Source organism: Amphiura filiformis, chromosome 6, assembly GCF_039555335.1.
Source record: "Amphiura filiformis chromosome 6, Afil_fr2py, whole genome shotgun sequence".
Lineage (NCBI taxonomy): Eukaryota > Metazoa > Echinodermata > Ophiuroidea > Amphilepidida > Amphiuridae > Amphiura > Amphiura filiformis.
The window spans coordinates 68253314-68480855 of NC_092633.1; the positions used below are offsets into that span (position 1 = coordinate 68253314).

Genomic DNA, 227542 nt, shown 5'->3' on the forward strand with positions numbered 1-227542 from the left:
ACCTCTAAAGCAGAAAATTCTTGGCTTTACTCTAGGGTAACGCACAATGCGCTAACCGATTGAGCAATTTGGCCCACTACGTCCATCGTGGATTTTTTTCATAACTAAATACGGCGTACCGTCTCCTCAGCAGTTAGTGTGGTTCGCTTTTTTCACAGAATGTGTATGATGCGAAACCAAAGTAGCTGTTGAGGAGACTGATGATTCGCAATTAATTCCCTACCCAGAAATCCGAAGTTATTTTTATTATTTACAAACTGGTAGCCTGTAAAAACCGCTGTATTTCATGATTTCTCCGGAAATACATCGACTTGGAGCGTCAAATTTCAGGATAGTAATGAGAAAAATAGTATCTATCATGTGATACCAAAACCTCATCAACAATGAAAAAATCGGGGGGATAATGCTGTCGATCGGGTTACGGACCTTTAATACTGTGACCAAAGTTATCCAAATGAGGGGTAACTTTGGTCGAGCTATTTTTTTAACCCCTAGGGCACCCTTAATTGTTTTTTTAATCTTTTTCAACTTCAATGTGTAGAGGGGAACTCTGATGTCTTAAATAACAGTTAATTAGAAATACATTTGGTTTTGTAAGTGACACAAAGTTACCTTTTTACATTTTATGGTATAATATTTAATTGTTTCCAATTTGAGGTAGGGCCCGCGCCCGTGAAAATTGATGAGGGTCGGTAGATTTCAAACACAAGGCACGCATATATCCCTTGAAGACTTTGACTTATCAAGCATAGGCATACAAGCTATCTACTGAAGATAACATATTATGATGGTGTCCTTACTGAAGATATAACATGTGATTTAATTCTGTCTATACCAATGATATAACATAATATGATGCTATTTACTTAAAATAATATAACATGTAGTTCAATTATGCTATCTACTAAAGCACAATAATATGATGCCATTTTAGCATAATGATAGCATGATGCTGTATAGGCTACTAAAGATATTATAACATTATATGATGCTATCTTCTGAAGATAGATGCTATCTACTGAAGAGAGCATTATGATGCTATAGCATATAATATGATGTTATTTACTGAAGATAACAAACACGTCATTCAAGTGTGCTTTCTATCTACTAAAGATAGCATAATATGATGCTATCTACTGAAAATAGCATAATGTGATATTATCTATTGAAGATATATTATAATATATTCTAATGAAGATATATGTTATCTACTGAAGATGACAAAATTATGATGTTAAAATTAAATGAATCAAAACGAAATATTTAGACAAATAGGTAAAAAACTAATTAATTTTTTCAAACAAATTATGAAGCTCTTACATGTTTTAACATCAAAGTGTTCTTCTTTTTCCGTTCAGACACAAACAATTAGAATATGAAAAAAAAAAAAAAAAAAAAAAAAAAACCAATTAGAATATCATAATCATAATAATATGTTTCCGTCTCAAGTATAACCGGCTATAATCATACCGCACAACGCGACAGCGTTCTCAATATAATTATGCTATTAATTGCGAGGGCGCAATTCCGTCCAGAATGTTACCCCGAACAGACGATACATGATGGCCTTACAGTGATGGCCTATACGTCATTTTCGGCGGCAACAACAGTCAATATCGAAAGCAAAAGACAAAATGACGGCAACAAAATGACTGTTCGTACGTTGAACGAGTTGAACACAATATTCCCCATGCATTTCCGCGGTCATCTTTGGCTCTCAAGTTTTTCGCAGCCATGCAAAACGGTTGTTATAGGCCTATATCCATACGCAGCAGTGGCGTAGCGTTAGGGCACGGCGCGGGGATACATGCCCCCAGTCGATTGCAAAATTTAGAAAATCCCATCATGAGGAAAATGGTCAAAAAAACGGCTTGTGCCCCCCCCTCCAATCAGACCCGGTGCCCCCAATCATGGTCGGTGCCCCAGTATGATGATCGACGCTACGCCACTGTACTGATACGCAGCGATTAGCTGATGGAGGAGGATGTGTCCCCCAGAAATTGGACAGGACAAAGTTTTGGTGCACTTTAGGGACCGTTCACAAACACTTGTTGGGGGGCTGATGCAAAAAGGGGCCCTGAAAATTTTTGACCCTCCTAAGGGGGCCCTGAAAAAAATGACCACAAATTTTCCTGGGAAAATTGAGTTTATAAAATATGCTTTTCTATGGGGTTGACCCATAATTTCAAATGTCAAAAAAAAGGGGGGGCCTGAAATTGTTTAGGTCTGTAAAGGGGGTCCGAAAAATGTTCGCGATCAGGCCCCCTAACAAGTGTTTGTGAACGGTCCCTTACGCTCTCATATTATTGCTGGAGAAAAAAAAGCACGGGTGTCCAAAGAAAGACAACTTTCAAACGAACAAATGAATAAATGAATATTTGGAATATTAATGAAAGAAAGAAAAACATAATTATTTGTTTAATATTTAAGACATTTTCTGTATGTAATACCGCGACTGCAACGAAAATAAAAACAGATTCAAGGAAATTCCTGATATATTGTAAAATAAAATATATTAATAAAATAAATGGCGGTTAAAATAGGCCTATATGTTGATAATATAGAACAATGTTTAAGCCATACAAGACACAAATCTAAGCAAACCAAAAATACGTTGCTCTTCCCGTTATTCCCCAACGTCCTTTCTTTCTCAAAATATTTTTTTTTTAACTTTTAAAAACAAAATTTTGAAGTAAAGAAGGGAAAAGAGTAGCAAAGTACACAAGCAAGAAAAATTTTTTAAGAGAGAGTAGCATGAAAAACCTCGGCAAATAAAGATACAAAACCAAGAAAAAGAAAAGAAAAACAGATAAAGGAAAGAAATATAGCAGGAACATGCAAGCAGAAAGTTAAAATGATATAGTTCGAAGAAAGAAACAAAGCATATATAGGCCTACAGAATAAAGACAACCGAAAGTGAGAAAAAAGTTCAGACATAAGAGGAAATGAAAAAAAAATAATGAAAGAGGTATAATTATAAGGAAAGGAAAAGATATGAAATGAAGCGAAGTTTGCATTGTTCAAAATGGTATCGTATAAAGATGTATAGTCCACTTTCTGCACTATTGTTTATATTTTCTATTGAAGTTTAGGCCTGTAAAAATTAGACAAGATAAGAAATGGTACAAAACCATAGGCTACTTTAGGAGAAAAAGGTCACTGCATGTTAGCAAACGTAAAATCTAAATTTGATTTTATGAAATTCGCGATATAATACAATTTTTATGTCAAATTATTAAAAATTATATTTTTATATTTATCAGTCCTCGAAGTAAACTTTATAAATCTAATAATCTGCACTTAAAGTGTATTATGTAGCTTTCCCAAAAAGACCATAATTTTTCAGGTCTTTTAGGTCAAAAAATGTAAATTGGTTTGAGTTATTTAGAAGGGTAATGTAAATTCATTTAATTGACTTGTCATTATTTTGTAATTACCTACAGCTCCATGAAAGTACAGACCAGATTCACTAATGTCATCAAGTTTATGGTATTATCTTTAAATAATGTTAATCATTAATCATAGGAGAGCACGGTGGCCGAGCGGAACAGGGTAGGACTCAGACGATGGTGGACTACATTATTCAATGTGGCAACAGCCAAAAGCGTAAACGAAACAGACAATATGACGGCAACACTGCCTGCACGATGGACGCAATTATTTTTTCCCGGAGCCAAGATCCGTTCTTAGCTCTATTGGCCGGGTGGCCCCATTACAGAAAAGAAATGCACAAAATATATTTCCCAGTGCAATATAGGGCCTACATTTTCACATGAAAATAAATAATTTTAAATTCAAAGAAAAAAGAAGAAGATAAATTTTTAATCATCGCCGGGGATGAGAATCGATCTCGGGACCCTCTGCGTGGGCGGCGAGATCCGTAACCACTACACCACGTAAACTCATTGATACACGTAGGGGAAATTTTCAGTATATATCGTAACATATCGTGCGTTATTCATACAAAAAAATCAAAAAACAGTATTTACAATGAGGTTCACTGGCGAACCTCAACGGATTTAGACTGATAAAATAGTGCTTAATAACATACGTACAGTTTTGGAATAATTTGAGACATTTTTGTGTTTACGTGTAAAACCAATGACAACGTCAAAATTGAGCCAATCTTGGCCGGCCCCCCCTGGGTAGGACTAATAATCGGAAGGTTGCGGGTTCGAGCCCCGGCGACGCCATCGTGTTGTGCCCTTGAGTAAGGCACTTTATCTCGATTACTCCTCTCCACCCAGGTGTGAAATGGGGAGCTGTTATGAATACTGTCCATTGAGCGCCGCCCAAAGGTATGAGCATGCCTTGGGCATTGTATGGCAGCTGACATATTCTAATGACGGCGGAATAAATGTAAAGCGCTTTGGTACATCAAATTAGTAATTTTGCTTGTCAAAACCAGTAAGTTTTTACTTACTAATATTTCGTCCATCTCGTCGGAGGACTTCATCAGATGTGAGCATCTGATCCACTTTCCCGGGAAACTGGCTTCCGGTTTTGAGTAGTCTTACTTCCAGTCTTCAAAAGTGGGTCAAATACGTGACTTAGGAAATAAGTGCCCTCCTCTCTGTTCATGGTCTTTGTCCCCCTCTTTCTGATCTCCATCGCTTCTCGTACTTCTCTAGACTTTCTGACATGTTCCTTGCCAAGTATCTTGGAATCCTCCCAATTGACGACATGATTTGCCCTTGCGACATGGTCGGATATATCTATATAAATAAGGGCACTTATTTCCTAAGTCACGTATTTGACCCACTTTTGAAGACTGGAAGTAAGACTACTCAAAACCGGAAGCCAGTTTCCCGGGAAAGTGGATCAGATGCTCACATCTGATGAAGTCCTCCGACGAGATGGACGAAATATTAGTAAGTAAAAACTTACTGGTTTTGACAAGCAAAATTACTAATTTGATTTGATGAACAAACCTGATGAATCTATTCACTGGAGCTTTGGTACATGTTCACATGTGAAAGGCGCTGTATAAATACCAACATTATTAATCACAAAAACGAATACAAACTCTTCAAAAATGTATAAAATGCACACGAAATTAATTCCTGAAAAATGTAATAAATAATAAAAATGTTTGGATTAACTATAAGAACGGTAAGTTTCCATTTAATTGACCTATCATTTTTTGACAACTCGATGAAAGTACAGAGCTGGTTTTCTGATATCAAGTTAAACGGTTGTGTTTATGTTTAAAAAATGTTAATTATGAAAATTAAAAACGCACACAAAACTCTGTATTAACATGAACTGCACACGTGTCCCTATCATCTCTTAAAATGTCGCACAGTGATGGCGTAACTTGAAATTCTCAAATGTGATAAGATTTCTGCAACTTAAGTGAGGCATGTAGATAGTAAATAAAAAAAAACCCAATTTATTTACTAATTATATTTTGTTTACTGATTCTGGACTCCTCTCTACTAATATGGCGCAAATAAATAAATCATAATGGTCATAGAGGGTTTCCTTTAGCATTTAGCATGTTGAAGAAAGCCGCGCTTTTAACACCAATTCACACTATTTTAGCCATAAGTATTCTAAATTTTGATCATTAATGGGTTTAAAGAAGAGGTCCAGATCAACTGCACCGAATTTGTTGACGAACTTGTCCCGATATTGAGCCAGAGGGATTATCAAGATACCCCCATTACCAGGTCTGCTGCATATCATTACCCCATTGTCCCTAGTGGCATATCAGGGGTGAGCAGTGATAAGAATGTTCCTGGTGGTCATAATTTTTGGCCTGTTTTACTGGGACAATTGCGCACGAAGCGCGCAAAACTTTTCCATTTTACACTATTTTAGCCCAAAACAAAGGTGAGTGTGCTTATTTGCAACTTAACACTATGTTTGCTCTAAAATTACGATGTTTAATGCCGGGGTTTAATGGTCTAAAAAGAACATTCTGTCCGGTAGATGGACTGGCTAGTGCAGTAAAGCCGTCTGGGTCCACTGCACCAACGCCTGTTGCGGATTTTCTCGTTCAGAGGCTTTCCCCCATCAGTGATCGAAAAAGTGGACAGAAAGGGCGCTGCCAGAGGCGTTGTTGTGAGGCAATTATTTGCTTGATTTCCCCCCAATGAATGTTTGACTGATTACAACAAAATACCCTTGTTGCATATAGGATTTTCCGACTCGATCAGTCTTACTTTGTGGAAGAACCTTTTTTTAATTTCATGGTCATTTTTCGGGCTGAAACTAGTATAGAAATATTTTAAACACTGCACGGATTTTTATTCTCACTGCACGAACGTGCCCGGAGGCACGTTAAAATAGCGCCAAAAACTTCCCCTTCAGAATAATGATAGTGCAGTTCGTATGTATGCGGACGATACACATGAAGCATTTATCCTATAACCAGCAGGTCGGTCAAGTTTGACAAATTTTGCTTGAATTTTCTATTGTATCAGGTCTAAGCGTAATTCAATAAAAAAAAATTGGAGCCATTTGGATTGCATCTTGTAAAACAAATCAACGATGGGTATCGTCTATACATAACGGAACCACCATGGGCGGGAAGCTGGTCTTATGGTTTCCTGTTCTAATTGTTCCATAAACAAGTTCAGAATACTATCTTGTGTTAAAAAACATAAACATCTTCATAATTTTTACGTGTTTTAGTGTTCTAAATTAACACCCCTATACCTTCACTGTACAAACTTTAGCCATTAAAGTGTTTATTAAGTGTTGCTTTGCTGATTTTGCAGTGTAGGCGGCGGAAGCGGGGGAGGGGGATGTCCCTCCTAAAAATCTTAAAGTCATATTCTAACATTTGCTGACGAGGACGTACTCAATATGTTTCAAATTCTGTTTTGTACACGATTGTAATGTACTTTATAACATATATACCCTGCAAAAATCAAGGTGCTGTAGTTTTGTCAAAATCCGAGATTTTGAACAACCCGTCTGAACAAGACGGTTTATTATAATGGAAATATTATAGCGCTTACGCGATGTTCATGACACACAGGGCAGGGTACGTGCCCTGGGCCCCACAGGGGGGGCGAATTAACCAATATTTCAGCATCGATTCTGTGCCCCTTCCAAGCGATGAAAGTAAAAATTTTCGCACATTTCAGCACAATAGCCATTTGAAAGATCAATTTAAGACCGAAATTCATCTTCATTATAACCTAGTAATATCATTAGTAGCATTTGTTCATATTTTCTCGTGCTCCGCGCGCAATTATTTCAAGAATGGGTGGGGGGGCATTATATATCCTTGACCCCAAGTGCCACAACCTCTAGCTACACCTCTGCAAATACCAAATTCACCTTTATTATGGGCTCAAATGATGTCCCAGTAAAATCGGCACAAAAAATCCCCCCCCCCCGTAAATTTGACCCCCTTCTCGATTTGAAGAGGTATACAGATGGATGTTGATTGCTACTTGTACTTACTGGTTGAGTCTTTTTGTCTTCAGGTCTTGTATATAGGTATATCACTAAGAAGTTTCTGACACTTTTGATGGCATTCGTCACTATTCCGAATTACCACAATAATCTACCTTATCAGCTGGTGAGATTTGGATGGATGGATATTTCTGAAGCATCACTCTCCTCTTTAGAAAAGTTAAGAGTCTGAAGGGCCTACATGTAGGGCGACTTACAAGGTCGACTACTTTAGCTCTCAGTTCGTCAGCCTCACCAGGTGCAAATTTGCGACATGCAGATTCGGTAGATATGTCATGTAAACCATGTTGCGGGTGTCAAGGCAAAAATAAGACCCTTCCCTGATGGCCCTATCAATAATATCAGGTAGGCCTACTATCATCCGCTATTATCTATCCTTATCAACTGATGAGATTTCCGAATGGTTCAATAGTCTATTCGAGCAGTTCCTGACCCATTAGAAATTTTAATTTGTAATTGTTGCTATTATTTTTCTCATTAATAAAAGTTAAAACCACCGATTAGGAACACAGAGAAAATGCTAAACTTTTAACATAAACCATTAATTCGCCGTATATCAAAACGTAGTCAAACTATTACTAATTTGGTTAACATCAGGGCCGTCGCTAGAGGGGGGGTATGGGTGTGACCCCCCCTACACACTTTTGTCGGCAAAATGTGACTGCTGTCGGCAAAACCATGTGACTGTCGGCAAATGTAGTCAAAGATATGTGTGATTGTCCCCCCCCCCCCTCTTTTTTAGATTTCTGAGCACCGGCCTGGCTAAAAAATTTTTGGGTCAACAATTTACAACAAATTTCCGTCGGCAAACCATACTGTACACCCCCCGAATCATATTGGTCTAGCGACGCCCCTGGTTAACATTACACATAATGCTTACAAAATGAAGTGACCAATATATTACCAAGAGAACAATATGTTTAACAGATGCGGCCTACCGTAAGTCCACTGTGCGTAAGTCAGAACCAAACCTATTGTCATATATATATATATATAACTATTATCGGTAGACCACTCAAGTTCCCTTAATGCACTTTTTTGACAATTCCCCAAATTGGTATTAAAGAGACTAAATTGTTGGCGCTTTGATCGCGGAGTGCTTACGAAGGGTGGAAACATTTTGGCATGATTTATACGCAAATTTGAAAATCATCCAACGTTAATATTGTGATGTGCCCTGAGTAATTTAATTTAATTATTTATATTTGTTTACAACATAAAGCTATGCCATGAGAAATAATAGAAAGGGGAAACTAAGAGCTTGTGTGTTTTGACATGTTTTGGGGAACCCCTTTGTTTTCAGTAGACAAACTCAATCAGAGTTATTAATAATCTTGGAAAATCCCCAACATATTGAAAGGTTTCTATACAAAAACGATTCTCTTATAAACGCGCACAGTTTCCACCTTGATACACCTGAGCACACATTTTCGTCCAAGAGCTCTCATGCAAGCAGTGAATTGTCTCCGCACAGTCTTTGATTACACTACACGGTTGAGTGTAAAGGTAAAGGTAAAGGAGACGATCCTGTATAAACAGTGATCGGAGTGCCCATCTCTCTTTCATTGGCGATTGGGCCAGACTCCTCCAAGTAATGTTGCTATAGGGGGATCGCTACACCTCCTCTACAGCGAGTCTGTTACCTTCCCAGCATTTAAGAATGCTGGTACCCATTTAAACACCTGGGTAGAGAGGAGTAATCGAGATAAAGTGCCTTACTCAAGGGCACAACACGATGGCGTCGCCGGGGCTCGAACCCGCAACCTTCCGATTACGAGTCAGTGCCCGTTCCGCTAGGCCACCGTGCTCACGGTTGAGTGCATAGAAAGCTAACACTTCCCCCTAAAAACACTTCAACAGATAACGCAATTCAATGTTATAGCAAGGCGAATGTGGAAAATCTGTTGAAAACTACCTATCCAAGAACATTTTTTGACCAAAACGTAGGTTTTAAAAGTCAAAACCTCAAGTGTTCCTTACAATATTTTTCAAATTTTATGTCATTAAATGAAAAGGCACACTTATATTGTCCATATACTAGCGTCACTAGAATGAGCATTGGCCAATTACCTTTAAATTGCAAATCGTGTGCAAAAAGTTACTATTTTCGCCGATTTGGTCATACGGTTGTAAATTCAATGAACTTTGCTAAAGAGCGCTTACAAAATTGATATGTAGGCCTATTCCAGAAAGTTCAGTGTAGGCCTATTGCACCATTAGCAGGAAGTGAATGACAGAATGGTCTGTTAAGGGATCTAAAATGAGCGTTTATTGCGTTTCGACAGTATTTTTGTGGGACATGAGAGCACCTCAGACCTATCGAATTGCATTCTGAATACGAAGCATGTCTTTCTGATATCAAATAATTTTCATTTTTGAAAATCACAATATAATACAAATTTTATGACAAATTATAAAAATTTGATATTTTTCAAATTTTGATATATAACAGCCCTCGAAGTAAATTATATAAATCTAATGATATATTCTTAAAGTGTATATATAGCAGGGAGGAAAAGCCGACGGTCAATTGAAAATTTTGACCTTTCATATTGAAGATATAGATTTTTTCCCAAAAGACCTAATTTTTTTGGTGTTTTGGGAAAAAATCCATATCTTCAATACGAAAGGTCAAAATTTTCAATTGATCGTCGGCATTTCATCCCACCTACATACACGTTAAGTATAAATCATCAGATTTATAAAGTTTACTTTGAGTACTGTTAAATATCAAAAATATCCATTTTAATGATTTGCCATAAAATGTGTATTAAATTGCGAATTTCAAAAACCAAAATTATTTGATATCAGAATGACATTCTTCGTATTCAGAATGCAATTCGATATGTCTGATGTGCTCTAATGTCCCAAAATAAATACTGTCCAAATGTTCATACCCCAGCCCTTAATATATCATGAATTTTTTAAGGAGTATAAAGATGTGAAAGCTTTAGTTTGCTCTGGGCAGAATATCATGAGAGTTTGTAAACTTTCTACGTGTTGGTAATCGTCCCGGGGGTAATCGTTGTACTTCAAAAAGAGGTACATTTGAATCAGTTTACATACCGGTAGCCAAATAAATGTGCTATTTTACAGCAACGAAGGAGATTTTGAGTACACCAATGTGCACCTCCTCATCAAAGGATTAAAGTTCTTCTGTCGACTTCCTGGAGTCTGGTTTTTAAAACAACACATCTATCAATAAAGTGGAGCAGTGCAGAAAGAAGCATGTTTCATGGAGCAAGAGAGTGATCATGGTGATTGGTGAAAGAAACACTATTTTTGGAGAACCGCGCAAGGAGTTCAGTGTTTGGAGAACGGAAAAAAGGAGTTAAGTGTTTGGAGATCTGCGCAAGGAATTAAGTGTTTGGAGAAAGCAGCACCATTTCTGTGTGTACAATGGACTTCGCTGATTTTCGCAGGACAGAACATTGCAAGAACTCTATGATCACCAAGAAGAGTTAAAGCCATAATGTACGATCTTATAATATGAAATTGGTTAATTTTTTTCAAACCTGATTTTTTGGCATATTTGTAATGTTTACACATGTCCCAATTTGCACCTAAATGGAATCAGCCAAATTTGTTGTCTTTATAGGTCAACAGAGCAAAGTTCGACGTATTATCATAATTAAAAAAATTATGATAATATGTCCTCCCATAGAAATGCATGTTAAATGGCCAAAATAACCAGTAGGGTTTCTTTCACTTTACCTTGTTATTTCAACTTAAAATGGACAGCAACCCTTCCCGGCAGTTATTACTAATATTATTTCAACATTTTGAATATAGAATAACAAAATTAAAATTGGACGGAAATCGTACAACAAGGCTTTAAGTACTGATTAGTTAAAACTGTGATAATTGTGTGATTATATTGTATGTGCAATTGTTGTTATTATGTACCAATCATATTACTTTCAATTAAAGACTTAGATTTTGTTAACTTAGTCAAACAGTGTATTGTTGTTGTGTATTCGTGTGACTTTGGGTAAAAGGTGATTTTGACCTTGAGTTTTTAAGACTCGTAATAATAATTGCCAATTTAACATACCGAGAGTTAGGAGCCAGAAAGCCTGACAGAAAGGATCCTTTGTGAGTTCAAACCTGGATATGTGCTTCCAAACATGAAGAGGACGTATACATAGTATACCGAATTATTCTTTTCGGGTCCGATTCAGTGTTTTCTACCTGAACATGCAAACATGCGAGTTAAAGTATTGCTCTTATAAAGCGGTTTGGAAGCAAACATTGTGTATCACCAGCCATGTTTTTCTTCATACCGCCTATAGACTAAACATATTTCAGGCCTATATTTTCACATGAGATATGAGCAAACTTAAGCCTTCACCATATACCAAAATCTGCATTTTAATAGGGTGACATGCATACGAGGGGATGAGGCTGTCAATCTGGTCACATACCTTTGAGATCATTCTTAGTCTGAAAAGAATTGTTTTACAACATCATATCAGTGACAACAACCTTTTCCAGTTTATAAAAAAAGAAAGAAATAGGTGACACTGACATAATTTGCACTGACATAAATAGGCCTACAATCTGATAATAGACAGGAATTGACAAATAGACCTATGCACTTATTGGAGGACGATAATGCGACCTCTGTTTTACAACAGGAAATCAATGTATTGATGACAAAACTAAATTGATCATTCCATGAACTGTAGAGTTGAATGACAGATCAGTTAATACAATAATATTAAACGGATAAAATGATGCTGCATTTTGTGCGGTCTTACTGGTCTGAGATTTGATCAGGGCCGGATTTACCTGGGGCTGGGCCAGGCAAAATTAGGAAGCCCCCAAACTCCCCGTGAGGAAGGCATGTGGACTCAAGTGGCCATTTTTTACGACATGGCATAACTGGGCATTAACAGCACAGTAGAGACAAAAAAAATCATTTAGAAGCTGCTGATGAGGAAGCCTCCAGAAAACGATTAACCTCCCTGAAGCTGGCCCTCGATCTAATGGCTGGAATTTGGGCAGGTAGAAAATTCCATAATTGGGCTGTAGATGGTAGAAATGATCTTTCATGGCTGCCAAGGTTTGATCTTGGGACTTCCACTGCTAGGTCATGGGATCTCACAGACCGTCGCAACCTGGGGTCATGGACATGGATGTCTGGCATCAGCTGGCATAATAACTCAGGGGCCTCCTTGTAGAACATACGATGGAAGAGGGTGGCTGCTCCAACTGCCCTGCGGTGGCTCAATGGCTGAATACGATGGTCTTCATATTCATTTGTTGGCAGACCAATGACACGCTTATAGCTCTATTTTAGATGGAGTCAAGCTGAGCTAGTGAGGTGGGAGTTGCACCAGTCCAAGCACTGGTGGTATATTCCATTTTTGATCGTATCATGGCCTTGTAGATGATGGCTCTCTGTGCAGGTATAAAATATAGGGCGAAGCTCTACTGAGGAGTCCCAGTCGCTGACCGGCTGTCTTAGACATTTTGGTGACTACTTGGTTCCAGGACAAGTTGTTATTCAATGTAAGACCTAGAAGGTCCACGCTGTCAGCTACTTCAAGAGTTACACCGAAAAAGTGAAGTGGTGGATGGTTGCCATCAGCATCTCTCCGGTTGGAGATAGTGGTGGTTTTACATTTAATTGGCTAAATCCCGATTGAGAGATGCTGTAACAGGAAGTCTATCCTCTCTGGATTTGATGAAGGACATAATGGTAGCATCATCTGCGTACAAGATGGACTGATTTACGTATAAGATGGACGGAAGCATAATAAATGGAGACGATGATATTTTGATCCTATCGGGGGACATTTCAATTTCAGACTATTTTGGCCCCAAAATGATGGTGAATTTTGTTATATATGAAGAGCCAGTACGCGAGAACCGGGCATAATATTGCAATTTTACCCAAAACATTCTGTTTCGTGCTAAAAAAGGAAGATGAACAGAGCAATTTTGGAGCTCATGGGCCAATGGTAAATCCGGATTTGGCGCAAAATTGTTTTTGTTTTGTTTTGTTTATGTCTTTTTTTTGGGGGGGAGGGGAGATGAACACCGCGAGTTTTGTTTGATTAGGCATTTTAGCACTTGACTTGCCTTGCTGAGTGCTGACTGCTGTAGTAAGCATGGTAAGGCCGATGCCGCCTATAACTATATAGTTGCTCGGATTGCTCCGCCTTCTGCTCGAACTACAACGGAGCTCTCCGTTAGATCTGTGTTGAAGGTCTGAAGCCAGAAGATCTCCATGCCCGTGTTGATACGTTTTATGCCACGACGAGGCGATGAACTCCCGAGCTTGTAGCAGTGTTTAGCTGCATGATGCAGTCATGTCTACAGTAGAATTCATCTCGACCTTTGCAGGACTTAAACTCCATTAAAAGCTATTAAACCAAGATAACACTCATTGAAGCAGCTCAACTGATTAAATCAGATCTTCTCTGGTTGTGCACAAGTGTCTGTTTTCAATGTGCGACATCGCAATAAAGCTGGTATTATACGGGGTATTATAGCTTCAGTTGGGTAACCGATTATAAAGGAAACGAAAGGAAACAATGGTATGTGTACCTTTGTTCACGAAATGAGACAAAGACCTGCTTTTTGTTAACCATCATTCTTCAAAATGAGCAACATAATGATTGTTGACTTAACACGGTTTGGAAATAATTTCTTCATATTTTTGGTGTTATCTGTCGTTTACATATCCTTCCTAAAACACAAAAGTGCGACCCTCTCCAAACATCTAAATTAGCTAAAAATTTAGGACATGTTACAAAACTATATTTTCTAGAACCTATTTAGAATAGTTTAAATGTATAGCTTTTACCGTTTTTTGAAGCATCCTTCAGAAGTGAGCGGTCCGAGACTAATATTTTCGGTCAAATCTCCATTCAATTAGCACGGGGAGTTGGCTAGCTATGCCTTGCCCTCACTCATATTTTACAAAAGTGCGACCATTTCTGAACATCTAACCTAGCTGTAATTTTAGGTCATGTTAGAGAAATATATTTGCTAGAAGTTTTGGAGAATAAATAAAATATTGGCTGGTTATTTTTCACACAGTGATGTTAACTAGGCAAGTGTCCATTCTTCCAACATGCATCATTTGTAGAGGTCACGCGTCAATGGTGAGAGCAATGTGTATTGTGTATAGGAAAACGGACAGTAACTGCAGTATGGTGCATGAACTTGGCGATCCGATTCGCTTGTTGATCACCAATCACAACACAACGGTTAGGCCTAGATCTACTTGTTCAGGTGATCTATAAAACCGATATATTTATAAGGTATCGTCCATGCAAAAACAAAAATAAATTATAGTCAACATTTACTTAATTACTTAATCATCCCTGACCACAAATCGCACATCTTTCATTGGGTTTTAGGCAATGATATCAACGGATGTAGCCTTGCTGTGATAGGCCTAATATAGTATAGATGAATTTCCTGCATGACACTATAGGCTATCCCTTGGTTTCACTCTTGTTTCGAATAGTACTTCCTTACGAATTTATACGTTATATCTCTTGATGGTTACGTAGGCCTATTCAGTGATAGGACCACCATTTTGATTGCACACACGGATAATTTCTATTTCTATTTCTAGGTGGAAGGTGGACGTCTTTCTTCGGCCGGGATCCGACTGTTGGAGAAATCACTATAAAGGCAACATCCCAAGACAGTGGAATAGATTTTCCGTGGAAACATACTAAGGGTTAATTAAACATCATGGGGTACAAAGAATTGGAGGATGAGGATTTAACGTTTATGGAGAAAGTGCAGAATAATTGGAATGGATTTCGCAAATTTATGTGGAACCCGGAAGACAGGACTGTAATGGGCCGTGGTAAAAAAAGCTGGGGTATGCATTACGTTTCTTGTGTATTATTAACAACATCGTGGAATATGAGATTATTTTACTAATTTTTTGCGATATTTTGAAGGGGTTTGTGAAAATTTGGTCACGAATCACTTTTAGAAAACTGAAATGAATAGTAGGTCACAAGTTCTCCGTTTTCGGAGACCGGCGAAAAAATTTCATAGAAATAAAATTAGGATCTTTTTAAAAGGCAAAAAGACACCTGACTAATAATCTAAACACCCCCTAAAACCCAAATATCTCTTAAAGTTTTACAAATACCCTATGATAAACCTGAAATGCTCCTCGGGGTTTATTCGCCAAATCCCCATAGTGCTCGACAGTTAGTAAGGGGTTTCTTTCATTGTAGCTCATTATTTCGGCTTAAAATGACTAGAAAATTTTCTTGACAGTAGACCCTCCCCCAAAAAAGTATAAACATTGTGCCTTGACTGTAAAAAAACTCCCAAAATATCGCATATCGCATAGCTCAGTTTCTAAAATGTGTCTGAGACAGACTTTCTATTTTTGCCTAACTGTAAGTTATTTCGTACTTTTTGGCAAAGAATAACAAAATTAAAATTGACCGAAATCATATATTATACCAGTCTGGAATCATTAGATATAGTGACAGTTATTATACACCCCGCTTTGTCAAAAATAAGGTTCGCGTTGTCGAGGTTCGCTACGCCGAAAATAAAGTTCGCATGTCGCATATGAGAAAAGGTTCGCTATAAAAAAAATACGTATAGAATATGAAATAAGGTTCGCTGTGACGAATCCAACCGCAAACCTAACCTTACACTAGGTTTTCTAAACACAACTATAGTCCTAACCGTAACCCCAAACCTAGCCCTAACCACAACCCAGCCTGTAGGCATACTTACCCCTAAAGCCTACCTGTTTCATAGGCCTATTCGCTAGAATCTTTTCACATACCGGTAGCAAAAAGCAAACCTTATTTTCGACATAGCGAATTACCTTTTTGACATATCAAACCTTGGACATAGCGGACAGGCACGTTAGTTATATGGCTTGAATTCATGGACGTTGAACGTTTGTGCTTGAACTTCATATTTCAGGTCCCCACAATCACGGAAATCCGCCATTGGCAACAACTTGGATCATTTCTACATCATAGTAAACAATGCGGTTTGCACCATGACTTTGCCGGTCGCTAAAGGGAAACATGAACAATAAAAATGAGTTTTGAAACACGAATCTGGAACATTTTTCACAAGTTTTGAAACGCTTTTAAGCAAGTAGGCCTAAGTTAGTTATATAGGGGGAAATCCCAGTTGTTTAAAGGCACATTTACTAATTTTGTGGGATGGTCCACTAATATTGAATGTTGACATTTTGATTTCATGATGTGGAACAATCAATGAATAACACACATAAAAGCTGACAACAGCATTAAAACAGCAACGTAGTTCCGCCGTAAAATGATCAGGTTTCTCCTTATCATGTGCAGCAACTTTCACTTTGCTACAACGGAAATGCCTTTACCATGTTTACTTTTATCTCTATAGTCACGTCACCGGGCCCTGTTGCCATATCAGGGTTTAAGAGCATTTTGAACTTGTTTAACATGTTTAAAGGAGTATTTCGTGATCTTAGCATCCTCTTTTTATGACATTTTCCAGTACATATTCACGAAAAAAGCCTATTCGCAAAATTTCAGTTGATTCCGATTTTGCGTTCGCGAGTTATGCATGATTATGTGTATTACACTGCTCCATAGACAATGCGTTGTAATTTCGTTCTGGTGCACCAGAACGAAATTCAAATTTCACGATATCTTTGCAAAACGAATTAATCTGCAAGAAATATTTTGTACATAAACATTATGTAGCCAGAGGTTTCCAGTGATATAAAAATCTCAACTTTTTTTGAGAAAAGTGGGGGGATGAGGCTGTGGATCACGAAATGCCCCTTTAAGCGACACAAAAGTCACGGTGTATTGGCATTTTTATTAACCCAATAATTTTGTATTTAAAACAAGATGACAAGCCTATCGCACGGGATTTTAAGGATTACAACAGATGTCAATTGCAACTACCGCGCTAGATTTTCCCGGGGTAACAGACCATCCCTGTTTAAAAAAAAAAGAAACCATGATAAGAAACGATGAAATTTGATTTGATTTGATTTGATTTGATTTGTTCGGGTTTTGACAACCCTGGATAACCCAAGAAAGCATCTATTGAAGCTTATTTCCATTGGGGTCCATTTGAACACCGGGACGGCTTGGGAACAGTCAGGGGTTAACACCCTACTCTTTTCGAAACTGGCTGCGAGATACATGTACAGGTATGACTCTCTGCACACAGGACCGACGGCTTAACGTCCCTCCGAAGGACGGAGTACTTTCATGATTCATTTACCCAATTCTAAATGAACCATGGGGAGAGCGGAAGTCTGAATTTAATCTACAGATGTTGCCAATTAATTTCAGACTTTTTTTTCCAAGTCAATATCCCAGCAAATCGCCACCGCCGGGAATCGAACCCGGGACCTCATTCACTAAAGGCAAGTACTGGTTCCTTGATCGACAAAGCAGCTTTTTGGATCAATGCCCTATCAAATCATGAGGCTCTTTACCTGGATCGTAATAGCGTCATCTCTTCAAAAGCGTTTTTAGAAGACATAAAGGCATTTTTATTAATTTCGTATTTCAAGCAATAATTCCCGCTGTATATAGAGCTACTTTACTTGCATTCAATTTAATAAACAGTAATAATATCAAAATCAAAACCAAGCAAGTTGTGTTTTTATATCCAAGCTGGGCATACTTTTAAGCAAAACAATTGCGAAGTACATCTAGCAAGACCGAAATTAGAAGATTTTGCAAAATCAAGCCAAATAAGAGGCCCCACCGTAGCGGGCGCCCCAAAAACCTTGTTTTTGCCCAAAATCTATATAAATAAAAGGAAGTCGCTAAATCTTGTGCGCGAATAGACTCAGAGATGATTTCACTTTCAGCTCTGATTTATTCGTACATTGATCGGGTACATATTGCCATTAAACCATCTGAGGTTCATTTTTGCAAAAATTGATGGTAACTAAGAGAATAACATTAAAAACTGTCGTGTTGCTATGCAAAATCGCATGCAGTGGCATTGTGGGTAATAAGGACAGTGTGAACCGCGTAATAATATTTCCATTAAAAAACCATACGCAGAGCAACATTGCCCTGTTTTCTGCCAACTGCGAGGTGGCCAAGAAATGATTCAGGCTATCTAGATGCACAACATCGCGCACTTTAAGAATGATCTTACGAGCTTTTCGCCCCCACGCAGAGCTACGCACCCCATTTTCCGCCACTGCACCGAAGTTGGCAGCCAAGAGATTAAGGCTACGTCGCGTGAATTTTATTATTTATTCTAGGCCTATAATGAATCGTCGTTTAGTTTTACAGCCACATTCATACGGGAGATTGAGGAATATACGGGGAACGCATTGCACTTTATTTGGTTGAAAATGGTCAAGACCAAGAATTGGCCTCAAAATCAGTGAAAATATGGTTAAAACCGGCGAGGGGTTTTTCCCGGGATTTTTTGTTGTCAAAACTCAGTGGTAGCGCGTACCGTAACTAACTGGCAGCAGGGGGTTGGCGTTAGTACGTCGGCGTAGGGCCTACTGAGCAATGTGACGCGCACGTACGGGGTGCATAATATGCACAGACCAACTTTCCGTGCCAGAGAAATAGAAAAGAAAAGAAAGGAAGACAAAACTGAAAAGGTAGGCCTATGGATGGGTCGGGTTGTGGATTATATGCCGCTGGATTCGGTTAAGAGATTACCCGCCAAGATGATAAAAATCGTGAGGATACGAGAGGAAAGAAGGAAGCTAAAAATGAAAGAATAAATAAATAAATAAATAAATAAATAAATAAATAAATAAATAAATAAATAAATAAATAAATAAATAAATAAATAAATAAATAAATAAATAAATAAATAAATAAATAAATAAATAAATAACGTAAAAAAACACTAAAATAATGAGAACAGAATTAAATAGATAAAATTCAAACGGGAAATCACAAGCTAAGCAGGAAATATTAAAAATTATATAGATGGGAACAAAATGTAGAAAAAAAGCCAAAACTAAAAGGAGAAATGTAAGAAATGGTAGATTTATAAAAATAATGCAGGGGAACGGGGCTCAATAAATGAATAACATGGAAACGGAAATCACGAGCTAAGCAGCATGGGAACAAAATAGACCTATGCAAAAGAAACTGAAGAGAAAGAAAGGAGCAAAATGAATAGAAAAAAAAGAAGAAGACAAAAAAGGTAGGCCTACGGGTAGGCCTATTATACAGGTTATGATTACCAGTAACTAAATGAAACGGGAGCAAACTAAAGAGGTAAAGAAAGAAACTAATCAGGAAAATTAAGGGAAAAAAGAAGTTAAAATTAGAAACTAATCACGAAAAATAAGACAAATAATAAACAACTGAAGGAAACGGGAAATCACAAGCTAAGCAGCTGATAAAAATGAAGCTATAAAGGGAAACGTATAAGAAATGATAGATTTAGAAAATAATGGGAATGGGGTTAGGCCTAGATAGATAAATAACATGGAAACGGAAAATCACAAGCTAAATAGCATTTTGTTTTAATGGAAACAAACTAGGCCCGTGCAGAATAAACTGAAAAGAAAATGGAAATGCAAGAAGGGACAGGTTTAGAAAATAAAATTTACCTTTCAATGATTCTACCTTTTCAGTAATTCCTCCTGTTTTAGTGATCGCTCCCATTTACTCATCTAGCGGGGACCCGCGCGAAGCGCGGGTATCCCGCTAGTAACACATATTTGACTGCATATTATAAATAAACTAAAACCTTTCCAGTCCGACAAAGATGGTTATATAAGCCGGAAGTTTGTGGTCTACTACTCTTCTAAAAAGCAACACTCTCCATACTTTAATTCCCGAGAAAATCTAAAATATACAATACCTCATTTCCCTTAAAAACGACCCATTTTCAGCCAGTGACTAGACTGTAGACCATTGATATTATGCTAATGCTGTCACGTAATCAAGTGCTTGATATAATTTGTTGTTGTTTGAAAGACAAAGGTACATGATCATAATATAGAGAAATGCCATCAAAATAATCCATGGGTTTGTACAAGTCAACTCTCGATCTCGTTAATTACTGACCCCCCCCTCGTATATGGGTTTTAATAGAAGTCGTGTGTATTTTATAATGCTTGTGATAAAGTCTACGTGACTTTTTTCCATTTGTTTATCTTACAGCAAAAATCGGTCTATTTTACTTTGTATTATATTCACTTTTGGCTGGATTCTGGGCCGTAATGCTTACTATTTTCTTACAAACTGTCAGCTACGACAGCCCAAAATGGACAGCGTACGTCAGCACACCAGGTAAGTATATAGGCCAGTCAAATTAAGGAAAATCAGGGCTTACCCCACCACTAATTGCAACAAAAACATTTAATCACCATTCATTTCAGAAAAGTATATAACATATCAAAAGTCCCCAAAAGTCCAAGTAAGAAATGTATAGTTTTATATACTTTGGACAGACACTTCAGAAATAATGATGCTCGAAAAGGTCCATGTTCTCTCCATGGCCTTAATAGTGGAACAATAAATCCAGAATTGCCGCTTATGCAGGAGTGAAATTACAAAATTGGTTAAATCTTGTTAAAAAGCATACCAACGTGTTGCTCTCATCATAAGGATTAAAAAAAGTAAAGTTTGACCTGTCTCCGACATACAGTTCTTGAGTTATAGGCAAAAAGGTCAAAGGTCAAATTTGAGGTCCACATGCGTCTACAATTATTGAAAAATGCTCCAATTTTCATTCAACTGGTCTCAAAATTATTCCTTTGGCAAGAATAAATCAAATTGAGAAAAGTTGCACTGCACTGTTTTGGATGTTTTGTAACTTTTGTTACATAACATCAAAACAATAGTTCATGGTCAACAGGGCTCAATGGATTTTGATCTTTTCTGTCATGTTACTAAGGTAACAAACCACTTGTATGGCAAACTATATTCCTTTTTTAAATGTTTTTACAAGCGGAACAATATGAGACCATTTTGATTAAAATCAGAATTTTTTTCAATTTTTGTCCCCTGTGAATCCAAATTTTGACATTGACCTTTTCCTCTATACTCAAGAACTGCATATACATCGCAGATACGTCAAACTATACCTATTCTGAATCCTTATGACGAGAGGAATACGTTGATACATTTGGCCAACTTTGAAATTTCACCCTTTGCATAAGCAGCCATTTTGGATTTATGCAAATTAGGCACTTTTGATATGTTTTTGTGTGAGCTTTTACACGACACTTTGGAGAGAACTGCATGCACATTATTTCCCAGGGTTGAAATCACCCTTTTAGTAGGACTGTGGGGTGGTTGGGGGTGCATGGGCCGGGGGTATTACATGGGACATACTCTTTCAAATACTGAATCTCAGTTCATTATTTCATCGAATGTAATATGATTTAACTGAATTGTTTTCCCCGGATAGCACTGCATTCAATAATAATTCCTAATGATCAATTGAGACTAACATGGCAACCATCAGATGAAGACAGCGTCAAGAGGATAACCAAGCCCCTCAATAAACTATACGAAGGTTAGTAACGGATGAAAATTGTTATACTAAAAAAATATTTTTCTTTAAAGAACCTTTTTTTCTGTTCTAGTTCTTTGTAAAACCGAAGTTCTATAGCCAAGAAAAAGGTTCTTTGTAGAACCTTAAGCTTGCAGAACCTTTAAGGAACCATGAAGAAAGAACCCTCAAAGGGTTCTAAGTATAGAACAGAAAAAAAGTTCTTTATCCAAGAAAATCATTTTTAAGTACCAAACAGGGAACACTACTTTTTACTTTTCTTAACTTTGTGATGAGTCCTGAATTAATTAATTAGAACGCCCCTATGTCTATTTAAATCTTTATGGTTCTTTATGGACCTTTTTAAGGTTCTTGATAGAACCTTATCACTGCTCATGGACGGTTCTACACACAGGACAATAAAAGGTTCTAAGTTGCACCTGTTTTTCTAAGAGTACCAGGACAAAATTGCCGAAAATTTGTAATGGGTCACAGTTGTTTTATAATTGTTAGCCCATTTTAGCATTAAAGTTGCCATTTTCGTTGCTGGGACCTTAAGTTCTTGCAATATCAATATGGTTTAGTTACTAACGAAAAGATGTGAATTTCAGTTCCCCCTCGCCACTTTCGGCAAACAATATAGAGCCTGTCAGCGGAATTTATAATACTTAACTTGTAGGCCTAATATTCTGTTTTTTTTCTTCTTCTTCTTTTTTCTTGTTGTTGTAAATGCATAGATTTAGAAAAAATTGATGACACCGACTTGGTGGACTGCACAAATCTACCAGTAGGGTCGATAGACGATGGCCAACGCTTCTGTAAATTCAGCGTAGAAATGCTAGGCGAGTGTAACAACCCACCTTATTTCGGATGGGACACATTAAAACCGTGTATATTCATCAGACTCAACAGGGTAAGTAACAACCTACCCCCAATAAGGAATCACACTCAGACTCCCCCATAATGGCCTGCCACCCTGAAACAATAATGGTCAAACAACATTGTGAGCCGCACTTCCGCTCCCTTTAAAAATCCTGGGTTCGCGCTTGCAAGCTATATAAATACCTGGTTTCGTCAACGGTATTATTTCGAGATTTATTTTTTTCCGATACATCTGTCTAAGTGTGGCTGACTGTCTAAGTGTGCCTGACTGGTCTCATCACCATGCATTATATATTTCGGCAAGACGACGAAAACCTCACCAGACAAACTAATTTATTTTTTAATGCTTCCTTTTATCCAGGTTTTTGGATGGACGCCAGAAAATTACGAAACTCTAGAAGACGTCCCAGACCGAATAAAAAACGTGTATATGGACAACAATATAGCGGTGAATTGCTTTCCAAGGGTAAGTACTAATAGAGAGACTGCGATTTCCAAACGTATACGTATCGTACGCCCATCCGTACATCTATACAAAATCCCGTCACATGAGAGTGATTGTGAATAGATGCACGGGCGTATGATATGTACGTTTGGAAATCGCAACCCTCCTCTCTAGTCGGCGCGTGTGCAGGAGCGATGGTGGTGGTGGTGGTGCATTGTGTAGTGGTGATGATATTTGCAAATGGTGGAAGTGGAATTACATACGTTATCTTGAGTAGATATCCTAGCATTGAAGTGTTTCTTAATTTTATTCATACTGTCTTCAGCATATCATTGTGTCACATTTAAAAGCATGGAATTATAGCCAGCAATCCAAGTTTCTTTGTTTTATATTTTCAGAGGGAAAGCGACTCGGCCAATTCGAATGTGAATTTTACTATGCCTTTTCCTAATGCTGGTATTCCGTTTGGGTTTTTCCCATATGTGTTGGGTGCCTATCAAATGGACCAAAGAGACAGGTATGATGTAGTCGATTTTAAGTGAAATACCATAATATCATAAACAACGAAGACTGCTGGTTTAATTGAATAGGCCTATACAGTAAATTGATATCTCGACGACAGTTTGTAAAACAGTGCTTAGATCTTGATTTGAAATATTATGCAAACATACTGTAGACTAAGTGGAATCTCGACATCTCATCACTCCGTTTGCAAGATTTAAAAGATACTGCATTTAACCTTATTGACGACCGAATTAAAAAGACTAAAGGACCAAATGTCGCACTGCGCAGGTTAGCAACCAATCACGCCGCGCCTTTGCCTTGACGTCAGACCCAAACTAGTCTTTTTTAATTCGCTTTTCTAACATCATTTTTGATGAAAGATGTCGAGTAAAATGGGAAACATTGAATGCCGATCTGCCTTCATTGTGATTACCATGCCTTTGGGACGATAACCTACAACCTACTTATATTAATTATTTATCTAATTTTGAATCTCTCTTTAGGTTATTTCAACCAGTAGTAGCCGTGCAGATAAGTTTGAATCGAATCGAAGAAATCAATATTGAATGCCAGGCTTACACTGGGAATATCACACCTCGACAGGGACTCTTTGATACCGACCAAGAATCAAGAACCAGATTCTACCTCGATCCCAGAGAATAATTATAAAAATTATCTAAATAAATTATTTCAAACAATAAGTCTAACAGAATTAAAACATCAAATCAACAAAAGGGCAGAAGATAAGAATTTGGAAAGGCAGATGATCAAGTCAGAATTAAATTATTGGTTTTTTTTCGGCACTAGGTCAGCAATGTAGTTTTTAGGCCAATAAAGCTGTCCATTTAGGGTCTCAGATTACGTCACAGGAAGCTAGAACTATCTAAAACATAAGATATGTATAAATGTTGATACTGATGATACTCAGATGATGTATTGGTTAATGTAAGATAAAGCCATTGATTCTGATCTTAATTTATTTTGCTCATTTACCATGATTTATTTTGTTAAAACTATTAGCAAGTCGATCCATGTGGAAACACACTCGGATCCTGAATGTTATGTGTTCGTGCAAAGTTGTAGGATGATATAGCATGAAAGAGTCATGAAAGTGCTGGTCATAATGGTGTAGATTATAAAGATAACAATCATGGTAATGTAAGAGAGAAGCTTGTACTCTCGCCAAATCAAATCAGATCAACAGGCTTACGTATGTATAGAAATAGTTTTGATTTATATACGCTCAAAAAAATAAGTTCGCACAAAACCTGCAGAAGCTAGCCTATAGTAGCCTGGATCTTCAAATGCTAGCATCAGTGTTCGAAATAAGCACTTGTCATCTTGTCCAAAAATCACTGGGGACAACCATATTGAGCTATGTACTTATCCCCTGGACAACCACTATATTTTACCTCTAAAATATGACACATTATGGGGATAACCAAAATGTTTTGAGGACAAGCAGAATTTATGCTTTAGTTATCCTCGGGACAACCTCTATATTTTCCCTTTTCGGACACTGGCTAGCATTATGTCATATTCGTTTTCTAATGTAAATACAGATTGTTAGGATCCGGGCCTCAATGAACCCGGATCATATTTACCAGAGGCGTGTACCTTAACCATTCACTGGACGGAGGCCACCTCGTGCATCCTGTTAGTATATATGTATAATTTCATGTGAATTCAGCTGAAGACCGGTTATACGTTAAAGTTATAATTAACATTGCACAAAAATACACATGAATATGATCAACCGCTTTATAGATAAGAATATCATAACATTAGGGTTATGGTTATAGAAAAGTGTCAGGGTTGTTGTTACGTTAGTGTATAGATTTAGGGTTTAATGTTATAGTATTGGTGCAGGGCCGGCCGGCTGCAGAGAGACATATTTAATATTTGAACATGATCGGCCCAAATCAGCATTTCAAGTAGGGTATGCTTATGCTGAGTAGGTCACATCAGTACTATTACAGATAATAACTTTATACTAAATTATATAATTGTAGAATATAATGAATTCAATCATTATTTTATCTTATTGCACTTTTTATGTAATGTAATCACATGGCAAGTACATGAATACAAATAAAACAAATAAAGTAATAGGCCCTATATACCATTCTATTTATCTTGGGTTTTATTTTTATTTTCACGTCTTTGGTTGTCTTTGGCTCAATAACATACGGTAATGCAAATATAAATTGACTGTGCCTTTTCAGTATAGATAGCATCATTCACATATTAACCCAGTGTATGGGAACAGGTATATAAGATTTCAACGTTGTATCAATGTTTATTCAACGTCGATTCAACGTCATATTATGCTATCTTCAGTAGATAGCACCATTTTATGCTATCTTCAGTAGATAGCATCATATTATGCTATCTTCAGTAGATAGCACCATTTTATGCTATCTTCAGTAGATAGCATCATATTATGCTATCTTCAGTAGATAGCATCATATTATGCTATCTTCAGTAGATAGCATCATATTATGCTATCTTCAGTAGATAACATCATATTATGCTATCTTCAGTAGATAGCATCATTGAATTTCGTATTATGCTATCGTCAGTAGATAGCACCATATCATAATTATTATGCTATCTACTGAGGAGAGTATCATATACCTCCAGTAAGTAGCATAATTGAATCACATTAAGTTATCTTTGGTATTATTCATATTACCGTATGATGTCTAAGGTATGCTTTATGGCATCAAACATGTCTTATGCCTTTTCAGTAGATATAATCTCTTCAGTAAATAACATCATATTATGCTGTATTCAACAGCCTACAATTGAATCACATAGCATGCTATCGTCAGTGTAGCATCATATTATGCTATATTCAGTAGATAGCATTATATTATGATATATTCATTACATATCATATTATGCTATCTTCAGTAGATAGCATAATATGCTTAGACTGACCCTCAGTCTCGGTTCGGTTTCATCTCTAAAAAATGTGACAATTAATAATTACATAATGCCCTATGAAAAATACCAAAGTCCTGTACCCCCTTAGTTTTCTCCAAATACTCAGTGCCAAAAACCATTCCTCTTCCTCCACAATTCGACGCCACTGATTACACACACAGCCGAACCATGCAGCAATATAGAAAGTCCAGTGATTGGGTTGATTTTTAATATCGGATAGTCTACATTACCAGTCGTAATCCATAGACCCGAGGAGGGTCTATATTATGCTGTATTTAGTAGACAGTTTCATATTATGCTATCTTCAGTAGATAGCATCATATTACGCTATCTTCAGTAGATAGCATCATATTATGCTATCTTCTGTATATAGCATCATATTATGTTATATTCAGTAGATAGCATTATATTATGCTATATTCAGTAGATAGTATCATATTATGCTATCTTCAGTAGATAGCATAATATTATGCTATATTCAGTAGATAGCATCATACTATGCTATCTTCAGTAAATAGCATCATATTACGCGTTCCATTGTTTAGAACAATAGAAACCGGCTCCAACCGGACGGAACCGCCATGAACCGGCGGTCGGTCGCCGGCTGAGTTTTGATTTCAGCCCAGAGATATCACTTTTCAGGTTTTAGCCTGAATTCAGGTTTTTTAGAGTTCAAATTCTCACGTTTTTATTTCATTTTAGCCCGTTTTGGGGCTTTTTGGCCTGCATGCGAGTGCGTTTTCAGATTTTCCTGACCATTTTCAGGTTATTTGATTGAAACTGAGTGGCATCTCTGTTTCAGCCCTATGTTATATTCAATACCATAATGTTGTCTTTAGCAGCCTACATATAGCATCATCTAATCACATCTTCAGAAGATAGCGTCATATTATGATACCTTCGGTAGATCGCATCATTATAACGACACATCGATGTGCTTACTGTCAACTCCAGTGTTAGTTTGTGTTTACGTGTAATACAGTGTTGACGGTATCATTATAAGGTTATCATCAAAGCACTATCTGGATAAAACTCTTGCCATCGATGATGGTGACATGCAGGTGGTGACAGTTAATGACACTTTCACTTCCAGATGCTATAGTTAAAGCAACTTTGTTAGTTTTATTCATAATGGTAGATAATAGAAGAGCCCCTCGAAGTTTCTTCTGAATATATCGACATTACAATAGCCACTGTAAGAAACATATTCTAGAAAACGAAGTAAAATAAAGGCAATAAAAATAAGGAAACAATTACCAAACAAATTATTGGAAAAGTACTGTCTCCGCCCTCGCATCTCATTTGTAACTGGTTAGTTGTGGCACTTGATGATTTCATGAAATTGTTTTATGTTACATACATGTAGTATCTTGGGAACACGTTGTACAACCCAACTCAAATCAGGTCTGCCTACTGATTGATAGAGTCCTATAGGGACCCTACTGATTGATATAGCAGGGCGACCTCTGTCAGTGTAATTAAAAATGATATAGATGGCGCTATTCTCTATCTAAGGCTGAACTGTTGTAGTGGATACTGCTGCAGAAGCATAAGAACTTGTAGAAAGAAAGAACTTGAGAAAGAAAGAAAAAAAGAAAGAAAAAAAAAAGAAAGAAAGAAAGAAAGAAAGAAAGAAAGAAAGAAAGAAAAAGAGAAAGAAAGAAAGAAAGAAAAAAAAAAAAAGAAGGGGGAAAAGTGGGAGAAAACGAATGAAAGAAAGAAAGAAAGAATGAATGTAAGAAAGGAATAAAGGAAGGAAAGAAAGAAAGAAAGATAGAAAGAAAGAGAAGTAAAGAAAGAAAGAAGGAAAGAAGGGAGGATCAATAGGTGAAAAGCGAGAATTTGCTTAGATATGGGGGTTTGCTTTTGACAATTATTTTATATTTTATTCTCACATATTGGTTGACTCAAGTATTGTCACTTGGGATAAGGAGCTATATACCATTAAAAGCTATAGTTCATATGATTCATTCATTAGGTATTTGGGTATTTCCGAAAAATCACGGTTTTTGGTAAATTAATGGACTGAGAAGTACAATAATAGGTTATGTACGAAAAAACAAATTTTTGACCTGAGGCTCTATCCATTGAATGCGCCCCAAAATGCACAGTAACTTACCAAAGAAAATAATCCATGCAAGTCATAGTTTACTCGCACCAACGCACTCACTCACTCTAAGACTCTTGACTTTGGCTGGCTGGAATATGCGTGGTTGTTGCATCAAATGCTTGTGCACGAAGGCGTAGCGTTATTGTCAGTAAATACCATGGCAAAATAACAAATCAAAATATACCCACCATTTATTGAACAAATGCACTCTATGATTTGAAAGCCATTTAAATTTCAGGTTTAACACTACTCAGTAAACAAGGAAGTCTGTACAGAATTTGGAATACACCGTTACCTGCCGTTGCCTGCGATAGTTTAGCAGCACACGTTTTTTTCTTGGATATATCTATTTTGGATTCGTTTTAATAAAATCTTCATGTTATTGGTATCAAAACGACAAAATATGGTAAGTTTGTTTCTTTTTTTCAGTTTCGTCGTTTGCCTGTAAAACTTTATAGTTGTTCATATATTTGAGGGTTTCATGGAGAGCTATGTGGTTTTGGATTTGGAAGCATGAGCTCAAAAATACGGTACCTGTCATCTGCATAATATTTGGATGTCTGTTAGTGAAATACCTGGGCATAGTAAACCCTTAAAGCCATAATGTACGATCTTATAACACGAATTTGGTTCTTTTTTTTTCAAACTTGATTTGTCGGCATTTGAATAAAGAATAAAAAATTTGATGGAAATCGTACATTATGGCATGGCTTTAAGGTTGCTCTTTGTGGGAGGGAGAGTATCGAGTTTGGCGTGGTAATACAGCGAAGGAGGAGGAGAGGCAATCTGTGGCAGATCGAAAAGGAAGGATTGTCCGGTTTGGGGTTAGACTATGTTTCACATTCATGAAAGCTCTGTAACACTAAAGGTGAACCCATTGGTAAACCTGTTGAGATGCAATTTGAGCTTATTTTTGAAATGCGATTATGCGACAATATTATAGGCCTATACAGTATCAAAAGTTCAAGCATCAAACAGCGATCATAATAATCATGATAATGTAATCGTATATCATATACATTTTAAACGTTTCATTGAAAAGGGGGAGGGGTTCTTGACTTCTTATGGCATTAATTCCAAATTGAAAGAGATCTTTTTCGTAATGTTCAGTTGAAATGTGATAAAAAAAAAGTCATGCTATACCGGGCTTTATATGACAGATGGGCCACAGCTAGCACTCATTCCCAATTACCATGATATTTTAGTAGACATTCTGTATGGTAAAATTGACCCGGAACAAACCTGCACACATAACACTCTTTTCATCGTTGACTGATTTTAGTCGACAAGATCGGTAAACGCAATTTGCGATAGGTGCCCGTCAGCGTCATTTTGCTCGTGGGAAACATAACATGATTCATGGCAATATCATCTGGTAAAGTGCATTTATCAGAAAAAAAGTCATCGCAAAAGTGTGGAAGTAAAAGTACCCTGAACATGCATGGATTTTTAGCAAAATGTTGGCAAACATTAATATTAACGAGCTAGTCATTTTAGTTGATAACTTTATTGATTATTGTTGAAAACAATAAGATACAAAGAAAATATAAATTGATATAGCCTCATTATATGCCTATTATGAAAACCATATATGTCCGATTTGCTTTAACCAAGCTCCGTGGAATAGTCTCATTATTGCACCTTGATCATCAGGCATCACCTTAACACTTAAAATTCATATGAGATAGGTAAACCAATTTGACCTACTTTTATATCGTTAAATAAAAACGCTGATATTTCAAATGAATTGCCGAAGTGCAAAGCCAATTCCCCCAACATCGGCAAGTGACAAACAGACATATGCCCCCATGAAATGTCATGTATAATGTGCATAGGTATTTAAGGCATGGGTATGAATACAAAACGCTGTTAAAAGTGTAATCTGGCATAGAATGAAGAGAATGGAAACCAAAATTGGTCCTGCTTAAGGGCACGTGCTAAGATATCGTAAAATGGTGGCGTGGCAGTTGGAGAATAAAGATGTGTTTTGCATGGAATTTCATCTTCAGATCTGATGGTGTGATACCCATCTGTTAGCATGTTTACAGATTTGCTATTTTGAAATGAAATTAAAATTAGTCTGTAGTTTTGTAGTGTATACATGTTTGAGTCAGACTCTTCTGTCATGTCTGTGATGCTTATTTCGGTTGATTTTCCCGAATCACGACAGCACTCATATCTGCACCTATCCTGCATCAGTTCCCGGGCATCAGTTCCAGTGAGCCCATCTCTAATACGGTCTACATCACAGTGGTCTATGTACCAGGGGTTTCTTGCTCATGCAAGATTGGTGACATGCGACAGATTCGCCATTACTCCTGAAGCATTAATGTCCCGTGAAGCGTGTCCTTCCTCATACTCTGCTCCTGTTCTCTGAGAGTATTGGATCGGGGTTTCCATAGAGATCTTTGTTGTAAACTTTAATGTGCTTTTTCCAGTGGATTTGTGCATTAATTTAGTAACAGCCATGCATCTCTCTTTAGATAGTTTGGGAGTCATGTTGCAAGTTTTACACAGACTCCACTGTTGCACTGAGGACAATCCGTTTCTCTGGTATCTATAGACATGTTGGAGCATACGTGGTTGTCATCAATTTAATATATCAAGTCACCATAGATTTTGATATGATTTGATATTTCAATCTGTTAGTTAGATTGACTTTTCATTCTTTGGAAAGTATAGAACATAGGCTTGATTTGGGCTCTTCCAGTGCATGATGTACATCGCATTTAATTAACTGTTGTTATTGTTTCTGCAGCCTCAAGTACTACTGTAGTAGAATCAAACGAATGATTTGGGTTAATTTTAAATAATATAGGCCTATTTTTTCGTTTTATTTATCTGTTTATTATGTATTCCGATCTTACTGAACTACATTATTCGCATTCTGTTCTGATAAATGTTTTTGAATAATGATTGCGTGGGATCTCACAAACATATTGAAGAATAATAAGACATCTGTAGACCGGCTGTAAATTGTATTTGGCCAACTTGGGCTTAATGACACGTGTAAAATATGGTCAAAAGTATTGAGAGAAGGGGCGATAAGTTGAACGAAAATAGGAGTTCATCATTCGCTGCATCCTTCGTGAGTGAAATTTATATTCTAGAGAAGAGGCATCACATACAAACATAAATGATATCCATGACTGAACATGAATTAATTGTAATTGTGATTAATTTATGTACACACATGGTTTCTATTATACAATTCAGCTCAGGTTCAGAAGGATAGGCCCCTCATACATGTATATATCAGTGACAGTGTACATGTAGGGCGTAGGGCCTATACTTGTTGGCTTAGGAAGATTGTCAACATTGGGGAGTCAGGAAATTTGGCAAAATATAGGTCACAAACACCCATTTTACCCTCTTTTTTATCACAATTTTTTAACTTCACCTAGGATTATAAGGGGGGGGGGGCTGAAAGGTATTCCAGCAACCGCACCAAAATTATTGAGGGGCTGGGCCCCCCCCCCCCCCAGCCCCCGGTTCCTAAGCATATGGTACAGTATGCTTCTATACACCGTTTTCAGAGGAACTTTTCACTGGAGATTAAGACCTCGCCCAATGATCCAACAATATTTGTTTGACAGGACCTACCTACATCATCACCGATTTTAAGAGTGATTTAAGATTTAATCTGAAATATATGGCACAAAAACGGGGGCTGTATCAGGCCGGGAAATCGAACCCACGCGAATGAAGGCAGGTCTATATATCTTAATTTCCCATGATGCGACATAATATACGACGTCTAAAGTTTTACAAATTGCAGTCTGAGAGAAGTTAAAAGCCTGAAAATGATTATTAACTTGAGATCTTTCGTGAACTTAGTAAATGGGATACCAGAACCTCTCTCTCCCAATATACCGTCACTGATGCTGATGGTAAGGTAATCCTGAATGCGGTATCTGGAGAAATCAAGAATTCGACGGTTGAGAGCCAGAAAGACGTAACTCACAAGGAATCCTTTGTGAGTTAAGGCTTTCTGGCTCTCAACCCTTGAATTTTATGGGAACTATGACCTGATTGTTGAGGCACATTTTTTCTATAGTTCAAGTTGAACAATACGGAGTCAATACAGATAATGCAACCTATTAAAGAGATGTGTTGAAAAGTTTGTAACCCCAAATGTGCAATATGTGTTTGATAAAGTACCGATAGAATTTGTAAACTGAACCCGGCCTTACCTGGGGCGGTATGGAAATGGTATCAGTACAGTGTTAACAATTGAAACACTAAGATTTATATAATAGCGAAATCAACAATCATATGGCACGAGGGAAATAGCAGGAAAAAAAACCCAGTACGCATTTTTTGCAACTCAATTTATTAGAGGATAGTAAACAGTTCATATAAACAAATTAAAACCAAAATATGCCTAACGTAGCTCGTTAACAATGCCATGTTGAAAGATAAAACTTGCTGATGCCTTTTCCTTCTTCTCTGGAATATGCATGGGTCATGGGGCACAGAATAGACCTGACCATATTATGTTATGATGACCAAACTGATATACTACCAAGATTTTATTTTTCTGTCAAGAGACTAATTTCAAAAATTGTGGTCAATAAATTTGAAGTTCAAGGCCAAGTATATATCTTGGATGACAATAGTTACGATTATCTGCTGTTGATGCAGACAGCACTCCCGGCAAGACCTAATAATCTAATCGCCTTCACAACATGAAGTTTGAACAATCTTCCAGTATTATATTTCAATTTTTTTCTGAACCATGAAATGGTATCAGCCTAATACCGTAAATACTCGATAGTTTGCATAGCCTATGTGCTTACTATCGAGCACTTTTCAAACATCCATCCATCCACAAAGGTGTAAAGGGTTTTGAGCAAATCATCGATACATATAGTTATATACGAACAAGTAAACCTGCAAATGTCCATTATTGGTAAAACGCAGGACTTTGGTACAATTTCATGTTTTCAAAAGCGCTAGTAAGCACATTATGCTAACTATCGAGTTTTCGCCAGCCCATTCGCAGCCCATTCGGGGCTGGTACCTGTTTCAGGTTTGGGGTCAGTTTACTCAAGAGATTATATTTTAGTGGTATTGGAATGATTTTTTTTTTACTTTTTGTGGTTAAATTTTTTTAAATATTTTAATTCGATTTGTTAGGAAAAGTAAGTATGTTTTGCCGTTTCAACGAACGAAAACGAGTGAGTATTACCAAAGTTATGTTTGAACTAATTAATTATGACTTTAAAAGTTTAAAGGCCTAAATGTAACAATAATAGTTAATATATATAGCATCATATGGTCAGCAGAAGAAAATCTGACATCACCTATGATGTCATATCAGTGTCCTTGACCGGGGGTCCTTACTCCTTGACCACTGAACAGCGTGATATCATGTTGATAACAGATCTATAGAATCAAAATCTTCATCATATCCCCGGATCATATCACAGATTCTCAACAATCTGTGATCATATGGACCATATTGATGTGAAAGTAGTTATCTATCATATCCTGTGTCGTTTTATGGATAAAAATGACTCAAAATGTTATTGATGAAATGGTTGCTATCATAAACATCAGTTTTGTCTTTTCAACAGGAAAAATCCGATGCAAAATAAAGTTTTTAGGGCCTAGCTATAATATGGGCATAATTTATGCATATAGTATTGAACAATGTACCCCATTTGACATGCACTTATAGTTAAATAAATTGTCTTACTTTATTAATTTAATAACTTCTTTATTATAAATAAAATGACACATAACTATTTGATTCATAAAATTACATTCAACAAAATGATTGAAGAGAAAACACACAAGGCACTAGGCAGACTGTTATAGAATGGAGTATGTAAGATGCCATGTCCATAGCTTCGCAGGAGTTTCCGACTAGCAATCAACATGATCAGCACATTCAGAAAAACACAGTTTAAGAGTGAAGATTGTAGTGAGTAACCAGTCCTTTATAAATGTGCTGGCCACTATCTATTATAATATAGTAGGCTTAAACTATACATTGCGAATTAATTAAGTTATTTTAAAATAAAATGTACATGTAAGTTAACTCAAACCGGCAGTGTATATATCGAACGCAGTGAAATCGGACATTCCTAAGCGAAGATATTGAGTTCGTAAGTTCTGGTATTACAAAATTGGAAATTGAGATATCGTGGGTAAAAAGCTGAAAAGACAAAAAAACCCAACGACAACAACAACAACAACAACAACAAAACAAAGAGACCAGAACAATTTGGAGTACATGTAATGAATTAAAAGAGTTGACATGAGATTAGAAATTAATGTTTTCTGCTGTTTCAGTGTGCATGTTCTCATCGTTGATGGTTTGGTGGACTGTCATGTAGATGTAAGCGTGATCCTAAAAATGCCTTTCACATTGACCAAAACTAATTACAAGACCTCTTCTACATTGAGGCTGGCTTTCCCTTTTAAAGGGAATTTTTATTACGTCAAAGATCTCATGCTTATCGTCAAAGATCTCAGAACAAAGGCTTTTTCAACTCAATAGCTCCCATTCAATCACTTTTGCTACACAAAAGTGCCCAATCTGTTTTAGGACTACCTTATCAATTGACCATATCTTCGTTTGTAGACCACCGATTTTACTGAAACAAACTATATGTAATAGCTACACTGTTAAAAAATGTCCGTAATGAAGAAATTACTTTATTTAATACAACCAATAAGTGACATGTTTGCCTATAATACTATTTTCTAAATTGTTATAAAATTTGTTGTTACAACCTGTACATTTAGGCAGATTCGCCATGCATATCTTGTGTTTTAGCCCATGCATTACAGTCCAAGAGTGCGAGGCCAACGTTTTGTAGTTTATTCGCTTGAAGCCACATTAGAAATAGGAATTTTTAAATCCCAGATACTGTTAAAGTTAAAAATTTGGTTTGGAATTGATAAGATAGCGAACTTTTTAAATTGCCTTCAGGAAACGAAGGAAATACTGGCTTTACTGTTGGAATGCATCCACGCATAAATATGATGCATATGAAGAAGCGACTTTCAACGATTCCTGTCTCATTCGTCTGGTAGGTCAAAATTACACCACATGTGTGTATCAGTTAAAACATCTCCCAGAAACGGCATGGTATCGAAACGTTGGCCAAATTTGATTATGACAACAGAAAACAAGAAATTCTTTTGAAATTTAATATCAGTAATTCAGTATAGATATGCTGCGGTAAAACCACATCTCGTGTTTAGGGTAAATGGAATCAAATATTATTTGAATTTATAATGTTTGTATAAGCGGTTTGAATCTGACACAAAATACTTGAGTTTCACAGGGTGTATTGACCATTATTGTTGTTGGAAAGAAAAGGGAAATAATCAAGACTGTTAAATCGACCTTTATTCAGCAAAGAAAACTTGCATAGCAATAAATATGATAACGAAGGCACAAAACAGGAAGTACAATCACAGCTAAAATCCAGGACAAGCCTCTGGACAACGTTATCGCGGTGTCCTATTAATTAAATGCACTGAAAGCAAAACAAATTAACGACAGAAAGAAATATAAAGAGGATGAGCATTGATTGCGTTTTCTTTCTCACACTGGTCTATGTTACAAATGAGGCCTATTTTGTTTCATACTGCCCAAGATAGCTCAAGATTTATCCGAGTTTAACGTTTAAATTTGAGCATGGACCATACAGGGTGTATCAAAATAAAGTTAGTATATACTATAGCCCCCCGGGATAGCCCAACAAGACGAAATCCAGAGGTGTAAGATCAGGACTCAGGAGATCTTAGAGGCCATTTCACTCTGCAACATTAGAGAATGAATTTGGAGAAAACCTTCTGATAATTACAAACACTCGCTGAGCAGCAAGACCTTCCCTCTAAGCTTTTAATCCGATAAGCTGATTATCTATTTATTTTCATGAATTGGAAGACATTCTTTGATGTATTACTGAGCTCAATCATCTGAAATTACTGGAGCGTGAGCCACCCAGGCTAGTGGCTCAGCATAGTATTTTATTAACAGAAGGTTTTCTCCAAATTCATTTCCTAATGAAGGCGTTCGGTCGGTCGATTGCTGTATCTCTTTCTTCTTCTATCTTTGTCTTTTTCATTATACTTTCATTAATTATTATTATTATTCTTTTTCTTGTTATTCCTTTTCATTTCTAATTGCTGTTGTTCTTCTTCTTTATTATCCTCTTCCTCGTAATTATTCTTCTTGTAATCGAATCTTACATTACTCTAGATAACAAAGATTTTATTAAAATGTTTCGTCTTAAAATCTAAACCATACAACTAAAACTAATATTTAGAAGCATAGATGCTCTAAATCGATTTATAAAAAGTGAAATTATTTTTTCATTGGAAATTATAGAAGAGGGATACGGAAGCATATTAGTGCCAAAAAAATTATAAATATTATATTATATATTTTTTTGGCACTAATATGCTTCCGTAGAGGGATAGGACTATTTCAGAATATTTTAAGCTATTTTAGCTTGATTTCTTTTTATAATAATTGTGAAAATTATAAAAATGTGATAAAGAAATTAACCAACTATTGAAGTTTACATTGTCATTAATAAATCTATATACACGTGCAACATTAATACACTCAAATCATGTAGACCATTTTTATATACAGGGTGTATCAAAATAATATACAATTATGAGGTATTTGGTCAAAATGCTTTAGTTGATAGCTGAATCATCATCTTGTCCTCCCACATCTGTAAATCTATGGCGTATGAGTGGCCATGTTTGTGAGCCTTAATTGTAAAAATGCAGTTAAGCAAAGTCAATTAAAATAACATGAAAATCACAGTTTCACTACTTCCTTTGGGAAGAGGAGAAAAAGACTTTAAAGAGCAGCTGGTGGAGGAGAAAGAGGAAAGGGATGTGAAAGAAGAGGAGGAGAAGAGAAAGCCTCTACACCTCTCGTTCTACATCTGTATCATGTTGTGTTATATTTCCAAGTGTCATATTGCTTTTAATTTTATTTCAACTTGAACTAATGCATGGGAAATTTTTATGATATTTTTAATAGTTTTTAATATTTTCATTTGATATGAGTATCTTTGGTAATTTAATAGTATCATCTCTCTACTTCCCAAATGCAGTGGGCCTACGGGCACAGGTGGCATTTCACCAATCTTTAACAATTTAAAATATTACTGGCACTTTGACACATTTTTTAAAACTAAATTAACAAACAGTGCAGCTAGAAATCGTACAAAATAAATAAACTCCAATCTTGTGTTTTAAAGAAGTTGCATTCTTGGCGTTGAGTGGTGGATTCAGCTTGTACACTTAACCCCTCTTTCGCTCATCTGAAAGTTAGATTTTTTAGATGTTATCAGGGTACGTGTCTTTTAACTAAAAAATTAGAATTCAAAGTAGCGTATAAGTAATCCAGTCTAGAAGATTTAATCCAATAAATGTATCGAATTGATCGAATATATTACTGCAGGGGACGAGGTTAACCGTGATTTGGGGTTATGCGGCTATTGACATAAGCAAAGCGGTCGTTTAGAAGGGATAATTTCAATTTAAAAAGAATGATTATAGTTTAAAATGATTGCAGGGAAATTTGGCTTTGAACTACGGGAGACAAAAGTTAAAATTTTATACACAATTATGCCTAATTGGCTGATAACGTAATTAAGTGGTCCATTGCGGGAGGACTCGTTCAAAACTTGCAGTTAATATATGGCTCCTTTAGTTTCCAAAGTTTTCTCTCGCCTGAACAGTCCCTATTTCTTTTTTTTTTTTCTTTTTTTTTTGTTGGTATTTTGGGGAAAAATCATTTCTTCCAGCTACATACACATTTAGTACATATCATTAGATTCATACAATTTACTTCGAGGACTGTTAAATTTCAAAAACATCAATTTTTAATCATTTGCCCTAAAATGTGTATTATATCGTGAATTTAAAAAAATCAAAATCATTTGATATTAGAAGGACATTCCTTGTTTTCAAAATGCAATTCGATATGACTGATGTGCTCTCAGGTCCCACAAAAATATACTGAAAACGTCGCTATCCGAGCCCTTTTAAACGAAGTGAGAAATTTTTTTTTATTGTAGGACCTACTATCAAAATTGACATTGTCTTGATTTAATTCACAAAGTGCAACTGCATAGAATTATGTTGTTATTAAAAACACACGTACTGAAAGTACAAGCAATACATTGTTATTTCTTATGCTTTGACATTTTACATAACAAGAAAATTACCATGATTACGGAGCGAAGAGTTCCCTTTTTTGCTAGCATGCATCTGTTTGAAAAACGAACGGAAAATATCCACGAATATCATTTCACAAATGATAACTTGTGACAAGTGATTCTATCATCACTGGCATGTAAAAGAAACTCACTGTAATCTCATACGCATCAGTTTGGAAAACGCTCAGCAATGAATATCTTTTGTGAAATATTTTAGCACATGTCTATGTCCGGAATTAAATCTAAGAAGAGTCAATTTTTATTTTTGTAACATCCATGACATGTGCATAATGTGAGACTTTTTATTGGGTATAGTTGATTTTCCAGCGATATTTATAGACGAATCCAATTTCACGCATTCCTACACCTCAATGGCACTTGGTAGCCATAGCTGGGTCCCCGTCGGCTTCATCTCACCTAAAATGTGAAATGATGCGGGATCATGCGGCCTTGGAGGGGATTTCAAACTGCATTATATCACCCGTGTTACACGTAGACACCAGAATAATGACAGTTAGCTACAGTTTACAGCACAATAGAATCTAACATCGATTTTTAAGCGGCTTTAATTAATCCACCCAATTGGGCAATCACAACACCAGTTTGGGCTGCGGGGACCCAGTAATGGCCGACCAAATCCTGACCATGACTTGGCTCGTTGGATTCGTACTAGTATACTTCTTGGCCCTACAACTTGTAGGGCTAGGGGCTAATATTCTTAGCCCACCCAAACCCTAACGCATTCTTACAATTAAACTATTATAAAGCCTCAACATCGCATCGTCATCATCACCGTCATCATCGTCACCATCATCATTGTCATAATCATAATCATCATCATCATCATCGTCAGCAGCAGCAGCAGAATTTCAAGCAAAATACATGAAATAAGTTATCTATTACCATCATCATCATCATCATCATCATCATCATCATCATCATCATCATCATCATCATCACCATCATCATCATCGTCGTCGTCGTCGTCATCATGTTGATGATTATCATCATCATCATCATTGTCGTAAATTTTCTATCATAAACTCATCATGTAAAATATCAGCCAACTTCATTTGAATATCATTTTACCCAATTGTGCCAAGCTGTTATTATAATGTAAACATTGACAAACCTATTAGTTTCATTATCCAGATACTATTTTGATTTTAAGTAATATAAATGACAAATTGTGTGCATAAGGCTAGCTTCAGACTCCGTATTGTACGTACAATATTGTATGTACAATACTTTTCGTGACGTCAAAAAGTATTACACGTGCAATAAATATACGTGCCACGACTAGTTGAATCAGATTAAATCCCCCGCGCTATAACCCTGACGGTTCATTGTTTGCTAAATCCAAGCGAGGACACCAGAAAATCTATGCAAGATAAATTTCTACTGCTGCTGATGAAAAATCCTAGAGTGCGTTTTGAGGTTTTTTCTGCACTTTACCATTAGGCCTAATAAATTCATAAAAGATAAAAATCAAATAAAGATTTAGGGCGAATGCTTTTACTCACTGCTCATCTGATCCACTTTCCCAGGAAACTAAATACCGATGCTGCTTGACTTTCCAGACATAATTATGAGTAAACATCAAATTTAATGTTTACAAAACAATCAAATATATATACATTCGTTTGCATTTTGTACATAAATATTAATATTAATAATGTACAAACATTAAAAAAGGGGGCCTAAGAGTATGTCTATCTTTAATCATATACTAATTCCGCCATGCCCAAACATATTTTATATATATGAAATCGTGTAATGGCACCCAAATTCCAATAAAAATAAAAACAAATTTGTTATCAAATACACTAGGCCTATACATTGTATTACAGGAATTTAATAGATGGTGCATTTTAATAAATAAATAGATTAACACGGGTAATGGGCAATAAATATTGGGCAATACCGGATTTACCACAGAGCCAGTGGACAAAGAAATTAATTACAATTAAAACAAATTAAATGAGAAAATGAAAGCAAGGACATTTGGTGTTCAAAGTATTGTTTTAGAATGCGAAGGAGTCCTAAATGTTATCCTGGCCCAGGACACTGATTAATGTAAATTCGACCCATAGTTATTTTATCTACTTTTGCCAGCATTCAACCTGTTTTAAATGTGATTTGTGCCTATTTTTAATACAATTCCGAAATCTGACGTATCAATGTTGTATCGTCCACAAACTATGATCCGAGACTATTTCATTTGACACGGTTGTATGGATTTCAAAAGATCGGTCCTATAATAGATATCGATTAGAGAATTACAGCAAGAGGCTTTGAGGATGCCGTAATCCTCTTGACAATCAACCAATCAGAGAGACATATTTTAGAATTATGTTCGTAGTTGAAACGCTTTCAACTCTGAAATATATATTTCAAGTAATCTCGTTTCACATTAACACGTTTATGGATGTATTGGGATGATCATAAGTAGGTCTATAACATACACCATCATAACATGCCTCAACGATATCAACATGTAAAAAGCTGTTGCAAATTCATAACACAACGTGTTATAATGTATAATGTTATATGCCAAAACTTTAAAAACAATAAAAAATATCAGTATCAATCAAATCAAAACCAGAATAAATACATAGGCCTACAAATATTACTTAAGAAACTGACTAAATCAATATATGACTAAATGTCAGTATAAATGAATCGCTAAATCAATTAATCAATCAGTAATCAATCAATAAATAAATACATAAATAAATAAACAAATAAATAAATAAACAAATAGGCCTAAATAAATAAATCTATAAATAAATCTATAAATAAATAAATAAGAACTGAATGCGCCATTTATATTATTATTACAATTTTAATATTATTAATATCGTTAGTATTAATAGGCCTTTTAATATTAAGTACAGTTGAATACAAAAAGACATAAAAAGATGTTCATCATTCCGTGCACGAACACTCACTTCAACTTAGGCAACATAGGCCTACACATAACATGTTATGAGTATTGATTTATTAATATCAATCAATCAACCAATCAATCAATCAATAAATAAACAAATAAATAAATAAACAAATAGGCCTAAATAAATAAATCTATAAATAAATGAATAAGAAATGAATGCGCCATTTATATTATTATTACAATTTTAATATTATTGATATCGTTAGTATTAATAGGCCTTTTAATATTAAGTACAGTTGAATACAAAAAGACATAAAAAGATGTTCATCATTCCGTGCACGAACACTCACTAAATTTACCACTCTTAGAAATTTGGCAACTACGTATCAATTAAGCAACCAACGATTGTAGCACAATATATATTTTCCCGGTACATACTATTTATTGCACGTGCAATACTTTTTGACGTCACGAAAAGTATTGTACATACAATATTGTACGTACAATATGGAGTCTGAAGCGCGCTTAAGAAATTCAAGACGATCCCATTCATCTTCACTTGAACGTATGGAGTGGGGTATGGAGGTATATCATCGCGATGACTCATTTATCCAGTGTCTTAAAATGACACCAAACTATTAAAACACTCACTCAGTGCAATGCCATGTGTTTATAATAAACATTGTAGGTTTATAAAATACTAATATGGTTTTCTCCTCATATTTTGAACATGAGCATTCGACATGTGTGATGGTTTCTGGAACAGTGTCAAAATATTTTGCTTGAATGGAGTTGTAGCCCTTGCATAGTACTATTTGGATAAAAACCCAAACCAATTTTTCGGTCAATTATCATGATTATAAATACACTTTTTGGTTTTGGATTAAGTGGAAACAGCAATGAATGATGAATCAATTCATATTGAATACTCGTATGTATTGACCCAACTGTTGATTATCTCGACGAATATTTCGAAATCACAAATGTTTATATTAAAGCATATTTTCGTTTTCTATTAATTATACTTTAATAAACTCTTTCTTAAAGGTGGTAATTACTTTTTGTGTAAAACAAACTCACAATTTGAATTGAAAATAACAAAAGAGCCGTTTTAAAAATATGCTAAACATAGGATGTCATTATGCAAAAACGGATTCATCACCGTCTTAAATTTTTGTGACTATTTATTTAATTACATACCGGGCATGCAGGTAAAACCTTTAAAAACTACTTTCTACCATTTAACTTGACTGATTGACTAACATTTTGGTTAGTTTTGACATATCTTGAAATGCCACGAAGGTATGACCCCGAGTGGTGTCAAATGAAAAAGAAAAAAGTAAAGAAGGTGATAAAAAAAATATAGGCTATCCCCATCCGGGGGTGACACTCAAGACCCGGGTCCATATTCATATGGGTCCTTTTCACATCTCAAAATGCCAAGTATGGCCCCCTATATGTCAAATGACAGAGAACAAAGTAAAGAATAAAAAAAAAAAAATTTCCTCACCGGGGGTAACACTCCTCATAAGATCTGGGGCAATATTCATATATTGGGTCCCAAATTCATATCTCGAAATGCCAAGAAGGTATAACACCCGAGTGGTGGATAAAGAAGTAAAGAATGTATTAAAATTATTTTTCGCATGGGGGTGACACTCCTCATAAGACCCGGTTCAATATTCCTATTTTGAGTCCTTTTCATATACCGTATATCTATAGATCTCGAAATCCCCAAAAGTTATGACCCCCGAGTAGTATCAAAATGAAAGAGAAAAAAGTGAAGAATATAGAAAAAAATATACATATCGGGGTATCACTCATTGTAACTTAGACCTATCAATATTCATATTGTGGGTCCTTTTCATAACTTGAGAAGGTATGACTCCCCGAGTGATGTCAAATGAAAGAGAAAAAAGTACAGAATATAATGATAATAATTTGCCAACCGGGAGCGACCCTCCTCATAAGATTCTGGTCAAAATTCTTTTTAATTTTTTTTTTTTGATCTATATCTCAAAATCTCAAGAAGGTATAATACGCTGGTGACAGTAGCATATACCACAAAATACTGCCGAAGCCCCATGGTTCAGCTATGGTGTGGTAACCGCTCTACGCCGCTCTTGTTGTTTATTATATTTGGCAATGAAACTACCCAAATACAATGATTCAAAATCTCAAGAAGGTATAATACGCGGGTGACAGTAACATCCCAGCAAACACAATAACGTTTTAAAAACGTTTTAAATAAGTTGTATTTTGGCTTTTGGTTTAGGTAAAAACGTTTTAATAACATTAAAATGTCGGGTTATATAAAGGTCATGATAACGATTTAAAACGTTTTGTATGAAAACACACTACAACAATATTTTTAAATGTTTTCAAAAAATGTTATTGTAAACTATTTTTGCAAACATTTTTGCCAAATATTATGTCAATACTTAAATAACATTATGTTAAAATATTTGAACCCAGCAAACACAGAAATGTTCTTAAAATGTTTTTTTCAAAACCTTTTAATAACATTTAAATGTCGGGTTATATAAAGGTCATGAAAACGTTTTTAAAACATTATTGAAAATATTTTGGGCAAACATTTTTCGCAAAATATTTTTTCAACCCCAAAATAACATTTTGTTTAGAATGTTTTGTATCAAGTTTTCAAGAATGTTTTTGGAATGTTATTAAAACGTTTTTATACGCTTTATATAACCCGACATTTAAACGTTTTCTGTAAAACATTTTTGTTTGCTGAGAAAAAAAAAAAAAAAAAATGTTTTTTAAGGTTACGAAAACGTTTTATACTCTTAATATACCCTTTATACAACCCGACATTTAAACGTTTTCTGACAACCTTTTGCGAATGATGTCGAAAACGTTTTGTGTTTGCTGGGATATACCACAAAATACTGCCGAAGCCCCATGGTTCAGCTATGGTGTGGTAACCGCTCTACGCCGCTCTTGTTGTTTATTATATTTGGCATCAATGAAACTGCTCAAATACAATGATTTGCATAATTTTTAACCTTGGACACAACAAATTGACAAAAGAATGAATATGAAACCATTTCAGAATGACAACTTTTAACAAAGAATATCATACAGGGTGTTATTTGGACCGTCACGTCTGTTCACAGTACGTTGAACGGGTAAACTACAGGCTATAACTTGGGAACTTTCTGATGACATCATGAACTTGCATATAGTTCGTCATCCTGCGTTTAGAAGTATAAAAGTAAGTTATAATTTTCAAATTTTCCAAACTGTAGGAACTGAAGCTAACTGATGGGCCATCTCTTTCTAACGGGTTCTCTAAACGCTATACATGCTAAAATGAGTTTTGCGAGTGCAAATTTGAAGTAGTCAGAATCTCTCTGCCAATGTAGAATTATTTGAGGTGCAAAAATTATGACAATAATGTTTGTGAACGCTTACTAAACATCCATTGCACAACACTTACACGAAGGATTTAGTTTACAATACAATATACGACAAGATGTAAAAATATATTTTGACTATAGATACCATATTTAAAAATAAAATTTGTATGATTTTGTTTCTTTCGGCGCAGAAAATAGGTTTAGAACTATTAAAAGAGGGGGTCATTGGATGACAGCTTTGTAAATCAAGTTACACCTTGGCTGACGTAAGAATACTAGTACTATCATGTCTATTACTAGTTTAATGATATTTCATAAAGCATATTACTTTTAGTAAACACAACACAACAAGCTGCAAAATAAACAGTTTTATTTGCCTCGTCGAATTCCCGGCAGTCGGTGCCACTTAATACGATTAATATTTGGTCGTTTCCATGGCAATAATTCATATACATATTTTGTTTTGTTAGTAAATAATGATAATATCTTATTCAATTCTGGAAGCACGAATATATGTAGTTAATGGAATAAACTAGATTTCATTAGCCGTATATTTGCCTTCATCGAATAATTTAATCTACAGAAGTCAACATTCTGCAATCCGTCTTTCGTATGGAAGTAGTTTGTCTGGATGGCCAATAGCGGAAATCGTTGTTAATGACCCGTGTAAAGGGATGTCCTTATTTAAATGATATAAAACCACCACCATGACCATGATGTCCAGTGGCTGTCCATGCATGGAAATAAGAGAATAAGACTTCTCTTATTTGTGTTCAGCTCTTCTAAAAATATTTTTTCCTGGATTTTTATTCTTCGTCTTCGCTCTTCCATTTTATTTAAAATTTATGTGGATCGACAATTTGTCTTTGGTCATGTTGGTAGGCATTAGTTTGAATCAAAATAAGTCCCCTCATATTGATGGGTACGGAATTCCAGAAAATTTTCCACACCAAGTGGTCACGGGAAATCTGAGAGGTTTAAAGGCCACCCTTTAAAGCTCCCTAAGTGGAAAAAATTCCAGTAGAGGGTTATTCTCGATCAAAAGTCAATAATCCTGAATTTGACGCACTTGTTTTGCAAATTCCATGATTTTCACCCATTTGAATGAATTTCCAAGCTGGTAATTGGAATTCCAGTTCTTTCGGAAAATAAGTTGGCATTCCAGTTTCTTTCCTTAAAAAATAACCCTTCTAGATAGAGGTTGTGTTTATTTGCTGGAAGAGACCATAGCATCGTAAAACTATAGAACAGATCGGGATTTTGTGGCGGGTATGTTCCCCGGAAATGGAGATGGTGGGTATTTGGGAGATGCCGACGTGCCGGTAATGGGTCTTATGAAATACTGTTTTGGTTAAATTGAGTGGTGTTTTGGAGTTACACGCGGCCCAAAAACGGGATTTCGGGGGAACATACCCGCATGGTCATTTGTGTTAAGTACCACCCCGGGTTGGAAGAGCGAGTTGGCGCAGCGGTTGTTCCCTCATCTTGCACCACTGAGGTCCCGGGTTCAAGCCCCGGCCGTTCCCAAGGACTGTATGTGCACTTGGTTTATCCCGATTCCATGCTCGTTCTCCCACGTTTCCTTCGGGATCTCCGGTTTCCTCCTGCTTTCTAAATATTGGTGATTTAGTTGTTTGTTTGTGAGTGAGTGAGCGAGCGAGCGAGCGAGCGAGCAAACAAGCAAGCAAGCAAGCAAGCAAGCAAGCAAGCAAGCACACTGCAAAAACAGTGTTCAGCCATTGAACACATTCTTGCCTTCACTTTGTAAGGTAATTACCATTCTATCGTTCTTTCTGTTGGCCCAACAAATAATGAAGAAGGATTTTGACAAATTGGTCAGCGTCGCCAGAAATGATGATTGCTTGTCATTGGTTTTGAAAATAATGTTAGAATTATGTTGAGGTTTTATTTGCGGTATTCTAGACATGCCTGCATGGGCAAAGAGGGGGTGGTGATTGTTCTGTTGTTACTCAACTTTTGGGAGGGTTTTTTATCGTTACCGCTTGACCCTTGGGCGCCGAAAGAAAGCAAAAGACCAAAAACTACTCTACGCGTGGTTAAAGTGTGTAAAACCATGAAGAGAGGGGGTGTAATAGGGTTATATTCTGAATTAAAGATTAATATTAGTCCAAGATTTGCTACGTGCTGTCACAATATTGCAACATGTACATCAATTCTTAAAGGTAATAGGGGATACACCCTTTAATATCCTCCATTCCTGGCTGCAGGGGCTAGCTGTGGATCCGATTTTCTTGTCCGTTTGGGCATGGTTCGGGTGTAACATTTAGAGTTCATCTGATCCTGGATAACCTGACTGGCAGAGCTAGTGGAGATGCATTTTCTGCACTTTTGTCTGTTTGTTATTATGTGTTTTTTGTTTTTGTTTAAAATGAAGAGTGATATATGTTATTAAAAGATGCCAAATGAAATTTCATCAAGGGCCAATTGTCCAAACTAAGCGACAATAAGCTATATTTTTGATCCATTGATTATCCTTTCCTGGTGCATTGTGGGATAGAAAAGGGGGCAAATTAGCGATCGATTTTCCCCTTTTCTATCCCACAATGCACCAGAAAAGGATAATCAATGGATCAGCAATTTTTAGCCTATGCCTATAACCCAATATACATGGGGTGACATATACCTGTTCATTAGAATCATATCATTTTCTTCATTTATTTGAAATAATTCAGGGATTTCCTAATTTAGCACCATGACTTATAAGTGGACTTAAAATTATGAACTTGCTTGCCCTGTCTAAGTTGCACTTTCTCTGTGCCGGGTGATGATCTCTGCATTGCCAAATGTTTGATTCTGAAATCCATGTTTGGTTGGACAATGTGCGAAGATGCGACTCGGATCGACTTCTAACCTCTTGACCATCTGTACGTTTGATAGATCACCATCATCCCATATGTACCATCTGTAAAATGTTTAGAAGACAATTTGGGTTGATTCTTTAAAAGGTAAATACACATGTTTCTCGGTGCCAATAGCCAAAAGGTATCTCCATATACAAAACTTGTGTATTTGCTGTCATAGTAAATAAATGACTTCATCATTATGGACTTATTTCCTTTTGGTAGTACAGGGTGATCGCAAAATGTTTTTATTATATATCACTGTTATTACAGTAAGGTTGTTACGGTCAATCTTAGGATTATGTGAAACGTGAAAAGTTCAAGCATGCTATATTTATAAAAATTATAATACGATTTATCTGAATAATATATATAAATATATTCCCTATATTTAGGTATCTTTGTATCATTGCGTATATTGGCCAGTTCGAGTTGTGAAACAACAGACTGCATAATGATAAAACTGCATAATTATGATAATACAGATTCAAATCAAGATTAAAAGTAATTGCCTTTTAAAGCTGTGAATGAGTTGTGGATTTTTTTTTACATCAACTGGAAGCAAATTCCATTCATGTACACCATCTTGAGGTTAACAACACAACAACAACAAGCAACAGATAATATAAAAACTATAAAACAACTTTGGATCACCCCGAAAATCACGACTCTTTTGCTTGAAGGGACCAGGTCCCTAGTGCGACTCAATTGTTATCGCGAAAATAACCATAGACTCAAATCATGGTATCAGTGATCGAACAAATCATAATGGGTAAAATTTGAGGATTTTGCTGTAAACACAAGAAGACATTTCAATGGCGTAGTGTATTTTAATTGCCTTTTACTCGGTGAAATACTGTAACAGTTTTTGAAACATCATGACCTGATTATGCTTTAGTATCTGACCTGATTAACCTTACGTTGAAACAAATAATACGCTACGATGATGTCGTTGGGATATAGAAAATTGCATAATTGTGAACACAGCGAGAATCTATGTTGTTTAAAACGCTTTCTCTGCAGTAGGCCTGAATCATGTAAATATACAAGGGATGTGTAAGATATATTAAAATGTCAGATTTGTATTCTTTTTATGTGTTGTGTGAAATTCGTGTATGTTGGTCAACAGTGTAAAGAAATAAAACGTTGTGGGAATAGAACACAACCCGGGGAACACAATAACGCGAAGTTAGTCACGCCATCGTTATACCGCATGCCTTATATTTTCCCTGAATGCGTAAATACCAATAGATTGACTCAACATATTTGGCTCTCATTTATGTTGCTCGTGAATTGTAACCGCGATGTATAATTGTAACCTAATTGGCTAATTGTTACTTAGACTTAGATTGACAAAGCTTGACATAAATGTGGTATACTATCCAGTATCCACAATAAATGCAATAAGCCTAGTTCTGTGTAATGCCATTTAAGGTTTTCCAACTTTGAGCAATAGAGTCCTCATCATACGTGGGAGAAAATAACATACTAGTAATTGTTTAATGACGTATAAACCACGAAACATGTGTGTATACTTTTAATATCATGAGCAGATTGATACGGGAGCAACGATGAATGTTGTAACATTTACTGAAAAGGATACCCTCAAAATTCAGATTTAGTTATGTGGAATAAAAATAATATCTATAAGGAAATGTAGATGCATGAATCAAATTCCAAAGGTGCCAGGTAATGAGCGTTTTTTGTTTTGTGGAAACAATGTTTTCGCGTTAACAAGTATCGAAGCGTCATCAAAAGTTGAAACTTCATTTTACAGCATATCTGTCAAGGGTCTTATGACACGCATGAAGGGGGCATGGATATCATGACGTCGTCACCAACTTTTCAGTGGCACCAATTTTCAAATGCAATTTCTAAACGAAAAGGATGGCGCGCTCATAGGATATCGTATTTGACATTCAGAGAGTGGCGGACACGAATATGACACCTCAATGCATTTTAATATTATTTCTTACCTATCATCGTAAAGGATATTTCCATCGCTCAATCAAATGGTAATTCAGTATATGGTTGCAGCATTAGGGATATGAATCATGTGGATGACCAAGCATGAAGCCTATAAACACGGGAATTCCCAAATTTATTCACTGAGTGGCACTGCACTTGAGATTCAACGGCGAATCTATGTCATCATCTTTCCCCTTGCGTGTAATTTCAATACCTGAAGTGAGTCAAGTGACCATCGGTCGACATGGTCAACTTGACTTTGACCATACTGCTCTCGACTAAAAATAGCACTGCAAGAAGTTGCAATTGGCTACCTATGGATAATATCGACCATGATATAACCACTTTGTCATTATGATGTTGGAAAGATCTAACCCTTTAATTACTGTAGGCCTACTATAAATGCGGTTTGGATTGCTTGTAATTTATTCATTTATTTAATTTGCATCACAACTCCAATAATGATTAGCATTAACAAATGGTATATTGCTAAATTACACAGTAAATTTGCCTCCTCTTTATTCATTGGTACGAGAAAACACGACAATGATTGATTTGTAGTTTGTAGTCTTTTTGTGATGGCGATGAATTTAAACACACCCTGAAGTTCAGGAAAAGTTCAAGAGGTTTGTGCGTGAAGAGGTATAGCTCTGTTTACCGTAGCAGAGTATACTAGCTGAAATTGAGAGTTAAAAAAAGATGAACTACTAGTTTTACCAATTTTATTGAAATAAAGATAAACAAATATGATTAACGTTATGATGCATAGTGTTCCGCGCGCTTTTTAAAAATGTCTCAAAAACTCAGATGCTGTCGAATTACAAAATGAAAGTCACGAAACTTCATTTGCATATCTGGATTCATTCACTTTGCAGATTTTAGCTTTGAACTTTACTTGAGTATCACAAGGTGTAGGCCTATCACAAATCCATAAATGGGCGTATTATTATATAGGCATATTCAAACGTGGTTTAAATGACCTAAATATTTTAAAGAATTTTCTAACAAGATTTTGATTGCACTTAATTGTCATATCCCGCTATGATCCTAGTCAGAGAGAGAAACACTAAACTTTGCGTTGTCTTGTCACCAAATACGTCGGTCGCTTTAGGAAAACCATAAGGTGGCGCTCATCCGTTACAAAATACAACTTGCAATAAAATTAAATCTGAGAATGCTTTTGAGACACACTCTCAATTTTCTGCTAGTCCCCTCAATGTTAGATCGTCAGGGTGTAAAAAGTCTGAACACCTGATGGGACGCATCGATTTCTTTAGGAGAGGGGCATGGAAGTTAGGGTTTGGCGGATTTTTTTTGCCGCCGATGACGGTGGAAAGTTTATTTTTTTACCGCCCAATTCGCTGGCGAAATAATTTTATTTCCAATATTAAGTCCGGTAACCCCCTCCCCCCCAAACACAAATGATAGCTCTAATACTATAGTACAATGAGGCCATCATCTTGTCAATGTATTAACAGAATTACCATTGACGATCATCGCAGTACCAAAATATAATGCATCCTAAATAAATGATTTTGGAAGAGATCATTTATTGTTTAAATTACAAGCTGCATGTCATTTTAGTGTGTTTTAAGTGTGTCTCTTAAGAGTGTCACCTTAAGGTTCCCTTAACCAACGTGAAGATGATGACAAAATGTAGACACAACAAATTTGTATCACATTACCCCATTCTCGAAATAAAGTAGGCGGTAGACCGTGTTCATTACGATATTTCTGCAGTGCAGTGCCAGGATTTTTCCACAAAGGGGTTATGAGAAGTGGCAAAAACTAGCAAATACACCTGTAAGCAAAATTCTTTGCTGTAAGTTAGGATGGACAGTTTTGCCCATATCCCGGGTCGATACCTTACATTGTCTTACCTCACAAAACGTGTAATTTCACCGTTTTCGATCTAATTTTAACTGGGGGAAGTGGATGGTGGCGCCTAAGATGCCCCATCCTTAGGCATGTTTGGCGCCGATTATGTTCATGTCATTTTTACCAAAACCTTAGTTTAAATTCAAATTCTTGTAGCTTTCATATTACTTTGGTCATGTTGGTCATACGTGTGTTTCCAAGCCTTTTACTAGTAATATGCTTATATAAACAAGCAAAACGTTGATTAAATTAATTAATTTGTACATTTTGTACCTATGATGATATTACAATAAAAAAATGTGAATACAAAAAGCCGGTTCCCATCACTCTTATAAAAAAAGGGTGCCAATTAGAACCTTGGTTGTCCCGTGTATGGAACCCTAGCTCTTGGTTCCAGAAATCCAGGAACCCTCTAGAAACCCTTAAAGGTTCAGAGACGGACTGACTGACTTTTTGTGTATGTTGGGTTGCCTTAATATTGTAGCGTCATAAAGACCGACTGACTTTTTGGGGTTGCCTTAATCTTGTAGCGTTGACTAAATGAAATGGATGTAAATATCACTGCTGTCTTCTCTAAGACACATGTTTTATGAGTGGGATGTGTTATATAATGTTCTTGTGGTGGGCCAAACTTAATCGAGTCAGGATGACATCTGAACTTTACAATGTACTTTAATATCATTCATGATTTCCAAATGCGAAATGTTATTGACAGTGACATAGTTTCTAACTTAAATGTGAATGTGCTAAAGGCGTAAAGTCAAAAGTTATTATATAACAACAGGTTATCTAGCCTCAAACATCACTCTGACTTACGAGATCTTTCAATCACTCTTACTTGAGCGGTTTTATATAAGTCAAAAGTTAATTCAGGTTCTCTTGCCTTCTCCGTGTGCATGGCTATTACATTTAAGGTGGTATTGGAGGCATTTTCTGGAAATTATGAGTCGGGTAAGGTACAGTGACCAATATGCTTTTTGTTTGAATCAAATCGGACATACGGTTTCCATAATACATCAAATTCCATTTTCTTTGTATCTTATTGTTTTTATCAATAATCAATATTACAATATAGTTAATGAGCTAAAAGGACTGTAAAGGCTCATTAATATAAAAGAATATTTAATATTCTAGAAAATGCATCCAATACCACCTTATAAAGCATTAAACTATGATTTGTATTAATTTGTGTACAATTGATAGATTTTCACATCTGATCTTTTCAGTCACCGTATACTCCCTCTATATTTGTTATAGCTTCTCAAGTGATATTTTTTACTCAGGCTTTCGCGATCAATAAACTGGTAAATCAGAAAATCGGAGTTGTTGAGTATATTACTTTGAGTTCAACTGAATGCGTTCATCATGATTAATAACATATTTTTATTTTAAATATCAAAAATATGGCATAGCCTATGAGAGGTTCGACACCAGAAAGGTGAGACTGGAAAATTTTGAGTCAAAATATAAAAGTTGAAAAATTTTTGTCCAAATAAAAAATTAAAAAGTGTTTTATATGGTGTCAGTAAAACAAAAAAGAGGGTCAAGTAAGAGTAAGTTCAGAAAAAAATCCAAAACAAGGGGGTCACTGGGTGAGAAGGAGTTGAAAAATGCAATATAGCAAATACATCATACACTATATAGACACCCGCCCCCCTAATGTTGGCAACATCTATAATTATACTTCGTGGATATCCGTGTTGTGGAAAGTCGACCTTGGTCTATCCAATTGTCCATTGGGGTGAAAACATAACCAGACAATCAGCAAGCAGCCATACACACGCTCGCTTTTCTCTCAGCTACACAAACAAATAAAGTTGCAAGATAGGTTAGGCAACAACAGCGTGCACATGATAACATGGAATTGATGTTAGGCCTATGTATAGTCTATAATGTGTACTGGTAAAGGCCCTTATTTTAGAATCGCCATAAGATGTATACACACACAGTGCACATATTTATCAGTAAATTGAAATAAAGCGCCACCGTCACAACTAAAAAACTGCCTGTGATTTTCTATGATGTCCAGGACGTTTCATATGTCGCAACTAGCATGACTAGTTGCTTTTTGAATAATACACACCAACAATATGTGAGAACAGCGCCGGGTAATTTGTCCTTTCATAATGAGGACATCTCTGGATTCGATCTCTACCAGTAAAATATAGGAAGTTACACTGATGTGATAAAAGCAAGACGTGAAACCTTTTGGTAGCTCTTGATAACAATTGATCATCGGAGGACACATCCGCACATCAACCGTTTGACAATCACAGCCTGTGTATTATCTAATTACGAACGGATTCAAAATCTTTGCAACAGACATGATGTGATTCAACAGATGAAACCGCGATATATTCTTGTACATTTCTGTAGCAGGTAAACTTTTTCTGAGCAGTTTGATGAACTTCAGTTCACTGTGCATGGTTAAACTGGGATTGGGATTTTATCTACACTTTCTATATCGTCACTGAAAGTGGAAACCGGTCACTGTGTTTGAAACAACCAATCAAGGAGAATCAGAAATCGGTAAGAACAATAAGATGATGTGTATACTATAGAAATAATTATTGTGTTTTTGTTAGTATCTATGGCAATGACAAAGGTACCAAAATCTGAATTTTGATGATTTTTACCATGGTCCGGATGAGCAAATCACTGAATGGGCCTTTAACCTGTCAAGCGTTCTAGCTTCTAGTTGTCGCTATAAACATGATAAAGGTGTTTCTTAAAAACTATCCGCTAATTTAAACAAATATTTTTTATTTGAATACACAAAAATGCTTTGAAAAAAGTACCAATGGGGAAATTATGCTTAGGATGCAATGTGTTAAAATGAACATTGTATCATCGAATTTTGTAATTGTTCTTGCGATATAGATATGCCCAATGATTATAACTGTTCAATAGAACACAAGTACAGTTGTCTCATTGATTAAGCAAAACAACAGTTTGAATTAAAACAATTGAAATACTGTGTACATTTTGCTTGTAATTCAATTGTCAGCTATTCTTTGTAGACATTTAGTTCACAAGATATTATACTGCAATATAGTCCATATGAAATGACGATGATTCTTGGTGGCGGTCCAAACTGTGGTAAGTCTACCTAGATTCTCACATCAGATTCCAGAGTCAACAATTACAAACATTTCACGAAAACAAACACATTATGTCAAAATCATTTAACTGTTATTTGTGAAATAAAAATTCCTAGATAACATTATTATAAAATTCACGCAATAAGCTATAAAATAGAATAGTTTAATGGCAATATTTATACAAAAAGACATAAATGCAAAAGCTGGCAATCATTGGTCCAAAATGACAACAAAAAAGAATGGCATCAGCTACTTTACAAGAATGGTAAAGCTATTTTTCGCGTTACGATACACGGTTTTTTTAGGGAGCATCGAACCGAGTGGTGATTTTTGAATTGGAAAATAAACGAGACAAAATGTTCTGCCTTTGAAATATGACATTAGGCTCTGCTAGACCTGGCAGCATACTAAATTTGTAAGCGCAGGCGGTTAATACTTACATAGAACAAATACAAAGCCTGTATGCTTTTACAAACGATTTCTCACATCGAATATACAACTTATACAAGACACTTTTGGAAAACATCATAACCATGCATGAAAGTGGCATGTTTTATCAAATGTACCACGTCAACTTTTACTTCTGTCAAAAGTTGGAACAAGTATCTTTTGTTGCTTTCCTAAATATAGAGGCAAAGAAAATATCACAGCCTTCTTTATACCGTGTGTAAAGTGTTGCAGGCTATTATGTGCACCAGAATCAAATCAGACAACTGTTAACTTTGGAGCACTCAAACAATAAAAGCTGCAAACTGAATTAAAGGTATACACGTATGTTTGATAAGGATTTATTTTGTATGATGTGGATGCATCATCATTCGTGAACAGGGGCATTTGTGCATGTGGTGGGGTGGGATATGTTCTTTGGGGTAAGATGGTAGGATGGGGTGTGTGTAGAGTGCATATGTGTGAGAAAGATTGTTTGTTGACATGTCCGGCCTACGAAACAAAACAAAAAATTATCATTCAATAATGTATCAGACTCGCGTAATGTAGACTTTCCACAACTTGGACCTCCACGAACTTTTATCATCCAAGAACTTTGATCGTGTTTGTCTATAGTATAAATAAGGTAATAAATAATACACTTTAATACTTACAATTAGAAAAATTTTAGAAAATTTTTTGAAATTGTGATTATTTTTCCAAGTGTCTGGATACTTTTTTGGCGCAGTTGTGGACTGTGTGTTTGTGAGGTGAGATATAGAGAGAACAAGGGGGAGTGGAGCAGAAGAGGGTGGATGGATTGCTTGATGATTGCGGATATTCCCGATGCATATTGTTTTCACACCCATTGTGCTAACCTGAAATTGGGGTTGCAGTGTATCGATTTCAATTTTGATGTACTATAAACTATACTTGAATTCAAACTATCAATCTTTACACACCTAATTTCATGATTTAGTCTTAAAAGTTGTCTTACGAAGACCTTAAATATGTACTTGTATTAAGAATACACATTAACACAATTCTGAACCTTTTATCATAAAGTTGCCAATATCTATCTGAAACGATTATCTCAGTTAAGACACCATAAAGGATATAAGATTGAATAAATTTCAACATCATTCCACCCCATATAGATTCAAATTAATTCCGCAGTTATTAGGGGATCGGTAGTCTTAATGCAGTGAAAGTTTGTGTTTTCTTACAAGAAGAAATCCTTTACGGGGGTGAGTTGTTGAAATGTTATATTCTTGGGTGACCTTTAGTGGAATAATAACACTCAGTATATTAAAAGCTTGTGAGAACAGCCAGTAAGCTAACTAATATTGCAAACGTAAAAGTCATCTCAGGCATATTGCTCGATCGTATTATGTGCTTTAAAATATCATCAATTAATCGCATCAATAACAAAATATGTGATATTTTTAGCATCCAAATCACCTTTTGAAAAGTTGTTTTTATGTGATTCTGATGCAATATGCGTAATATTTTTAATAAGGATACACGACATAATGGCGAAGAACATAAGACCAATAATTCAATTCCAGCGTATCGTTATCTTCGTTTTGATAACGCATTAATACAAAAACAGCCTTACATGCAGCATATGTAGACCGATAACTTGGGAAACGTATAAATAAATACACGTAATTCATAATTTAATCATCTTTATTTAATTGTGGATCTTCAATAATGCCAAAGTAAAAGAATATCGTTACCGACTTTGTGAGAACTCACTTCTGAACAAGGACTTCATTTCTTCCTTCAAGATTTACGCGATGTAATTATGTTCCATTTGACCCTATTTAAAACAATTCCATGGTATATATGCACGAAGAACGAGACCATTTCTGGCCGTATGTGGATGGGGTGGGTTGAGGGCTGGCACTTGGGATCTATTGGCGCATTGTGAAATTTTCCACTTACATAAAAATACAGAAAATATATTGAGGAAATAAAGTCCACTTAGTAAAGGGAACGGAGTACCTGGGGAAAAAGCACGTGCAGTACGAAAATGAACCGGAAACTAAATACACAAAAAGCCTGGCTCGAACCCGGAACATAGCCTATTTGTTTCGAATTCGTTGATAGCTTTAGACTTCTACGTAGTCCACTTGTCCATTGTGTATACTCTGGCTATTACATTTATGAATGCAGTTGTCGTATTTAGCTCTGTGAGAACATGCCAATAGAATGTGACATCATCTGTACTGTGCATCCACATCTTAATTAAAGCCAGAATGTGTCATTATGTGCGATTTGCTCTACAGCAACGCCCTCATTTTTTTCTTCGAATTTCTACTTTTTTGCACCATAGTGTAATGGCCATGGGTGTACATAAATGCCCTGTGAAAGAAAAAGAAACTCGTCAATTATATTCATCCTTGCTGTTCAATAACTTGATAATTTTGGATTATTCTGAAATATACATTTTGTTAATTGGACTTTCTTTTCTCATTTGACACCCTGTTCGTGAACATTGAGCAAGAATTGACCAAGATATGCGCCTCCAAACTCTCAAACCCCAAAATGAAAAGTTGCAATTTTAACGATTCAATTGTGCCTGTTACACTGTGTGCTTTATTGATTGGCCCGTGGTGCTTGTATGTGTGCAATACAACGATGCGTTCCCATTGAAAATCGTTGAAAATGCAACTTTTGATATTGGGGTTTGAGGCTTTGGAGGCGCATATCTTGGTCAATTCTTGTTCGTTTTTCACGAACAGGGTGTCAAATGAGAAAGCAAAGTCCAATTAACAAAATGTATATTTCAGAATAATCCACAATTATCAAGTTATTGAACAGAAAGGATGAATATAACTGACGAGTTTCTTTTTGTGCCTGGTGTATATCGCTATTCGTAGTACGTCTTGTTTGTATATCCCATCAGCTGCGTGTAGCTCCGTCAATAATCATGATAAATAATACGATTGGCGAAATTATACACGCATTGTAGACACGTTCTATACAAATGTATCATTTTGATTTTACTATAATATTATGGCAATCATAAAAGTATGGATTAAAACAAAATTACACAGATGTTTATCATAATTGGTGTTTATATAAGCAGGCCAAGAAAACGAGTCAAGGCACCATGGCTCAGCTAATAAAGACTCATCGCAAAGTAGTCCATGCCTATTAACCTTATGAATGCACTATAAAACAACAACCAAAGTAGCAAAACGCCATTAAACTCGTTGCAAAGAACCCATTTGTAATGTTTATTCCAAGATACTACATTACACCAAAAAGGTTAATCATATCAAATATACATAGGCCTACGTGGTTTCCTAGCTGGAACCGTATACCTGTTCAATATAGACTAATTGAATCCTTGATATTTATTTGACATTTTGTCATGATAATCCTCGCATTAGATCTGATGCATGATGTTAAAAATAATATTCGTATATGCAAAGACTCTTGTCGGTATGCAATTGATGGTTGAAAGTAGGAGCAAGGGACGCCTATATATTATCACCAAAACAAATACAAAACAACAAACAAACAAACAGAAAATAGGAAAGCAAAAACGAGGGAGCAAAAGAACTAGTTTAATAAGAGGTGATTTGAATGTCTTAAATTTTTTTAAAACTTGCAAAGTTGGATATATCTATAGTGTTCATCTGATCCATGACTTTGGCTTTGAAGGCACTTGCTTAAAGATTAGCATTTTTTTGAGGTTGTCAAAAGCGTTTCTGACCAGAAAACTGATTCAAGGGAAAACATGATTTTTTTTCTCAGTTTCTTTAACACAAAGATATACACACCAATTCAGGTGACTGACAATTGCGTTTTAATGTCTCATAACAAACCCAATATTGTGAATTCTACTAATGCTGATTTTTTTTATGCGGTAATTAATAATTTTATAACAGCTGAATTTTACTTACTCATTTGAAAAGACAAAATGAAAATCATATGGTGTTTTGGTTTCAGCTGTGTTCATATGAAAATATTAACCTTTTGTTATAATTGTATCCCATCGCATTACAAATAATGCTGATATGATGTATGCAGTGTTATATAGTTTGTGAAAGGACAGGGTTTTTAGGGAAAGAAATATAAGATGGAGAGGCGATGGCAGACGCAGACGGGGATAGAGAGAGAATTCAATTAGTGCATTATGGTACACGCCATGGACTGACATAATACAAACGTCTCGAATCTAAGGTCGACTTTCCACAAAATGGATGCTCTTGTCATAATGGGTATATATATGTTGTGTGCGGTACGGTGCTTACGTTGTGGGGAGGGGTGAGTGGGTGCTGGTGTGGGGTGGGGTGTGTTTGTATGAGAGAGAAAGGGGAAAAGGGAAAACGAAATTATAGCTAACACATGATAAGGGTTTTATAAAATGTGGACAAGCAACCGGTGAAATTACTTTATGCACTAAAACACAACAGCTGTTTAGATAAAGGAGAGAAAACTGTATTGTAAATTTTACATTTAAAACACTTCGTTATGGATAGCATTTTATAAACCTTATTAAAACAAATAAAGCTGTTGAATTTATATCAATTTCACTACACATATAAATTCATATTCGTTTATATATCCATATCTATTGTAATTTTACAGATATAAATGATGGCGACCAAACTGAATACATGTATACTATTGGTGTCCCTGGGTGCAGTGATATTATGTGGTTTCAGTTCAGCGGATGTCCCATTAGCCGGAGTAAACCAGGTAAGTCTACCGATCATCGTATTATTGGATTCACTTTAAATTGATGCTTTGTAAATCAAACCAGTTTCTGGAATTTTAAGATGTTAGGATTTTTTTGTAAAATCTCACAGTTCAGCAAAAAAACTAAAGTTATAGACCATTGCCAATAGAAGGCAGTTTCCATGGCAACGGCCATTTATGGTCATTTTTAAAGCAAATTTTCCCAGTAAAATTGACAAAAAATGGGCGTAAATGCCCGTTGATATGAAAACCGTCTTCTCTTTGAATTCTCCTTAAATGGCTTAAACTTAAAGAAGACCTGAATATCTTTATACAGATAAAGTGTAATTAAAATTTTGTAATGCAAGAAATTGCTAAAAATGGTAAAAATGGTCAAATGTTTACCAAAATGAACAAAATCACTGAAGACGTGCATTTTCTGCCTTTTTGGGTGTAGTAAGATAATTACTGAACAAGAATCGTGACCAATTGAATATGGTTGGTATGATAAATTAAACAAGTTTTACAACTTCTATACTTCGAAGAATCGACACGCCCAATATATATTTAATGTTAAGCACAAAGAGCATTGCACGTCAAAAATTAATTTTGTTTCATTGTCTTTTTTTTACCAAAGAACTTTCAGCGTAGGTTGTACAATTTTCATTAAAAAGGAAGAACACTTAAACACATTTTACCTAAAAAATCATGGTCTAAAAGCTTCGTGGTCCATTTCAGAGCAAGACCTTCGCTTTGATTTTTAAATCGAATCTCCCATTCGTATATTAAAGTCTTTATCACCGTGTTAAATTGACACTTGCTTTCCACTCTCGCATCTCACAATTAAATTGAGGTCCTGTAAAATATGCAATTCTTATCAAATTGTATGCATTGACATTACACAACTTACACAAAGTAGTGGAAGCATCGTATGAAGTAAAATGCGATATTAATTTCATATTTCCTATTGTCATACGCGCGTAAATGAAAAATAATGCCTATACACGCCTTGGTATATTACAATTTATTGAAACCTGGATTCCCGATGAAAATTTGGTATATAGGTCGAAAATCCAGGGTTTTCGATTGAAAAACTTGTTTTTTGATCAATAAACCTGGATTCTCGCTGATCAAGTTTTCATCAAGTATATCCAGCTTAGTCGACCGAGAATCAAACCTGGTTTATCGGCGAGATCGAAAAACTTAAATTATCGAGTTAAATGCCCAACAATAATAATAAAAAAAAGTTTTTTACACTCAAAAATATCTGTTTTATTTGGTGAGAATCCAAGTTTTTCGATCGAGAATCCAATTTTTTGATCAAAAATCCTGTTTTATCAGCGATATACCACATTTTTATCGAGAATCCAAGTTTATTGACAGAGAATCAAAAATTTTCGATCGAAAAACCTGATTTATGACTCGATAAACCATGTCTTTTGATCGAAAAACTTGGATTCTCGCCGATATACCAATTAGTTAAATGCACAGTAATTCGAAAAATAAGCCAGGTTTTGCGATCGAAAAATCTGGCTTATTTACGAGAATCTAGGTCTTCGATCGGTCGAGGATCCAGGGTTTTTGATCGAAAAAACCTGATTTATTGGCGAAATACCAAGTACCAATATCATTGGCGCAAAAAAAAAATCCAACGAGAATCCAGGTGTTTATCGACTGAGAATGCAAGTGGTTCGATCGAAAAACCTGGATATCCTCTTTCATTCTTGTGCTCTAATACTGCATATAGTTGGTGTGGTTTTACATGTATAGCAAAGATTACTGAAATTAACGTCGCTCTTTGTTTCTCACTACTTATAAAGGTCATTTATATCGCAGATCGTCAAACATTTTTTACTTAATTAAACATAATTGCAATACGCTGAAAAGACGTCAGGATGTACAAATATTTTATACATTATTATTTAAGAGTGATGTCAGGGTTGGTAATTGATGTTTTGTTATTTATTATTGTCAAACAATATTAGAAGTTAAATGGTCTCAAATGGACCAACTGTCTGTGAGGAAATATTATAACATATTCTGTTAGTATAGACAGCACGTAAACCAATATGCAAACAACATACCAATTAATTCTCCTGGTAAATATATTCTACGCAAAATCAATGATATATCAATTAAGAAATCCAGACATTTATTAGTTTTGCAAAAACATAAGCATAATAATGATGTCGTCATGTCAACCAAGTATAACAAAATTGAGGGTCAGCGCTGTTTTTGAATAATGATCTTTATATTTCAACTGAAGATGATCGTAACCACAAGGTCTGTTGTTATTACTTTACGGATGTTAGTTAGAAATTGGTAAGGGCAGGAGACAGATTTGATTAAAAAAGAACGTTCGTGCAATTAACGATGGGTGACCTGATCGACAGCCTCATTCCTCCACTTTTCCCGATCAAAATGAAGATTTTGGCATCAGAAGAAAGCTCATATTTTACCCATAATCCTGGTGAAATTTGGCTCTAAAACATATTTCATTTAGATGTTATGAACGAAAAAGTGATAGCCTCATCTCCAATTGTGGTATACGGTTTTGTCTAATATCAAAATGGCTAGTGCAATTTACCTCAAAACTTGGGAATCAGATCATTTTGGTAATAATCCCATCACCATCACTTACTTATGATAACACAAAGGAAATCTAAATTATAAAATTGTTACCATGAAAAGTGGAAAAGTCCCCGCACAGGTATATGTATGTCCGGAGTTTTTTCCCTGGTTTATCTGCCTATGCGTGTTGTTTCCATTGTAATTTCATGTTTAATTGTGCTAGAGTTTCCTATTGTTTTGGAAGCCATTCAACTGCTGATATCTATGGAACAATTTGTCCAATTTCAATTGAGTTTTCTGCAAAATGTAGCTTTGCAAATGATCTATACATCAAAGTAGAAAAATTAAAATTGAATATGCCCGACTTAGAATGATTTTGCTTGATCACACCACATAAGAATAACGATTAACATGCATAAGCATAATTAATTTGATCTCGTGCGCTAGTTTGTGATGTTTGAATGTTTCTATTATGTTCAAGCGTATGATGCGTAAGCCTCTTCCCTTATATATTTGCAACAATAAGATGATTAAGATCTGAAATAAATAGAAGACCTATTTTAAATCTCACAAATTCAGAATAAAATCCTAGTTTGCTTGACAGCATCGTACCTAATCAATCATCATGCTTTACCGGGGATTTTATATTAAACAATATGCTTTATTACAATCAAGAGTCAATGGTCAAAGTAATCACGAGTAATGGGTCACACGAATTACAGAAAGCTAATTTAATACACGTGTAAATCTTAGAAATTAGTGTTGACGAAAAATAACGTCAATTTACTCAATCTTATTTTCCAAGAATTTTTCATTACACAAAGGGATATTTTTAATCAACTGGTTTATGTTCAGTGACGTTAGCCTGACATCTATTTTTCATGTCTGTGGTGTACCAAAAGTGACTGTTATAGCACACCTAACGGGTTCTTCATATACTAGAGTTCAATTTTATTTTTTTAATTTCTCTGAAATAGATATTCACATTTGATCCAAATAATTAACAACCAAACACAAGTGGCATTGGTAACTTATGAAGTTTGAAAAAAAATAGAAATGTTTACTTTTGAACACAGGACGCGTTCTGGGTTCAAAACGTGTTACAGAAAAGATGTAAATTGGATATTCCAGAACACTAAAGTGTTAAAGAACACAGTTTGGACACCACTGGATGTTCAAATTCAAAAATTGAACACAAGAAGTGCTCATATGGTGTTCCAAATAGCAGTTTTCAAAGTGGTGTTCCGTGTGAAAGGTGTTCAAAAAGTATTACAAAATAGTTTACAGAATGGACCATTGCTGTACGAGATGCTATCTACCGTAGATAGCAAATATAGTATACAATGCAATATACCATAATGTTCATTCTTTTTAACATCACACGTCCAAATTATTTTATAGAGTGTACCATTGCTGTTCGGGATATGCTATCTACCGTAGATAGCAAATATAGTCTACAATGTAATATACCATAATGTTCATTCTTTTTAACATCACACGTCCAAATTATTTTATAGAGTGTACCATTGCTGTTCGAGATGTGCTATCTACCGTAGATAGCAAATATAGTCTACAATGTAATATACCATAATGTTCATTCTTTTTAACATCACACGTCTAAATTATTTTATAGAGTGTACCATTGCTGTTCGGGATATGCTATCTACCGTAGATAGCAAATATAGTCTACAATGTAATATACCATAATGTTCATTCTTTTTAACATCACACGTCCAAATTATTTTATAGAGTGTACCATTGCTGTTCGAGATGTGCTATTACCGTAGATAGCAAATATAGTCTACAATGTAATATACCATAATGTTCATTCTTTTTAACGTCACACGTCCAAATTATTTTATAGAGTGTACCATTGCTGTTCGAGATGTGCTATCTACCGTAGATAGCAAATATAGTCTACAATGTAATATACCATAATGTTCATTCTTTTTAACATCACACGTCCAAATTATTTTATAGAGTGTACCATTGCTGTTCGGGATATGCTATCTACCGTAGATAGCAAATATAGTCTACAATGTAATATACCATAATGTTCATTCTTTTTAACATCACACGTCCAAATTATATAGAGTGTACCATTGCTATTCGGGATATGCTATCTACCGTATAGATAGCAAATATAGTCTACAATGTAATGTAACATATATAATTTTAAATCTATAATGGATAAGATCCATTGGATAAATACTTGAGTTGGTTGATTTACATTTGAGACTGACTGAATGTTCCGTTATTTGGTGTGCTGATTATCAAAGCAATTAAGGTATAATTTTGGTCACCCCTATACGCCTCGTTGCAAGACAAACTGCATGATATTAAATTCCTCAACATTGTTTAAATGCTAATATTTGGCAGGATGATATCTCATCCTTAATTGCCATATAAACTATGGTAAAATAAATTGGCGTGTAATGCATGCAGTCAAGTATACATTAATGATTTGCCTATGAAGGGTGCAATAATAGGCTCTAAATTACGGCAAGATTCTAATGGTTTGAAATGACTTTTAAAAGATAATAAGTTTCAATATCATTTTAAAACATTATGGAAAACCGCAGAGGCTAAGCAGTAAAAAACCCAATCAGAATAGCCATTATATGAACTTAGGCAAATTGCCCTTTGCGAGATTATGCCATGTACATCTGCTGATACGTAAACGTAGTGCTATCTACTGCTGATAGTAAAGTTTATTTGTAATGGGCAAATTCCTGGTACTGATATAATAAGCTTTGAAATACTAACTGATCAGTACTAGCCATGTATTCCAGCAAGCATATAAGAACAAGATAAACACCAACCAATGGGGATTTGTATATCATACAATATTCATAGCTATAGGTCACTTCTATGATGACCATTCTTTCCGTTATATCCTATGGATATTTCCGCAAAAGATTAGGCGATTCAATATTCGTTATCGTTTAGAATTATTTTATTCAGCTGAATTATTCAATTCAGCTTTCTCAGAATCCAGGTGTGCATGCGTGCATAAGCTCCAAATAACCACCACAAGGTGCCTAAATTGTCAGAGATAAAGCTGTGTAGTCATTTATTATTAAAATTTTCTATTAAAAAATGACGTTTTATTGGAGAAAAATGTCATTTTGACATAGTGATGTTCATCTTCCCATAATTATAATGGCCTTATCTCATCCTGTCGCCATACATTATTTGGTTTCATTGGTTTTATAATGCTCAGACGCATTTTACTTTCCAAATACCAAATGTTAATTGTTTAATGCATATTGGTCTACAAAATAAACCAGTACGTCCTTAAGGGATCTAGAATGAGCGTTTATTGCGTTTCGACAGTATTGTTTAAGGGACATGAGAGCACCTCAGACCTATCGAATTGCATTCTGAATACGAAGCATGTCTTTCTGATATCAAATAATTTTCATTTTTTGAAAATCACAATATAATACAAATTTTATGACAAATTATAAAAATTTCATATTTTTTCAAATTTTTGATATATAACAGTCCTCGAAGTAAATTATATAAATCTAATGATATATTCTTAAAGTGTATGTAGCTGGGAGGAAAAGCCGACGGTCAATTGAAAATTTTGACCTTTCATATTGAAGATATGGATTTTTTCCCAAAAGACCTTTTTTTTTTTTTTGGTGTTTTGGGAAAAAAAATCCATATCTCCAATACGAAAGGTCAAAATTTTCAATTGATCGTCGGCTTTTCATCCCACCTACATACACTTTAAGTATAAATCATCAGATTTGTAAAGTTTACTTCGAGTACTGTTAAATATCAAAAATATCAATTTTAATGATTTGCCATAAAATGTGTATTAAATTGCGAATTTCAAAAATCAAAATTATTTGATATCAGAAGGACATTCTTCGTATTCAGAATGCAATTCGATATGTTTGATGTGCTCTAATGTCCCACAATAAATACTGTCCAAACGTTCATACCCCAGCCCTTAATAATACTGTAATATTGGTTTTTTATGGAATGAGAGTTACTCCGTCCTAATTGAAATATATCATCATGTCTGTGTCTCCTCCCTGTGACTGAACCACATGTACGAGTTGATGTGACACAACATTGATCGAATGTGACATTAATGTACGAGTTGAAGTCACATAACATCGATCTTATGTGACATTAATGTGACACTAATGTTGAGACAAAAAAAACTCTCTAAAACAAAATTAATGATGAATGATATAGGTTAACAAATGATGATATAATTCTGGTGATGTTTGCAGCCTGTTTTTGCTCAAATATGTCTGTCCATATTACGATAACGTTTGAGTAAACACGGTAAACAAAATAGTTTCCAGTATATGGACAAGACGATCCTGCATATAGGCTTCATATTCCCCTTAGTCCAACTCGTTAAAATGGGCCACTACCCCACACACAGTAAGTATCTGGACTGAGACAAATCACACATCAATGTAGTTTTACCTTACCAGGAATACCACTGCATACTCTTCTACAAGTTTCGTCAAACACATGACTATACCATTTTTATTTTAACTTTAACGTTCGTTTCTAATTCTTTTGGTGATAAGGCAGAAACAACGCAAATATATAATTTTCATTTATGAAGTTCTGTCCTTGTATGTTTTGCGTCTCTGTGTTCAAAAAAGATCATTATTGGGACTTACCAGACACGAATTAAAATATCAAAACGAATGAGTAAAAGGACTACCAGATGCTGCATGCTTTGACGATTTGACGATTTAAGAAGTCCGATATTAAGAGGTCCGATTTAACAATTTAAGAAGTCCGATATTAAGAAGTCCGAATTGACGATTTAAGAAGTCCGATATTAAGAAGTCCGATTTAACGATTTAAGAAGTCCGACATTAAGAAGTCCGATTTGACGATTTAAGAAGTCCGATATTAAGAAGTCTGATTTGACGATTTAAGAAATCCGATATTAAGAAGTCCGAATTGGCCATTTAAGAAGTCCGATATTAAGAAGTCCGATTTGACGATTTAAGAAGTCCGATATTAAGAAGTCCGATTTAACGATTTAAAAAGTCCGACATTAAGAAGTCCGATTTGACGATATAAGAAGTCCGATATTAAGAAGTCTGATTTGACGATTTAAGAAGTCTGATATTAAGAAGTACGATTTGACGATTTAAGAAGTCCGATATTAAGAAGTCCGATTTATAAACGATTTAAAAAATCCGATATTAAGGAGTCTGATTTGACGATTTAAGAAGTCCGATATTAAGAAGTCCGATTTGACGATTTAAGAAGTCCGATATTAAGAAGTCCGATTTGAAGATTTAAGAAGTCCGATAGTAAGAAGTCCGATTTAACGATTTAAGAAGTCCGATATTGAGAAGTCCGATTTAACGATTTAAGAAGTCCGATATTAAGGAGTCTGATTTGACGATTAAGAAGTCCGATATTAAAAAGTCCGAATTGGCCATTTAAGAAGTCCGATATTAAGAAGTCCGATTTGACGATTTAAGAAGTCCGATATTAAGAAGTCCGATTTAACGATTTAAGAAGTCCGATATTAAGAAGTCCGATTTAACGATTTAAGAAGTCCGATATTGAGAAGTCCGATTTATAAACGATTTAAGAAATCCGATATTAAGGAGTCTGATTTGACGATTTAAGAAGTCCGATATTAAAAAGTCCGAATTGGCCATTTAAGAAGTCCGATATTAAGAAGTCCGATTTGACGATATAAGAAGTCCGATATTAAGAAGTCTGATTTGACGATTTAAGAAGTCTAATATTAAGAAGTCCGATTTAACGATTTAAGAAGTCCGATATTAAGAAGTCCGAATTGACGATTTAAGAAGTCCGATATTAAGAAGTCCGATTTGACGATTTAAGAAGTCCGATATTAAGAAGTCCGATTTGACGATTTAAGAAGTCCGATTTGAAGATTTAAGAAGTCCGATATTAAGAAGTCCGATTTAACGATTTAATAAGTCCGATATTGAGAAGTCCGATTTATAAACGATTTAAGAAATCCGATATTAAGGAGTCTGATTTGACGATTTAAGAAGTCCGATATTAAGAAGTCCGATTTGACGATTTAAGAAGTCCGATATTAAGAAGTCCGATTTGACGATTTAAGAAGTCCGATATTAAGAAGTCCGATTTAACGATTTAAGAAGTCCGATATTAAGAAGTCCGATTTAACGATTTAAGAAGTCCGATATTGAGAAGTCCGATTTATAAACGATTTAAGAAATCCGATATTAAGGAGTCTGATTTGACGATTTAAGAAGTCCGATATTAAAAAGTCCGAATTGGCCATTTAAGAAGTCCGATATTAAGAAGTCCGATTTGACGATATAAGAAGTCCGATATTAAGAAGTCTGATTTGACGATTTAAGAAGTCTAATATTAAGAAGTCCGATTTAACGATTTAAGAAGTCCGATATTAAGAAGTCCGAATTGACGATTTAAGAAGTCCGATATTAAGAAGTCCGATTTGACGATTTAAGAAGTCCGATATTAAGAAGTCCGATTTGACGATTTAAGAAGTCCGATTTGAAGATTTAAGAAGTCCGATATTAAGAAGTCCGATTTAACGATTTAATAAGTCCGATATTGAGAAGTCCGATTTATAAACGATTTAAGAAATCCGATATTAAGGAGTCTGATTTGACGATTTAAGAAGTCCGATATTAAGAAGTCCGATTTGACGATTTAAGAAGTCCGATATTAAGAAGTCCGATTTGACGATTTAAGAAGTCCGATATTAAGAAGTCCGATTTGAAGATTTAAGAAGTCCGATATTAAGAAGTCCGATTTAACGATTTAAGAAGTCCGATATTGAGAAGTCCGATTTATAAACGATTTAAGAAATCCGATATTAAGGAGTCCGATTTGACGATTTAAGAGGTCCGATATTAAAAAGTCCGATTTATAAACGATTTAAGAAGTCCGATGTTAAGAAGTCCGAATTAACGATTTAAGAATTCCGATATTAAGAAGTCCGATTTATAAACGATTTAAGAAGTCCGATATTAGGAAGTCCGATTTGACGGATTTGAAGGAGTTATCGGATAATAACCGGACGGATAATATCCTTTGGATCAGCAGCCAGGGGCCGGCTGCATTGCCCTTTATTGTTATTATCTATTATTATTTTTCATACTCGTGAAGGTGGTAACAGTTGTCAACAGGAAACTTGTGAAACATTTTCAATTCGGGCCGTTTTTAATGTAGGCTCTGGGTGACAAGCAGAAGCAATAAAGATTCGTGAATCTTTTCAAGATACTCATTATCACTAAGGAAATTAACTCCCCTAGGTTCCATATATGGACGAAAAAAGAAGCAACAATAAAGCTATAAAATCCCCTGGGTTTTGCACTTTTTCACATGTTAAATATGATGTCTGAATCGACCTTTGGACTTCTCTTTATCGATTTTGAATCATACATGTTTGAGCAGAGGGATGTACTTTATCTTGCATATACCACCTATTATTTCCTTTGCTTTGATGAATGTCAAGGAGACATGGACATGCATGTAGAATGGATTGAATGAATGATAGCAGTATCAAACGGAGTAGGAATGACCCCGGGAATGACGAAGGATATCAAGTGAATTTCACAAATTTAATCTTGAAAGCAATTGCAATACTCGTTTAATTCGTTCTCAATTGTTAAAAGCGTTCAAATGAGTATCAATCTGACATCGCCCCAGCATGCATATGGGGAGGGGCCCGCAAAGCCTATATAATGCTGGTTCTTTTCATGTTTTACAAAATAATCATTGAAATACACAAATTTACAACGATGGCTCAAATGCTTGGATTGTAAAGAAAAGGCCGTAAGAACATTATAAACGAACAGGCAAGGTGCATGGTTTCCGACTTCTTCTTTTCATGTATATTTTTAGAGATTTTTTTTCATACATTGTACATATCACATAGCGACATTCAATAATTTACTATCTTCAGAAGATAGCATAATGTGTTGATATGGCTGATATGTATAGTCTAATCGCAGAAGGTAAAGTTCTAATAAACGTCTTGTTGGGAATATACCCATTTAATCCTATTCTCATTCAACTCAGGTAACACACATCTGACACAGTCTTGATTTAAAAAAATCAAATGGTCCAGGAAACGGTCAGACGTGCTGTCACGATCTTTCCATTTTACCATTGGCAAGCAAGCACCTATCTGGATATTTAGCGTGAAAACAAAAGGGCCGGGTATTTGAGGTTAGCATAACCAGGAGGTAGACCGATTATAAATTGATTTACAGAACCCGCGAGTTGATGACATAGCACACCTTTCGTGTTTATTTACAAAATAACATTGTGTGATTTATCATTCCTTGTACCTTTGAACGCCAAGACGTGCTTTTTGTCAATGATGAACATGTGATGCACTTCCGCGTAAAATATGCTAGCAAAGGGTTTTTAAAAAGCCATAATGTACGATCTTTAAATATTAAATTGGGGTGTTTTTTTTTCAAACCTGATTTTTTGGCATATTTGTAATGTTTACACATATCCCAATTTGCAGCTAAATGGAATCAGCCAAATTTGTTGTGTTTCAGAGTCCCCCATAGAACGCCATGTTAAACGGCCTAAATAGCCAGTGGGTTTCTTTCACTTTACCAAGTTATACCTTGTTATTTCAGCTTACAATGAACAGAAAGCCTTCATGGCGGTTATTACTAATATTATTTCAGCATTTTTGGTTTTTTTTTAAAAATCAAAATTTGACGGAAATTGTACATTATGGCTTTAATGCATTTCATTAATGTGCATTGAATGTGAAACGTCAAAACATTTTTTTAAATGTGCACCGAACGTGAAACGCCTTTAAACATTTGATAGCACTGGCATGTTAAAATAATATTCACTTAGCAATATGTTTTACGACTGGGTAATATGATATATATGATTAGAGGTAGACAAACGAGTAGTAAAGTATTTTGAGCAGGAGACGCACGTGTAAACTGCTAATTTGACGGCACAAAAGGCTGGCGTGTGAAATTGATCGTGCTTAAAATTTTATATTATTTTCTCCGAATCCAAAACGGCTCGGTGAACTGGAAGTACAATGCTTCCGTTTCTTAGAACTTATATATGACTGAAGACGAACTTTAATTACACCAAAGTTGAAAATCGAATATTGACTTTGCTTTTGGTAGGAGAATTCATTCATACCGTCAGTGGCGTAGCCAGGTTTTGACCCATAATTTTTTTTAGCCAAGGCTGGTCGTCTACCCGAAGGCCTAAGATGAACCGACGGCACTGATGAGCGGGGGGGAGGGGGGGCTCCGCTCCCGGTCCCCCACTGGCTACGCCACTGCATACCATTAAATTTCACATTCCCCTCAGTCCAATTCGTTAAAAACGCCCCCCCCCCCCCACACACACACCCCTGTTTGTAAATACGTTCAAACGAGGACCTCGACTTTAGAAGGATCTAACCGAGGACTTACACACCCGTATTTTAATCGACACACAGTGGACCTCACGCAAACACACCAGGCAACTTACTATCCAACTGAGACCCGTCCTATACCCGCTATGGGGGACCTATCTTATATGCTATCTTATATGCATATTTGCATCACTTACGTCATCCTGGGCATAGTTTCAAAACGAGGACGTCCTCGTTTGGAGGTGTGTCCTCGTTTTACGGTGTGTATCCATATGTAGGTCCTCGTTAGACGGCATTTACAAACGCACACACCCACATAGTGAGTGTCTGGACTGAGACAAATCAAACACCAATGTATAGTTTTAACATCACTAAGAATACCACTGTGCATGTACTAGTATGATAATCATACTCTTCTACAAACAGGCAAAGACAAATACCTGAAGACTTGACACAGACATGGATGGCCATTGCATGATAATCACCGCTTCTACAATAACAAACAAAAGTAGCTGCATACAGACAGTTAACAGACAAATATTGAGTTGCCTAAAATTTGAACCAATAAGTTATTTGGCCAATAAATTATTTCAAAATAGGTCAAGACTCCAATTTTGGAGTAATATCATAATTATAAGAAATAGAGTAGGCCTATACAAGCAGGTTTTAATTATTTTCTTATTATTCTTATGGGTGGAATTGGGGTTAGACAACCTCACATGCTCAGAAGACGAATTAAAACTTTACTGATATTTCCGTGGTATTCGATTATATTGCAGGTAATTCTTCATTCTCTAACACAATATATGAAATATATGTTAGGCCTATTTGTCTTTTACTATTTTGGGCGAAAAAAATACAAGATCTATATAATATTTCAATCCTTGTATAATAATGGCCCTGCAACCTCATACACTTGTGATGTAGAAGAATCGGCATGAGAAATAAACTTATTTAGCTTCTTCATATTTGAACTATTTTTGCATCTATAGGGCCTATTTACCTCAAATACCATGGGTTTTGTGATGGGTTTTGTGTGTGTTTATCAGTGTTCTATGTCTTAGTTATAAACATCTGAAAAAATAGAATGCGAAAAAATGTAAACAATCCTGTTGCTTTAAAATGTTCCTTTCTGGATCTGTCACATTCAATTTGTACCCCAATTAATCTCCTTCTACGATACTTTATTAACGACTCTAGAATATTAAGAGGGATGAATACAAAGAATGTAATCCCTTGAGAAATTAAGCGGCATATTTAAAGCTGATTTAACATTTATTTGATGATATTATTCAACATATAGGTTCCAAATAACCTTTTCCCTTAAAACAAGAGAGCGCAATTAGTATTCATAAGAGATAGTAACTGGAATTGTTACAATTCATCATGTTCGTTAACCCCACTGACAATTGGGGTATTGCTATACGCACATTTCTGTCATCATGATGTTCGCAAAATGTCATCTCAACTTTTAAGTTATCTTACATTTTATGTAGGTAAATAGATCAAAATCCTAAAGTATAATTTCATAACATATTATGTTATATTCATGCTAATTGACTCGTTTAGTATCACTTTTACCGTCGCATCTATGTTATTAAAACAGATAAGCCAATAAGCCATCTTTCCCATTGGCGTACGCACATACCGTAAAGATTCGCCTAATGGCGCATACAACTGTAATTTAGTTACAAACTAAAAGTGCCCTCCCATAAAATCCCACCAGCAAATAAGGGCACGGACCCTTAATTCTTGTTGGAATTTTCAGAGGAGGCTCTATTTGTACTTTAAATTTACCGTAAGGCAAAGTAATAACCCATGTGCGCCAATTATAGGCGAATTTTTACAGTATGGCCTATGAATCCGGTATAGTGCTCATGGATTTTCGCTCGGAGGAATTGGTAGATGAGTGTAGAAGAAGATTCCGTTATATGAGGTATAATTTTGAATACGGTTTATTTTGTTATTTTTGTGCTAGTTTGTTTCTCGCCCCAGTTGCTCCCTCCCGTCCCATCAATTGTCTCATCCCACGGCTATTTTGCTTTATATTGGTTACAGTCTGTTTGTTATTTCCTACTCTTGCATGCAATACCTTGTGAATAGCTTCATACTGCATTCCACTTGTCGCCATCCTTACTCCTACTCATCCATCACGCTTTTGATATTACATTATCTGTCGCGTTTGTTCTATATTATATAGGCATTTCGTGATTTCAGCATCCTCTTTTTATGATATGGAGCAATAGGTATTCCCGATTATAGCTTATTTTAAAATCTCAGTTGATTCGGACACTGACTTTGCGAGTTGTGACTGCATTACAGTGCTCATAGACCAATGTGCTGTCACTTCATTTTGTCGACAGACAGAATAAACAAAAATGCGAGAATATGGTTATACATACAAACAATAGCCCTAGGTTTCTGATGGTAAACAATCTCACATTTGCATTTTGGAGCAGGTTGGAGGAGGGGGGAGTTGTGGATCACAAAGTAATTGGGTGGCAAAAAATGCTTCGATGATGGTAATCAATCATTGCCGGTTGCGAAGGACATTTCCTATTGTTAAAGTCGTTGTTATTTTGAATGGTAAACACTAACAATGACCATTACGATATGTAAACACAGTCAAAATTGTTTTTTTTTGTTGTTGTTTTTTTGTGGTCTCTTGCTTAAATTTCTCCAGTTTTTAAAATTAGATTTGGTGTAATATAATATCCTGTAAAATTGTACCCAAATGGTAGCCGAATTTGAAAGAAAATCAAGAAAATTAAAATGTGGCAGGCTGGTTTAGAAACTTGCTTCACTCGCGTGCACATAGCTCCCGTCGGCGCAAAATCCTGTAAAACTATTCAAAAGGGTTCAGACCATAATTGGTATGCAGTAAATAGAGGCACTTTCCCCAAGTTTATCAAGAAGCATTAATAAAACTTGGTATTGGCTCAATTTTTCACCTCAAAAGCCAGAAAAGATATCTTACTCTTCCCGAATCCTTTTCAACATAATACATCGCCTCATTTCAACAATGACGCTCCCATTACTTATGTACAGGTTTTGAGAATAGACTTTCTGAACATGGGTCGCTAGTCAAGAAAAAAATATATTTTGCAAGATCTGGATGTACTCTGTTCTTTGAGGTATATTTCCAGTGGCGGTGCCAGGAATGATTCACTATCGACTCACGTGGCACAAGTGTAGCAAATCAGTAAAGACAATTGAAACGGAAGAAATGCATTATGGGAAGTGTAAGATACGACTACGTCCTTTGCTTCTAAAGCTGAATTTATACTCGATCGCTTTTGCAGAAAAGCGATTTTCACGCATGCTCAATGTTTACTTACATTTCCAGAGCGTCAAGCCGATCAATCGATTCAAATCGCGGAGGCAAAAACGACGTCGCTTTTGCAAGTTGAAGAAATCTCAACTTCCCAGCGATATCGCTTGACACGTGAATGCATCAACCAATCATATGCAACCAACTGGATCTATTATTTTGCTAATTAATTTATCTTTCTCGATTATCAATTTTGGGTGATGAATTAATTCAAAGCAATAATTATTGACAGCAACTGATGTTTTAAAAATGTATTTTGTGGCATTTAGAATATTTTAATTGTTGTCTGCAATCGCTATCGCTGTGATAAGTATAAATGCAAAAGCGACGGGCGATGCATCGCAAAATTCGGCGATTGCACATCGCTTTTCAAAAGCGTTTAATCGCAATCGCTCGGCGATCGAGTATAAATTCAGCTTAAGCCACAACTCTTCCCAGTTGGTAGATTTTTAACACAGCGATTTCGGATTTCCTTATGTTAATTTCCTGTGGAAAATATATCAGCGTTGTGCAATTATGGGGGTTCAAGCCACATGAATAAAATGGGAGAAAAAATTACTGCTTTGTGGCTATCACTTTCAGAAGATATGTGTATTTTGGAAATATTTTTACGCTTTTTTTTGTGAACGTAACCAGACCCAGTTAACAAGTGTAACACAAGACCTCCTTCTTGAGTTTGAATTTTTACTGGGGTTTTAGATATTCCATTGCCATGGTAAAAAGTGCTTCTCTCTCACTGACAACATCTATTATCCTGCAATTTTCTGTGAATTTGTTGAGAACATATCTGAACCTAAATCTGAAATTGGGAGGTTTATAATAAAATAAAAAGGTATTTTTGACGTGTTTTTTTCGCCACGGTTTCTGTGCCGAATGTGTGCAAAACGTATTAGCATGCATAGGCGTTTTTTTAGATTTGTTTTCGCCACGGTTTCTATGCCGAATTGAAGGTTTGTATATAGAGCGTACATTCGCTTGCATCTTAGCCGTCGTGTGGCCGATTGCGATGATTTAAAGATGGGAATCAAATTTACGTTGTTGTTAATCAAAATTTCAAGGAATTTTTATAATGATTTGATCGCTTTATATTAATTTAACCCCCAAAATGTGTTGTTTACGTATACTGCTAAGCGCCAGTGCAGTCACCGGGGCAGATCAGTTACGTATTCCAATTAAAATGTGCTTAACAACAGGTGATCAAGGCCTTTGCAACCGGCAGATTGTATGAGAGTGAGGGATAAAGAGGGAAGAGATACGGGAAGGGAGGGAAGAGAGAGAGAGAGAGAGGGGGGGGGGTGAGAAAGGAATGATACAACGATAACAAATACATTATGTTTTCAGTCTCAAAATATTAGTTGCAGTTAAAATAAAGTTTCGGAGTATGGTAAGAGGATGTGTTGTACTATGAATGTCTCCTTCAAAGAAAAAACAGGTGTCTTTAAAGTCCGAACTGACGTCAAAGAACAAAGACTATCGAATGAAGGTACATGATCATAGCTTTTACAGCTCTTAATGTTTGTCTGAAACAATTAATGTTTGTATCGGATATGTAAAGCACAAGTTAAACTTTCTTAAATGTGGTGGGCGTTTCTGAATATGATGTGATAATGTCTTGATTCTCTCAACGGACAAGTAATATGTCATGCAGTATGTCTTGCTTTCAATCAGAGATGATGGAACGCATATCATGTATACATGGTAGAAGTGTTCTGGGAGTTGGATGCCAGCAGCATGAATAGCCCGTTTTTTAAGGTTATACTTTTTTGTTGTTGCGTACAGTGTAGAGAGCCAGGAGGATTTACTTTATCATAATCATGATAATACAAAACTATTTAAAGAAATCAAAGACGTCTCGGAGTAAAGATTGTAGCGCAGTGAATGACTGACCAAATGAAAAGGAATATTTTTGTGATCAATCCAAAAACCTTTTAATATCGATTTTAAATTTAGCATCAAAGAACGTTTCTAAAATGTGTTCATGGTCTCTTTTTTCAAATATGCGCCACTCAAAAATCACTCCGAGTGAACGTTTTCTCCTTTTTTTTGTATTGCTCTATCTATAGTTAATATCTTTGGCATTTTTACCATCAAGCATTTCCATCTTCCAAATTTGCTTTACATTTTTATGATATAAAAAGTTCTGGTATAGTATAAAAGGACTTTTTAACCATCTAATCTCTCTCTTTCTCTCTTGTTGAAAGTAGGCAACTGATGAATTAACACGCCTTGCATACAAATCTCATAATAAAGATGAAATAATATAAACACCGTGATCTTCTTTGAAGACACGGTTTGTGGCATGTTGGGAAACAATGTCCCAAGACACTTACGTCAATCAAACGTGTCTCAAAACTGAATTCGAAGGATATTGCCTTAAATAAAATAGAAATTAATATTGCGTGAAGTCACGACCCATTTGGGACATACCTTTTTAAAGGTACATGTCTGAAAAATAATGCTTCAGAGATATCGTAATCAAAAATAAGCACATGATATTTAAAACATTTTTGATTGGGCGTAAAACTGTGAAAATATCCATTAGATTAGATGTATATTCGTTATTACGGACGCTCGCTCGGCCAACATGGAAGTGGGAAAACTAGGACATACAATAGCTATTTATAGACTCATCCAGCTGAAATCCATACCCCTATGGACGATCTCAGACATGACCTTAATCTCCTCAGGGGTATAGATGGATTTCACGTGAAATTCACGCTGTGTGGGAGATTAAGGCTATGTATTCCATAGGGGGTGTATGGATTTCACCTGGAATAGCCAATGCAAAAATGTTAACGAGACATATTTTCCCACCCAAATGACACAGACACAGTGACTTGTATAACAAGCGCCATCATAATAGTTATCAAATGATGACACTTGTATAACACAAGCTCTAGTCTAAGTCACGAAGTTAGGATCTCGAGATCCTAACTTCGTGACTTTAAGTCAAGAAGTCACGAACTCTTGCGCGTGTGCGTGAGTTCTTGAGTTCCTGACCTTAAGTCACGAAAATAGGATCTATAGAGATAACAAAAAAGTGGATGGGCTTACAATTAAAATACGTACGCCATGATAATTGAACATGTTTCATGAGTTCTTGAGATCCTGAGTTGTCTTAACTATTTCTTTATATTTATATCTTAGAATTTCTTTATTTCAAACTGGCTAAGTCAGGAACACAAGAAGTCAGGACTTGTGATCACAAGATCTTGACTTCCTCATGAGTTACAAAAAGAACCGTATGGCCCTTAGTTACTTCCGTAGCATTCCTTCAGGAAGGCTTTTATTACATACATGCAACAATCTGGATCTCTCCACGGACTTAGTCACATGCAATACCGGGCAATAATGCCTTTTAATCAGTAGACGACGATGGACGATCGACTTGATGTTGAAGTGATCTGGGATTTGGAATATCACCAATACAGATTACAGTCCATAGAAACACGGATCGGTATTGGTGACTTAAGTTATATAATAAATAAGTTGGTATATCTATATATTTTATTATAAATACTTCAAGAAGTAGGCCACCACACTTTTAAACATTATAGACAGGAAATAGAGATGGATAATGGCGATAAGCACCTGACTTGCAGTTATTTTTGCGTTTTCCCTATTGGATGCTGTGTCACACTCGTTATACTTGCCCTATATCTTCGTGTCTTTACTTTTAGCTATTAATTAGCCATCATTTTGTACATTCAATCCGGGCATTCAATATGTTCTGTTTTTAAAATAGTATTAGTAAGCCTATTTTCGTCTACTAGGCCTATTAATATGTAATAATATACAATAGAAACCATAAATTCAGACTAGATTACACTAGGTTAAGTTTCCATGAATGCAGTACACCGATGTTGCTAGTGATTTGTCTTATCTTAGATATTAGCTGCTCCATGTATTCCAATTTTGCACAGTTATATTAAGACACAATACTTGTTGGTATAAGAAAGTTTAACTTACGTCTCACGACTAAATGTTCAGAGCTGTGGTAGCCTGCGGCTTGCATCCACAAGCCTTCGGAGCCACTGGTTTATTCCGTGGTCGTCACGTGACCGCTGGTGTTTCTCGGGTCACATGACTTGATGATGTTGTCATAGCTGAGAGGGAGGATGTGCCTGCCCTGGTCCCTGTTCAGGTTGCAGTCTCGTCTCTTGATGTGAATGGCTTCGCGCACTCCCCTACGGTACCAGTCACTTTCGCGGTCCAACACGCGGACATTGTCTCAATCGATGCGGTGCTTAGTCCTCATAGCGTGCTCTCCAACCGGAGAGCTAGGTCTTTCATGTTCCTTGAGTCTATTTCGTAGAGGGCGGGCACTCTCACCAACATAGGTGGAATCACAGTCAGCACATTGGAGGCCGCATACCGCACCTGATTTATCCAATTTGTGTGTGGGATCTTTTGGTGACACCAGTAAAGAACGGAGTGAGTTCTGTGGCTTAATATGAGTTGTTATGTGATGAGATTTAAACAGACGTTGTAGGCTTTCAGTTACTCCCTCCGCGTAAGGGAGAGTCACGCTGCCTTTGTTGGGGTGATCAGTGTTCTTGTTACGACTGCTGCGCCTGTTGCTGTTAATGCTGTTGTTTGCTGTGTCCCAGGCCCACTTACGGTAACCACATATAGCAAGAGATTTGCGGATACCGGTTATCTCCTCTTTCTTGTCGTCCTCTGTAGTTACAATGGTGTTAGCCCTGTCAACTTAAGTCCGCACCACACCTAGTTTGTGCTGGAGAGGGTGGTGGGAGGAGAAACTCAAATACTGGTTGGTGTGCGTGCTTTTGCGGTATACTTGAAATTTGAGTGAGCCATTAGGACCGCGTTTCACCAGAACATCCAACATAGCGAGTTGACCGTCGTCCTCGCGTTCCATAGTGAATTTGATCGAGGGGTGGAGAGAGTTGATATGGTTTTTGAAAGCTGTAACTTCCGATTTCTTAATGATAACGAAAGTGTCGTCGACGTACCTCCCCCAAAATCGCGGCGGATTGGGATAAGAAGAATGAAGAATTCCGCGATAATTGGGGAAACTGGTTGGCCCATCGCCGCACCTTCCACCTGAGCATAGAATTCGTTGTTGTACTGAAAGTAGGTGGAGGTGAGAACATAACGAAGAAGACCAGTTATGTGATTGACAGTCATATTGGTGCGTTGGCCCAGCGAGGCATCACTTTGTAAACGCGATTCAATGATGTTGATAGTTTACTTGTTCATTCTTGATTTTTGGAAATGCAGACTTTTTAAGTGGTGTCCAAAGGCGAAAAAAATCCTGCAGAAAAATAGTTCAAAATCGGAAATCCTCAATTTGAGAGCTCATTTTTGGCAATTTCCGTGATTTTACCTTTCCAAGCTTTATATATATATATATATATATATCCAATAACAGGAATTCCAGTCGTCGGGAAAGAAAGCTGGGAAATTCAAACATTTCTTTTATTGAAAAGTTAAACCTCATACTAGGGATGTGCTCTTACTTTTCAGGAATACCCATGGTACGATGCACGCATGAGAATAATGGATACCAAAAAGCGAGATGACAAAACTTGATTTGAACCAAGCTGTACGCATGCGTATTATGTGCATGCGTAATGCGTTTAGATTACCAATCCGTTTCGCATGCTAATTGACCAAAAAAATTGATGATGGAGAGTATTCAAGACTATTTTTTCATATTTTTACAAAATTACTATACCATTATTGCCAAGGTTGATTGTAGAAAACATTACATTGTAACAATAATTATCCTAAAAGGTTTACTTATAAAGAGTATTTGGCTCAAATGAATTAGTTCTCTTACTGCAATAGTTTTTGCCGTATGTATACACATATAATAATAAACAATATACACTCTTAAAACATCTAGTCGATTTGACAGTTCTTGTTTATTGAAATTAACTGTGTAATTTGATCATGTGAAATTGCATGTTATACTGATCGAGTAACAAGTAGGCTAAGTTATTACATTAATTAAACATGTTGTAAATCCAACCAGAAATTTCAATTTAAGAAACCATGGTATAATGAATGTGAAACATGCTGTGAAAAATAAATGCTGGCAAGCACTTCCATTAATTCGGTAGTCAATCAAGATGAGCTAATCAGCAAATATATTAGCTCGAACAAAACTTATATGACAGCTTTGAGCAGTTGACAAATTAATTGTAAGATCCCGGCAGGTAAAGATGTAGCAGCGTAGCAACTGAAGCCTTTTGGTCAATTAGGTGATTGTTTGTTACAAAATACATTTCATAAAACTAATCCTTATTATTCCAGAAAAATACAGCACTATTTTTTTAAAATTAAAATAAAAAATATTCTGTTTTGCTAAATGAAACATAGGTAAGTTCTAACTGGCAACGAAAGTCAAATTTTAATTTGTCATTTTTTGGAAATAAGGGTCAACAAGAATTGTCTTTAAAAAAAGTTCTAGGATCATTTGTATAGTAGACCCCTAATTTGTTCTAACTTAGATGCAAAAGCAACCAGTCGTCTGTATTATCCTTCAAACAAATATCACTATCATATTCAATTAGACCAAGTAAAATAAATAATTTGAATTTTTACAATGCTATACTCCAACACATGTCGGTAGCTCGCGGGTATAGTAATCAGTTTGCCAGTCTGTAACACAGACTACCTTTGGTCATGTTAACATCACATTTTCTCTTTATTAGATAATTGCTTTCACGTTTGTCATTTGCATTTGAATGATTAATTAGCACATTCATCATGTTCATGGAAAATGCCAAAATCTGAATTCTGATGAAATTGGAGGGTGTTCTAGTTTGGCAATTGATGACCTGAGCGCAAGAAGACCGTAAGTCCACTTGGCCCCTCATGTATACACTAAAGTTGCGTATAGTTTCGTATAGTTTGGTAATGTTTTACACATGTTCAGGGGCCAAAACAAATCTTTCACAACGTTTCATGATGTTTTCACCCTGCATGGAACATGTATTAAACAATATAAAACCCTAAGAAACTATACGTAACTTTAGTGTATACATGTTGAGGGGCCAAGTGGACTTACGGTCTTCTTGCGCTCAGGTCTTCAATTGTTCCTTTAAGAAGATGTGACATGACTTGTCTACGGTGCTTTTGTATGGCACGCCACATCGGACAAAAAACGGCGAGACTTAAAACATGACGTCCGGTTTAAAAAATGACGCCGAGAATGAAAAAAATGACGTCGAGAATGAAATGATAACGTCGACTTTTAAAATACGACGTTGAGTTCAAAACGATGACGCTGAGATTGTAAAACCAACGCCGAGTTTGTAACGCCGAGTTTCTTCGCGTCCAGATTTTTTTCGCGTCCAGATTTTTTCGCGTCGAGAAGCGCCCTCTATAGTTTCTGATTGGCCATGTTGACATGGTCCAAATAGCTAGTCATTTTCAATATCTGCAATGTCGGAAATAAAAGAATATGGTGAGTGTGGCAAATCTTATGAATGAGATTCAGAGGACAGACATTGATTCCGAGGTTAAATCCGTGGAAAGACTAGGAAGAATATGGTAGAAGAGCATTTGTGTAATTAAGTTACGACCTTTCTAGCTGTATACTTGCAATATAGTCAGTTCAATGGAATGACTTGTATGTCGTGTGAAATTTAAATAACCAGCATAACATGATATACAAGGTGTACCAGAAATACCCTGGTGATTGAATTTGGACATAAGTCAAGAAATAGGCATCGGAAAAAATGTAAAAAGCGGCGTTTAGCTCATTGTATTGTGCATCATATTATTATAATATTATTATGTACGCAAATTATATTTGATTCGGTTGACTGTTTGTGAAGAAATGAGCGATTATGGCCTACCTAATCATGATAATGCCCGCATCAATGCAATTTCCGCGGGGAAGTGACGTATGTAGGGCCATTAAGACTCCCTTTTTCAGCACCGCAGTCACCCAAAGACCCATATTTTTTTTATTATCACATGCTCTATCACACAAATACTCCTTATATTTTCCTTTTGATCTGTCACCCAAAGACCCTTATACATGTATATCCATTTGAACAGCAACGAGTCATCTATCACTGATTTTGTTACTTATTTTGAAATAACAAAGCCATTTGAAGCCATTTAGAACTAGAAATTCAATTTTCGAGGGTCTCGTCCGAAGACCCTATTTTAAAAAAGGTCATTCTTACCCAATGCCCCGACTAATTTAGATCCAAACGGTCCGTCTGTCACCCAATGACCCCATATTTTGTGCATTTTGATCACCAAATGCCAATATGTATGCTCTCACCCAATGACCCCATATTTTTTGATATTTTGCTCTCACCAAATGCCCCTTACTGTGAAAGTGGCAGCCCTACACCTATATCCATTTCATATTGAAGTGCCCCCCCCCTCCGCTTTTTCATACTGCTCACCCCTTCCTTTATTGTGTATCTCATTAAATTTAGTCCTCTTATAATCCAACGGTGTTATGTTAATCCTGCTTTAAGCAGTCGCGGTGGAAGCATTAACATCTGGGGGAGGGGGGGGGGGGCGCTAGTAGGGGGACGAGCATTCCGGTTTCGCTGATGTGACTTTTTGTGCGCACGAAAATATTTCAATTTTTGACTATTTTAGCCCTATATAGATGAACGTGCGTTTTGATGGGTCATCGCGCACGAAGCGCGTACAATTGTGTAATTTTACCCATTTGGGCCAAAAAAAAGGTGCTAAAAAGGAAGATGCACATGGGAATTATTACTTTGTTTCTTCTATTATTATTTTTAGGGGGACGTGTTCAATGTGTTCTAGCCAATTTACAGTGTAATTGTTGATACTGTGCAATGTTTTGTTTAAAACTTTTGCATTCATTATTCAGGACAATATTTAAAGTAACATTTTGTCCGGGAAAACTTTGATTTCTGCAACAAACTTATTGAACAGATTAAACTTATTAAACTTATTAACAGATTATTTAAAGAACAAAAAGAATTTTACCAAAATATAAACCCCATTGGCATGTACTTTGTTTGAATTTTTGATATTGACAACCTTAATGATAATAATAAGTTTATATTCATTATGAGCGATAATGAGAATGATACTGATCTTGCTAATTTCATTCATTCTGCTGAAAAAACGTTCTTTAAACATGTTAAATAATGATAGTTAATTTCTCATGTTCATAATAATATGTTGTATTCTCTATGTTCGATCCTGTATTTTCATTTAATGTCTAGTTTGACTTATACCTGCTTTGTTTGGGTGATTGTCTATAAAATACTGATTCTGATTCTGAATGAACTTTCTTTCAAACTTGAAATGAAGTGATTGATTCATGCGTTATGTAATCGCTAATTTATTCGCAATCATTCAACCGATTCAAGTAAAATCATCGTATTATAATGGGCTATACGCTGTTTTTTTAATATTTGGATTCTGATGCCTATTTCTAAACTTAGGTCCATTTTTCTGGGACACCCTGTACACTCCCCAGAGCCAATTGGTCAAACATGAATTATCACTCAAATTATTGTAACAGGTAGGCCTATAAATTTCATGTTTTGTCTTATGTTGCCTCCATACCCAATGTGTCTTTGTTAACCCATTTTGACCCTACCTGCTACCCATACCTAACATTACATCACTGACCTTGCCCATTTCCTGTCATATCCTTGCAATTTGACCTGATAACCATGGTAACCCACCCCATACTATGTGCTTTTTCATGTGCTAGGCAGTTGACCTCCACCAAGTCAAGACCATGCTGGATTCAACCATAGATAAGGAGACACTATCACTATCATGGACTTAATAAACAAACACGCATAGCAATTACCTACAATGAAACATGAACAATATACTGCCAATAATCACAGCTCAAGTGCTATCTTTATCATTGTTGTTTCTTTCAAATATGAATAATATTAGAAAATAATCAATAAATTGCATGGTTTATAATAATTACTAGTGAGATATAATATATACAGAAAGACTATAGAGGGCGCTTCTCGGCGCGAAAAAATCTGGACGCGAAAAAAATCTGGACGCGAAAAACTCGGCCCGTTACAAACTCGGCGTTGGTTTTACAATCTCAACGTCATCGTTTTGAACTCAACGTTGTATTTTAAAACTCGACGTTATTATTTCATTCTCGACGTTATCATTTCATTCTCGACGTTGTTTTTATTCTCGACGTTAATTTTTTTATTCTCGGCGTCATTTTTTAAACTGGACGTCATTTTTTAAGTCTCGCCGTTTTTTGTCTTGTCTCGCGTGCCATACTTTTGAATCCAATTGAGCAAAGTCAATGAGATAGTGATAACAGTGTGCAGATGCCGTCATAAGTACTCCCTAAGTAATTTGTAAATAGATGTGTAAAACCAAGAGGATCAAGGAGAAGGGATAGTCCACTGATGACCAGATTTATATCCTGTCAGGCCTGACTCTGTAGGGAATTATACGTAATCAGTCAACGATTGTACTTCCCGATATCAAACTGATTGCCAATATCGTATTGCCAATAAAAAATTACTTTTTATATAGAAATTTAAGAAATCACTTGCTCCTCATTTAGCGCATATCTCGGTCGTATATATGGGTCTCATTGCTCAGGTTAGCCCCTGTTGAAAAGTACCTGCACCTATAATGCGAGAAATAATCTCGTTCGTAAATGATGTGTGCAAGTGATTTCTAAAAATAAAAAGTAATTTTGGATTGGCAAATCGATATTGGCAATATCGCGGGAAGTCTATCGTCATGTTTCCTTTTCAAAAGGGGCTAACCTGAAAAAGGTGCCTATGAAACCCTTCAACGCAAACTGCATGTATATCCGCGAGTGTTTGCACATAATGGTAGGTTGATTTAAGAGTATAGACTTTAAGTTAAAAATGTCGTCATGCCATGATCTATGTGACTTTCTAAAGATTCGTTTTTTCGCCAAAACACAAACAAACAAAGAGAAAAAAAAGAAAGAAAAAAAAAACACCATTTAACTTAAACTAAAAAAACAGCAAACAAGGACATATGCTTAATATGGTATTATACCACGGGGTATTATATACCTCCATGATTATTATGTTATACGATATCAGATATGTGTTAAATGCTGAACTCCGTTCCCGTAGTTTTCAAGACCGATAAATTAAGAGGATTTTATACATCAAAGAAATACAAAAGTACCTGAGATTGGATGTGCCAGAGGGGGCCTAACACGACTTCCGCAAATCCAAATAGAATTAGCGTATCCATAATCACAGACACTAGTGCCATAAGTGTCTTAATTGTTGGTCACTTCCGGTCAAATCCAGCAACAGTCACGAAAGAGGGGAAATTTCTTCTTTGAATGATTATAATGAAAGGTTGAAAGGCAAAACAGTGACGAAAAACACCATAACATCAATATCGAAGAACAGAAGACTGGTGAGTGAGACGGACAGATACAGGAGACAAAGCCATGAAAATAAAAACGACATTAGTATTAAACCATCCCTTTTTGACATTAATAAAATCTGAATAAACGGCTCTACAGAGACATATAAGATGACATGTTTGTATATATGGAAGCACACCTTCTATAAAGGTCACTTAGTGACCATTCGACTCCTAATCGTGCTAATTAATATAATTAATATATATAATACCATGATTTATATAAACTATAAAGAGCCTTGACTTTTCGAATGGTGAATGACCTGATTGACAACCTCTTCCCTTTACTCACAGAATGCTATATACCTCATCCGCAGGATCCGAATTGAAATTTTGGCATCAGACGAAAGCTCATTTAGCTCCCTATCTAAAAGTTTTCAAGTCCTACAATTATCACGCATTTACGTTGGGCTTTCAAGTCATGCAAATAACATTACTGCCACCGTCTAACTTGCATCTTGATCATGTTCAAGTTATTTCCGTTGTCCGTATATGCACCAACAAGTCTCACGTATGTCGTATACAAGTCATCTTGTAAAAGTCTGTCGGAGAAAGTGAAGATGCGACGCGAGGAGTCTCCTGTGATATGTCGGTCTATTTGACGATGCGTGCGAAAGCATACTACATGCAGACGTCATGGTACTTTTATTCAAGTTTACCTTTCTAGATTTCAGAATATAGAAGAAAAGTCGTTGTACTTACTACTTTATCGATCCGAAAGAGTATTTCCATCCATATTTAGGCAACTAACAATACAGATTTGATATAAAAGGCCTGTGAGCTGTGCCAGTTCCTCGGGACCAAGACTTCTAATCACTGAGAGCTTACCCCTTGTAGCTCCTTGAGAGAAAATGGGATCCGAAAGGGACCGAGTTAACATTAATTTTCATTCAAGTTCCTAAAGGGCTCTGGTATGAACGTTTCGACTATATTTTTTTGGACATTAGAGCACATCAGACATATCGAATTGAATTCTGAATATGAGTATTGTCCTTCTTCTGATATCAAATAGTTTTGATTTTTTGAAGTCGCTCGCAATATAATACAAAATTTATGGCAAATTATTAAAATTTGATATTTATTTTTTTATTTTTTGATATTTAACAGTCCTCGAAGTAAACTTTCTAAATCTAATTATGTACTTTAAGTACATATCCTTAGATTTGTTAAGTTTACTTCGATGACTCAACAATATCAATCTTTAATCATTTGCCATAAAATGTGTATTATATCACGAATTAAAAAAAAATCAAAATTATTTGATATCTGAGGGACATTATCTTCGTATGCAGAATGCAATTCGATATGTCTGATGTGCTCTCATGTCCCACAAAAATACTGTCCAAACGTTCATACCCCACCCCTTAAGTACTCATTTACCAAAAAAAAAAGAAGTTCTAATACCCCCTCTAACACTCCCTGGTGCGCCTTTGTTTGTGAGCAAATATTCTACATTTCGTTTCGATTAGCATGTCTGAGTTTTTAGGCTGAACAAAAATCGACATTAACAGCACATATAGATACATCAAGCGAATCACCGAAATAAAGCATCTTGTCCCTCCTTCCTCCCACGATTTCAGATATTTCAATTTCAATCTCCTTGTTTGTTTATATATCATCTATGGCACAGCCAGAAAATACTCTCGGGGTTTTAAGGAAAGATCTGCAAAGTTTATAGTTATTCGTTTCCTTAAAACAAAGGTTTGAAAGCCTGAAATTTGCCCCTTTACTGTACGGTAAGGTAGGTTATCTTGTGACGCAAAAAGACTGAGATTCCAGGGAAATTCTGTCAGAAAAAAATGGGTTAAGACGTAATCAATGCAATTGGAGACCAATTATTTCTGGGCAGCTTAAACAAGTAGGCTAATCGTTAAAAGGCAAACAATGTGATCACACTCATGTAAACGTGTTCAAGTTCAAATTTCTGCATTAATATTGTCTGTGAATTTGCATTATGTCCTAGTTAACTCTATATTTTTCTAAGAAGAATGTTTTAAACGATGAAAATGGCAGTTGATCTTAAGCTTAATGTTACAGTGTAAAGAATATTTTGAAGACAAAAGTTAAGAGATAATGCTCTCGCTCATGTTTCATGACTAATGTATTGTAGTATTGTGTGTCTTTGGCATTTCAAATCTGAGTATTATGATAACACTGTGTGAACTGGTACTTAGAAAAGTCCTGTATGTGTTTTGACAAATTAGAACTAGACACCGACAATCTGTAAAATCAACGTCTTTGTGTGAATATTCTAGTTTGAAAGAGAAATGGCGTAAATCCGAGTTTTCTGTTGAAATTTCAACCAATGTAAGCCAATGCTATACAAAGAACACACTCAAAGGTATAGTGTTGACTTGTTCCAATTGTATCAAGTTCAAACAGTGCGATTCGAGCTGTCTTGTACTCAACGATAAGGGAATTTTAAAATTTTGATCAAGTATAAATAAAAATTCCTTTAAAAAGGAATGGGGCGCCCAAATTATGTGAGCTTGGACGTGATATGGTGAATTCCATGGCATGGTGTTTAGATTTGGTCCCGGGGATTTGGTATCATAATGATTTTTTCTAGGGAAGAGTAGAAGATGATCAAATGCAAGAGAAATGTGTTTGATTGGGAAGGTGTACCGTATCACAGGACCGTTTTGGATGAAATAAATTGAATTGGAATGAAGCTGTCGTGTCAATTTGCGATTATGTGGGGTGGGGAGTTCAATTTTGGGGCATATTGTAGTGATGATATTGCTTTGGATATTGAATATTGTTGAATTTCGTTATGCAGGGGGTATATGATGGATAGTATAGAAGAGGATCTACCCCTATGTTGACCAAAAGAAAAGTTTTTATGAATGTATAACGTCTGTGATACATATACATCATAACGTCTGTGATACATATACATCATCTACTTGCTAATACACTGAAAATCTAATAGAGATGAAGGATAAAAGACAATTACAGAACATTCATTCTTCATAAAAGTAGCTATATGGGTATACAATGTTTACAAGATAAGAACGTTAATGTTTTGTACATGAACGTAACATCTTTGATACATAGTTGTTAACACACTGAAAATCTGACTAGAGATTTACAATTTGATGATATCCAAAAGAATACTTACTAACTTAGCATTGAAGAATTAAAATAATTACAGAACTTTCATTTGTTAACATACACGTAGCAATGATTAACAATGTTGAAAATACAAACGTAACGTTTTGTTCATAAACATAACATCCTCGACACATCTAGGATCCGCATAATTTGTTGATTAATGTCATAAACAGTCACAAAAGATTTATGGTCTGATCATTTTATCATTTTAAGGGGACCTGATATTGCATTTGGAAGAACCAGGCTTTTCAATTACTATCAAAACTGCTGGGTACCAAACTTTTGATACAGCTTGTATAGTAATTTGTTCTAATTTCCATGCAAAAGGAGCCAGTTGTTTCATCCTTAAAACAAATAGGCTACACCATAATTTCCAATTACCCCATGCAGATAGATAAGACCTTGGTAAGATAAGCATGTTAATTGTTATTTCACTATCACTATCTTGATCTTGATAAGATGCCTGACTTTGAAACTTTGGGTACAAAAACTCATACTCTGCAAGTTAGGTCAAATTTTGCACTATGATTGTTTATTTGAGGTTATTGGACTATGCCATTCAGATTAGGCTATTGTAGTCCATAGTGTTGGTCACCGTCTATCGGGTTCTAAGAGGCGGTAAATTGGTTACAAAGGTCAAAGTGGTTACAAAGGTCAAAGGTCTCGAATTATTTGGTGTTTTTACAAATCCATTAATTTTGTCTTTTAAACAAAGAATATACGCACACCATTTTATCCTGTGCATAACAGAAAACAATAATAAAATAAAATCCAAGCATATTGTGGTTTTATTTCTGAGCAAGGGCATAATTTTAGCAAAACAATTGCGGAGTAAATCTAGTAAGAGTGAAATTAGAAGCTTCTCACAAACTCATGCCTATATTGTGGGCCGCCTCCGTAGAGGGCGCCCCAAAAAGCAACGGATCTGAAATAGACAATGTTACTATATACCATTCCTTTTCAAGAAAGCAACATCTGCCGCGCTTTATAAATCAATCAATCAACAACGGTCAAAATTTATCATTTAGAACATAACAACATAAAAATGCTCTAGTTCATAATGTGCTTATCTGTCCCCATTATGGTGCGTTGTAATGCAGAATTTTATTAATATATTGGAATTGGCAACAAGTCCATACGTGCAGGCTGGTGGTGGAGAGATTGGTAAAAATCATCATTGTCATTAAATTTACATTTCATGTAATATCGTTGTTTAATTTAGTCAATTAAAATAATGCTTTCGACATGACCAACAAATGTGTTACCCATGGTGTTGATAACTTCGATTATTTGCTTTGAGTGTCCAACAATTGATTTTATTGTATTCTCGATTTGCACTAAAAGCATTCTTAGCCGATATAATTTTGCAGGGATCCGGGTAACATAGGAATGGTAAAGTATGCATGGCGTCTAAAGTGTCAAAACAGTCTGTTTCACATCATTAATTTCTGTTTCGTATTCTTTTGGGACAAAATCTAGAATGAATTGATTTAAACAATGTACCCGCTCGTATCCGGGTTCAAATAGTAACAATTAATGTCATGGCGCGCCTATATGAACTTTTCATATTACAGAAATAATACGTAACTAATCTAAAGTGACAAAAGACTGAGATATTTAACCTTTCATGGTTTAATGCTTCTTGAACTTACGCTTGCATCACAAATCACATGCTTTGAGAATCTGATCCACACTCCTACATGATTACATGGTGTTAAGATAATGTCTCTGAAGCATTGGAACGCATATACAACCATTATTTCAAATGGAAATTACAACACTCATACTTATAAATAAATATAGGTTATAAATAATATTAAACACATAATAAAGAATGCTACTGCAGACTTGTGAGGCATGTTTTAGCTATGTATTCAATAAGACAGCAAAATGATGTAAACAACCCTGCTATCTAAAGATTAATTTAAGCATTCGCGTCACATGTTTATGAAATCTTGAGTAAAACGGTTATGCTGTAAACTGCAAATGCTATTGACTTTGTGAAAAGTGAAACACTAATGCATTTTATTATAACACTATAGCACTCCTTCAGTTCTGATATCTACTGAAGATGACACACATTAAACATAAATGCTATCCAATCAAATAGTAGTGATATACTTATGGTATAGCAAGACGACACAATCTCATCTCTCACGAAGATTGTAAAAGAGTGATGCTTTCTACTGAAGATAGGACATCATAAAACAAATACTGACGGTACTCATCAACATGAAGTGCTATCGACTGTTAGTGATACATTTATGCTATCTACTGAAGATAGGACATCATAATACAAATACTGACGGTACTCATCAAAATGAAGTGCTATCGACTGTTGTTGATACATTTATGCTATCTACTGAAGATAGGACATCATAATACAAATACTGACGGTACTCATCAAAATGAAGTGCTATCGACTGTTATTGATACATTTATGCTATCTACTGAAGATAGGACATCATAATACAAATACTGACGGTACTCATCAAAATGAAGTGCTATCGACTGTTAGTGATACATTTATGCTATCTACTGAAGATAGGACATCATAATACAAATACTGACGGTACTCATCAAAATGAAGTGCTATCGACTTTTAGTGATACATTTATGCTATCTACTGAAGATAGCAAGGCAATATAAAGGCGCTAGCACAAATTAACAATGGTGCTTTCTACTGAAGATAGGTTACTCCTTCATGTAATTATACACGACACGAAATTAAGGTTAGGGTTAGTTTAGGGCTAGGATTAGGGTTAGGGTTAGGGTAAGGGTTAGGATTACGGTTAGGGTTGGGGTTAGGGTTAGGATTAGGGTTGGGGTTAGGATTAGCTTACACGAAATAATTACATGAAGGATCGACCTGAAGATAGCACAGAAGTGATATCAAAACAGAAATGCCATCTACTTGTAGTGAGACACATATGCTATCTACTGTAGATAGCAAGGCGACACGATGATGGCAATTCTGATGAATAAGATCTTAAATGCGAAACAATGACGCTTTCTATACAGAAGACATTACTTTAAGCAGTAAATGATAACAGGTTAATGATATGGACTTGTATTGAGACACTAATGCTATAATGTTCAGAAGATATAGCAATGTGAGACAGATCCTTTCTACTGAAGATAGCATATCATGAACCAGTAGTTATATCATTTGGAGATGACTGAAGATAGCAAGAGAGCATAAAGTGAAACAAATTACAATGATGCTTTCTACTGAAGATAGCACATCGTGAAACAGAAGTGATATCAAAACAAGAATGTCATCGACTTGCAGTGAGACACCTGTGTTGTCTACTGAAGATAGCAATGTGGCATGATGGTGGCGATTTTGATGTGAAACAGTGATGCTATCTACCGAAGATAGCGAATCATGAAACAGAAATGATATCAACTGGAGATGACACTCATCAAAATGAAATATCGACTGGTAGTGACATTTATGCTATCTCCTGAAGATAGTAATGCGATTCGACACATGGTGCTTTTGACGAAGATAGCATAATGCACAATATTAAACAACAATGCTTTCTACTGAAGATTGAATGAACTATAAACCGAAGAGCACCGGTTTTAACCCCACCTGTCTGACCTTTATCGCCTTCTCAATTTATTTTTCTAGTTCGCTCGACCTTTCTATCTTTTATTCATAAATATATATAGATTATTATATCAAATTCTATGTTTATTTCTGGGTTTTTTTAAATGGTCCAATGCCCGCTATACGTACTTACTTACGGTATTCCCTTGGCAACGAGGCTTACAGTGAAGACGTATGCTATTTATACGTATAAAGTCTTGATGGTATAGATAACCCTCGTTTAATTGGCCCAAGTCCATGAACTTGAGATCCATATCCTTGAGGACAAACACAGCTAGTAAATGACATATTACCTTATCTAAATAGAACTATTTAACATATAAGACGCTGAGATTGAAGGTCGATTACCCACGCATAACCATTATATCATGTTATATATACAAAAAACAAAAACAAATAACAGTAAAATAAATTGCTCAATATTATATTAAAATGTGGAAAGATACTTAATTTTTCCTACGAGAACTTGTTCGTTGACGTTTTGTGACATAAGTTACATAATATTTTCAATTGATCTTGTTTTCCACGAAAAAAATAAGAGCAAAAACCGGAGACTGAATGAGATTATAGTTCAGAAAAGGCGACCTTAAAATAATGTGTACCATGCACATGTTCATATTCATATTCATATTTAATTTATTTCCATCAAAATCACATACATAATCATGATAATAACACCAACAACTTTATATAAAAACAAGATGGAGGAGGTGCAACTAAAAGCAAAAGCCTGAGAAAACGTTGCACCACCTGACAATTAAATTAAACATTAAAAAACCAAACAGACATACAAACAAGACATGACAAGAGCGGTGGCTGAGAACACACACACCCCCATACAGCGTCAAAGAGCCAAACCCTGCAAATATTGAAGTGACAAAGTAATAAAAATAAATGAATTAGGCCTACTAATACTTTTAATTAGATTACATTTAAACTGGTATTATTTTTTATTTTTTCTGGGGGAGAGATGAAATACATTTTTTTGAAAGAATTTACACTGTATTTTTGTTATGAAAAATTTCAAACAAATTAAACATTGAAATTTTAGATAATAAACAATACGTAAATAAATATAAAAACTACAAGAATTATGTCAAACCTTTTGACCAGCGCTTATGAACTGCTGCGCCGCAGATATACGATGATAATTGACCTCGCAGATTGCCCAGATGACAAACGGAATCAAATAGGAAGTTATTTTACCATGTTGACAGGCTTAGCTATAGATACTGAGCAAATGAACCTAGTTATTTGTATTCTGATCTGGTCCGGTGGTGCAAGACCTTTTCCAACTAGTATAATTGACAATACCATTCCAGAGTATTTGTCAGTAAAGAAAGATAATTCAATGACTTCTGGTTGATGAGGTTGATAAATTGACATCTTCTGGTTCAAATAATCATCTCAGATGATTCATCTGGGAATGGTGAACTATCACCGTCCCAGAAGACCACGTGTTTTGTTTTTGTTTTTTAGTTGCTTATATAAGCATTAAAACATAAGCCCCAATGCATCTTAAAGAGATTTTAAAGGTGAAGTTGATTTTGAATATTGGTGAGAGCGTATCTACAAATTGATTTAATGCGATTTTTGGAATTTTCCGGAAATTTCTTATAGCACTTTTTGCAATTAATTTTTAGTCACGAACACAATGGGCACTAAACTCTTACTAGATCAGCCTATACAAATCACCGGCTGCAATCATATAGTAATATTGTTAATATGATAGACCTAGAGATGAATTTAATATACGTCACTCGTGAAGGTCATCATTTGACTCATTTCGCAGTCTGACCTGATATCGGCTATCCAAATAAACCATTTCTAACTTTCCTTGTGCTGTCTTCAGTAGATAGCATTCCTTTTATGATAACAAATTAATCGCATCAATAGCTATCATATCATAGAAATAGTATTAGCAAAGCTATGTCGACTTCACGTCGCGTTATTGGTGTATGGAAATGATTTGTTACTTGTATATAATATACGTTGCGCATCTTGAGTTTGATTTCAATGTCAGTATCTTTAAAACAACGAAAGTTAAACCTTATCTTAAAAGAACCATATGCATCCCTACCTATACCTATAAAAACACCCCCACACACACACAGAAAAAACCCAACAACAATTCTTTCACAATGTTGAACATATAAATCAAGGCATAATGAAATCTTTTAAACATTAAAAGATACTCCTTTAAAATGGTTCAATATTGTTGTAAAAGAATGCAAGGATATTTTGACAATTATATTGGAAACCTGTCTGCATTACACTTCTAGCAAAGAAAGATGATGCATGGATATTCTCGCGATAGTTATATATAGCTATACGATTACATGGAGATGAACAAAAAAGTTCAAAGGCTCAACACGCTTGTTAAATATTGACTTAAGATTTGTTTTATCCGGACAAATTCAATCAACGTTATAAGATGATAGGGATATAGTGTGTCCATAGTGCGTTGTATTCATCATATTGACGGCTGTCTACATGGCTCACTGTGATCCTCAGAAGAATTTGAGCTGAACCACTTTGAGGAACTGTATATTGCTATTGACATGTCTTAACGTGGATGACATCCATAGGCATGAGAGGCCATATCTTGTCCGAAAGTAATTCGTCTTCTAGTAATTCCGAAATACATGAAGGGCCTGTAATGCCGAAATATGAAACAGAGTTCTTACGAAATACGCAAAGGTTTCGTAATTGTGAAATACACAAAGGGTTCGTAAATGTCAAATTCGCAAAGGGTTCGTAATTGTGAAATACGTAAAGGGTTCGTAATTGTGATATACGCAAAGGGTTCGTAATTCTGAAATACGCAAAGGGTTCGTACTTGTGAAATACGTAAACGGTTCGTAATTGTGATATACGCAAAGGGTTCGTAATTGTGAAATACGTAAAGGGTTCGTAACTATTGTGAAATACGCAAAGGGTTCGTAATTGTGAAATACGCAAATGATTAGGAATTTCAAAATTACGCAAAGGGTTCGGAATTCCAAAATACTCAAATGGTTCGTAATTTCAATGACGAATTTTCCGATTTTGATTGGACGGCGTTACTCATGGTGATTTAGTGTGTACCTTATCTTGATCTATGTAAATTATGTCAGATAGGTTTAGTTTGGATCTAAACACGTCGTATGAACACCCCATTCCTCCCATTAAGTTTACCAGTCTATTGTTGCCTAAAGCTTTTTAAGTGACAGTCTGTTTCAATTTAGAGACTTCCATTATTCGAAATTGTAATATATTGGATGACCTTTTAAAGTAATCCATTTTCAAAAGATCCTATTTTACTTAACGTTTCAAACAGTTAAAAAAGATTCTTTAATGAAAGTTGTCAACGTAAATATAGTTAACTACTTAATTGAAAGCTCAAAGGTAAGCATGGTGAAAGAATCCTAAATCATGAACATATATTTCGTGACATTTGTTTTGACCTTTTTGCCTTAAATTGTCTTTAAACGTTCGCCCTTCCCATTCATGTAACTTTATTTTTAAACCCTACTACCCATCAGTTATTGTTTGTTTGCAATACATTGTGATCGACATTTGAATGAGTCCTCCGATTTAAGTATCAAGCTTTACGCAAGAAACCATTTGTCACATGTGTCGAGGTCCTGATTTCAAACGGGTATCTAAAACCTGAATCTTAAAGGCGTTCTTCTCATACGACTTCAAATACGGTACTTGTTATTCATGTCTTTCTTCAAATTTCCCTTTATCATTACAGAGCAAAAATTCCAAATTATAAGCCACTGGCCAACCGAGATTTAGGATTGGAGTATTTGATCGATTGATGGTTGATTGATTCATTGAAATTTATTTATTTATTTATTTATTTATTTATTTATTTATTTATTTATTTATTTATTTATTTATTTATTTATTTATTTATTTATTTATTTATTTATTTATATATTTATATATACGAAACAGTTCTGTATTGAATGATGATGTAAATAATAAATTCACTACATTTAAAAATATATATTTATATATATATATATTTATTTATTTATTTATTTATTTATTTATTTATTTATTTATTTATTTATTTATTTATTTATTTATTTATTTATTTATTTATTTATTTATTTTCTCCAGATCTACTACAATCAGACTGACTTCCATACCTCTTTATCACGCATCTGGAATAAACATTCCTTTATTCTGAATTCAATATAAACAGTAGAAAATATAAACAGATTAAACATTACTATATTAGCTACTAGATCAAATCACCATCACAGAAATCATTTGTTCCTTGCCTGTATGAAAAGAGGATTAATTGATCAGACCTGCTGTCGACTGTACAAATTATGTACATGAAACATTCATAAACAATTGACAAAGTGATTTCAATCCACATGTGACCCAGTTATTAGTTTGACAGCGAATTCACCAACTATAGTCAGTCTATAGACTCCGTAATAAAATTTGGAAGGAGGAAGTCTTCCCAGCTTACTGGAGTAGAGCAATTATTCAAGGAGAAAGTCAAGCTTGACTGTGGCAACCACAGGGGCATAAGTCTGCTGAGCCACGCAGGAAAGGTATTTGCTTTAATTCTCCAACATAGAATCATAAAGAGGACCAAAGAAATTCTGTCGGGGTCCCAGGCAGGCTTCAAACCAGGAAGATCAACAATATATCAACTGTTCACCCTCAGACAGATAGCAGAGAAACACCTTGAGAAGAAGAAAAGCATATTCTATTGTTACATCGACTTTGAAAAGGCATTCGATACAGCGTGGTAGGTAGGTCTTTGGAATACGATGCATTCTTTGGGTACTCAAACAAGCACATAGAACATCTTCAACAATGTTCAAGCATTGTATAATCACTCTACAAGTGCAGTTGGAGTAAACGACGAACTGACAGAGTGGTTTAGAACAACGGGGGGTGTACGTCAGGGCTGTGTACTGTCTCCGCAACTCTTCAACATTCTTATGGAAATCGTAATGCTATATGCAACTCATGACACTACAATTGACGTCAACATACAAAAACATCTGATCAACAACAATCTTCGCTTTGCAAATGATATTGTACTGATAGCCAGAAATGAAAGAGACATACAACAATTTTGGCTTGAAAATTAACATTGCCAAGACAGAGGTACAAGTTATCAGCAAGCAAACACAGGACCTAAACATCAACATCAATTGGGTGAAACTTCTTCAGGTAGACAAGTTCATATACCTTGGAGGTGCCATTACTTAGAGGGGAACATGCACCGAAGACATCAGGCACAGAATTGGAAAGGCGCTAGGGGCAGTTCAAAGTCTCAATAAAATAAAAAGTTTCAACTCCCTCACACCCATGACTAGCACGAAAAGATCAACTTTTTTCAAAAAATTTGCTGAGTCCATAAAACGTGTAGACAATGGATAACAGCTTGAAATGGATGCAACTAGTTATTGGTAACCCAGAGTGGAGTTCATAAAGGAGAGGTGTGGTATGTTCATATTTTTTTGCCTTGAAGATGAGTTGACAACACGGTTCTGTAGACGTTGAAGTCTGTTTGAGTCTTTCGATGTAAGTGAGTTGGCATATTCAAGCCCAGATGTTATAATGGCTCGCACTGCGTCTTGACAGGCAGATTGGTCCAGAAACATTCGGTTTAATAATGTGGTTCACCTCGTTGTGTTTTTCGTGTGCGTTATAAATCCTTCTAATTATTTATTTAACCTAACCAAAATTTTCATTTTGAAACATGGGCAAAAAAATTAACTAATATGCCATGATTTATAGGTATATCACATCTTGAAATGGTTAGAATTAATGAGCCAATGAACTTTTAAGTTCATTGGCTCATTAATTCTAAAATCGACTAAATTGATATGACTATATTGCTGTGACACCAACCTGAGTCATATGTTTTAAATTAAAATTGGTAGAATCAGTTACTTGAATGTGGTAGAACTTGAATGAATTGTGTAATATCTTCATTGTGACATGAACCTTAAACGATTTCTATTTGAAGCAACTGGGTTTGATAAAGCAACGATAATATATTCAATCGATCATAAAGCGTCAGTATGTTGAATTTGAGGGTACATTCAAATTGAAAATTTATCACAATAGATCATTCTCATTATTCATATGACGCTGCAGTTTCACACACTTCCAGAATTAAACTCAACCCAGAAAGTATCGAAACGATTATAGATGGGCAGATATATCGGGAACTAAAATATATAGCAAACACTTATTTAATGTATATAAAGCGCAGCTTTCTCCTGCGCATTTTGATACCCCTTTTGTTGCTCTACGATATCATTTGGTCAAGTTATGGGCGCTTGAGTGGCTTCAAGTCGGATTTTGAAAGTTGCACTTAGCTCATATTCAAGCCAAATGCGTTGTACTGCTCAGATCATGCGACGACGAATCCATGCAGTGCTAGTGATAGACAGTGATGGTGGGCACACCAGGTATTAAGATGTCAGCAGAAAGAGTTCATGAGATAAGTCAGAGATAAAGTAAAGGGTAGCAAGTACTGAGTAAAATAAAGTAAAGTTGATGGTTAAGTAAACAGAGCACATCGGTGTCCTTTGTCTTGATTTTGGGTGTGTGTACACGACGCATTTGGCTTGAATAGGAGCTAAGTGCAACTTCCAAAATCCGACTTGAAGCCACTCAAGTGCCCATAACCCGACCAAATGATATCGTAGAGCAACAAAAGAGGTATCAAAATGCGCAGGAGAAAGCTGCGCTTTATATACATTAAATAAGTTTTAACTATATATTTCAGTTCCCAATATATCTGACCAATTATAATCGTTTCGATACTTTCTGTCTGCTGAAATAAATTTGCTTGAACGGTAATTTCGTATTGTTATATTTTAATTTTGTTAACGTTAAAGTTAAGATGTGTTTCCCAGTTTCGAAGCATAGGCTGTTCTCGTTTGTTTTTCCCTCGCTTTGATAATTAACCCAACTATCCATTGTTTCTCCATTATTGGATTATATAGACTATTTGAAATGTAAGTTTGCCTATATGGCAATTAAGAAAAACGTTTGTATTCATGTAGCCCAAGTTTGTGATTTTTTAACCCGTGAATTCCACTGTCTTTGCTCTAAAATGATTGCACAAAACGAGGCCATATTTAACGCCTCATTTTGTGAGCTTTGTGTCAACATCTACCAGCAATTATAAGCAAACCATGCATTGGGCTATTCCATTTGAAATCCACACCCCCCCTGTGGAAGATTTACAATGCTACCTAAATTCCAGTTGGGTCAAATGTACAATCCGGTTGGAAATAGTCCCATGTTTCATTGTAATTCCAGCTGAATCATGTAGAAGATTTACAAATTTAACGCAATTCCAGCTGGATACCCTATGGAAGATTTGCATTTTGACCTCAATTCCAGTTGGAAACATTTACATGTTTTGTGTGGAATTCTAGCTAAAAACTTCATTCCAGTCGGATACCCTGTGGAAGATTTTCATGTCGACTTCAATTCCAGTTGGAAACATTATCGGTGGAAAATTTAACTTTCAGTTGGATACCCTGTGGAAGATTTGCACTTCTACCTCAATTCCAGTTGGAAACATTTACAATTTGTTAGAATTCCAGCAGAGAAGGTCTAAAACAGGGTAGAAATTCCCCGTGCGGGTTACTCCCATTGTGGCCTGTACACCAATTCACGATAATCAACTTTTGAAAAGCACCCTAAACAAGGATTTAACCCTTGGCTATAACAATACCCTAAACAGGTGTTTTTACACCCTAAACAGGGATTTTATTCCTTGCATCAAATTTCATACCCTAAATTTCATTTCCGCGTATTAGCAATTGCAACTTTGCTACCCTTTTTTCCAATATTTCATGCTTTTGACACCCTAAACGCATTACGCGCGTATCGTGCTTACCCACGTAAAACTACCCTTTTACGCGTTTTCATTATCGCGGATGGTGTACAGGCCACAATGGGAGTGACCCCTCGGGAGAAATTCCTGTGGAAGATTTGCTTGTTTTCTGAGTATGGTGGAAATTTAGAAATAATAAAAACTGTTAGACGCAAAAAAACATGTTTGCTTAAAATATTATCATGCTGAAATTTCCAACAATAACCAACACATTTTGAGTTGGACCATCATGGGGAAATTCCCCCCCCCCCCCCAAAAAAAAAACCCATTGGCTCATAATTATTGCACAGCCCCTAATGAGAATTTTTGCCTGAATTTTATTTTGTTGTCCAAATTTACGAATTTTTTGTTGTTGTAAAAAAGGATTTTTTATAGATAGAATTCTTGACAGTTTCTTCAGATTTTTATTTTGCTATACATTCATTCATTCAAATACCAGATAGACTTTATAGCCAACTTCAATATACCTCAAGTGACAAGAAATCTATTTTGTCTGCATTGTGAAGTTTTTGTTTTAAGAACAGATAATTGCAAAAATATAATGCCACATAAATTAAACCATTAACATTCTAAAACCTATTTTTAGGATGGGTGTCCTTGGCCCAGTGGAATAGTTTTGTAAAACCACTACAAGTTAGTGCACAGAAGCTGTGGACCACAGTGGACAGTGTATGGAGCATAATTTGATTATGATCTTTTAGTCTGGGCTTTAGTCTCAGGATAGGCCTTGCTTCATGTTTTTTTCTACCTGGTTACAGATTTCACATAACAAATTCAAGTTTTATATTGACATGTGAATTAACTCTTTTTACTGAAGTATAACGAGTCTTCTTTTTTACTGATGTATAATGCGTCTTCTACCCTCAACACTGATTACCACTTCACTTTTTGTATTGATATTTTCATACAGATAACAATATAATTTAATTAATATAATTGCCCTGGTTGCTTATTTCTATTCTCGGCTTTCTAGAGTTCAAAATCGTAAACATTTTCAAACAAAATTGCCTGCATTTTTATACCCAGGGCATTTTAATTTTATGGTGTCATTTTGGTGCCTAAAGGTGAAATTCCAAGCAGGTTGGACAACATATGGACAAATTAAATTTGGCTACAAAGTACAATATATTAAATTTTGAATTGATTTCTAGGCTGATTCCTATATCGTGCCAATGTCTCAGATTCAAATGTCAAAGAACTTGCCCATATGAAAAAATAAACACTTAAAAATTCCACACTACATGCTCATTTTATGATATCAGAAAGATGAGAATTAAAAAACTCATTCTTAATTAATTATTTCAAGATATTGGAGATATTGAAATGAGGGGATTTTTTCAGCTTTTATCGTTATCAAAGCAGATGGACATGAAACTTTTATACCAATTATCTTTTCCGAAAAGTCATTGATATATTAGATGGGCAAATGGTCTTTTGTACTGAGTACCCCCCTAGCTGTTTATACAGGCTATTTGAACCATCAACCTTGCCCCGCATATTTCATTATAGTCTATTAGAGCATGACAGTATCCTGCTATGACTATCACCCTCCACTTGGTCATATCATAGGAACTAATATTTTTTCCCCTGGTCTGTTTTGAAGGGGAAAAACCTCGGGCCCCTCTTGATTTTGAGTTTACCGTTTCCTGCCCGCATCCAAAATGATTGAGAATTGCAAAATATTTAGGCCTAATTATTTGATTTTTATTTGATATTTTGATCACATTTAATAGCTATGATGCTGAACAAACAAATAACATCTCTGCATTTGTGTGAAATCAACCATAATTGCAATATAATTAAACCCGCAGTGCCAAAATGTACCGTTGATATTGCATATGTGACCACTCATCATTTCAAAAGAATGAAAATGATAAATTAATTAAGAACAAACTTTTTGCAGTTCACATTGTTAATTTATTCATTCAAGGTTTATTTTGATTCTCATTTAAAATGTATACTAACAGTTATAAATATGCTCTTGTAATGTTTTCCGTTTGATTTGTCAGTTTACTCTTTATTCATTTGCTTATTTGTAAGACAAATGTCTCGTTCAGAAAATGATTCTTCAAAAACTTGTTCTGTTCTGTTATCATGCTTCCACTTAATAAAACCCAACAACAATAAATAATTATTTTGCCCTATATGTAATTTTATCAATGTTTAGTCATATCAAGCATTTATAAAATGTCTAAAATTTACATTTTAATACTTAATTACATTCTCTGTTAAATTTCTTGTTTTGACTAATATAAATTTGTTAGTTTACTTTATTTGTACACCAAGCACATGAAGTATAATTAATTCATCATTTAACAAACAAAATATGGCCATACGACGTACATACTGTCTTAGTTGAAAAATTTGTCATGCATGCACAAATGACAAATTTTAATTTATCGTGAAAAAGTTCCTTATTTGACAAATTCAGAAAATTTCAGAAAATTAATTTTTATTGCAAACATTTTGATTTTAATAAGATTGTCACTGAAGTTTGTTAGGCTTATGTGTGCATTATCCCTAGACACTGAAATAAAGAAATGCCTCACACCAATTTTTGGACACTTATCAGTCATTCAGAAAGAACGCATAATTTATTCATGCAATGCTTTGAGAAAATTCATTGGAATCAGCCAACTAATATTTATTGATTTATGGTCAACTTTTTCGCTCAGAGTAATTACCCGACCGAGCCTCCCAAACAATTACTTCGAAAGCCAGTTGCGCATATAAACCAAAAGTTCCCCTAACAGGGAATGCACTATCTAACGATAGAGAAAATATAAAGACTCGATTTAACAATGGATAGAATATAGGGTCAGTCCATGTCGAAACAGATTGAGTGTACACCCACCCTCTTGGATTTTGCTCTCCTTTGGCTCAGGGGTACCTTTCATGGATCCCTAGGTGAGGTCACAAAAAAAAAATTCAAATTTCGTTTCGTTTGCGAATGGCGGGCAATCAAAGTTTGGCGACCTCAACCAAAATTGTGAATTTAAGGGGTCCAAATGACAAAGTGCTCTCTTTGAGGGGCACTTTCTTCTTAATTGAATCAGTTGTGATCCTCTTTTTGAATGTGGTCACTCACTGGCTGTGTCTGAAATACCTAATACCAAAAAAGATAGATTTCGGAATTTCGTTGGGATTTCAGAGGGGGTCAAAATCAGCACTTCGTACTGTTCAATCAAATTATCTTGATTTTGAAGGACCCATGATAATGTCACAGTGCACTTATAGGTCCTAATTATGTTCAGAATGGATTAACCATATGCCAATGTCTATGAGCAATTAAAAAAAGAGAGAAATTTCTAGACCCCTACAGAATTTTAGGCCACCCCTAAAGTGGTTCAGCCACAAATGGCACTTAAAGTCGGCAAATTTTGACCCCTAATAACTTTAGGTGTACACCAGATATGAATTTCTAGTCTTTTGCATCTGAAAGAATGTAGTTTAATGTTACTAGGAACATAAGATTTGTTTTGTATTTTTGTGTTTTAGTATTAAGTTGACGCTTTCAAAATAGTCATTTTTGCCTAACATACCATGCATACAGGATACGGTACAAAATGCCAATTTTAGTATGATATTTTTTTATATTTTTGATCACTTTATAGCCATTTGTATTATTTATCCTGATATTTCAAGTTGCTCTTGAGTCAAGTAATAAGAAAAAACTACTTTCTAATCCTCTGTATGGATTATTAAGGGGGTCAAAAATGCACTTCCTGGCAACGATGCACATGCAAAGTACAGGTTATGGGGGTCAAATTTTCAGAATACTCCCAATTATGTCAAGTAATATATCAAATTACTCGTATGGTCATGAGGATTCCAAAATGTATAGTTTGTTATGTGTCAGACCTTTCAGGAGGGCGCTATGACGAAAAATGTTCATAGGTCAACGACCTTTTGAAAGTATCAAAACACAAAAATACAAAACAAATCTTATGTTCCTAGTAACATTAGACTACATTCTTTCAGATGCAAAAGACTAGAAATTCATATCTGGTGTACACCTAAAGTTATTAGGTGTCAAAATTTGCTGATTTTAAGCGCCATTTGTGGCTGAACCACTTTAGGGCGCCTAAAATTCTGTAGGGGTCTAGAAATGTCTCTTTTTTGAATTGCTCATAGACATTGGCACATGGTTAATCCATTCTGAACATAATTAGGACCTATAAGTGCACTGTGGCATTATCATGGGTCCTTCAAAATCAAAGATAATTTGATTGAACAGTATGAAGTGCTGATTTTGACCCCCTCTGAAATCCCAACGAAATTCCGAAATCAATCTTTTTTGGCATTAGGCATTTCAGACACAGCCAGTGAGTAAAAAAAAAAAAAAAAGAGGGTCACAACTGATTTAATTAAGAAGAAAATGCCTCTCAAAGAGAGCGCTTTGTCATTTGGACACCTTAAATTCCCAATTTTGGTCAAGGTCGCCAAACTTAGATGGCCCGCCATTCGGAAACGAAATTGAATTTGAATTTTTTTTGTGACCTCACCTAGGGGTCCATGAAAGGTACCCCTGAGCCAAAGGAGAGCATAATCCAAGAGGGTGGGTGTACACTCAGTCTGTTTTGACATGGACTGAGCCTATAAAGACTGCATCTAACGATGACAATATAAAAAGCCGCGGACTTACATATATCAAAAGAAATTAAATGGCTGACCCCTTTCTCATTTTCATATTATATTCATATTTAGATTACATGGTGGGCATCAGCATAAACCAACGCCAAATCTTCTAGTAGGCAAATACCCACGAAGATTGGAAAGACTAAATAGAATTTATTAATGTAATATATGTATAATTATGTACATTAAATTGATCATTTTAGAAAAATGATCCAAAAAACTGTCCCAGGTTCCTTGACACACATCGCCATGCTTTGAAAGCTTATGATATCGTATGCACCACTAGGTTATGATGCCTACTCTAAATGCAATAGGACAGCTTACCCTAGAATTCAACGCGATAACTAGCCGGCTGCGCAACCTCATAAAAACTTGATCACAATATTTCCTTTTTACTTATATTTTGTTGAACAAGAAAAATCTGAGGGCATAGTACTTGGCCCCTGTCTAGCTACCCCATGCCAACCTGGTGTTGATTCCTTCCTTCCCGCTATACACAATATTCATCAACCAAAATACCGCCCAAGATTGAAATGGCATAAATTTTAACACTTTTACTTATGCTTCTGTAGAAGAAGCAACTTAACCACACTATTTTACAACGATATTTGAAAATTTATAACTGCGCCACAGCATAAAACGTGTTGCTGAATTAGACCTGAACCTGAAATGATCTACTCACGCACTCTCACCCTTAGTCATACTATTCCGCACGGAAAGAACATCAGTATATTCTAACCCGAGGGCTCTCAACCAATTATGTTTTCCTTTCTCCTTCCTGACTCAAAATGGCACAAATTAAAATCAATTTCACTAATGCTTCTGAGGCAGAAGCACTGAGAATAAATATTACAGCTGCGCAACAGAATAGAACATGTTGCTGAGATAGAAACTGAAGCTGAAGTGAACTACTCACACACGTACACTCATATAGTCATACTATTATGCAACACAAATAACCGTGACATCCAACATGTTCTGATTTCATTTCATTCTTAATTACATTTTGACTTAATAAAGATGAAACCTTCATGTGATTTGTCTCACTCTTGCGATACTCATTTTTGACGTCCTGTCCTCTATTTTGATCAATTTTAATCAGATCAACCTTGACATAAAGGGAGTGGAGGGTGGGAAAAATTTTACGTCCGATTCCGAATGCTTGACTGATATAGAATGAAAACCGGTACACATGTACCTAACGGCAACCCGAGCGAAGCCTTGCCCGCGAAACTATCACGTGACTTCCTTACGGAAGGCTATTTCCGCCACCGGGAAAATAGTGAAACGTGACTTCACTACGGAAGGCAATTTCAGTCGCGAGATAATATTATGTTTCATTAGACGAGCTAATTAAACTGCATTATCCCTAGACACTGAAATAAAGAAATGCCTCACACCAATTTTTGGACACTTATCAGTCATTCAGAAAGAACGCATAATTTATTCATGCAATGCTTTGAGAAAATTCATTGAATCAGCCAACTAATATTTATTGATTTATGGTCAACTTTTTCGCTCAGAGTAATTACCCGACCGAGCCTCCCAAACAATTACTTCGAAAGCCAGTTGCGCATATAAACCAAAAGTTCCCCTAACAGGGAATGCACTATCTAACGATAGAGAAAATATAAAGACTCGATTTAACAATGGATAGAATATAAAGACTGCATCTAACGATGACAATATAAAAAGCCGCGGACTTACATATATCAAAAGAAATTAAATGGCTGACCCTTTCTCATTTTCATATTATATTCATATTTAGATTACATGGTGGGCATCAGCATAAACCAACGCCAAATCTTCTAGTAGGCAAATACCCACGAAGATTGGAAAGACTAAATAGAATTTATTAATGTAATATATGTATAATTATGTACATTAAATTGATCATTTTAGAAAAATGATCCAAAAAACTGCCAACCAAGTTCCGTAGACAAGTCAAGGAACTTGCCTGACTCCCCCCCCCGCCCCCCCTGATTGCAGTTTATGTTTTACATGACATCTACCTTTCCGACGAGCTTTGCGGTGAAGAAAATGATTGACGGTTCAATTGACCAATGTATTAGCCATCGTTATGTTTGGAATAACCAAAAGTCTGACGGGCAATAAATACTCCTACAATGTACTACTATCTTTTGGGTAGATTTACGTATGAGAAAACCCAATGCCAAACAAAGCAAACAAACCCAATGATTATTAGCCTACTTTAATATTGGAGTTATTTGAATTTTCATCCCTCAAGGCCTACATGTGATGTTCAAATGTAGGCCCTATATGCCTCTGTCGACTTCCCATGTTTTGACAAATGCCCATACATGTTTCATGCCCACTTAGGTGAATTTCCTTTTGTCTCTAGGTGTATCAACTAGGTGAACCTATTTAACATTGTGACATACATACCCCGTAAAAGAGAATACTGTAATTTGACTACTGGAGAACTAATAATAATAATAATAAAACTGATAATAATTTCTTATATAGTGCAATCACATCAAAAGAACTCAAAGCGCTTTACAAAACATGGTATTAAAACCACATACATTGTAAAAATGAGAACAATATTTTGAGTTTACAATTTTAGAACATACAAAGAGTTCGAGCAAATATATTAAAATATATTAAAATATATTAAAACTAGTTTAAAAAAAGACAAACAATATAAGCCTAAAAGGACACGATTGATCAAGATGCAATTAACTGTGAATATACATTATAAACCACGCAAAATAGCAAACAGTACATATTACAAACATACTAACACTCAAAGCGCTTTACAAAACATGGTATTAAAACCACATACATTGTAAAAAATGAGAACAATATTTGAGAATACAATTTTTAGAACATACAAAGAGTTCGAGCAAATATATTAAAACTAGTTTAAAAAGACAAACAATATATTGCACAGCGTAAGCCTAAAAGGACACGATTGATCAAGATGCAATTAACTGAGAAATATAAACATTATAAAACACGCAAAATAGCAAACAATGCACACAGTACATATTGCACAACGTAAATGCAACAGTAATTTCGATCAAAAAAGCAAGAACCCATGCAATATGCATTATGCAAAGATTTAATAATATATAAATAATAAAGAAACATTTATGAAGCGCTAAAACAGATGTCGCTAAGGGCTTTACAAAGCATGCCCTAAATACAAAATTATACAACAAATTACCAGTACATCAAACATGATATAGCAATTTACAAAGCATAGGCCTTAAATACAAAATTATATATCAAATATCATAAACTATAGCAAGCATCAAACATGATTATGATATAGCGATTTACAACGTATAGGCCTTATATACAAAATTACTTTTCAAAACAACATCAATCTACAGTAAGCATGATAAGCACATCAAAACTATATAAAGCAGGTAATATTGAAACAAAATTATAGCAATATCATCATAAAACCAATGTACATGAACATATGCCATAGAGTTAAAAAGAAAACCACCGGCGTTTTCGATAAAAGCAGAAGAAACATCCGTGGCCCGTCACAAAGAAGCCACATTGCACGCTTATTATTAAAAATGACGATGCGATAAAGAGGTAAGGGAGAGGTTGCTAGTACATCACCCTTTATGGATACACAGATCCAAAAATACATAAATGACAAGGCATCAAAAGGCAAGGCATCAATATTTGCGCACACTAACGTCTGATTTGATGAGTAATATTTCAATCCCATCTGATTTCTGCCATAACGCTTGTCGCTATTTGTCCAACTAGCCAAAGTCAAGTTGTCCGATGTGGAATGACCCTTGTTTGTACAAATATATCAAAGATAATTCATGCAATAACATATTTGGTTAGCTGCTACCGAGATAAAACTCGCTACTTGCTTTCGGATCAGTTCAGCGCTTAATGTATAAACTTTTATTAATTGAATGATCCATTGATGACACCCAAGATTATTCTTTCATTCCTCCAACTGTATCCTTACTGTGCTTCCTGAATTGTTTAACCTGGATAGATTGCCAAAGAATTGTATAAGCTCCTTCCACTGATACCAAATATTAAAGTGTTGACCTTTCCATCAAGCTGTGAACCGATATTCCTCTATTCCTCACTGCCTACCCATCCATAGACATGTTAGAATTCAGTTCCATAATTGCTGATGCTATTTTTACTCGCACGAAGCACTGTATAATATGTTAATATTCGAGATGCAACACTACTCAATTTGAGGGAAACACTGTATTTTAATGAAGATGTAGATCCTTTGTCTCTTTGTCTGCACTAAATGTAATTAGCCGTTGTAGGCCCATAATTTTCCCCATATAGAAGTTCACGCTCTTTCTTCTATCGTCCTTCCTTCTATCCCCCATCTCGTAGATCCATACGACCTGCAATTAAAGACAGAAGAAAAGGGAAGCAAATTCTGTCTGCAACTTTTAAAGCCTAAATACTGTAGGCCTATGTCATACATTGTATACATGTCTGTATATTATGAGCCTCATATATATTCTACACTCCAACTCCTTCATTAATTTATTCTAGTTGATGCCAAAACGGAAACACGAATATGGCTTCCACAATTTAAAAAAAAAAATGATTGCGATAAAATGTTTGAAATTGACAATAAAATTCGCTCAAATTGCCATTATATCCTCAGAGAGATTTTCCAATTCCGAACATAAATTTTGAGCATGATTTTTTTCCCCAAATGTAAAATATCCCTGCTTGAGTTGAAATTTCATTTATGAAAACCTATATATACCAATGGCCGCCAATCGTCAAATGCCCAATTAAAATGGCTTTTTTCTTTGACGACAATATTCAAGTTATCATTATTACTGTTATTATTTTTATTTTGTTTGTTTGTTACGATTCGTTTCGTCAAAATGGAACACGGAACACTATCCAATTCGAGCATTACGTGTCCAGTGCACATATCCTTGTGTTAAAAATTGACAATAACTTTCCCTCATATGGCCATTTTATACCAAGAGAGATTTTTCCAATTCAGAACCAACAACAACAACAAAAATTGAACCGAATTTTACTAATAAATGTCACTTTTAATTTATTTAACCAGAACAGAAACAAGTTTCCTTCTTCCCGGTTTATGATGTGTTATAGAAATGGCCAGTTGGCCACCTGCATGATTCATCGATCTTTAGCATTCATGAGTACCAATAATTGTATTACTTTCTGATGTTACATACACGCATCTATTCAATTCTCTTGTCACTTCAATGAACATGGTGAATAGAACTGATGACCATAGAGGTCGCGCGTCCCTGAAGTCATGAATAGATTACGCAGGGTTGCCAAACCCGCGATTTGGGCGCCCAATTGGGCGATTTTCAACTTCCGTCCCGCGCCAAAGAAAGTGCTCCCACAATCTGATTATGTAGGCCTATTTGGATTGTTCTACCCATGGCCCCTAGCTGAAATACAGCAAGATAACGTCAGATTGAAATGTAAACCTGTATTTTAGAAGTAGTTATCTGGACCTATTCTCCATGGCTAATTTCTAAAGATGGGCTAGAACCCAGTTATTCACTGCTAATAAAACTGATTAACGGCAAAGTTTGACAAATTGTTGAAAGCAAATATCTCACCGATTTATCCCCTGTTCTGCTCGTTGAAGCCGACTACAGAAATTGTGTTAGCCGTCGGTCGTTGCCATTACATGTATGTTCAAGCATAAGAAGCCCCGGAATATCAGCACACACTCTTGATTATCGTCATACAGCGAATTGCACTCGTAACGCCTGATTACCTCAGTATACTGACTTGTATTATCGAGTAATTTACACAAAACTATGCAGACAACATCTTGATTTAATATCTGTTGCCGTCACAGTTTATTCCATGTGAAGAAAGCTGTATTGTATAAGCTTGCTGATTTAAATCGGCGTCCTCGTTGTACAATAGACATGATACATAGAGAGAAAAATTTTACGTCCGATTCCGAATGCTTGACTGATATAGAATGAAAACCGGTACACATGTACCTAACGGCAACCCGAGCGAAGCCTTGCCCGCGAAACTATCACGTGACTTCCTTACGGAAGGCTATTTCCGCCACCGGGAAAATAGTGAAACGTGACTTCACTACGGAAGGCAATTTCAGTCGCGAGATAATATTATGTTTCATTAGACGAGCTAATTAAACTGCAATACCTTGTCATTTTATTGTCTTCTGGCATTCTACATTTGCCTATGAACGCATAGTAGATGTGTCAATCAATGATGTGTCAATCAATCGAATTGGTCGTTCATTTTAATTCATTCATTTATTTCAATCATTTGTATTATATTTGTTTTAATATATCAAGCCTGTAAATATTGTCAACTGAGGGAATATGGGCAATTCACTTGCATGACTTATTTCTGCCCAATGTTTGTTGACTTTTTCATCAAAAGTAATATTTTCAATGCTAAAAAATATTTATAAAATTTTAAATAAATTTAAAATAATTTATAATGCAAGAAAATGAATTTTTATTGCAAACATTTTGATTTTAATAAGTTTGTCACTGAAGTTTGTTAGGCTTATGTGTGCAATACCATGTCATTTTATTTTATATTTTATTGTAATATTTGTCAATCAATCGAATTGGTCATTCATTTTAATGCGTACATCAATTTCACTCATTTGTATTGTATTTTGTTTTTTATCATAAGCCTGTAAATATTGTCAACTGAGAAAATATGGGCAATTCACTTGCTTGACTTATTTCTGCACAATGTTTAATGACTTTTTCATCAAAAGTAATATGTTCAATGAAAAAAAAAATATTTAAAAAAAACTTACTTATTTTAAAAGTTGTATTTCTAAACATTTCAATGTGATATTCTTTTAAACTTAAAATGAATGTCAATAGCCTTTTCAATTAATTAGTTATCGACAAGTGGATATTTGATGAATATCAATGCCATACAGTCATACCGTCATAAGGAAATATTTTGAGTTTCTGTGGCTGCAATATTTTTGGAATGGAATATCTTTTCACAATATCAATGACAAGTGCGGAATTAACTAAATTAATCAAATATTTCATAAAAACAAAGGCATTATGAAGATTGTTAAAATAAAATGAATGCCTTTGATTTTCAAATTGTTTTGCAGGTTGTAACAAATATGTCACATTTTGTTTTGTAGCCATATATTTCTGAAAGGAGAATTTGTATCAATTATTCACTCTCTTTCTCACATTCATTGGCATGTTTGAGAAAAGATTGTAAATAAAAATATATAAATTGGGACTCATTTCCACAAAACCCTGGACATGTTGACAACCCTTCTGTTGAAATAAAAAGAGATGTTGCGCTTTATCATGTTCCTTCCTGTATTCTACGGGGATCCATTAAGATTAGTTTACTATTTGGGTATGCTGTTTTCTATTGTCCGTTCAGTTCAGTTCAGTTCTTTGTACGAGGGACAATGCAGTCAATATATTCCCGCAACTATTATTTATCTCCCTCAAGGATGACTTTGATGACTATTTCTTATGATAAATACAGGTTTGTACTTTTGAATTACGTAATCTCATTTGTATCAAGTCATTGCTATATGTACACTGACAACTGTCAACGTTGGTGGGACATTTGAATTGCAGTTACAGAACATGAGAGAAGGATAAGTAAGTACCAAAGCAGTTTGCAAGCCCTGTTTTGGTATGAGGTAATCTGAGTATATTCACTTGATAATTGTGAAAGAATAATTGAACACACAGACGAGGAAAGGTGCAGTCTTTGAAATTCATCAGAAATAGGCCTTAATGACAAACAAAAATCGTACCATTAAAGAGTGGAACACACTTCCAGACTCAATCATTAGCTCACCAAGTATTCAAACCTTTAAGACTCACTGCACAAACTTCATCTAAACTTCTCAACCCCCCCCCCGCACATGCCTGGCTTTAATGCTATAGTAAGAGCCCAGCCAGAAATCGACCAGAAGCAGAAAAATGGTGTGAAAATCATGACAGACGAGCATACAAGTTAGACACAAGAATAAAAAATATCTCCAAAATGAAACGAAAACAATTATGATTATTGGTATGAAAGATCATAGTCAGGACAATAGAAATTGTTGCAATAAAAGAAATAAATATGCGCATGTGTGGGTGGTAGGCACAATTAAAAGTACCAAAAATGTATGAAAAAAGGAAAATTTAGGCAAAAAAGCGCTATAAATATGACTAAATACAATGCTGCTGGACGTTGTGAGTTAGTTACTATACTAAGTCTCAGAATGCTGAAATTAAACACACCTTTTGAAATTCAAATTTCTTTTTCAATTCAGAGCCTCTCTATGGTGTGCTGCTTTGATTACATAAACATGACATTTTGAAAACAAAGGGTTTAAAAAGGAAGAAATGTTTGCGAATTCCCCACGGACCTCCCATTTTACCTTATCGAACCAGGTACCATTTTAATCTTGCTATTTCTTATTATGTAAAGAACAATGCGTGATAACGCCTACTCAAAATTGGAGATATTCAACATGATCCCCTATCTCTAATAAAAATAGTATAGGTCTAAATAGAGTATAGCATCAACCCTGTGTTATCGGTCTACCAAATTGCAAAACCGCACCAGATTCCATACTTTTATTCTCGAGATATTTAGAATTATGTAACAATACCTCAATTTGACTCATTATTTTCTCCACTATTTTTCACCACTATGATATATCAGGCAGTGCCCATATGCTATTGTGTTTATGCTAATGTCATTACGTAATCAAGGATTCGACTTGGCTAATACACATTTGTTTTGAAAGACAAAGGTACAAAAACTACAAACTAGTCATCAAAGTCATGCTTAGCAGAGATAAATAATAGTTGCAGGAATATATTGACCATCCCTCGTATGTTGTTATTTGTGATGGCAGAGAAATTTGAATAAATAAATAAATACATGTATACATGTAGGCATATAAGAAAACCATGCCAATAGCACATTTTTGTGAAAGCAATCTGATAAAGACCAAATTTGAAAAGCAATTCTAGGATAAGTAGTGCAATTGAAGTTGTTGCATTTTGAAGCCAATGTTCAAGATTATATAAACATTTTGGGGATTGCTATATAATTTTATCATGAACAATTTTCCAACTGTGCCAAAGGTTGGTCAGTTAATTACCTTCCCCCCCCCCTTTTTTTTAGCATTATGTGTAACTTTCAATATTATGATATTGTGGTTTCTCGGAAAAGTTCTTTGAAGAAAAATAAATTATCTCGCTATCTGAGGGGAAAAATAAATTAGCTCCACACCTCCACCTCAGACTAAAAAAAATATTTTAAAAAATTGCTCCATGTCGGGTCAACAAAAAGATTTGGTGTCAAGGGTGAAAACAAATTCATTTTCATCATTTATAATATTTTAGCTTCGTACATGTATAATTCCCCAATATTTTGATAAGAGGGTATGATCTATACAATGGGCTATTCCAAAAAATAACTGCACACCCCCTATAGAGGAGTAACTTTTCAATCAAAGAAATGTCTGGATTTCCAGATCTGCTTTCTGAAAAAGACCGGAATTCAAGTTGCAAATGGCACTTGAAAAAGCCTGGAAATCCAATTAATGAAAGAAAAATCACGGAAAGTCCAAAATGAGCTCTCAAATTGGGGATTTATGATTTTGAACTATTTTTCTGCTGGATTTTTTCGCCTTTGGACACTTCAAAAGTCTGGATTTCCAACGGTCACGACTAGACATAAAGTCTGGAAATCCGAACTCCTCTATAGGGGGTGTGCATCTATTTTCTGGAATAGCCCAATCCTCCCCATGCATCATGTTGATATCTGTATGCGGCTTTTTGGCCTAAAAATAGCCTTTGCGTCTATTTATTCTATTTTTGTATAAACCATATTTCACACAATTTAGCTTCAATATGGCAAATATTAGGTGCTTCGTGCGAATTTGTACCATAAACTTATTCTGTGGGTAGGTTTAGTTTCACACTTAAAGAATTGTTTTCCAACCCCAGCCCCCCTACCATGTCAAATACAAATCTATGCACTGACTTGAAGGCCCTGCATTCGAGTCCCACATTCTCCCCCTTTTCACTAAATTTCCACAGCTTTATATTTTTAAATCACATTAAAATGGCAAATAAATATATTTAAAAAAAAACGGATTGTTTTTGTTTAATATAGTCTCTATTCAATTTCACTATATTTTTTTTTAAAATCTGACAATAAACTGTAGTGATTGTATCTGTTGACTTAAATATTTACAATATTATACCAAAAAATAACTTAGGCCAAAACATTAGAACATTGTAATTAGGTGTAGGCCAAAGTTTAACTCTTTAAAACTGTTACTCATATTAAAATGAAGTTTGTTTTCACTATGCAGCAACAATAAGTTTTGTATAACAGTTTAGTCAAGAAATGGCAAATTTCTTGTCTTTACTTATGTCTAGAATTTCCTTCGAAGTTTCATTCAAGACATAGTGAAACAAAAGTCAAGAAATTTACCACTTCTTGACAAAACATGGATTTTGTTTTCATCATTTATAATAGTTTAGCTTCGTTTTTATATAATTCCCTAAAAATTTTGATAAGGGGGTATTGACAATCCTCCCCCATGCATCAAGTTGACATCTATGTAGCTTTTTAGCCTAATAAAAATTCCCTTTAAAAGGGAAGGCCAGCGTCAATGCAGAAGAGGTCTTGTAAATAGTTTGGGTCACCGTGAAAGGCATTTTTTAGGATCACGCTTACATCCATGTTACATGACAGTTCACCAAACCATCAATGGTGAGAACATGCACACTGAAACAGCAAAACACATTAACTCCTATAACTCCTGTCAACTCTTTAATTCATTACTCCAAATTGTTCACTGTATTTTTGTCTTTACTGCTTTTTACCCATGCTTATTATAAAAATCATGAAATACACTGCAGTTGTTAGTTAATTCGCTATGTTAACTCAACTTACATGCACATTTTATTTTAAAATAATTTTATATTATTTTGCAATGTATAGTTTACTATAAAGTAGATAGTGGCAAGCACATGATAAAGGACTGATCATTCACTACAATCTTCACTTTTAAACTGTATTTTTTGAATGTGTTGATTGTTAGTCCGAAACTCCTGCAAAGCTATGGACATAGCATCTTACCTACTCCATTCTGTAGTCTGCATTGTGTGTTTTCTCAGTCTTCAATCATTTTGTTGAATGTAATTTTATGAATCAAATAAAAAAGATAGAAATTGGCCTCACTTTAGTTATGTGTCATTTTACAGTATTTATCATTTATAAAGTAAGACAATAATTTATTTATTTTCTATAAGTGCATGTCAAAATATGGGATATATTGTTCAATATTATAGCTAGCCCCTAAAAACTTTATTTTCAATCGGATTTTTCCGTTGAAAAGACAAAACTGATGTTAAAGATAGCAATAATATCATCAATAACATTTTGAGTCAATTTTATCCATAAAACGATACAGGATAGGATAGATAATTACTTTGACTTCAATGTGGTCCATATAATGAAGATTTTGATTCCACAACATTATTAGATCTGTTATCAACATATCAATTATGCACTCACAGGCAACCAAACATCATGCTATCAGTAGTCCACTGATATGACCTCGTGATCATTCCCCGCTTTGACCATGTCATTTTTTTGATATGCTGATTGCTGAACAAGTTTATGTTTATATGTGTAGGCCTAACCTATGATAACTTTTTAAGTCATAATTAATTCAAACATAACTTTGGCAATACTCAATCGTTTTCGTTCGTTGAAACGGCAAAACATACATTCTTTTCCTTGCAAATCGAATTAGCAGACATCAAAAACATTTCCACCACGAGAAGTAAAAAAATAATTCATACCAATAGAAGAAGGCTATAATCTTAGCTAATCTTTAGTGTACACAAACCCCATCTCAGAATTAGGTACCAGCGCCCTATGCGCTGGCGAAAAGAGCCTTCATGCCGGCCTATTCATTCTATTTTTGCACAAACTATATTTCACACAATTTTATATAGCTTTAATATGGCAAATATTAGGCACGTCGCACAAATTTGTACCATAAACTTTTGTTTAAGGGATCTGGAATGAGCGTTTTGAGCGTTTCTACAGTATTTTTTGTGGGACATGAGAGCACATCAGACATATCGAATTGCATTCTGAATACGAAGAATGTCTTTCTGATATCAAATAATTTTCATTTTTGAAATTCACGATATAATACAAATTTTATGACAAATTATTAAAATTACGCGAATATCGTGTTTAGAGTGTAAAAGCATGAAATTTTGGAAAAAAGGGTAGAAAAATTGCAATTGCTAATATGCGGAAATGAAATTTGATGCAAGGAATAAAATCCCTGTTTAGGGTGTGAAAAACATGTGCGTGTTACCTGTTTATGGTATCGTTTTAGGCAAGGGTTAAATCCTTGTTTAGGGTGCTTTTCAAAAGTTGATTATCGTGGATGGTGTACATGCTACAATGGGATTGACCCCCCCCCCAGGTTTTCAGAGTTAAATGCTCAAACAAACAAAACCTGAAAGACAGCGTCAAATTGGCGATAAAACAACTCCAATTGGGCTGAAATTTTTTTTTTTTATGTATGAATTTGAGCAACAAAAGTAACTGAAAAGTTTCAGGTCTGGGTTTTCAAATTTCACAACTACCCGCGGATACACGGAGTGTGGGGATGGGAGCATGCGATCTAATTAGATCCAGCATTTGATGGTTTGAAACCATGATTACTAGCAAATAATAAGATCAGGTATAGTGATTTTATACCAATACTAAGGTACTATGAAAAGCTGGAATTCCAAACATGCACTTTTCATATAATGAAAATCTGGAAGACTCAAATTGATGATTTTGGTTGGATTTCCAAAATCCTCCACACCCTTTTCAGAGTCAATCTTCATTCCAGTTGGAAATTTACATGTTTTTGAATTACCCTGTGGAAGATTTGTACTTTGACCTCAATTCCAGTTGGAATATTGACGACTCAACCTGTTGATTTTGGTACTATTTCAGATGTTTTTGAGTGGGAAATTTAACTTTATTTAACTTTCAGTCGGATACCCTGTGGAAGATTTGCATTTTGACCTCAATTCCAGTTGAAATGTTGACTTCAATTCCAGATCTGGAATGACTCAAACTGTTGATTTTGGTTGGAATTCCAAAATCTTCCACACCCTTGCCGTACTATTTTAGATGAAATCTGACCTCAATTCCAGTTGGAATGTCGACGACTCAAACTGATGATTTTGGTTGGAATTCCAAAATCTTCCACAGGGGGTGTGTGGATTTCAAATGGAATAGCCCATTAGACGTGACGTGAATTACGAAGACAAAATCCCAGACCAGCGAATTCCTATCTGATATATTCTGGTAGGGATATTATTCTGGTAGGGATATTATGTAGATGGTATCATACTCGGGGATATCACGTCAATTTGTAATGTGTTATAAATAATATATAACCCTATTTTATGTTTTAGATTTTAATGTATATATTTTGTGTGAAGACTAATATGACCCAGAGTATAGTAAACAATCGTTGAATTTGTCATTAGGCCGTTGTCTTAAATATAACGGATTCTCTGATACATCTTTGACTTTCCAAAATGATTAAATATTTATTTCCCTAAGCTCAAATGCCAAGAAGCCAGCCAAGTCACTCCGTTTAAAGCAACGCATTTTGTGTTTGAAGAGGGGTCTATTACCAGTTCTATTTAAAAATGCTTTTTGATATATCTCACTCTAATACACAGAATACCTTGAATTATACCGTACAAATTGCAGAACCATGTGGTTAACATTTGTGATGCTAATTTTTATTTTCATAAATTAATAATTCTGAAAAGATGTCTATGTGCCACTTAAATTTTACTCCAAATAATGTTAACTTAACGTTCCTCTAAATCACATTTTGGAGCACGGTCTTGTAGGAATGCGTACAAAATACCGGCCGTAGTGCGCAACAGTGGGTTTTAATATAGAAGCATTTTACGTTCAAGGGCATATATATTGCTCGGACAACATCATAGGACAATGAAAATGACTCCTTTTTTGAGAAAATAAGTCGTTTAAAATTGATATTCCGCAAAAAACCAACTGTAAGCGATGAGTTCCTTCAAACGAGACAGATTTGACCTAAAAAAACTGTGATGTCATGAAATGAACTGTGCCAGCTTTGAGAGAATGGAATGTCAACACTCTCAATGCACAGAACGTGTACTGTTTTTGTTATCAGATAAAAACCTCTGAATCAAGTATTACAAATTTAATGGTTTTTACACATATGGATAAAATCAGGCCGCTTCTTTATTATATATTAGTAAATTGTGATATTACAATTCATATGTATATCAATATGATGAGAAATATTTGGACTAAAAAATACAAAAATATTTTAGAGCAATGTTACCGTAAGAGCTTAGAATTTGAGCGTGACACATCCCCGGACACATCAATATTATATCTATTATGCAAATAAACAATTTTAATGGCCCGGAGCTAACCTTTTGTTGTCCATTCCCAATTTATCGTGATGAAGGTCACGTATTTATAAATGAATGAACTTCAAAAGAGCTCTAGGGCTCATGTGTTATGTACTACTCGTGAACATAATAGAGTCCTCTTCATTTACTTACGTCATCAGCTCGCTGCCTTGGAAATCAATTTCGCTTCGAACGGGGCAAGAATCCGTACGAGCCCGCATTTTACCAACACAATTCCCCTTTTTTTTTCAGGAGAAATACGAATAACAAATTGCAACGAGTGTCAACTTGTAATGTAATAATTATTCTTCGAATGGAGTTAAACTTGATTTTGCAATAGATGTGCCCTTTCAGACAATTTAAGCAAGACATTGTATTACGTGCGAGTTCTTGTCATCAGTTTTACGAAAATTATTCCACATGGTAATAATTCCTGACAAGTATTATCTTTACTTGTAAGATGCGCATACAACACCAGATATGGGAATGTCTGATATGCCCAGTAATTGATACCATTCAGTACAAATTTTAATAACCCGACTTGTAAATACTATTTAGAAATACCTCCAGAAAAGGCAATAATTATTACCAACATGGACGTCATGATTCTGTGCATCCAACCGTAGCGAATTTATTACACCTGAAAGTACATCGTGCACCTCTCATATCCTTTATGTTTGAATTTCATTATAATCATTACCACTAATTCGTTTAATGGTTCCATGTGTGTGATGTAAAGAAATCAATTGAAGTCAAAGAACCAGGAACTCATAATTAGCTTTGGTTTCAATAAGCCTTTTTGAAATATGGCGGGCACAAAAGGAGAGGGCGTACTTTGAAGTGAGTAATCTTTTGTCAGCTGAGAAGCATACAAAAGATTACTCACTTCAAAGTACGCCCTCTCCTTTTGTGCCCGCCATATTTCAAAAAGGCTTATTGTACACGTTAACTCTGTAATTACATTGTCTATGAACATGGTAAAGAATACAGCAAAGCTGACCATGGCAAGTTCAGGTACTAGGTGTTTTGGGTATTTGTTCTTTAATTTTTGTCAATATCCCCAGATACTGCAAATTCCATAATTTTGATGAATTGTTGAGGACCAAAATGAGTGTCCCATAAGTCACAGGACCCATTTAATAAATGCTGACATTTAATGTTTTTACTGCATGAGGGAGTTTCCAGTATACAGTGGAGCCCGCGGGAACTCATATTCCGGATTTTCCACAGGTTCTTAGATCAAGAAGTGATTTTTATCTATCATGTTTATGGCAAATCCTTATGGTTCTTTGACCAAAACAATCAAAATCTATCTGATTGTTCAAAGCCTGTGAAGCAAATGATGATTTCATATAAAAACTACTACTAAAAATATTACCACCAATCATTCTACTAAAAATACCAAACAATATGATACCAAGGCGACTTTTATATTAACTTTATGTCATGAGGATCCATCGCACCCATGTATCCCAGTACCCATGAGCATGATGAGAGTGCATGCCTTCAGCTCTATGATGCCAAAGCCTGGGGTCGAAACCAACCCTTGTGGGGCTATGCTATTGATGTCAGATTGGATGTCACAAACATATAATAAAACTTCACTTGCATCGTAACTGATTTTCTTGGAAATGCATAAAGTTTCCTGAAATCCGGGCATGAAGTGAATACAATATTGCAACAATTTCCCAACTATACAAGATTGATTCACTTCTCAATTTTCAGTAAAAGGAAAAGACCGAAGAAGGTCCATCATCGATCTCATCTCGCTCGTGTTGTTGCCTTAGTACATTTTAATTGACCTTATAAATAAGGATCTATGACTTTGAGCTTCTGCTTTAGAGCATAATCCTGTCCGCAACATATCCTGTCCTATTAAGTGTAAAATGACGGATCGTTTTAATGTGTTCGTTCAACTATACACTGTTTGGTAAAAGGGTTTTATTAATAAGTGGCCGGTACGCATATCCGAGTTAAAAGTGAAAGTACCACTAACCTATAATATTGCGTCATCTGAGTACACTGGGTAACTTAAAAAGTGTGCATATTAATTTTGTGCTCAATGGTTCGATTGCCCTCTGCATTGCTTTAAAACACCAATCTGTTTTCAAAGCACACATTAGAAATCAAGTGGTGCATTCCCGGGTGCATTCAATTGGGCTCGGATTTGAGCAAAACCGCCAGTCACATAAGAAAATATCGTTTCATTCTCAAACATGTTAAACTTCTAGTCTGCAGTAATTACTTCGCGCGCAAAATATCACGTGATTAGTGAATTTCTATCATCTGCAAATCACTCGTGGATCACTTTACAGTAGGCTTTGAGTGCCTTACGCACGTGTTGGGACGATCTAATTGATACTGGACACCCCAGTTTACTGGTTTACGAGATAGGAATTGAAAAGGAAATACTAAATCGCCTAAAAACAATCCTTAAAATGGAAGAGGCAAATATGTCGACATATACACTCTCAACACGTTCTTTGTCTAGTATATAAATGGGCGGAGAAATCGGTTTCATAATATCGTAAAAAATGAATGTAGATAAAACGACTACCGTGGTTTGAACATGTTGAAGATATATCACATATTGAAATTAATGAACCAATGAATTTAAATTGTCTAAATTGGTCATTCAGCTTGGGAATAAAATAATGTCTATATTGTTATGGCACCAACCTGAGTCATATAATTTAGTAAAATTTGACTGATTTGGTAATCTTTATTGTGACGTGAAGCTTAAAGAATTGGTATCCGACATTTTTATAAAGCAACAACACCGATTCAATCGATCATAAAGCGTCATTACCTTGAAAATATTTCATTCAAAGTGAAAGTTAATGGTTCCCATTTATCATAGATCAATTCTCATTATTCACATGACGCCTCAGTTTGTACACCCTTCTATAAATATCTGCGGAGATAAATTTGCTTGAACAGCCTGAGCTTTCGGTAATTTCATATTGTCATATTCTTATTTTGTTATAAGTTACGTGTTCCCGTCGGTTTCGAAGCATAGATTGCCCTCGTTGGTTGTTCCCCTCGTTTTGATAATTAAGATGATGATCCCTTGTTTCCCCAATATCACGAATATTGTATAGACTGTGCAGTTTTGCATGTATGAAGAACTTCTGTATTCATGTAACCCAAACAGAGTTTGTGATTTTTTAAGCCGTCAATTCCACTGTCTATGAGTAAACGGATTCATATTTTTCGCCTCATTTTGTGCGCTTTGTGTCAACATTTCAGCAATAGGGCAACCATGCATTCAACGTGACATGAATTGTGAAGAGAAAATCCCGCATAACGAAACTTCTATCTGATATATTCTGGTGGGGATATTATTCGAAGCATATGGTATTATCTCGGGGACATCACGTCATTTGTCAGACGTTTTGTGTGAAGACAATCGTTAAATTTGTCGTAATGCCGTAATCTTAATTGTCTGATTGTAATGGATTCTCTGATACATCTTTGACTTTTTAAAGCTAAACCTTGCTCAAAAATTTGTAAAATATTTATTTTCCTAAACTCAAATACCATATTCATTGCAAGAGAGCCAGCCAAGTCACTCCGTCTAAATAATGGATTTTGTGTTTGGAAATGGGGGAGGGGTGTGTAAACATTTGGTTTCAGAAAGTTGTGATGATGGACCTTTTTAATGTACACATTTATTGTATTGATATACTTTTTATTTCATATACCGGTATCTTTTTAAATTCCATTTGTTACCATGTAAACTTTTTTTTGATATTTACAAATTGCAGAAGGTGGTCAACATTAGTGATGATATGATAATTTTCATAACTTCATAATTCCGTAAAAACATCTCGTCATGCTCCACTTAAATTTCACTCCAAAAATAAATTGAAGCATTTTACGTTCAGACAAAAGCAAGTCATTGTATTACGCTCGAGTTCTTGTCATCAGTGTTACGAAAATTATTCCACATGGTAATAATTCCTGAGAAGTATTACCTTTACTTGTAAGATGCGCATATAATGCCAGATATGGGAATGTCTGATATGCCCAGTAATTGATACCATTCATTACAATTTTTAATAATCCGAACTATTAGAAATACCTCCTCACCAGAAAAGCAATGATTATTACGAACATGAACGTCATGATGGTATGCTAATAGGTATCCATCCAACCGCACCAAATTTATTACACCTGAAAGTAATATATGAGAAGTAATTTAAATACACCATGCACCTCTCCTATCCTTTATGTTTGAGTTTCATAAAATTATTAATATTTGTTTACTGGTTCCATGGGTATGATGTAAAATAAATCAATTAAAGTAAAAGAACCAGAAACTCGGAATTAGCTTTGTTTTCAATAATTTTACACGTTAACTCTGTAATTACATTGTCTATGAACATGGTACAGGTAAAGAATAAAGCAAAGCCGTCGATGGCAAGTTAGACCACTTGACATTTGACGTCATTGCCCGGCAGTATGCGCGCGAATTGTGGCAATTACCATTGTTCTTTGCCCTGCACAGTGTGCATACGCATCGTAGTTTGCTCAGGGCACGTGCATTTTAAATCGCCCAGCACATTTCATATAGTACAAGAAAGCCATTGAACAGTGTAGCGGTTCGTTCAAGCATATCGATTAGATCAGTCCCTGTCCTTTGCTGATAAACAATGATGTCAAGTGACAACACAGTAGTCTCGTTATAAAATTTATGATCATGTGCTGTACCAGCGGTCGTGTCTGTTTATTTGACAAACAGTGAACAGTGTATAAACAGGGCGCCATCAAGGTAATCAGGCCGGTGAGTCACATTTTTGTACCATCGCCATGCAGCTGTTATCACCATACACAAATCTAAATAAACTACCACACATTTGTTTTTTAACAATTAAACAATTAATCAAAAAAATTAATTAAACAATCTATGAAAGAGATATTTAGAATTTGAGATGAGAAAAGACGTTTTTATTGCGGCGTCGTCTGGTTTATTTACACGACAATTGACCTTTTCGGTCAATAAGTATGTTCGCCAAACGATGTGCACATCGGCGTGACGCTTACTGACGTCAAATGACGACATCTCAGGTGTAGTCGCAAAGGCTTATGGGATTTACTGAAAAGGTCAATCACCTTTTGACAGCGCATATACGTATGTTCAGAGTCCAGCTCATTACGTATTTATAGTCACCTTGTTGTATGCGCATGACAGACTCATATACACCGCCTAGCTCTTACACAAGGTCCCGAGCTCACATTCTCCTCACTTTTGCGATCGGAGTGGCGTCTCTCTTAATTAAGTACCCTCAAATTTCCCCAGATATTGCAAATTTCATATTTTGATGGATTGTTGACGACCAAATTGAATATCTCAATAAGTCACAGGACCCACTTAAATGCTGACATTTAAATTTGAGCTGCATGAGGGGAGTTTCCAGTACAGTGGACCCCGCGGGATCCCATACTCCGGATTTTCCGCAGATTGTTATCAAAAAGTGCTTTTTGTTTATTGCAAATTCGTATAAACTACGATTCTATGACCTAAACAATCGAAATCTATCTGACTGTTCATCAAAGCCTGTGAAGCTAGCTAATGATCTACAAGATCGTCTGCATTATAGGAAAAGAAGTGTGTGGTTTCAGAAACTAAGCATTCTACCACCAATCATTCTACTAATAAAAACCCTTTAAAAAGGGATGTACCGGGACAGGAATGATTTCATGTGAAGATTAAATAATCCTTCTGAAAGATGCTTGTAATGTGTAATATTTGACAGGCGAGACATGGTTTTAAAATGACAATTGTGATTCAAGGATGTACATCTAATTGATTGGCCTTGGTTGGATGCTTGCAATTAAACATATGGGGTAATCTCTGTGATATAATTTGTTGGCTGGCAAAATAGGGAGATTTTGGATGGTGTGAAGTACTGATTGATTGGTGGTAATCATGGTGAAAAGGATTATTCCTAGTTGACGCTAATTCACATGTCCTCCTACTCAAATATTATTATCACCAGGTTTGGATGGCATGAGTAGGAAGCAGACACTGTTAGGTACAAACACCCCTACACATAATACCCCACATACATGGATTGCTAAATGGTCTTGTGGCCTAAAAAACAACTGACGTTCGCACCTTATAGTATAGATTAATTCATTCATAGCTCTTTTTGTTTTTTGAGAATTTTTAAAGCATACAAAGTAACAAGCAAAATTTCGAGAAATATTATTTTTCGAAAACTGAACCCAAAAATAGCACCTTTAAAGCCAAGAATTGAATGTTTACTGATAATATTCTTAGTAACAAAATTCAATCATTACTTAGGACCTATGCCCTAAAGCTTCATTCTAGTTGTGACATATTTGTCATCATAAAAATAGACCCAAATATTTGAAGGTGATGTGTGCATCAATAGCTTTTGGTCATCATCGTGTTTAACCAGGAAATGTACATATTTCTAATATTCAGTGATCTTGCTTATTTATTAATAGGCCTACAGGTCTTCGATGTGAGGGATTCAACTTTTACCATGTTTACTGCATGTTGCATGGTCAAACATGTTACATGTAGTTGAAAATTATCCAACACATATTAAGATAACAGACCACCACAGACAGAGCACTAGGAACATGAATAGAGTAAGATGTGTAAATTAAATATGTCATCAGAACTCAGCAGGTAGCTCTCACCAGAGATATTGGATCACATACCATACAACACACTGAGATACTGAACACACACAAAGCATGTATGGTACCCGGTGTGTCTGCCCACATGATCCCATAGCCTGCCAAAATAAGTGTTTTAGTGAAGAGAACCAGCAAAACTTCCTAGTCTAGATTCAGAAAAATTATTTTCCTAAAACATATACCTATTTTACCTTACCATGCAAAATCAACACAATATTTCTGATATCCGTTCAACCACAAGTTATATGTTGACACATTACAAGCATAAATCATCATCAAAACAACTTGATTCAGGTACGTGCTTTCTTTATGAATTTCTGTTTCATACATAGCCTAGAAACAGCAATTTTTTATATCCAACTAATAAGTACCGCGGCCAGCTTTGCTGGCCCCGGTACAAAAATACCAAACAATATGATATCAAGGTGACTTTTATCACTTTATGTCATGTGGATCCATCGTAACACTGTACCCCCACCCATGAGAGTGCATGCCTTTGGCTCTATGATGTCAAAGCTTGGCGTCAAATTCAAGCCGAACCTTGTCGAGCTATGCTATTGATGCCAGATTGGATGTCAAACACATAATAAAACTTCACTTGCATCGTAACTAATTTTCTTGGAAATGCATAGAGTTTCCTGAAGTCCGGGCATGAAGTGAATACAATATTGCAACAATATCCCAACTATAGCAATAGCTTTATTCGCTTCTCAATTTTCAGTAAAAGAAAAAGGCCGAAGAAGGTCCAGCATCTCATCTCGCTCGTGATGTCGCCTTAGAACACTTTAATTAACCGTAAATAAGGATCTCTGACTCTGAGCTTTTGCTTTAGAGCATAATCCTGCCCGCAACATATCGTGCCCTATTAGTGTAAAATGACGGATTGTTTTAATGTGTTCGTGCTACTTCAGTGATTGGTAAAAGGTTTTTTAATAAGTGGCCGGCGCGCATATTCGAGTTAAAGGTGAAAGGACCACTAACCTATAATATTGCGTCATCTGAGTACACTGGGTAAGTTAAAAAGAGTGCATATTAATTTTGTGCTCAATGGTTCGATTGCCCTCTACATTGCTTTAAAGTACCAATCTGTTTTCAAAGCACACATTAGAAATCAAGTGGTGCATCCCCGGGTGCATTCAATTGGGCTTGGATTTGAGCAAAACCGTCAGTCATATAAGAAAATATCGTTTCATTCTCAAACATGTCATACTTTTAGTCTGCAGTAATTACTTCGCACGCAAAATATCACGTGATTAGTTAATTTCTATCGTCTGCCAATCACTCGTGGATCACTTTACAGTAGACTTGGAGTGCCTTACGCACGTGTTGGTACTGGACACCCAGTATACGAGATAGGGATTGAAATGGAAATACTAAATCGCCTAAAAACAATCCTTAAAATGGAAGAGGCAAATATGCCGATATATACTCTCAACACGTTCTTTGTCTAGTATATAAATGGGCGAAAAAATCGGTTTCATAATATCGTAAAATTGCCTGTAGATAATACGACCACCGGGACATAAGACTTACAGCACGAACACCTCGAAATGATATTCTGTAGAAAATTATATACATAAGCCTGTCAATACATTGGGGTTAGCATCTTTCACGTCTTTTAGATTAACAAAAATGATTAATAGCATTCACTTATCTGCTACATTATTAACAAATCCTTTCATGTTTAATATGGTTTGTGTCACTTAATTTATTTTCTTATGTAATCACATTTTAACTTGAATAGAATTGAAACTTATATTCGCAAGATTGTATTTGCTATACTTTAAAAGACAACAGCCCAAATGATGTCACGCCATGCATTGGCGTACGCAGGGGGGGTGTTACGTGTGTGAAACACCCCCCTTGGATCTGTCAAAAAAATAAAATGAGGGAAAAGAAAAAAAAGAGAGAGGGGAAGAGAGAGAGAGAGAGGAGAGGGAGGGAGGAGATAGGTGGAGGAGAGGTGGGAGATGAGCAAGGCATAGGGGACATATTATCACAATAATATCATAGGCCTATAGCCTTAACAACCCCCAAATTATCTCACCCCATAACCGGTATTGACCGGTAACATATGTAAATGTGTTAATAATTGTTGATACATGTCAACCCCCCCATCATCACACCCCTGGCAACGTACGTACGTTAAGGTTTTAACTGTTAATTGACATAATGTTTACACCAATACCCCAGCAACGTAGTTAAAAGTTTTAATTGTCAACCCCATCATCACGCTTTTGCATCTCTTACACCGCATTGCGCCATGTTATCAGCTGAAAACCGTTTGCAAGGTATAGATGATTTTTACTTTATAATCTAAATCTAATCGCTTTTCAAAAGAATATGTTAAAATAAAGCATATTTAGACAGTATTTTGCATTGAAATAGTGGAAAAATTATGCACCGAATGGCTTCAATTGGACCTTCATTTTGCAACATTTCTGAGGAGGGAAAACTTGTTCACGAAAGGCTTCATAGACCGACATTTCACAAGTTTTCTGCTTTTTGAAACTAATATTTTACACACTAATAGTGCCAAAATGGTCCACCAAATCGCTTCAATTAGGTCTTCATTTTGCAAAAGTTTCTTACCTCTGAGGGGGGCACATCCCCCCTCAGACACCCCCTGCATAATCGATAAACAAGTGGCCATATTCCCTTTCGACATTTACAAATTTGTGTTTAACATAAATCATAGGCCTACAATGGGCTATTCCAGAAAATAGATGCACATCCCCTATAGAGGAGTTCGGATATCCGGACTTTTTGTCCAATCGTGACTGTTGGAAATCCAGACTTTTAAAGTGCCCAAAGGCAAAAAAATCCTACAGAACAATATTTCAAAATCAGAAATCCTCAATTTGAGAGCTCATTTTTAACATTTCCGTGATTTTTCCTTCATTTGATTGGATTTCCAAGCTTTTTCCAGTATGATTGGCAACTGGAATTCCAGTCGTTTTCAAAAAGCAGGCTTGGAAATCCGGACATTTCTTTGATTGAAATTTTACTCCTCTATAGGGGGTGTGCACCTTTTTTTTGGAATAGCCCAATTAAAGGGAAAACTTGTTCACAAAAGGATTTGTGGACCGTCATTTCACAATTCTTCGGCTTTTTCAGACTAAATTTTACACACTAATAGTACCAAAATGGGCCACCAAATCACTTCAATTAGGTATTCATTTTGCGAAATTTCCTACTTCTGAGGGGGGCACATCCCCCTCAGACACCCCCCTGGCGCCGCGCAAGCGCGACGCGATGTCCGCTACGCGGCCATTTTTAAAATTTATTATTTTTTATCATCACACCCCCCTTGAAAAATTCCTGCGTACGCTACTGACGCCATGTACTAGTTTGTACTTGGCTATTTAAACTTCCGTGGCGACGTATAGCCAGCCACGATGGTTGTATGATAGTGTAATCAGCGTAGTGTTCCTCTTCTTGGGGTGCAGTTGAGGAAGATCATAATGATTGCATAGCGACGTGTTAACTGGAGCACCTGTACCAGATATAACATGATGCTGGTATGCTGGTGAAGTGAAGCAGCTATAGCTAAATAACCATGACAACACCCTGATACCTATTTAGTTACTCTATATCTGTCTTGAAATAAAATTCAAAATGATTTTAGACATTCAATTGTTGGTAATGCAAGTGATAGTGACATAAACTCAACTTGTTAGACAAAGCACCAATAAGAAACATCCTACATCCAATATAATTTTATTTATTTTATTATTTAGAAAGTATAATATAAATCAGGAAACAGCCGTCGAGGTGCAGGGATTGGTCATTCAATTTGAGAAGTGCGAAACTGTCGTTGATCGAGGAATGTAACATCTAATTCTGGATTTGCTAAGAAGAATTTATTTATCAATTTGTAAATTCTCCATATTTGCTTCAATCAAATAGAATTTCATACCTCATGATCATAATATCATAATATAAGATTGCCATATTTTTGGCCTTATAAGGCTAGTTTTATATCACGGGTAACACAAAAACGCCGCTTGCAATCGATTTATGGGCAGCAGAAAATTCAATGTGGTTTGATTTGGCTTTCAAAATCGGCCCTTTAAAGCTTCACTTTGCGAAAGCCCTGAAGTATTAATGTGCAACCTACAATTTTAGAAACATACCATTTCATGCCCAGGAGATGTACCTCTATCACAGGGTATGTAAAACAAATCAGTGCTAGACATCTCCAATTAACCGGTTTGCCTTAGACCCAGCTCATAGACTATCATGATCGCACATCTGGAAGAAACATCCCTTATATTGATTTCAATATTAACTATAAAAATATTAACTGATGAAAAATTACTTTATTAGTAGTCACTAGAGTATCTGTGATCAAATAAACATCGCAGAAAACATTCGTTGTTTGGATAACGTATGGATATCACAATATTCCATTTATGTTCCTGGCCTCCACGGTTGTTTGATGGGATCATTTATTAGTTTTTCAAACAAAACATTATGTACAATCAAATTTTAGGCTTAAACAGCTAAATGTGATATGCTAATGTATACAGATGCTTTTGAGTCATTCTTAACTTTAATTTCCCCTCGTTTACAAAATTATTCACTTTTATAGCATTTTTATAGCTTTTTCGATATAAAATGTATCTATTAATGACAAAATTGGTGGCGCTATTTAGTTACTTGAAATTACTCTTTCAAGCTTTTAATACAAATAACTCCTTTTATTGTTTGATAAAATATGTTTATGAAATTTCCTTGTTGCTTGTTTCACCTATTCCGAGCTGTTTTAATGGCAGTATTAACCACCTACCCGTTGCAAATAAAGAAATATGATTTAGGATAAATAGCGCCATATATAGTTTGCATTAAGCTATTAAATAATGAAGCTAATTCTATATACATGAATACTACTACTGAATGCGTATACAAATATGTAAAGGGAACATTAATAAACAATTGACTAAGTAATTACCATCTAGACGTGACCCAGTTATTGTTTGGATTGCAAATGTTCATTGGTATCAACTTGAATAGGAGTGCTTTCTTACCTGATTCACCTTGACCTACAACAGATTCAATCACATATTCCATAAAAATCGCTATTTTCATGAAGATATTAATTATCGGTATCCATATAAAATTATTAAGCTAACAGATGCAGATGGTATCATCTCGGGGATATCAAGTCAATTTGTAAGACGTCTGAATCTAACCTTAAACCCGATTTTAGAGTTTGGATTTTGAAATGTCTTCTCCGCATACATTATAGGAACGGAAGTGCGGGGTTTCAAAATATACGATTATTCCATATACATCCCGCCATACATCTCAAAAAGCAAACATCAAATCAAGACTCTTATGCTATAAAGATGACTTTTATCAATTTTGTGTCATATGTTCTTATGTATGTGGATCCATGGCAACCCCTGCATCCCCACCATGAGAGTGTGTGCCCTTGGCTCTAGTACGTCAAAGACCCTTAGCGAGCTATTTTGCCTACTATTGATGCACGTTTGGATGTCACAAACAGATTATAACGTCACGGACTGTGGAAACAACTTCCTTTGAAATGCACAGAGTTCCCTAAAGTGAATGCAATATTGCAACAATACCCCCCAACAGTAGAGCTTGATTCCGTTCTCAGTTTTCAGCAATATGGAAAGAACGAGGAAAGTCCAGCAGCTAATCTCGCGCGTGTTGTTGCCTTAGAATACTTTAATTAACCATGAATAAGGACTTCAGAGCATAATCCTGTCCGCAACCTGTCGTGTCTATATTAAATGTAAATTGTGAGTGAGGATTGCTTGAATGTGTTTGTCCTACTACTGCAATGATTGGTAATATTTTTTTGTATAAATGACAGATAAGCAAAGTCGAGTTAAAGCTGAAAGGACCACTATCCTATACTGCGTCACTCATCTGAATACGCTAGGTACCCTTAAAAGGTGTTTGCTGCTATGTTTGATGGTTTAACCTCAACATTGCATTAAAAATATATAATGCAAATAACACGTTAGTGCATCTAAAGTGTCGCATCTACAGTTCAATTGCTACAAGTTCAATTGGACTAGGATTTTAAAAAGAAAACACCAGTAGTCATATAAGAAAACGTGACTAGTGAATTCCTATATCATCTGCAAATCACTTGTGAATTTCACTTTACAGTAGACGTGAAGTGCCTTACGCACGTGCTGGGAGGATTATTGATACTGGACACCCAATATATAAAATACAATAGATAGGAGTTGAAATGGAAATACTAAATCGGCAATTTCACCGCTTCAAATCGCCTAACAAATCCTTAAAAAGTAGGGCAAATAAAACAAATGCACCTCAACACGTTATATGACTGAGTATAGAAATTGGTTGCGTAAAATCGTGTCACGAGTTGTGAAAGTTCAAACTAGGAAGGCCTGTAGATAAAACTAATACAGGGACATCAGACAGTACAAGACACAGTTTCCCGCATACTTCGAATGCTCTCTACAAAATGTAAAATAATCAAAATCACTCTTCAAAATCATATGAGTGACACATGTTTTATCCGAATGTTGAGGCAATAATGTTTTAATGTTTAATATGTCAAGTTGACAAATCAGTGGCGGAGCATGTGAGAAATTTGATGTTTACATTTTTATACAAGATGGTACAAGACGAGGTACAAGCTTCCTGTCATGCTTGATGTAATCAATATCAATCAGTTAAATGTCTCTATCACACTTATCAAGTGTGTGTAACCTTGTCCTTTACTTTTTACTTTTTTCTTCATTCGATCTCTATCATTCATAATACGTTACTAGTATTTTAATGCAAACCTGTCAACTAATTGGGGTCCGGGTTAGCTTCTTGCCTGTAAGTCTGTCAGATTATGAAACAAAACTGATTTCGTTTACTACTATGCTTATAAGACATTCTCCGGGACATTCTTAAACATGTTCAAGGACACTTTTCAATATGGTTTCTTGAAATAGTTGGTAATCACATTTGAATGTGTTTAACACTAGCCTTTGAACTTGCATTCACAAAAAAATGTGTTTTCTATACTTTGAAAGTCTCCAGACCAAGGCCTGTCACCCCATGTACTACTACAGCTTGTACTTGGCTATTTAAACTTCTGGGATGGCGTCAGCCACGACGACGGTTGTACAATAGTACTATCAACGTAGTTTTTCCTGTTCTTGAGTTGCAATTGAGGAAGATCATAATGCATAGCGACTTGTGAACCAATTAATTTAAATCGACTAAATTAATATTTGAACTCAGCAAAATATGACCATTGTTGTGACAACATTTGACTGAATTTTGTAATATCTTCATTGTGACGTGAAGGTTAAAGATTATTGGCATTTGGCATTTTTACTCGTGAACTGGATTTTATAAAGCAACAACACAGATTCAATCGGTCATAAAACGTCATTGTCTTTAATTTGAGGTTTTCTATTAGTGGAACTCTAAAGATTCATATTGAAAGTTAATGGTTCCCATTTATCACAAATCTCATTATTCATATGACGCTGCAGTTTCACACCCTTCCAGAAATGTTTCATGAGATAAATTGGCTTGAACAGCTTGAGCTTCCGTAATTACATATACTCTTACTTTTTACGGTGGAAGTAAAGATATTTTCCCCCTCAGTTTCAAAGCTAAGGCTTCTCACAGATTACATAGATGATTTCGAATTTAGACTTGCCTGGTCAGAACGAACACCTTCTGTATTCATGTTGCCCATCGTCAACATGGTCAATTGGCCATAATACTTGCATAGATTGAGGTGTCACTTTTTTCCCCTCATTTTGTGCGTTTTGTGTCAACATTTACCGTCACTAGGGTAACCCAACGTGACGTGAATTACGAATTATCTGCGCATTTTCCGCGGGTTCTTATGAAGTGATTTTTTTATTGTTGCAAATTCTTAACTACGCTCATTTTGACCTAAAAATCGAAATCTTTTGGACTGTTTGGGGACTCTGACTGTTAAAACTGATGGTGAGATCCTACAAGACCCTCCGCATATAGAAATGGAAATGCGGGGATTCAAATATAACTATTATACCACCATACATCCCGCCACAACATCTCAAAAAACCAAGCATAAATTCAAGACTATTATGACATAAAGATGACTTTTATCAATTTTGTGTCTTGTGTTCTTATGTATGTGGATCCATGGCAACCCCTGCTTCCCACCCATGAGAGTGTGTGCCCTTAGCTTGATTACGTCAAAGACGAGCTACACTTGGCCCGTACTCTATTGATGTAAGTTTGGATGTCGCAAACATATAAACTTCGCTTGTAATGTCATGGACTGAGGACACAGCTTTTTTGAAATGTTCCTGTTTGAGCAGGTTTTTATTAGTGGAACTCATGTCATTTAAATTGAAAGTTAATGGTTACCATTTATCATAGATCATTCTCATTATTCATATGACGCCCGCAATTGTCACACCCTTCCAAAAATGCTTGAATAACTTTAGCTGCCGACAATTTCATATTCCCATAGTTCTTTTTTTAACGTTTGTTGCTTATTTTCAAAGAATATGTTGCTCTCGTTGGGTGTTTCCCTGATAATTAACACAACGGTCCCTTGTTTCTCCCATATTAAATAGATGATTTCAAATGTAAACTTGCCTGGCAAGAACTATAGCCCACACAGAGTTTGCGATTTTTAATGCATTCAAAGAACATCGCCTTTGATTATTGATAGAATCTGGCATTTGCTATTCAAGGACTAATATAATTTCATCGTCGATTTGTTGCTCATTTTCAAAGAATATGTTGCTCTCGTTGGGTGTTTCCTTGATAATTAACACAACGATCCCTTGTTTTCTCCCATATTAAATAGATGATTTTAAATGTAAACTTACCTGGCAAGCCCACTCAGAGTTTGCGATTTTCAACCCGCCAATTCCAATGTCTTTGCTCTAATGCTTGCGCAAAGTGAGGCCATTATTTGTCTCCTCATTTTTGTGCGCTTTGTGTCAACATCTACCAGCAATAGGTCAACCATGCATTAGACGTGATGTGAATAAAGAAGACAAAATCCCAGACCAGCTAAACTCCAATCTGATATATTCTGGTAGGGATATTATTTGATGCAGATAGTATATATCATCTCGGGGATATCATGTCAATTTGTAAGACGTTATATAACCTTCAATCTGATTTTTATTTTAGATTTTGAACTGCCTTTTGTGGGAGAGTAAATTGACCCATAAAGTACATCAAACAGTCGTTTTATTTATCTAAATGACAAATTTAAAAATTTTGTCATTTAGATACCATAGTCTTAATAACGGATTTGCTGGTGCATCGTTGTCTTTCCAAAGCTAAAAAATGATTAGATATTTATTTTCCTAAGCTCAAATGCCATTTTTAGTGCAAGAAGGAAGCCAAGTCACCCCGTGATTGTGTGTCTGGTAATGGAGGAGGGGTTCTATTTAATTTTTTAATTAAATTAATTTATCTCACTATAATACGAAGAATTATGAATTCCGTTAAAATTGCAGGTCAACGTTTGTGATAATATCATAATTGTCATAAATTAATAACCCTGTCTCGTCATGCTCCATATAAATATGTTAATTTTAATGTCCACGTCCCATTTAGAGTAATACCGGTATACGGTGTAGTACATGACCGGTCAGTGGTGCGCAACAATGTTTTTAATATTAAGACATTTGTACGCGAATTACTTTAAAGCAAATAAAGGACGACAGTTTTACGAAAATTAGGCCACATGAGAAACATAACTGTTTATTAAATATGTGCACACCGCACAAGACATGCGGATGTATTCCCATATAATTGATACCACTCAATATTACCATTTTAAAGGGTGGGACAAGCGAATAACCACGGGACGATCCTCCTTATTATAGGTATCCATCCAATCTTACCAAATTTATCAGGTCTTAAAGTACTATTAATGTTGCGTTTAATGGTTCGTTTGCCCTCAACATTGATTTAAAACCCCAATAATTGTATGCAAATCACACATTTATAGTAGTAGTAAAAACCAGTCAGAAGTCGTGTAAGAAAATATCGTTTCATTCTCAAACATGTATTCGAAACAGTACTAGTACTAGTAATTACTTCGCGCGCAAAAAAAAATCACGTGATTAGTGAATTTCTATCGTTTGCAAATCACCCATGGATTACTTAACAGTAGACTTGAAATGCCTTACGCACGTGTTGGGAGGATCTAATTAATACTGGACACTCAATATATAAAATATAATAGATAGGAATTGAAATAGAAATACTAGATCGCCAATTTCACCGTTTTAAATCATCTTACAAATCCTTCAAAAGTGGGACAAGTTTGCGGCAATGCACTCTCAACACTTTCTTTATAGTGTGATAAATCAGTAAATGTCAAATCGTTTTTGATTTCTATCATCAAGATCATAAGAAATTATTTCTATAGAGTTCATACGTTCGGGTTTATATTGCCGGTAATGTTTTAACTTTAGACTTTGAACATAAATTCAAAAGATTTTGTTGGCCAGCTAAAATTTGAAATAACCCCAGCCCAAAGCACGCCACACCATGTATTACTATAGAGTATTTAAACTTCAGTGACGACGTAGCCAGCCACGACGGTTGTACAATAGTGCAATCATCGTAGTCTTTCCTGTTCTTGGGTTGCAACTGAGGAAGATCATTTGTATAGCGAATATGAACGGAAGCGTCTGTTCTAGATATAACATGCATAACAATAATGATAACATGTTAAGTTAAGCTAAAACTCTATCTCTATCTCAGGAGTGGGGAATACAAACTGATTTTAAGAGATCTCATTTTTGGCTATGAAGGACGGGGACATGAACTGGTCATGTTGGTTAGTGTTATTAGCGAGCTGATTTAGACAAAGCACCAATAACCGTTATAATTGTTTTATTAGAAATTTTACAGTCAAGGTCATTAGAGGATACGATGACATTTATATGCTACACTATAGGACAAGTCTAGTCAAGGGCACATTTGCTGTCCCAAGATTCAACGCGAGTTTCTCTCATACTTTTTCACACGTTGAAATTTCTATACTTGAAATCAGCTAAGCAAACAGGGTCTTTCCGTCATGACGCGTCAGTCCGAAACACCGTCAGTCCGAACCACCGCTAGTCCGAATTTTTAAGGTTAGGGTTAGGTTTAGGGTTAGGTTAGGGTTAGGTTTAGGGCTAGGGTTAGCGTTAGGTAAGCTTAAAATTCGGACTAGCGGTGGTTCGGACTGACGGGGTTCGGACTGACGGGGTGTACCCAAGCAAACTGTCCGATTTAGCGCTGAATGTTATTTTTGATATCGACAGATATCTGGTAATACTTACGATGGTACGCTTTGTAGTGGTAAAGTTTTGATGGGTGAGGTTTATGGATGATTCGCTATCGTGAGGTTTATTGATGATTCGACGAATGCCTCCTGAATAAAACCAAATAAAATTCAATGCAAGTAAGAAGTCTTATTTAGATGAGTGAGTCGATTCCATGCACGATCTAACATATTGGTCTTTGTAAATACATGAAATATGTAGCGCGGGAATAAGCCTACACTTGTGTTGAATTCTTGTTTACATAGAGCACTAATCTACTTTCTATCTTTGTTCTGTTCCGATTCCTTGGTGACATAGAATTTCCTTCAGCAGTATGTATTACTCGATGACTGATAAGTAAGCCTACACTAAAACATTTATAGAACGTGGTGAGACCCTTTAATCATAGATAGTCTAATGCTTTAATGCAAACTATTCATCTGACCTTTGTATGGAAATACCTAACCTACTCATCTACCTATTTACCTACCTATTTATCCATCTACCTACTTACTTTCTTACCAGACAGGATCGTGCATTTATACATTTGCTGTCTGTCAGGAGAGAGCCTTCTTTTAACGGTCATGCAATGTTGTCAGCTTTGCGTCTTTATGCCCATTGAAAGATGTACGGAAATGGAAAATGTCTGTTGCACATTATACTTCTTGCACACATTGAATATGCTGCACTGAATGTCGGGAAAGCATCTAACCGAATAGAGGAAACACCTGATTACGATTGAACAGACGTCGTTTCGACCTAGAATCGTGCCAATTAGACCTACCATAGAGCTTTAATAAGAGGGCGTTATAATAATTTGTATTCCACCCCGAGGCTTCACATCAACTATTTCAATTTTGGGATTGAATATAACAAAATGTAAAATATAAATATAAACATGATTCGTGAAATTTAATTTATTTAGCGAAAATAATGTAATAAAAGATTCTGGGTAATTGGTATTGGTAACGAGTGCAAAGATTATTGCTTCAAAATAATATTCTTAAACTCAGTCGTATCATATGACCATTTAATATCGAAAGACTGTAAAAAGCATTCATTTATTACTAAAACACTGCTCTTAAGTGCCATTTTCTAAATGTCGTACACTGATCAAATAAAAACAAAAAAACAAAACAAAACAAAAAACAAACAAAAACAAGAAACATACTGAATGTTGTCATTAAATGCTTTTGACATATATTGCAGTATACTTGGTAACTCTAAAAGCTTTTTCAGCTTTAAGTTATAACAGGTTGGTCGTACTTGTTTGTTAGGTTAAGGTGCTAACAATCAATGAAATGGCAAAAGCAATTATATATACAATGTACTTGCAACATTTTTCTAATTTTTATTAAAGTTTCTTTCGAAATACCGCTTATTGAAATACGAACTTGGCGGGTTTTTGATGATATACCATTGTGTTTATGATAACATGTCGGGCATATACCATGAGGACAGTTAATGGATGCCAAGAACATCACCTTTGATTATTGATAGAATGTGAATTTTGCTATTCAAGGACTAATTTCATCCACGATGGTATTCTCACACCAAGGGAAATTACATCCTAAGTAAGGCACTAGGAATGAACCATAAAAGCGACTGTTCAAAGAGGAAATGACGAATTGTGTTTTTAAGATCGGTAACCATAAAGGGAAAAACTTTTTTCCATGCAATCCAATCATGTCATCACCATCTGCAGTGAATGCCGAAAGAGCCACCGCACAGACAAGTATTGACACAAAGTGTTCAAAATGCACGACGTGCGGGTTTGCATTACAATGCAACCCTAGAAGTACAAACATGCCTACGTGTTACTTTTGGTTTCGCGGTGAGTTCTTTAGCGTCAAGAGCCTCGCTAGTTGTATGAATTATAAAGAAAAATTGAACCACTTTTTCTAAACTGTTCAAAATAGTCAGAAAAAAAAATCAATTTTTATGGAGGTTAAATCTACGTTTAGAAATATGTTTTAGAAAAAGATCCACACTTTTGAAAATTCCGCACCCTCACAAAGATTCTGGCTACGGGCCTGCCATTAGGCAACACAAGGACATTATATTGGAACCTTCATTCGGTTACATTGTAATGATTACTAGTATTAGCCTAACTATATAGTGTTACTGCTGTTTGACTGTCCTATGAATACTATTAATATAAAACACATGCTTTTACGATATTTGAATTGGTAACACTCGACTACTAGTACTATGCATGTAATTCAATCTTCCTGCACGGGTACTGTAGCGGATTTCAGAAATGACAATCTGAGCTGACGGTGCGGTGCGGATTTAGAAAGGATGTCGCCCAGTTATATTTCGGCCAGTAAAATTAAAGCCGTGAAAGACTTACACCTGACATTCTAACTCCATGCGATAGACCTTTCTATTAGAAGCATGTAAGCATGTTGGATTGAATGTTGCTATTTTAATATCACAGTAATGATTGAAACAATAGCAACAACAAATATATAAAATATCTGATAGAAACTGATATCAGGAGAAGTGTAGTGTATGAGGTGAAGGGATTATTTACCATAGTATTGTATAAGAAAAAAAGGTAATAGGCTACGCGTAGACGTACAGATCGGTATTTTCAAGTAGCAACCTTTAGATATTTAAGAGAATCTGAGAGATGTCACCTATAGTGATACCCCACGTGACATTTAAAAATTACTAAAATAATCTGAATTCTGTTGTCTATTTTCCCTTTAGCAGACAACAGGTCTTAAGATTATTCTTCAGTATACTGCGATTTCCCTATAGGAATCTTTGCTAGTATTATAGAAGCATTATAGAAGTACTGATATCAATTTGAAATATCACGTGACTGATTATCTGTAATAGCAATTGTCAACATTGAACAAAATATATTGTTAAATACTCCGCAAGATGAAGGCAAGACGCTCCCTGCAACAGAAATTCATTTCACGTTTTCATAATATCAGGCTATAAATCTTGATTGAAGTACCTTGGTGAACTCGTATCATGGAGATTACACGCACTCATGGAAATTTGACAAGTCATACTGAATGATCTTTCTGAAGTAATTGTCAACCTTCTAACACATTAATAACAGTTTTATGAGCATAGAGGTTAGGCGGATGGAGGGCAGATGGACAGAATTGTAGGTCAACTTCAGCCATGCTCACTCTTGTATACAATTGCCGTGTGGCGAATCCTTAAGGGGTGGGGTATGAACCTTTAGACAGTATTTATTGTGGGGCATTAGAGCACATCAGCCATATCGAATTGCATTCTGAATACGAAGAATGTCCTTCTGATATCAAATAATTTTGATTTTTTGAAATTCGCAATGTAATACACATTTTATGGCAAATGATTAAAATTGATATTTAACAGTACTCGAAGTAAACTATATAAATCTGATAATATGTATTTAAAGTGTATGTAGGTGGGATGAAAAGCCGACGATCAATTGAAAATTTTGACCTTTCGTATTGAAGATATGGATTTTTTCCCTAAAACACCAAAAAAAAATTAGGTCTTTTGGGGGAAAAAATCCATATCTTCAATATGAAAGGTCAAAATTTTCGATTGATCGTCGGCTTTTCCTCCGAGCTACATACACTTTAAAAATATATCATTAGATTTATAAAATTTACTTCGAGGACTGTTATATATCAAAAATGTGAAAAATTTCAAATTTTAATAATTTGTCATAAAATTTCGTGAATTTCAAAAAATGAAAATTAATTGATATCAGAAAGACATTCTTCGTATTCAGAATGCAATTCGATATGTCTGATGTGCTTTCATGTCCCACAAAAAATACTGTCGAAACGCTCAAAACGCTCATTCCAAATACCTTCAAGAACAAAATTAAAAAAGAATAAAAACAGCAGAATTACAGACACTAAGTAAAGTATAGCAACAGGGCCACTTCACATTATTTCTTCTTATTATATACTTTAACACCATTTACAAAATGCGATATTAAATTTAATTACAATTCTGAGCTTTAAGATATAACAAATATCTCCTTATGATCGGTACTAGGTCACAGCAACTGGTGATTTGCTTAAATCCTTGTTTCTAGAACCAAAGAAACAAAGGAAATGTATGGAGAAATCGAATTAAACATCATCATAAAATTAGCGCACATGTGAAAAGTTCATGTCTTCGATAACTTTCTGAACTCACAAAGATATATGCATATCGTGCAACGTAACAAAAAAATTGTTTGGCCAAAAAATTTTTTTTTATTAATTTTTAAAAACTAGATAAAAATATCTAGGGACCGTTTTTTAATTTTTTTAAATTTTGACCAACTTTGAGAAATTTGCACCAAAAATGGTCAAAAAATGCAAAATTTTCAAAAAAATCATAAAAAAGCCTGATTTTCGCCCAAATTTCAAATATTTTTGGTGAAGTTGGTCAAAATTCAAAAAAATGAAAAAAACGGTCCCTAGATATTATTATCTAGTTTTTAAAAATTAATAAAAAAAATTTTTTTTGGCCAAACAATTTTTTTGTTACGTTGCACGAAAAATTTTGGGGCAAAAAACCTGTTTTTTGTGATTTAATCCAAAAATGAGCATTTTGGCCCAAATTGGACCTCACAGATGAATTTATCAAGTCATTTCCATTCTAAAAATGTATACTTTTATATTCTTTAGACTAATAATTTAGCAGTTATGAGGCCCGAAAGTTTTCATAATTCCAGGGTTCAGACCAACCTTAACCCTAACCCCGCTAAATCACACAGTGTGGGTGGGTAATAGAGTCTAGTGGTATTTAGGGGCGTGTGATGGGGCGCGCGGGGCGGATGGGGTGTGGCTGTTTCCATACGATGTCAAATGAAAGAACTAGAACTTTAACAACCTTCTGCGACTTTAATGTTACACAGCAAACATTAGTAATCTTATCCTCTGTATACGACGAAGACATCTCTCTCACACTTACAAGGTATGATACTAATATGTTCTCTGACATTTTATCGTGTTTGTCTAGTCAAACATGTTGATATAATATATGGTCTTCATGTTTCAAATTACCAGACAATACAAACAGAAATACTCTGTTTATCCTTTGAAGTGTTATTGTTTGAGTCTTCTACTGTCAGAAATTTGAGAGACATTTATACCATTACATTTAATGGTATTCTGATTTTCAGACAACATTTCATTAACACCACTACAACATTATCCATTTATAGTTTACCTTTCCCCTATTTCAGTTGTAAAAATATGAAAGCAATTGAAATAGTTGTTGTCGTGATTGATACAATCATGTAAATAAAGTAGCAATACATCATTTGTATTTTTAAGTCTTATTTATTTGGTATTTAGAGTCTGTTTGCATGTATCACTTATATGATATCTTTTACTTAATCTGAATCGAGGTTTTATTGGAAAAAGTCTTCCTTTGCGGTATAGGTATTGCATTACATTGATTACTTTCTTATCTCCAAGTAACACATTTGTTCTCATCTATACCTTGGCTAGAACTTTCACCCAGTCTGTTAACAGTTTACATTCATACCTTGGTCAGACAAAACACGGAGGCAAACTATATTCTCCAAAAGGTTTTCATCAATAACCATTCACTTCAAGTCACCTGAGATGTGGACTGAGTGATATGTTGCGTGCCTTACGCCTCTTCACGTTTTATTACCGGGGAGAAAATTACACATTACGACAGAATTAATCAATGTTACATCGACACTGATCACATGCGCAACTATACTTAATTTAGTTTTATGGCGTTTATATCTGTGAACATGGTGAAAGGAACAGTCTAAAAGGTAATTTCAAGTCATCCATAGTGTGATACTACTTGTCGTTTTGACGACATGTATGATGCTATCTTAATAAGATTAATAGACTGAAATATCACACTAAAGGGATTGTCAGAGACGTTCTGTACAAAATTGGTGAAGTGTTAATGTTAGTGCTGTAGTTAAGTTTAATATAAATGGTTTCGAAGGATTCTGAAGTTATTTTACTTATTTACATATCAGAACTTCGGCGTAGCACTGAATGCACTCGTCTTTAGTGCCTGGGGTTCCAGGTACAGTTCTCGGCGGTGTCAAAAGTGGGTGGGAAAAGTTTGAATTTCGTTGGAAACATCTATAGATTGTATTCAGGGTTCTGTTCTCTACATGGTGAGACTATTCCGTACTTCGATATCGATGTGGACGTTAAGCCATCGGTGTGGGGGTGGGGGCTGTTAAAGCTGGTGGTGATATCCTACAAGACCCTCCGCATATCGAAATGGAAACGCGGGGTTTCAAAAAATACGATTATACCATATACATCCCGCCATACATCTAGAAAACATCAAATCAAGACTCTTATGCTATAAAGATGACTTTTATCAATTTTGTGTCTTGTGTTCTTATGTATGTGGATCCATGGCAACCCCTCCCCACCCATGAGAGTGTGTGCCCTTTGCTTGATTACGTCAAAGACGAGCTACACTTGGCCCGCACTCTATTGATGTAAGTTTGGATGTCGCAAACATATAAACTTCATTTGTAATGTCATGGACTGAGGAAACACATTTCTTTGAAATGTTCCTGTTAGAGCAGGTTTCTGTTAGGGGAACTCGTGTCATTTAAATTCATTCTCATCATTCATATGACGCTGCAGTTTTCACACCCCTGCAAAATGTCTGATAAGATGAATTTGATTGAACAGCAATAGCTACCGACAATTTCATATTCTTTTTTAATGTTGAAGTTAAGATTTGTTCCTCATATGTTGCTCTAGTTTAAGTGTTTCCATCGTTTCCCTTGTTTCTCCCATATTAAATATGGTAGGTGATTTCAAATGTAAACTTGCCTGGCAAGAACTATAGCCCACACAGAGTTTGCGATTTTTAACCCGCCAATCCCAATGTCTTTGCTCTAATGCTTGCGCAAAGTGAGGCCACTATTTGCCTCCTCATTTTTGTGTGCGTTGTGTCAACATTTACCAGCAATAGGCCAACCATGCATTAGACGTGACGTGAATTGCGAAGACAAAATCCAAGATCAGCGAACTCATATCTTATTATATTCTGGTAGGGATATTATTCGAAGCAGATGGTATCATCTCGGGGATATCATGTCAATTTGTAAGACGTTATATAAGCTTCAATCTGATTTTTATTTTAGATTTTGAACTGCCTTTTGTGGGAGAGTAAATTGACCCATAAAGTACATCAAACAGTCGTTACATTTGTCATTTAGATACCATAGTCTTAATAACGGATTTGCTGGTGCACCATTGTCTTTCCAAAGCTATAAAATGGTTAAATATTTATTTTCCTAAGCTCAAATGCCATATTTAGTGCAAGAAGGCTGCCAAGTCACCCCGTTAAGCAACGGATTCTGTGTCCGGTAATGGAGGATAAGTGTGTTCCCAGAGTTCTATTTAAGCAAGTTTTTTTATAAATTGAATTAATATATCTCACTCTAATACGAAGACTTATGTATTCCGTTCAAATTGCAGGTGGTCAACGTTTGTGATAATATTACAATTTTCATAAATTAATAATGCTGTATCGTCATGCTCCATATAAATATGTTAATTTTAACGTCCACGTCCCATTTGGCGTACGGTTCAGTATAGTAGTGCGTACAAGTCCATGACCGGTCAGTTGTGCGCATCAGTGGTTTTTAATCTTGAGACATTTTTACGCGAATTACGTTAAAGCAAATAAAGGAAGACAGTTTTACGAAAATTAGGCCTCATAAAGTTCCTCATTTTCAAAGAATATATTGCTCTCGTTGAGTGTTTCCCTCGTTTTGATAATTAACACAACGATTTTCTTGTTTCTCCCATGATTTCAAATGTAAACTTGCCTGGCAAGAACTAATAGTCCACACAGAGTGTGTGATTTTAACCCGCCAATCATGCCAATCCTACTGTCTTTGCTCTAATGCTTGCGCAAAGTGAGGCCATTATTTTCCTCATGTTGTCAACATCTACCAGCAATAGACCAACCATGCATTAGACGTGACGTGAATTACGAAGACAAAATCCAAGATCAGCGAACTCATATCTGATGTATTCTGGTAGGGATATTTTTCGAAGTCGTATTTTTCGAAGTGCGTATAAGTCAGTAGTGCGCAACAGCGGTTTTTAATATTTTTTACGCGAATTACGTTAAAGCAAATAACGGACGACAGTTTTACGAAAATTAGCCCACATGAGAAACATTACTGTTTATTAAATATGAGCACACCGCACAAGACATGAGGATGTATTCACATATAATTGATATCACTCAGTATTTCCATTTTAAGGGTCGGACTCGTGAATGTATTACTCGATGACTGATAAGTAAGCCTACACTAGAACATTTATAGAACGTGGTGAGACCCTTTAATCATAGATCATCTAATGCTTTAATGCAAACTATTCATTTGACCTTTGAATGGAAATATCTAACCTACTCATCTACCTATTTACCTACCTATTTATCCATCTACCTACTTACTCCCTTACCAGACAGGATCGTGCATGCATTTGCTGTCTGTCAGGAGAGAGGCTTCTTTTACCGGTCATGCAATGTTGTCAGCTTTGCGTCTTTATGCCCATTGAAAGATGGACGGAAACGGAAAATGTCTGTTGCACATTATACTTCCTGCACACATTGAATATGCTGCACTGAATGTCGGGAAAGCATTTAACCGAATAGAGGAAACACCTGATTACGATTGAACAGACGTCGTTTCGACCTAGAATCGTGCCAATTAGACCTACCATAGAGCTTTAATAAGAGGGCGTTATAATAAGTTGTATTCCACCCTGAGGCTTCACATCAAGTATTTCAATTTTAGGATTGAATATAACAATTGTATAAAATGTAAATAGAAACATGAATCGTGTAATTGAATTTATTTAGCTAAAAAATGTAATAAAGGATTCTGGGTAATTGATCTATATTGGTAACGAGTGCAAAGATTATTGCTTCAAAATAATATTCTTATACTCAGTCGTATCATATGGCCATTATCGAAAGACTGAAAAAAGCATTTTGTGGTGAACTGGATAATTTGTTATTACTAAAACACTGCCCTTAAGTGCAATTTTCTAAATGTCGTACACTGATCAAATAAAAACAAAACAAAACAAAAAACAAAAACAAGAAGCATACTGAATGCTGTCATTAAATGTTTTTGACATTATATTGCAGTATACTAGGTAACTCTAAAAGCTTTTTGGTCGTACTTGTTTGTAATAGATTAAGGTGCTAACAATCAATAAAATGGCAAAAGCAATTATATATACAATGTACTTGCAACATATTTCTAAAAGCGATTTTTTATTAAAGTTTCTTTCGAAATACCGCTTATTGAAATGCCAACTTGACGGGTTTTTGATGACATACCATTGTGTGAAATACGAACTTGGCGGGTTTTTGATGACATACCATTGGGTTTATGATAACATGGCTACATATATATATACACTGAGAACAGTTAGATGGATTCCAAGAACATCGCCTTTGATTATTGATAGAATGTGGTATGTGCTATATTCAAGGACTAATATCTCATACCAAGGGAAATTATTTCCTAGGTAATGAACCATAAAAGCGACTGTACAAAGAGGAAATGACGAATTGTGTTTTTAAAGATCAGTAACCAAAAAGGGGAAAACTTTTTTCCATGCAATCCACATATCGTCACCATCTGCAGTGAATGCTGAAAGAGCTGCCGCACAAAACAAGTATTGACACAAAGTGTTCAAAATGTACAACGTGCGGGTTTGCATTACATTGTAACCCTATAAGTACAAACATACCTTCGTGTTAATTTTTGGTTTCGCGGTGAGTTCTTAGCATCAAGAGCTTGTTGTTTAAAGTATTACACTAAAGTATTACGGTAATACCGAACAGAAGATCCAAATTATAAAGAAAAATTGAACCACTTTTTCTAAACTCTTCAAAATAGTCAGAAAAAAGTCTACGTTTGGAAATAGGTTTTAGAAAAAGATCCACACTTTTGAAAATTCCGCTCCCTCTGGCTACGGGCCTGCCATTAGGCAACACGAGGAGCATTATATTGGACCTTCATTCGGTTACATTATAATGATTACTAGTATTAGCCTAACTATATAGTATTACTGCTGTTTGACTGTCCTATGAATACTATTAATATAAAGCACATGCTTTTACGATATTTGAATTGGTAACACTCGACTACTAGTACTATGCATGTAATTCAATCTTTCTGCACGGATAGTGTTACAGATTTCAGAAATGACAATCTGACGGTGCGGTGCGGATTTAGAAAGGATGTCGCTCGGTTATATTTCGGCCAGTAAAATTAAAGCCGTGAAAGACTTACGCCTGATATTCTAACTCCATGCGACAGACTTTTCTATTAGAAGCATGTAAACATGATGGATTGAATGTTGCTATTTTAATATCACAGTAATGGTTGAAACAATAGCAACAACAAATATATAGACTATCTGATAGAAACTTTATATCAGGAGAAGTGTAGTTTACGAGGTGAAGGGATTATTTACCATAGTATTGTATAAGAAAAAAGGTAATAGGCTACGTGTAGACGTAAAGATCGGTATTTTCAAGTTATATCTCCGGTGGCAACCTTTAGATATTTAAGAGAATCTGAGAGCTGTCACCTATAGTGATAATTACCCCAGGTGACATTTAAAATTTACTAAAATAATCTAAGTCCTGTTGTCAATTTTCCCTTATAGCAGACAACAGGTTTTACGATTATTCTTCAGTATGACTTGTACTGCGATTTCCTTATAGAAGCCTTTGCTAGTATTATAGAAGTACTGATATCAATTTGAAATATCACGTGACCGATTATCTGTAATAGCAATTGTCAACATTGAACAAAATATATTGTTAAATACTCCGCAAGATAACGGTAAGACGCTTCCTGAAACAAAAATTCATTTCACGTTTTCATTATATCATGCTATAAATCTTGATTGAAGTACCTTGGTGAACTCATAATAGAGATTACACGCACTCATGGAAATTTGACAAGTCATAAATGATCTTTCTGAAGTAATTGTCAACCTTCTAACACATTAATAACAGTTTTATGAGCATAGAGGTTACACGGATCGAGGGCAGATGGACAGAATTGTAGGTCAACTTCAGTCATGCTCACTCTTCTATACAATAGCCGTGTGGTGAATCCATAAAGAACAAAATTAAAAAAGAATAAAAACAGCAGAATTACAGTGGCACTTTAACATTATTTCTTCTTTATTATATACTTAAACACCATTCACAAAATACGATATTAAATTTTATTACAATTCTGAGCTTAAGGTATAACAAATATCTCCTCATGATCTGTACTCGTCACAACAAATGGTGTTTTCCGGAAACCTTATTTTTATAACCAAAGAAACAAAGGCAATGTATGAAGAAGTCGAATTAAACATCATCATAAAATTAGCGCACATGTGAAAGGTTCATGTCTTCGATATCATTGGATTGATCTCTTTCTGAACTCACAAAGATATATTGTTAAGACGAATCACCACATGCAATGACCATTCCGGCAATGGTCAAATTGTATTGCTGCTTGATTTGTGTTTGGCTTCACATGCTCAGAGTAATATTTTGTGTGAGAGATTGCATAGAACTGCTTCCTTAAACCTAACCCGCTCGATCACACAGGGGTGGATGGGGTATAGAGTTGTAGTGGCATTTAGGGGCGTGTGGTGAGGCGGATAGGGTGTGGCTGTTTCCAAACGACGTCAAATGAAAGAACTTCAACAACCTTGTGTGACTTTAATGTTACACAGTAAACATTAGTAATCTTATCCGCTGTGTACGACAAATACATCTCTCTCACACTTACAAGGTATGATACTAATATGTTACCTGACATTTTATCGTGTTTGTCTTGTCAAACATGTTGATATAATATATGGTCTTCATGTTTCAAATTACCAGACAATACAAACAGAAATACTATGTTTATCCTGTGAAGTGTTATGGTTTGAGTCTTCTACTGAAATTTTCGAGACATTTATACAATTACATTTAATGGTATTCTATTTTTAGGCAACATTTCATTAACACCACTACAACATTATCCATTTATAGTTTACTTTTCTCCTATTTCCGTTATAAAAAATATGAAAGCAATTAAAAGAGTTATTGTTGCGATTAATGCAATCACGTAAATAAAGTAGCAATTCCCCATTTGTATTTTTAAGTCTTATTTATTTGGTATTAAGAGTCTGTTAGCATATATCACTTATATGATATCTTTTACTTAATCTGAATCGAGGTTTTATTGGAAAAAGTCTTCCTTTGCGGTATAGGTATTGCATTACATTGATTACTTTCTTATCTCCAAGTAACACAGTTGTTCTCATTTATACCTTGCCTAGAACTTTCACCCAGTCTGTTAACAGTTTACATTCACACCCTGGTCAGACAAAACACGGAGGCAAACTATAATCTGCAAAAGGTTTTCATCAATAACCATTCACTTCAAGTCACCTGAGATGTGGACTGAGTGATATGTTGCGTGCCTTACGCCTCTTCACGTATTATTACCGGGGAGAAAATTACACATTACGACAGAATTAATCAATGTTACATCGACACTGATCACATGCGCAACTATACTTAATTTAGTTTTATGGCGTTTATATCTGTGAACATGGTGAAAGGAACAGTCTAAAAGGTAATTTCAAGCCATCCATAGTGTGATACTACTTGTCGTTTTGACGACATGTATGATGCTTATCTTAATAAGATTAATAGACTGAAATATCACACTAAAGGGATTGTCAGATACCTTCTGTACAAAATTGGTTTAGTGTTAATGTTCGGGTTGTGGTTAAGTTTAATAATGGTTTCGAAGGATTCTGAAGTTATTTTACGTCGTATGCATATCAGAACTTCAGCGTAGCATTGAAGGTACTCGCCTTTGGTGCATGGGGTTCCAGATTCCATTCTCGGCGGTGTGAACTTGCTGGGTGGGAACAGTTTGAATTTGATTGCACATGGTGTATTTATAATTGGCTAAATGAACATGAGACTAATCCGTCCTTCGGAGAGGACGTTAAGCCATCGGTCCCGCAACTTTCAAAAGAGTAGAGTTAAACCATTGACGTGCCGGTTGCATCTGAAGAGAACCCATATGTTTTGCATTGATTACTGGCTACACTAGAACTATACACTTTGCTATTTTGTGCTGTTATATTCACGTCATCTTACAGAACAAAGGTTCACCAAGAAGAGGCAAAATTTACCAAATTCTTCACTTTAGATATTCGCGCGCAACCCATTCATAAACATTTTTTATATAGGCTTTTTATTATTTTTGTTATCTCATTTACAATATTACGTTTGCCATTGACAGATAAATGCCTGCATCAACGATTGACATCGTCATCCGCGCGTCAATACTTCAAATGGGTGTTTTTTTGCTATAAGAGGAATATTGCGTATTATAGATTTGTTTTGACAAATTGAAATACTATGACATTTACAAAACGAACAAAGGTCTTTCGTGGGCGATTTGTTTTGAACATTACAAGGGAATAATACGTTGTTAGTGCCGTCAGTACCCTTAATTGTTTACTCAAACCAATAAATGTACTCGCCTGTAGATCCATTTGTACATTCTTGCTTCTTCTTGTTTATACTTATTATACTCAGTTGTTTGTGCTTGGAGAACTTATTACAAAAACTCTTACTTTCGACATTCTTTTTAATACAAGATTGATAAGTATAAAAATAAATGGGATGACACTGTACTTGAACCGCTACGTTGTTGTTTTCAATGGGTTCAAGAGAACATCGATTTTGGTCGAGTAATCTACAAAGGCTTTGGCTGTCAGTTAACTCATCATTCGGTCAAAGCCTCGCCTATGACCAATATTATCAAAAATGAGATGATATTACTTCGATATTATTTTCCGAGACATGTATGATAGAAAAATAACCCTTCTATACCGGATGCATTTCAATATATTCACGCATTGGAAGACTCAACTTAATTTGCCACTATGGAGGGTATTCAATATGACGTCACTCATGACATGGTCATTCACTTAATATCCTCATGTAAAAAATGTCCTCCATTCGATTGATAATACAATAATGGTTGTGGAATTGAACTAGAGACCTGTCCCTCTGTCATCTTACTGTCCTCCAAAATGGCTGCCATTTCAATTGTTATACCGTTTCGGTTGTTTTATTGTCTATTTGCACGTTTCCTACTGTTGGAAGTGTGTAAACAGGTTTTACACGTCAACGTTGCTCAAGGATCTTGTTAAGATTTGGTGCCACAAGCTCTTTACCTTATTAATACCAGTATCCATGTTTTTTTAATCTTGAGTTTTTCTTTTTATTGTTGTGAATTGATGAAAAAAACTTGAAATTGAACAAGGATATCCTACTTTACAAAACAATGTAATATTTTATTAGTGGTGCACCATTCGCGTTAAATTCCGAGGTTGCTCAATGTCATGGGTTCGAATCCCGGACGCTGTGTTGCGCACCTTCCAATTATAACAAGGACCTGTTAGGAATGTTCAATGCACCATGGTTGTGATCAAAGATAATGTATTCTTATTTTTATTTCATAGTTCATTGCCTCGTAAAATTTGGTGTAGAAACTTGCAAAATTTTATAACAGTAAGTCTATAGCAATTCAATATGATAAACCATTGTACATTTATTTAAAGATGATCATTAGACCAGTTCTTGAAGTTACGTACGTGTTACGGACCATATAGGTATCGTTCCATTTGGGTATCATCCATTGTGTTCTTACACATGATGATGTGCGGTTTATTCCGTTGAATAGAAAAAAAAACACGGAGCTACACCGTTTGGGTATGATACCCAAACGATGCAATACCTAAATGGTACACGCACCATTACAGTTTCGACCCGATAACAACCGCTAAAGATACAGTATCGATTTCCTCTTGATTGTAATGGAAACAAAATATCGAGTCTTTAAATGATGGATATGTGGTCCATTAACATTAAGTCTCACCTGAGTTTTATCTTACCTCTAACTTTCATTTACCTTGATTTGTCTTGCCCGAGGACAAAGCGCAATATTGCAAAGCGTTTTCTCGAAATTCCAAAAATGGTATCGAAGAGGGATATCAAATACAATTAATGAATAAAATACTACAACGTTTTAACAAAATGCATGTTTGTCAATAAGCATTAACATAATATGAACCAGTTTTATTCAAGTTCAAAAGGTGACAATGTTGAACTTTTTACCCAATTAAATTTTAAGCGATGACCATATTCAAGTTGGTTATGAAATAAACCAATTTGAAATGGTCTGATTCAAATTATTTGAATAAAGAACATATAAATTCATATGCTTTTTATTGTATTTTACAGGATGGTGGCGTTTTAAACATGGATAAATCCTGGTTCAATAAAACTTGCAAGAACATTTTCTGTTGCATCGATGGAGTTCTCAATAGTCTCAACTCAACGGACATCTGCCTTCGCGTGGAAGGCTACGGATGCCATTTGAGGTACCAGTTGCAGAAGTTCGCTGACACGCAATGTATAATGGGTGGAGACAATAAAGATACACTTATGTGCCACAGGAACATCTTAGACTGTAATTATGACTTGGGCAGAGTCTTGTTAGACACACAGGTGAGAGTTCGTTTTTGATCATTTTAAGGAATTGCATCCAATATGTATCGATAACGGTATCGGTGGCGCGAATGGCACGATAGCTTTGTCGGGGCTGAGATACCGCTATGAGTGCGTCATACTGACACACTTCATTTTCATTAATACCTTAACGTAACATGTTGATAATATCCTAATTGTGCGATAATTAATCACAAATACATGATTGACATTGTCTTGTGGAATTGTGAACAATTAAGCGTAGTCAATCATTGTCACTGGACAATAGTGTGAAAATGTAAAATTATATATATACGATATGTTTCAGTATAGGTACTCTATCGTAATACCCAAGCTCTTACCGTTGTGACTCAGATGATCGTGCTATTCCTGTCGATGATAGCGTTACCAATACAAACCCAACGTCCAGTCGTTATTTGCTTGAAAATATAATACTTATTATGATTGTATCAACAAAACCCAAATGTACAACGATATGTTATTGTCAAGCTTTGTTATGTTTAGAGCTCACATGGCGTTTTGTATCATTCCAAAAATGAAAATGTGACGTTCATTTAACATCTAGATGTATTTATTTTGAATATAGAATTCTGCAATACGATAAAAACTGTATGTATTCAAACAAATCAAACTAGAGATAATTTGCGCTCACAGAGCGCAGACAATCGCAAGGCATGTAACCCTTTGATGGCCATTTGACCTGACCTTTGACCTTAATGTTTCCCGGGTCACAAGGTTTGTTGTCACCGAAATTAAGCTCCCATACCCCTTACACACAATGAAATTACGGTATAAGATTTGACCCCAGATAACCTTTGACGTGACTCCTGCAAAGTGTTCCAACATATTCCCCTTGTCATTAAGTTTGTTGTCACCGAGTTTGAGCCTCGTACCCTTACAGATGTCCAAAAGTGCATTTTAAAATTTGACCTTTGACCTGACCCTGCAAAATGTTCCCCTGGTCATGAGATTTGTTGTCACCGAGTTTGAGCCCTATACCCCTTACAGATGTCCAGAAAAGGAAATTATAAGATTTGACCCCAGATAACCTTTGACCTGATCCCTGCAAAGTGTTCCAAAATATTCCCCTGGTCATTAAGTTTGTTGTCACAGAGTTTGAGTCCCGTACCCATTACAGATGTACAGAAAATGCATTTTTAAAATTTGACCTTTGACCTGACCCCTGTAAAATGTTCCCCTGGTCATGAGATTTGTTGTCACTGAGTTTGAGCCCCATACCCCTTACAGATGTTGAGATAATGCAATTGTAAGATTTTACCCCCCTTAATGACCTTTGACCCCAATTCTTTGTACAACTTTTAGACACTGTCTAAAGGCGATGCAGGTATGCAAGTGACGACATTGTGTTATGTAATTTGTGGAAGAAGTAGCATTTTTAGTGAAAATCACATTTTGGCCATAATGACCTTTGGATGACCTTTGACCCCGAGTTGGTCATGTAACATTTGTGCCCCCACCCAATGGTCCTTGTGACCAAATATGGTCACATTGGCTTAAAGCATATGGCTACGATGGCTCGTTAAAAGTTTGACAGAAGAAAGAAAGAAAGAAGAACTGACCAAAAACAGAACACTCGCAAATTGGAAATTTGCGATTGTAATTATGTATGATACAAGGTACAACTTGTTTACAATGGTATGTCTTAAATATAGGGCACCTGGGCGTAGTGGTAAGTGATTTTCTGTAAAAGTGTGCTGAAATAATGTGAGTTCGTCGTCGTAGCGCACTGCAAATCCACTCAGGTTTCCCCGGTACACGCTCGTAATTTGACTCAGTGTAGAATACAATCAGCATGACGAGATATTTTTTCTCATGAAAGATAAAACAGACACACCCGAGGAAAAGGCGGAGACAAAAACCCAAAAGAAGACGCCCGGTATGCAACTTGAACTCGTATACGTGCATGCATAAAGCATCGAAACAATTAACTAGAAAATACTGATTTTAGCATTCTGCATATTGATCCGTGATATCTGTTGCATACTGACTGGAACTAAAACTTGCATGTTGTACTATAGACTTAAATAAACTCACAGGAATACATTGGCGAAGTGGCGTAATAAATCGGATTAACTACCATAGCAATAGGTGAAAACAATTTTGAATATATTGCACTGCACTACGAGCAGGTTGCACTCATCACCTGTGTATGTCTGCAATCATAATATTGAACACAATGCCGCTCTTTTCAAAGATACTGATCTTACTGGTGCGAGTGATCAGCATGATATGGTTCAATGCAGAGGTACCGCGTGAAAGTACTAGTGCAGCGCGGTATAATCAGAAATTGTTTTCACCTATTGCTATGGTAGTTAATCCGATTATTACGTCACTTCGCAGGCGTATAGTTGTTGAAACAAAGTATCAAAGGTCACAGACGATTGCAACCGTGATACGATTACATGACATTTTCAGCGGTCACACTCACACGGCTGGACCTACAGCCTGTCTCAAAAAAAATTGTGCAAGTGAAAAGCGCCCTCTCTGGCAATTAGAAAATACCGTTGTGACATAATGCTTACATCAACGTCAAGGGCGTAGTCTTAGCTCTGAAATGCCGTTTGTTCTGTTCAGTTTGCTTGTTTTAATCTCGAGATATGTTTAGTTAAAGACGAAAGGGTAAAATCACAATTGTGCCACTTTTACTAGGGAAGAGGGCTTTACATGTAACAGTGATAGCATCAAGTTTATCAAGAGTTCCTTCGTGAAATCAAAAGAATGCATCAATAACACAATACAAAATATTCTTTTAATGTTTTATCATGATGCAAGAATGCAGGAGTCTCTTTTTCCACTTAAAAGAGATTAAAAGATAAATAAATATTTCACATTCTGCTGTAAAAGTAAATACATGTGCATGTCAATGATTTTATCATGATTTTATCATGGTAAATGCTGTTCTCTTAGTCCCTTAAGACATGTTAAAAGACAAACAAATATTGCACACTTATACATGTTATAGGTTAATGAACGCGTATTACTTGTTGGGAGAGATATTAGACAAAATAATGCACGCGTGCTGATGTTGATGCGTCTAATGCATGCGCCCCGAAAGGAGGAGTGCAATAGACGCATCAACATCAGCTATCATTGATTTACATGTACAGCTCTCTTCCCTAGTAAAAAGTGGCACAATTGTGATTTTACCCTTTCGTTGTTAATTAAACATATCTCGAAATTGGAACAAGCAAATTGAACAGAACAAACGGCATTTGAGAGCTCAGAATACGCCCGTGACGTTGATGTAAGCATTATGTCACAACGGTATTCTCTAATTGCCATAGAGGGCGCTTTTCACTTGCACAATTTTTTTTGAGACAGGCTGTATAACTTCAGTTTTTAAGCATAATGGAGGCAGTGTGAAGTCACAATAATGCAACGAAGATGTGAAAAAAAAAATGGGAAAAGAGACGTGCTAGGAGAGAGGGGGGAGAAAGAGGGGGAGAGGGAGAGGAGGGGAGGGGGAGAGAAGGATAGAGGGAGAGGGAGGGGTGGGGGAGAGAGAGGAAGAGAGAGGGGGAGAGAGAGGAAGAGAGAGGGAGAGAGAGGGGGAGAGAGAGAGAGAAAGAGAAAGAGAACTAAACAGAATTATAGAAGGAAAGATAAACAGACAAAATACAGAAAGCTGAAGAAATACATCTAGAAGAAATTAGATCCAGTATATAGAGACACAAGATCAATCTAATATTTAAAAAAAACCATAACTTTTGAGATAAAAGCAGTATAATATTACATGTTCATATAAAGCAGTTGTATTTTATTCCAAATTAATATCACGATATTGATTCATGTTACTGCTGTACCAGGTAGTCCGACGAGTGGGACCTTTTTTTTCGAAGTTGCATCATGCAGTTATTGTTAACTACATGTATTCACACAACAGGCAATTGACCCGTACTGGTAGCGCTGTGTTGTAGATATAGGAGATGAACTAGTTAGCGCCATATATGGAAGATGGGTGTCAGGAAACCAAAATAGGTACACATTTAGTACTTTCTGTCAAACAAGTATGGTTTATTCTCTACATGTCAATCTTTAAATTCTTAGCATAGTCCGTATAATAACGTGGTAAGAAATTTGCATTGGACAATCGATTACTATAATGGTTTAGTACTGCATATTTCGGTTTAATTTTCACTAAGCGGGTTTATGGTTGAAAAAGGTCACGGTGAATTTGCCGTGGACAAAACTGCACTATGGTCAGACTATACTCAGCTCAGACTATGTTCACTATCTCACATGGCGCAAGAAAGACGAAACGCGAAAGTCTAGTGACCGCGCCGCCCCAAAAAAGGAAGGAATGGGCGGTTAGTGGATTTTAGTGGTTAATCTTTTTTGAGCGATCAGAGTCAGGGTATAGTTGATAACTGAGAAAAAACAGGTCCTACTCGTAGGACTAGTACCAGGTAAGACTACATTATAATCCACAAAAACAGATCTACCACTCTCACGCACCATTAATATCCTGTCTCGTACGCTTCCTGTCTGTTGCTCTAGGTCCCAAATGATTGTCAATTTAGGTCAGTATAATCCCAGATAATGCCTATCATTATAATTGTTTAGTTAAAATTTCAGACGTCTCACGTTTCATTAATCTTGTGATTATAATTATAGCGATCATGTTTGTCCACTTGTTGTTTTCATAATATAAATCTTCAAAAACTGTACAGTAATACTAATGTCATTTTGGTTACGAAGTCCTACTTTTCCCCCATATATCCCACATCTCTTAGTCAGTTTCGTGGTTTAAAGTAGATTTCTAATACTTCCGTGGTCTGTGCAGTGCGCCGAGCGTATAAAGGCATAAACGCAGAAGTGATAAACAATCACAATTCCGAGGAATAAACCCCTAGAGTATCACAAAAAAGTCTTGGAAGTGATCCTTGTTCTCTAATAAACTTATTTCTGTGTATAAAGTTGTCATTAAATCATTCCAAAGCCTATACAGATTGGAAAATCTTTAACAACAATCCAAACAATCTGCTGACAATTCCCAGAAATTAAGGAGGGAGGGGACGAGAACCAAAACATTAGTTTTACACGGCCTTAGAGTTCAGATATCCCGTTGCAACAACCACAGAGGGCACAAGCATGATTCAATGTCTCGTCGGTAAAGTGCAAAAGACCAAAATTCTATCGAGAACAAATGTATGGTAATTGGACCAGACCCACATGAAAAACAGCGATCGAGTTCAAGCACGAGGCTTTTTGGTTCGCATCGTACACGTAATATATAATGCCTGTGGAAATTACCCTAATATTGTCATCGGCAGAGCTATGTTCAATGAATATAAAATATCATAACATGTTCTATTAAGTCTATTTTTACCTTAATACATAATAATATTTCACAAGTGTTGTTAATTGTCGTCAAGGCAATGTTATTATTTTGTAGTATAACAATTAACCTAATTTAGATGACAAAGTAAATACTATTACTGATATATGAAAATCGTTACAAGTACATGATGCCATTGTAAAAATATGTTTATTTTTTCACCTACATGACAGCGTGTTATTTTAGGGGTAAGTAGTGAAGTAAATGAGCATGACATTACTACGTGTTATGCCTTCTATAACCTTGGCTCACTCTCAACTTTATATTCCTGACGAGGGTGATTATTAATTATTCTCTAATGTACCATTTCGGTAATTTCCCGAAAGCCTTTGCGAATGAAATCGAGACTATGTTGTTGTCTTTCTGCGCACGCTCGGTTACGCTGTGGCGATCTGCGAATTGACGATGACCAGTACCACGTCTCATGTTTTATTTGCAAAGACCTTAGAAAATCACCGAAAGGGTAATGTATTCTCTACAAATTCCCTGCACTGGTATGTGCAATATCAATAGTAATAATACCTTTCTGCAGATTGCAATTCTTTCCAGAAACACAATGCATTCTAAATAAAACCTGTCTAAAACTTTGTTTGACAAATGTCTTTCTTAATAATGTCTTTAACCTTTCAGCATACCTGTTTTACTCCAGAACATTCTTTTGTAGTGCACTTTCAACATTACCCTTCTCACTTGACTCTTGACCTCTAGTCTTTCCCTTCTTCTCAGTCCTTGACCTTTTAATTATCTTGTGATATTTAAAGTAAAACACTCAAATGACAACTGCACCTTGTTCTTGATGTATATAATACTATAATTATCGTTCTTAAACAAAACACAACATGTGATCTGTATTTTAACTCGACCTGGTTCGCTTTAATCAATGTATATACTCCGTGCCGCAATTTATAAAAAGTAACAAATAAAAATGAATAACATAGAAAGTGGTAAATGGCAAGTGCTCAAACCAATGACATACCCGTAACTAATACAGGTTGTATCAAAATGATTGATACCCATCAGTTTTGATGTTGATTGAAAATGCAACATTGGATGCTCTTGAAATGACAAAATTTATAGTTTATGACATGTCATCACTGTTTATAACACATAAATTTGATCTGATGCTGCATTTTGATGTGGTAGTCTTAAATCACTGACAACCGATGGGAACCAATTATTTTGATGCAGCCTGCACTCAGTCTGTAAGGCAGCATTCTTAGATTGAGTATAGTGATACTTTTAATTGAAGGTTCTTATATATGATTTAAGTTTAACAATAATACTTTTACGAATTTGATGCGATCAAGCAAAATCAGTCGGAACTCGGACATATTAATTTTAAAGAACTATTTCCTTTTGTATCCCCCTTGTTTTGGAAATTCAATGGGATTTTCTGCTAAATCCAGCTTTGTAAATATTTTTTACTATCCTATAAGAAACTGAAAATTTAATATTTCCGAGTTCCGACTGATTTTGCTTGATCGCATCACAAATGGTGTTTTTTTAATATTTTTTATCTCCCATCACTGCGAAACATTAACTTTGACCTGAGTGTGCGCATGCGGCATCAACAATTTGATTGTACCAAGTACATCGCATTGGTCAAACACACGTGATTGATATTTCTATCTGCACCGTTTATAAGGGACACAATCGCCCTCTTTTGAAATACGTGCACATGTAAACTGATGTGATTTGGAATTCTTCCCTCATAAATATACAAGTGAAAGAATTATAGCAGCCGTAATAGTACCGAGCAATGTGCGTTTTCCATGCCTGGGAGAACCTCGCAAAATGATTGCAACAAAGTACCGAGCAATGTGCGTTTTCCATGCCTGGGAGAACCTCGCAAAATGATTGCAACAAAGTACCGAGCAATGTGCGTTTTCCATGGCTGGGAGTACCTCGCAAAATGATTGCAACAAAGTACCGAGCAATGTGCGTTTTCCATGGCTGGGAGTACCTCGCAAAATGATTGCAACAAAGTACCGAGCAATGTGCCTTTTCAATGGCTGAGAGTACCTCGCAAAATGATTGCAACAAAGTACCGAGCAATGTGCGTTTTCCATGGCTGGGAGTACCTCGCAAAATAATCGCAACAAAGTACCGAACAATGTGCGTTTTCCATGGCTGGGAGTACCTCGCAAAATGATTGCAACAAAGTATAGAGCAATATGCGTTTTCAATGGCTGGGAGTACCTCACAAAATAATTGAAACAAAGTACCGAACAATGTGCGTTTTCCATGGCTGGGAGCACCTTGCAAAATGATTGTAACACAGTACCGAGCAATGTGCGTTTTCCATGGCTGGGAGTACCTCACAAAATGATTGCTACAAAGTACAGAGCAATGTGCGTTTTCCATGGCTGGGAGTACCTCGCAAAATGATTGCAACAAAGTATAGAGCAATGTGCGTTTTCCATGGCTGGGAGTACCTCGCAAAATGATTGCAACAAAGTACCGAGCAATGTGCGTTTTCCATGCCTGGGAGAACCTCGCAAAATGATTGCAACAAAGTACCGAGCAATGTGCGTTTTCCATGCCTGGGAGAACCTCGCAAAATGATTGTAACAAAGTACCGAGCAATGTGCGTTTTCCATGGCTGGGAGTACCTCGCCAAATGATTGCAACAAAGTACCGAGCAATGTGCGTTTTCCATGGCTGGGAGTACCTCGCAAAATGATTGCAACAAAGTACCGAGCAATGTGCCTTTTCAATGGCTGAGAGTACCTCGCAAAATGATTGCAACAAAGTACCGAGCAATGTGCGTTTTCCATGGCTGGGAGTACCTCGCAAAATAATCGCAACAAAGTACCGAACAATGTGCGTTTTCCATGGCTGGGAGTACCTCGCAAAATGATTGCAACAAAGTATAGAGCAATATGCGTTTTCAATGGCTGGGAGTACCTCACAAAATAATTGAAACAAAGTACCGAACAATGTGCGTTTTCCATGGCTGGGAGCACCTCGCAAAATGATTGTAACAAAGTACCGAGCAATGTGCGTTTTCCATGGCTGGGAGTACCTCACAAAATGATTGCTACAAAGTACAGAGCAATGTGCGTTTTCCATGGCTGGGAGTACCTCGCAAAATGATTGCAACAAAGTATAGAGCAATATGTGCGTTTTCCATGGCTGGGAGTACCTCGCAAAATGATTGCAACAAAGTACCGAGCAATGTGCGTTTTCCATGGCTGAGAGTACCTCGCAAAATGATTGCAACAAAGTACCGAGCAATGTGCGTTTTCCATGCCTGGGAGTACCTCGCAAAATGATTGCAACAAAGTACCGAGCAATGTGCCTTTTCAATGGCTGGGAGTACCTCGCAAAATGATTGCAACAAAGTACCGAGCAATGTGCGTTTTCCATGGCTGGGAGTACCTCGCAAAATGATTGCAACAAAGTACCGAGCAATGTGCCTTTTCAATGGCTGGGAGTACCTCGCAAAATGGTTGCAACAAAGTACCGAGCAATGTGCGTTTTCCATGGCTGGGAGTACCTCGCAAAATGATTGCAACAAAGTACCGAGCAATGTGCGTTTTCCATGGCTGGGAGTACCTCGCAAAATGATTGCAACAAAGTACCGAGCAATGTGCCTTTTCAATGGCTGGGAGTACCTCGCAAAATGATTGCAACAAAGTACCGAGCAATGTGCCTTTTCAATGGCTGAGAGTACCTCGCAAAATGATTGCAACAAAGTACCGAGCAATGTGCGTTTTCCATGGCTGGGAGTACCTCGCAAAATGATTGCAACAAAGTACCGAGCAATGTGCCTTTTCCATGGCTGGGAGTGACTCCCAAAATGATCGCAACAAAGTACCGAGCAATGTGCGTTTTCCATGGCTGGGAGTACCTCGCAAAATGATCGCAACAAAGTACCGAGCAATGTGCGTTTTCCATGGCTGGGAGTACCTCGCAAAATGATTGCAACAAAGTACCGAGCAATGTGCCTTTTCAATGGCTGGGAGTACCTCGCAAAATGATTGCAACAAAGTACCGAGCAATGTGCGTTTTCCATGGCTGGGAGTACCTCGCAAAATGATTGCAACAAAGTACCGAGCAATGTGCGTTTTCCATGGCTGAGAGTACCTCGCAAAATGATTGCAACAAAGTACCGAGCAATGTGCGTTTTCCATGCCTGGGAGTACCTCGCAAAATGATTGCAACAAAGTACCGAGCAATGTGCGTTTTCCATGGCTGGGAGTACCTCGCAAAATGATTGCAACAAAGTACCGAGCAATGTGCGTTTTCAAAGTAAAGAGAAATGTCTCGGAAAGCCTCGCAAAATGATTGCAGCATAATAAAGCATGTTCGGTGCAATGGTACATGAGCCAAACAGTACATCGAGTTTACGGTGGAAGTTGCTGCGGATACGTGGATACAATTAATAAAACATATTTTCAGTAAAACTATATTTATCAGACTATAACCTGTAACGTACGTTGTTCTTACAGAATGATATGCAATAATAAATTAAAATTTTGATTAGGAATTTGCATAACATTGCTAAAATGTTTTACCAGGATGTAATCATGCAAACAGGGGAACGATGAAGAAATTGAAGTGCACAATTGCGCGCTGTTCTCTTATCGTCAATGCGAGTAAACGCTGGCTGAAATTAATTACAACAGACAACGCAAATGGGAATAAGAAACCACTGGCATCTCAGAAAATAAATGTGTCCATTTTACTGTTTTCCAATGTAATGTTCGTTGGGAAACCACGCGTAAAGACACTCTCAAGCAAGGAGGTTATAGAGAACATGGCTCAACGAACACTCCTTAAGCTTATAAAGCGTAACCAATTGCCGTCTGCAAATCAATACGATTCCCTGTCGAAAAGCAATAATAAAGGTACAAAAGTGCAATGTTATTTCTCAGACGGCCATGGTTTTCATTCATATCTCCAGCATTTCGCAATCAATGTCTGAAATTGACAATAAACGAGTTCGGCAGTTCAGAACAGAGTGCATTCTGGGTAAAAATATGTTGGGATTCTAAGATAGCTTCAAACGATTACCGTATATGTTTATTAAGACCTAGCTCGGTGAGGACATTCAGATCCAAAAATTGGTAAAACAAATAAAAGCTTTTATATAGTGCAAAGTTCGTCAGCTCCAACAATGTCAATGAAATACGATAAAAGAATAAAATCACAGAAATGTCCGATCGGTCAAAGTTCATTCCGATAGCCCTCTATGGGAGGATTGTGTTATTGTATTTACGTGTCGCGTCCGATATTTTTACCCACAATGCATCCTGATCTAAATTACCGACTCCGCTTTAGTGCACAATTTGACTTTCTTGGTAAAACGAAAATTTATTTATTTTGAATTCTGATTTATCTATAAATAAGTTAAACTACTGGGCAATCTTGATTCAATGCATGATTGGTACCGCCGGTAAGTAAAGCACTTGAATATAGCATACTACTGCATGCTGGAAGAATCTTTCTTAACTGTGACCCTGTGCAGGCCTACTTATAACGAAACCTAATGTTATATATTTTGATTCTAGGAAAAATATTGTTCGGATCTGGAAGAAAAACTTCAACCAACATTGCACTGCTACCGCCAAGAATCGGGAAGTCTTACATGCGAAATTAAGAATAACACCAATGATCTGTCAGCGTGCCCGGATGTTGCCAAATGTCAATACAAAAAAGGTATTACTTAAAGGCCCATTCAGTGATTTGCCATAAAATGTGTATAATATCGCGAATTTCAAAAAATCAAAATTATATATCGGTATACATGGTTTATGATTGGTAGTATCCATTTCATATCGTCCTTTGTTCAATCTATTCTTAATAACTATTATTAGCCCATATTTAGGTAGGCAGCTCAATTATCTACTCGTATTATAAAATAACCTCCATGTGCGATGCGTGACAAGAAATCATGAAATTGCAAAAGTAGTATACGATGTTTCATTTTTCCAGAGAGAGTATCGTGTCCAAACGGTTGGGCTCCTCACAGAGGTCATTGCTATACGTACAAAGAGGAACCGTTGACGTGGGACGAGGCTGAACAGAGCTGCAGACACCTTGAAAATGGCGCTCACCTTACAGACATCAAACGAGAAGAAGAAAACTCATTTCTATCATTTGATCTTCAAGATGCCTCAAAATCGGACACAGAGCATGAAATATGGTGGACGGGATTGAGGAGAACTCAGAACGTAAGTTAATAACATTAATTACAATAAGTCCATACAATCATATGCAGTTGTGTCACGTGATACAATTACGTCGATTCGCGTGATACAATTAAGTGCGGAATGATCTTTCAGAATTTGGATCAAATTTGACCAAGTATCTAATTAACCATACCGTCCAGGAGAATTGGGGAAACTCGGAAGTTGACTGAACTGATGACTTTGTACATCCAAACTAAGATGACTACCATATACCACCAGATCCAATTTGCCATGGTACAATGTCAGACTTAGGCGTATGAGCAGGAAAACTTCAACAAACAGGGTACTTCTCAGTCAGAACATTAACAGGACAAACAAGTTTTTAAACTTTACCGTACAACATACAAAAAAGAATACCGTCATGCTGAAATGGCATACATAAAAACAAACCAGACTCAAATCTTCACGCTCCATACTGCAGTTACTGTCCGTTTTCCTATACACAATACACAGTGCTCTTTCCCATTGACGCGTGACCTCTACAAATAGCCCTACGTTAAAAGTATGGGGATATGACTAGTTAACGTCGCTGTGTGAAAAATAACCGGCCAATATTAAAAGTACTCTTCTAAAGTTCTAGAAAATATAGTTTTTAACATGTCCTAAATTTTAGCTAATTTAGATGTTTGGAAATATTCGTACTTTGGTGTTTTAGTTAATGTTATAGGTAATAGTACATTGCCTAGTTAACGTCGCTGTGTGAAAAATAACCGGCCAATATTAAAAGTACTCTTCTAAAATTCTAGACAATATAGTTTTGTAACATGTCCTAAATTTTTAGCTAATTTAGGTGTTTGGAGAGGGTCGCACTTTTGTGTTTTAGGAAGGATATGTAAACGACAGATAACACCAAAAATATGAAGAAATTATTTCCAAACCGTGTTAAGTCAACAATCATTATGTTGCTCATTTTCAAGAATGCTGGTTTACAAAAAGCAGACCATTGTCTCATTTCGTGAACAAAGGTACACATACCATTGTTTCCTTTCGTTTCCTTTATAATCGGTTACCCAACTGAAGCTATAATACCAGCTTTATTGCGATATCGCACATGAAAACAGACACTTGTGCACAACCAGAGAAGATCCGATTTAATCAGTTGAGCTGTTTCAATGAGTGTTATCTTGGTTTAATAGCTTTTAATGGGGTTAAGTCCTGCAAAGGTCGAGATGAATTCTACTGTAGACATGACTGCATCATGCCCAATCAATTAGTCTCATGGTCTTGGTCATATCAACTCTAGGTGTGATGCAGATATTCTTCTGCTTAATTGGAGTATAAATGATCCAGATTCGCGGCGCTTGCCCAAAACCCTTGATATCATTTTCTCTTGTCATTTTCAAATTTATTTAAATTTATTTGTTATAACTTACATATTTAAAACTATATTTACATCCTAAATGTCCAAAATCATACAAATCAGCAGGGCCTGAAAATCAGCCCCACAAAATCTTTGTCACGTCGCACCACTGCATCCAATAGAAGCGGTTCGTCCCGACCAACTTAGGTTGTGTGTTTTCTGCGCATGAAGCAAAAACTGTTATTTAGTCTCACAGCCTTGGTCAAAACTGGGGCCATGAATGATACTTACAAAGGTTTCAGAATACAATAAACAGGGTAAGATCATCAACTTCTGGACCAGCTCGTTTTTTCCATAATATGGTAATTTTTTATGTGACGTGTATATTCACACAGACTCGGGTCGCAGTCTTTCAGTGGGCGGACAACACGACCTTTGTCCAGGGAGAAGATTTCGATAAATGGGGCATCGCAAGTCCAGAAACAGGTAAGCCTGCAAAAATATAAAGCTGTAAAACACAGAAAACATGCCACATATTTACTCCTATAGAATACACAGGCCCTGATCTAAGTGATCTTGAATGGGAATAACTTTTAACAGTATTTAACAAATGACGTTATAATTAACGATTTAGAGATTTTGTGTTTTGTTTTTTAACGATTCATTAGGTTTATTCAAAATGGTATGTTACTGTTTCTGTACGCATTTTAGATACGTCGTTAGTTGCAATTATAAGAACAGCTGAAACTGCAATGTTGGAGAAAATAATGAGACAGATATTAAATGTGAAGGTGAATTGTTAATTCAATGCCTATAACAAATTACTTTTGGCCAATTAATTTGATCTATCGTACTTTTTCGGTGACTGAAGTATTGATCAATAATTAATCACTCATCGCTTAACTTCAGTTTCAGATATAATTGCGAAAGAAGTAATCAAAATAGATGAAGGTCCCTACGGGAGAAATTGACACTTTCGTAGAAATCGTTTAAATGCTAAAAGTGCAATCTTTCTTTCATATTTGATATCCGCAGATGTAAATCATTGTGTCTATGTACGAAGTGAGAAATGGTTCTTAGCAGGTTGCCATGAAAATTACGGATATACTTGCAAGATGCCAGGTTTGTATGCAATTTGAAATACATTGTACTAGTATAAAATTGATAATAATTGCAAGTTAAAATTAAGTTCTCGAGGAATGTTCGCGTTAACCCAATTTGTTCTGAGTGCGTATCGCGAGTTCATCATAATACATGTATATCTTTAGTAGTATAGGGGGTTCATGGCGTAAACACTGGTCAATAAGACGCGCCGCTACTCGGTGACGCCGCTAGTCCGATTACACAAACTTTCGTATACTCCGGGGTGAGTGCGTCAGTCCGAAAAAACCCTCTGCGCTAGTCCGGAAATGTAAGCCACCGATGCGTTAGTCCAAAATTTAAATCTGAAAATAAAATCACACTGCTATTCTGAATTCTATTCGGCCCAGTGCAGTGTTTTATTACACGCCACTTGAAGACCGAATCTACTATGATCTAGAAAACACTTATTCGGTCCGGTACGCCGCTAGTCCGAATATGAAATGCACTACTGGCACAGTACATTTTACAGTCGGACTATAGCGGCGTGTCGGACGGGTGTAGTGCATTTCAGATTTGGATTAGCGGTGCGTCGGAATAGTGGTGCGTCGGACTAGCGAGTGCACCACAACTTTCAGAAAGATTAGAAAGCGTAAAGCTTTGAGAATGAAAACCCGTTATGGGTGAAAATATATTGAAAAATGTGACTCGCGAATTATATAATTTATGACCTTAACCCATGCAGAAACATGTTCCGATTATTTCTGTTTTCCCATAATCATGGTAATGAAAGCAGACCTTGTGATTGTTTCGCTTATTTGATATGGGTGCTATAGGAGATTTACTAACGTTAATGTTATGCATGTTGATGAGAATAGTACTTTTTATTATCATAATTATTGCATGTTACTGTCTATATACGGCGAGATTGAGCAAAATTAATTCATTTGCTTCCGCTTGCTAAAGATAAAACCCCGGGATAAAACACACATGTTTGTGTCGAAAAAGTTAAATGGCTATTAAATTAATATCTGAATATTATGGCAGTAATTACATGAATAGGGTAAATTGGGGTAAATGGAACGGTGGGGTAAATGGAACGCTGAGAATACAATTCCCTCAATCAAGAAAAAATTTGGCAACATCATACCGACTGTTCCATTTACCCCAACGCCATACGTTCTGCTTTCGTTTCATACCCCGAGCGTGGGTTTACTCGGTATTTGAGTGGAAGAAAATCTCAAATGTTGTCACTGACCTTGAAGTGGTGCTACGGTTCAGTGAACATTACTAATTTTAGGGTATTGATTCCTAAATATTTGAATGTTGTGCTGAGTGTTGTCTTACAATATTGGCAAAATGTTTGTTTTCTACAATAACATAAATGTTTTAAACAATAAAATAGCAGATTTTAATGATGAAATTATGCAAATTAATATGCTAATTAGCTAATTAATTAGTTTGATGTTCCATTTACCCCACAATAGATCCACTTGGGGTAAATGGAACACGGTTGACTGACTTCAAATATATATAACATGTTAATATTTTTTTTACTAATTGGTTTAATTATTATGAAATTATATACTACAAATAACTAATTCAAAGTAGATTAGGCCTCCTATTGATTTTTTAAAAATCTGAAAAACATTTTTTCTGTTATATGTACCGAGAGAAAGTGTTTTTTACGTGGTATTTTACCATGTTTATAAAAAAACATGAAAACAAAATTATTTTTGTTAATCTTTTGTTTAGTCACAAAATATATGTTAAATAAAATATTCTGATGTCTTTTCAATGTAAATATAGCTATGAATGTAGGCTCCTTGCAAGTAATGCCCCTTGTTCCAATTACCCAATCCACTGTTCCATTTACCCCAATTTGTTGGGGTAACTGGAACACCATGACCATGCATGTATTTGGACCGATACAAGAAACAAAGCCATAAAATGGGAGTTTATCTGTTAAAACAAGTTGTAAAAACATATTATCTACTTATTGAAACAAACAAAAATCATATATGGATACCCTCCTGACCACAGAAAGTGATTTATTGCTTAAGCGTTCCATTTACCCCAATTTACCCTAAGGAATGCATAATTATATGTTTTAATATAAAAAGAACACGGCAATCAGAGGCGTAACGACCGCGTGGCAGGGGGCAAGTTTCCTCCTGGTCGAAATACCGGGACAAATTTGACCAAAATGGTAATATGTATCTTCCTTGAGCCCGGGTTTAGGCCACAATGCATTTGTCCTCATTTTGATCTATTTTAGCATTATAATTGCAAATTTTCCCCTGGTGCGGTGGCCTGGTATGACATTGCATCATGGTATGTTTTTTGACAAACGATTTTATTTAATATAAAATCTTGACCATGGTTAGTTTGGTACTTTTGTAAAATTACTCAGGCGGATCAAGTGTTTCTATTTAAATGCCATTTTCTTGTAGTATAGAAGTAAATAGTGTTAATGCAGAATAATAATGAAACCGGTGGTTCTTTTATCAATTCTATGCATTATATAAATATATGTTTATATTTATCCATAGAGAACATATTATGTTACTATGCCAACTAAAACATGGTTACTAACTAAAATCAAAAGTAAATGGATAAATGTCAACACAATAATAGCATGTTGTTATGATGTATTTGTTTGTTATTGCTTCTATATAATTCTGCACCACCATATTTCACATTGGCATAGACCTACTTAGGTTATTTTCATTGATTGAATAACATCCCTTGCTTTTGTGGCAAATCTTCTGAAAATGAAAATGTCAGTAAAAACATGAATTAATCTCTGTATTATTATTTTTAAATGTTCAAGGCTATTAGTATATCCTACTTATTTTAAATGATGTTTTGCAAAATACGTTTAGTCATTTCAGTAATTCAATAAGAAAGGTGGTTTCTTATCTAACATTCACGGGGCTCCAATTAAAGATATTCTGTAAAGTTTAAGTCATTATAGCAAACACTCATTGGTGGTAGAATCACTTTGGCGTCATGTGGCATTTGATCGAATTGCCCATCTCTAATAATATGTTCTCTCTGGGATTTTCCCTTTCTATACCATCATGCATCAGCTGTCGTGGACGAAGACATAGCAGACGATGATCTACTGGACCTATACTGTAAACAGCTCTTCATGGATGCCTTACTTTTTAGTTTTGACTTATCTTCATGCTAAACCCTCCATTTCATCGATTCAGTCATTATTTTGATTAGTTTTGCTCTTTATTTATTTTCTTCATCATCCATACATCTTTTCTGATTTCCTTTTCCGTCCAAAATATGCACCTTTTTTTATTGAAGTTTTACAATATCATTATTAACTGACTGTTCTGAAAGCAAGCTAAAGAGAAATCAAAGGTTTTAATGATACTATGTGATACCTGCAACAACCGAAACACTATTAGCCTTTTTCGAAGTATGGCGTACACAAAAGGAGGGCAGTCTTCAATCTGGGTAAAACCCGGCAAATTCAAAAGACTTTACCTACTTCGTGCAGCACCATCCTATTGTGTCCGCCATATCTCGAAAAAGTTAATGCATCATTGCATAATTTTCTAATGTTAAATGTGCATTATATGAGTATATGCACGTTCTATTTATCATTGTTTATCATAAAATCACCCAAATATTAACATATCATGAGGAAAGAACTTTGAATTAAAAAGATATCATTAAAATTTTTGTACTCGTATTAAACTCCTTATTCAGGACATGTTGTATAGTGCAAAAAGTATCAAAATATATCGTTGCAACGATGTATTATTGTAGCTGCACTTTTGAATATGCTTTTTTTTATTTTGCAGTGCTGTGCTCCATCACCACCACACTACTTAACAATTTTTTTTGCGAGAATATAAATAACAAATTATTGTGCAAAATATAGATTTTGAAAATACATTCATTTTGATCTTAAGATAGCAAACAAATTAATCGTGATTTTTGGCAATTTCCGTATTTTGGTAAAGGATAATTAGCCAATCTAACGCTTTCTGTTTCCCGTATGTTTGACCAAGTTTGAAAGACAATGAACAATACACAATAACATAGATTTAAACATTGTATGTTAAGCCTGGAGGCGCCATCCCATTCTTTTGGAAGTTGGAATATTGACATACATGAGGAAAATAAATTTCAGTGTTTTGGTATGTAATTGACAAATCTAACGCATTTTCTAACTCTAACACATATTGGAGTTACTTCGCCACGTTTTGAAAGACACTAAAGAAGATTAAATCGAGTTTAGAATACTCTTGATGGGTATAAATTACATATGCCTTTTCTAGGCAGATTTGAGTTTGCGAATTCAATAGCTTTCTTCATTACTAAAAAGTGCAATCGCTTTTACTAATTGTTTGTGTCGTTTTATAATGAATGAGTTGACTAATCCCATGAATCCCTCAGCAGCTGTAGAAGTCGCCAAGTCATATAGCCCATAACCTGCCATTATGTATATGCTCCCAATATCCCAGCTTACAAAATAGGCGTTTCGTCCCAAATAATGCCCATGCTTTCGATTCCATGTACACTAAAGCCAAAATAAAAAATAAAAAAACTTATAATTTTTCACAAGGTCAAATCTTAATATACAATACTGTCCATCAAAATTAACACAGAGGATTTCCTCAATACTCTATTCTAAACACATGTCAGTAACCAAGCAGTTGTCCAACTGACACAACATCAGCAAAAATGCACTGACATGAGTAGTATAAGGGTCAGATGGATGCTTCCTGGACCACATTTACAACCCAATTATTGGCATCCAGCACAAGAAATCTGTGAGTATCGTTGAACAGATGATAAACGGTGCTGCTTTCTGATTTTCACGCACTTTCTTTAAGAAACATGTCTTTTTCCACATTTCCAATTTTCATCTGTGTAAGGACCTTGTTCACATTCTCACAGATTTCTTGTGATGGGTGCCAGTTATTGGACTTTGAATGTGGTCCAGGAAACTGTTCAATGTCAGTGCAATTTGCTGTTGTGTCAGTTGGACAACTGCTTGGTTACTGACACGTGTTTAGAGTAGAGTATTGAAGTAATCATGTGTGTAATTTTGGTTCATTTTGATGGACAGGATTTTAAGATATGACCATGTGGAAAATTATAAGTTTCTTTTAAAGCCTACCAAATATTGCAAGTTCGCTTAGTTTCCGCAAAATGACCACTCGCACTGCAACTTATGCTTTATAAGTATTAAATATATCCAGGCACAATTAAATCTGATTGCTTTATCCGAGTTGTTTAGGCACAATTATTCATCTTATGTTGCGTTATAATAATGGAATTAGCCCTTTAGAAGTATGGCGTACACAACAGGAGAGCGGTATTCAATCTGGGTAAAACCCGGCAAATTCAAAAGACTTTATCCACTTCGTGCAGCGCCATCCTATTCTGTCCGCTATACCTCTATAAGGGCCGGTTCTTGAAGCATGGTTAGCAGCAATGGCTAGTGGTCAGGTTTCCTTAGCCATCGGGCTTAAGCACAATTAGCCCTATATACATATGATATAATTATGACATAGAAAGATAAATCAATAAAATGGGTCTACATTGGTTATGTTGGTAGGGCTAGCCTACTGGCTTAGGAACCCTGACCACTAGTCAAGCTTCGAGAAATCGGACCTAAATGGCTGTCCATGAACACAAAAATGTTCTTTTCACTTTACAGTCTCAGCAAACTGTGATTTCAATTTTGCACAATCAATGTTGTAATAAATGTGTGAAATAAGAATAATTTGTTATTTTTGTCTGTCTGTTACGTAATCAATTTATAGCAATTATTTTTTTGATTTTTGGTCATTCTAGCATTTAAGAGCCTGTCCTGCCAGCACGCCATTAGTACCACAGCATCACCGTATACGACACAAAACTTAAAGAAGCAGGTACGTTGTAACAAGTGGTAAAAACAATAGTATAAAATGGTTTTATTTTCGGTAAAATTACAAAAACAAAGGAATCGATGGCTCTGAGAATTGCATGTAGAGAAGAAGTATACTTTACCTTCCATTCTTAGCACATTGGTGTCTGTGTACATAATAATAGTTACAAGTCCATAGATTTACATTAGGAAACGAATATGGAGAAAACCTTCTGTTAATAAAATACTGTGCTGAGCCACCAGCCTGGGTGGCTCACGCTCCAGTAATTTCAGATGATTGAGCTTAGTAATACATCAAAGAATGTCTTCCAATTCATAAAAACAAATAGATAGTCAGCTTATCGGATTAAAAGCTTAGAGGGAAGGTCTTGCTGCTCAGCGAGTGTTTGTAATTATCAGAAGGTTTTCTCCTAAATCATTCTCTAATGAGAATAGTAACAAATAAGTTGTGTATTTAATTTTCATGAGCAGTAGGTCTTTGCGAAAATATGAATGAAATTAATTAGATCATGGGAGTGTAGATTTCAAATGGAGTCACTCATTCACAGTATAGTATCTTTGAAAAGAGTGGTACTGTATTCAATCTATGATTGCAGACAGACACAGGTGATGAGTGCAATCTGCTTGTAGTGCAGGGCGATATATTCAAAAATTGTATTCATCTATTACTATGGTAGTTAATCCTATTATGACGCTAAATTGGGGAATTAGTCCAAGGGAAAAGCAGAGCAAGGTACCGGATTTGGAGTCCCATGAGCATGATGAGATGGGGATAATGAACCGGAAAGGGAATGACTAACACAAAATGAACCAAATGTAACAGAAGTTTAAGAGATTTACTGTGAATTTACGTCTTCAGACAAACGGATCAAACTAATAAATATATATCTTGATAAGTCTTTAACCAGAGTCACATTGCAGCATAATAAGTATAATAATGGTGATAGTACTGGGTTACAATAATATTAACCCCAATACTACGTTACAAACTCAACTATTGTAAAGTTGGTTGGCAATAATCATGCATGTTATAGGTAATGGGATCCCATATTGGGGTATAATGGTGATAGTACTAGATAATGACTTCCCCAACATTGCGCTATATGTAATTTGATAAGTCGTGTTATTGAACAGACAACGCCAGTAATCTCAACTTCAAAAATGGCAACAACAGAACAATTGACCACAAAAATGATGACGACGGAAAAGGTGACCACAAAAGTGGTGACTACGGAAAAGGTGACCACAAACGTGATGACGACGGAAAAGGTTACTACAAAAACGATGACGACAGCACAGAAGAGTACAAACAATCCAATGACTTCAGCGCAAGTAGTAACCAATATGGCTAAAGAAGAGGTAAACATGGAATTTTATGGTGCGTGGTGGTGCAGGGATAATTTTTCATCATCTTGCTGTCTGCCTATTTTGTTATTTAATCATTATTCAGAGTTATCTATCCGACATTTTGATCCAGATCCAGATTAATGTGTCAACGCGCAAGTGCATTTGAATCTGTTATCTGGAACAAATTGGACAGAATAGTCCGAACAACAATTTTCCAGCGCCTTTACCGGTTTGCATGTCAATGTGGTCAATGTGACAGACATCAAATCTTGGATGGTTAATTATATTAATTGCCTATACTTAAAGTTGGACAAGAACTTCATTAGTAGCCTTTTGACAGAATGTATTAAGATCATTAACAGCACCGCTATAAATGCTTTGCACTGGGACTTTCAAATCTATTTATATACTACGGTAATATTTACACGCACATCACATGTTCTGGGTGTATATAATTATCATTGCACAATGCTACAAAAACTTGCTTTAAATCTTACAAAGCGCGGGCATCAGTGGCTTCTGTCACCATACAATGGAGTTAGCTTTTGCACATTTGCCTTCCGCCCCAAAATTCTTGTGAATCGCAATAATGGCAATAAAATAGACCCTGTTCACTTTTAAAAGGTATAATATTAAGTATGAGCTTTTCCCTTGTTTATACTTTTTTGTATGTTTTTATTTAGTCATGTCATGTATGCCTTTGTCTTTTGAGTGTGAAGGCCCGGGTGTGAAGGGGTGGGTGGGGTGTGTTGGGGTGGGTGTGGGGTGCGCTTGCTTTGCAATACTTCCGAGGACTCCAACATAACGACACACCGACACACAAGGACGTACGGAAGCCTCGTTAACAGCGAACCTTGCTATAGTTTACGCCCTAACAGCGTTAACCAAACGGTAGCACATACCGACTATTTGAGCACTTGACATGACATCACACTGACACACAGAGGACATTTTGATAAATTTGGTAAATGTCGTCATTTTCAGGTCTTCGGAAATATTAGTAGTGTAAGGGGTGTGTGGAGTGTATGTGTGGTGTGTAATCTGGCTGTAAAACCTCTGAATTTTGCAAAAGATAAACTGAGCAACAGTATAGCTCAGTATTAATCCCTTTGTCTTTTGCATTGGTCAGTGCATATCTATGTTCTTTATTTCTTCTGGCTGGGTTCTCTGTGTAATTATAATTTGATCAGATCAAGTCTTTGAACGAGGTTAAAAAACAGCCGTAGCAAAAATGTATTTCGGTTCACGCGCTGTTTGCAGCACGATACAGTAATGAATTCCATTTTTACTAATATTTCTGAGGTTCTGTGATTGTTTTATGGTAGAATGAATATGTGAATGTGATGTAATAACACGCAGTTTAGAGAAATAAGTTGAGTAATCAATTACAGGATTCCTGCTTTTCTTCATCTAGGTCTTTACGGACCTCATTGGATGTTAGCTGATTGTATAGGCTTAACTGTTTTTAGACTCCGGTGCAATTCGCCCCGGCAATTCGCACGCACCAAATCGTGATCAAAGTATGATCCGCTAATACACGTTGATCTTGACGCAGATTTCATGAATTCTGTACATGTGGGCAAATATCCCTCTCATAATGTTTGATTTGACAGCTAGATTTTAACTTTTTAAAAGACATGATACAGAAGAATGAAAAATTATGCATTAATATGCATTAATTCTCACCGCATGTAAACTTTCAGACATCAGACAACAAAATGGCACCGAAGGATAAACAACTTGGGATCAAAGTGATTGGTATCATTCCATCAGTTTTTAATGTTTATTTAAAGATAGGCTTTCCAAAATGCAATATAGGATGCATTTGAAATGGCTCAGGATGTATTTGAAAAATTAGACTTTAAGTTGCCTTTGGACGCAAAAAGTCTTAGCGATATTAATAACACTTTTGAAAACAAATCGGTTTGCTGGATGCTAATGATTTCGATACATGTTGTGTTTATGTTTATCTATTACTTCTAACACTCTGCCAAGAGATGCATGTGTAAAGCATATCGTCAATATTGTATACGTATTTTGTTCTTTTCATTCAGCGTATGGAATCCGCAAAACAAGCTAGTGAAGAATTAAATAACATAACTCTCAACTTGAATGTTGCGGTGAGTAGATAGTACAGTCAGTCTACTCTGAAGTACAAAGTACCGACGTGGACGCACACATTGTGCCGACTTTGAAGGCACGCAAAACTGCAGCAGAGACGCAGCACTGCGCATTGTTTACAAGCTGTATACGCGCGCGTTGTCACTTTGTACATCATACGGAATGTTTCGTTATCGTGGGTATCGTAGAATAATATTAAGAGAAACTTATAAATGCTATTATACTCTTTTAAAGCAATAAATTTGGTTCATCTACGTTTATAGGATCCTATATGTCATTCTTATGATTTCGTCGTCAACATTTCATAATTTGCATTAATCAATTAATTTATATTAAAGTAATGTATCTATACTCTTATGTTTACAGGACGACACACGAGATGAAATCAATAAAGAAATGGACAAGCTTACGGCCAGCGCAGCTGTAAGTCAATGTTAAGAACAATAGTTTTTATATTTCCTCATGCAGTTATATATTATCTAGTTGAAAGACCAGTTATTGGAAATCTCTTTTGGTTTGGGTCAAAAACGAGCTATACTTGAGCCAGCAGTGTAGGATACTTCTGGGAGGAGTATAGCAGGTACATATATTTTTAAATAGAACATGTCATATGTTGCATCGCGTATAAGAAAGCGGGTAGAGGGAAGGGATTAGAAGTGGACAGGTAGGTGCAGTGGCGGTAGCCAAGAGGAGGGACAGCTCCGCCAATGGTATGTCTTTCTGTTTGACCCTCCGCCTGTGGGATGCTGGTCGCAGTGGTATTTTATGTTTTTAGACCTTTTTTGCCCATTTTTGTCAATAACGTTTACCCGTGAATGTCGCCTCCATCTAAAAGGAAACCCCCGACAACGCCACTGTGGAGGAGGAAATGGGAGTGCCCTGGAGTGGGAGTGGGGTATTATAGGAGGTTCTAAAGTTTGAGAGAGCGAGGATAGATTGAGGGGAGAGGGAATGAAGAGAGTGTGGAGAAAGGAGTGGATAGAAAACAGGAGGCGAAGGGGAGAGAAATTGAGAAGGAGGGTAATGAAAGAAATAATTGGTGTTTCATTACGCTGTGTGTTGTAAAATGGAAATATGAAATTGACAACGCTAACGTTTACTTTAATGATCGACTCTTTGTTAAATAATATACTATCATACGAATATCTAAGTGAAACATGTAGCGAGGTTTAAAATAATATGATAAGGAGATTAGCGCTGGCTCCCGACATAATCCCTGTTGAGAATGTCATCATCCATTCATGTTTATTCAAACGAATTGCCTGAGGTAGAGTCTTTTGTCTTGTGTGACCAACAACCCACTTGACCAAACAAAAGGGAGAAATTTTGCGGCAGTCATTTACGCATACCCTTCATTTGATCGCCCATTCATACACAAGTCCCGACATGGCGCTGTAGGTGCAGTAACCAAACAGACGTTCGCGTTGAAGTAAATCTGAGCAAGAAATCCGATCGATATTATGTGAAGTTGTCGTAGAAGTTAAATATCATTTTCAAAATTCATTTCGCAAACTCTCTACTGAGGCGACGTGGGGATGATTAACCATTTTGTATCACTTAAGAGAGGGCTTAGATTTTATAAGCTTTAATTTCAATTCAAAGGCACTTCTGTCTTATTCACTATTCACTCTTGACTTTTGTGTTAATTATATGCAGGGTGAGACTCCAGAAGCTTCAGCGGAGGCCGTGGATGCCGTAGATAATGTGGTGGATCTATTGGCTAGCTCATTAAATGCTCAATCCTTAAATAAAACGTCTGAACCGATAGTGATACAAACTGAAGCAATGGGTAAGGTCAAACAAACCGGTTTTCTAAAATCTTAAGCATAATATTAAATCTACACCAGGCACAAAAAGAAACTCATCAGTTAGTCATCCTCGCTGTTCAACAACCTTATAATTGTGGATTATTCAGAGATATTCATTTTGTTAATTAGACTTTGCTTTCTCATTTGACACCCTGTTCGTGAAAATCGAATAAGAATTGACCAAGATATAGGCCTCCAAAGCCTCAAACCCCAAAATCAAAAGTTGCAATTTCAACGATTTTCAATGAGAACGCATCGTTGTATTGCACACAAGCACCACGGGCGAATCAATAAAGCACACAATGTAACAGGCACAATTAAATCGTTAAAATTGCAACTTTTCATTTTGGGGTTTGAGGGTTTGGAGGCGTATATCTTGGTCAATTCTTGCTCCATTTTTAAGAATGAGAAAGCAAAGTCCAATTAACAAAATGTATATTTCAGAATAATCCACAATTATCAGGTTGTTGAACAGCAAGGATGACTATAACTGACGAGTTCCTTTTTGTGCCTGATGTATTTACTACAGCTACCTCTCACATAGTCTCGAGTAGGATGTTGACCGAATCCATATCTATAATTATATTGAATATCCTACAGCAGGGTACTATTTTGGTTTTAAAATAAAATCACATTACCTTTTACAACATCCTTGTCCAAAACGTCTAATGATGTGGCAGTGGTAGAAAAAAAAACCCAGATAAAGTTATCGCTAAAGCATATATCGATGCCGTTTATACTTACTGTGGAATGTTAGTATACAGAGGAATATAATATAATGTGACTCAACACTGTGTTTTTTCATTAGTTGTGAAAGTTTATGCCGTGCAGAAACCTAAAGAGTGCGATACTGAGCCATGTTCGGGTCCTGCAATTGAAGGCAAAGTCAAGGACCAAACGTTTACGGTGGATCTTCCAGAGTCACTAATTGACAGTGGAGGTAAGCGAGCACACATGAGTGTGCATCTGGGTAATGACTGAATCAAGACTGAAAACATACAGGTTGTTGTGAACAGAATAATTAGCATTTTTCAAGACGATGACGAAGCAACTCGATCTAAAAAGCATTTTCATATCGATCCTTTGAATAGCCCACACGTCAGATTCACATAATTATCAAAAGAGTACAATTTGATATCATGAGTTAAGTTTGTGCAATCTGCAATCTCTTGTGTAAAAGTCTCAATGACATGCGGTGTTTTTATATTGTATAAGATCTGTATTTGAAATGTGAAACTTTCAGTTCGTAATCGAAAAACGCACAAATTCTTTGAATAGTTTGAAAAGGGTCATAGTACTGGTTCTAATAGTTTTCAATACATTGTAATGATCGATTACATCCTAATCATTCATTTTCCGCCTTAATTTCCAACTCAAACACAGCTACATTAGCCATTTCAACTGTGGTCGGCTTAGAGGAATCAATGTCAACTACTCTTGGCGACGACACAACAGACGACACAAAAGAGACTAAAATAGGTAGTTTGATTACCAGTATCGCTATTAATAGATGGGACAATGAACCAGTCCTATTCTCTGAAGAAAATCCACTGGTACTTACCTTCTCCGTGCTAAATGTAAGTGTGTTGCTCAATAATAGTAAGGTACACCCTTGTCGTTATTATTGTTCATTACAAGACTGGACTTGCCTAGACTTTCAGCAGCTCATCAGAAACAGATCTTGTGTTTTTCAAGAGCCGTCAGTATGTTGCCTCAACGGCCTCCAATCTATGGGACATAGATAGATAGGTTGAATCAATAGTCAAAATTGCTAAGAGAATAAATGGTTTACATTGAATGTTAATTTAATTCGCAACAATTTTCAATTAGTTTCATTATGTTTCTTGTATTATAATACATTTCAGCCTTCAGACGATTCAGATGGGTCTTCATCTGAACGCCTTTGCAGCTACTGGCAACCAGAGGAGTAAGTAGACTGATATATAAAGGGTGATTCACACGAGAACTGGATCTGCATTGAAACGTTTCAATGTGATCTCCTGGGATACGCATCCATAATAGAATGTGTGTACACGACACTCGAATCCGCATCCGGGAAGTGATCGCGTTATGGCCGTCTGCGTACACAAGAGGAGATCACATGGAGACGCATCCCAGGAATGCATTTTAATGAGGATCCGGCCTCTCATGTAGAGTGACCCAATTTGAATCGAGAGGAAGTCGTAGATTTTATGTCATCATAATCTCGAAACGGAATCAGAAGTTATGTACATATCAATGCAATACCGGTATAGCTTCCACTCATGTTATTTGTAAGTGAACACACCCCAATACACACACATGACTAAAACTTACAAACCCCACCCCAACGTAGATAATAACGCTGAAAAACTCTTTAATATTTATTGTACTTGTGAGTTTCATTACATTCTATTCCATTCTATTCATATGCATTTGCCATTTACATGTGTAGATAAACTATAAAATAATTCAAACAGGCTAGCATTTAAGTACAATAATTTCATATTCCATAATACTTTCATTTGTGTCGTTAGGAAAAGTTGGTCAACCAATGGATGTCGCTATAACGAAGCCAAATCTACCAATACAAAAACAACTTGCGAATGCACTCATTTGACAAGTTTTGCGGTGATCATGCAAGTTACTCAAACTGAAGTCGGTCAGGTAAGTCTATTACTACTTTTGGTTCATATCGTCACATGTTATTGTAGAGCCATGTTTTGAAGCAGCGGTAAGACTGTTACTTTTTCGGGTCCTTTTAATATTTCCTTTATTATTTTTATATCTCTTTTTAGAAACCCCTTCCGAGGTCACTGGACTATTTAACCTACATTGGGTGTGGTTTGTCAATATTCTGCCTGTTGCTTCTTATTCTTATATTCCTTATACAAAAGTAAGTAAAATATCATTGTAAGAAAATTATTGAAATATATAATAAGGTTTAAACATATTTTTCGACCATATCCTGGGACGTGTCTATTAATCTTCATTTCATTCCATTCAGGAATCAGCTATGTTATTACTTTACATCATAGAAAGTCGATAATAGATTAAATAACGATGAGATATTGTTCCATAAACTCAAGTGTAAATAAGTGCGTAGTATAACTTGAGATATAATATGGGTACTTAAAGTGTCCTGACTGAGTCTAATTTCCAAGTCTGCTTAAAGGCAACAAGCAAATATTCATCAAATTGTTATGCAAACCATATAAAACCGTATACAATCCCTTTATAGAAGGCCCTACTCTGCTCCACTGTTCAGATGATTTTTAAAATGTATTTCCACCACTTCATAGCCTTCATACGCACCCGGCATCTACCCATTATGTAGGACAATGTATTCAGACTGTTCTTCTGGAAATAAAAACACTATAAATGTCACTTATGGTCACTCTAGTTTATAGGAATGCTAACCAGTGGCAGTTTATGCACCTGGGTTTATGCAGTACGCTTGTCTTCTCAATCGAATTCGTTCAGTTCATTATTTCGATGACTTCTTTATTGTAGGATGCATCGATCAGATAGAAACATCATTCACATGAACCTTGCACTGGCACTCCTTATAGCACAAGTTATATTTGTCTTGGGAATAGATCAAACCAAAAATCAGGTAAGTATTGCTTATATACAATGTCCGTGCTATACAACTTTAATATTATTTTAAGGTCCAGTCTATAAGTTGGCGAGGAGAATCTGCAGCTAACGATCATTTACACAGCTATCCCTAACTGTTGGACTATTTGTGTGACTCAAGACACCGTACTCACAAACGTTACTACTGATACACAGAAGTACAGTATTTTCGAAAGAACGGGTAAAGTTCATCTTATATGGATAACTGTAACTACAAGCACTAAAAGTGTACAGGTGTACAGATACAACATGCATTCTAACCGGCAATTCGTTTTTTATTATTTTCAGGGCGCGTGTAAAGGTATCGCCGCTCTCTTACACTATTTCCTGCTCGCAACATTCTTTTGGATGTTTAATGAGGCCATATACCTGCTGTCAAAGACCACATCAGCAAGAAAACGATGGTTGAAGTTACCATTCTTTCTCGGTGTAGGATGGGGTATGTCATCAATTTTAAACTTAAAGAACTGTATTACGGTTTAAGTTTTAAATTGCATACATGTCGAACTGCAATATATTTTGGATATGGGTGGCATTGCAATTTCGTATATTTGCTTAACGCCAGAGTGTCTTAATATTTTTAATAACCGTATAGAAATAGGAGACACATTCAGTCATTTCCTCTGTATTTCTGTGGCAATTTCCTCACATATTGGACCAATTGTTGTCTTACAATTATCAGATAGAGACCACTAATGTCCTGTGTATCACAGAATCGTAATATAAGGAAATGTTAATGTTAATGTTAAATAAATCTAAATTATTCGAGTGAACTTAAGGAGTAGATCATTGCTGACTTTACCAGTCAATATATAGCCTTCAGAATTTACTTTATCTCTTGTAATTCTGGTATGTATTTTATAGGTTCACCAGCTGTTATAGTCGGTATAACATTAGCATCCGCATTTAACACTGCCTACGACACCAAGAACTAGTAAGTTGCAATTTAATTATTATGAGTAAAACGTCTTTGGCGATTTCATTGGGGTTTTTTTAAAGCTTTCATTCGGCTGCATAATTACCCGTGTGACTGATTGACACATTCCTTCCAACATAAAAGCTCATAAATTTGTAGGTCATTTCTAAGATATGGCCAGAAATTGTAAGAATAAAAATATAACATTTTAATGATGTGTTCTTTTCAAGCTGTTGGCTGCAAGCACCAAAAGCTATATGGGCATTTGTCGGACCAGCAATCCTTATCATTTTGGTAAGCTTGTATTCTATTTATTGTCTTCTGTAAGCAAAAAAGATGATAACTGATAAGTAAAAGTATGAAATTAGTCATATATTGCAGAAATTATGATCGCAAGTGTTTGACAAAATTACATACTATGGATAATTCCGTTTCTTTTTGTTCTTTTGCTGTCACTGCTCGTTGTGTTTTTCGTTTCATTTCTGTACCCTTTACGAACCATGCCTGAATAAGGGAGAAAGCATAATACTCAGTTTATTGTTTTATTTTTGCTTTGATAAACAGATCAATACGGGTATGCTGATCAAAGTTATTCATGTATTCTTGAGTTTAAAAGCCAACATGAACAAGAAGAAGAAAGAAAGGTTATGGTAAGTTCAGTCAATATCATTTTGCCAAGTAGTAAAAGTAGATTAGGAACAAATCTGTAAGACCATATTAACCCGTACCGCTTTCCATTACATTCTATATCCACCTTTATATGACTTTTTCTTTGTGTTATATTTTTACTTGTGTTCAATACCATTAAAACCAGATGATAATTCCCAATTGTACCTTTCAGCCATTTTGGATGTGAAGAAAAAATGTTGTAAGTCCTAAAATCACACACTTCACCACATAATATATTCCCCTTTTCTGCAGGTTATCTCTTCGTGCCATGCTTCTGACTCTGCCGTTACTTGGTACCACGTGGTTGGTAGGCATTTTTTCCATGGATCATAGAGGCACGCTGGTCTTTGCCTACATATTCGTTATTCTCAACTCTCTCCAGGTATGTACTACTTTCTATTTGCTTGTTTTATGCTTTTAAGGTGTACATTCCAAAGGACGAATTACGGAATAGAGATGGTCGAAGTACTTGAAAAGTACATTACTATGTATAGAGTCGCTTATCAACCGACAATTTTGCAAAAGCAGCCCTGCAAAAGCTTATTCATATCTTTTACAAAACTGTAGTTATATGATCATATTGAAAATATTCGATCTCGTGTTTCTTTCTATAGGGAGTTTTCATCTTCGTGCTTTACTGTGTGATGAATGATGAGGTACGTATTGATGTGTATTGTTTTCTTTCCTCCAATTCAAAGGGTCTTTAAATATTTTTTTTCTTCAGATTTTACCCATTCCTGGTCAATTCTTGGCCAATTCTTGACTCACCTATTCTAGTTGAACAGATTAATATCTGTATTGGTTCACACACAATAAATAGGAAGATATGTCCCTCAACTCTAATTATTTTGTGATCGATATCCTAATATGGCTAAAAAGCAATATTAAATTAGTTCATTGTAGGAATATTAATCACTCCAAAAATATTTAAAACATTGTATTGCAGGTAAAGAAGAGTTTAGAAAAGAGAATGTCGATATTTTCTACTGTTCGCTCTTCGATGGCGTCGACACCAGGCCAAAGCACCAAAGGTAGTACCAAGTCACCACCAGGCAGTAGTACCAAGTCACCAGCACCAGGCAGTTTCAACAAGTCACCACCACCAGGAAGCCAACAAACTCCACAAGAGGTTGAAAAATTAACAGAATAAATCTCGAAATTAACACGTGTTTCAGAAACAAAACTCATCTTTATATTCATACCGGAAAGAAAGTGTTTTTGAATTACGGATTAAGAAAGTTCCTTTTTAGATTACATTTACCGTAACTATGGTAACACATTAAGGAACAATAAATTACACTGATTATTTTTTACTACAGCATCCTCAAACATTCAATCAAAACGCACGTATCACAAAAACTAATTTCTTTTTGTGAAAAATATTTTACATTTGGGATTAAGTGTCATGGGCTCTCTGGGTCCAAAGGGGCATAGGGCGTTGGCAGTTAAAACTTTAACAGCAAACATGTCTAGGTAAAATAAACCCCGGAAGCCAGATCATTGATCATTCTTCATGGTCACATTTGTAGCCGCCTTCAACAAACGATATATAGGCGAAATGTTTTTACGACCCGCACAAACACACGGTCTTCACCGTGAAGCAATTTATTGCGAAATTATCAGTTCCTCTTCTACAAATTTGAAAAAAAAACAAGAAAAAAATCCTACTCCTCACAGAAGAAAAATCGCAATCGGTGAGGGCGGTGTTTATTGTGATATTCTCTTTACGTCAGTTACTTGATGTCTCTTGTACTTTTACCGTGATTTCTAGAATACAAGCCGCGTAACCACCATTTTGAATTCACTAACTTCGGTGCGGCGTGAACTTGGTCTTTGTGGTGGGACAAAAGTCACAAGACCAATGTTGCAATACCTTGCCGACGATTTATAATTGTATTTTCTCTCGGATATTTTAATTATAAGAAATTTAGTGAATTGTCATATTTTTGTGTCAGCTCATGTTTGCAGCACCTATATCTCTTGAACACGTGACCTTTGAGTTGCAAAGAACATCTCGCTACAAGTCCGTATAGTCGGTAGTCCCAGTAAACTATAAGAAAAAATAACATTCATTGTTAAATGTGTAAATATACGTACCAGTTGTAGTCACCAAGCCGTTTATTTATTGATGCAGCTGTTTATAGTAAACGTGTCCTCTCTTACGTTGATGTGATATCAGTGACTTTCATTGTCGACGACGGTAGGTTCTACGATGGTTGGTACAAATTTAATACCAAAACCGTCCTAGAAACTGGAGGACGACGAAATTACAAAGTTGACGCATGCGCATATGTGTCAATGTACCGTCGCAAAATCATCCGTCGTTCACAATGAAAAATCGCTATTATGAGGGCAATATCATTCTCCATAAGGGTGATATCAGGCAGATCAAATTAGTACTATTAAATGTATATAGCCATTTTATTTTCAATTGAAAATTATGGGCACATCAATTGTCGACGAGAGCAGTGTACGATATTTACAACTAAATTAAGATGTCGACAAGAAGAAGTATGTGGGCATGAAGAGAAACAAGTTAAGCATCAGTCAGATAATATTCCGTACAAAATTGCCATTGCTATTATTTTTACTCTACAAATTGATCAATACGTATAGCTGAAAAGGGAAAGATCTCTGACCGCTGTTGCATATTCTCACGAATTCGTTGAGTTCATTATTTCGATGACTCCTTTATTGTAGGATGCATCGATCAGATAGAAACATCATTCATTGAACCTTGCATTAGCACTCCTTACAGCACAAGAAAAAGGGAAAGATCTCTGACCGCTGTTGCATATAATTTCTCACTGTGTATTCGTACGGAAGCTGTAATTTCAATGGGTTTGGTGGTTTCAGACCACATTGTATTAATTTGTTCATTTTAGTTCTCTCCAAATGGAAGGATTTTGTTTGATAGTTATACTATTTGACAATGTGGTTTTTATATTATAATTGTAAATTACATTTGAAAAACAAAACGAAACCGAAACTACAGGCACACAATGTCAGGGGAATTCCAATTTAAATGATGGTAAATATTGTGTTATTGTGCGTCGTTCCATCTTTCCGCGAATTGTGAATAGGTGTATTTATTATATATGTAATTTTATCGTGTTTATATTTTTGAGACATATTTTGATTTATATGCTATGTATTTTCCGATAATATTTGTCATATTATATATATGAATTATTAGTGAAATGTTTTTTGTAATTAATGTTTGAAGTGTTACTACAAATTCATCTAGTTTATAAAGAGATATGATTGGTCCCAACCAATTTTCTCAATCACTTTACTTTGGTCAACAACCACTACATTAAAGATACAATGCTGCGTTGGATTTGAACAGATGGATTTGTAAATACACTGCCGTCGCTGTTTGGTATAGATTGTTAATTAACATCTAAAATGTGCATCTTAAAAGTACATTTACAAAACAGACGCCATTTTGAATGTGAATGACAATAAATCCTTTTCTTGAGGAGAATCTTGTCAAAATTCCGCAATAGTATTTAGTATGTAGCGACAACTATTAGAGTTAGCATCGTTTTTTCCGAGTGTTATTATCGACCAATTGGAATAAAGACATGATATAAATTGTCGCATTGCAACAATTATAATCAAGTAATGTGTGCCTTGTTGTCAATTTGGCCTCTGTATTTTTCTGAACGCAAAAATATTTGAAAGATCATAAAAAAAGAATTTTTTAAGCATATAATGGTTAATTTTGCAGAAATGATACAAGTCTTTGGTATAGCTTTCGTGTACTGTTAGTGTTATACCACTAAGATTTAATAAGCATTTAACATGATCTTTTGGGTTGAAAGGAAAAGTTATAAAAATATATCTTTTTGCGTAAACCTGATTAAATGTAAGTTTGTGTTGCTTGTGCTATCGAATTATAAATGCAGGTTAATGCCGAAGAAAATGACAGCCCTTAATTTAAGAGGCTGTCATTTTCTTCGGAAGGGGAAAGGGGGTCTCAAATATGCAGTGACTATAGAGTCATGTTTATGAACCTCCTCGGGTTGAAATACATGCAAAACAAAACAAAACAAATTATTCAAAAGGTAAATAAATGTGTTATTCCTCTAGTTTATTTGCCAACATTTAGACTGTAACTGCAATTTTGGCCAATAATTAAAGGACACTTAGTCACAAGCCCTTTGATAATTTTATGATGTGTATGTTATGTTATAAACAAATTATGACCCCCATATATTTGTGACCCCCTTTAGACAGCCCCATTAAGCTCTTTTAAAAGCGCTTTTTAAAACTTTGTTGAGTCATTTCTTTTAGCTTTTAATTTCATGTCATCAGAATTTAGACAAGAAGGGCCAAATAATATTAGTTGCATTATTTTTATTATGTAAAATATCACTATGATAATTATATTGTTTGATAGATTTACTCGTCGTTATTCGTAATGAATCATAGTGTGGGTGTGTGTGTGATGTGACCAAGAAAACGACACTCTTAGAAAAAAATGGTTGGAAGTAGAACCTAAAATGGTTCTTAAGCTGCAGGAGCATGAGGAAATGTTTCTACAAAGAACAGAAAAGAGTTCTGGAAAGGCTAGAAAGAACTCCGGGAAAAAACTATTTCAGACCTGAAAATGATTATGGAAATGCCAGAAAGAACCATTTTTAGGGTTCTTTCAATTTTCAAAAACATTTGTCTTTTGGGGTTTCGACATACAGGATAGCCAAGAATCGTTTTTTCTAAGAGTGTAGGGAGATGCAAACGGAGAGAAGATGAGGGAGAGAGATCCCGGAGAGAGATACAGAGAAAGAGAGATCAGAAAGAGGGAAATGGGTGAGAGCAAAAAGGAAATGTGTGGTATAAAGAGGGAGGGTAGGAGCGAGTGAAGAGCGAGGGGGAGAGAAAGAAGATAATGTGAAGGCGAAAGAGGGGAGGGGAGAGAAAGAAGATAATGTGAAGGCGAAAGAGGGAGGGGGAGGGAAGAGAAAGAACGGGGAAGGAGGATGAGCAAGAAAGAGAGAAAGAATGAGAGGGGAGAGAGAAATAGTGAGTTGAATGCGAACAGATCAATTAAAACTCTTAATTCTAACTCGGTAAACTGCGAGGAAACGTCGTTTTACAAAAGTATTCGCATTTTCCCCGCTCGTCATGATAATATTTAACTGGGGTCAAGTTTTAAAATATACCTTTGAAGTTTGACATAGTATGAAAGAAAGCAAGAAACAGCGAGTGAGTAAGAGATATATAAATGAATCTAAAGCCTAGAAACAGTATAAGACTATTATACGTATTATACACAGAATTTATAGTATGCTCGTGGTGATAAATTGGGTACCACCGGTGTATGTAAAATGTATAGGTCTACTACATGCATTCTACTCGATTACAATAATGTAAAATGTACAATGACGAATGTACCCCTGATTCCAGAAAAAACGCAGTACACATGTTTTGGAATTTTAAAAATTCCTCTTTTTCCAAGTGAAACAGCCAAATCCTATAAATCCTTCATATCAGATGGAACTGACTTCACTGAACTTGAAAATTGTTCTTACAATTGCAGTAACAAAATTTAAAGACTTGATACATGTCTAAGCATTGAGATATTAAGATATTACTAAGATATTACTTTAAATATTACTATTTTAAAAGTTTGAATAATTGTTGATAAAGTTTTTAGACTTGAGTGTCACAGCATAAAACCACCAACAACACATGCATGTTTTTGGCCCTAATTCGAAAAAATATTAAAATTTGAATTTACTTGCCAGTTAGTTTCTCCTAAAGGATTGAGCAATTTTTAAATCCCAAAAAATAGAATTGTATTTTCTGGAATTAAGAGTAGGATGCATACAATACATGCAAAATGTGGATCCATCCAATCTTGATGGATGTATACAGAGCTGGTCTCTTAAATTGGGATATTTGGGGTTAGTCATTTTTGAGTTCAGGATCAGTAGTAGAAGGCGCTAAATGGTCGCCAAAATAATCATATAATGGGCCAAAACCTATTATGATCACAGCTCGCACCAATCATCATGTTCTTTTAATCATGATCTGACGAATAATAAGCGAAATGGTACTTTTTTTTGTTAGTTTTGTTGTCTTGAACATTGCCCCACCGAATGGGTTGATAACATAATGCCGGATATGGTTTATGAATGAATTGTACAAATAAAAAATGTAAAATAATAAATCTAATAACGTTCCTCTGTCATGTCTGTGCTGAAACTGTCATTGTTGCGCAGTTATCATTTTCTTTGTGTGTCTTCTTTACTAATATTTAAAAAATCATTTAAACCGCACCTATGATCTTGTTGAAACTATAGCGTATTCCCCTCGGTATTAATATGATTTTGAATTACGATAGGGCCTCTATCTAATTTGACATCTTTACTGTGTTAAGAGTGGCGCCACTATAAAGTTTGCTTTGAAATAAAATTTTCATTTGATTCTTTATTATCAATTATTTGCTGCACTACGGCCGTGATATTTTCAAACCCCCACATTGGAAATCATCGTTTCACAGGAAAACAGCAGATAGCAGGTCAGACTATGCTATAAGTAATATTTCCCCTAGGTATCTCATTTCCACATCTGCTTTATCCAAAGTGTGGCTTTAAGTTGTTAGAGGCGTCATAGCTAATAAGCAATCACTGTATCAAAATACTATACTTAAACTCAAGATATGGCAACTAATAAATTAAGTGGAATCGTATATCCCCTCCTTTACTATTTCCCCTATCTCTTCTCTCTCTCTCTCTCTCTTTTTTTGAGTAAAAATTACTGCAATAAAAGTAACTAGCTTATATTGGAAGTCATACGAGGGCTGGTCAATAAGTTCCCGCAACTATGGTGTATCTCCGCTCATGCATGACTTGGATGACTGTTACTTACGCTAAATACAAGTTTGTACTTTTGTCTTTCAAAACAAATATGTATTAGTGATGCTGAATACTTGATTATGTAATGACATTAGCATAAACATAATAGTGTATGGACACTGCCTGATTTATGGTGAAAAATAGTCAAAACAATCTCGCGCCAAATTGAGGGATTGTTACATAATTCAAAATATCTCGAGAATAAAAGTATGGAATCTGGCGCGGTTTTTGCAACTTTGTAGACCGATAACATATATAGAAATGATGCTGTACTCTTTTTAGATCTATACCATTTTTATTAAAGAAAGGGGATCGTGTTGAATATCTCCAATTTTGAATAGGCTTTATCACCCATTGTTCTCTAAGTAGAGCAAATGTGAACAGGAAGCTGTTACGTGAAATCAGAGTTAAGCAGCTCAAATTCCTTGGTCATATCCTCAGAAAGGATGGTTTCGAGAACCTAGTATTGACAGGAAGAATAGAAGGAACAAGGAGCAGAGGCACGAAGAGAGTGATGTGGTTATCAAATCTGAAAGACTGGCTAAAAGAAAGGGGAGCTGAACATAAAGCGACAGAGCTTCTGGAGATGGCTTATAACAGAGAATTGTGGCATGACATGATCGCCAACGTCTTAGGATATGGCACCTAGAGAGAGAGAGAGAGAGTTCTTTACATAATAAGAGATAGAAAGATTAATCGATGACAAAATTTAACAAATGGTACCTGGTTTGATTGGGTATCTACTGATTTTTAAAAAGGGAGATCCCAATGGTGAAATCACAAACATTTCTTTCTTAATGAACCCTTGTTTTCAAAAGGTCTTGTTTTTGTAATCAAAGTAGCACACCATAGAGAGGCTCTGGATTGAATAAGAAATTTGAATTTCGAAAGGTATGCCTAATTCTAGCATAACACTTGGTATAGCAATTCACACACAGCTACTGTTCCGCAAACCTTGTACATATTTTTAGCGCTTTTTTGATGAAATTTTTTTTTTCATACATATTTGGTACTTTCAATCATGCGTACCATCAACGCATGCGCATATTTCTATTTTTATTGCAACAAATTTTATTGTCCTGACTATGATCTCTCATACCATACCAATAATCATTTTTTTTGTTTGTTTTATTTTGGAGATAATTTTGGATTCTTTCTTCTACCGCGTGGGCTTATTTCTCCCGAGTTTCACACTATTTTTGTTTGTCGTTAAGGCCTATTTTTGGTGAAGTTCAAAGACAGTCCCTTTGCTGATCTGTAGACGGATACATTTCTTCTTTCACAATGATCAATTGGATATATTCAGATTACCTCATACCAAAAATAAGGCTTGTAAACTGCTTTGGTCCTTACTTCTGCTTCTTTTAATTACGCGTTCCTCAACTACAATTCAAATTTCCCGCCAATGTTGACAATTGTCAGTGTACATATGACAATGACTTTATGCAAATGAGATTACGTAAGTAAAGGTACTCTGATACTAATTGTTGTGTGTTTTGAAAAACAAAGGTTCAAACTTTATTGATCATAAGTAACAGTCATCTAAGTCATGCATGAGCGGAGATAAATAATGGTTGCGGGATATTATTGACCAACCCTCGTATAGCCTTCTATCGATCTTCCTACATGCGATAAGGACATGAATCGATGTTGTTTATATTACTTTAGTCACCCTTTTGTAATGTCGAATGAAAATTTTTCGATGGTCGATATTTTTTCACAGCGAAAAAAGGCTGATTGGATTTTTTAAACCACGTTTTTAAATGTAGATTGACATGCTCGATTTCTCTGCTCGTGAATATTGTACTGCGAAATTTAAACATTTCTTTTGTATACTTAGATCAGGTAACTTCAAACCAAAGTTTCTAACAAAGGGTAGAAACAAAGATAACGATAATAATGTCAGTCAAGAGCTTAGGCAGGATAATAGAAAACCGCGTGACCAAAACCAAAACTAAACTCAATATTTAAAATGAGAGATTGTGATACGACATTGTGCAACATCGACATGTGTATAAATGAAACAAGATGCAGTATACGCTGGCGAAGTGAGTAACTACCGGTACCATAGCAATATGTGAAAACAATTTTTGAATATACCGAGCTGCACTCGTACGTTCACGCGGTACCGCTGCATTGAACCATATCATGCTAATCACTCGCACCTGTAAGATGAGTATCTTTGAAAAGACCGGTATTGTATTCAATCTATGATTGCAGACATACACAGGTGATGAGTGCAAGATTGCTTGTAGTACCATTGCTATGGTAGTTAATCCGATTATTACATCACTTCGCCAGCGTATTACCATAGATGAACTCCTGGATGGGGCAGCTTTAATTAGCATGAGGCCGCATTGATATGTAAATAGCGTATTGTTATTTAAATTTGTGCCCAGACGTATTGAGGGCGACAGTCATGTTATCCAGACGGAGAATGGCTGCATATGCCGGGCATGTCAATTTGCTGAGTGAAGGCTGATAAAAACCTTTCTGTATAGGTAATAAGCTAGTATATTTCGTGTACCAGTTGGTTATAACAAAAAATTAGTATCATATTAAATATATTAAATGTATAAACTTTGAAATTTACATGAATTTGAAGAGCAGAGCTTCGAAATCTAGCTAAGTCAGGTGATGTGAAATTCTGCTGCGTGACCCCCTCTGCGTGGTAGAATTATATTCATAAAACATTGAATTTAACAGATATCATGGGCAGCCAACCACGATTTATCAGCATTTAAAATATATGTTAATTAACAAAGATAAATAATAAAAGAGTACAAATGGCAATTAACTAGTAAACAATCCTGAAATCTTAAAATGTTGCCACGTGATTTCCCGACCACATGATATGTCAACATGTGACCACTATTCAGATTACCGTAAATATTTGGAGTATTGTTGCACGCCTGCACATACACCGTGCATTTCTTTACCTCCGTATAAAATCAATAATTCATGCTGGGCGCCAAGTAACATTCTGTCTGCTCAGTGCAGATTGGTATTTTATTTTACTTGAGAGCATAACAGAAATACATAAGACGAATAAGGCGCCATGATGGAAGGTCAGGTCGGGTATCAAAGGTTATTATAACTTAAATACTACTTGTATTTCACACCTTGCCTCTGTCACATATTTCCTTCATATTATTGACAGCAAGTCCTAATTTTGACTTTGCTATTGCAAAATGTCATTTCATATAAAATTAGTAGACTTTCTTTGAAAAAAACATATCACTGGTGCCTGATGGGAATACCCGTCCGCCATTTCATTAAACTGGATCGTTTTCGCCTGGTTTGTGCCCAGATGTATTGGGGGCGCGCTATACTCTCATTGAACAGGCAAAGTTCGCAAAACTAACAACGTTGTTATTTGCCAAACTCAATTAACATGATCCAAGGGTCGAACATGAATTATTCATAACGAGCTATAACGGATCGATAACTGGCCTCACTTCCTAGCTAGTAAACCAGCTGAATTTTTCATAGATTTTGCGTTGCTAATAGAACAACCGTGAATTTAGTGTCACCCCCTTGGTATTACTTTCTTGCTGCGACTTTTCAAAACATAATTCTTTATCGTTGCTAAAAAATTAACTCAAAAGAGATCATTGCGCAAGTATCAAGTTTTTATGATAGACGTGACAGATTGGAGTAAATGAATAAATAATAAGATACACTTAATCACGTACCATCAATTTCATAATTTATTATATGTGACCGTCCACCACGAATGAGCCGTAAATGTCCTCAATTGTATTCTGAGTTACAGTGTAAAATGGGCATGAAGGTCATATTCATAGGTATTTCAATTAGGTGCTACGTGTATCTCATTAAATGAGGTACACGTAGCACCAAATTGAGGTACCTATGAATACGACCTTCATGCCCATTTTACACTGTAACTCAGAATACAATTGAGGACATTTACGGCTCATTCGTGGTGGTCACATATGATATCAGAATACAATTTTTAACACATAAAGTGTCGAAAAGAATGGTACCATGTCAGGAAGGCAGCGGGCTAAATGAGCCAAGACGAGAAGTAACAAATTTCTTTGACACGGCTCCACACAGCTTTCTGAAAAGCTGACGAGAAATAGTATAAGCACTCTGTAGAATAATACACGTCAGAATGGTTGAAGAATTTGGAAACATCTGAAAACCTCGGAGGTTTATTTGAGAAATATTCTCCCCATATTTCAGAATTAGCATATAAGGTAAGGCTAAGATATCTTTATTTTTTTTTTATTATTCTTATATGTTTCTCTTTCTTCCCTTGGATGTTTCAATTATTCTATTCTTTTTAACGTTACTTTCTTCATTGCATAATTTCCTTATCTTTCCACACGATTGATATTCTTCAAAATGTGTGCCAATACCTAACATTTAAATTGGTCAAGAAAGTAAATCTCATTAATTGACTTGTTCTTTAAATTCAATCTTTTAGAAATAAAAAGAGAATTTCATCATGGATTTTATTCTTATTATTTTTCTATTTATATCACTCATCTTTCTGCTGTTAAAGATGATAAACAATGGCGTGCGAGTTAAATCTTGCGTTTGGTATTAAATAAAGTTCAAGTTAACATTTTCTGGTTAAACCCGAGGCTTAAACATCATGAATTCAAGCTTTATATTGATAGACAAAATCTGTTCTCCTTTCCAGTTCCGGCATCATGTGTGACGAGGACGTACAAGCAGTGGTAATAGACAATGGTTCCAGTACGATCAAGGTGGGATTCTCTGGAGACGAATACCCAACAAGCATCTTCCCTTCAATCATTGGAAGACCGCGTGAGGTAAAATACGTATATTGTACTTCCACGTTTTGCGTGGTTGCCAGAAAACGTTCAAATGTTGGGTATAATGTTGTAAAACGTTTATTAACATCAGCTTCGAAAAAAATTTCAAATGTATTTTAAATGTTGTCACAACATGTTTCCAACTTATGTTCTATAAACGTTTACAAAACTTTTCTTTCAAAATGTTTTGCCAACATTATAAAAACGGATTTTTGATAGAAAAAAAATTATGATCTTTATATAACCCAACATTTAAATAATATTAAAATGTTTTGACAAATTTTAAAAAGTGTTTTAAATCATCAATAAAATCATTCTTGTATTTACTGGGAAGCGAATCATTTGAGCAGATACGGCAATCAAGAATCGAAAATCACAACGGGAAACTAAACATTGAGGTAATTTGACCAAACCGAAATACATAAATACCAAATACTTGACATTTTTGTTTTCTTGTAGGGGTTTTATGGTTACGGTTTAATCGACACTTACATTGGCGAGGAAGCATTAAGCCAAAAGCATCTTCTTAATTATGAGTACCCTATTCAAAGAGGGATCATCACCAATTGGGACAATGTGGAGAAGGTATGGAGCCACATATTTGATAAGAAACTGAAGGTGGCTTCCGAAGAGCATTCTGTACTTCTTACTGAGACGCCAGATAATCCTGCCGCTCATAGAGAAAAGACAACCGAGGTATTTCAAACTCATATCTCAAACACTAGCATGTTTGATTGAACTGATTAGATTAAACTATATATAATTATATTTACAAAATTTGCAATACGGTATTTGCTGACGAGGACGCCTTCAATGATTCTGATTCTTACACATTTGTAATGTACGCGATGCCCATAACACTGTACGTACACGGCCTGCGGGAAGGTTAAAAGACTTTGTTTTGCCTAATCTGTTCGGGTTAAAATTAAAAGGGGACATATCTGACATTGAATAATATTTTGTGGAAGAAAACCAAATCTATTTTAAGGGAAAATTACAACATGGCTTTAATATACGGTTGACATCATAATTTCTATGCGGGAGCGGGACATCTGGTTGTAAAGTAATTTTCTTTGAAGAGAATATGATGATATCCCTTATCAGCATAGCATATTGTATACAATTCCAGAATTATACTTACGTATTAATTTACCATTTCGGTCCGTCAGTAAAAGAATCTCTGATGATGGTAATAACTTGATAATGCATAATTACCAGAAAGGAGATCTTGATGTAAAATTGCCTAAAATCATTTGTAAAACTTTTTTAGAACAAGTTGAATTTGATTTTGTGACCTTTGTTAAAAAAGTGTCGAAAATTTCAAGCCGTCGGTGCATTTACAATTGTGTGCCGAACTGGTATCGAAAAGCTGGCTACGTCATTGATTTCCCAAAACCTTTTCCAGATCATGTTTGAAACCTTCAACACACCAAGCATGTATATGGCAATCCAGTCTGTCTTGGCTCTGTATGCGTCTGGTCGAACCACAGGTATCGTTGTTGACTGTGGTGGAGGTGTTTCTACCACTGTGCCCGTTTATGAAGGCTACTCTTTGCCTTACGCTACAACACGCCTTAATATTGCGGGTTGTGATCTCACAAAGTATCTCATGAAGCTTCTCAAACAGAAGGGACTTGATTTTACAAAGATAGGTAAGTAACGTCATTTAGAGCAAAATACTCCATTCAGCTAGTTCTGTGAACGTGGCACACGAATCCACCTGGTACATGCATCATGTGCGAGTATATAGAGATGGCGCGAATTGGCGTCACATCATATTATTTCCAACACTCATACATTCACCCCCCCCCCCACCCCTCACGCACTCACCTAAAATACCCACACCAGCACACCCCAACTCACACACCCATCTCACCCACACTCACTAATCGTCACTCACTCTCCATCACTTAATACTCACCATCACTCACTCACCGTCACCCCACATTCATATCACAGCACACTCACTCACGTATACTTCATATTTCATCTTATTTCCAGCTGACAAAGATCGTGTCCTCCGTGACATCAAGGAGAAGCTTTGCTATGTTGCCAGTGATACGACAAATGAAGGGCAGACATTAGCATCGGCTTCAACCTTAGAGAAACAGTACGAACTTCCTGACGGTGATTTAATAACTATTAGCAATGAAAGATTCTGTTGTCCGGAGGCTCTTTTCCGGCCCTCCTTATTGGCAATAGAATCTGTTCAATCCACCAAAAGTATTCACGAGAACACATATGAAAGCATCATGAAATGCGATGCTGATATCCGTGAAGATATGGCTTCTAATATTGTCTTATCTGGAGGTTCAACAATGTTCCCTGGTTTTGCCGACAGATTGAGCAGGGAATTGGATAAAACAACGGCAGCAGCTTCTTCGACATTGAAGATTAAAATTCAAACATCGAAAACTGTGCACTCCGTATGGACTGGCGGTTCGGCTTTAGCTTCACTTATTTCTTCACAACAAACGTGGATATCTAAACAAGAGTATGAGGAATATGGTACAATTATTGTCCATCAGAAATGCTTTTGACTTTAGACTCTTAATGCTCATTATTTTTAATTCTACATTTTCCGTATACATGGTATACACAAAAAATAATAATGGTAACTATATTTTACTTATAGTCAAATGCCCAGTGTGAATATCGAGATGGAGACACACTGGAAACTGGTGGTGTTTCTTTAATAAATAACAGAGGGAACTTCATGTTGCAATATATATATATATAGAGACACAATTGAATTATAGAATGATTATAATATCTCTCAAACCTTTCGTAGTTCTGAATGATAATATTAGTTAAGAAATAATATGTGATTTGCATAAAGAATAGATTCCTATTTTAATGTTGGTTTTTACTGTTCCCATTGTCCCCTTTTAATTAAAGCATTTCAGGCTTAGTCTTTCACAGGGTATTTTAGTACACCATTTGGGCATGACAATCATGCAAAAAGTAGAAATCCGCGAAAATTTGAGGGCGTCGCTGTGGAGCAAGTCACATATTATGGCTTTAACTATTCAATCAGTGCCGTATATTGATGACAAAGACCATCATTACAGTCCGACGTTTCCCTTTTGACAGACGACGAGTGTTCGGTCTTCCGCAGCGATTGTCGGTTATCCGCTTTACGATTGTCATTACTGGCTATGATTTTCGTTTATCCGCTTTAAAATGGTCGGTTATCGGTTGTGATTTTCGGTTGTTCGCTTTACGATTATCGGTTATCGGTTGTGATTTTTAACTCAAGTGATTAGCTTTGTTCAGGGCTTTGTTCTCCTTCTCGACGTTTTCGGCTGGGGGATAAAGACGCTGCGGAAGATGCAACGGAAAACGCATAGAGGACGTCGGCCTAAACTAACCTTTATGTTTGTGATATTAATGGTCAGGAATAACAAAATGCTTCTGAACGATTTTTCTTAACTCGTCGAATATATATAATTACTTTGGACGCTCGTATCACGTACATAACTGAATGGCACATTGTATCCAAATTATAAGCTTTTCTTATTTTTTCATGAGAAAGCGGAAAGAAGGCAACGTTACTTTGCCTTTGTCGTATCCACCCGATCGTTGCCTTTGTCGTATCCACCCGATCGTCTTAAAGTATCCACCCGATCGTTGCCTTTATCGTATCCATCCGGTCGTCTTATCGCATCCACCCGATCGTCTTGTAAAAAATCGACATTTAAACTAGGCCGTGCAGTTTCCTTTAATTCATATTTACTCATTAATCCGCTGATACTAAATGACTCCATCGTTTTACTGCTGTAAAACAGTTCACTACAACAGAACATCCACTTCAACTGACGAACATAGGCGTCGCGGAAATGTTTGTTTGTTGCTGCATAAATGATACCATTGACGCTGGAGCTGGAATGAGCAAGGACAATTGCAAAAACAAACCATTTTCTACCCCATGTAATATTATTATCGAAAAACGCAAAAATGGTTAATGGTAACCAAAACAACGTAAAGGTGATCCAGATGATAAGAACCGATTTGAGTAGGCGAAGATCTGTTGTTCGGATGCCACAACCAAGATTTTTATTTTGCTTTGCATGTTCTTTTAATCTTTTCTTGATCTCTCGTGTGAAACGAAGAATACCGACGTAACAGGCAGTAAGAACAATAAATGGTACCGTCATCAGCATTGCGGCGAAATAGATGCTATAAGTGAAACTGGCACTGATGTCGAGAGTACAATACAGAAGGCGTTGTTCAAATGCGTGTCGTCCCCATCCAAGCAATATGGGAAAGTCGACGAAGAAAGCGATTATCCACAAAATGATGATATAACATGTCATTTTTTTCTTGGTAAATAAATCAATGTAAAGCAAGTGATGACAAATACAAATGTAGCGGTTAAATGCAATGGCGGCGATACTCCATAAGGAGCAAGCGCATGAAGTAATACATATTACTCCAAGTAATTCACATAAGACTGGTTTACCCCAGAACACCATACCACGAGTATGGATGCCAAGGATGGTAGATAAGTCAACACCAATGACCACACATAAATCTGCAACAGCAAGATTCACCACGAACACATTGTTGAGAACTCGTAATTTGTTGTGGATCAGAACGCTTCCAATAACCAAGATGTTACCCACCAAGCCGCCAAGGAACATAACATACGCAACCACAAGGTAATAGAAGTTAAATGAAGAGTCAAATGCCCAAGGTGAATATCGATATGGTGAACCACTGGAAACCAGTGCCGTTTCATTAATAAATAACATTGAAGAATTCATAATGTACAACGATATAGATAGTCTATTGAGGTAGGATGATACCAAACTTTCTCTCAAACAAATTCAGAGCTCTGAGCTTACTAAATCATAATAATACTGATTCGTTAACCTTTAATGAGAAAGCTAAGAAACACGACCTTTGCCTATAATAGCGATCGCCTTGTAAAAGCTAGCATTGATTAGAAATGGGCAGTTTCCTTCAGATGTAAACTAAATTAGTCCATGCTTATTCGATTTCTTTTATTTCCATGATCAAATTAAATTGAATCTTTATTTCCATAGACAAAACAATCAAAATACATTAAAATCACACACAACAAAGAAAATAAGACAAAAAAACGAGGTTCCGAGTATTACGTAATTATACAATGAGAATAGAATAGAAGCGTTTCATTGAATGATAACACTAGACCGGTAGGTTTGATTAATTTATCGGTGAAGACTTTCCTGTTTCTTATTTGATTATATACTTACTTGTTGTTGCTTCTTATGTGATATATGATGTCCCAATAACAACCTGACCGTAATTGTGCCCTCTGCTTCGCCTCTTTATAAATATTTATCACATTAATTCAACTTTAAGAAACGACATCCTATAAAGAAGTTCACCAAATTTGCATATTTTATCCATGCTTGCTGACGTTTGCGTTTTGAAACTCGTCACAGCAAATAGATCTAATCATGCTAATTAGGGAAGCAATATTTCTGCCTGTGATGTTTTGTCGAGGGATAGGGAGATTTAAGATTATTTTACACCACGAAAAGCACTGTATAAAACAGGTATAGCTTTAAGTTGGTCAGATTAAACCCAACATTGGTGGAATTTGAATTTACTTACAGTATAAAATTGGACTCATTAAGGCCCGTACGCAGAATTTATGGACCTTTTTCGAATGTAAAGTGCATTTGCCCAGATTGTTTATCGCCCTTTATTAGACTTTTTTGCAGTTTCCCCAATAATCGCAGTCAGTGTGTCCCCTATGTCCCCTTGTGTGCTGGTGTTCCTCAAGGTACCAAATTTGGTCCCATCATTTTCTAGACTGTCATTAACGACGCAGCACAAGGTTGCAGTTCTCACTACTATATAGAAATATGTCGACGATCTCACATTTGTTGTGAATCGTGCGTGTAGTGAGAAAGGCAACCTTCAGTCTGATATTGATGACTTCCTGCACTGGTCTGTAAGTAACCACCTGAAACCTAACCCTGACAAATGCCAAGCCATATCAAATATGCATCTTGTTAAAACCAATTATGTTTTACTGACCTGACAGTTTCGACCATCTTTGGGCGATGGCCATCTTCAGAGTGATGTTTTTTATCCAACTTCTGTACACCAACATAAGTGGGTCGTACACGTGACTAAGGTAATGGGCGCCCTCGTCTCTGTTCATGGTGTTCGGTTTACTTTCCGTCTTGCGTTTGACATGGTTAAAAGTTCACTCGGGATAGCCACATTGTTTATTGTGATGACCAAGACAACTTTCCATATCCTCTTGTCCCGCATCACCGTTCCCATGTCAGATGCTTCTAGTCCAGTGTCCTGTGACTCCTGTTTGAGTACATCTGCATATGTAAGGGGTGTTTGAAATGTATTAGATTGGTGACAGGTGGCTGGTCGTGGTTAAAAGACAGGAACTTCGTCCTGGTGGCATTCATCTTTAAGCCGACTCTTTCGACTGATGTTTTGACCATGTGAACAAGCATTTCATAAGCTTATTTTATTTCTTCTGACAGGAGGGCGATGTCATTTTAATGTCAATTAATAAATCTTGTAAATTTATTATTTTACCCCTGTATCATGCTGTATATCCTAAACAAAGACAGACAATATCATAATTAAAACCAGCAGCCAATGACGGTATTATTTAACTCAACTTTAAACCATAAATAAACATAAAGAAAAATGTGTAAAAAGGCATGTTTTGCCCATTTTGTCACCTGCTGTCGTCTCCCATTGTTAAACGTAAAAAAAACCGGTGGCAGGAATTTTCGCACCACGTACGTCCAAGTTCATTTTTAATGGGCGAAATGTTTATTTAAAACAAAAAGGTGAAAAAGTCTACTAAATAACCTAAAAAGATAAAGTCGTCTGTGAAAATTAAAATGGCGAAATTGCGACATGAAATGTCACTCTTGAGAGTGAAAATGTAGTCTATTTAGCCAATGTCAACATGGTGTCATCGGTTTAAATATTTTTTAACATACCGTATTAGACTAACCCCACAGCTGTTTTTTCACAATATAACGGTAATAGTAATTTTTTCACAATATAACAGTAATAGAATGAAGTGCAAATATTCGTCATTTTTCGGCACAAATAATTATTATTAAAAAAATGACGTCACGAACATAAACATCAATCTCCTAATTTGCATATAGCTGCCATTCCTCCAGCTAGCTCGTCCACGTGATTAGTCCTTCAGCGATCTAGGTATAATTAACATGGCGTAGCCAGGGGCGTAGCAAGAGCATCAGGGGCCCATGGACAAGGAGCAGTACGGATTTAGCCTACCTTATGGGCCCTGGGCCAGGCCAAAATTTGGAGGCCCGAACTCACGTGCCGTGGAAGGCATGTGCACTCAAGTCAGTGGCCAAGTTTTGGTTTAACTAAAGGGGGACTAACATATTTTATTCAATTAAATTTCAGACTACTTTGGCCCCAGATCAACATAAATTCAGGTATTGGAATGCGCGCGAAGCGCGGAAAATTTTACAATTTTGCCCTATTTTGACCAAAAAACATGCTGTTATTGAGGTTAAAAGAAAGATGCATAGGGCAATTTTGGGGGCCCACAATTGCCCTGGATCCTGGCCCATCTGGCCCAATGGTATAAAAATCCGGCCCTGCTCTCCATTATCAGCCCTTATTTAATTTTCGCTTTTGTGCTCGGGTCCCTGAACCCTCGGGGCCCATGGACTTCGTCCACCCTGTCCCCCCGCTTGCTACGCGACTGGGCGTAGCGCGAGCCCCGAAAAGTTTTAAAACTTAAAAGTGTAACCGTAGTTAGGGCGGTTTTCGGAGTTTTTTTGTTATAAACATCCTCGTACGTATCATTCTTACTTAAATTACCAATTGCACAAATAACACAAATAGCGCTTACTGGAAGCAACTCAGATATTGTCATCATTGCTTTTATAAATTGCACAAATTGCAACACCTGTGGCTATTTCTACAATTTGTCAAAATTGGTTACGTACGTGGCTATTTGTGCTATTTGTACAAATTGCACACTTTCTTGCAACTGTAGGCTATTTGTGTAATTGACTGGCATAAATCACACAAATTGCAACACCTGTGGCTATTTATACAATTTGTCTGACATAGATTGCATCAATTGCAACTATCTGTAGCTATTTATGCAATTTGTAAAAATTGCTTAGGCACCTGGCTATTTGTGCTGATTTGTACAAATTGCACATTTTCTTGCAATTGTAGGCTATTTGTGCAATGACCAATCCTGCGCCTTTATGTAACCGACTTGCTCTCATTAGACTATTCTCAAACATGTACTGACTAGCTATGTGATGAAAATGACCTTGAGTACCGGTACTCAAGGTCATTTGCATCACCACTCAGCAGAAGGTTTCAGTCCCAAAGTCGCGTCGTATACATTATGAGAGTATGCAATGTTGCAGTTGGAAGAGGACGGCTTTTCAATAAACATCAAAATTGATGGGTACCAATCATACAGCCTGTATGTCAGGTTGACCAGATTTAAAATAAATTAAGAGTCTGCACAGTTTGATCTACTGAATCCGCTGTTACTAAACGGCTCTAACAGCTATGTGTTTGTTGCTGCGTACATTATGCCGTTGACGCTGGAGCTGGACGGTTGCAGGGGCAGTTGCAAACACATACCCTGTTCTAACCCATATGACATTATAATCGAAAAACGCAAAAGTGGATGCCAGTTTTGCGAGTCTTATTTTTTTGGCATGCTGTTTTGATCCCTTCTTGACCTCTCGTGAAAAACGAGATAAGTAAAATGGTACCGTCATGAGCAAAACGGCGAAATAGATCAAATAGATGGTATAACGCAAACTGACACAAATATCAAAAGAACAACACAGAAGGCGTTGACTAAATGCGTGTCGTTCACATCCTGGCTAGGAGGGAAACCCGGGCAGGGAAAGTGGATTGTTGTCCAATAAGCAAGATGTTACCCATCAAGCCGCTAAGGCACACATAGCATACACAACCACAAGGTAATAGATGAGTGCAGGATAGTCAAATGCCCAGGAGCTCCCAGGGTGAATATCGAGACGCAGTAGTCATGGAAAAACCTGCTGTTTGATTACTACATAACAAAGAAGAGTTCATGTTGTACCACGATAATATAGGTTACGGTTCGCTATCTCTAAGGTTCGCTATCTCTAAGGTTCGCTATCTCTAAGGTTCGTTATCACTAATTACGAAAAAGGTCCGCTATACCTAAGGTTCGATATCACTAATTTTGAAAAAGGTTCGGTATTTCTAAGGTTCGATATCACTAATTTTAAATAAGGTTCGCTATCTCTAATTTTAAATAAGGTCCGCTATCACTAATTTATTGAAGGTTCGCTATCTCTAAGGTTCGCTATCACTAATTTAAAATAAGGTCCGCAATCTCTAATTTTAACAATCCCGGTATCCCTAAGGTTCGCTATCTCTAATTTAAAATAAGGTCCGCTATCTCTAAGGTTCGCTATCTCTAAGGTTCGCTATCTCTAAGGTTCGCTATCACTAATTTCAAATAAGGTTCGCTATCTCTAATTTTAAATAAGGTTCGCTATCTCTAATTTCAAATAAGGTTCGCTATCTCTAATTTCAAATAAGGTTCGCTATCTCTAATTTCAAATAAGGTTCGCTATAGCGGTACTTATTTAAAATTAGAGATAGCGGACCTTATTTGAAATTAGAGATAGCGGACCTTATTTAAAATTAGAGATAGTGGACCTTATTTAAGATTAGTGATAACGAACCTTAGGTATAGCGAACCTTAATCGAAATTAGTGATAACGAACCTTAGAGATAGCGAACTTTAATTAATTAGGGATAGCGAACCTTAAACAAAATTAGTGATAGCGAACCTTAGGTATAGCGGACCTTTATTGGAATTAATGATAACGAACCTTAGAGATAGCGAACCTTAGAGATAGCGGACCTTAGAGATAGCGGGATGTCACCATAATATAGACCAGGGATAGAGACACATGACGAAAGCACTTTAGACGATACACGATACCACAAAGGTATGTGAGTAAATACTCTACTCACATACCTTTTGGAGGTCTGATGAAGTTACTACCAAGCATACTGAATAAATAGTAATACATGCGTTATTTTAACAAGCGCCACATAATGCTTTATTGATATTAATGGGCCGAAATAACCTGCTTGTTTTTATTTCATTTACAATAACACCCATGATGACAGAGAACATATAAGCCTTTATGTCGATTACGTGGAACACTAAACATGCTAAAGTTTAGCTCTTGAAAAACGACGTTTGCTTTTAGCTCATCCTTACGATCGCCTTGTTAATACCTAGCATCGATATTAGAACTAGACCTGTTCTATCATTCATATTGTATATTAATCGGCTGGAACTACTCCATCATTTTACTGCTGTACAACAGTAAGATTCATTTCAGTTACTCGACTCGAGTCGACATTTGGTGACTTGTAAAACAGTCTGCAACCACAGAACAACCACTTCAATTGACGAATATAGGCGTCGCGAAAATGTTTATTTGTTGATGCGTAAATGATACTGTTGACGCTGGAGCTGGAGTGAGCCAGGGCAGTTGCAAAAACGAACCATTTCCTACCCCACTCAATATGATAATCGAAAAACGCAAAAGTGGTATATGGTAACCAAAACAAGGTAAAAGTGATCCAGATGATAAGAACCGATTTCAGTAGGCGAAGATCTGTTGTTCGGATGCCAATTCCGTGAGTCTTTCCTTGATTTGCATATTGTTTTAATTCTTTCTTGACCTCTCGAGAAAACCGAAGAATACTGACGTAGCAAACACTTAAAACAATAAATGGAACCGTCATGAGCATGACGGCGAAATAGACGGTATAACCAAAACTGGCACTGATGTCGAGAGAACAATACAGAAGGCGTTGATCAAATGTGTGTCGTCCCCAGCCAAGTAACATAGGAAAGTCAATGAAGAAAGCGATTATCCACAAAATGATGATATAACATGTCATTTTTTTCTTGGTAAATAGATCAATGTAAAGCAAGCGATGACAAATACAAATGTAGCGGTTAAATGCAATGGCGGCGATACTCCATAAGGAGCAAGCACACGAAGTAACACATATTACTCCAAGTAATTCACACAAGACTGGCTTGCCCCAGAACACCATACCACGAGTATGAATACCAAGGATGGTAAATAAGTCAACAACAATGACCACACATAAATCTGCAACTGCAAGATTCACTACAAACACATTACTGAGAACTCGTAATTGTTTGTGGATCAGAACGCTTCCAATAACCAAGATGTTACCCACCAAGCCGCCGAGGAACATAACATACGCAACCACAAGGTAATAGATGTTTACTGGATAGTCAAATGCCCAGGGTGAATATCGATATGGCGATGCACTGGAAACCAGTGCTGTTTCATTGATAAATAACATTGAAGAGTTCATGTTGTACTACGATATAAATAGCCTATCGAGGTAGGATAATGCCAAATATTCTCTCAAAGATTTCGGAGCTGTGAGATTACTGTATGATAATAAAAATGATTCGTTCACTTTAAATCGGCGACATTTAATGCGAAAGCGTAAAAAGACGACCTTTGCCTTTGATAGCAATCGCCTTGTAAAAAGCTAGCATTGACTTTAGAACTAGGCAGTTTCTTTTAGTTGCATAACTTGAATCGGTTCATGTTTATTCGATTTATTTTATTTCCATGATTAAAATCAAATTGTTACACGACGTGCAATGAGATTAGATTAGCAGTGCTTCATTGAATTTGTTATAGTGGACCGGTAGTTATTGATTTATCGGTCATTGTCGGTGAAGACTTTCCAGCCTCTTATATTTGATTATACTTATTTACCATTGTTTCAAAACCCCAGGTTTAATAACCACTAATGATATTTTTTGTTATTTAACACGTGCTTGACCAAGTAGAATTATGTGTAAATTCTGTTACAAAATTGTTGTCTCTTTTATGGGCATTGAAGTGTCCTAAAATGAGAATTTTTTTTGAGACAGGCTGTATTACAATAGCGCTCTTTCCATCCTTCTTTAATCCTCATCTCCATAGATTTACACGTTTCCTTTAAAACGAGTAAAAGAATAGTTTTCCAATAAAACTGGCACATAATACTGTTTGAGCAAGTAATGTATGCAGTGTACTTCTTCTTGAGTGAGAAGGGGCTATACAAAATAATGTTTATGTATTGCATGTATGGACCTCTTAAAAATAAAATGTCCCTCTGAAACAAAGGTGTATTGCTGTTTCTTGTGTGATACAGGATGTCTTAATAACATTCCAGTCTCTCAATTTATAACTATTTATTTTATTATCAACTGCGTGTCATAATCATTACAAGTCTATTATTCGTTGTCGCGATTTGTCAATTTGATCATAATGGATCGGAACTTGAGCGTAAGAACATTATTGAAGTGCTCAGTGCATAATTTAAGTTCATCCATATTTATAAGAAATGAAGGGTAATGCCAGAGTGATGCAGTAACCTTTACATCAAATAATGTGTCCGAGGCAGTAAAAACGTAAATAATTCTTTTACGTTTTTACTGTCGAGGACACATTATTTGGATGTGATGGTTGTTAACATGGTTCGTTGACTAATGTTGACTACTCACATTTTTAGTGACGTTTTACCACTAAACTAGCGGTTTCATCAGACTGGTAACTCATCATGTCTGACTGCCTCCTTTTTTAGGCAACAGGAACTGTTGAGGGGAAGCTGACAAGACCACTAAATGGCTAAAAGAGGCCATCTAGATACGTCGAAAAGGAAAAGACACTCTGAATAAGGACGAGGGGGTCTATCTTTGACCAACTCATCACGCCCTCAACGGTTCCTGTTGCCTATAAAAGGAAGTAGTCAGATATGATGAGTTGCCAGTCTGATGAAACCACTAGTGTAGTAGAGAAACGTCACTAACAATGTGAGTAGTCAACATCATTTTTCCCTGTAATTGTTCACAACGAACAGTTAAATCTAACATTCCATTTTTAAATGGTACCGTCATTAGCAGAATAGCGAAATAACTCAAACGGGTATTGGTATCGAAAGAACAAAACAGAAGATGGCGTTCTTTTCCAAGCAATGGAAAAGAAGACGAAGAAAGAGATTATCTACAAATAAGTAAATAAATTAATGTAAAGTAAACGATCACAATTCACAAATGCAAATGCATCGGTTTAATGCAATAGCCGTGATACCAAGATGGTAAACAGGTTAGCAGCAATGGCCGCAGCTATATTCACCACGAACACATTGCTAAAGAGTCCGTGAATTTGTTGTGGAGCAAACGATTCCAATAACCAACATGATCCCCCAAGCCGCCAAGACATATAGCATACGCAAGGTGAATGTTGAGAAGGAGTGGTCCTGGAAACTCTGCTGGGTTTTTTAAAATTCATATATAACAAAGAAGAATTCATGTTTTACCACGATTTAGACAATGTCAATGATAGAGACACAAAATAATGACTCATAATAGATTGATGAACCCATACTTACTATCAAACCATTAGGAGCTCAGAGATTACTCCGAATGATCATAATTTAATTAGGTAACGTTTTAATTGGCGCCACATAAATAATGATATACACTTGGTTTCAGAGAAAAACGGTAGTCCCTTGCTCAGATTGATGCGACCGCCCTGTTAATGAGCGACATACGCAGAGCTTTGTGTTCCCGTTAAGCGCGCCGATCTGCGCCGACAATTGTAATCAGCCAATCAGATTATCGGTCTGTTGTTATGATTGTTAGACTATTGAATCAGCCAATCAGAACCCCACTTCCGTGTTTACGCTGTGCACGTTCTCATCTCTGCCACAAACCGTAGTCCCGTTCATACAGACGTTGAGTGTTCTGTTCTTCGCTGCCATTGCTGATTAACAGCTGCCGCCAGTGCGATTTCCGCTCAAGTGATTAGCTTTGTTCAGGGGTTTATTCTCTTTCTCGACGTTTTATGCTACGGGGGACTACTATTGTACTATCCTGGTCTTTGTGCTTGCCTGATATTATTGGACAGGAACACTAAAGGTTAATATAGGTTTCAGAAGAGAACTCCAGCGGTCTGCCAATTTGGCGCAGTTTATGGCGTATACGCAATTGTGCTTCTGATTGGCTAATCGAATCACGTCATCATCACATCGGCACCTCATTCGCTGGCCAAGCTGTGTAGCAACGCGTGAGCTAGTTCTTTTTACGCGATAATTATACAGAGCAGATGAACACCGCTGAAGTAATTTGCTGAATGGTAAAGTAGTCCAACGTCTTGCAGGCAGACACAGTGGTTAAACTTTAATTTATCGTAGCGTCTTTTGCAGCAGCAAAACATTTCCATTGCGTCTCCCGCTGCAGAGGACGTCAATATGGTGAACAAAACCCCGAACAAAGATGATCATTTGAGTGTCAAGAACTGAAGGGCGTAGCGGGAAACTGAAAACCGCAGTGGACAACGGAAAAAGTGACACCCTACACAACAGCGAAACGCCAGCAAAAACGTCGGATATAGATTGCCCTTGAAAGCCAAATTATAGTCCCGACGTTTTAGGGGGCGTTTTGCCGCTGCGTCAAACGTCGCATTTACGTTGTCCGCTTCGATTTTTAGTTGTCCGCTGCGACCTTTCGTTCTGTCCACTCAACATATCAGATTTGCTTGGGGCTTTGTTTGCTTTTGGACGTCTTCTGCAATCGAAGACGCTTGGGAAATTTATTCCCTGCAGAAGACACTAGCGAAAAGGTAGCTGCTGCATCGGTCACAACTCCCCCGCAAGACGTCAGAGCTATTGAGGTTTGTAAGCTGAGATATAGTCCGAAATTTTTGCGGGCGTTTTCCAGTTTAATTTGTTCGAAGCATTGTTTGTATTATTGACGTCTGTCGATGACAAAATGGAACGAAAAAAGCGCTCGCAAATACGGTGCACTATATCTCAGCCGTTAAAGGTCACAATGAACTCCGATGTTTTGGGGGCCGGAGTTGAACCGTTGTGACAGACGCAGCGGCTTGTTTTCCGCTAGCGTCTTCCGCAACGACTAAATTTTCCTCTGCGTCTTCATCAGCAGAATACGTATAGTTAAAATGAATAAAAAACCCAAAAAAGTAATCATTGAGCAGGAGCAGAAAGATCAGAAACGTCAGGCTATATCTCAGCTTTATAGGCTGATATATAGTCCGGCGTTTTAGGGACGTTTTTTTCTGATTCTCCGCAACGACTGTCGGTTGTCTATTGCGACCTTCGATTTTTCGGGTCTTTGTACAACGGCTTTGTTGCTCTTCTGCAACGTAATACATTACAGAAATTTTCTTTAGCTGCTGCGAAAGACGCTACGTAAAAAAGCACGCAAGACGCCGGGCTATATTTCAGCCTTGAATCGTACATTTAGCTAACTAATCAGCCTTTCCTATCATCCAGCACGTGAAACGCCTAAGCTTCTTTGTTTTTCACGAGAAATATAAAAAGACAACGTTTGTCTTTATCGTATCCATCTGCTCGTCTTGTAAGAGCTAGCATCGACATTAGAACTAGGCAGTTTCCTTTAGTTCATATTTACTCATTAATCCGCTGATACTAAATGACTCCGTCGTTTTACTTCTGTAAAACAGTCCACAACAATAAAACATCCACTTCAACTGACGAACATAGGCGTCGCGAAAATGTTTGTTTGTTGCTGCGTAAATGATACCATTGACGCTGGAGCTTGAATGAGCCATGGCACCTGCCAATACGTATCCTGTTCTACCCCACGTGATATTATAATCGAAAAACGCAAAAGTGGTCAACGGCAACCATAGTATGGTGAAAGTGATCCAGATGATAAGAACCGATTTCAGTAGGCGAAGATCTGTTGTTCTGATGCCAATTCCGTGTGTCTTAGCTTGCTGCTCATGTTCCTTTAATCCTTTCTTGACCTCTCGTGAAAAACGAAGAATACCGACGTAACAGACAGTAAGAACAATAAATGGTACCGTCATGAGCAGAACAGCGAAATAAATGGTATAACCAAAATTGGCACTGATGTCGAAAGTACAATACAGAAGGCGTTGATCAAATGCATGTCGTCCCCATCCAAGCAAATTAGGAAAGTCGACGAAGAAAGCGATTATCCACAAAATGATGATATAACATGTCATTTTTTTCTTGGTAAATAGATCAATATAAAGTAAACGATGACAAATACAAATGTAGCGGTTTAATGCAATGGCGGCGATACTCCATAAGGAGCAAGCACATGACGTAACACATATTACTCCAAGTAATTCACACAAGACTGGTTTACCCCAGAACACCATACTATGAGTATGAATACTAAGGACATTAAATAGGTCAACAGCAATAACCACACATAAATCTGCAACAGCAAGATTCACCACGAACACATTACTGAGAACTCGTAATTTTTTGTGGATGAAAACGCTTCCAATTACCAAGATGTTACCCACCAAACCGCCAAGGAACATAACATACGCAACCACAAGGTAATAGAGGTTTACTGGATAGTCAAATGCCCAAGGTGAATATCGATATGGCGAAGCACTGGAAACCAGCGTTGTTTCATTAATAAATAACATTGAAGAGTTCATATTGTACGATATCGATAGTCTATTGAATCGATGTGGGATGATACCAAACTTTTTCTTTGAACATTTCGGAGGTGTATCTGCAACATACATATGAGAAAGCGAAAACCCAGACATTTGTCTTGATCTAGTCTATTCTATCGCCGTGTAAAAAGCTAGTATCGACATTACCTAGACAGTTTCCTTTCATTGGTTCATGTTTATTGCGTTTATTTTACTTCCATAATCAAGAGCAAATGTAATTGAACAAACACAAACAAGACATTATTAAATTCACACATGCTATAGAAAATAAAACCATTATGGAGATGGTTGAAATGCAAATCCTTACAAAAATTTATTATACAATGAGAATGAATTGATAACGGTGCACCGGTAGTTTTAATCAATTTATCGGCGAAGACTTTCCTGCTTATTATTTGATTATAAACGTACCTATTTCATTAGTAAAGTTCGAGGACATCTCCCATTCACCGTGTGTAGTGAATTGACTACGTAATAATCAGTCGGTATAGGCTAATTGCACGTATCCACACCTTTCGAAAGCCGAATCTTGCTAAACAAATGTATTAATATTGATTTGAATATGTTATCTTCATAAACCTGATGTAATTTCAACCAAGAATTTCACTGTTTCGAAGTGAATAAAGGCCCGATGATGCAATTGACAGTACATGGTAACATGCGTTCAGCGCTGACATGTACAGAAGGCTGTGTGCTACCATTAATACTACAGTCAATTCATAAAAAATATCAAACTCACTCGAAATTTGGGCATCATTCGGGTATTTTTCCTTTATTCATAAATATTGGTCGGAAACCACCCAGTCGAGCCAACTTTATGCAAATTGATAATGCATGTACACATTCCCGGGGTGATTGAGGTCACCACATAGTAGGCTTGTTCAGACGATCGCTTGTAAAGTCGCTTGTAACTACATTCAAATGTAAACTTGTATGTAGTGCCTGTCTAAACGCACTCGCATGTAGCTACATGCAAGTTACAAGTGACAATTTTACATGTAAGATATCTTACATGTAGCGAGTAACATTCAAATGTAAGGCCAGTGTGAACAGGACTTGCATGTTAGCTCGCTTGTAAGCATGACCTTGATGACCCAATCCTATTCTGATTGTGTATAATCATGGCATAATTTATCATTCATGGAACAAGAACAAGAACAGAAAGTCCCCAAATGACCAGAATGTCAAAATATGATGACCTGAGACTTTTTGTTTTAAACCACCGAAGTGTAAAGACCTCGAATTTACAGTGTACCCTCCTAGACTATATAGGAGCACATCGGCTGGGTAGGATGAATTTTGGGGAACCTTTCATCAAAAATGTAAAATAATGGTCATTTTTGCATATTACTCTGAAATTTGCACAGTGTTTAACCTGGAATAGTACCGGGATACTTGCTCAGTAGTACGTAAGGACGGGCAAGCCGGTAGCCATTATTAGAGCACGAATGACCAAAGCAAACTTTCAATAGTCAGCATTATAATGCCCGAACCAAACCGAGCATAATATAGTTATAGTTATAGTTAATATTGTTATAAACCAGCTATCACATACTAACCACTTTGTTCTTGAATTATAACATTTTGAAAATCAGACCTTATTTGTAGTCTATTCCATGAATTAAACATTATGTACAATAATAACAATCGACGCGTCATGCTCAGTGTCTGGTACTCCAGATACAGATTCATTGATTAATAATCATATGAATCCGTGGAAAGGATGGATTTTTTCGGTAAATCCCATAAGCCTTTGCGAGTACACCTGAGAACTCGACATTTGACGTCGATGCTCACATCGTTTATCGAACATCGTTACTGTGCATTGCAAGTCGGCATGACGTCAAACAGTGTTATAAATGCACGTGACTCATGGGCACGACATACCAAGACCGTGAGCAAGCGTGACCAAATCCTCGTGCATTGACCACCCACTATAGAGAAAAGCATAGGAACTCTATAGATAAATATCATCAAATTTAAGTATTAATTGAATTGCAAAATTATTACACATGTAGCAATTCCGAATTTGTAATATGCTATCAAAACAACATTTTGAAAGTATTTGACGACGGAAAAAATATTCAACAACGGAAACGTTTACAATATAATCACAAAGTTGAACAAAATAGACAATTTTGCTGCACAAAAGTCTCGTGTTGTTCCGCCTTTGCATTAAAATGTATAGGAAGACCACCCGCTATGTAGAAGGTCTCTTCGAGCCATACTATTTACAAGCTGTTATGGCAGCCCGGAGCTGGTCACGTGCGTATTGATAAAAGCACATTTATAAATATAACCAAAGTACACTGTCAAATGACGAGTTCTCAGGTGTACTCGCAAAGGCTTATGGGATTTATAGAAAAGGTCAATTGAAAATGATGTATTTCGTAAAATTCCGTCATGTTTGATTCGGGTATTGAAATACACTCATAGGTGTTAAATGTTGCTTTCTTCAAACTGCTGTAAGTTCTCCTTACCATTCAAGTACGCCATATTAGTTTGACCATTGTCAACATCCTCGCCATTCCTCATCAAATCATTCCGTTGGATACTTCTACGTTTGAAAGGATTGCCGTAATCTTGTGAGACCTCTATGGATACAGAAACTCTCCTGCTTCCGCTGTTACTAAACGGATGCTTTAATTTTCTGTTGTAACACAACCCACAACAACAGAACAACCACTTCAATTGACGAACATAGGCGTCGCGAAAATGTTTATTTGTTGCTGCGTAAATGATCCCATTGACACTGGAGCTGGAGTGAGCCAGGGCAGTTGCAAACACATAACCTGTTCTACCCCATGTAATATTATAGTCGAAAAATGCAAAAGTGGTAAATGGTAACCAAAATAAGGTAAAAGTGATCCAGATGATAAGAACCGATTTCAGTAGGCGAAGATCTGTTGTTCTGATGCCAGTTCCGCTAGTCTTATTTTGCTCTGAATGCCGCTTTAATCTTTTCTTGACCTCTCGTGAAAAACGAAGAATACCGATGTAACAGACGGAAAGAACAATAAATGGTACCGTCATTAGCAGAACTGCGAAATAGATGGTATAACTCAAACTGGCACTGATATCGAAAGAACAAAACAGAAGGCGTTGATCAAATGCGTGTCGTCCCCATCCAAGCAATATGGGAAAGTCGATGAAGAAAGCGATTATCCACAAAATGATGATATAACATGTCATTTTTCTCTTGGTAAATAACTCAATGTAAAGCAAGCGATGACAAATACAAATGTAGCGGTTAAATGCAATGGCGGCAATACTCCATAAAGAGCAAGCACATGAAGTAATACATATTACTCCAAGTAATTCACACAAAACTGGTTTACCCCAAAACACCATACCACGAGTATGAATACCAAGGACGGTAAACAAGTCAACAGCAATAACTACACATAAATCAGCAACAGCAAGATTCACCACGAACACATTGCTGAGAACTCGTAATTTTGTGTGGATCAGAACGCTTCCAATAACCAAGATGTTACCCACTAAACCGCCAAGGAACATAACATACGCAACCACAAGGTAATAGATGTTTACTGGATAGTCAAATGCCCAGGGTGAATATCGAGATGGCGAAGCACTGGAAACTGGTGGTGTTTCATTAATAAATAACATTGAAGAGTTCATGTTGGCGTTGACAACAGCAATGATAGAGGCACAAATATTGAAATCAGATCCACAAATATTGAAATTAGTTGGACCATAGACCTTCAAACACATGAAGCCTATGGTTTGACTGATAAATGGGCAGATATAACCTGTTTCTTTTACTTTCCGTTAAGTGATTACTTTCTGTTCAGTAATTGCATCTTTTTTCAGTAATTATGTCGAATAAGTAATTACTTATTGGAATGGAATTTAGATTACTTTAGTGAGCATGATTATGTACACCAAGGCCATATTTAGCCAATTAATAAGCCTTTCTACGGAATACGTGCAACACGAAAAGCTAAAGCTATGAAAAAATACGACGTTTGCCTGTATCTCTTCTATACAATCGCCTTGCGAAATGCTATATTAGAACTAAACATTTTCCTTTAGCTTATATTTTTATATTAATCCGGCTGGTTGCTCCATCAAGTTACTACAGTCAAAACAGTCAGACTTGCAGTGTCTCGATTCGACTTTTGAGTGACTCGACCTGGTTGAATCCGTGATGACGACTCGTCTTGACTCGGCCCATTGATGATTCGATATGAGTCATACAACTATATGAGTCCCGTTAGATTAACTTTATTTTCAAACATTCAACATGTATTCGGCATTTTCGAGTAAAAGTTAATTTCGAGAAGCTGACATCTGCTGTCTGCCAAATATGCCAGATACCATGACCCTCAAAGTGAGCCAACAAATAGGATCGACAAATAAGTTGCTCTAGAAAGACCCAAACTGACTCATAATGAATTACTGGGTCAATATAAAGTCATTCAATAGCAAACACATGCACATACCCTTATAATTTGCTTTAAAAACAATCAGAGTCCATCATCACATCTGTTATCTTACATGTCAGGATATTGGAATTATACTCTTAAATTTCAGCTATAAAATAAAAGCTCTTTGATATAAACGTGATTGTTGGCTGTTCAGATATGTTGGTTAAAGCGAATTCAGATTAGTTACAATGGTTGCAAACTGAAGCCAACAGTTTAGTAAACATTATATTGTAGCTTTGGATAATCTTCATAAAAATGTGTTTTCTCAGGATAAATATATTGTTCCTATTTGAGGTCCCTGACATGCCTTGGGACTTCAAAACAAAATTAAACACGTTTTATATGAGAAGAAAACATTGAAGGGTTCAACAGACACACAAATGTTTGTGAAATTAGCAAGATTTCAACCAGACCACGTTAAAGCGTAATTCGTAATTACGTCCTTATTATGGATGGATCTTGATGTGGAAATAAATATGAAATATTTGTTAATAACATTGTATATACTTGACTTGACTTACTTGAGTTATCTGCACAGGCCGTTGTGGCCCTTTGCCCTCTGCCAAGTAAGCCTCCTCCATTCAGTTCTGTCTGTTGCTTGTGTCTTTGGTTCAGCATGATATCTCTTGGGTCGTCAGACATGATCTTGCATTTTGTTGGGTCAATTTCATTCCCCCCAGCTGCTGCATGCTGCATCTCCTACACAGGGGTGTGAATTTAAAATGAGGTTACCTAAATAAGTGACTCCATTTGAAATCTGCAGCCCTTGTGTGGGAGATTAAGGTCAAGTCTTCCATTGATCATCTCCACAGGGGATGTATGTATTTCAAATGGAATAGCCCAATGTAATTTTAATTATTAGATTTTTAGTTTTGTTACATATTTGGCAAGATGATTTATTCCTTGTTTTTATTCTAGGTAAGAGAAAATTGTTACCTATTGGGCTCTTACAACCAATGAGGTTATATAAACATGGAGAAACAATAGATTACATAACGCATTGTTCCTTCGATCCTGATTTGCCGACAGGCTATTAATCAAAGTGGTACCATTGTTTGGGACAAAAGGCTTTGGCCATTAAATTGGAACTGACAACATATTAACGCTTTACCTGCCAGGTGACTGTCAATAAGGGATGAATAGAAAATCATGTGTAAGTGCCCCACTTGAGTAAGTGGTACCATTGTTCTCACGTATCCCAAAGGTGTGTTTGTGCGGGTCAGAAGCCTATAAAGCAGACTTTAGCTGTCGATGTACACTTCTTTGTCGCCCACCTGACTTTAGGCGTCTCATTTAAATAAATTGGATGTAAAAATAAAATGTAGAAGGTTGACAGGTCCATATGTCTATTGTACTGTATAATGATAATCGCTACGTCTATTATTATACATGTAACATGTATAGCCGTATATATTGCGGCTTATAAAACCTTTTTTCTTCAATTTCACGAATTTCCATTAATCTAATTCTAAAGCCATATTGTAACATTTGCGGAGGAGGAAGCCCTCCATATTTTTCAAAATTCTTTTTTTTACACGATTGTAATGTATTTTATTAAACTGACATAACCTCCAAAAATTAAGACTTTAGGTGCTGTAGTTTTGTCAAAATCCGAGACTTTGAATAAAATGCAGGAACCGTCGTTTAATTATTACGATAGAAACATTAGTCGAATGCGTACACGATATTCATAACACACCTCACATTCCCGGCTCACAATATGTACATGTTGTGTGTAGGATACACACATCAAAGGATCGTGCCGTAGTACGACCGACGGAGTGACATGCATTGGCAACATCGACGCTGGTAGTAAATTCCAATTTCGTTGCTTTACCTCAGTAGTTGTTCGGCTCAAAATTAAAAGGGGACATATCTGACTGTAAATGTTAACATCAAAAAGAAATATTAATCTGTTTTATGGAAATGTTAAAATATGGCTTTAAGAAGGAGATTGGCAGATGGTTTGATTGGGTGGTTGCCCAAGTTCAGCTCAATGACGGGAAGTTTATTGAGAGCTCTATTGGTGACAATGTTGAAAAATTCCGTTTTGTCCTGATTGAGCTGCAGCTTGTTATTAACCATCCACGCGAGTTAACATCTGAAGCGCAAGCAGACATGTTATTGAGCACAAGCTGTATATCGTCCGCATAACAATCAATGAAAACGACGAATGATTTCACCAACTGGAATGATGTCATGATAGCTCATGATAAAACACTGAGGGCCAATGATTGAACCTAATTGAGTTAATGACCGTATGTTCATTAGACATGCCGTTGTTAATTACCACTCTGACGTTGCGTTAATTGAAATATGACCTATACCAGGAATGGACTGTACCATCGATATCGAAATCTGAGTTGAGTCTATGCAACAGGATATGGTGATCCACCGTATCAAAGGCTGCTGACATGTCAAGCAGCACCAAGAACACAACTTTACCATGGTCCACGTACTTGAGGATGTCCATTGTTACCTTTGTACTGTGAGACCTCTTATAGGAGGATTGGTTCACTTCACCCAGGTGATAGTTGTCAACATGTGTGACTACCTGACATGACGCCTTTTCAATAACCTTACACATGAATTTCATGTTGGCCACTGACCTACATGTATAGTTCTTTAGGATATTGTTATCAAGATTAGATTTCTTAATTACCGGAGTAATAATAGACTGCATTTGGAAAGATACCAGACATTAACAAACTGTAAAACAATTTTTGTGAAAATCGGCAACAAGATCGGAAGATTATCTTTTACAAGCCAAGTCGGCAGAGTTTCTAAGTTATATGTTACTGGGAAACCGTTTTATGATCTTCTCAACATATGTCTCAGATATCGGAGTGAATGTATTTTTAATTTTTAATATTTTTATAGAAACCAGTAATCTTGAAGCTAACATTAACTGTTGCTTAATAAGCAACAGTTAATGTTAGCATCAAGATTACTGGTTTCTATAGAGTCAGAATCCCTAACACTATAATCAGTAGAACTAGGAGAAACATTAACATTGGCCCTGATCTTCTCAACTTTTTCAATAAAAATGAAAGAAACTTGTTGGCCAGAGCTCGATCAGGACAGTCAAGAACAGGAAGTATTTTTTTAGATTTGTTAAGCAACCCATTATTGTAGCATACATATCTTTGCCATTTGATTCAGAGAACTTTTTAGAAAAATACTCAATTTTAGAGTCAGTGATAAGTTTAATGACTTGATTCTTTTGAGCGACAAATTCTTCATTATCCTCCTCAGATTGACTCTTTCGTTCCAGTCGTCTTCTGATGTGCCGGGTTAGATGGATGTCGTCGTTGTACCAAGGTAGTCTGTGTCTTATAGTACGCTCCCTGGTCGTGCTGGTGGTAATAGGGAAGGTTTCATCAAGCACACGCTTTGTTAAGGACCCATAAGCATCAGTAAGGACATTTGGATCCTCGCAGTCTAGAGGGAACTCAGACATGCGCTTTTGCAAAAGATCGGTAAACTGTTCAGGTTTTATTTGACCAAATTGGCGTGAGCGAATAACCGATTTTACAGGTGGAGGTTTTGCATGGTTGATGGAACAAGTTATAATGCGATGATCTGAGTAAAGCGTTGGAAGGATCGCATGTATCTGGATGATATTATCGTTTTCATTAGTGAGTAACAAATCAAGGGTGTGTCGCTTTATATGAGTTACTTCAGTGATTAATTGACAGAACCCATTGCTGGATAGAATATCATTGAATTTTCGTGTCTCTGGCTTTGTTGTCAAATATTTTGTCAACACTTAGATAACATGATGTTAGAATATGTTGCAGTAAGTTTTCAAAAAAAATGTTGAATGTTATGAAAACTTGTGGGATAGGCTTTTACAAATCAGCAGATAGGCGAGATCTGCTAGTTTCTGTTGACAAGGGGCAGACTTCATTGAACGGCTCTTTTCAGAGTCATCAGTAGACAAGGGGCGGTGTACATGTCTCATTCATAGGTACTTTGTCCTGAAGAAGTCAGAGCTACTCCTGACGAAAGCTTGACAGTTCTAAACTTGTCCGACGGCGAACCCGCTAAAAACCCACTAATTGTTATGAAAACGTTTAATACACTTTTCTAACATTTTGCGAATAATTTCGAAAACGTTTTGTGTTTGCTAGGTGGAGAGCGATTCGTAGAGGCCGTGGGACTAGGTTCTCAGCTAGAGTCCAACGCCGCATTGTACTAGAAATTCCTTTTAAAAGCAATAAAGTATCGCCCCTGCTGCCCCGGCTGTGCACTGGAAAACCTGGATAATCTATGACTGGACGTTGATTGTGCAATCTTATGAATATTGATCGGCAACATTTTCTAATATGTCAGCACTCAAATCGGACACAATAGATGAATTTACAATATCAGATCCATTGGATCCATTAAACTCTCACAAATCATGCTGTAAATGCTGAATGTGATCTAAAGTTAAGGATATTCTGCATGTTTTGTGAGAATGTACAAAGAGGTAGGGGACTTCTAAGATCATGGGAACCCTTTATTTAATCTGAGCCGTATAATAATGATAAAGGCCAGAATATATCATTTTCCGGGCGTTTTTACGTAGCGGCAAACTTCACGTTTTCGGTTCTTCATACTTCGGTTCTTCGCTGCGATTGTCAGTTCTACGCTGACAGCCATTGTCGGTTGTCCGCTGACAGCGATTGTCGGTTGTCCGCTGACAGCGATTGTCGGTTCTCTGCTGACAGCGATTGTCGCTTATTGGCTGTGATTTTCCGTTCAAGTGACTAGCTTTGTTCAGGGATTTGTTTTCCTTCTCGACGTTTACTGCAGCTGAAAACTCTGTGGGAAGTTTAAGCGGCTGCGGAAGACGCAACGTCTGGAAGGCGCAGAATTATATACTGGCCATGGTTGGTATTTGATGGACAGAAATATGATGTGCCGTGCTAATGTCATATTAATAAGTCTTCCTATCCAATACGCCTACGTGAAACACTAAAGTTTGACGCTAAATGTTGTATTTCATGAAAAAGCGAAAAAGACAACGTTTGCCTTTATCTCCTCCATCGGATCGCCTTGTACCTAAGCATCTACATTAGAACTTGACAGAACTAGGCAGTTTCCTTCAGATCATGTTTATGTAGGTCTACAGTATATAAATAAAATCCGCTGGTACTAAATTGCTCCATCATGCTACTGCTGGAAAACAGTCCACAACAATAGAACAACCACTTCAATTGACGAACGTAGGCGTCGCGAAAATGTTTGTTTGTTGCTGCATAAATGATACCATTGACACTGGAGCTGGAGTGAGCCAGGGCAGTTGCAAACACATATCCTGTTCTACCCCATGTAATATTATAGTCGAAAAATGCAAAAGTGGTAAATGGTAACCAAAATAAGGTAAAGGTGATCCAGATGATAAGAACCGATTTCAGTAGGCGAAGATCTGTTGTTCGGATGCCAGTTCCGCTATTCTTATTTTGCTCTGAATGCTGCTTTAATCCTTTCTTGACCTCTCGTGAAAAACGAAGAATACCGACGTAACAGACAGTAAGAACAATAAATGGTACTGTCATGAGCAGAACAGCGAAATAGATGGTATAACTCAAACTTGCACTGATATCGAAAGAACAATACAGAAGGCGTTGATCAAATGCGTGTCGTCCCCATCCAAGCAATATGGGAAAGTCGACGAAGAAAGCGATTATCCACAAAATGATGATATAACATGTCATTTTTTTCTTGGTAAATAGATCAATGTAAAGCAAGCGATGACAAATGCAAATGTAACGGTTCAATGCAATGGCCGCGATAGTCCATAAGGAACAAGCACATGAGGTAATACATATTACTCCAAGTAATTCACACAAACCCGGTTTTACCCAGAACACCGTACCATGAGTATGAATACCAAGGACGGTAAACAAGTCAACAGCAATGACCACACATAAATCTGCAACAGCGAGATTCACCACGAACACATTGCTGAGAACTCGTAATTTTTTGTGGATCAGAACGCTTCCAATTACCAAGATGTTACCCACCAAGCCGCCAAGGAACATAACATACGCAACCACAAGGTAATAGATGTTTGCAGGATAGTCAAATGCCCAGGGTGAATATAGAGATGTACTGGAAACATGTGCTGTTTTATTAATAAATAACAAAGAAGAGTTCATGTTGCACCACAATTGTACCACTACATAGATAGTCTATCGATGTTGGATGATACCAAAGTTTCTCTCAAACAGTTTCGAGTTGTTATCTCACTGAATCTCCTTGGTTGCATTGGTTCATGTTTATTTTATTTCTTTTATTTCCATAATTTTGATGGGCGAAGAGCCGGCCAAATAAATCAATCATTGACCTTTAACTTTTATATTAAGACAGAATACGTCACTTGAAACAACAACACGCATGCTATCGTTCAAACGGTGCTCCAAGAATTCATTATAAATTAGATTAGAAGTGTTCATTGAATTTGCTCATTACATAACAGAGGGTCGGTTAGTTCTGATTGATTTATGGTTAGAGACTCTTCCTATTCGAATAAATTTCATTGTTGTTTATTGTATAATACAGTGTATCTCCTTTCGACCTTCTCCTTCGACCCCTCATGGGAAGCATAGGGGACATAGAAAAATAGAACCAATTCATTTAAAGCTATTTTAAAAGTGGAATGCACGAGAAACTGCTTTGTTTTAAGGACTATTTTGATAATTCGCTATTCGCGGTATAAGTATAAGTAGTTCTGTCACAGGATTATTTACTTTTGCATTCCTCAACAAACGCTGCGCTGACCATATTTCGTCTAGAGATGGAGTCGCCAAGGATAACAACGTTGGGGCAAGTATGTTTTGGGCTTGTATTTGTAGATCTGTCCTGTGATGAATGATTTTGCAGCGTACGCTGACCTTTTGGTTTGCTTTCCCATAAATTGACGAGGAGAAAGGTGCTGATGGCTGATGGAGCATGTTCCTAATCAAGAGGAGCAAACCTGTTAAAAATGGGTACCATACATGTAGGCGAAGACCCTGTTAAGTCAACCCTAGTACTACTAGCACGTTGTAGTACGTTTTGAGTTCACAGTTCTCCAGGTTTTTTTGTACAGGATGGCAATGGCTGTTGAGGAACAGGCTGGCACAGAGCATCCTTGTACGTTGTCTGCGTAGTATTGTCTGGCATAACTTATGGACTAGAGATGTGTACTGGACTACTCCCGGGAGACAGTCATGTTTGAGACTTGAACTCGGAGCTTCAATCACCACTTGTGCAGAACAAATACAGTGTGATGAAGAAAGAACCAAGTACAAGATATAAAACAAAATGCTGAAAGAAGAGATTGTTAATCTTTCTTCGAAGCTTGCTGATAGAGATAAGAAGTTTGATGAAGAACGTAAGGCTTACGTTCTATGGACTTAGCCTCTGGTTACTACATGTAGTTGTAACGGGCACCAGAATGGTCGGTCGTAATAATAAGGGTAGGGTTTGAAATGTTAGGACTTAAGGTAATATCATTATTTACCATATTATTTTGATTTTGCCATTCTTAATTAATGTATGTAAATTATATTTCTATCTGTTGTGTAATTAATCGATCATAATCATCATCAAGTAAACTTATTTTCCATCGTAATCATCATTGTCTTTAAAACTGTTTTTAATAGATCATGGTTTATCTTTAATTTGGAAAGGTCATTCACCTCATGCATTGATAATGAACATGCTGCATCCTTTGATTCTCAATTTTATGAGTGCATCAAATGTTTTATGTCTTCATTGTTTATTGTCTTCCATTCATAGAAGTTTTAAGAGCTCCTTAGCAATTGTGTCCTTTTATATGAGTGTGTATTGTTATCCTAAAAACTTAAGTGTGGTGTAAATTATTGCCACTTATCTTTTGGCTCAAGATGGTAGGAATTATTCATGAGAAAGTTTTATCTCTTTAACGGGTTGTGTATTGTTAAGAGTAGTCATTAAGTAAATGCTTTGTTAGGGATATTATTTATGCTGTTGTAGAGATGGTACTTAAGTTGGTTTCAAGTGTTTTTCCATAGGAACTTGTCTCTGATAATTTTACTTCACTTCCATCCAAGATTCCAACTGATAAACATCAAAACTTCCATCTTAGCTGCCAACTGGTCAACATCAATTCAATCGTCATCATATTTATATTGCATCCATCTTCATTTGTTCTATCATCATATATTAAAGCCGGAACATAACATTGCACATCTTCAAGTTTTCCATCTGTGTGTATTTTATTTTGTGTAACGGTATTGGACATTTATTATCGCCCGAGTAAGTCCCTGAATCCAGAAGTTGAACAAAAAGAAAATCACCCTAAAAATCTCTACCGTTACATTGGCGTCTTCAACGTGGGGCTAAGCTTGGCGATAACTATCTTCAACAAATTGGATCAGGGCACCCACGACCCTTGGAAGCATCATGATCTCTGGTATTATCTCACGGCTGGAAGCCTTGGAAGCTGAAATGAACTATCTTCGTCATCTCCATCACTCTAGACAGCGTTCATCTCCATCATATACAGGACCAACATATCTCGCCCATCAGATATCAGAACATGTAAAGTGGTTCAACGTTAAGAACGGATATGGCTTCATCACCCGCGATGACACCAGAGAAGATGTGTTTGTGCATTGGCTAGGTATCACCATGAACAATCCAGCAAAAGTTCAAGCGAGTGTAGGCGACGGTGAAGCGGTTGTATTTGACATTGTGCTTATTCCCGGACGCACTCCTGAAGCCATTCATGTCACCGGCCCTGGAGGCGTATGTGTTCTTGGAAGTAGCTTTGCAATGGACAGACCCTGCTTCATCCATAATGTACAGTATCAACCTGCATGTGTTGCTTCTCATACTCAAACTGATCCAACTGATGAAAGTCATGCAATTGAGCCTGAATGTGAACATACATGTAGTGAATCTGACTTTGAACCTGAGCATGCTGATAATGATTGTGATGATGATATGTTTGAATACAATTCTGACGACATTCCGTGTGGTAGTGATGTTATGTCTGATAACTCTGTACCTGATAACTTGCCACCAGCTGATGATATTGCTCTCCTACATGAAGTTGACATTCCTCCTGAAGATCCATCATCTGAACCGTCTGATTCTGATTCATGTAGTGACTCTGAACTGAATAACACACCAGCTGCAGCTACTCTTGATAATCACATGGTTAGTGAACATGATAAAATTGCTATGTCTGAAGCTTGGGAGAAATTGAGCAACTTACAAACTGATGATTGTTGTGACCAGTTGCTAGACAGAAAGTTTAATTTTCTTATATTGTGTCAACTGGAAGATATTTCCCGTCGTGTTCCATCCCAAGACATCTTGAAAGTATTATTATGTTTATGCCAACACCTTCTGGACATTGACCACCATGGACATCTTTGTGATATTATACCACCTTTTGTGACAGCACTTAGGAAGTACCATGCTTTTATTTCCTGTGGATATGTAGCCATCAACTCTCACCCCTCATATCGCAGTTTATATTCTGATGATTCTGCCGTCCTTACATCATATTCAGACTCAGAAATTGCAAATGCAACTAGTCCACATGCAAGTAAAATACTGCTAAACTTTCAAGGTAACAACCTAGAACAATATGGACATTTGCTGGATGAATTATGTCACCTATTTTACATTAGTAAGGAACAAGAACTCATCGCCACTACATTATACAATTGCTACCGGAGATGGAAGGTATATTATCAGCGAGCAGCAGAACAACAAAAGTAAACTGACTTTTGAAAAACACTTCAAATATAATGACATTATCATACAACATTTAAATTTCAAATTAGTGTGCGATCTACATATTTTTGTCATCTGAATAATATCATTCAAAGACTGACTCTATCATAATAAAATATCATATGAAGTGTATGTTGCTAAAATCCACATCAAACAATATTTTCATCATATTTGAAAGTGTCATTATATAAATGTCGAGGACGCCATTTCCTCGCAGCAGAGTTGAATGTATACTAGGTGTCACCCCTATCTCAGTAACTTTATTATATTATGTTTTTCAGATAATGGTTCTTAATGCTTCATTTTATGATCATGATTAAGTTTGTTGTCTTCTTCGTGTACAACTTAAATTCTTAAGTCATTATTTTAAAGGTATTTATCGTGTTTATATAGTTTTGCAAAGAGTAAGTTTGAAGACGTGCACTTATTCAAACTTAGTTCCTCTTTCAAATTAAGAGTTGCGGTCCTCTTTTGCGATTCTATTTATTTTGCTCATTAAAATCTGAGTATGTCATGGCATATTATTAATCATGTTATTGGTTTGAGTGTGAAGCCATTGTTAACTCATTTATTTTATTTCACTGAAT

General features: G+C 36.1%; 3 protein-coding genes across 10 annotated transcripts; all 3 read left to right on the plus strand.

The window, feature by feature from the left end:
- The first annotated feature begins 14934 nt into the window (after positions 1–14934).
- LOC140155908 (sodium/potassium-transporting ATPase subunit beta-1-like) lies at positions 14935–25833 on the plus strand. Of its 2 annotated transcripts, XR_011859442.1 has the most exons (8): positions 14935–15280; positions 20547–20675; positions 21799–21906; positions 22620–22795; positions 23126–23230; positions 23608–23726; positions 24217–24771; positions 24826–25833. XR_011859442.1 is itself a non-coding variant. In XM_072178918.1 (7 exons), exons 1-7 carry the CDS (start codon positions 15148–15150, stop codon positions 24374–24376), a joined length of 930 nt encoding a protein of 309 aa, XP_072035019.1. In that variant the 5' UTR covers positions 14935–15147; the 3' UTR covers positions 24377–25833. The 2 variants fall into 2 exon arrangements, 1 of the variants encoding a protein (XP_072035019.1); XM_072178918.1 differs by having other exon boundaries at positions 24217–25833.
- Positions 25834–28836: 3003 nt separating this feature from the next.
- Positions 28837–186159, plus strand: LOC140155909 (uncharacterized). 7 transcript variants are annotated; one of them, XM_072178919.1, is made up of 27 exons: positions 28837–29178; positions 60093–60203; positions 153893–154159; positions 159692–159706; positions 165035–165182; positions 165459–165697; positions 167411–167501; positions 168051–168137; positions 171188–171235; positions 173925–174001; positions 175132–175356; positions 177399–177464; positions 177832–177888; positions 179122–179254; positions 180082–180213; positions 180657–180850; positions 181139–181200; positions 181790–181919; positions 182051–182148; positions 182766–182868; positions 183180–183330; positions 183756–183825; positions 184038–184101; positions 184372–184457; positions 184729–184858; positions 185091–185132; positions 185423–186159. In XM_072178919.1, exons 2-27 carry the CDS (start codon positions 60099–60101, stop codon positions 185624–185626), a joined length of 3024 nt encoding a protein of 1007 aa, XP_072035020.1. In that variant the 5' UTR covers positions 28837–29178; positions 60093–60098; the 3' UTR covers positions 185627–186159. The 7 variants fall into 7 exon arrangements, with proteins under 7 accessions (XP_072035020.1, XP_072035026.1, XP_072035024.1 ...); XM_072178920.1 differs by lacking the exon at positions 28837–29178 and adding an exon at positions 53737–54489; XM_072178925.1 differs by lacking the exon at positions 175132–175356.
- Positions 186160–196024: 9865 nt separating this feature from the next.
- On the plus strand, positions 196025–198690 carry LOC140154324 (actin, cytoplasmic-like). The gene is made up of 4 exons (XM_072176896.1): positions 196025–196147; positions 196610–196846; positions 197556–197802; positions 198152–198690. The coding sequence occupies exons 1-4, from the start codon at positions 196025–196027 to the stop codon at positions 198688–198690; spliced, it is 1146 nt and encodes a 381-aa protein (XP_072032997.1).
- Positions 198691–227542: the final 28852 nt, after the last annotated feature.

What these genes read in the sequence shown, in the direction of transcription:
- LOC140155908 (XM_072178918.1), top strand. Translation starts at nt 15,148, where the DNA reads ATGGGGTACAAAGAATTGGAGGATGAGGATTTAACGTTTATGGAGAAA. An exon ending in CCGTGGTAAAAAAAGCTGGG is followed by an intron (nt 15,281 to 20,546) that starts GTATGCATTACG and finishes TTTATCTTACAG; the next exon opens with CAAAAATCGGTCTATTTTAC. An exon ending in CAAATGGACCAAAGAGACAG is followed by an intron (nt 23,727 to 24,216) that starts GTATGATGTAGT and finishes ATCTCTCTTTAG; the next exon opens with GTTATTTCAACCAGTAGTAG.
- LOC140155909 (XM_072178919.1), top strand. Translation starts at nt 60,099, where the DNA reads ATGATGGCGACCAAACTGAATACATGTATACTATTGGTGTCCCTGGGT. An exon ending in CTCAAACTGAAGTCGGTCAG is followed by an intron (nt 181,920 to 182,050) that starts GTAAGTCTATTA and finishes ATCTCTTTTTAG; the next exon opens with AAACCCCTTCCGAGGTCACT. An exon ending in GCCTACGACACCAAGAACTA is followed by an intron (nt 183,826 to 184,037) that starts GTAAGTTGCAAT and finishes GTTCTTTTCAAG; the next exon opens with CTGTTGGCTGCAAGCACCAA.
- LOC140154324 (XM_072176896.1), top strand. Translation starts at nt 196,025, where the DNA reads ATGTGTGACGAGGACGTACAAGCAGTGGTAATAGACAATGGTTCCAGT. An exon ending in ATAGAGAAAAGACAACCGAG is followed by an intron (nt 196,847 to 197,555) that starts GTATTTCAAACT and finishes AACCTTTTCCAG; the next exon opens with ATCATGTTTGAAACCTTCAA. An exon ending in ACTTGATTTTACAAAGATAG is followed by an intron (nt 197,803 to 198,151) that starts GTAAGTAACGTC and finishes TCTTATTTCCAG; the next exon opens with CTGACAAAGATCGTGTCCTC.